The following is a 288,358-nucleotide window of genomic DNA, read 5'->3' on the forward strand; positions in this document are numbered from 1 at the left end:
CTCCGAGACTTCTAAGAAAGTAGCAGCATTGCCGTGCCTTCTTTATAATTGCACTTAAATGCTGATCCAGGACAAATGGCACCAAGATTTTAAAAGTTACTGACTCTCTCCACCTCTGATTAGGAACGGCTTATGGACTTCCATTTTCCTCCTCCTTCAGGCAATAATCAGATCTTTGGTTTGCAGATATTAAATGAGAGATTATTGTTTTGACACCATTCGACCAGATTTTCAATCTCCCTCCTATGTGCCAATTCTTCACTCCCTTTGATTTGGCCAGTGACAGTGGTCATCAGCAAACTTAAATGTGGCATTGGAGCTCTGCAGTCATAAGTGTAAAGTGAGTAGAGCTAGGGGTTAAGCACACAGCCTTGTGGTGCACCTGATTGTGGACACAGACAAAAGGCTGGAGGAATGATTGTGGAGATGCTTTTGCCAGTCCGAGCTGACTGGTGTCTGCAAATGAGGAAATTGAGCACCTACGTACCTCCAGGTAGAAAATTGTAACACCTCCAATTGACCCAACCATCTATCTTAAGATGTACCATCAATGATCTTCCGATCATTGTAAGGCCAGCAGTGGGAGCCTTTACTGATGGTTGTACCATTTGAAATCCCTCAGTAAAGCAGTCCCAGTGTAATTAATGGAAGAAGGAGCACACTATATTCAAGCCTTAAGAAAGGTCTCGGCCTGAAACATCCACTGTTTATTCATTTCCATAGATGCTATTCATTTCCATAGATGCTGTCTGATCTGCTGAGTTCCTCCAGCACTTTGTGTGCGTCACCTATCACAGTGCCCACATCAGAACCCAGAGGAGAAGCAAGTCACACACCCCTCCCAACCCTGAGGGGCTATTTAACCAGAACAAACTACGTCATCAGCTATGACAAAGCTCTTTATCTTTGGATAACTGACACCATCTTCCTTGCAGAAAAGTTAAAAAAGATAATTTTAAGTTGCTTTGTTGTTTCAAAAAGTTTGTGATGAAAGGTCTTTGACCTAAATCTTTCTTTCTACTGGCAATGACTGGTCACTGAGAATTTCCATCATTATTTCCACCGCAATCACCTGCATAATTTTACTCAATTAATTGAGCAGATTTATTGTTTCTCCATCTATTACACAGTAAGACTACTATTCCCAGCAAACATCTGGTGTCCGCAGACACTTCCAATCATGCGCGTTATTGACGTTGAAGTATTGTGGGGCTAAATTGCAGTGCGGGTGGGAGAGTTCGCGAAATCCCGTACCGATCTCTAAATTCCTGGAAATATTAGACAAGGAGCGCGAACATCCCCATTAAACTGGTTAAAAGCCCTGCCGCTTGGAAGATGGAGGTCCGGCGAATGGCATGCTAGGGGATGTAGTCAGAGTGGCGCCGTGTGGCCCATAAAGACTACAATTCCCGGCAGGTGTCGGCAAAGAGCCGTGTCGGCGGCTTCCGCTCTTGCGCGCTGGCGGGCGAGCGGACTGGAACCCGGAGTCAGGATTCGCGAGAGTCGAACCTGCGCGGAAAACCAGGCGGAAAGCGGGGGGCAAAACCCGGCGCGGCCTGCGCCCGGCCCCGGAGGGAGGTAGGTGGCTGTGCCGCCCGGTCTCACAGGAGGGCAAGGGAAGCGGCCGCGGCGGGAGGGAGGGGTCCGGCTCGGCGCTCGCAGCTGCCGATTGGTGCCTGCAGTATTTTGGAACGTCGCACCGGCGATCGATACAATGTTTCCATTCCGGCCGCCATTCCGCCTGTTCTTTGTTACAATGTTGCCAGGCGGAGCGCAGCGGATCGCTGTTAAAACCCGGCTGAGGGCCGCTGGCGGCCGCATGGATCGGCAACGGGAGGGACGCTCAGACAACCTGGAATGGCGGAGGCGGGGAGTGCAGGCGGAGCGTTCCCAGCCTACACCCTCCTCCAGCAGCCAGCCGGGGACAGTCGGAGCCTGTCGGGTTCAGGACATTGCTCTCCCGGTGCGACCTTATCTAATAGCAGCACCAAGAGCGCAGGCAACGGCAATGATGCACATTGCTTTTTAATGCACGGCGATACTGGACACACACTGTCTGATCCACCAGTAGCAGTAATAATAATAATGATGCGCAATCTCTCCTGACGGATGGCTCCACTATATTAATAAATGGGTCCTATCGGTCTTGGGCCGGCATTGCATAGCAAAAATACAAAGTGTTGATTAATCCTTGTATGTGTAGCTTGTTTCCTTCTCCATCCAGAAGAAAGCAGCAAGAGCACTGATTATTAACACTATTCACAGAATGTATTTTTTCCGTCCAGGAGAACTCAGAAAGAACAGCAACTCGCAGTCATCATTCATGTACAGTATTAACAGATGGTCTCCCTTTAAACAGGGAGAAAAAAAGCTGCGACGACGCATTCTTTATTAACCTAATTTTTTTTTTGGGACTGTCTCCACTGTCAAGAGAGTAGCAACAGCGAAAAAGCACGGTTTTGATTAACTAACAATATTTCTGAACCATTTCTGTATCTGCAGCTGGGTGAATGTAGCAGCAAAACTGATTATTTATTAAAAGGCACTCAATCAAGAACGTTAAATTTAAAATATGTTGAATGGTGTATTTTTTTGCATCAGAAATCTGCATGGTTACAAATATACTTTGAATTTTTTAAACCTTTGTATTTAAATATTAAAATAAATGTTACTGGCTGTTGAAACGACTGCAGATAAATGTACAATATTGAATGAACAAAGAAACACTGGGCTAATGTGACGTGTAGGTATGACCTATTGCTATGAGGAAAGCTTTGAAGCTCTGATCAATGCACAAGTATCAGAGGTGTCTAGCAATGTTTAAACATAAATTGTTTATTTTTTCCCACTGTGTGGGCCATTGAGAAATAATCACTGGGCCCAGGCCATTAGCAAATCCTGTCAAGACTCTTAGCTGGGCTTTAAATGTTTTGTTGTTGCTGCTGTTTCATTGCGTTTTCTTTTAAATTACCAGTAATCTATTTATGTGATTTGAAACATGGTATGAACGTAATTGTGCAGGGTCAGTGATGATGCAGATTGAGCTGGGGCTATTTGCATACATCAGCTGTCACATCATGGCTTTGTGTCTGTGAGCATTCTTATTCCACAAAACTTTCTGTAGCCTTGAGAAATCGGTCGATTTCAAGCATTGGTTGGTTGTGTGTTTATAAATGGAAGGTTCTTATTGCTTCTCCTTGAGTTTTCAGAGTTAACCAATTTAGACATTTAATTGTGGATGGGTTTGAATAGAATGGGACTCCTTTGGTCTTTCAAATGTACGTGGAAGTCAGGAAAAATAATTCAAAAATTCTGCCACTTATAACTTCAGTTTATAAATGACTGGGATGAAGAAGTGGAGTTAGTAAGCTTGCAGATGATTCGGAGGATGGCGGTGGTGTGGATAGTGTCAGCCACAGCAGGATATTGCCGGGGTGCAGTGCTGGGCTGAGAGGTTGGATGTGAAGTTCAGCTTGGAGGAGTGTGAAGTGATTCACTTCAGAAGGTCAAACTTGAAAGCAGAATACAGGGTTAATGGTGCAATTCTTAAAAAAGTAGAGGGCTAATTAGGTGGGAAGGGTTAGAATTGATCTTAAGTAAGGCCAGCACAATATGAGGCAAGGTAGTGTTCACGGGTTCAATGCCCATTCAGAAATCAGATGGCAAAGGGGAAGAAGCTGTTCCTGAATCATTGAGTGTGTGCCTTCAGGCTTCTGTACCTCCTTCCTAATGGTAGCAATGAGAACAAGGCATGATAGGGGTCTGTAATGAAGGACGCTGCATCTTCTAGGTATAGCCCCTTGATGCCTTGGGTACTAGGGAGGCCAGTACCCATGATGGAGCTGACTAATTTTACAACTTTCTGCAGCTTATTTCAATCCTGTGCAGTAGCCGCCCCCTCTGTACCAGACAGTGATGCAGCCAGTTTCAATACTTCCATCGTACGTCTATAAACACTTGCGAATGTTTTTGGGGACATACCAAATCTCTAACTCAGGTGCTGTTGTGCCTTCTTTATAGCTGCCTCGGACCAGGTTAGATCCTCAGATACTGACGCCCAGGAATTTGAAATTGCTCACTCTCTCCACTTCTGAATCCTCTATAAAGACGGGTGTGTGTTCCCTCGCCTTACTCTTTCTGAAGTCCACAGTCAGTCCTTTGCTGCTTCTGATGTTGAGTGCAAGGTTGTTGCGGTGAACCCACACAGCTGGTACATCTCGCTCCTGGACACCCTGTCGTCACCATCTGAGATTCTGCCATCATCGGCAAATTTATAGATGGTATTTGAGCTGTGCCTAGTCACACAGTCATGGGTATAGAGAGAGTAGAGCAGTGGGCTAAGCACACACCCCTGAGGTACACCAGTGTCGATTGTCAGCGAGGTGGAGATGTTATTTCCAATCCGCACAGGCCAGTCCTCCAGTTAGGAAGTCGAGGATCCAGTTGCAGAGGGAGGTAATAGGTCCAGGTTCTGGAAATTGTAATAAGACTGCATTTAAACACATGTATTTCTATTGTGGTTCCAGTGCTTTGCAGTCAAAGTACAGTACTATGCTAAAGTCTAGGATATAGATGTATCTAAGATGTATATCTTAGATATAGATATATTTTTTAGATGTATAAAAGCTATATAGAGCCAGGATACCTAAGACTTGCACAATACGGTATTTGTCGACATGGAGTTTGTAGATCTGGTGGGAACAAGGGATGTTGGGAGTGGTGAGGGTGGAGCACCGTGGAGGGGTGTGGGACAGGTGGCAGAGAAGGAGTGTCGGGTGGGAACTGGCAGCACGGGTGCAGACGACACACCCAGTTCTGAGTCACCAGGCAAGGTCCCTTGATTCCAAACAATTGGTTTATTGATTATTACAATGTCTCTCTAGTGCCTCTCACTACCTACCCTCTACCTTCCCTTTTTCCCAACCATGATTCCTGTTATCTGCCCCCTTCCCACACTCAGTCCACAATAGAGACCCATATCAGATTCAGGTTTATCGTCACTACGTAAAATTTGTTTTTGTGGCAGCTGTACAGTACAATACATAAGATTACATGAGCACTGTGCAAAAGTCTCATCAACAAGGCACTTTCACCCACAGAGCTGCAGCTCAGTGGATGTTTTTTGTTTTTTTTTTTGCACCATTCTCTGTAAAACTCTAGAGACAGTTGTGCTTGAAAATCCCAGGAGACCAGCAGTTTCTGAGATACTCAAACCACCCCAACTGGCATCAACAATCATTCCACAGTCAAAGTCACTTAGATCACATTTCCTTTCCATTCTGATGTTTGGTCTAACCGACAACTGAACCTCTTGACCATGTCAGCATGCTTTTATGCATTGAATTGCTGCCATATGATTGGCTGATTAGATATTTGCATTAATGAGCAGGTGCATTTAATAAAGTGGCCACTGGGTGTATCTAACTGTGCCAAAATGACCTTACTTGACTGTAAGGTCTGCTGTGGGGGTGTTCACTGGCAGCTGCACCACTTGCAATTCCTCAGTCAATGAAACAGTCCAAATGTGTCTGCAAGAAAACCTGGGTGATATTTTGCATGGGGTAACAAATAGCAAGTAAGCTTCACGCTATCAAAGTGCCAGACAATCCCCATTTGCAACAAGAAATATTTTGGGTGCTCAGTGCTGCTGCCGTTGCTGAATCTTGCACTGTTACCATCCTTGGAGTCAACATTGACCAGAAGGTCAACTAGATTGGCCACTTCACTGTTGTGACTACAAGTGGAAGACACGATGTGTCGGACGTTGAAGTTTCTGAATCACAGCTCCTGCCACCCAGCATCGATCCTGACTTCCAGTGCAGTTCATATAGATGTTGCAGCTGTGACCATCTGAGTTTCCACTAATTACTGAATGGTACAAAGTAGGTTTATTATCAACGTACATATAAATCTCCAAATATAACTCTTGAGATTCATTTTCTTGAAGGCATTCAAAAAAGTACAATAGAATCAGTGAAAAGCTACACACAAAGACTGACAAATTGTGTAAATACTAAAAGAACGAAGTTTTAATAATAAATAAATCCATCATACTGAGAACTTGAGTTGTAGGGTCCTTGAAAGTGAGTCCAAGGGTTGTGTTCAATGATCATTTTGGTGTGGTGGTGAGTGAAGATGTCTGTACTGGTTGAGGAGCCAGCTGGTTTAAGGTTAATAATTCTTCATGAACCTGGTGGTGTGGGACTTGAAGCTACCTGGTAGCAGCAGTAAGAAGAGAGGGTGGCCTGGATGGTGGGGGTCCTTGGTGATGGACGCTGCTTTCTTGTTGTGGCAGTGCTCTTTGTTGTTGTTGAGTGCCGTCGAGTCATAGTCGACTCATGGGGTTTTCATGGAAATAGATTGCCAGGCCTCTCTTCTGCGCAGATATTGCTGCTTCCAGGTTGGGACCTGGCCAGATTCGAACTCAGGACCCTCTGTCTCGAAGTCTGGTGCTGATGCCACTATGCCACCGGCTGCCCCAGCACACTTCGTAGATCTGCTGAATTGGCAACTGTCAGTTGCTTTTTGGAATTAAGTGAGGGAATGAGATGTATGAAATTGTTCTGAGGAGGCACAGATTGAATAGACTGAAAGGTCTCCCACATTACAGGCAAATATGAGAACACTACTTTCTTGACACTACACATCCAATAGCATAGAATAGTACAGTGCAGTGTATGCCTACCATGTGTGCAGACCTTTTAACCTACCCAAAGATCAATCTAATCCTTCCCTCCCACATAGCCCTCCATTTCTCTTTTATCTATGTGCCTATCTACGAATCTTTTAAATATCCCTAATGTGTGTGCCTTTCCACGCACCCGCCACTCTTAAAACATCTGATATCCCTCCCATACTTTCCTCGTCACCTTAAAAAATTTTACCCTCGTGTATTGGCCATTTCCCCCCGGGAAAATGTTACTGGCTGTCCACCCTATGCCCTAAACTCTTCGTTTGCCTGAGTGAGTGCAGCTCCAGCAAGATTCAGGAAGGCTTGACACTGTTCCAAATGAAGCATCCTGCTTGATTGGCATCCATTTGGCTTCTATCATTCTAAATAGTTATTCTCTCCCCCAGCCCATCCCATCAGCAGTATCCCTTCTACAGCATGCATGGCATTTACTTGCTTGGAGACTCCTGCAGAATCTCCAAAGCCCTTGATGTCTACCATCGAGAAGTACAAGCATATTTGGTGTAAGGGAAGACACCGCCTGCAGGTTCTCCCTGAGCTGTGTGTCCGTAAGACAGAGGAGCAGAATTGGGCCATTCAGCCCATTGAGTCTGCTCCACAATTCCATCAGGGCTGATTTATTAACCCTCTCAACTCTCCAGACACCCTTACTATCTTATCGATGATCATTTAAAATACACCCAGTGACTTGGCCTCCACAGCTGTCTGTGGCAGTGAATCTCACAGATTCACTATCCTGTGCCTAAAGAACTTCCTCCTCATCTCTGTTCTAAAGGTATATCCTTCTGACAAATAAACTCTTTCTGGGCTTCTATTTTAAGGCTGTGTCCTTTGGTGCTAGAATTCCCCACTATAGGAAACACCCTCTCTGTGTGCACTTTATCTAGGTCTTTCAATAATTAACAGGTTTCAATGAGATCCCTCCTCATTCCTCTAAGCTCCAGCGAGCACATGCCCAGGGTGATAAAATTCTCCCCATACATTAACTCTTTCATTCCCAGGATAATTCTCATGAATTTCCTCTGGACTTTCTCCAATGCCAGTGCATCTTTTCTCAGATAAAGGGACCAAAAGTACTCACAGTACTCTCGCGTGCAGTCTGGCCAATGCCTTATAAAGCCTCTGCAAACTCTAGTTCCCTCAAAGAATGCTAACATTGCACTTGCCTTCCTTACCACCGACTCAACGTGCAAGCTAACTTCCAGGGAATCCTGCAGGAGGACTCCCAAGTCCCTTTGCATCTCTGATTTCTGAATATTCTCCCCTAATTTAGAAAATAGTCTATGCAGTTTTCCTTCTGCCAAATTGCGCCATCCAACTTCAGGAATGCGTCACTGCTCCCTTACCATCGGTAGGTCAAAATCTTTGCACTGTAGGGTCATCAGAAGGATTACAATGCTTCACGGAGGTGCTCGCCAATATCTTCTTAAAGCCAGTTAGGGATGGGCAGTGAATGTCAGTGTTGTCCACATCCGAAAAAAGAATTTAAAAAAGAAACAAAATGAAGAACAACCAATTTTTACACAGCAACCTCTTATAGAGAAATTCTATAAAGATCTGGTAAGTTTAATAATTTAGATTGCCTTCTGCTCATTGCTACCGTCAGAGGAGGAGGTACAAGGTCATGAAGACCCACACCTAATCATTTAGGGACAGCTTCTTCCCGTCCTCTCCAGTACTCTGAATGGACCATGAATACTACCTCACTATTCCTCCTTTGCACGTTTCATTTATTTAGTTGTAACTTGTAGTGATTTTTATGTCTTGCACTGTACTGCTGCCACAAAACAATGTCAGTGATAGTAAACCTGACTGATTCAGAGGAATGAATACCACAAAGGGTAGCTGCCTTATATGAAATAGTGCCATGTGATTGTGTATACTTACAAAAAAAAAGAAACATATTTAAGCTTAATATCCGAAAGATATTGCAGTGTTTGATCAAAGTTGTTAGGTATGGTCAGTTGCCAAATTAGAACCAATTTTATTGATTTTATTTAAAAATGGTAATTTAGAGATTCAGCATGGTGACAGGCATTCCCCTTCCCACATAACGAGCCTATGCTGCCCAGTTACACCCTTGTGACCCATTAACCTAATCTAACCTGGGTGTTTTCTGATTGTGGAAGGAAACTGGAGCACCCAGAGGAAACCCATGTAGTCACGGGGAAGAATGTAAAGACGCCTTACAGGCAGCAGGAATTGAACCTGGGTGGCTAGCACTGTGACAGCTTTATATTAACTGACACTCTGCGGTCCCACTTCCCACTGCTGATGCTGGCACACGTTGGAAAATTCCAGAAAATTAGTTTCATTCCTGTTGGTACAAATCTTAATTTCTGAAAGTTCTGGTCGGTGTTGGTGGAGTCCCAGGAATTCATCCATTTTAATCTACCCAGTATACTCTGGGCGAGTCATCGAGTATTACAGCACAAACCCAAGCTCTTCAGCCCACCTAGGCTGTTCTGAACTATTATTCTGCCTGCTCCCATTGACCTGCACCTGGACCATAGCCCTCCATACCCCCCCCACCCATCCATGTACCTATCCAAACTTCTCTTAAATGTTGAAATTGAACCTGCATCCACCATTTCTGCTGGCAGCTCGTTCCACGCTCTCACTACCCTGAATGAAGAAGTTCCCCTTCTGTTCTCCTTAAACATTTCACCTTTCACCCTTAACCCATGACCCCTAGTTCTAGTCTCACCCGTCCTCAGTGGAAAAAACCTGCTTGCATTCACCCTGTGTATACCACTCAATTTTGTGTACCTCAGTCAAATCTCTCCTCATTCTCTGGTGATTGAAGCCCTAACCTATTGGTTCTTTCCCTATAACTCAAGTTCCAGCAACATCGTAAATCTTCTCTATACTTTTTCAGTTTTATTGATCCCTTTCCCATAGGTAGGTGACCAGAACTGCACACAATCCTCCAAATTAGGCCTCGCCAATGTATTACACAATTTCAACGCAACGTCCCAACTCCTGCCCTCAGTACTTTGATTTATGAAGTCCAGTATGCCAAAGGCTTTCTTCACTGCCCCATTTACCTGCGATGCCACATTCGAGGAATAATGGATCTGCATTTCCAGATCCCTCTGTTCTACCGCACTCTTCAGTGCCCTACCACTCACCATTGTAAGTCCTAGCTTGGCTTCTCTTCCCAAAGTGCAACACCTCACGTCACATTTACCTGCATTAAATTTCATCTGCCATTTTTCCAGCTGATGCTGTGCTTTCCTCCCATGTTCCAAAGACATACAGGTTTGTAGCTTAATCGGTTATCTGGGTGGAATTGGGCGGTGAATGCTCATTGGGCCAGAGGATCACTAAATAAAACATGAATGAAATATGTCTAAGCAGATGATGATGTCCATATCTACTTGAAGTTCCCTGGACCGAGGATAATTCCAAAGATTCAGGAACCATGTCGCTATATATGAGATACACAGCTGCGCTGTTTAATTTGCTCTAATTAATTCCAGTGTTCTTGATTTTTCTTTCCCCCATGGCAGATGGCTGGAGATGGTCTCGATGAAAGATTGTTTGTCTGTAAGTATGAAAACAGTTGTGTCTGAGTGTACAAAAATCAACTTTTCAGTGTGTTTGTAGTAGTTTGAAAATGTGCTTTTTAGTGCTGTTATGTAGCAAATCACCGGGCACTTTACCCTCTGTCAGATTCCATGTGTACCAAGGTGATAATGAGTAGGTAATCTTGTCAGCGTCAGGTTGAATGAGAACTGATTGTTATGCACTCACTGGCTATGTTCTTAGGTACATTCTGTACCAAATAAAGTGGCCACTGACTGTACATGGTCTTCTGCTGCATTACAGAAGCCATCCTCTTCAAGATCTGGCATGTTGTGCGTTCAAGGATGTTCTTCAGCACGCTGCTGTCTTAACGCGTGGTTATTCGAGTTATTATCACTTTCCTGTCAGCTTGAACCTGGCTGGCCATTCTCCCCTGACCTTGCTCGTTAACAACACGCTTTTGCCCACAGGCTGACGCTCACTGGATGTTTTGTTTTTCACACCATTCTCTGTAAACCCTAGAGGCTGTTATGCATGAAAATCCCAGGAGATCAGCACTTTCTGAGATACTCAAGCCTTCCCATCTGGCGCCAACAATCATTCCATGGTCAAAGTCACTTAGATCACATTCCTTCCCCATTCTGATGATTGGTCTGGACAACAACTGAACCTCTTGGCCATGTCTGCACGCTGAGTTGCTGTTACATGGTTGGCTGAGTAGACATGATTCAATGAGTAGACTCTGAGTGTACAAAGATACAGCAGCAACTGCACTGCTCTTCCTTGAAGCAATGTCATGTAACCGCTGGTACCTGAAGATGCTTTAAGGATGGCACTCTCAACAGCACCACACTTTGCTCAATGCTGAAATGGATTCCAAGCTGAGATTTTATATTTACTTGGTTCTCCTGAGTGTGATTTGAACCTGGAGGTAATGCTGCTTTTCAGCACGTTTGTGTAAAGTGCTGAAAAGAGTAGACGTGATTCAGTGAGGCCACCTCCCCACAAACTGCTTTCAAACAAACTCTTCAATGGGTTCCTCATGGTAATATATGACCTGGAGGGTAAGTTATGAAGGCTCTGGTCAGTCACTTTTCTCATTCCCATATTCAATAGGTCATGGATTCAAACCCTATAACAAGACCTGAATGAGTAATACACATCTATCACAGAATATTGAAGGAGCTCAGCATCTGTGGAGGGAAATAAACAGTCAAATGTTTTGGGCCGAGATCCTTTGTCAGTCCTGAAGGGTCCTGGCCCAAAATGTCGACTGTTTCTTTCCTTCTCGAGATGCTGCCTGACCTGCTGAGTTGCTCCACTGTTTTGCAAGATCAGCAGCATCTGCAGAATCTCTCGACAAGTAATATGCAAGGTTGCTTTATTGCAGTGTCATATCCTGTGCGGCACTCTTAACCAGTACGTTCTAAACAACTGGGTCATTCCTGTCTAAGGGGGATATTCTATTCGTGAAAGGAGTTTCATTGCACCACAATGTGTGAAGATGCCTGAAAAACAAAGTTACTTCAAACAAGATAGGAGTGAAAAGTCATAAAGGGAAACTATTTTGATTAGAAGCAGGTTCTTTGTGGAAGTCTGCCTTGGAATTTAACCAGAAATGACATTAAACAATCTTGAATCTATTGGGTATTTCTGACATAAAGGATAGATCTGAGACTCTAGTAAGAAGCAGTGGATGGTGTATCCCAAATAATACATCTCTCTGAAACAATTCGTCACATCTAAATATGCAAGTCTTGAGCAAAGCTGGTGTAAGACTTGGTGAAAAATTGTTATATTAAAAAAAATTCAATTACATTTTATGTAGAGAGGTGCAAATGAGTAAAAACCATTGTTCCATCTGCAATTGGCAGGATTTCCCAGTGGCCAACCATTTTAATTCCAAATCCCATTTGTATTCCAACATGTCAGTCCATGGCCTCCTCAAATGCCACAATGAGGCCATTCTCAGGTTGGAGGAGCAGCACCTTACTTTCCGTCTGGGTAGCCTCCAACCTGATGGCATGAACGTCGATTTCTCAAACTTCCAGTAATTTTCCTCCTCCCTCTTCTCTCTTCTTCAATCCCCCACTATGGCTCCCCCTTAAATCTTCATTTCTCCTCTCCTGCCTATACTGAGCCCTTGGTGCTCCTCCTTTCCTTCTTCTAGCCCTTCACCTTTTCTGCCTATCACCTCCCAGCTTCATTCCCCCCCTCCCCGACCCACCCACCCCGCTTGACCTATCACTTTCTAGCTTGTACTCCTTCCCCTCTCCCCACCACCTTATTCTGGCTTCAACCCCTTCCTTTCCAGTCCTGATGAATTGGTCTCAGCTCGAAACATTGACTGTTTATTCCTCTCCATAGATGCTGCCCGATCTATGGAGTTCCTGCGGCATGTTGCATGTCTTATTAAGAGCAAAAAACACATTATTTCTATTGCTGGCTTGTAACTATTTGTAGACCCATAGTGTGTGTTATAGAAGCTGTCCCTTTTAACCTAATAAGCATTCACTGACGTCAAGCAACAATGATAGCCCCTGCCTGCTGCCTTTGAAAGTTAATGTGGCATGTGACTGGTTGTATCTCCGGTAGTGACGTGAGAGATTCTGCTGATGCTGGAAATCTACACACAGGCACTGACACACAATTATGTTCAACTACAGACTGCTGCAACATTCATGGACTCAGGGACTTGGAATATTTTTTTGTGTGACTGTATTTCACTGTTATCTTGTATGTGCTATATGTGCCTTGTCCTGTGCGTGACGGTTGGTACTGTGTTTTGTACCTTGGCCCCAGAGTAATGCTGTTTCGTTTGCCTGTATTCATGTATGGTTGAATGATAATTAAACTTGAACCTGCTGACTTCCTCCAGCATTTTGTGTGTGTTGTATCTCTAGCTGAGACTTTGCATTCAGCTCTTCGGAATGGGTCCTGAGCCTGCAACTTCTGACTCGAGAGTGGGAATGTTACCCTCTGAGCCACTGCTGATTGATGCTGTGTATGAATTTGTAATGGCAGATTGACCATGGGAAACTTTGGGATTAAAACCTCATCTCTCCGCTTTCTCCCAGGGTGTGATGACTGTGGGGAGTACCACGACTCGGAATGCCCGGAGCTCGGTCCACTGGTGACCGTCAGCGACTCTTTTGTTTTGAGCAGAGCTCGGTAAGGACTGCACCAATTGGTGAAATGGAAAAGCAAAGCAGCAGTTCATTGTGTTTAGTTCTTGATTTTTATTTTTGAGATACAGCGCCGATACGTCTTTAGACTGTGGGAGGAAACCGGAGCACCTGGAGGAAATCCACACAGTCGTGGGGAGAATGTACAAACTTCTTACAGACAGCGGTGGGAATTGAACCTGGGTCGCCTGTACTGTAAAGCAGTGGTCCCCAACCACCGAGCTGCAAAGCATGTGCTACTGGGCCGCAAGGAAACGATATGAGTCAGCTGCACCTTTCCTCATTCCCTGTCACGCACTGTTGAACTTGAACATAGGGTTGCCAACTGTCCTGTACTTGCTGGGACATCCCGTATATTGGGCTAAATTGGTTTGTCCCATATGGGACTGCCCTTGTCCCATATTTCCCCCACTAAGTTAGAGCGTTCTTATGAAACCTTTCGTGCCAAAATGGCATAAAGCGAAGAAGAAATTACCATTAATTTATATGGGAAAAATTTTTGAGTGTTCCCAGGCCCAAAAAATAACCTACCAAATAACACAAAACCAAAAATAATGCTAACATATAGTAAAAGCAGGAATAATATGATAAATATACAGCCTATAGAAAGTAGAAATAATGCATGTACAGTGTAGTCAGGAAGATTAAGCCAAAACTGATTTGTGTGGGGGGAGGGGAGAATCACGTACGTGCATGCGCACACAGGTGCCGCGCAAGACTTCATGGTCATGGTCGTCTTTCTCGGGGTAGACATTAGTGTCCTGTATTTGATGGCTACTTTTGTCCCTTATTTGGGAGTGAGAAAGTTGGCAACGCTAACTGTAAAAGACATGTTGATGTGAGTTTAACCCTACTTGAACAACCCCCACCCCCGGTCAGCCGGTCCGCAAGAATATTGTCAGTGTTAAACTGGTCCGCAGTGCAAAAACGTTTGGAACCCCTGCTGTAAGGCGGTGTGCTAACCACTACGCTACCATGCCATTCTGGTTACCTATCTACAGGAAAGATATGAATAGCATTGAAAGGGTGCAGAGAAAATTTACAACGTGTTGCCAGGGCTTGAGAACCTGAGTCATAGGGAAAGGTTGAGTAGGGTGGTACGTTATTCTCAGAGGGTAGTAGAATGAGCAGAGATTTCACAGAGGTATGTGGAATTATGAGTAGATAGGGTAAATGCAAACAGGCTTTTTCCACTGAGCTTGAGTGAGACTAGAACTAGAGGTCAGGGGTTAAAAAATGAAGACTGAAATGTTTAAGGGGAACATGAGGGGAAACCTTTTTACTCAAGGTGGTGAAGTGTGGGATGAGCTGCCAGCAGAAGTGGTGGATGCGTGTTTGATTGCAACATTTAAGAGAAATTTGGATAGGGACATAGATGGGAGAGGTATGAAGGGTTATGGTCTCGGGATGGGTCGATGGGACTAGGCAGTATAATAATCGACATGGAATAAATGGCCTGTTTCTGTGTCGTAGTGCTCTATGACTTTCTGACATGGAAGTAAACTTTTCCCCATTTGTCCCAGTGTGTTGCTAAATGAAAATTGTGCCAGTTTCCCAATATGCCAAGATGGGTCCCGGGCGAGCCCCATGCCAAATCTCACTCCTGGCCCAAACTACTCTTCCATCTGTTTTGTTCCTATTTCTTTTCAACATGGGAGGCCACTCAGCCCATCAAGTCTGTGCTGGCTCAGAGCATCCTGCCTTCCATGTAATCTTCTTTATCACTATCGTACCTGAGGCTTTTCAGATATTTGATAGCACTTCCTGTGGCAGCTAATTTATGGAAGAATATTGCGATTCTTAGGATCCCTGATTGTCTGTTATGAAAAAATATTACATACTTGTTTAATCAATAAATTTCTAGTGACCTGTGCTGTTCCAATATTACTGTAAGCTTAATGAAATGGGTCCAACTCTAATTACTGTGACTTATTGTGATGGGGCAATTTCAAGTGGCATTTCTGATTCCTGAGGATAGTTTCTTGCCATACACTCATTTGGCAAGTAATGATCTGGTACATGGTTAGACTAACTGCACTTACTGACTGAAAGTTAGACCAGCTTGTCCCTGGCAACATCTTCACCATTCGAGGATTATGAGGGCCTGCCTTAAATTCGAAAGGCATAACCACTAATAGCTGTCTGTCCTGAATGCGTTCTTTTCCAATATCTCGGTTAAGATCAAATATTTTATGGCCTTTCTATAACAAGTTTGAAATGCTAAATGATCTAATGGGCTGTTTGTTGATTTCAAGGCACAGTATTGTAGTCATTGGCAAGAAACTTGTTTTTCTCACTATTCTGCTCTCTTTGTGCACTACTAATTTAATTATGTGTTATTTATAGAAACATTTTATGTATTGCTGCTGCAGAGCAACAAATTTCATGACGTACTGCATGTCAATGATAATCAGTCTGATTCTGACTCTGACAAATATTGTAATTTTGTAATGTCCAGGTCTTCACTGCCATCCAGTTTGGAGATCAGGCAGCTCGAAGATGGAAGTGAAGGAGTCTTTGCGTTGTCTCCTCTGGTGAAGCGCACACAGTTTGGACCATTTGAAGCCAAAAGAGTTCCCCGGCTAGAGAAAGAAAGTATGTTTTCTCTGAAGGTAGGTTGCACATTGACCAATCAGCTTTAATGAGAATAAGAAGTTATTGGAACAGGCAGGTTCTCCACTGCTAGGTTCCTTGCTTGTGATGAGTTACCTAGTCTTATCCCAGGGGCTATTGAGCCTCTTGGCCTCTTGTGAAGGAGCAACTTTCGTTTATGTGGTACTAGACCAGGTTGGAATGTCCAGTTGAGATTTTTTAAAAAAGATTAGCTTTATTAATCACGTGCATCGAAACATGCAGTGAAGTGTTCGCCTCAAGTCAAATCAACAAGGATTGTGGAAGTGTCACCACATTTCTGGCGCCCGACATCAGCTTCTTCTTGAGCCCTTAGTTCCCAGTGTCCATCGTTCTCTGTTCTGAGCCAGTTTGTTGAGGATGACCACGAGTGGCCCCGTAGTCAAATTTCGGCCTCTGTCTCTCCTCCATGTGTTCTTTCGACGTCCCTTTTTCCTCTTTCCTTGGAGATTCCATTTTAATGCCTGTCTGGTGATGTTGGTTGGCTTCCTGAAGATGTGGCTAATCCACCTCCACATCTATTTGCATATTTGTGTCTCTATGGATTCCAGGTTGGTGTTTTCCCACACTGTCTGGTTGGTTAGGTGCCCAACTTAGCATGCCCACAATATAATAACCTTAACCTGTGTGTCTTTATAATGTGTAGGAAACTGGAGCACCGGGAGGAAACCCATGTGGCTACAGGGAGATGGTACAATCTCCTCAAGTTAGCGGTGGGAATTGAATCCCAATCTTATATCCGGGGCTGTAAAGCGTTGAGCTAACCACTCCACTAATATGTTGTCCTCTATGCTACTCTGCCGCGAACGATTGTATCCAGTGATGTGTTCTTAAAGATTGTAGGGAATTTAAGACCCATTTTACAGATAACAAAATTCCAGAACAAGCAGTGACATGACCAGGTAATTTTTGTTGACTGGAGTTGAATGGCTGGTTGTGCACACGACATCTGGTGTGGATAAGTTTGAGCTCTGCCAGAACCTACGTGTAGTTTAGTAACTTGCGATGGTTTGCTGTCCTTAATTTGCCAGTAAAGAGCCAGTGGACGGGATGAAATTGGCCATTTAATCATGAGCAATGTGCACTGAGAGTTCAAATCTTCAGGAGAGAAAGGAAGTGTATAAAATGGAGAAAAATCATCAAAAAATCAAATTATTGAATTTTTTAATGAAAGCATTTTCTGATTACAAAATGCTTGTGATTGGTGGAACAGAACTGGAGAAAGATCATGTCTTTCCTTCCCAATTGTATGCTTTGGGATGAGGTAGAAATATAGACCTGGATATTCTCCTGTATGTCTGCTTTTTTGGTATTGCGTATTTAGTTTAGAGAGAGTGGTTCATGTTTGATTCATTCTGATTCATGTTTGGTACATTCCCCTTGCTGCTGTTTCCTGTTGACACGTGTGGGTTGAGATTAATGGAGAACACAGATACAATTTTGTGAGCTACAGTCCACCTACCTGCTGCATGTTCACTGCTGTCCAACCACCAACGGTTTTGCACTTTTATTTCTTTTCAAGATTTGCAATACCCATGACCTGCTGATCTGACTGATGCACAAATGGAAAAAAAAACATTCCTTTTCTGGTTTTCTGAACGCTGGGAGCCTTGTAGGCTTCTCATAAGAAGGTGGACAGCACAGAACTCATTTGTCCAGTCACATTCGAATTATCTCTGAGTGAGCAATCAAGTTCCACCTCATATTGGGTAGCGTAGTGTTTAACGCGATGCTCTTACCGTTCGGGGGCATTGGAGTTCAGTTCCAGCGCTGTCTGTAAGAAATTTGTACATTCTCCCAGTGGACTGCATGGGTTTCCTCAGGGTGCTCTGGTTTCTTCCCACAGCCCAAGGACGTACAGCTTAGTGAGTTAATTGGTCATCGTAAATTATCCTGTGATTAGGCTGGGGTTAAATAGGTGGGTTGCTGTGTGGCATGGCTCACCGGCTGGAAGCATCTGATTTGTGCTCTATCTCTAAAACATTCCATACTTTCCCCCCACATCCTTGTTACTTGCATTTCTTTGAATAGGTATCCAATTACTTTTTGAAAGTTATAACTGATTGAAGCATCCTTTTAGGAAACATTTTCCACACAGTGAGAATTCACTTTAATTCCTCTGTAATTTTAATCTGCCAACTATTTTACATCTATGACATAGTTACCAATCCACTCCAAAGGGGAGGTTTCTTTCTACCTGTTCATGAATACTTAAGATAATTCTGTATGGGTTTGTTGGGTCTCTTTTTAGCCCTTTTTTGTTCCCTCAGTTCATCTATCCTGGGCTTATTTTTCTCAACTGTCTGGTGATGAATTTGACATCTGAACCTACAGAAACCAATGTTAACAATTATTCCATAAATATAGACAGAATGCAGCAAAGGGTGAATATAAAACTCCATGAATGATTGTAGGCAGCAGTGGGAAACGGCACAGGGAACATTTATTCCAAGCACTCTTGTTCTTTCTTTTTAAATCTTTTTATTGAATACGTATACAAAAAGGTAAGCCATATAGGCACTAATACACTGTTAGAATATAATAAAATTACAGAAGATATTAATACAAAAAAAATGATACAAACAATGTAATTTAAACATAACATACTAAGGTAACATAATAGTATACTAATTTTTATATATATATATATCAATAGAGAAAAGGAAAAAAAAACCCAAAAAAAACCCACCGTGCAACTAACTAAAAGCAAAGCAAAGCAATGGGCTAACTTGAAACCAAACAGAGTTAAAAAACTTAAAATCACGTCCTCAATCCCAACCTCCATTAAAAACAGTAAAAAAAAAACAAGAAGGGTACATAAATATGGAGCAAAAAAAGAGGAGAAAAAAAATTACATTAAATGAAAATATTGAATAAAAGATCTCCAGGTCTGTTCAAATTTAAGTGAGGAATCATAAAGATTGCTTCTAATTTTCTCCAAATTTAAGCATAATATCGTCTGAGAAAACCAAAAAAAGGTAGTTGGAGCATTAAGCTCTTTCCAATGTTGTAAGATACATCTTTTCGCCATTAAAGTAAGAAATGCAATCATTCTACGGGCTGAAGGAGAAAGATTGCTGGAAATTTTAGGTAGTCCAAAGATAGCAGTAATAGGGTGAGGAGAGATATCTATATTCAATACCTTGGAGATAATATTAAAAATGTCTCTCCAAAAAGTTTCCAGAGTAGGACAAGACCAAAACATATGAGTTAAAGAGGCTATCTGCCCCAGACATCTATCACAAAAAGGATTAATATGAGAATAAAAACGAGCTAATTTATCTTTGGACATTATGTGCTCTATGAACAACTTTAAATTGAATTAGGGAATGTTTAGCACAGATAGAGGAAGTATTGACTAATTGTAAAATCTGCCCCCAGTCATCCACGGAAATGATAGACCCCAATTCCTGTTCCCAATCTACCCTAATCTTATCAAATGGAGCTTTCCTAAGTTTCGTAATAATATTATAAATCATAGCCAATGCACCTTTCTGACATGGATTAAGGTTAATTATAGTATCTAAAATGTATGTAAGAGGAAGCATTGGAAAAGAAGAAAGTATAGTACTTAGGAAATTTCTAACTTGTAGATATCTAAAAAAATGTATACTTGATAAATTATATTTATTAGATAATTGTTCAAAAGACATAAGGGAACCATCTAAAAATAAATCCAAAAACCGTGAAATACCCTTAATCTTCCAAATTTGAAAAGCACGATCCGTAAAAGAGGGAGGAAAAAATATGTTACCTAAAATAGGAATCGCTAGCCCAAATTGGTTAAGATCAAAAAATTTTCTGAATTAAAACCAAATACGTAAGGTATATTTAACTATCGGGTTAGATACCTGTTTGAGGCGTTTCAAATCAAAAGGAAGAGAGGAACCTAAAATAGAGCCAAGTGTATAGCCCTGAACAGATTGTAATTCCAATGCTACCCATTTAGGAATGGATAGTATATCCTGGTCAAGTAACCAAAATTTCATATGTCGAATATTAATTGCCCAATAATAGAATCTAAAGTTAGGTAATGCTAAACCTCCATCTCTCTTAGCTTTCTGTAAATGTATTTTACCCAGTCTCGGGTTTTTATTTTGCCAAGTAAATGAAAAAATTTTTGAGTCAACTTTATCAAAAAAAGATTTTGGAACAAAGATTGGTAATGCCTGAAATATATATAGAAATTTTGGCAAAAAAAACATCTTAACTGCATTAATACGACCAATCAAAGTTAAATATAAAGGAAACCATTTAGATGAAAGTTGAATAATATGGTCAATTAAGGGTAAAAAGTTCATCTTAAATAAATCTTTGTATTTACAAGTAATTTTAATCCCAAGATATGAAAAATAATTATTAATCTATTTAAATGGAAAATTATGATATAAGGGAAGTTGTTTATTAGTCGGGAAAAGTTCACTCTTACTAAGATTTAATTTATAACCTGAAAAAAGACTAAATTGTGCTAATAACTCTAAAACAGCAGGGATGGATTTTTGAGGATTAGAAATATATAAAAGTAAGTCATCAGCATAGAGTGATATTTTATGGGACTTTAAGCCCCGAGTTATCCCAGTAATATTTGGAGATCCTCGAATGGCAATTGCAAGAGGTTCTAATGCAATATCAAATAATAAAGGACTAAGAGGACAACCTTGTCGAGTACCTCGAAAAAGAGGGAAAAGGTGAATTTAGAGAGTTAGTACGGACCGAGGCCACAGGAGAATGATATAACAGTTTGATCCAGGATATAAATTTCGAGCTAAGATTAAACATTTCAAGCACCTTAAATAAATAAGGCCATTCTACTCTATCAAAAGCTTTCTCAGCATCTAAAGAGATAACACACTCAGGAACATTTTGTGAGGGGGTATAAACAATATTTAACAGTGTGCGAATGTTATAAAAAGAGTAACGACCTTTAATAAAACCCGTTTGGTCTTCCGAAATAATAAAAGGAAGTACTTTTTCTAATCTGTTTGCTAATAACTTAGAAAAAACTTCAGAATCAACATTTAATAAAGATATTGGTCTATAAGATGCACATTGAGCAGGATCTTTATCCTTCTTTAATATTAGAGAGATTGATGCTCTATTGAAAGATTCGGGAAGTTTACCAAGTTTTAATGAAGCCTCGAAAACCCTACAGAACCAAGGGATTAATGAAGGTGCAAAACATTTATAAAATTCTACGGTAAACCCATCAGGGCCAGGAGCTTTCCCCAAATTCATAGAGGAAAGAACATTCTTAATCTCATCAGTGGTAATGGGAGTATCTAACATAGAAGACATATCCTGTGAAATCTCAGGGAAGTCTAGGTTATCTAAAAAAATCATTCATATATTTAGAGTCTCGAGGAGACTGATTGATATAAGGAAGAATAAAAATCACATAAGGAAGAATAAAAATCACAGAAGGTTTGATTAATCCCGGCATGATCAAGTATCAGTCAGTCATTTTGATTATAGATCTGATTAATTTGAGATTTAGTATAATTAGACTTCAATTGGTTAGCCAGCAGTTTGCCAATTTTGTCACTGTGTACATAAAATTCACTTCTTGTTTTCTTTAATTGGTTTACAATGGAGGACGAAAGTAATAAACTGTGTTCCATTTGAAGTTCAGTTCTTTGTTTATATAACTCCTCAGAGGGAGCTATAACAAATTTCTTATCAATTTCCTTAATCTTGTCCACAATTACCAACTCCTCCTGCTTCAGCTTCTTCCTCAAAGCAGCAGAATACGAGATAATCTGACCACGAATATAAGCTTTAAAAGTATCCCAAATAATATTCACAGAAATATCCTCTGTATAGTTGATTGTAAAAAAAAGATCAATCTGTTCATTCATAAAGTTAACAAAGTCCGAGTCCTGAAGCAACAGCGAATTAAAACACCATTGTCTATTATTTTGTGTGTTGGCCTGAATTTGAATAGAAAGCTTAAGTGGAGCATGATCCAAAATGGTTATAGAGTCATAATCACATTTAATCACTGAAGAAATAAGACAAGAGTCAATAAAGAAATAATCAATTCTTGAATAGGAATGATGAACATGTGAAAAAAAAGAAAAATCTTTTTCCTGAGGATGCAAAAAACGCCAAATGTCCGTTGACCCAGAATCAGAGAGGACTGAATTAATCAAAGTTGCAGATTTATTAGGTAAGGTCCGTAGAGGAGCTGAACGGTCCAAAGCTGGAGATAAACAGGTATTAAGATCTCCGCCCCAGATCAATGAAAACTCATTCAAATTCGGGAACTGATTGAATAATGATGTATAAAATTCCGGACAGTCCATATTAGGAGCATAAACATTAACCAAAACTACCTTTTTATTAAATAGTAGACCACTAACCAGTAGAAATCTACCATTCGGATCAGAAATAATATCATGTTGTATAAAAGTAACTGAGGCGTCTATAAAAATAGAGACGCCTCGAATCTTAGCGTTGGAGTTCGAATGAAACTGTTGTTCCTTCCAGAATTTAAAAAAACGTAGTCTGTCCCCCCTCCGCACATGGGTCTCTTGTAAAAATAAAATTTGTGCTTTAAGTCTCCGGAACACTTTAAAAACTTTTTTCCTTTTAATAGGATGATTAAGACCATTAGTATTCCAGGAGACAAAATTAATAATAGACTCCATAACCCCTAAAGTCAACCCGCAACAAGGAGGATTGACGATAGGCTCGACCCATGAACCCGGAAAGGGAACAGAACAAATAAGAGATACCGGGAAGGAGAACACAACCAATACTTCAATAGTGTACATAGCCCAAGAAGAAAGAAACTAAAACGTGAAGCCCCTCCCACCACCCCCCACCCCATGACCCCAAGGCTAAATCTAACACAGACCAGCCAGAAAGAAGCAAGCACTAAAACTACCCCCATGACTTCCGGTATATGCTCCCTAAAAAAAGTGTAAATATAAAAATGATCAGCTAATTATAAAACAGTAAAAGAATAAAAAAAGGTAAATCAATTAAAACAAACACAATATAACAGAGAAAAAGCCAGAAAATATAAAAAAAACCACAACAAACCCCAGACCCTATGAGTAAACAAAAAAAAGAAATGAAATTATTAACATAAACTAGTTACAAAAACCTACAAAAAGAAGTAGATTTAAAAACTACAAAATTTAAGGCCTCAAAGGAAATACGTAGAATGACGGTGAGGGAATAACCACCCAGAATCCCCTGGGAAAAAGAAAGGAATGACGCAGATAGAAAAAAAGTTTAGCAACCATATTAATTAATCAAAAATAAACTTTTCTGCCCATATAAGGCAAAAAAAAATTGAGACTGACAAATTCACAACCTCCGATCAAACGGAGATAGTTAAAAATTATGATTAAGATGTTGAAGGTGAAAATTGATCCAGATAACTCTGGGCATCCGATGGAGATTCAAAAAAACGGAGGGCTCCATCCAACGTACGAATCCTTAGATGTGCAGGATAAAGCAGCGCTGGTTTTAAATCCATCTTGTAGAGTTCCGACATCACAGATCTGTAACGAACCCGTTGATCCCGAATTGGTTTACTGAAATCCTCCACGAATCGGAACTTAAGATCCAAAAAATCAATGTAACCTTTAGATCGAACGAAACGAAACAGTTTCTCCTTGTCTTGAAAGTAATGAAAGCGTAAGATGACATGTCGAGGTTTATCTGTCTTAGACGAGTATGATGGAACTCTGTGAACACGATCCAATAACGGTGGTTGGTCAGGAAATACAGTAGGAAATGCATCTTTTAAAAGTTGAGAAAAATACTTCATAGGGTTATCAGATTCAACAGCTTCACGCACCCCAATCATTCGAAGATTCTGCCATCGCATTCTGGATTCTAAGTCAGAGTTTTTAAAGGTCAGAAAGTCAAGTTTCTTCTTCATTACATTAATTGTTTCTTCGATTTTCTCCATCTGGAGTTCATTTTGTTGCATGGATTTTTGAAGATCAGATATAGCTGACTGATGTTCCATAATAGATGTTTGTATCTTATCGATTGAATCAGCAATTTTCTGGAAATTAATTGAAATTTCCGCACGAATCAGCTCCATGACAGAGGTTGAAATTTCCGCACGAATCAGCTCCGTAACAGAGGTTGAAATTTCCCTTTGAATTAGCTCCGATATAGCTTTCAAAGTCAGCGGTGGTTCAGTCGGAGGAAAATCGGTACCTTTCGGCCTAACCGGAGGTTTGCCGTCCTTCCCGTTTTTTCCATTCTTAGACATAGCAGACCTTAAACGCATCCAATTATCAAAGAGCCCAATTTATTTCAAAATATTGTAAAAGTCGATGCCTTAATGGTTAATTAAAATATAGCTGATCGTAAGAAGAAAAACTCAAGAGTTAATGGAGCGAGTCAAGAACACGACTTCACTCCATGAGCTCTACCGGAAGTCTCCCCAAGCACTCTTGAACATAAAGTCAGCCAAATTAAAAATTTATCAATCTGCCCAAGATGGTCAGCATTAAAAATAGATTGAAAGATTGTACTAAGAGTCATGTCAAAAGAGAACAAATGATTTGTGAATAGTGCGTGGTACGGCTAGTGGAGCTGCTGCCTCACACTTCCAGTTGTCTCAGGTTCAATGCTGGCTGCAGGTGTTGTCTGTGGGGAACGTGGGGACTGGGATTCCTTATGACCACATGTGTTTCTTCTTGGCGTTCTAGTTTCTTCCCATATTCCAAAGGTATTGACCCTAGGGTGTAGGTGAGTAGAAGAACCTGCGGGCAATTGAGGGGTTGATGGGAAGAATAAAATAGGATTAATGTAAATGAGTGCCTGGTGGATTTGAACTTGCCGGAACAAAGAGCCCCTTCCTATGCTGATTGGCTCCTTGACCTTGGCAGTCTCACTTTGGCGGCAATTTCACTTATTTGGACAAATTCCAAATGTCTTTCCAAATATTTTCCCTCTTCCTTTTTCAATCAAGTCATCTCAGTGATCCACCAGTGTGCTGATTGTGTTATTTTGAAATTTGTGTATGTGATGAGCTCACAGCTTATTTAATTTTGAATGCAAGATTTTCCAGAAGGACGGGCCTGATGTTTGCTTTGACACCGCAAATGAAGAGGACTGCAACTGGATGATATTCGTGAGACCAGCTACGGACTACAGTCACCAAAATCTCACAGCTTATCAACAGAGCCATGATATTTATTTCAACACGCTACAGGTACAGAGGTGCTCAATGACCCCAGATCCTATACAACTTCAGTAGGATTAGAGAATGGGAGCCCATGAGGTTGGATATATCAGGGGTCCCCAACTGTTTTTGCACCGCGGACCAGTTTAATATTGACAATATTCCTGCGGACCAGCCGACGGGGGTGGGGGTGGGGTTATTCAAGTAGGGTTGCCAACTTTCTCACTCCCAAATAAGGGACAAAAGTAGCAGTCAAATACGGGACACTTGTGTTTACCCCGAGAAAGACTACCATGACGATGAAGCCTTGCGCGGGCACCTGTGTGTGCATGCCCATTTTTTTCCCTCTACAAATCGGTTTTGGCTTAATCTTTCCGATTCTGTTAAGTGAAACTACACTGTACATACATTATTTCTACTTTATATAGGCTGTGTATTTATCATATCATTCCTGCTTTTACTATATGTTCGTGTTATTTTAGGTTTTATGTGCTATTTGATATGATTTGGTAGGTTATTTCAAGTTCCAACAGTGGGCATGACACGGAATGAGGAAAGGTGCAGCTGACTCATACCATTTCATATCGCCGAATCATATTGTTTCCTTGTGGCCCGGTAACACATGCTTTGCGGCCCGGTGGTTGGAGACCACTGGGATATATGTTATGCTCCAGTCGGTGTTAACAGCTGAAATATTGAATTTGTGGTTCATTGTCACTGAGGCCTCAACCTGCTCTGATCATCTTAACAAAGGGAATATTCCCACATTTTTACAATTGATTACTTGTAAAAATGGAATTTGGGTTACTAAACTGTTTATTTGGAAAGGGAATGTTTGCATTAATATATCAACTTTCACAATCTTGACATGTCCAAAAGCTTTTTACAGTTAACAAAGATTTTTTGTTTAATGCATGTTGTAGTGTAGGAAGTGTAGCAGACATATTGCATGCAGTAAGCTTCTGCAAATAAATGCAATATTAATTAGCTAATTTATTTTTCTAATATAGGCTAGGGAAAAAATTATTGACCAAGGTTCTTCAGATAGCTGCCTACTTGTCTTCAGAGTAAAATCCACTGGACCAAATGTTGGTTTGTTGTCTGCCCAGAAAGTGGCACTTTCTCAGTGTCTTGGTGAATCAGCCTGGTCTTTTGTGATGATGCCTTTGGTTGCACCCTGGAGGTAACAGAGTTGACGGAGGGGATGTGGAGGGTAGGACTGGTGAGGTTTTGGTGGGGATTGAAATCATTGAGCCATAATCTAGCGCAAGCTGAATAGACAATTTCTTCTTCTTCACCCCTACTGGGGCATAAGCTGCCAACAGCAGCTCACCAGAGTCCTCTGGCCAGGGCCAATCTTTCAAGTTGTCCCCCAAGTATAGCCCATCTTCCGAAGATCCTCCCTCTCCCAGGGATGAGATCTTTGGAGCTTCCAGTGTTTCTGTAGCTCTTTTTTTTTACGAGATGGGGTTGCTAGCCCATGCCCAACCCTGCTCCTTTCACAGCCATGCCTGGGACCATCCATGGTGGAGTTTGGACTAGACGAGTTCATCAAATAATTTCTGTAACTTTGCATGTTTCAATGAGAAGGTTCTGTTGGCTGTGGCTTAGTCTGTAGCAGTTCTGCAGCTGAGCTGGAGATTCATGATGCAAGTCTCAATTCATCACAGAAATCTGCTTTGACAGTGCACGATTATGCTAAGAATACCCAATGAAATTGCATGTGCTTCCTTTTGTTGAATTGATACCATGTTCCTCAATTGGATGTAAACAATTCAAATAGTGTCAGACAAGTCATTGTAGTCGTTTGGTCTGTATCAATCTACAGTATCATAGAAACAGATTGGTTGACCATTCTCATATTGTCGTCTGTGAGTGATATTTTTTCTCCCCCCCTGCATAGCAACTGTGACTGCATCTCAAAGCTACATTGATATCAAAGCTATGTTAATCCCAATTCTGGTAAAGAGTTTCAGTTTGTTGACTGTATATTTCCTTCCCTAGAAGCTGCCTGATCTGCAGAGTTCCCTGAGTTGTGTGTGTGTGTGTGTGTGTTGCCTAATGAAGACAATGCGTTGAGGATTCAAACTTCAAAGTAGATTTATTATCAAAGTTGTGTATACAGTATACAATCATGAGATTCATCTTCCTATAAGCAGCCACAAAACAAAGAAACACCAGGGAACCTGTTCAGAGAAAACACTAATCACCCAAAGTGCGAAAAAAAAAGAACAAATCACACAAATGGCAAAGAAGAACAAACAAATAATGCACAGAATATGGAACATCAAACCTCAGAGTGCTCGAAGCGTCTATGAATGTTCAGTGTAGTTCCGTTTAGCGCTGTCATTTTTTGACTGCAGGCTGCCGATCTAGTGAGCACCAAAGTGCCCTGATCAAAATCGTGCGAAGTAGCAATAAAAAGGTGTAACCAGAGCCAAGTACAAAATGAAATGTGGAGACCTCTAGAAATGAGTTCAATCTACAAACTGCCCAAAACCCAAGACTCCTACACCTTCATGATAATGGGTTCATTATGCATTGAGAGAAGTCATTCCTGTTCATCATCTCTTTAAATGGGCAATCCTTTGTTCATAAATTCAGGCCTCTAGTTCTATTTTCTCCCCATGAGGGGAAGAAGTCTCAGTATTTATTTTATTGAGACTGCTCAAGGTCTTGGACTTTAAGAGCTTGTTCTTCTAAACACTAATGAATATAGGCCCAATCTACTTAACCCTTCCTCATATCAACTGCTTCATTCAGTAGTGAGCTTGAGGAATGTTTTCTAAACTGACTCCAGTACAAAGGTACGGCTCTTTATCAGTAAAGAGACGACAGAATTAGAATCAGTTTTATTATCACTGACACCGGTCATGAAATTTGTTGTTTTGCGGCGTGAGTGCAGTGCAAGGCATGAAAATTACTATAAATTCTAATAATACTCTATAAATTGTGCAAAAGTCAAATACTGAGTTAGTGTGCATGGATTCATGTCTGTTCAGAAATCTAATGGCAGAGGGGAAGAAGTTGTTTTCAAACATGGAATGGTTTTTCAGGCTCCTGTACCTCCTCCCTGATTGTAGTAAGGAGAAGAGGAGATGTCCTGAATGTTGAGGGTCTTTAATGACCGTTGCCACCTTCTTGAGGCACTGTGGTTTAAAGATATCCTTGATGGCAGGGTGGATTGTTCCTTTGATGGAACTGGCTGATCGAGAACTTTGTGCAGCCTCTTGCGATTGTGTGCATTGGAGCCTCTGTGCCAGTCTGTAATAGAACAATCAGAAAGCTCTCCATTCTACATCTGTAGAAATCTTGCAAGAGTCTTTGGTGGCATACCAAATCTCCTCAAACTCCTAATGAAGTATAACCACTGACGTGCTTTCTTTGTGATTGCATTAATATGTTGGCCCCAGATTAGATCCTCCGAGATCTTGGCACCCAGGAACTTGAAGCTGCTCACCCTTTCCAGCACTGATCTCCCAATGAGGACTGGTGTGTGTGCTCCCGACTTCCCGTTCCTGAAGTCCACAGTCAATTCCTTGGTCTTGCTGATGTTCAGTGCAAGCTTGTTGTTGTGAAACCACTCAACCAGCTGTTCTACTTCAGTCCAGGATACTTCCTTGTCACCATCGGAGATTCTGCCAGCAATAATGGTGCCATCAGCAAATTTATAGATGGCATTTGAGCTGTGCCTAGCCACTCTAGCCACACAGTGATGAGTTTAGAGAGAGTAGAACTGTGGGCTTAGTACACATCCTTGTGTTGATTGTCAACAAGGAGGATCTGTTATTACTAATCCACACTGTAGTCTCCCGATTTTAGAAAGTCGAGGATCCCTCTCTTCCTTGCTACCATCAGGCGGGACGTGTAGGAGTCTTGGGTTCAGGACCGTCGTTGCTCTGTAGCCAATGGGCTTCACTCACCTTAGCGATAAATTGACTCCGCAGCCCGTGGACTCACATTCAGGGACTCTGAGTTCGTGTTCTCAGTATTACTTGTTCTCTTTTGCACTTTGGGTGTTTGCAGGTTTTTGGTTTTTTTGCTGTTTCCATTGTATTTTTTTTTTTGTTTTCCTGTGGGTGCAAGAAAAATAATCTCAAGGTTGTACGTGGTATACATGCTTGGATCATAAATTTGCTTTGAACTTTGAGGATCCAGTTTTAAAGAGTGGTGCAGAGGCTTTTGAAGCTTGTTGATTAATAGTGAGGGGGATGATGGTGTTGAACGCCAAGCTGCAACTGAGCCTTTTTCAAAGTGTATTCCAGTCCGTGGGCTTTATTGAGGATGTGTTAGGATAAAAGTAACTGAGCGTAGAGGCTGGAATGAAACCTGATATTGGAAGTGCTCAGCTGTTTCCGATAAAGAGAGAAAGAGTTAATGCTTGATTATTGACCTTCCATCTGAAGAGTGATTTCTGGGTTTGTTCCAAGGATTCAGTAGGATATCCTCTGGCAGCTTGATCATGGAGCAAAGTTTTAAGGAGGAAAGAGAATTAAACATTTGAGAGAAAGGACCCCAATTGGTTGGAGGTAGAGAAGGGTTTGGGGGTGACACCTGGGGAAGTATCCTGCTGCGAGGAGGAAGCGATGACTCCCTTGGTTCAGCCCGTCAGTGCTGGTAGCTGAAATATTGAATAACTTTTCAGGTTAGTGATCTTTCACTTGTATAGTAACACCTCCTGTGCTTTTTGTTAAATAGTTCTGCTGAATTTGTTACAGTTAGGATTTCGCTGTACTTGGTTACAGCAGAATTCTGCCCTTCCTTTCACAGAGAAACAATGCAATAAGCACAAAAGCTGGAAAAAAAAAACATTTTTACAGGAGCTAAGCTAAGTATACTCAGTGGCCAGTTTATTAGGTAAAGGAGTGGAACCCAGTGTGGTCTTGTGTTGCTGTAGCCCATCCTCTTCAAGGTTTATTGTGTTGTGCGCTATCTGAGTTGCTATTGTCTTTCTGTCAACTTTTACCATTCTCCCCTGACCTCTCTCATTGACAAGGCGTTTACCCTCACAGAACTGCCACTCAATGGATTCTTTGCACCATTCTCAGCAAAAGTAGAGACTGTTGTGCGTGAAAATCCCAGGAGATCAGCAGTTCCTGAGATGCACAAACCACCTTGTCTGGCACCAACAATCATTCCATGGTCAAAGTCACTTGGAGGACATTTCTTCCCCCAGTCTGATGTTTGGTCTGAACATTAACTGAACCTCTTGACCATTTCGGCGTGCTTTTATGCGTTGAGTTGCTACCACATGATTGGCTGATTAGATATTTGTATTAACGCACAGGTGTACCTAATAAAGTGACCACTGAGTGTCATCTGCAACAAAGAAAGTGATCATTTGGTCCATTGTACAGGCATTGGTGGTAAACTATAATCTAGTTTATAGCTCTGTATCTTTGTAGGGTTCAGCATCTCACATGTATATTCAAGATGAGAACTTTACTCTACAACGTTGTTTCGGGCAGTGAGTCTCCAATCCCTACCACCTTCTGGCTGAAAGTTTTCTCTTCCTTATTTTAAGTTGTGATTCCTGGTTTGTTGAATCCTCTGCTAAAGGGAAATAGCTGAAGGATTTAAACCTGATTTGTTAGTTCTCTTTCTCATGATGGTTTTCTGTCTTTTCAAGGAAATCCAGCCTGGTACTGAACTTCGCGTCTGGTATGCAGTGTTCTATGCAAAGAAAATGGATAAACCATTGCTCAAGCAAACAGCAAATGCAGTGAAGGGTGAGGAACCAGCATGCAAATTCTGGGCTTATTGGGTGGTTTACTGTTCTACTTTTCAGGTCACATTATTTTAATGGTGTAAAAATCCAGTTAGTTCTTCTAATTACTTGCTGTATCTACACTTTATTAGGCACACCTGTACACCTGCTCATTAATGCAAATATATAATCAACCAATCACATGGCAACAACCGAATGCATAAAAGCATGCTGACATGGTCAAGAGGTTCAGTTGTTGTTCAGACCAAGCATCAGAATGGGGAAGAAATGTGACCTAAGTGACTTTGATAACACGGTGCCAGACAGAGTGGTTTGAGTATCTCAGAGGCCGCTGATCTCCTGGGATTTTCATGCACTACAGTCTCTAGAGTCTACAGGCAATGGTTTCAAAGGTACATTTAATGTCAGAGAAATGTACACAATATACATCATGAAATGGTTTTTCTTCGCAACCATCCACGAAAAGAGGAGTGCCCCAAAGAATGAACCGCTCAGCTCCCTCCCTCCTGCGCATAAGCGGCAGCAAGCAACATACCACAGGCTCCCTCTCTCCCCCCCCATTGGAGGTAAAAACAGGAAAAAAAAAACATCCAGTGAACATCAGATCGGTGGGCAAAAATACCTTGTTAAATGAGAGAGGTCAGAATAGAATGGGCACACCAGTTGAAGTTGACAGGAAGGTGACAGTATACAAATAACCACACTTACAACAGTGCAGAAGAGCATCTCTGAACACATGTCAAACCTTGAAGTGGATGGGCCACGAACACACCTCCTGAAACTAATAAAGTGGCCACTGAGTGTAACACTAGTCTCTTATGAATTGGACACCAAAGTCTCTCTGATCTCAGTCTGTCATCCATTTTCCTTTTGCTTTCTTGCTGTATGTGTTTCAGTATTATTGATCAAATATAAACTTTCCCTTTTGAATTCTACGTTGACCGTTATTACAGTTTTGTGGTTTAGGTACTTTTGTTTTCTCTTGAGGTGGAGATTCCACTGTTTTTGCTTCCACAATTGTAAAACTGACAAGTATGCAAGGTTTGCTCAATGTAGTCAGTCTCCCTGACGTACTGTGGGTAGGTAACAACACCAAAAGACCGCTTGAGCGATATTGTGAAAATCAGCAAATTGGATTTCCACAAGTGGAAACTTGCCCAAGAAAGTGGATGATTGGGGGTTGGTGGAGAATAACTCATAAAGCCAGCACTTACAATAAGCTGCTGTAGAAAGTGCAAGTTGCTCCCCGAATTCATTTATCCATGTAACATAGAAGTCACTAGCAAAAACAGCATTTTTGTCCATTCTTGGTGACCCTTGAACTTGGTGGCTTACTGGACAATTTCTGGGCTTAGTTAAGGATTAGCCATGACTTTCATCATCAGGGACACCTATCATCCAGGCCATGATCTCATCTCGGTGCTACCAATGGGAAGGAAGGACAGGAGCCTTGGGTCCTTCACCATAAGGTTCAGGAACTGCTATTACCCTACAACTATCGGGCTACTGGTCCAGTGTAGACAAGTTCACTCATCACAACACTGAGCTGATTACTGACCACAACCAATGAGTACACTTTCAAGGTCTCTTCAACTCACGTTCTTAGTAAGATAATAATATTTGCACAGTTTGCTGTCTTTTGCACATTGTTTGTTAATCTTTGTGTGTAGTTTTTCTTTGTACTGTAAATGCGTACAAGAAAATAAATCTCCAGGTAGAATATGGTGAAATAAACATATTTGATAACAAATTTGCTTTGAACTTTGATCTGATAAAGATATCATAATTGTCTCCTTGAAGCATGTATTGGCAACAGTCCACCAGTTTCAGAGTCCCCGTTGTTTCCTGATGTAGCCTTTTAATTTGCCTGTTTACGGAACTGTTTGAAGTTCACTACAGGATTCTTGATCTTGGTCCCAGCTGAGCAACTGGATGTTTGTCCAGTAAATTTAACCACTCTGCCACTTACTGGGGAAAGCATTAAAATCTTAGCGAATCTGCAATTCAAATTTGAGTTGATTGTCAGATGCCAAGAAATTGTGTGCACAGGTGGAATAAAAAACTTGCTTGCAGCAGCGACAGAGACACATAGCATAATATAAGCAGTATCCACAAGATGCACATAAATTATACACAGTTTTTAGAAGAGCACAATTAGAACAAAAGAAGTCCATTTTAGTGCAAAGTGGTTACAGTATTGCTAACCTGTGAAGATCAGGATTTTGCTGACTGGTTCAACAGCTAAATGGTTGAAAGGAAGTACAGTACTGTGCAAGAGTCTTAGGCACATGTATATAGCTAGGGTACCTAAGACCTTTGCACAGTACTGTGGTAATTTTATGCAAATTTTATGCTGCAAAAAAAAACAGGTTTCGTGACGTATGTGAGTGATTCTGATTTGAGTCTGTTGAGGACTGAGAGTGGGAAGGAAGATGGAGAGGGGAATCATGGTTGGAAAATGGGGAAGGGAGAGGTGAGGGAACGGGAAGCACCAGAAAGACGTTTTGTAATGATTAATAAGCCAATCATTTGGAATCAAATGACCTTGCTTGGTGTCTCAAGGGTGGGTGTGTCTGTACCTGCCACCCTGCCCTGGCACGCCTTCTCTGCCACCTGTCCCACACCCCTCCCACGATGCTTCACCCTCACCATTCCCAACATTCTTTGCTCCAGATCTACAAACTCGCTCTCCCTCCACGTTGACAAATATGGGACTGTGTAAAAGTCTTAGGCACCCAGCTATATATATGTTCTAAGACTTTTGCACAGTGCTGTAACTATTCTTGAACGTGGTGGTGTGGGACCCCAAAGCTTCTTTACTCCCTGGCCAGTGGTAGAACCATAGAACACTACAGCACAGAAAACAGGCCATTCGGCCCTTCTAGTCTGTGCTGAAACATTATTCCGCTAGTCCCATTGACCTGCACCCAGTCTATAACCCTTCAGACCTCTCCCATCCATGTATCTATCCAATTTATTCTTAAAACTTAAGAGTGAGCCCGCATTTACCACGTCAGATGGCAGCTCGTTCCACACTTCCACCACTCTCTGAGTGAAGAAGTTCCCCCTAATGTTCCCCCAAACCTTTCCCCTTTCATTCTAAAGCCTCTCGTATTTATCTCTCCTAATCTAAGTGGAAAGAGCCTATTCACATTTACTCTTGTCATAACCCTCATAATTTTGCAAACCTCTATCAAATCTCCCCTCATTCTTCTACGCTTCAAGGAATAAAGTCCTAACCTGTTCAATCTTTCCCTGTAACTCAACTCCTGAAGAACCAGCAACATCCTAGTAAATCTTCTCTGCACTCTTTCAATCTTATTAATATCCTTCCTATAGTTAGGTGACCAGAACTGTACACAATACTCCAAATTTGGCCTCACCAATGTCTTATACAACCTCCCCATAACATCCCAACTCCTATACTCAATACTTTGATTTATGAATGCCAGGATGCCAAAAGCTTTCTTTACAACCCTGTCTACCTGTGACGCCACTTTCAGGGAATTATGTATCTGAACTCCCAGATCCCTTTGTTCCTCCGCTCTCCTGAGTACCTTACCATTTACTGTGTATGTCCTACCTTGATTTGTCCTTCCAAAATGCAACACCTCACACTTGTCTGCATTAAATTCCATCTGCTACTTTCTGGCTCATTTTTCCATTTGGTCCAGATCCCTCTGCAAGCATTGAAAGCCTTCCTGGCTGTCTACAACACCTCCAATCTTAATGCCATCAGCAAACTTGCTGATCCAATTTACCACATTATTATCTAGATCATTGATATAGACAACAAACAACAATGGTCCCAGCACAGATCTTTGAGGCACACCACTAGTCACAGGCCTCCAGTCCGATGAGCAATTATCCACTACCACTCTCTGTCTTCTCCCACGCAGCCAATTTCGAATCCAGTTTACAACCTCTCCATGGACACCTAGTGTCTGAACTTTCTGAACTAACCTCCCATGTGGGACCTTGTCAAAGGCCTTACTAAAGTCCATGTAGACAACAACACAGCCTTTCCTTTATCTGCTTTCTTGGTAACCTCCTCAAAAAAAACTCTACAAGTTGCAAGAAGATGGCATGGCCTGGACAGTGGGGATGTTTGATAATAAATGTTGCCATTTTGAGGCAGTACCAGTGGTGGAGAGAAATGTGCCCATGATATAGGCAGATTCCACTGCTATCTGCAGCTTGTGCAGTCAACTTGCAGTAGCAGACTATGATGCAACCAGTCAGGATCCTTCTAAGCTGTGCGTGTGTGCGCACGCACACACATTTTTCAACCAGCACACAAAGGAAATTAATGTGCGCACAAAAGGTTAGTTACCTGAAATAATGTAGTAATTAATAATTATACCTATTGAAAATAATCTTTTAGCTAAATGTTTCTGTTAACTAGTCAGTCGGTTTTTCAAATACCACAATGCAGGTCACTAATTTACGTCATCTCACCTTTCCTGTTCCGGTTTGTACAGCTGCATCACGGTGGCAGCCATCTTTGGCGGACAGTGTTCATATCGTAAAGTTTACAAACATCCGTCTCAAATCCTGTAGATAGCTTATTAAGATTTTATTGAAAGAGATCAGTCAAATGACCCTGTGGCTAAATAACTGTCGCAAGAAATTGATAAACATCACATACAAAGTAGCTTTACATGTTTTAAGTGATGTCTTTGATGAACTGGCTGCACTGTGCAAGATTCTGCAAAAGAGTGGCTTGACACCGATTGATTCACTTCATTATGCACGAGGCAAAATTAACAATATAAGAATGCAGTATCTGGGAGACAATGTTTCGTGGAGTGACAAAGTTAAAGTTTTGCTAAGCCAACAACGTGAAGAAAACCTCACAGTAGATACAAGTTCGCTGTTGACTTTTATAAATAGTCTTTGTGTTCATTTAGAAGAAAGGTTTCCTGAAGATGAGGTACAAGAATGATCAGCTTTTGATTTCTCCACAATTGCAGATTGTGACTTCACATTTGGTAATGAGCAAGCCGTATGTCTAAAATATCATGATTTTCTAGCTGAAAATACTGTGATAGTTAGACAGTTTAATGATTTCAAATTTTCCGTGCAAGAAAAAAATTAAATCCAAACTGATTTCAAACTTTGCTCAAATGGTGGCATTTGTACTTCAAAATGAACAGTTTTGCGACCTTGCACAGTTGATGGACGTTGGGGGAACCTTTCTTGCATCTAGTGCGGACTGTGAGCGAGGTTTTAGCCTAATGAATCAACTCAAAAACAAGCTGAGAAACCGTTTAGGTGAATGTCATTTGGATATGTTAATGAGAATCAAAAGCTATCAATTGGATGGAAGTTTGGTTAGTCTAGATAGTTTACAAAGAATGGGTAAATGCCAAAGACAGGAGAGAGAAAAAAATAACTGAGTGACTTAAATATGTATGTTATTATATTGTATCATTTCTTAATGCATGCATTACTAAATGACAATAAAAGAGGACTGCGTGTCTTCATAATCTAATATTTTGTTGTTGTTCTGTGCAGTTTTGTGTCAAATATTTTGTAAACCTATATAAACTGTGCCATGTGTGCATTCAGTGCGCACATACTTTTGTCACAGGAAAAAAATTTGCACAACGTAACATTTTTGCACACACTGACTACTAAAAATTAGAGGGAACATTGGTCAGGATACTTTCGAAAGTACATCTTTAGAAGTTTGCTAGAGTGCTCACTGACAAGCTGAACCTCTTTAACCTCCTCAGAAATTTAGGGTGCTAGAGTGCTTTTGTTATTATTTCAGCTAAATACTAGGCCCAGGACAGGTCATCCAATGTGTTAAGTATCCAGGAGTTAAAAGCTGCTGTCTCTATCCACTATCGATTCTGCAATGTATATATTTGACCTGCCTCTCCTTCCTGAAGTCAACAAGTCGGTCTTCAGCTTTGTTGACATTGAGCGAGAACTTGCGGCTCTAGCACCTCTGAGCCCGATGTCCTATCTCACTCCAATAAACTGACTCGTCAGCACCTGTAATTCCTCCAATAACAGTAATATCATTGGCAAATTTGAAGATGGCATTGAAGCTCTGCTTATCCATACAGTCATGAGTGTATATAGAGTGGAGCAGAAGGCACATAGCCTTGAGGTGCACCTGTGTTAATGATCAAGGAGGAGATGTGCCAGCAGTTTTGAAAGCAGTTCCCTGCCTGGTCTGGCCAAGTGTTTCATATAATTTCAGCCTCACTACAATTTGTTAGAGCTGTAATCCTGATGGTATAGCTTTGCATTCCTTTTGTGTTAGTTGTAATTGTGGGGCCTGTCCATTTGGAACAGAGATGAGGAAGAATTCTTTTAGCCTGAGGGTAGTGACTCTGTGGAAGTCATTGGGTATGTTTAAAGCGGAGGTTGATTAAGGGTGTCAAGGGTTATAGGGAGATGCCAGGAAATTGTGCATAAAGGGAAAATAAATTGGCTGTGATCAAATGATGGTGCAGACTCAGTGGGCCGAATGGCCTAGTTTGCTTCCATGTCTTGTATTGTAACACTGATTCTCACTAAGGTCTGCTGAAGAGGAGTTCACTGTTCAAATTTTTGTCACCCTTCAAACAACACACTGCTGGAAGTTTAATATTCTGGTGGACGACTTTGTTGCAAAGAAAGAATGAACTGTGGGGTTGAAGGGTTTACACTGAACAAGAGAAACTCAAAGTTAAAACTGAGGGCTAATCTGAAACGCATTCCCAAGAGTTTGAATGAATTCTGGCTTGTAAAATAGGGTAGGTTTTTCATTGGTGATCATTGAAGGATCATCAGGGAGATGATCCTTGAAAGAATTACACAATTCAAAAACAAAATCTTGAAAATTTTGCATCAATCTGATGCTTTAGCTTTTTTTTAAAGAACAATTATGGAATTGCTTAATAAAAAGAAATATTAATAACACTGAGAGCAAGTGAGCAGATTGGATTGAGCAGCCTTGCATTTGGGGAAGAAAAATGTTCTTTCTGTTTTGAAGTTGCGATGTAACTGAAATGGAGGCCAATTCTGAATACGTTACTGATAAACTTATTCTTTTCCCTAGATGAGCGGCGGCCTGACGAAGAGCTTAAAATGCTGCCCAAGATCCAGTCTGTAACATCTTTATGTGATAAGGGAAGTAACACCACAGTGTCTATGGTATTGACCCCAGGTGAGCCATGCTCTGCCACTCTGTCAGCAGTCTGTTAAGTGTGCTTGCCTTGTCTGGGGTTGTGATGGGGGCTGTAGAAAATGGTGTAGCTTTACTGTAATCTAAATGATCTCATGGGCTGGCCTAATCCCTTGAGGATGGGGACTTTTCATCTTGTTTCCTGGCTAGGTTTCACCAACAAACTCATTTATGCCAAAGTAAACTACACTTTGGCTCTTGATGGCAAGGATTTTTTTAACTACTTTTTACAAATCATTTAGACACAGTGCGGAACAGGCCCTTTTGGCGCAATGAGCCGTGTTGCTCAGCAACCTACCTGTTTAACCCTAGCCTGTTTAACAAGACAATTTATAATGACTAATTTTTCTACTAACTGGAATGTCTTTGGACGGTGGGATGAAACTGGAGCACCCAGAGGAAATCTATGCAGTCGCGGGAAGAGCATCCAAACTGCTTACGTACAGTGCCAGAATTGAACACTGAACTCCACCACCCCGAGCCCTAATAACATTGTGCTAACCGCCTACAGTAACATGTTGAAGTAATGGTAAAACCAAAGTGAAAATAAAATTTATTATCAAAGTGCACGTGTGCAGTACTACCTTAAGATTCATTTTCTTGCAACGGTTTACAGAAAAATATGGAAGTAAAACCAGAAAGCAAGTAAAAGTTTTGCAGACCTTTTATCAGCCTTGATCCAGATAGATCAGGGTGCAGGATGGGTTTCACCAACAAACTTATCTATGCCAAAGTAAACTAAAATTTGCACGCTGTCTGCAGTGCAGCGTTAGAGGAAATCGATGCAGCAAGTGCCATATTTTGGAGATTAAGCGTGAGACTCTGTTGTGTCTCTCAAGTGGAGGCAACATATCTTGTGATACCACTTAAAAAAGAGGATATCAGTTAGCTCAGTGTCCAGGGCAATATTTATGCCTCAGTCAATACTACTAAACAGATGACCTCGTCAGTAGCACATTGTTTATGGGAGCTGACTATAGGCACATTAGCTGCTTAAATGTCACTGATTATAAAGCACGGTCATGATCTGGATGTGAAAGGCTCCGTTTCCGTTCAGGGTTTGGTTGCCATTTCCAAAATGATTCCAGGTTTTTACCTTGTTAAAATTCCTGCTACTTCATGCTCGCAAGCTGGATGAAATTTCAAGGTTTCTTGCTGTTGATATGCTTTTCCTCCAGACAGAGTTAAAGAAGGCAGTGCAGTCCATACAGTGGGACTGAATCAATGGACGTGTAAAGTTTGTTCTGATGTCTTTCAGGAACCGCATCTTCTCACAGGTAAGACCCTTTGCCTGATGTACCAACAGAATGCTCCCTCCAGAAAAATCTCTGGCATGGCTTTCACCACATCTGGTAATGTCAGAGACCTTAGCAAGGCCTTTAACAAGGTCCTGCAGGCTATTCTGGAAGGGTAGTTCAAGGAGAGATTGGTAATTAAATTCATAATTGGCTCAATGGTAGGAAGCAGAAAGTGATGATTGAGGTTTGTTTCACGGACTGGGAGTCTGGGACTAGTGGTGTTCCACAGGGGTTGGTGCTGGGAGATTTGTTGTTTATCTGAACAATTTGGATGTAAATACACAAGGCCTGATTAGTAAGTTATCAGATAACACACCCCACCACATCCTACCAAAGCACCATCAAGAGTGTCCTGAGCAGCTGCATCACTCTCTGATATGAGAGTTACGATGCGTCAGATCACAAAGACCCTGCAACGGATAGTGTGGACTGCCGGAGATGTCATCAGGGTTTTTGCCCCTTCCCACCCTCCCCGGCGCCCCGTTCAGGCCATGTATCTGAAGCGCTACATATGCAGTGCCTCTTTGATCTCCTGCCATCGGGCAGAAGGTACTGCAGTACAAGAACCAGAACTGTCTGGCTGGGTAGTAGCTTCTACCCTCAAGCTGATAGATTTTTTAAACACCTTGCAGTCACCCAGCACACGTGTACAGAATGCCCTGCCGCCTCTTCCCCCCACCGCTCCCCAACTCCCAACCACGCTCCATCTGGCACTGGCCACTTTTATTGCTGCTGTTTCACACATTTTTATGATAGCTTGTTTTATTATAATAGTGATAGTAACATTATACTGTCTTAAATAATCATGCACCTCACACTTTGTCAACCTGTCGGTCTTCAGGCCATGCCACCCAGGGACTTAAGCTCGTATTATTTTGTGCCAGTATGTGGTGTGTGTTACTCTCTGTACTGTGTTCTGCTCCTTGTACCCAGAGGATCAATGTTCCGTTTAGCTGTTTCCATGTGTGTGGTTGTATGACAGTAAACTTGAACTTAAACTTGAAATAGGTGGTATCATAGGCAGAGAAGGTTGTCAAAAAATTACAAGGAGATATTGATTATCGAAGTAAATTGAGCTGAAGATTGCCAAATGTTTTTCAATTCGGGTAAGAATGAGGCGTTGCCTTTTGGGAAGTCAAACCAGGACTTGCACAGTGAGTGGTTGTGCTCTGGACAACACTGTGTGTAGGAGTACAAGTCAACAACCAAGTACAGTGACCAGACCAAAGTGAAGCTCTGTGTTCTGTCCACACTCCTGTATGGGTCAGAATCTTGTACAGATCGGATCACTCCAAGGTGAAGCTGTACCGGACCTTTGTTCTGTCCACACTCCTGTATGGGTCAGAATCTTGTACAGATCGGATCACTCCAAGGTGAAGCTGTACCGGACCTTTGTTCTGTCCACACTCCTGTATGGGTCAGAATCTTGTACGGATCGGATCACTCCAAGGTGAAGCTGTACCGGACCTTTGTTCTGTCCACACTCCTGTATGGGTCAGAATCTTGTACAAATCGGATCACTCCAAGGTGAAGCTGTACCGGACCTTTGTTCTGTCCACACTCCTGTATGGGTCAGAATCTTGTACGGATCGGATCACTCCAAGGTGAAGCTGTACCGGACCTTTGTTCTGTCCACACTCCTGTATGGGTCAGAATCTTGTACAGATCGGATCACTCCAAGGTGAAGCTATACCAGATGTTTGTTCTGTCCACTCTGCTGTATGGGTCAGAATGCTGGTACGTGACAGAGAGTGACCTGGCTAAGGAAGATTTCCAACCACGCCCTACCCCTTCAGTGTCACCAAGAGGACACTGAGCAGGAGACCAACGTGGCGCCGTACTGTGGAGGCAGAAATGAGATTCCTGAGTCACACTTGGGGCACAATAGGGAAGATGGCCAAGGACAGAGGTGGAGGACCTTCATTGCTGCCCTAAACACCAGCGGTGTAACAGGCAATCAGACAGGAGTATAAGTATACCCATGTTCACTGAAAGTGGCATCATGGGTAGACAAGGTGGTGAAAATGTCATTTGGCACTCTGGGCTTCATCAGTTAGGGCACTGAGTACAGGAAATGGGACATTATATTGCAGTCAACCCGGTGAGACCACACTTGGAGTCTTGTTAAAAGGTTTGGTCGCTGTGTTAGAGGGAATGCATCATCAAACTGCAAAAGAGTGGAGTTAGATTAGATTAGATTCAACTTTATTGTGATTGTGCCGAGTACAGATACAAAGCCAATGAAATGCAGTTAGCATCTAACCAGAAATGCAAAGAATAGTGTTATTTACAAAATAACTGCGAATAAAAAGTAAGTGCTACAGCACACAAATATAAAAGTACTGAGAGTACAATATGGGTGCAATACTGCTTAGCGCTGTGATGTAAGGTTCAGCAGGGTCACAGCCTCAGGGAAGAAGCTCTTCCTGTGCCTGCTGGTGCAGGAGCGGAGGCTCCTGTAGCACCTACCGGATGGGAGGAGAATAAAAAGTCCATGGTTAGGCTGAGATGCATCCTTGATAATGCTTTTCGCCCTGCCCAGGCAGCGTTTATGGCAGATGTTCTTATTGATGGGCAATTGGGTGCCGATAATCCGCTGGGCAGTTTTCATCACACACTGGAGTGCTTTGCGGTCCGATATGGGCCAATTGCCATACCACACTGAGATGCAGTTGGTGAGTACGCTCTCAATGGTACAGCGGTGAAAGTCTGCTAGGTCCTGGGACAGAGGTGAACTTTCTTGATGCTCTGCAGGAAATAAAGGTGCTGTTGTGCCTTTTTGATCAGGATGGAGGCGTTCAGGGACCAGGTGAGATCCTTGGAAGTGTAGACACCAAGGAATTTGAAGCTTGATACAAACTCCACTACAGCTCCGTTGATGTAGATGGGGACGTGAGTGTGGCTCCTAGTGTGCCTGAAGTCCACAATGAACTCCTTGGTCTTCTGGGTGTTAAGGGCCAGGTTGTTGTCTACACACCACGCGGCCAGGTGCTGGACCTCGTCCCTGTAGGCCGTCTCGTTATCCCCTCTGATCAGGCCAACCACTGTGGTGTTGTCTGCGAACTTGATTATGGAGTTAGAACCATGAACAGGAACACAGTCATAGGTGAAAAGGGAGTACAGAAGAGGGCTCAGCACACATCCTTGAGGCACACCAGTGTTCAGGGTGAGAGTGGAGGAGGAAAGGTTGTCTAATTTAACTGATTGGGGTCTATTAGTCAGAAAGTCCAAGGTCCAGTTGCAGAGGGATGAGCTGATACCAAGCTGGCGAAGTTTGGTGATCAGCTTGGAGGGGATCACAGTATTGAATGCCAAGCTAAAGTCAATGAACAGCATTCTGACGTAAGAGTTGGGGCTGTCCAGGTGGGTCAGGGCAGAGTGAAGTGCCGTGGAGATGGCGTCCTCTGTTGACCTGTTGGTGTGATAGGCAAATTGATGACGATCCAGGGTAGTGGGCAGACAGGATTTCAGATGTGATAGAACCAGTCTCTCAAAGCACTTTGCAATGATAGGAATGAGCGCAACTGGGCAGAAGTCATTCAGACCGTGGCAGTGGAATGCTGAGCGAGGAAAGGCTGTTTCCAATGGCAGAAAGACTTGGCAACCTTTTTTCTCTTTTGTAAGATGACTGGCAAGTGAACCAGAGATGACATTAAGGACAAAAAGTGGTCATGAAGTTGCTGTGGTCTGGATCTCACTCCCTGGAAGAATGGTGGAGCAGATTTAATAAATAATTTTCCATTGACTGGATTCTCAACAATGCAAGCAATTAGTCAAAGTCTTGTCAAAGTAGATTTATTATCAAAGTACCTATATCACCATGTACTCTCCTGAGAATCATTGTCTTCCAGGCATTTACAGGAAAGTAGAGAAATACAGTAGAATTTATAAAAAGAAATATATAAACGACGAAGACTGGTAAACAAGCAATGTGCAAAAGAAGACAAATCAAGCAAATAATGAAAAACATAAATAACACTGAGAACGTGAGTTGTACAGTTCTTGAAAGTGATTCCATAGGTTGTGGAGTCAATTTAGCAATTGAGGTGAGTGAAGTTATCTGCACTGGTTTAGGAACCTGATGTTAGGTGGAAAGAGGCGAGATCAATTGGGTAACCTTTTCAAAGAGCTGGCAAGAGCTTGATGGGCCAAATTGCCTCCAGTGTTTTATCATCCTATGACTTTATATGGAGTGATCAATCTCTGGATTGATTTTTGGCTGGTGGTTATATCCTCTCGAATCACTTGTGAGGCATTTAGACGATGTTGTGGTAGAGTCGGTGGTCGATCAAGGTGTGCTAGATGGGTTGTCTTACCTCAGTTTTCAGAGATGAGGTGCTGTCTCGTGACTTCCACCTTCAGGGTGTCTACAGTAGAATTCAATTTGGGACAGTTGCTGTTTATTTGTCCACCCCAGTTCCAGACACTAGCTCAGAACGGTGGCAACAAAATCTACACTGGGTTGAATTTTTATCTTTTGAAAACACATGAAGTTGGTCTCTGGTGGTGTCAATGGAAATGAAAACAAAATCAGGTGTAAAATTGACTCATACTCCAGGAAGTGCAGATTCAAAGTGTTAATGCTACAGGTGCTGGTGAATCTCTTGTATCTTCACATCATTTTCTGCATCGGTGGCTTGTCTTCTGCCTCACCTTTGGAACAGATACACCTTCAGCATATCCACTTAGTGGCCACTGTATTGGGTACCTCCTGGACTTGATAAAATGGCCACCAAATGTATATTCATGATCTTCTGCTGCCGAAGACCATCCATTTCAAGGTCTGACATGCTGTGCATTCAGAGAGGCTCGTCTGCTTGTAACGTGTGGTTATTTGAGTTACTGTTACCTTCCTGTCAGCTTGAATCAGTCTGGTTCTTCTGACCTTTCCCACTAACAAGGTGTTTTCGCTGACAGAACTGCTGCTCTCTGGATTTTGTTTTTTTTTTTGTTTTTTGCACCATTCTCTGTAAACTCTAAAGCCTGTTGTACATGAAAATCGCAGGAGATCAGCAGTTACTGAGATACTCAAACCACCCCATCTGGCACCAACAATTATTCTATGTTCAAAGTCAATAAGATCACATTTCTTTCCCCATTCTGATGTTGGTTTGAACCACAACTTGACCATGTCTGCATGCTTTTATCCATTGAGTTTTGCTGCCACATGATAGGCTGATTAGATATTTGCATTAACAAGCAATGTATCTGACCCCAGCACCGTTGCTTACTATTTATGAGCTGATGTTTTTATTTAATCTTGATTACCGCAGAGCATCTGATGAATCACTTGGAGCAAGTTCATGGAGTGCCTGCCACAGCGAAAGATTTGGTTCCTGATAGAGTCGGGGGCCTTCTCTCCGTTGACCACCCGGTTGTAGTGGAAGCTGCCACAAATCCAGAACAGAAGCCCAGAGCCCGGCGGCCTCGGAAGCCGAAGTTACGGCGGGATGAGCCTGAGCAGTTGCCCACTGACTACAATCAGAACACAGGTTGGGACTGTCTCTGCATTTTGAATGGCAATAAAATGGCGTTGCTGGGAGCATCTTACAACACGAGCTGGGGGACAGGGGCATCCTACAGGCATGGTTGGATATATCGTCCTATGCACAAGTACATGTGTGCACAGATGAATGAAAAGCTCACTTACAGCAGCATCCACAGGCACATAACATAGACAGCGTTCACCAGAAATAAATTTATAAAGCATAAATTATATAGTTCTTGTTTTTTGCAGAATTCTTACTTAATGTATTTTTTGTGTTTGTACTTCCTGAGGAAAGGTGTGAGACAAATATGCTTCCTGATGGTGCGGTAGGTACAAAAGCAATAGTAGCCTTCAAGAGAAGATAAAGAAATACAACCAAGAGCAAATTGCTAGAAGTAAAGGGCAGAGGGCAAGGGACAATGCCAAGGTTGGGTAAATTGAATTGCTCTTTGAAAGAATAACAATGAGTCTAATGGACTACATGGCTTCTTTTGGTTTTGTGCTGTGAAGAGTGGAATTTGGGTCTTTTCATTGAGGTGAAGATACAATTTAAGAAAAATCCATTGCACTGCCTTTTCTGTAATTCTCGCTACTGCGTTTTATTGCAGTGTCTGAGAGCGTTGTGAAAGCCTCTTCCACCTCTGCACCTCTGGAAACATCTGTCCGTGAAGGAAGAATGGGTGATATGTTAAGTTCAGGGAAAATGTTGCGAAATGCCCGTCATGTACGTCTAAATTTGAGGTAAATCCTAAGGTACTAAATGCACATTTTGGCTCTTGCAACACCTTTACCATTTCCCAGCAGCCTATGCACCACTAAAATGGCCCATTCATCTTGGATGTAATGAAGTTTTTTTCAGAGAGGTAAAGATGATTCTGGGGAAAAGGGGAACTAAAGTTTCTTTAGCAGAGTGGCACTGCATTTCTGATAGAGGACACACAGGAGGTGAGGTGGAATCTAGGACAATTGAACCTGAACAGAGAAGGGCCATTCATGTGGGGGGTTAAGACATAAAGGCTGAAAACTGTATGATTCTCTCTGCTGCAGCTAAATTGATTGCTTCAGTTAATGGATGTTCAGTGTCTAAAAAATTCTAAGCCAAGGAAGGCAAATTAAGCTGGAATATGAACAACTGGCAGCTGGAGGAATGCAGTGGGTCAGGCAGCATTCATGAAGGGAAATGATAGTCGATGCTTTGGTTTGAGATCCTCCATCTGGTTTGGAAGAATAGAGGGGAGATGAAATGAGGGGGAGTGGTGGGACAGCAGGCAAATAGGTCTAAGTGAGAAGAGCTCAATGAGCTGCAAAAGGAAGATGAATGAGAACTAAGGGTTGTGCAGCGGGCAGATGAGGGCAGTGGGCTATGTTCCCTCTAAGCTGTGCGTGTGTGCACACGCACACGTTTTTCTTTCTTTCTTTTTCAATCTCTTTATTAGTTTCATAAAATATAAACATAACATAGCAATAATACAAAATTGTTGGAAATACATTGTTATACTTAAGATGAGTAATTATAAAACCAAATAGTATAAATTGACAAAACTCCCAATCATGTAGGATAGCAATGAGTAATACAGAACAAAAAAAATAACTGGAGAAAAATCATGAAAAAGAAAAAAAAACCCCACCCCCCAAAAAAACTAATCTAAACAGAATTAGTCAACTAAACTAAAAAGACTTGGGCAATTTTAACAACGTAAAAATGGAAGAAAAGAAAACCTTAGTGTCGACGACTCCATTCCTCTCAACCAGCAGTACAGAGAAGTAAAATAAGTTTGGATATGGTCAAATTACATCATATGAAAAGTCTGAATAAATGGCCTCCAAGTTTTTTCAAATTTAATGGAAGAGTCATAAACCACACTTCGAATTTTTTCCAAATTTAAACTCAATATAGTTTGTGAAAACCAGTGAAATACAGTAGGAGGGTTAATCTCTTTCCAATTCAGCAAAATGGATCTTCTAGCCATTAAAGCAATCATCCAACGAGTTGAAGAGATTAAATGATTTGAGTCCATCATTGGTAATCCAAAAATAGCAGTAATTGGGTGAGGTTGTAAGTCTGTATTCAAAACCGTTGAAATAATATCAAAAATATCTTTCCAATATTTTTCCAACAAAGTACATGACCAAAACGTGAGTTAAAGAGGCTATCTCGGAATGACATCTATCACTTATAGGATTAATATAAGAATAATAACGAGACAGTTTATCTTTGGACATATGAGCCCTATGCACTACTTTAAACTGTATCAACACATGTTTAGCACATATAGAGGATGAATTAACCAATTGAAGAATTTTTTTCCCATTTTTCAATCGGTATAATAATCTTAAGTTCTCTTTCCCAATCAGTTTTAGTTTTATTGGAAACATCAGGACATGAATTCATAATTATGTTATAAATAATTGCTACAACACTTTTCTGAGAGAGATTCAGATCTAAAATTTTTTCCAAAGTATCCATTGGATATGAGTGTGGAAAATTAGGAGAAGCAGTAATCAAAAAGTTTCTAATCTGTAGGCATCTAAAAAAGTGAGATCTGGGTAAATTATATTTATTAGAAAGTTGATCAAAAGACATGAAACAATTATCCAAAAATAAATCACAAAAACGTACTATACCTTTGGTTTTCCAATCAAAGTAAGCTTGATCCATAGTGGAAGGTTGAAAAAGGAAATTAGATATAATAGGACTTGCTAAAATAAATTGATTGAACCCAAAAAATCTTTGGAATTGAAACCATATACGTAAAGTATGCTTAACTATTGGATTATTCATTTGTTTATACAATTTAGAAGAAATAAAAGGAAGCAAAGTTCCTAAAACTGAACCCAAAGAAGACCCTTGTAATGAATTACATTCAAGATTTACCCAATGTGGATTTAAAGATGCATTCAAAACTCGTAACCAAAATTTTAAGTATCGAATATTAATTGCCCAATAATAAAATCTAAAATTCGGGAGGGCGAGCTCCCCCTCTTTTTTGGATTTCTGTAAATACCTTTTACCTAGCCTAGGATTTTTGTTCTGTCACATATATGAGGAAATTTTAGAATCAACATTATCGAAAAAAGATTTTGGGATAAAAATTGGAACCGATTGAAATACATATAGAAATTTAGGCAAAATAATCATCTTAGTAGCATTAATCCGACCAGTCAAAGACAAAGTTATTGGTGACCATTTAGTAAACAAAAGTTGAATCTGATCAATTAAAGGTAAAAAAATTAGCTTTAAATAAATCTTTATACTTTTTCGTAATTATAATCCCTGAATATATAAATAAGTCGGTAACCAATTTAAATGGTAAACATGCATAAATAGGTGCCTGCTTGTTTAGGGGAAATAATTCACTCTTATTAAGATTTAATTTGTAGCCAGAAAAATTACTAAATTGAGCCAACAAAGCTAGAATAGCAGGAATTGACTTCTCCGGATTAGAGATATATAATAACAAATCATCTGCATATAGTGATAATTTATGTATTTCGTTTCCACGGGTAATACTAAAACTAGCACACAATGGAAATTAATGTGCGCACAAAAGGTTAGTTACCTAAAATAATGTAGTAATTAATAATGATACTTATTGAAAATAATCTTTCAGCTAAATGTTTCTGTTAACTAGTTAGTCGGTTTTTCAAATACCACAATGCACGTCACTAATTTACGTCACTTCACCTATCCTTTTCCGGGATCTGGGAGACGATGTTTCGTGGAGTGACAAAGTTAAAGTTTTGCTAAGCCAAGAATGTGAAGAAAACATCACAGTAGATACAAGTTTGCTGTTGACCTTTATAGTCTTTGTGTTCATTTTGAAGAAAGGTTTCCTGAAGATGAGGAACAAGAATGGTCAGCTTTTGATTTCTCCGCAATTGCAGATTGTGACTTCACATATGGCGATGAACAAGTTAATGCCTTATGTCTAAAATATCATGATTTTCTAGCTGAAAATACTGTAATAGAAAGTTTAATGATTTCAAATTTTCTGTGCAAGAAAAAATTAAATCCAAACTGATTTCAAACTTTGCTCAAATGGTGGCACTTGTACTTCAAAATGAACAGTTTTGCGACCTTGCACAGTTGATGGACATTGGGGGAACCTTTCTTGCGTCTAGTGCGGACTGTGAGTGAGGTTTTAGCCTAATGAATCAACTCAAAACAAGCTGAGAAACCGTTTAGGTGATTGTCATTTGGATATGTTAATGAGAATCAAAAGCTGTCATAGAACCGTAGAACATTACAGCAGAGAAACAGGCCTTTTGACCCTTCCTGGCTGTGCCGAACCATTTTTCTGCCTAGTCCCACTGACCTGCACCTGGACCATATCCCTCCATACACCTCCCATCCATGTACCCGTTCAAGTTTTTCTTTTTCTTTTTTTTTTTGCTATTTATTTTTTATTGAATTTCATCTTCAAACATTTCCATAAGATGTATTTCAGATACTGTACATATATAATCATATTTGTCACAAATCTCCACATAATATTTATCTGATAGAAAGGAGAGGAAAGAAAGAACAATCGAAAGAAGAAAACTATGTACAGAGTAGGGAGTGATCTTTTTTTTTACAACATATTCATTGACTTGTGAGAATAAAATCAGGTCTATGAGGTGTTATGTAGTTAAACCATTTTTTCCAGTATGAATAAAATTGTTCCAACTTATGATTAACAGATGCTGTTATCTTCATTTTGTAAATGTCCGTTGTAATTTCAATCCATACATTTAGAGTTGGGCTTTCCTGTGATAACCATTTCCTCGGTAAGGGTCTCTTTACCAGCCACCAGCAGTACATTCATTAAATATTTATCTCTTTTCAACCATTCTTGAGGTATATACCCAAAATATATAACACCCCCTGTTTGCTGGAGAAATTGTGGAAATCAAAATGCAAACCATTATCATATTTTCTGGGAATGCCCTGTTATCAAAGACTATTAGAATGGGATACATAATGCCCTACAAGACATCTTTAAATGTGAAATACCCTTTGAGAGTAAGACCATATCAATTGGATGGAGGTTCTGTTAGTCTAGATAGAGTTTACAAAGAATGGGTAAATGCCGAAGACAGGAGAGAGAAAAATTAACTGAGTGACTTAAAAATGTTATTTTTGTTGTTATTCTGTGCAGTTTTGTGTCAAATATTTTGTAAAGCTGCATAAACTGTGCCATGTGTGCATTCAGTGCACACGTACTTTTGTCAGAGGAAAAAAATTTGCACAACATAAGATTTTTGCGCACACTGACTACTAAAAATTAGAGGGAACATTGGCAGTGGGGGCTTGGCACCCAGTGGGAGGAGTGAGTGAGAGTCTGAAGGGGAAATGTCATTTGACAATGTTCTCAATGACTGATGGATCAGGCTTAACAGACTGAATTGGTCTAACCTTTTCAATTAAGTTCTTAAAAGCACCAACGTGGCCAATGCTGTAAGCTTCTGCGAGAGACTTGCATTAAGATAAACAGCACTTCTTAACCCACGTCGATCATGTGAATGTGTGTATGAGATGCGCTGCTGTTAATCGTGTATTCACGTCCACAGGCCTGACACACACAGAAAGATACTGAGACGTTCAGGTGACCTGCGAGTCTACCAGTGTTACCTCTGTGATAAATTCTTCAACAACAGCAGCAATCTGAAGAGGCACATCCGTTCTCATGGTAAAGCCAACATCCAGCCTTATTATCTATTCAAATACTCAAGTCCTTGAGACAGTAGCATGTGAGCAGTTTAACATCTGTTTTTTTGTAAATGATCTGGAAATGCTTTATCTACATATCTCATTTTCTGTTCCCCACAATATCCAAGTACGAAAACACTTATACCAACATCAGCCCTCTTGGTCATTCGTTCCCCTTGCTAGGTGCTAGGGGACTTGAGTTTTCTCTTGTACTTTGAGCTTTAAGCATTTAGTGCTGATAAACCATTTCATTAAAGGAGGAGGAACTGGTGAGTTCTGACGTGAGCTTTCAAAGGTAATCACTGGAGAGCAGCCAGCAATGACAATGCTAGTTGCCTTTAGGGCAGGCACGCTAGGATGTCATGGTAGCATGGTGGTCTGAGTAACTTTTAGCAGTGTCGGCAATTGGAGTTCCCTCCCCACTGTTGCCTGTAAGGAGTTTCTACGTTCTCTCTCTGACTGCGTGGGTTTCCTCCGGGTGCTCCGGTTTTCCAAAGAGTAAGTAAATTGTGGGCATGAAGCATGATGACACTTGTGGGCTGCCCCCAGCACATCCTTGGACTGCGTTGGTCGTTGACACAAACGACGCATTTCACTGTATGTTTCGATGTACGTGTGACAAATAGAGCTGATGTAATCAAGACCAAGGAGCTGATCACTGATCTTCAGATGAAGACTGGCCCCTTCTCCTGAAGCCAGACAGAGGTGGAAAGAGTCAGCAACTTTAAATTCCTCGGTTTTATTATTTCAGAGGACCTGTCCCGGGCCCATCACGTAAGTGCAGTTCCGAAGAAACCACAGTAGCGCCTCTACTTCGTTAGGAGTTTGCAGAGATATCCAAAACTTTGACGAACTTCCTAGAATGTGCAGTAGAAAGTATATTGACTGGCTGCATCACAGCCTGGTATGGAAAGGCTAATGCCCTTGAACGGAAAATCCTACAGAAAATTGTAGATATGGCCCAGTCCATCACGCGTAAAGCCCTCCCAACCATTGAGCACATCTACTGTCGCAGGAAAGCAACATCACATCATCAGGGAGCCCGCACGTAGGACATGTTCTATTTTCACAGCTGCCATCAGGAAGAAGGTACAGGAGCTTCAGGACTCTCACCACCAGGTTCAGGAACAATTACTACCTCTCAACCATCAGCTCTCTTGAACCAATGGGGATAACTTCACTCAACTTCACTTTCACCTCACATTCTCGATTATTGCTTATACTATTTATTACTTTATTAATATTATTAATAAGTAATATTACTTATTATTACTATTTCTTTCTCTTTGTATTTGCACAGTTTATTGTCTTCTGCAGTCTGGCTGAATGCCCGGGTTGGGTGGTCTTTTGTTGATTCTGTTACAGTTGTTATTCTGTATGCCCACAAGATAATGAATCTCAGGGTTGTACATGGTGACATGTACACTCAGTGGCTGCTATATTAGGTACACCTGTATACCTGCTCATTAATGTAAATACCTAATCGGTCAATCACGTGGCGCCATCTCAATGCATAAAAGCGTGTAGACATGGTCAAGAGGTTTAGTTGTTCAGACCAACCATCAGAATGGGGAAGAAATGTGATCTAAGTGACAATGACCATGCAATGATTGTTGGTGCCAGACGGTGCGATATGAGTATCTCAGAAACGGCTGATGTCCTGGGATTTTCACACACAACAATCTCTATGATTTAGAGAGATTGGTGCGGAAAAACAAAAACATCCAGTGACTGGCAGTTCTGTGGAGGGAAAAATGCCTTGTAGTGAGAAAGGTCAAGAAGAGAATGGCCAGACTGCTTCAAGGTGACAGGAGACGAGGGTATCTAAAATAACCATGAGTCACAACAGTGGTGTGCATAAGAGCATCTCCAAACACACAACATGTCGAACATTTAAGTGGGTGGATTACAGCAGTAGAAGTCCGCACTGGGTTCCACTCTTGAACCTAATAAAGTGGCCACTGAGTGCATGTACAGACCAAGATTTTCCCTGTAGAAGTGGGATGCAGGGGATTCGTTGCTACATCTACGACCAGTCTATTGAAGATGGGGATGAGGGGTCACTCCCTCCAACAAGCAATCAAATCCTTGTCAAACGCAGCAGAAGAAAGCAGCGATTGGATTTGGATTAAAAGGAAAGACAACTGGGCTGCAAGATGAAGACAGGAGGGTATGGAACTGGGGGGGGGGGGATGTATCTGGGACACCAGGTAGCACTGTTGAGCCCTCTGGAGACGCCGTGGGCTTATCAACGAAAGGAGGGTGCCCACCTGATGACCCCGATGACGTACCTACCCTCCCTCCTTGTCACCACACCAAACCCACTGCCAACATCAGGAGTGCCAACTTACCACGGTTTGAAACATCAAGTCCTAGTAGCTCTACTGCTCTGCTACTTCGATAAATTTACTTTGAACTCCCACCATTATGTCCCAAAAATTTACTCTTGTGCTGGCAAATGGAAATTTCACTCTGGGCATTATTCACTTTCAAGTCATCTGTAGTGTAGAAAATAGAATGAAACATCCTCTCAAATGGCGCAATAAATACATTCAGGATAGCAGATTCATTGGTTAGTTCCTCTGTACATCTTTCTATACGAAGCCCCAGATCTGATACAGCAGAAAGGCCTATCTCCAATGTGGATTAAATACAGAACCAGGCTCCATCTGCTATGAGTTGCCAGGTTAGGTATGACATGTACGGTACTGTGCAAAAGTCTTAAGCACATGTATATAGCTGAGGAGCCTAAGACTTTTACACAGTACAGTAGTCAATTTAATTGCACTGTACTGCTGCCACAAAAAAAAGCAGATTTCTTGACACATATGAGTGATGATAAACCTGATTCTGATATAAGTCTCTATTGTGTACTGAGAGTGGGGAGGGGGCAGGGAGAGGTGGAATCGTGGTTGAGGAAAGGGGGAGGAAATGGGAAGCACTAAAGATACATTCTGTAATGATAAATAAACAAATGATTTGGAATAAAATAGCTTTGCCTGGTGTCCCAGGGCTGGGTGTGTCTGCACCCCCAGTACTTCTCTGTCACCCGTCCCATGGCGCTTCACCCTCGCCATTTCAATGTCCTTCACTCCTGTCAGATTTAGCATCTTCCTCTCCACTCCACTTTGACAAATACAGTACCATGCAAAAGTCTTGGGTGCCCTATCTATATATGCCTAGGACCCTTGCACATTACTGTATTATATAAATTCCCATCACTACAGTTAATGTTAGATATAATTAGAGATGCAACAACTTATCATTGCTGCTATCATTTTGATACTACATTTAACTAAAGTGATAAGTGAATGGTTTAAAAACCTCCTTTATTATACGTCTTGTGTTCTTAAGCGATTCCAAGAGGAGTTCTATTATTGATTGACCCATCAATGGAAACTTAAAGAGAAGCAACAGTATTAGGGTGAACATGTACAACCCAAATAGGTTGCAATCCAACAAATTAAAAATGGTAAATCCACACATGCACTACTAAGGCTACACACGCACGAATGTGCCATCACTTGCTATCGAACTCCATGTGATCTCTGACAAAAATGAGTCATTCCTCTGTACTGTTGCTGCTTGCTGACCCAAGCTGAATTACGTGGTTAAAAGTAGATTTAAGATCATAGTTGACCTTTTAATTTAATTTTCTTTTACCTTCAGGTGATAAACTTTACAAATGTGATGAATGCGAGAAACAATTCAGCCGGAAGGAAAGTTTGAAGCAACACGTCTCTTATAAGCACAGCAGGAATGAGGTGAAAGCCACTGATATTAATTGCCTTTTTATTGGAATTTGTACAGTGAATGAAATCTTGCTGCTGTTCAGTGGGAAATAAGATCATAAGACATAGGAGCAGAACTAGGCCATTAGGCCTAATCAAGAATCTCTGCTTTAAATAATCCAATGAATTGGCTTCCACGGCCATCTGTAGCAATAAATGTCTCAGATTCACCACCTTCTAGGAAATTTTTCCTCATCTTTGTTCTAAAGGGGCGTCTTTCGATTCTGAGGCGATGCCCTCTAGTCCTAGACTCTCCCACTATAGGAAACACCTTCTCCATATCCACTCTATCTAGGCCTTTCAATATTTGGTAGCTTTCAATGAGAAAATGAATCTCATAGTTGTATATGTGACATATATGTACTTCATTAATAAATTAACTTTGAACTTTGGGACTCCTCCCCCCTCCCCAATTCAGGCCCGGTACCATCAAACTCTTCTGTATGTATAATGTTTTATGGCTCTATGTTGTACATCAAAGTAAGAGGATGTGTTGGATTTCTTTCAACTTGCCACAGGAAAGCTTACCGATGATTTTGAGTCTACCATTTATAAAGGGAAAATTAAATGTTGGGTACAGAGGCTGGGAAAATCGGGGTAGTTTGGGTGGGTTTTGGACAATGAATAATGAAGCACCGAGGGAGTGTGAGGAGTGTATTGTTTTGAGATCCTGTATAGGGAAAGGTGAATAGGTGTAGGCAACTTGGCATGGGCCAAAAAGGTAGGCTCAGTTGAGTCATCATGTTGGCATCTACTCATAAACGAGGGAGACTGAGGATTTGGTTTACTTAAGTATGTGTGGGAGGAGGTAGGGACAGGAGGGCCAAATAGAAACTTCTAGTCTGTTCATCAGTGATTAATGTTTCTTTCTAATCATTAAAAAGTTGACTCTTGGCTCAAGCTTGATCTATCTTCATAAAGGCTGATATTAGAAGCAAAAATAACCAGTTGGTTAATTTAAACAAAAATCCATCATCTCTTTATAAGGGTGCGAACTGAGTGGCCCCTTTCTGTGTTGCACAATTCTATGAAAGTGAAGCAGGGCTGTAACTGATGTGTCCTCCCAGGAAAGGACTTGTCCAACAGTGACAAGTGTACGTTCGTGCACTTTTGATAGTAGAAATAAAGGCATAGACTATTTTCTAAACGGGGAGTAAATTCAGAAGTCAGAGGTGCAAACGGACTTGGGAGTCCTCCTGAAGGATTCCCTGAAGGTTAACTTGCAGGTTGAGTTTGTGGTAAGGAAAGCAAGTTCGATGTTAGCATTTATATTGAGGACGTAATATCAAAGCAAGGATGTAACGCTGAGGCTTTGTAAGGTATAGGTCAGACCACACTTGGAGTATTATGAGCAGTTTTGGGCTCCCTATCTAATGAAGGTTGTGCTGACATTGGAGAGGGTCCAGAGGAGGTTCGCAAGAATGATCCCAGGATTTAAAGGTTTAATGTATGGTGAGTTTTTGGCTGTGTGCCTGTACTTGCTGGAGTTTAGAAGAATGAAGGGCATCTCTTTGAAGTCTATTGAATACTGAAAGACTTAGCAGTGCCTATAAAAAGTATTCGCCCTCTTTGGAAGTTTTCATGTTTTATTGTTCCACAACCTTGAAGCACAGTGGATTTAATTTGGCTTTTTTGACACTGATCGACAGAAAAAGACTTAAGTCTCAAAGTGGAAATTGATCTCAAAAAAAAGATCTAAATTAATTACAAATATAAAACTCAAAATAATTGATTGCATAGGTATTCCCTCCCCCCCCCCCCCCACACACACAGACTGGAGCAATGTGTGATTAAGTGCCTTGCTCAAGGGCACAAACATGCTGCCACAGCTGAGGCTCGAACTAGCAACCTTGAGATAACTAGACGAATGCCTTAACCACTTGGCCGCGTGCCCAACACATATTGCTCTAGTCTGTGCGAGGAGTGGCGCCCCACATAGGCTTCCAATCTGCGCCTTGTAAGGCATGAAAATGCGTGACGCAGGCCTCTCATGGTCTGAGTCGACATACCCCCCCCCCACTTAATATGACACACCAAATCATCACTGGTGCAGCCAGTTGGTTTTAGGAGTCACATAATTAGTTAAATGGAGATCAGTTTTTGGAGACTTTGTGGAGTCAAGGTGTTCCAACCGATTGTAGTGAAAATATACCTGTATCCGGAAGGTCCAGCTGCTGTTGAGTCAGTATCCTGGGTAAAACTGCACCATGAAGACAAAAGAACAACTCCATGCAGCTCCACAACAAGGTTATCGAAAAGCACAGATGGAAATTTTGTTGTATCCAAGTCACTGAATATCCCTTAAGTCAATTATCAAGAAATGGAAAGAATATGGCACAGCTGTAAATCTGGCTAGAGCAGGCTGGCCTCAAAAACTGAGTGACTGTGCAAGAAGGGGACTAGTGAGGGAGGACACAAAAAGACCTATGACAGCTCTGGAGGAGTTACAAGCTTTAGTGCCTGAGATGGGAGAAACTGTGCATACAACTGTTGCCTGGGTGCTTCACCAGTCACAGCTTTATGGGAGAGAGGCAAAGAGAAAGCCACTGTTGGGGGGAAAAAAAACTCACATGAAATGTATGCTAGAGTTTGCCAGAAGGCCTGTGGGAGGCAAGCAGGTTCTATGGTCTGATGGCACCAAAATTGAGCTTTCTGGCCATCAGACTAAATGCTATATTTGGCATAAGCCAAACACCGCACATCATCAAAAATACACCATCCCTATTGTGAAGCATGGTGGTGGCTGCATCATGCTGTGTTGATGCTTCACCCCAACAGGCCCTGGAAGGCTTGTGAAGGTAGGTGGTAAACTGAATGCAGCAAAGTACAGGGAAATCATGGAGGAAAACCTGATGCAGTCTGCAAGAGAATTGTGACTTTGGAGAAGATTTGTTTTCCACCAAGACGATGACCCCAAGCATAAAGCCAAAGCTACACAGGAATGACTTAAAAACAACAAAGTTAGTGTCCTGGAGTGGCTAAGTCAGAATCCAGACCTCAATCCAATTGAGAATTTGTGGCTGGGCTTGAAAAGGGCTGTTCGCTCATGATCACCATGCAATCTGACAGCTTGGGCAACTTTGTAAAGAAGAATGGGGAAAAATTGCAGTGTCCAGATGTGCAAAACCGACGGAGACTGATTCACACAGACTCATGGCTGTAATTGCTGCCAAAGGTGCATCTACTAAATACTGGCTTGAACGGGGTGAATACTTACACAATCAATTATTTTGTGTTTTATATTTATAATTAATTTAGATCACTTTGTAAGATCTGTTTTCACTTTGACACAAAAGAGTCTTTTTCTGTTGATCAGTGTCAAAAAAAGCCAAATTAAATCCACTGTGATTCAATATTGTAAAACAATAAAGCGTGAAAACTTCCAGGGGTGGGGGGTGGTAAATACTTTTGATAGGCACTGTAGATAGAGTGGATATGGTGAGGATGTTTCCTTAAGTGGGGAAGTTTAGGACTAGAGGACACAGCCTCAGAATAGGACAACCCTTCAGAAAAGATACAAGGAGGAACTTGTTTAGCCGAAGAGTGGTGAATCTGTGGAATTCATTGCCATTGACGGTTGTGGACGACAAGTATTGAGTACATTTGAAGTGGAGGTTGTTAGACTCTTGATTAATAAGTATGTCAAAGGTTACAGGGTGAAGGCAGAAGAATGGGGTCGAGAGGGATAATAAATCAGCCATGATAGAATAGCGGAGATGACTTGATGGGCCAAATGGCCTAATTGTGCTCCTATGCCTTGTGATCTCATAGACATTGATTGAGATTGCCATTGTTATAATTTGAATTTCAAATCGGGATGCGACATGTAGGAATAATCTGCCAGGGCGGCCCATTGCTGTCCAGTGACAGTGTCGGTGATGCATGTAGTTGCAGTGGTCTCACAGGTTTGCTGTGTGGAAACAAGCTGTGCTACCCAGACCAGTTTTGTCCTGGCGTTAAGGCCACGCACAGAGAGCTGTGAGTAGATAGGGAGATGTTGAATAGTGTACAGTGCTCGTTTGCCGTCACCTGCACAATTTCTACTGGATGTGTGAGAGCTGGTGAAGCACGTCTTAACTGGAGGAGCACTTGGATGATATTTCAAGTGCTGCACGGTTTATCGGCTGCGGCTGGACAGTCTGACATCATTCCAGGCAGCATCTCTTGGAAGAGGTACAGTCGACGTTTCGGGCCGAGACCCTTCGTCAGGATGTCCTGACAAAGGGCCTCGGCCCGAAACGTTCACTGTACCTCTTCCTAGAGATGCTGCCTGGCCTGCTGCATTCACCAGCAACTTTGATGTGTGTTGCTTGAATTTCCAGCATCTGCAGAATTCCTCGTGTTTGAGTCTGACATCATTACTTGTTTCCCTTTGGGTACCTCAACTCGCTATCTTAATTGATTGCTTTTCTGCCTGCAGCTTAAAGTAAAACATGAAACATTGCAGCACAATACAGGCCGTTTGGCCCATCATGTTGTGCCAACCTTTAACCCTACTCCAGGATCATTCCAACCCTTCCCTCCCACACAGCCCCCCATTTTTCTATCATCCATGTGCATATCTAAGAGTTTCTTAAATGTCCCTGATGTACCTGCCTCGACCAGTACCCCTTGCACCCCCCATTCTCTACATTAAAAACCTCCTTATGACGTTTCTCTCCACCCCCCCCGCCATGCTTTTTCCAATCACTTTAAAATTATGCCCATCATCCCAAGCCCATATCCTCAATCGAAGCTTGTTCCTCTATTTCAATCTGGTGGTCATTTTAAATTCTCCTTTTGAGATGTGGGCATCACAGGCCAAGCCAGAAGCTATTGTCCCTTTCTAATTGCCAGTGAGATGGTAATCATGATGATGGGCTGTTTCAGTCCTTCTGGTGAAATAATCTCACGAATGCTGAAGTTCTCAGGTTTATGCCCCTTCTGATGAAGGAAGAGCAATGTGTTTAAAACTCAGAATGTAGTCAGGAAGAGCCATGCTGGCGTTTTCGACCACTTGACATCCTCGTGTTCAGTAGATGTTGTGGGTAAGGAGGAGCTATCCGAGTGATAAGGAGAAGTAACTGTACTATGCTTTGTATGTGGTACATGCTGTAGCCATAATGTGTCAGTGGTGGAGGGCTTGAAGGTTTACAATGATAGAATAGGGTGGGCTCATGTGAACCTTTTATGACTGCTGCTGGACATGATTCAACAGGAAGGGCATTCCTTTGGGATATCAGAATGACACGATACTTAACTTTTTACTTCCTCGTATTGGTCACATGGTGTAGGTGGGTGATCCAGCTGAGTTTCTGGTCAGTGGTGATAATTCAGGGTATTGATGACAATGGTATTGCTACTGTGTGTCACTTCATGTACTGATTTTCAGCTAGTGTGTGTCAAACTTCTATATCAGTTTATATTAAACTACCGCTACCATTATCCTCCAGGTGGATGATTGCTACATGTTCCAGTGTCCGACATGTCTGAAAGCTTTCCGCATCAGGACTGCACTGGAGTTTCACAACTGTCGAACAGGTAAAAGAGGTAAATTTGCTGTCAGTGAAAGAGACGACCCTTGTTGAGCGCTGTACCAGTTTTTGGATTTTTGACTCCCATTCAGTTAGCATCACCCCTCCCAGACGTAAAAGTGCCAGGTCACCTACGGCACAATGTCCAGTCGCATTGATGTTGGGTGCCTCAGTGCAAACCAGGAAAAGAATCTGGTCTGGATTGCTCAGCATCACAGCATACAAATAAACTTTGTCGCTGAGCTGCAGAGTAGTTTAGAGCCTGGAAATAGCCTATGAAAGAAATGTGCCCAATTCTTATATCAGTGATACAGTCTTCCACAGCAGTCCCTTATTGAAATGCTCGTCAGAGGGCCCCATCATTTATCTGCATGGTAAGTGGTTCCTCAAAAATTACTGAAGAGCTGTCAAGAAAAATATAATCTAGCAAAATAGGTCAACAGAGTTGGTGAAGTCGAAGGGTGTTACACTGCTGTGTCTCTCTGTAACTAAAGAAAAAAGGTTGGTTACTTTAGAATTATTTAAGCATGTAGGTTAGAGAACTGGATAAATTCTTGAAGCTTACAGGGTTCTGGTGTGGGATTATACACCTCTTTCAGGGAGCTACAACAGGCAGTGGCTGAACGGATGGTTTCTGGGCCATGCTTGTTCCATGAATGTCGCAGAGCAGTACAGCATGGATACAGGCCCTTCGATCCAACCAGTCCACGCTAACCACACTGCTCACTCACCTTATCCCATTTTCCTTTGTTTGGCCCATATCCCTTTCTGGGTGTTTCATAAATGATGGTATTGCACCTACTTTAACCACTTCCTCTGGCAGCTCATTGCACATAGGCACCACCCTCTACACAGGAAAAGTTTCCCCTCGGGTTCTTTTTAAATCTTTCCCCTCCCATCCTAAATCTATGCCCCCTGATTTTGAACTCTCTTGCTATCCACCTTATTTAAGCATCTCATAATATTAAACACTTCGATCAGATCGCCCTCATTCTTCTGCATTCCAAGTAATAAAGACCTAGCCTGCCAACCTCTTCCCTATAGCTCAGGCTCTCGAGCCCTGGCACCATCTTTCTTCGCACTTTTTCCAGTTTAGCCACATCTTCCTTGTAACAGGGGTGACAAAAACTGTGTGCAGTAATCCAGTTCTGCCTCACGACAACTCGTGCAGCTGCAACAAAATGCTGCTGTATATGTTATGTCCATCGTGAAGGACCCCTATCACTCAGAACATGCTCTCTTCTCACTGCTGCCATCAGGAAGCAGGTACAGGAGCCTTGGACCCCACGCCACCAGGTTCATGGTCAGTTATTACCCTTCAACCATCAGTCTCCTGAACCTGTGTGGATAACTTAATTCACCTCAGCACTGAACTGATTCCACAACCTATGGACTCACTTTCAGCGGCTCTACAACTCATGTTATCAGTATAGTTTATCTGATATTGTAATTTTTTTGTATTTTGTACACTGGTTGTTTGTTTTTTAGTTTTTCATTGATTCTATTGTCTTTCTTTGTATCTACTGTGAATGCCTGCAAGAAAATGAATCTCGGGGTGGTGTTTGGTGACATGTATGTACTTGGACAATAAATTGACTTTGAACTTCGAACTTTTTGCTCTAATTGTGAAACAGTTGGTACTTCTGAAGTCTTTCCTTGTGGTTTGATCCTTATCTCCTGTCTGCATTTTTGCATGAAATTTGTTTATTTTCTAGATGACAAAACATTCCAGTGTGACATGTGCTTCAGGTTCTTCTCAACCAACAGTAACCTGTCAAAGCACAAGAAAAAACATGGAGACAAGAAGTTCTCCTGTGATACTTGTGGAAAAATGTTCTACAGGAAAGATGTGATGCTGGACCACCAGAGACGGCATACTGAAGGCAAGTTGTGACATTTAAAAAAAAACCTTTGTTAAGGAAGAGAATTGCTTTGCCCTGCTGGAAACTTGAGGTTGCTTGCTACTTTAGGATCCTGTTATCATCAGCATGAATAGTAGAGTCTTTGAATAATTTTAATTTCAAGTTTATTGTCATTCGCCCATACACACGTATACAGCAGAACGAAACACCATTCCACCAGGGACAAGGTGTAAAACACAGTACATATAGTCACACACAGCACAAATACTGTAGGTAGCACATGCGCTTATTTTATTTTGTGACTGTTAAGCCCCTGAGTGACCGGCCTGAAGATTGGCAGGTTGACATACAGTGCAAAATGCATGATTGTGTAAGACAGTATAATGTTACTGACACTATTACAATAAAACAACAGTTGTGTAAATATGTGAAACAGCAGCAATAAAAGATGAAAAGTGATCAGTTCAGGATGAGGGCGTGCCTGTGATTTGGGCAGTTGTGGGAGTTATGGGGCATGCACAGACAAGGGTGTACGTACCAGGGTGGTGGCAGGGTGTTTTAAAAAGTCTTAACAGCCTGCGGGAGGAAGCTGCTACCCAGGTCTGCAGTTCCGGATCTTGTGCTGCAGTGCCTTCTGCCTGATGGCAGGAGGTCAGAGTTGTGGGAAGATTGGGAGGGGTCGTTGATAATGCGGGAGACACTGTGTAGGCAGCACTTCTGAACATGTGTCCTGAATACGGGAGACATTCTTGTGCTTATTAATAAATAAGTAGCCTCCTTTTCCTGTTTATTCTGAGACTTGGAGCATAGGAACAGGATCTGGTTACACAATTAGTTAAATCATTGCTAATCTACAGTTTGGCTCTGTCTTTATCCAATAAGATAATATCCACTGCTGTCTAGAAATCGAGTTATTTTACAATATCAGAAGCTTTTAGGGAATTCAGGTTTTTTAATGCAATCTTTTACCTAGATTTTCTCTAGCTTATGATAATTTTCCCCTCCCCCCCCCCCACCTTCCCTCTTCTTCCATTCCCCAATCTGCCACCCACCCCCCCCCGGTGCCCACTTTCCCCTATTATCAAGTTCTTCCTTCTTCAGCCTTTTACCTTTTTCACCTATCACCCCCCCCCCCAGCTTCTCACTTAACTTCCCCCTCACCTGGCTTCACTGATCAGCTTCCATCTTGTATTCCTTCCCACCTTCTTCAGCCTTCTTCCCCCTTGCTTTCTAGTCCTGATGAAGAGTCTTGGCCCAGAACATTGACTGTATATTCACTTCCATAGATGCTACCTAATCGGCCGAGTTCTGCCAGCATTTTGTCTGTGTTACTCTGGATTTCCAGCATTTGCAGAATCTCATGTCCCAGTTTTCTTTATGAATTACTGCGGTTTTCTCCCTGTAGGTTTCATGTACAGTATGTGAGGTGGTAGTTTTCCCCTTATTGACCCAATCAGATACATTCATTTAAAGGCTGTGTCTATTGGGTGTGGTAATGAGTTATTTGTGCCTGTGTTTCAGATCTGCAACAGCCCCACATTATGTGAGCTTGCTGCACTGTTACTTCGACTAAATCTCCTAAAATTGCATATTTTTGAGCACACTGTGCAGCTGCCCATTTGCAATATGAGGCATTGTTAGATACGTGGGTTATGACCAAATGAAAAATGACTGGGGTCATTTAGCACTTTAGTGCAAGGGTGTTTATTAGGTGTGTCAAAAATTAACAAAAATAGTGAAAACTGCCAATATTTACAAAAAGATATCACAGAAAACACAATAATAGTTCCGTACTTGTCAAGTGCGGACTCTTGGCAATCCCTATGCCTCTCTCCTGCTGAGGGCAATGAACTTTATTTGGGTTCTAGGGCATACCACCTTTAATTACCAACAGAGTTAACTAAGTCTATACCTGAAGCAGAATATGATGCATCCCACAATGTAGTTACAATCATATTACAAAGTAAACAGGATTATGCACCTTAATTACAGTATACAAACAATATACACACATCTGCACATCCACATTACTAAAGACGTGGAATATTCTGTCGTGTATGGTGGGATCCTGAGCACATTAGGATCCATGATGAGAGTATATCAGGGAAGACGCTGAAGTGCAACACTCAGAGAGACCACAGCAGAATGACAAGGCAATGTGTGTGTGAGTGAGTGAATGGAGTGTGTTTACTGCGTACTCTCCATTGCAGGCACTTCAGTCCTGTCTTAATGCAGTTAGTAAGCACTGATCCTAAACTTAAGCACCCCGCCACTATTTTAAGATATGTATATAATGTATAATTGGATATCACTACTCCATACCTGCATTCTGCATTGGATTATTTATTTTGTATGTGAGCAATTTGGGTTTCAGTGCAATGTTTTTGTAAGTATGTAAAACACTTTATTTCTAATTATTTTTAATAGGTGGAAAACGTGTGAAAAAGGATGAAAGTGAACCTAATGGAGTGGTGAAATACAAAAAGGAACCATCAGGATGCCCTGTCTGTGGAAAGGTGTGAGCAATGATCCTACTTTACGCTGACAGCCACTCTATACTTTTATGTTTGAGCCATAGGACATAGGAGTATAATTAGGCCATTTGGCCCATTGAGTCTGCTCTGCAATTGCATCATGGCTGATTTACTCAACTCCATTCTCCTGTCTTCTCCATGTAGTCCTTGGCACACTTACTAGTCAAGAACCTGTCAACCGCCTCTTTAAATATGCCCAATGACTTGACCCCCACAGCCATCTGTGGCAATGAATTTTACTGATTCACCACCCTCTAGCTAAAGAAATTCCTCCTCGTCTGTTCTAAATGGACGTTTGGTGCTCTCTGGTCCTAGGCTTCCGACTATAGGAAACATCCTCTCTATGTCCACTCTATCTAGGCCTTTCAAAATTTGATAGGTTTCAAAGTTCAAAGTACATTTATTATCAAAGAATGTATACTATGTACAGCCTAGAAATTCGTCTTTTCAGAGGCAGCCACAAAACCAAAGAAACCCAATAGAACCCATTAAAACGAGACTGTCATCCAGTGTACAAAAAAGGAACAAATCATGAAAACAATAAAAATTAAATACTCAGGATTAAAGTTCACGAAAGTGAGTTCACAGCAACCAATCACTACACTGTTCCAGGAGCCCGCTAGTTGCAGGTCACACCCTCAGTTCAGTGCAGAGACGAGTAAACCTCTTGGAGCAGCAAGCTGAACGATGGCCTGTCCCTCACCTCCGGCCCTGACACCCTGACCTTTTTCAGTCTGGCGCGCCACTTAAATTGGCCGCACATCAACTCTAGCCCTGCTGCTTTGATTGAAATCCCCCCCGCATTCTTCTAAGTAAAGGTGTCAAAGGTTATGGGGAGAAGGCGGGAGAGTCGGGTTCAGAGGGATAGTAAGTCAGACATGACAGAATGGCGGAGCAGACTCAATGAGCCAAATGTCCTAATTTGCTCCGATGTCTTATGGTCTGTGGTCAAGGTGCAACTCCTTGCAATTATCAGAAATAAGTTCCATCTATCATTCTTCTGTGTATCTTACCAAATAATATAGTAACTCTATTCCATGCTGTTGACAACAGCACAACTACCAATGTCAATGTTATTTGCATGCTTATTAATCATTCCTCCCATGTTCACATCCAATCCATTGATTGGTATTAAAATAAAGAGTAAAGGTCACATCACTGATTCTTATACACCACTGGTCATGGGCTTCCAGTTCAAAAGCAACCCTCCTCCATTACCCACTGTTTCCTGTTGCTAAGCCAACTTTGGATCCATTTGATAACTTGCCTTGGATCTCCAGAGTTTACTGTCTGGACTCCCATGTGAGACCTTGTCAAAGACCTTACTGACATCCATGTGGACTACCTCAACCAGATCTGCATTTTGTTATCTGTTTGATAATTTCAGTCAATGGTAGAGAAGGATATTTGACATCTGCCTGCAACCTGATATCTGTTTTGTTGGTAGGTTTTTTCCTGTCGAAGCAACATGAATAAGCACTTGCTGACGCACGGGGACAAGAAGTACACTTGCGAGATCTGTGGGCGCAAATTCTATCGTGTCGATGTTCTGAGGGATCACACTCATGTCCATTTTAAGGTACCAGTTTTAGAAAATTATTTCTAAAATAAGTTACATTTATGATCAGGGCTGTGTGCGTTTTTATATGGGCAATATTACCTCTGGATTGGTTGGTGGCATATACACTTCTGAATCAGAGGTTTTTGAATTTAATCCCACCATAGACAGTGGAAATGAAAATCCAAAACAAAATTGAAGGTGCAGTGAATCTGAAATAAAATCAGAAGTTGCTGGTGTGAAAGTTGCAGTAAGGCAAGGGTTAATGACAACGTCCAGGCAAGGATAACCCAGGGCAGTTGTAGTCAACCCAGACCTTTGACGTGAGACAGCCAGCGCAAACCTTGCATACTGCAGACACGCAAACACGAGGAAATCTGCAGATACTGGAAATTCAAGCAACACATACAAAATGCTGGTGGAACACAGCAGGCCAGGCAGCATCTGTAGGAAGAAGTACAGTCGACGTTACGGGCCGAGACCCTTCGTCAGGCCTGATTCTGTAGACAGATGGGTGAGAATGACTGACAGTGTGTAATCAATCTAGAAGAACATAGCTTATCTACACAGTAGGGGGTGCTGGAGACAGGAATAATGGAAAGATGTGAACCACACCCAACAACTGAAAGACAAATTGCCTTACTAACTTCAAAGTGTCATTGGCTGTCAGTTAATAGTTTCTATTGACTTTTAACAGCTCTATTGTGAATGGCGATTGACCTTGCAAGTAAGGAACTCAAATGTACGCAATTTACCAAATTGGTCAATATCCATAAGTGATAAGCCAATACTGCATAAAGATTGCAGTTTTCTCTACTGGCTTCAGAACAGTGTGGTGACTGGAGTGATACTGCTCTCCTTGTGCACAAGTAAATCATGTACTTTTGAGTTGTGAGAGTGCATATATTCTGGACTGTTGGCAATGATAGTAGAAACGTTCCACGGATCAGGCAGTATCTTTGAAATACTTTGCAACGTTGATGTGTGGGTCAAGGACATGTTGTCAGAACTTGGAACTCAGAGAGTTATGAATAAGACCCTAATAGGGCTTGACAAGGTAGATGTTTGCATTTGAGGGAGAGTTTCAAACTAGGATCAGGGGCTTTTATTTAAAACTAATGTTCATAGGGGCTACTTCTCACAAGAAGCAGTGAATATTCAAAAGTTTATTTATTATCAAAGTATACAACTCTGAAATTCTTCTTATCTGGGTAACCATGAAACCAAGAAAGTAAAGAAAGGCAGCACAATCATCCCCCAAATACCCCTCCCAGCATTTAAAAAAAAAGTGAACCAAAGTGGAACAGGCACATCGACCCCCAAGTTCCCTCCTTCCTGCACAAAAAAAGAACAAAAATAGAACAAGCACATCAGCTCCCAAATCCCTACTCCCTGCACAAAAAAACCTAACAGGCACATCGAACCCCAAATCCATCCCTGCCCACGCAAAAACAAAACAAGAAGGATCAGGTGAAAAGCACAGAATACAAAAAAAACTATAAGACTGAAAAAGTCCAAGTCCACATCCAAAATGCAGGAAACCTGGGCAACATTCTCTGGGCCCAGCGGCAGACTCTTCCTTCTCTGGAAGCGTAACAGAGTGATCCCCAGCAATCAAAAGGCAGGCAGCTGGCACTCATCTTCAGCATTCGCCTTGATGTTCCAATCTCCCTCGTCGCTTTAATCGGCGAATAATTGCTGAAATGGAGTCAAACATCAGCACGCGCCCTGTCCCGCAGCCTGCCCACCCTGAGTTTGCGCATGCTGCCTCTGACTCCTGAAATTCTCTCAGAGACTGCAGAGTGCTGGAGCACCCAAATAACCTCCAAACAGCAAATCACAGGCTGCAGCAGTTCCAGAATCACATCCAAGATGAAAAACTAACCTAAAAGACATAAGAGAAGTGAAATATATCGTTTCATGATCTAGCTAGAAGATGTCGACCAAAGCAAAGTTGTACGCAGGCACCACCTTGACTGGAATTTTGGGTGTAATTTTTCATATTTGAATGTCTCGTATTATTTATCCCAGTGGGTATGCTAGTTCACAAAGTGACCTCAGGAGGACGTGGGTAAATTTTTGAGATCGAAGGTTATGTGGATCAAGCAGAGACTGCAGCTGCCTGAATCTGGAGCAAAGCATAAAAGACTCTAGGAACTCTGCGTCAGTGGAGGGAAATGGACAGTCAATGTTTTGTGTTGAGAACCTTCATTTGCACTGGAAGTCAGGGGAGATAGTTGGTATAAAAAGGTGGAGTGATGGGGTATTCTGGCACAGTTTCCACTCTCCCTGATTATTGACTTCAGGAAGAGGAAACCGGAGGTCCATGAGCCAGTCCTCAGGGGATCAGTGGTGGAGAGGATCAGTGACTTCAGTTCCTCAGTGATATCATTCCAGAGGACCTGTCCTTGGGCACAACACTTATGCAATTATGAAGAAAGCACGGCAATGCCTCCACTTCCTTAGAAGCTTGCAAAGATTCAGCTTGACATCTAAAACTTTGACAAACTTCTATTGATGTGTTGGGGGACAGTATACAGACTGGCTGCATCACAGCCTGAATTGGAAACACTAGTACCATTGAATGGAAAATCCTGCAAAAAGTAGTGGATATGGCCCAGGGTATGGGTAACGCCATTCCCACCTTTGAGCACACCTACACAAAGCGCTGTCGCCATAAAACAGCATCCATCATCAGGGACCCCCACCACCCAGCATATATCCCTTTTCGCTGCTGCGTTCAGGAAGGATGTACAGGAGCCTCAGGACTCTCATCACTAGGTTCAGGAATAGTTATTCCCCTCAACTATCCAGCTCTTGAACCGAGGGGATAACTTCACTCAACTTCACTTATCCCATCACTGAACTGTTCCCACAACCTATCGACTTGCTTTCAAGGACTCTTCATCTCATGTTCTGGATATTTATTGGTTAATTATTTATTATTATTTTTTTTTTACTTTCATTTTTTATTAGCACTGTTTGTTGTCTCTTGCTCACCAGTTGTCCGCCCTGTTGGTGCGGACCTTCATTGATTCTGTTATGATTATTGGATTTATACTAGTGATCTGAAGGTCACTGGTTCAAGCCTCAGCTGAGGCAGCGTGTTGTGTCCTTGAGCAAGGCACTTAACCACACATTGCTCGGCGACGACACTGGTGCCAAGCTGTATCGGCCCTAGTGCCCTTCCCTTGGACAACATCAGTGGCATGGAGAGGGGAGATTTATTGAGTGTGTCCACAAAAAAATGAATCTCAGTATTGTATATGGTGACATGTAAGCACATTGATAATAAAATTTACTTTGAACTCCCCTCCCCATCTACCTATTACCCTTTTCTGCTTGGATCCCCCATTTTTTGCCAGCTCATGCTGCACTCCTTCCCTCCCCTGCCTCTCAGTCCAGACTGAATGTCTCTTCTGCCCTTATTTTCTTGTGTACCCAATTTTTCCCCAAGTTCTTCCTGTTAACTTGTGTCAAGTGATCCAGATTGCCTCCTAGTCTAGTAGTGCCTTTGATTTAAAATTTTCATTCCCATCTCTAGATCATTCCATTGTCTTGTCCCTCCATATCTCTTGCTGCCATAGAACTCAGTAGCTTCAGCGTTCCAAAAATTATGGCTTAACTTCGGAGGCTATGTCAAGGTTCTGTGCACTGGAACTATCCCCATAAACCTTTCCATCTCTCTGCTTCTTCCTGCTCTAAGAAAACCACCATAATTGTAACTCATGATACAAATGTTCACTTGCTATTTCGAAGCTCTCTGTCAAATTTTGAATGGTAATGCTAACATGAATTGCCTTGAATTTTTATTTTGTGAAAGGGAAAAGGCATATATTTATGTAGCAGTTTTCACAACCCTTCAATGTTATATCCAAGGAAATGCATCTGAGATTCAGCCAAATTGGGCACCATATAAATTCAAGATGTGATTGTTAAGATCCGTTACAGATGATGACTCATTGGCTCTTTACATGGCCTTGGATTGCCGGGATAATACAAATAGCTTTGTCAGGCTTCTGTTTGACTACAGCTGAACGTTTAATATAATCATTCCTACAATTCTGATCAAAAAGCTCTAGAACCTTGGAAGGACAAACCAACGTAGAACATACAGGGTTAATGGTAAGGCACTGAGGAGTGCAGTGGAACAGAGGGATCTGGGAATACAGATACAAAATTCCCTAAAAGTGGCGTCACAGGTAGATAGGGTCGTAAAGAGAGCTTTTGGTACATTGGCCTTTATTAATCAAAGTATTGAGTATAAGCGCTGGAATGTTATGATGAGGTTGTATAAGGCATTGGTGAGGCCGAATCTGGAGTATTGTGTTCAGTTTTGGTCACCAAGTTACAGGAAGGATATAAATAAGGTTGAAAGAGTGCAGAGAAGGTTTACAAGGATGTTGCCGGGACTTGAGAAACTCAGTTACAGAGAAAGGTTGAATAGGTTAGGACTTTATTCCCTGGAGCGTAGAAGAATGAGGGGAGATTTGATAGAGGTATATAAAATTATGATGGGTATAGATAGAGTGAATGCAAGCAGGCTTTTTCCACTGAGGCAAGGGGAGAAAAAAACTAGAGGACATGGGTTAAGGGTGAGGGGGGAAAAGTTTAAAGGGAACATTAGTGGGGGCTTCTTCACACATAGAGTGGTGGGAGTATGGAATGAGCTGCCAGACGAGGTGGTAAATGCGGGTTCTTTTTTAACATTTAAGAATAAATTGGACAGATACATGGATGGGAGGTGTATGGAGGGATATGGTCCGTGTGCAGGTCAGTGGGACTGGCAGAAAATGGTTCGGCACAGCCAAGAAGGGCCAAAAGGCCTCTTTCTGTGCTGTCGTTTCTATGGTTTCTAACCTGGACCTCTGTACCTCAACTTCCTAAACGGAAGACCACAGTCTGTGCTGATCAGCAATAACATTTCCACCTCACTGACAATCGACACTGGCACACCTCAAGGACACGTGCTTAGCCCACTGCTCTACCCTCTTTACACCTATGACAGCGTGGCTAGGTGCAGCTCAAATGCCACCAATAAATTTGTTGACGATACAACTACTGTTGGCAGAATTTCAGATGGACGAGAGGGCGTACAGGAGCGAGATAAATCAGCTGGATGAGTGGTGTCGCAGCTACAACCTTGCACTCAAAGTCAGTAAGATGAAAGAACTGATTGTGAACTTCAGAAAAAGTAAGACGAGGGAACACACACCAGTCCCCAGGCAACACCAGAGGGAACTGCACAGGAGTTGTAAACTCAGTTGGCTCCATCATGGGCACTAGCCTCCATAGTATCCAGGGTATCTTCAAGGAGCGATGCCTCAGAAAGGAGGCTTCCATCATTAAAGACCCCCATCACCCAGATTATGTCTTCTCCTCATTGCTACCATCAGGAAGAACGTACAGAAGCCTGAAGGCACACACTCAATGATTCATGAACGGCTTCTTCCCCTCAGCCATTCAATTTCTGAATGGATATTTTAACCAGTGAACACTACCTCACTCTCACTATTTTCTTTCTATTTTTGCACTAATTAAATTTAACTATTTAATATATATACTTACTATAATTTACAATTTTTTCTATTATTCTGTATTGCTTTGTACTACTGCCACAAAGATAACAAAATTCATGGTGTAGGCTGGTGTTATTAAACCGAGTTCTGATTCTGATTCTAGTTCCTTTGGCAGTAACACATTCCCTACTGTTGCTTAGATTTCACTGTAACTAAATTGCATTTTTTCTCCTCACAGCAGTTTTCCCTGAAATGCATACAAACCAATATACAAGTAGAGGCTTGAAATGCTTTTTATTTAAGTATCGAAACGGAACTGTCCTCACAATTATCTTCATAGCAAGCACGTCCTATCAGATAAATTGTGTAAATCGTGCAATCCTCCCTGCTGAAAGTGTGCAATGTCCCTGCCAGTTTATTTATACCTGGGGTTCCCAACCCAGGGTCCACAGACCCTTCAGTTAGTGGTATGTCTCTATGGGAACCCCTGATCTATACAGTTTTCACATGGTAGCATAGTGGTTAAAGTAATGCTAATATAGCTGAATGTTTGTACCTTGTCTGTGTATCCATGTGGGCTTCTGGATGCTCCAGTTTCCACCCACATTCCAAAGATGTACAGGTTAGTAGGTTAATTGTTCACGTGGGTGTAACATTGGGCTGGAAGGATCTGTTACCATGCTGTATCTCTAAATAAAATAAAATTCTGAAAAATAAAGTCTAATGTCTCCACTTTTCTTGGCATTAAATACCAAAGAGTGCACCTGCATCAAATGTCCTGTATTTATGAAGATGTTGCAAGTGGTGTCAGTAGACCTGGCTTTTTCGCGCTAGCGACTGATGGTGATGATACAAATTCATGAGGCTTAATACTGGGATGTTGGTACTGTGTCCATAAGACGTGAGAGCAGAATTAGACCATTGAGTCTGCTCCACCATTCCATCATGGCTGATATATTAACCCCCCTCGACCCAATTCTCTTGTCTTCTCCCTGTAACCTTTGACGCCATTACTAATCAAGGATCTATTAAGCTCCGCTTTCAATATGCCCAATGACTTGGCATCTGTGGCCGTTGAGTCAATAAATTCCACAGATTCACCACCCTCTGGCTAAAGAATTTCCTCCTCATCCCTGTTCTAAAATGTCACTGCCAAGAGCCAAAAAAAACAGGGTTCTGAGCAAAAATTAAAGCAAAATAAATGATTTTATATAATGGCTGTACAGAATTCCTTCTGATTTCCCCAGTGTAGAATTTCTGCATATGATGCCTGTCTTTCTCTTGTGTCCAGGACATTGCACTGATGAATGAGCAGCAGCGAGAACAGTTCATCAGCAAACTTGGCATCGCAGCAGAGGAAACAGAAGATACTTCAGATGGGCTAGGCGAACCAATTCCACATAAATACAGCTGCAAGAAATGCCAAGTAAGTCTGATTTATTCACAGGTGTGGAGCTCAGTAACAAGCCCGTGCCGTCCAATTACACCCTTGTGTTCAATTAACCTGCTTACCCGTACGTCTTTGGAATGTGGGAGGAAACAGGAGCACCTGGGGAGAAACCCATGCAGTCACAGGGAGAATGTACAAACGCCTTACAGATAGCAGCTGGTTGCCGGCACTGTAATAGCCTTACACTAACTGCTACTCTATTGTTTCTTTATTGCTTCAATTGTGTTGAAAGGCTTTAAAAAAGCACTCGTTGAAATTTACTGCGTTTATACCTCACAGTAAAGCTGAATTAATTGTGCAGCCTGTTCGTACCAGGTCTTGAAAAAATTCATTTTGTATGTTAACCAGGAAAATGTTTCAGTAAGGCTGGAGGGGAGGGGTGAACCACAAACCCATGTACAACCAGCAGCGAGTCATTAATGACCCTTTAGTAGTGTGCTGGACTAGCTGGTGCCATCCTTCTACTAGACCCTCCATGATTATCTGAGTGTGATGCCATCTTAAAGATAAGCAATCAAAGATCCAACAGCACAGGGAGGATCTTCGCTGGATAAACTGTAATGGTTTGAGGTGGCAGCTCTCCCTCAGCTTCTCAATAGCAAGAAAGGGTTGGCAAATGTACACACAGTGGCCTCTTTATTAGGTACCTCCTGTACCTAATAAAGTTTCCACTGAGTAGGTGTTTGTGGTCTTCTGCTGCTGTAGCCCATCCACTTCAAGGTTTGACGAGGTGTGTTCAGAGATGCTCTTCTGCACACCACTGTTGTAACGTGTGGTTATCTGAGTTACTGTCGCCTTCCTGTCAGCTTGAACCAGTCTGGCCATTCTCCTCTGACCTCCCTCAGTAACACAGCATTTTCACCCACAGAACTGACGCTCACTGGATGGTTTTTGTTCTTCACACCATTTTCTGTAAACTCTAGAGACTGTTGTGCGTGAAAATTCCAGGAGATCAGTTATTTCTGAGATACTTATATCACCCTTTCTGGCACCAACAATCATTCCATGGTCAAAGTCACTTAGATCATATTTCTTCCCCATTCTGATGGTTGACTGACTAGATACTTGCATTAATGAACAGATGTGCCTAACACAGTGGCCACTGAGTGTATATTTCCCCACGATGAAGTACATTGTGCCAGTGACACTGGCATCCAAGAAACTTCTCTTTTTTTTAAACACAAGTGTTTAGGAAGCTAGAACCCTGATTAAATTTTTTTTACCCTCTTGTACCCTTCCCTGTCCCTAACCAAAAAAAGCTGTTGTCAAATTTCAAATTGGGGATTTCAGATTTTCATTGGCTCAGGGTATGATGGGTTACGGGACCAGGACAGGTTAAATGGAGTTGAAAGATCAACCTGTTTGAAATCTAGTGTAAAACGAGCATGAATTCCTTGCCACCACCGAGGTCTCATCACACAGCAAGTGGCAGTATTGCTATACTTTTTACTTTCTAACCTGTGTCATTCATGCACCTTATAATATGTTAATTTATTTGTGGTAATATCCCTTCATTTTTTTCTGCGTGTGAGTTACATGTACTGTTGTGCACCTTGGTCTGGAGGAACATTGTTTCGTTTGGTTGTAGTTGAATAACAATAACTAACCTTGAACTTAACTTGAAGTTCAGCAGCTGCCTAGTGTTCGTGACATCTCCTCATTTAGCAAAAGGCAAAGTCACGGTAAGCCACTGCACAATATGGGCCCTTCGGCCCATTGAGCCCATTCACATTAACCTTAATTTCAACCTACCTCTTATTCCCTCAATGTTCTCATCAGCCCTCTGATTCTCCCACTCACCCTGGGACGATTTGCAGCGGCCATTTAACCTTCCGAGGGGGACCTATATCCGTGCAGGCAGGGAGTAGTTTAAATGGATATGTCGGGGGGTGGGATCCAGCATAATAGAGCTGAGGATGAGCCAGCAGGTTTACAAGTAGATGATGGGTGTAACATGATTGTAAGAAAAGACAAGCCAATAATTGGGTCCAAATGCAGATAGTGCAAAGAGTTAAGTTGTCCCATAAGAGGTAAAATTCAATAGGGCGAAGAATGCAGGACTGAAGGTGCTGTATTTAAATGCACGCAGCAGATGAACTTAATAAGTACTTTGCATCAGTCTTCACTGTGGAAGACACGAGCTGTGTGCCAGAGGTTCGTGAGTGTTTGGGAGCAAGAGTGAGTGCTATTGCTATTACAAAGGACAAAGTGGCAAGCTCAAAAGTCTAAAGGTGGATAAATCACCCAGACCAGATGGACTACATCCTGGAGTTCCGAAAGAGGTTGCTGAAGGGGTAGCAGGTCGCCAGATTCTGCTATGGTTCTAGAGGACTGAAAAATTGCAAATGTCACACTACTCTTTAAGAAGGGAGGAAGGTAAAAGTAAGGAAATTATAGGGGAGTTCGACAAACTTCAGTGGTTGGGAAAATGTTTGGGGTCTATTATTAAGGATAAGCTTTCAGGGTACTTGGAGACCAATGATAAAAATAAGTTAAAGTCAGAATGGTTTCTGTAAAGGGAACTCCTGCCTGACAAATCTGTTAAGAATTCTTCAAGGATGTAACAAGAACAGTTGTCAAAGAAGAAGCTGTAGATGTCATTTACTTGGATTTTCAGAAGGGATTTGATAAGGAGCCACATGTGAGGCTGCTTAACAAGATAAAATCCCATGGATTACTGGAAAGATACGGCATGGATAGCGGAGTGGCTGACAGGCAGGAGGCAGTGAGTGGGAATAAAGGGGGCCTTTTCTGGTTGGCTGCCAGAGTCTAGTGGTGCACCTCAGGGGTCAATATTGGGACCGCTACTTTTCACATTGTTTGTCAATGATTTGGATAACGGGATTGATGGCTTTGTGGCAAAGTTTGCAGATGATACGAAGGTAGGTGGGGAGGTTGGTAGTGCTGAGGAAGCAATGCGACTGCAGAAGGACTTAGATAAGTTGGAAGAATGGGCAAAAAAGTGGCGGATGGAATACAGTGTTGGGAAATGTATGACAATGTATTTTGGTAAAAGGAACAAAAGTGCAGACTATTATCTAAATAGGGAGAAAGTTCAAACATCAGAGGTACAAAGGGACTAGGGAATCCTCGTGCAAGAATCCCTGAAGGTTATTTCGCACTTTGAGTCTGTGGTAAAGAAGGCAAATGTGATGTTGACATTTATTTCAAGGGGAAAAGAACATAAGAGCAAGGGGATATAAAAACAACTGTGGAGGCCAAGACCGTGGGTATATTGAAAGTGAAAATTGATAGTTTCTGATTGGTCAGGGCATCAAAGGTTATGGTGAGAAGGCAAGTGTATGGGGGTGAGTGGGATCCAGGTTCAGCCATGATAGAATGGTGGAGCTGACTTGATGGGCTAAATTGCCTAATTCTGCTATGTCTTATGGTCTACCAACCGACACAGTTTTGGGATGTGGGAGAGTATCGTAGATCTTCCTGCAGGAAAATCCCACAATCACACAGGAAAATGTGCAACCTTCACACAGTCAGCACCAAGGCCAAAAATGAACCCAGAGCTCCGGCACCCTTCCTTGTACCTTGATGCCAATTCCACAAAATGTGGTGTTAGCTGTGTGCTTTTCCATTTTTTTTTTTGAAAATATATCCATCAGTTACTGTCTTAACAAATCTTCAGCAGTTTTTCTTCCTGCCCTGTCAAATTTCTGTTGTTACTGCGGCCTTCTAGCTGACAAGCAGTTTTCTGCAGGTGTACGATGGAGAACATTCTGACTGGTTGCATTGGAGCCTGGTGTGGAGACTCCAGTGCACAGGATCAAGAGTAGCTGCAGAGGATGTTCTCTGTTCGTCCAGCACTGTCTGGTTTGGATCAGCTACCAAACAAGACAAGAATAGACTCCAAAGAGCTGTCAGGGCTGCGGAAAGGATTATTGGCGTGAAGCTGCCCTCGATCCAGGACTTATTTGCATCTAGAGTCAGGAAGCATCATTGTAGACCCATCACACCCTGGACACCACCTGTTCCAACTCCCTCCTTCTGGTAGGCGCTTTAGATCACTGTATGCCAGGACAAATAGGTACAAGAACAGTTTCTTTCCTTATGCCATCAGTCTTATGAACACTTGAATCTTAGTCTATTATAAACCAGGTCCACCTGTACATACACAGGTATACCTCATGGTATATAGTTCACGATTATTTGCACTATTGTTTTGTTTGCTTTTTGATTCTGTACAGCGAGAGCTCAGGGAAACCGGCATCAAGTTCCCTGTATGTGTCCACATACTTGGCGATAATAAAGGATTCTGATTCTCAGTCAGCTCCACAATGAGCTCAGGTCTCCCCATCTTCAAGGACATCTTCAAAAGGCGCTGCCTCAAAAAGGTGGTATCCATCATTATGTTTCCTCGCTATCTGGGACATGCCCTCTTCTCATTAGTACCATCTGGGAGGAGGAACAGGAACATGAAGACATGCACTCACCATTTTAGAAGCAGCTTGTTCCCATTCAACAGTCCATGAATACAATCTCACTAATTTGTTCTTTTTGCATTATTTATTTATTTTGAATTTTTATCTTGCGTAACCTATAGCAATTTTTCATGTGTTGCACTGCCATTACAGAACAACAAATTTGACAAGATATGTTAATAATAATAAACCTGTAAACAATAGGAATTCTGCAGATGCTGGAAATTCAAGCAACACACATCAAAGTTGCTGGTGAATGCAGCAGGCCAGGCAGCATCTCTAGGAAGAGGTGCAGTCGACGTTTCAGGCCGAGACCCTTCGTCAGGACTAACTGAAGGAAGAGTGAGTAAGGGATTTGAAAGTTGGAGGGGGAGGGGGAGATCCAAAATGATAGGAGAAGACAGGAGGGGGAGGGATAGAGCCAAGAGCTGGACAGGTGATGGGCAAAAGGGGATATGAGAGGATCATGGGACAGGAGGTCCGGGAAGAAAGACAAGGGGGGGGGACCCAGAGGATGGGCAAGAGGTATATTCAGAGGGACAGAGGGAGAAAAAGGAGAGTGAGAGAAAGAATGTGTGCATAAAAATAAGTAACAGATGGGGTACGAGGGGGAGGTGGGGCCTTAGCGGAAGTTAGAGAAGTCGATGTTCATGCCATCAGGTTGGAGGCTACCCAGACGGAATATAAGGTGTTGTTCCTCCAACCTGAGTGTGGCTTCATCTTTACAGTAGAGGAGGCCGTGGATAGACATGTCAGAATGGGAATGGGATGTGGAATTAAAATGTGTGGCCACTGGGAGATCCTGCTTTCTCTGGCGGACAGAGTGTAGATGTTCAGCAAAGCGGTCTCCCAGTCTGCGTCGGGTCTCGCCAATATATAAGTGTAAGGGTCTCCCTTACACTTCCTCCCTTACCACCATTCAGGGCCCTTACACTTCCTCCCTTACCACCATTCAGGGCCCTTACACTTCCTCCCTTACCACCATTCAGGGCCCTTACACTTCCTCCCTTACCACCATTCAGGGCCCTTACACTTCCTCCCTTACCACCATTCAGGGCCCTTACACTTCCTCCCTTACCACCATTCAGGGCCCTTACACTTCCTCCCTTACCACCATTCAGGACCCTTACACTTCCTCCCTTACCACCATTCAGGACCCTTACACTTCCTCCCTTACCACCATTCAGGGCCCTTACACTTCCTCCCTTACCACCATTCAGGGCCCCAAACAATCCTTCCAGGTGAGGCAACACTTCACCTGTGAGTCGACTGGGGTGATATACTGCGTCCGGTGCTCCCGATGTGGCCTTTTATATATTGGTGAGACCCGACGCAGACTGGGAGACCACTTTGCTGAACATCTACGCTCTGTCCGCCAGAGAAAGCAGGATCTCCCAGTGGCCACACATTTTAATTCCACATCCCATTCCCATTCTGACATGTCTATCCACGGCCTCCTCTACTGTAAAGATGAAGCCACACTCAGGTTGGAGGAACAACACCTTATATTCCGTCTGGGTAGCCTCCAACCTGATGGCATGAACATCGACTTCTCTAACTTCCGCTAAGGCCCCACCTCCCCCTCGTACCCCATCTGTTACTTATTTTTATGCACACATTCTTTCTCTCACTCTCCTTTTTCTCCCTCTGTCCCTCTGAATATACCTCTTGCCCATCCTCTGGGTCCCCCCCCCCCCCCACCCCGGCTTTCTTCCCGGACCTCCTGTCCCATGATCCTCTCGTATCCCCTTTTGCCCATCACCTGTCCAGCTCTTGGCTCTATTCCCTCCCCCTCCTGTCTTCTCCCATTATTTTGGATCTCCCCCTCCCCCTCCAACTTCCAAATCCCTTACTCACTCTTCCTTCAGTTAGTCCTGACGAAGGGTCTCAGCCTGAAACGTCGACTGCACCTCTTCCTACATATGCTACCTGGCCTGCTGCGTTCACCAGCAACTTTGATGTGTGTTGATAATAAACCTGTTTCTGATTTGTATACCCCAGGACCTCTTAACTCTCCTACCCCTAGAGTACACAACCAAAAGTGTAATCAGATGGGTAATGTAAGATTCCTGAAGCCGAGACCAGATCAACAATTAGTGAGATACTGAGGTATTCACATGGAAATGTTGTGCTCATTTTTCAGGCCACATTTGCTAAGGGGAGTCAGTATTTAAAGCATCTGATGGAGATTCACAAGGAAAAGGGCTATGGCTGCGCCATCTGCAATCGTCGCTTTGCGTTGAAGGCCACCTATCATGCTCACATGGTCATTCACAGGGAGGAACTGCCAGACTCTGACCCCAACGTGCAAAAGTAGGTGATGTCAAATTCCTTTGCCACCTTCCCCCTTGTGGGCCATCTGTTAGTATAAGTGACAATTCCACTGTTAAATAGGAGGACTGCCATCTGAAAAGCTCAGGAACCCTGTGCTCAGTGTTGTCCATGCCCTTCGACCTCACTTGAGGAACTTAACTATAGATGGACAAGTTCAGGAGTGAGGGAGTGAGTGTGTGTGTGTGTGTGTGTGTGTGTGTGTGTGTGCGCGCGCGCGCGCACATCTCTGGGCATTTTCACTCAGTGGCCACTTTATTAGGTATAAGAAATACCTAATCAAGTGGCCACTGAATATATTTCTGTATGTTCATGGTCTTCTGCTGTGGCCCATCCACTTCAAGGTTTGACGTGTTGAGTGTTCAGAAGTGCTCTTCTACACACCATTTGTAACATGAGGTTATTTGTGTTCCTGTCACCTTCCTGTCAGAACCGGTCTGGCCATTCTACTCTGACCTCTCTCACGCACAAGGTGCTTTTGCCCACAGAACTGCTGCTCGCTGGATTTTTTATTTTTGTTTATCGCACCATTCTCTGTAAACTCTAGACACCACTGTATGTGAAAATCCCAAGAGATCAGCAGTTTCTGAGATACACAAAGCACCCCATCTGGCACCAACGATCAGTCACTTAGATCCCATTTCTTATCCATTTCGATATTTGGTCTGAACAACAACTGATCCTCTTGACCATGCCTGCATACATTGACTTGCTGCACATGATTGGCTGATTAGATATTTGCATTAATGAGCAGGTATACAGGTGTACCTAATAGTGGCCATTAAGTGTATTTAAATGGAATGAAACTGGAAAACGTTTCACAGCCCAATTCTTCCTCTTCCTGATCTCTCATACAGTCAACTGCAGCATCAAGACTTTGACATTTTCTTTGTCCTCTCTGTCACAATTTCATAAACCAAAGTATGGTTGAAAGATTCTTTAACCAGGCTTTGATAATACTCAACTTGGTAAATGCAACCAGTTAAGCCTGTGAGTCAAAATGTAGTTAATAACCTGAAGCCAATTCTAGGCATACATGCCAACCTATAACCCGGTCTCCCAACCCAAGCAGTGAATGCTAACCCTGTCCATCAGCCCTTACTGATAGAAGTTAGCTGGAGATTCATCAACAGTATGCAATTGGTTGATGGTGGGCTAGTTTGTATCAATACTGAAAGAGTCACAAAGAGGAAGATTTGATCAGTGAAGTTCCTTCATGATGAAACATTTTCTTATCTCAGTCCATTAATATAATTTCCTTTTTCTTTTTTCCTGACAAAGTGGATAGCCTCACATTTTCCCACTTTGTACTCTTGCCCTCTCGGTTAACCTATCTATATCCCTTTCTGGCTTTCTGTGCCTCCTCACAACTTGGCAATCCACCTGTCTTTCTAGCGTCAGCAATTTTGGCTACACTCTCAGTTCTTTCATCCAATTAAGCCCGGATTTTTGATGTATCCTGCTACTTACTGTCTGCCAGTTCCAAAAGTACACATTCATCTGACTGCTTTCTGCTATTCTTGCACACTTTTCTCTTGCAGTGAACTTTCATGTGGCACCTCATTGAATGGCATCGGAAAATCCAGGTTCACTAAATCAACTAATTTTCCTTTATGCAGTCTATTACATTCTAAAAGAGCTCAAGCAAATTTATCTCTTTCATAAAGCTTTTGATCTTGCTATGGTTTCCTAAATATCCTGATAATTCTGCCTTAATAATGGGCTTCCAGCACTTTCCCAATATCAAATTTTAGCCTTACTGGATAAAATGTTTCTTGCTTTTCATCTCCCTCCTTTCATATAATTTTATAAACCTCTATAAGGTTACCCCTCGACGTCCTCCATTCCAGTGAGTTTAAACCTCTCTCCAGTTAACTGTACCCCTCCATTCAAGACAACATGCTGGTGAATCTCTTCTGCACACCTTGCTGCCACATCCTTCCTTCAACAAGGTGATTATAACTGTACATAATGCTCTAGCTGTTGTCTAACCAGTACTTTGTATAGCTGCAACCTGACTCAAGTTTTCATCCCAATTCACGAAATCAGGCCTTGGCCTATAAAGGCAAATACCCTGAATGACACCTTCACTACACCATCCATCTAGCGCCACTTGCTGGAAACTATAGACTTGCACTCCCAAGTTCTCTGTACATCAATGTTCTGAAAGTTCCCTGCAATATACTCTGTATATCCTACCAGAATGTGACTTCTGTTATGTCTGTTCATTTGGTCATGAACAGTGGTGTTCCAATTTTTTTCTCCCATTCTCTTAGACCTCTCCAGAATCAATGATGTTTTGGTGGATTATGACCACAACTTATTTCTATTCTGCAGCCACATAGAGGCATAGAAAGCAGGAACAGCAGGAGCCTATTCAGCCCTTCAAGCTTGCTCTATACCATTCTATATGACCACAGCTGGTCATCTATCTTAATACCACATTCCTGTTCCCTTAGCATCTAGAAAATTATCTATTTCCTCCACAAATAACTGGTTTTCCAACCCTTGAGTGAAGAAATGTTTTTCCTTTTGGCTTTAAATCTCTTCCCCAATAACCTGACCCTTGCTCTAGAAACTCCAGCCTAGAAAAATGTATCCAAATCTAAAACAGCAAATGCTACCAAAAATTTACATATTAATGAGGAGCTCCCTGCTTCCCCCCACCCCACCCCCATTCTTCTGAATTCTATTGAATGCGTTAATTTTTCCATTATACGGCTGTATGTCTAGCTACCCTGGGAGTAATTCTGGTGAACCTCCCTTTCAGGCCCTTGGGTACAGGGCATCAGGTCTGGGAACTTGTCAGCCCTTTAACCTCTTATCCCATGTCATCTGGCTCCGTCAACAAAAGTTATAATTGTTTCTCACTTCGTTCATTTATCTAACTTTGCCTTGATTTGCTTAATTAATTCCTGCAACTAAGTGTCTGCTGAAGGTTTTCCTAAATTTCCTGTTCCTTTTATATACTGTACAGTTGTGGCCTCCTTAGCTTCGAAATTGCTGACAAGTGGAAACGTGTTCTCCACGTTTACTCTATCTAATTCCTTCATAAACTTAAACACCTCAGTTGGGTCACCTTTTATCCTTCTCTTGATCATTGACTTGTTCAAATCTTTCCTGTTGGGTGTAGCGTCTGTTCTAGGACCTTTTTCCATCTTTGCCAGTATCTCTCTATTTTTATGAGGAGGAGTAGGTTTGTTGTAAAGATTTCCAAATCAACTAACTTAAAGTTGTATTTCTGCCCCAGATATATCCATCCCTGTGATATTTGTGGAAGGATCTTTAACAGCACGGGGAACTTGGAACGGCACAAAATAATTCACACAGGTAAACCATGATCCACTTGGAGGTCAATATAATCCTCCCAAGTTATTTTTTGGATTTAACTTTGGCTTTTAAATTAAGTTGTCTTAATTCTGATCTGTCCTGTTTCAACATTGTAGAGGAAGCCATAAGAAGAAGTATTAAATGGATGCTAGATACCAAAGCAAAATCATTAGAAAGTTGGGAATTAATTCAAATAGCTGAGAACCATAATTTGAACTGACCTGAAGGTAGATACCTGCAGTCTATTGGTAACTACAGTCATTGGCCATTTATTAAGTACCTCCTGTACCTGATAAAGTGACCACTGAGTCTATGTTCATGGTCTTCTGCTGCTGTAGCCCATCCACTTCAAGGTTCAATGTGTTGCGAGCTCAGAGGTGCTCTTCTGCACTCCACTGTGTTGTAACACGAGCCCCTGGTAATTATCTGAGTTATTGTCACCTTCTTGTCAGCTTGAACCAGTCCAGCCATTCTCCTCTGGCCTCTCACTAACAAGTATCTTGTATTTGTCTTTTTGTCCCATTCTCAGTAAACTCTAGAGACTGTTGTGTGTAAAACTCCCAGGAGATGAGCAGTTCTGAGATGCTCAAGTCACCCCATCTGGCGCCAGCAATCTTTCCACAGTGGAAGTCACTTGGATCATATTTCTTTCCTATTCTATTGTGTGGTCTGAATAACAATTGAACCTCTCGACCATGTGTGCATGCTTTTATGCATTGAGTTGCCTCCACATGATTGGCTGATTAGATATTTGCATTAATAAGCAGGTAATAAAGTGGCTGCAGAGTGTATATCAGGAGGATACACCATTGATGATACAAATCTGTCACTCTGTAGCCCCAAAGTATTGTGCTTTTCACAGTATGAACACAGTGTACTTTAAAAAGCCTCCATTTGTCATCCCTGCTGTAGCCCTCATCCTGGTTTTAACTTTGTTGGGCTTAGGAACATGTAAGTGTACATTTTTTTGCTGGGCCTGGGAGGAATTCTGTCCTGTTCTTCAGTCGTGATGTGGTAAATTTTGTTTTTCACATTACAGGGAAGTGTTATCTGCTAGTTTTATCAATAAGGTAACTTGGCTTTTATGTAATTTTCTGAATGGCTGGGACAAGATGTACTTTTTGAGTGGCATTTCAGTGTTGTTTGAATTAAAATCTAGCCCTGCCTTCAGAGGATTATGCAATATTGGTTTTATTCTGGTCCACAAAGTTAAATAATTATTACAAAACCTGACACTCTATTTGCACTGGAGCTCAAAGCTGTTCCCTTGGTGTTGTGAATAAAGTCAGTGAAACTGTCAAGTTCATTTGACTCCATTGTTAGCAGACATTGAAAAGAAGAATTGAAGTTACTGGATTTCTGTAAGGTAGTGGAGATGTCTTAATCTTATGTCTGGCTTCTTAGGAGTGAAGAGCCACACTTGTGAGCAGTGTGGGAAGTCCTTTGCCCGGAGGGACATGCTGAAGGAACACATGAGGGTTCATGACAATGTTCGGGACTACCTGTGTGCTGAATGCGGCAAAGGTGAGGAATGTTGAAGAGACCTGGGTGGACAAGCTGAGACCCGTGAGCAGTTTGATGTGAGGTATTGGTGGTAGTGGGGAAGGCGGGAAGCACTAATCACCCCACCTCACTCAGTCATTCTTTTTCTCCTTCATTTTCACCCCCTCCCTTAGTCACCTCATTTGCTCATCCCCCACCCACTCTCTGTCGAGCTTTCGACATAACAATCATCCCTCTCTATGCCTTGCCCCAGTCTTTAGGAAGAACAAGAACATCGGAGCGTGAGTAGAGCATATGGCTCTGCATGTCAGCCCTGCCATTTAGTAATTTACCTCAGGTCTCAGCTTCTCTTCTGTGCTAGGGCCACGTAGCTCACAGTCTTCCAAAAACTGGTATACCTGCTCTTAAGTACCTCCAGTGATCCACCCTCCACAGTTCTTAATCTCTTTGCATACAGGACTCATTGTTCTGCTCTTCCCTCCAGTTCTGATTGTCTTTTGATCCCTTGGCATCCCTCCCTCTGCGCCCACCCACCTTGACCCTAGCTTCACCCTCTTCTCCTCCCCCCCGCCCCCCCCCCCACTCTTGCTTCCACTCAACCTTCTTGTGCACCATTTTCCGTCTCTAATATCACATCCCGCTCTCTTGTATGGAAGTCCCTTGCCTGTTCTCGCTCACTCCCTTGTAACTCTGAAGCACTTTTTCTGATCTACTGTTTGTTTTGAAATTTACTTCCTTTTCGTTCTCCAGTTATCTGGTACAATCTTTTAGCTTTCCATTTCTGTTCTATAACCTGTTTGTGTTGTATTTAGCACAGTCCTCTATGTCTTGACTCTGTTCTCTTTTTAACCAGTTATACAACGCTGAAACAAGCTATTCAACCCACCTGGTCCATGAGAATCAAGGTTCCTACCTTAGCTAATCCCCTTTGCCTGCATTTGACCCATGTCCCACTAAGCCTTTCTATCTATGTGCCTGTCTGAGTGTTATTTTAAATGTTAACATTGTGATCTGTTGCGGTCTTGTTGAGTTACTGAAAAAGTAACGTGATCAGCCATCTATGTTGAAATTTATTTGAAAAGACAACTTAAGAAATTGAAGACCATTGTGGACATGAAATACATTTCTATTTTTGATCAATGCCTAACTCCTTTGATGCTCTGTCTTGACCACACCGCTCAAAACTGGTTTACTCTTTTCCTAAATCTTATGTCACTGGAATGAGTATCTTCAGAATCAAAGTCAGGTCTGGCATGTGTCATGAAATACGTTGTTATATGGCAGCAGTATAGAGCAATACATAAAAAACTATATTTCAATATGAAATATGTATTTTTTTAATTAATAGTTCAAATAGAGAGCAAAAAACATAGAGATAGAGTTCATGGGTTCATTGTCCATTCAAAGAGCTGATGGAAGAAACTGTTTCTAAACCATTGAATGTATGTCGTCAGACTCTTGTACCTCCTCCCTGATGGTTGCAATGAGCTGAGGGCATGTCCTGGGTTAAGGGGAGTCCTTAATGATGGATGCCAACTTTTTAAGGTATCGACTTTTGAAGATGTCCTCAATGCTGGGGAGGCTAGCGCCCATGATGGAGATGAGTGTTGACATACCTCCAAACGCTGTGATAAAGGAGTGGTGATACTGATCCTCTTTCTCCATTAGGTGGTTAACTATTCAGCTGTAGAGTGGGAATTCTAAACGGCAACCTTGCACCAGGCTTGTCCTGTTTATAGTAATGTTGTTCCCTTTGTTTTCCTGTGGCCAGGGATGAAAACCAAACATGCGCTGAGACATCACATGAAGTTGCACAAGGGGATCAAAGAGTACGAGTGCAAGGAATGCCATCGGAAATTTGCCCAGAAGGTCAACATGCTCAAGCATTATAAGAGGCATACGGGTAAATACAGATAGGTGTCTGTGTTCAACACCACAAATACTGACCATTCACTCCCTCAATACTGCCTTGTCAAGTCAAGTTTATTGTCATTTAGCTATATACAAGTATATCATGTATTTAACTATACAATGTATATAGAAAAGTGACAATGTTTCTCTGAACCAGGGTGTAAAATACAGTAATGCACTTAACACACTATAACTTATGAAGGTAAGGATAAAATCTACAGATGAATCGCACATAAATAACAAACTAAAGTGCATTAATATTAAATATTGGAACAGATTAACCAGTGACACTTCGAATACGATGCAGCAGAAAGTTGAGAAGCCTCATGGAGGGAAAAACTGTTTTCTTATCCTGACCGTTCTTGTTTTTATGCATCGTAGTCTCCTGCCTGATGGTAGAAAGTCAAAGAGGATGCTGGGTGGATGGGAGGAAGCCTTAATATTACTAAGGGCCCTGCATAGCAGTGATCCTGATAAATGTCCCCGATGGTTGGTAGGAAGATCCCTATGATCCTATCAGCTGTTCTTGTAGTCCTTTGTAGGGACTTCTGGTCCAATGTTCGACTGCTGTCATACACCAGATGGAGATGCAACTTTTCAGGATGCTGTCAATGGTGCTCCTGTAAAATGGGGAGCCTTGCTTGCCTGACTCTTCTTAGGAAGTGCCTTCTTGTTCAAGGAGATGATATTAAGGGACCAGGTGAAGTCATCCTTGATATGCACTCCCAGAAACTTTGTGCACTTAACTCTCTCTGTGGAGGAGCCTTGTATTCGCAGAGGGGGATGGTTTGTTGCACCTTCCTGAAGTCCACAATGATGTCCTTTGTTTCCTCCATGTTCAGGCTTGGGTTGTTCTTCTCTCACCAATCCACCAGCCACTCCAATTCCTCTCTAATCTCCGTCTCGTCATCGTTCTTGATAAGGCCGACCACTGTTGTGTCATCTGTAAATTTGATGACACAGTTCGAGCTGAATCCTTTGTCAGTGTGAACAGCAGCGGGTTAATATCCCTCTGCTGTATCGCTTTACATATGGCAGAAGGATCAGGAGACTATCAGAAGTGGCAGGAAGAACAGAACAGAACACGTGTCCTCAATGTTAGGAGATGGGAACCTCCGCCTGGAATGCCCTTCCGTAGGGGACTGTGGAGGTTAGATGACTGGAGGTATTTAAGGAGAAGATGTATCAGGTTTTGGGATTGTGGGCTGTGTGGTGCTGCAACAGAAGAGAAGCTATGGCATTATGCAGTAATGTATAATATTATTACGTTAGTTTAATGCATGTGTATGTCAAGGATTGTATCATGAGTGACCACATTGAGGGGCACAGAATGATAACTTCTGTTTGTATGATGCAGCTGACATCATTCTAAAACCCTTGACAGGAGAGTTTTTGAACAAGTAGTGACAGCTGGTGGTGTAGTGGCATCAGCACTGGACTTCAAGCCTGATGGTTCTGAGTTCAAACCCAGCCGGGTCCCAACCTGGGCGGCAGCAGTACCCGCACAGAAGGAAGGCCTGGCAACCTACTTCCGTATCTTGCCATGAAAACCCTATGGACCATATGGTCCATGAGGTCATGAAGAGTCAGACTCGACTAAACGACTGAACAACAACAAAGTGACAGCTTATCACCCTGCCAAAGGAGTGGTCAATGAGGTGGGTTATAATGAGCATCTTAAAAGCACAGGGCGATTAGGATACAGAGATCTGAAGAGACTGCCATCAGTAGTATAGCAGAGACCAAGGATGCTCAAGAGGCCAGAATTCAAACATTTGAGGGATGGAGGGCTGAAAGGATTTGCAATATTTGTGAGACCATGGAGGTCATGAAAAATAAGGCTGATGAGGAGAGTAAGTTATGTGTCAATGTAGTTGAATATCAATGGAAGAAGCACTGTATTCTGTCATTTGTGCCTGTTAGAGTAAAGCTTGCACATAGCATACTTCCTAATATAGATATTTAGTACTTTCTTATTCTCTACAGGTGTGAAGGATTTCATGTGTGAACTTTGTGGGAAGACGTTCAGTGAGAGGAACAGCATGGAGAATCATAAACTACTTCACACAGGTGTGTCTGGCAAACTAAATTAATCTCATTCAGCAGACACGAATGGAGTTAACTCCACCTTTCAGAAGGAGATTTTTCAGTGAAAGCTAATATGCTGAAAGTGAATCTGGTTGGGGATAAAAATTGCAGAGCTTTGGGGAAGAGCGGGGCCTTGGTTCCAATTGGTAGCATTTCCAAAACAGATGGTATGTGCATATTAGGCTGAATGGTCTCCTAACTATGATACTAGTTAACAGAAGGAAAATGGATAACTGGCTTATTTACAGGCTGGAATTTAACTTGTGGGTACAGATACTACGTATACAGTGGCATGCAAAAGTTTGGGCACCCCGGTCAAAATTTCTGTTACTGTGAATAGCTCATCGAGTAAAAGATGACCTGATTTCCAAATGGCATAAAGGTAAAGATGACACATTTCTTTAATATTTTAAGCAAGATTACTTTTTTACTTCCATCTTTTACAGTTTCAAAATAACAAAAAAGGAAAAGGGCCTGAAGCAAAAGTTTGGGTGCCCTGCATGGTCAATACTTAGTAACACCCCCTTTGGCAAGTATCACAGCTTGTAAACGCTTTCTGTAGCCAGCTAAAAGTCTTTCAATTCTTGTTTGGGGGATTTTTGCCCATTTTTCCTTGCAAAAGGCTTCTAGTTCTGTGAGATTCTTGGGCCGTCTTGCATGCACTGCTCTTTTGATGTCTATCCACAGATTTTCAATGACGTTTAGGTTGGGGGACTGTGAGGGCCACAGCAAAACCGTCAGCTTGCGCCTCTTGAGGTAGTCCATTGTGGACTTTGAGGTGTTTAGGATCAATATTCCGTTGTAGAAGCCATCCTATTTTCATCTTCAGCTTGTTTACAGATGGTGTGATGTTTGCTTCTAGAATTTGCTGGTATTTAATTGAATTCATTCTTCCCTCTACCAGTGAAATGTTCCCATTGTCACTGGCTGCAACATAAGCCCTGTGCTTAACAGTTGGAGAGGTGTTCTTTTCATGAAATTCTACACCCTTTTTTCTCCAAACATACCTTTGCTCATAGCGGCTAAAAAGTTCTATTTTATCTTCATCAGTCCACAGCACTTTTTTCCAAAATGCATCAGGCTTGTTCAAATGTTCCTTTGCAAACTTCTGATGCTGAATTTTGTGATAAGGACGCAGGAGAGGTTTTATTCTGATGAATCTTCCATGAAGGTCATATTTGTGCAGGTGTCGTTGCACAGTAGAACAATGCACCACCTCTCCAGAGTCTGCTAAATCTTCCTGAAGGCCCTTTGCAGTCAAATGGGGGTTTTGATTTGCCTTTCTAGCAATCCTGTGAACAGCTCTCTCGGAAAGCTTTCTTGGTCTTCCAGACCTCAACTTGACCTCCACTGTTCCTGTTAATTGCCATTTCTTAATTACGTTACGAACTGAGGAAACGGCTACCTGAAAACACATTGCTATCTTCTTACAGCCTTCTCCTGCTTTGTGGGCATCATTTATTTTAATTTTCAGAGTGCTAGGCAGCTGCTTAGAGGAGCCCATGGCTGCTGATTATTGGGACAAGTTTGAGGAGTCAGGGTATTTATAAAGCTTTGAAATTTGCTTCACCTGACCTTTCCTAATGATGACTTTGAACAAGCCATAGCCCTAACAAGCTAATTAAGGTCTGAGACCTTGGTAAAAGTTATCTGAGAGCTCAAATCTCTTGGGGTGCCCAAACTTTTCCATGGTGCTCCTTTCCCTTTTTTCACTCTAAAATTGTACAAAACAAAAATAATACACTAATCTTGCTTAAAATGTTGAAAAGAATGTTTCATCTTTAACTTTATGACTTTTGGAGATCAGTTCATCTTCTACTCAACTATTCGCAATGACAGAAATTTTGACCAGGGGTGTCCAAACTTTTGCATGTCACTGTGTGTATATGCTCAGTGGTCACTTTATTAGGTACACCTGTACACCTGATCATTAGTACAAATATATAATCAGCCAATCTTTTGGTGGAATCTCAATGCATAAAAGCATGCGGACATGGTCAAGAGGTTTAGTTGTTTGGATCAAACATCAGGATGGGGAAGAAATGTGATCTAAGTGACTGTCGGTGAAATGATTGTGGGTGTCAGTTGGGTTGGTTTGAGTATCTCAGAAACTGCAGATCTCTTGGGGTTTTCACGCGCAGCAGTCTCTAGAGTTAACAGAATAGTGCCAAAAACAAAAAAAAAATTCCAATGAAAATACTTTGTTAATGAGAGAGTTCAAACTGGTTGATGACTGGTTCAGGTTGACAGGAAGGCGCCAGTAACTGGAATAAACACACGTTACATCAGTGGTGTGCAGAAGAGCATCTCTGAATGCACAACGTGTCGAACTTTGAAGTGGACGGGCTACAGCAGCAGAAGACCACAAACATACACTCAGTGTCCACCTTATTGGTTGCAGAAAGTATAATAGCGCTATATGGGATTAAGCTGCGAACAGAAATTAATTTTGAATCTAATATGTTGTACATAGACAGTACTTTAGATTTTTTAAAAAACTTTGTCTATAAGAAATAATGGCAAAATAATAATTGAATCTGTGTTGAAGACTGTTCCTTTCTGATAGCATTGTTCTCCAACCACCAATCCAAGTTTTAAATCCTTTCTATTATTGTCTCCCCTTCTCCTTCACAACTTTCTTGCTCTCAGTTGGAAAGCAGTGGACCTGCAGTGTGTGTGAGAAGAAATTTGTTACCGAGTACATGCTCTTCAAGCACATACAGCTTACCCACAAAAAGGTGGAAGCTCAGAACTGCCATCTGTGCGGCACAAAGGTCTCAACGCGAGCGTCGATGAACAGGCACATGCGGCGCAAGCACCCTGAGGTGAGAGGGTTTTCAGGAAGGTGTGACTGCCAAGGTATTTGATGGCAAGGATGAATAGGAAAGGCAAAGGCTTTGTTTTGCAGTCTGACTAAAGAGAAATTTGCTCTTCAACCCAGCTGAAGATCTTCTCACATGAACTCTTGTAGCATCATTACAATCTCAGAATAACTGTGCAGAGTAGTGTAACTGATTTTATACCCAATGGCATGTATTAAATTAGATATTAAATGGCTGGTGAAAGTAGCTTCCAGGGGGCACTACAATTGACAGTTCTGCTGCAGTAGTGAAAGTAGAGAAGCAGGTTTCTTACCTTTTAAAACAATGCAAACCATACTGAAGACCATCACCTCTTCTGGTGCACAGGCCGCCGACGGCAGCTGGACAGTGTCCTCTGTCCTGCACCAGTCTTTCAGTTTATTCCCAGGTGTAGCCCATCTTCAAAGATCCTTCCTCTCCCAGGGATGAGGTCTTTGGAGCATCTGATTTCATTTCTGTAGCTCTGGGTTTTAATGGGATGGGGTTGCTGGCCACATGCTCAACCCTCCTCCTTTTCACTTTCACTTTCAATCTTTTTTTATTGATTTAAAAGAATAAGGGTAAATACAAACCAGGAGAGAGGTTATCTCAAATACATAATTCAATAATAATCCTTTTGAATGTCCATGGTGGAGTTAGTACAAACTGTAGTTTTAAAGAAAACATTTGAAATGTGAAAATTAGAGCTGCTGAACTGTTTTATTCGAGCAGATAGGGTTAAGAAGAGATCTGAGAGAACAGTTCACCGGGAATTTCCCTGTATATTATTCATTCCTATAATTACAATACGTCTCTACCAAACTAAGTGTAAGGTGCTCCTTCCCTCCACTAGCCTTCAGGTCACCCTTGGGCAAGGTGAAGGAACCTGCTTAGCCCCCTCCCTCCCCCCCCCCGCCCCGACCCCTTGAATCAGGGACATGTGAAGCCATGGGAGCAAGTAGTGAATGGTCACAAGAACAGTTGGTGCATATCACAAGTCCTGGTTATGTGACCACTGTCGCTGCGCAAACAACCTCTGAACAGTTTTGACAATGGTTGGGGTTGCCTGTCTTGTAAATACACTGCTCAGAAGAAGGCAATGGCAAACCACTTATGTGGAAAAATTTGCCAAGAACAATTGTGGTGATGGAAAGACCATAATCACTTATGTCATACCATTTGGCACATAACGAACAATAATTACAATGCCAATTTTGATGAGTCATATCAACTCCATTTATTTACTACGAATAGTTGAATACTGCCTGTTCCTTGTGCACATGTCAGTGTGTGTGAGACCGCCCCCCTTCCCGCCGCCCCGGCCAGGATGCTCTGTAACCCACATTGTTCTGATGATTGACCAAGCTGTACTGCTTTGTTACAGCAGGACATAAGCTTGCATGAGAGTGAGTTGGCTGAAATAGGCCAGGTGAAGAGATCAAAACGAGCAGAAAGGAAGAAGAGGAAAGTGGATGAGGAGGATGACATGGAGGATGACGACGAAGAGGAAGACGACGATGAGGAAGACGATGACGATTCAGCAACAGTTCCAGGAGAGGCTGCGATGTATTCCTACACAGACAAAGAGACTGGTTTTGCAGCAGCGGTGGAGGATGAGACAGATTCCGCAGTACAAAACATGAGTCAGGTCAGTGTGATAATCGAAGCATAATTAGATGACTACTTCCTATAAAATCAGGGTTGTCAATAAAAATATAAAACCTTCATTTATCGCTACTTTCACTTCAACATTCTTAAGCAATTTCTAGCTAATGTCCACACAGCAAAGGCTCCCACAAACTGCAATATGGTAATGACCAAATAACTTTTTAATCTTACATAGGAGGAGAGATAAATATTAAAGCACTGAGGATAAAATCACTGCTCATCCTTAAAGGGGGTGCATCTGATAGATTCACAGAGTCAGCATAGAGCAAATGATACAAAATGGCCGCCCTGGTGATGAAAGGGAATTGCTTAATGTTGCGATAATGAGCAGCCAACAGCTGTGAGTTTACAGGTAGTGAGATCCAGTAATTAGAGATAATGTAATCTAAATCACAGAAGACATAACAGAAGGTTACTATTCCATGTGCTACCTTAACCACATTATAGAAACATAGAACACAATACAGGTCCTTCAGCCCACAATGCTGTGCCGAACATGTACTTACCTTAGAAATTACCTCAGGTTACCCATAGCCATCTATTTTTCTAAACTCCATGTACCCATCCAGGAGTCTCTTAAAAGACCCTATTTTATCCGCCTCCACCACCGTCGCCGGCAGCCCATTCCATGCACTCACCGCTCTCTACATTTATTTAAAAAAGACAAATTTAACCCAGACATCTCCTCTGTACCTACTTCCAAGCACCTTAAAACTGTGTCCTCTCGTGTTAGTCATTTCAGCCCTGGGGGAAAATCCTCTGACTATCCTCACAATCAATGCCTCTCAACATCTTATACACCTCTATCAGGCCACCTCTCATTCACTGTCGCTCCAAGGAGAAAAGGCCGAGTTCACTCGACCTATTCTCATAAGGCATGCTCCCCAATCCAGGCTACATCCTTGTAAATCTCCTCTGCACCCTTTCTATGGTTTCCACATCCTTCCTGTAGTGAGGTAACCAGAACTGAGCACAGTACCCCAAGTGGGGTCTGACCAGGGTCCTACACAGCTATAACATTACCTCTCAGCTCTTAAACTCAATCCCACGATTGATGAAGGCCAATACACCGTATGTCTTCTTAATCACACAGTCAACCTGCGCAGCAGCTTTGAGTCTCCTATGCACTCGGACCCCAAGATCCCTCTGATCCTCCACACTGCTAAGAGTCTGACCATTAATACTATATTCTGCCATCACATTTGACCTACCAAAATGAAACACCTCACACTTATCTGGGTTGAACTCCATCTGCCACTTCTCAGCCCAGGTCTGCATCCTATCAATGTCCCACTGTAGCCTCTGACAGCCCTCCACACTATCCACAGCACCCCCAACCTTTGTGTCATCAGCAAATTAACTAACCCATCCCTCCACTTCCTCATGTAGGTCATTTATAAAAATCACAAAGAGTAGGGGTCCCAGAACAGGTCCCAGAGGCACACCACTGGTCACCAACCTCCATGCAGAACATGACACATCTCGAACCACTTGTGTGTGCAAGCCAGTTCTGGATCCACAAAGCAAGGTCCTCTTGGATCCCATGCCGCCTTACTTTCTCAATAAGCCTTGCATGGAGTACCTTATCAAATGCCTTGTTGAAATCCATATACATTACACCTGCCCTACCTTCATCAACGTGTTTAGTCACATCCTTAAAAAATTCAATCAGGCTTGTAAGGCACGACCTGCCTTTGACAAAGCCATGCTGACTATTCCTAATCATATTGTGCCTCTCCAAATGTTCATAAATCCTGCCTCTCAGGATCTTCTCCATCAACTTACTAACCACTGAAGTAAGACTCATTGGTCTATAATTTCCAGGGCTATCTCTACTCCCTTTCTTGAATAAGGGAACAACATCTGCAACCCTCCAATCCTCTGGAACTGCTCCAATCCCCATTGATGATTCAAAGATCATTGCCAGGGGCTCAGCAGACTCTTCCCTCGCTTCCCACAGTAGCTTGGGGTACATCTCTTCCAGTCCCGGTGACTTATCCAACTTGATGCCTTACAAAAGCTCCAGCACATCCTCCTCCTTAATATCGATATGCTTAAATTTTTCAGTCCGCTGAAAGTCACCCCTACAATCACCAAGGTGCTTTTCCATAATGAATACTTTGCTTCAGTATTCACTAAGTACCACCGCTATCTCCTCCGGTTCCATGCACAGTTTTCCACTGTCACACTTAATTGGTCCTATTCTGTCACATCTTATCCTCTTGCTCTTCACATACTTGTAGAATGCCTTGGGGTTTTTCTTAATCCTGCTCGCCAAGGCCTTCTCATGGCCCCTTCTGACTCTCCTAATTTCCTTCTTAAGCTCTTTCCTGCTAGCCTTATAATCTTATAGCTGTCTATCATTACCTAGTTTTTTTGAAACTTGTAGGCTTTTATTTCTTCTTGATTAGATTTTCAACTGCCTTTGTACACCATGGTTCCTGTACCCTACCATCCTTTCCCTGTGTCATTGGAATGTACCTGTGCAGAACTCCATGCAAGTATCCCCTGAACATTTGCCACATTTCTGCCATATATTTCCTTGAGAACATCTGTTCCCAATTTATGCTTCCAAGTCCCTGCCTGATGGCCTCATATTTCACCTTACTCCAATTAAACACTTCCCTAATTTGTCTGCTCCTATCCTTCTCCAATGCTATTGTAAAGGAGATAGAATTGTGATCATTACTTCCAAAATGCTCTCCCACTGAGAGTCCTGTCACCTGACCAGGTTCATTTCCCAATACCAGATCAATTACAACCTCTCCTCTTGTAGGCTTATCTACATACTGTATCAGGAAACCTTCCTGAACACACCTAACAAACTCCGTCCCATTGATTTGGATTAAACCTCCTGCCATTTCACCAACACCTCAATATCACCCTGTGGACAATCACTACCCTCCACACCATCGACAACAACAGTCTTCATATCATCTGTCAGTTTACTGATCATACCTCATACATCCAATTCATTCACATATGTTACAAAAGGCAAAGGCCCCAGTACCAGTACACCATGAGTCACGGGCATCCAGTCACCCTCTGTATTCTATTGCTAAGCCAATTTTAGATCTAATTTACCCAACTGTTCTAGTTGCCCCTGACTCTAACCTTTTGGATCAGTCTCCTGTGTCAAAAGCTTTACTGATGTTCATGAAACCCAGATCTTCCAATGCGTTGCTGTCATCAGTACACTTCATTACCTCTTCAAAAAATCCAGTCAGCTTGGTCAGACTAGATTTGACATTGGCAAAGCCATGCTGCCTTCTGACAATTAGTCCTCGCATATACATGGCTCATTAATCCTCCCCCTCAGAGTTTTTTCTCCCCCACCACTGATGTTAGGCGGTACATGTCTGTAGTTGACAGGAATATACATGCTGGCTTTCTTGAAAAGTGGGGGAGGTGGTCACATTTATCCAGTCATGTTGTATCTCACATGTACAGTGAAGACTTAAAAATCTTTTCACTTGCCTCCCATAGCAACTTGGGGTAAATCCCATTCGAACCTGGGGACTTGAAGTCCACCAAGTTCGGTTTGGAGAAACATCTCATTTCTATATAGATTACATGGTTATATATGTTATATATACATATATAGTTAAATGGAAATAAATTTGACTTGATAAAGGCAGTGAATACCATTTTTCAATCTTAGTATCATTTGTATTAGACATGTAGAACTGGAGGCCAGGACATCCTGTAAAGAAGAGTGCCGTGTCAATACAAGCACTTTCTATTGTACTGTTTGTGGTAACTATATTATTTTAGTTGAAATGTAAGTACTACTGTCTAGGAGGAGATGGAGGAGTCTGAGGCTGGTTTAGTCATAGTCATAGTCTTAGTCATACTTTATTGATCCCGGGGGAAATTGATTTTCATTACAGTTGCACCATAAATAATTAAATAGTAATAAAACCATAAATAGTTAAGTAGTAATATGTAAATTATGCCAGGAAATAAGTCCAGGACCAGCCTATTGGCTCAGGGTGTCTGACCCTCCAAGGGAGGAGTTGTAAAGTTTGATGGCCACAGGCAGGAATGACTTCCTATGATGCTCTGTGCTGCATCTCGGTGGAATGAGTCTCTGGCTGAATGTACTCCTGTGCCCAACCAGTACATTATGTAGTGGATGGGAGATATTGTCCAAGATGGCATGCAACTTGGACAGCATCCTCTTTTCAGACACCACTGTGAGAGAGTCCAGTTCCATCCCCACAACATCACTGGCCTTACGAATGAGTTTGTTGATTCTGTTAGTGTCTGCTACCCTCAGCCTGCTGCCCCAGCACACGACAGCAAACATGATAGCACTGGCCACCACAGACTCGTAGAACATCCTCAGCATCATCTGGCAGATGTTAAAGGACCTCAGTCTCCTCAGGAAATAGAGACGGCTCTGACCCTTCTTGTAGACAGCCTCAGTGTTCTTTGACCAGTCCAGTTTATTGTCAATTCGTATCCCCAGGTATTTGTAATCCTCCACCATGTCCACACTGACCCCCTGGATGGAAACAGGGGTCACCGGTACCTTAGCTCTCCTCTTCCCCCCTCTGCCATCAGATTGATATCTGAATGAACCATGAACACTACCTCACTGTTCTTACCATGTTTTGGAACTATTTATTTATTTTTAATGTGCTACTTGTAGCGATTTTTATGCATTGTAATGTACCGCTGCTGCAAGACGAGATTTCGCAGCATGTCAGTGATGACAAATCTGATTCTGATTGTAGGTCGTTGTGACGCTTGGAGATTCAAACAGTTCTACAGCAACAAGTTCGGCTGGACTGACAAACATTGCGGTTTCATCCAACATCAGCACCGTGGCAGGGACCCAGTTCACCAACCTCCAGCCCATCACAGTGACTAACCTGACGCTGCAGGACCGACAGATGCAGCTCGACTCCATCCTGACCGTCAGCTTCGACTCCATCAGTGGCTCCACCGTCGTGCACAGCCGGCCGATGGAGATCCAGATTGAGGCCCAGCCTGCCTCCACGCCACAGGCCCACTCCTTGCCTCAGTCCATGAACTTGACCACCTTTGTCAACTCTATCGCCCCCGTCGAGAGCCCCCTGGCCGAGCAGCCGCACACCATGACCTGGAGGGCTGTGCCGCAAGCCGCAGATGGCACCCACCACATCCTGCAGCCTCAGCAGGCTGCAGCACCTCCTCCGGCACCACCACCTCAACAGCAGCCGGTTCAAGTCCAGGCCCAGCCATCCCAACCATCCCAACAGCAGATGTACAGCTACTAAAGAATCCGGCGCCATAAAAATACAGACCATCCTCGCCCTCACCCTGGACATCAGGAAGAGACAATGCAGTATTAACTGTGAAAGACCCTTTTACACAGTGGAATAAAACAGTCCACTCTAAACTAGTGTTGATCAACTTCAGGACTGCAGTACCAGCGACTTTCTGTATTCAATCCACTCTGCCCCATGGATTTCCCAGCTTGGATTTGTAGCTTTGAGTCGAACACAGCGTCTTCAGTGTATTAATAGCAGTTTAAAATGAACTTTTTTTTAAATTAAAAAGTGAAAACAAAATTAGGCTTGAAATGGAGCACAGTTTTAAAAAAACCAACAAAAAGTGTATTTAAAAAACACATTCTGCGGCATTTCCTACCAAAAGTTAAAATGTGTTGGAATTGTGAATTAGTGCAAGTGCTAACTACCCAGCTCTGTTTTATCGTGTCGGTGAATGTGTATGGGATAGAGGGTGTTTGGATCTACATGTATCTGGATGTAGGGGTGAGTGTCTGCTTGTGTTATTTTACCCGTTTAGTGCATTCTCTCATTCTGTAACTTAAACTATTTTTATCAGAATGGGGTGCACTCAGCCCTTTTAAAAGGAAGATTAACAAAGGTGATGAGATAACAGTCATTTGTTTCTTCTCCACAACACTCCACAAAACCATGTGAAATTTTATGTATGTCACATTCTTCTCTGAGTATAACTCGCATGAGAGTTAATATTTGAAGACTGTTTTAGCTGCTAAAAGAATATTGGTGCGCATACTAAGGTATGAATAACAGATAGCAGTCACACTCACTAATAAAGTATGTTAGAAGCAAAGAGATTTCGTAGCTGCGCTGAAGAAGATTCGACTGGTAGACATGCATCTTACATCAGGCCTGTGTGGAAGAAATGGTGATAGAAGTAAACATTATTTATTTGACTGATCTTCTCTGTGTCAGTAACCACTTGATTCAAATGGATGTTTTTTTTTCATGCGGGTCCGGGCAATGATATATCTGTTCCAACCACAGTCTTCTCCTCATTCAATGCACATAACCAGGTAACCCGTAGAAATTGGGAAATAGTCACTGTCTGCTTGTTTTTACTAGCCAATGGTCACAAAGAGCAATTACTTTGACAGATCTCACACTACGTGGTACTTGGCAAAGAAATGAAGACAGCCTGTTTTTCAGATTGGCAGTTGCCTAGTGCCTCACTAGCATGTCACAGGGCAGGCTCCTTTACCGAGTGAATCTGTAATGGCATTTTGTCTGACATTCTTGACTATTGCTTATAAAATGTGAACAGACCGCCACATTTGGAAGGAACATTTGGCGTAGATTCTTCATGGCTGGACCTTTTCAGTGAATTGCCTTTTTTTTTTAAAAAAAAAGTTTCTGGAGTGGGTGAGATGATTGGACAGGTAATACTAGTTTTCTGAAACAAAGAAGACCTTGCAGTGAATAAATGGTATATGAAAGCACAAATCCAAATGCTGCATCATGCCCACAAGCAAGTTAAATAGATTTTAATTGGTGGACAAAGACAGCATTTTAGGTTTGCAGACTCAAGAGATTTGGCAGATGTTGGTATGTATCTTTTGGGACTACTGTGTTGCTACCTAGAAATGATTCATTGTAAATATTGTTTCTGATTTGTCTCATTTGCCAGGGTATTTTACTCAGTGAAAATGTGAGATGTACTAATTGAAGGGCGGTGAGAAGTTTATCCCCTGGAAGCCTGTTCTCACTTTGAATATACTTAAATTTTCTTTTTTTTATTTCAGCTAGCCTGTCAGTAGGCCCAGAATATTTATAGTTCTTTTTGTGAAAGAATTTGTTTTCTACTATCTACTATGAAATGAGAATGGGCTGGATCATGCCACTTGCCTGTACCTTGTGTGACTCTATTTGGCCCCAGTTTCTGTACTTGGGTATTGCAACACGAGTCGGAAACAAGTTTAAGGCAGTAAGCTAGCAAATCTGACTTCTGCTGTGGTGGATTGATCAGGGAGTCCCAGAGAAGAAGTATGGACATTCTCAGCTGGGTCCTGGAAACATTTCACTCCTGTGTTTTACATCAATGTTCATTTAAATTGGGTTGTTGAATTGGAATACTGTAATGCATTTTAGTTTTAATTTTACTTCAGGTATGACTGGTAGAAGTGAATCAAAAATTTATTTTTCAAGTAATATTTTAATTTGATCATTTTCAAATGATTTTAATCTATTTCAACTGTTTTAAGTACCATTAAATGTTAGAAACATTTATAAACATCTTAACAGGCTTTTGGCAGCAGTGAGTTTCAAGGGAACAAGGGCTTGGAATGTACCTTGTGCACTGCCTACTTTATGGAATAGCTGTGACAAGACCTAGTCCCTTCTATAATAAGTGGTTGTCCTCTTTCCCGAACTTATTTTCCTTTTGTAATTCAGCTTGTTGAATCCATTCAGATGTTTTCTCTCAATCCTGGTCTTTCTAGGCTATGGAAATTCATCATTCCTCGCGTATCTCCCTTTCCTTTAAAATCATTGGGTGTGCCTCTCCATAGGTTTTCCAATGCTGAATCTGAGATTTTTATGATAAGGAATGCAAGTCCTGAATGAAAGCTGGAACTGCACAGCACTTCCGTTATATATTTTCTAAAGTTTGCCAAAGTCTTTTGCAGCATTATTAAAACAATTACATGAAATGAGTGAATGCATAATTGAAACGGAAGCGTCTATAAAAACAGCAAGTTAAAGATCCAGGGAGTTGTTAAAAATGTCTGAGAAAGAGATGGAAGTTTCAAGTGATGGTTTACCTCAGTTTGTATCTTCGGAAAGTATATTGGAGGAGTTTTGACACAACCCTGGGATGCCACGGTCTGTATTTAATCCTGGAAAAAAAAATTGAAATGCAGTTGCAGTTGAATGCAGCAGGTTCTCCTGTCCTACACTGCTGTCAGCTTGTGATGAAACGCTCGAAAGATGTGTTTTCCCTTTTGTCCTTTTGAGATGCTCACTATTTCCTGTGTCCGGCTGAAGCACAGTACTCTGCTGGCTAAATTATGCTGAGCCTGAAAAAGTCCGTTTTTACAGCACTAAATCTTGCAAGGAAACAGCAATGGCATTTGAATAACACATACATCCTGCCGGAGGATCTCAGCAGGTCAGGTGGCAACCATGGAAAAGCAGGAATAAACAGTTGACCGTTTGGGCCGAGACCCTTCAGAATGTTCTCAACCTGAAATGTCGACTGTTTTTCCTCTTCCATAGATACAGTTTGACCTGCTTTTACCTTTTGTATGGGTTACTCTGGACCTACAGCATCTGTAGAATCTCTTATTTTCATGATGTTCGAATGTTCGAAAAAAAAATTCCCTTCTGTTAGGCAATTCCTACAAAGAAACATTTTGTTTAAATATCTGGTGTACCATGATCAATAATACAGCACATGTTTCTCAATTACATTGAGGTCTCTGTCAGCCAGGGTTGACCATGGATGTTGTGTTCTAGCTGTCTAGATAGTATAATATGGAGAGCAAGCTGTTGCCCATGTAGCAAGCTCTCCTCCACACATCTGATAAACCAAAGGAATGGCAGAAACCGATACAGTTTGGTACCAGTGGTGTGGCAGGAGTTGCCAGTCAGTGTTGAACTCAACATAAGGCCGCCTTACGGACTCCAGCTCCAGAATCACAAAATGAAGAAACCCAAAACATCCCTCTAAAAAAAGACTCAAAACAACCAATCGTGCAAACAAAAGCAAGCAAACACATTCAGAACCGAAGTGCCACAAAAGGCATGAAAGCCAGGCCTCAGACTCAGTCCATCGGAGAGCTGAGTAAACATCATGAGACCACAGACATCAAAGCCAGGCAACTTGCTTTCTCCCTGTAACCTTGCACGCCTTGACTAATCAAGAACCTATCAATCTCCGCTTTAAGTATACCCAAATACAGCTGCTCATGGCAGTGAATTCCACAGATACATCACCCTCAAGCTAAAGGAAATTCATCCACCATTCTAAATGGATGTTCCTGTAATCTGAGGTTGTGCCTTCTGGTACTAGACTCTCCCACCATAGGAAACATCCTCTCCACATCCACTCTATCAAGACTTTTCAATATTTGATAGTGTTCAATGAAATCACCACTCACTCTTCTAAATTCCAGTGAGTACAAGCCCAGAGTCATCAAAAGCTCCTCATATGACAACCCTTTCAGTACTGGAATCATTTTTGTGAAACTCCTTTGCACCCTCAACAATGTTAGCTCATCCTTTTTTAGATAAGGGGCCCAAAAGGAGGGGAGGAGAAGATGGTGGCAAGACGCAGCGCGGGCGGCTGCTCCGAAATGATACCGTATTTGTTACATAGGGGCCATGCACAATCCTGACTTGATGGAGACAGCCATGAAAAGCATGGAGGAACACCTGGAGAAACTTCTGAAATGCCTGCTTCGCTGCCGCTGCTACTGTGCGATCGAGAATCTCTGGAGGGGAAGGCCCCAAATCCTTGACTTTGCCTATTGCCTGTTGCCGGGGCCGGGGTCGAAGTGCTTGGCAAAGATGGTGCTGGGTGTCGGAGGGCTGGTCGGAGGCTCGAAGTTTTCAGACGGACTCAAGAGTCGGCTGTGATCGGGTGCTTCCAGGCTGCTGCATCGGCAAGTTTGCGGTGCTGGAAGCTCATGGTAGGGAAAGTTTTTTTTCTTCTTTCTACCATCTGTGTGAGATGATGGGACTTTCGAGAGACTTTGAGACTTTTTTTTTACCATGCCCATGGTCTGTTCTCTATCAAATTACAGTATTGCTTTGCACTGTTGTAACTATATGTTATAATTATGTGTTTTTTGTCAGTTTTTCAGTCTTGGTTTGGCTTGTGTTTCTGTGATAGCATTCTGGAGGAACATTGTATCATTTCTTAATGCATGCATTACTAAATGACAATAAAAGAGGACTGCATATCCTCATAATCTAATCTAAAAAAAACTGCTCATAATATTCCAAGTGGGGCTTCTCCAGTGCCTTATAAAGCCCCAGCATTACATTCTTGTTTTTATATTTTAGTCCTCTTGAAATGAATGCTATCATCACATTTGCATTCATCACCACTGACTCAACCTGCAAGTTAACCTTTAGGGAATCCTGCACGAGGGTTCCCAATTCCCTTTGCACCTTGGATTTTTGAATTTTCTCCCCATTTAGAAAATAGTCTATGCTTTTATTTCTTCTACCAAAGAGCATGACCATACACTTCCTGACACTGTATTCCATCTTCTGCTTCTTTGCTCATTCTACTAATCTGTCTTAATGCTTCCGCAGCCTCCCTGCTTCCTCAAAACTGTCTGCCCCTCCACCTATCTTTGTATCATCTGCAAACTTGTCCACAAAGCCATCAATTTTGACATCGAAATCATTGACATGTAACATAAAAAGACTCCTCCGGAACACCACTAGTCCCTGACAGCTAATCAGAAAAGGCTCCCTTTATTCCCACCGTTTGCCTCCTGCCAATCAGCCAAGGATTAGGTTTTGGGGTACTTGGAGGCACATGATAAAATAGGGCAAAGCATAGTTTCCTTAAGGGGAAATCCTGCCTGACGAACCTGTTTGAATTCTTCGAGGAAGTAACAGGCAAGATAGGCAAAGGAGAGTTAGTGGGTGTTGATTGCTTATACTTTAAGAAGACCTTTGTCAAGGTGCCATACGTGAGGCTGCTCAACAAGAGCCTGCGGTATTACAAGAAATGTACTCGCATGGACAGAAGATTGGCTGACAGGAAGAAGGCAAAGAGTGGGAATAAAGGGGACATTTTCTGTTCTGCAGGGTTCAGTGTTGGGACTGCTTATTTTTACATTATATGTCAATGGTTTGGATGATGGACGTGATGGCTTTGTGGTCATATTTGTGAATTATATGAAAATAGATGGATCAGCAGGTGCTGTTGAGGAACCAGATAACCTACAAAAGGACTTGCACAGATTAGAAGAAAGGGCAAAGAAGCAGGAGTTGGAATATAGGGTAAGGGAAGGTATGGTCATGCACTTTGGTAGATGGAATAAACGAGTAGCCTATCCTCGAAATGTGAAAAAAATTTAGAAATCAGAGGTGCAAACGGCTCGGAAGCCCTCATGGAGGATTCCTTAAAGGTTAACTTGCAGTTTGGGTTGGTGGTGAGGAAGTCAGGTGCGATGTCATCATTCATTGCCAGAGGATTAAAATATTGAAGCAAGGATTTAATGCTGAGGCTTTATAAGGCATTGGTCAGACTGCATTTGCAGGTTTGTGAGCTGTTTTGGGACCCTAATCTAAGAAAGGATGTGCTGGCTGGGAGCAGGTCCAGAGTAGATCCCAGAAATGAAAGGATTAACATACAAGATGCATTTGATGGCTCTGGGCCTGTACTCATGGGAGCTTAGAAGAATGAGGGAGGATCTCATCAAAATCTATCAAATATTGAAAGACCTAGATAGAGTGGATGTGGAGAGCAACACACACAAATGCTGGAGGAACTCTGCAGGCCAGTCAGCATCTATGGAAAAGAGGACAGTCAACGTTTCAGGCCGAAACCCTTTGGCAGGATTCTGAAGATGTGGAGGGGATATTTCTAGTAGTAGGGGAAGTCTAGAAGCAGGGGGCATGGTTTCAGGATAGAAGGATGAATCTTTGGCACAGAGATGAGGGGGGATTTCTTTAGCCACAGGCAGCTGTGGAGGCCAAGTCATTGGGTATATTTTAAGCAGGTGTTGATAGATTCCTGATTAACAAGAGTGTCATAATTATGGAGAGAAGGCAGGAGAATGAAGTTGAGAGGGATAATAAATCAGCCATGATGGAATCGCGAACCAAATCTGTTCTGGACTAAGATAATTAGTAGGGATTGGACCAAAGGGTAAAGGTAGAATGATAATAGGTGAATCTCTACTGGAAACAATGGGGACATGGGGCAAATTACCTCCTCAACTTAAATTAGTAAACTAATTTATTATTGTCAGATACACTGTAGTACAGTGAAAGAGATTGTTTTACATGCTATCCATACAGTTCATTTCATCATATCAGTGTACTGACGGACAGCAACAAATACAGAATAAAGTGAATGATCAATCTATGTTCCGTGCCTATTCTGGTATCTGTCCCCCACTTTTCCTTCGCTACACCGATGACTGCATTGGCGCTGCTTCCTGCACGCATGCAGAACTCGTTGACTTTATTAACTTTGCCTCCAACTTTCACCCTGCCCTCAAGTTTACCTGGTCCATTTCCGACACCTCCCTCCCCTTTCTAGATCTTTCTGTCTCTGTCTCTGGAGACAGCTTATCCACTGATGTCTACTATAAGCCTACTGACTCTCACAGCTATCTGGACTATTCCTCTTCTCACCCTGTCTCTTGCAAAAACGCCATCCCCTTCTCGCAATTCCTCCATCTCCGCCGCATCTGCTCTCAGGATGAGGCTTTTCATTCTAGGACGAGGGAGATGTCTTCCTTTTTTAAAGAAAGGGGCTTCCCTTCCTCCACTATCAACTCTGCTCTTAAACGCATCTCCCCCATTTCACGTACATCTGCTCTCACTCCATCCTCCCGCCACCCCACTAGGAATAGGGTTCCCCTGGTCCTCACCTACCACCCCACCAGCCTCCGGGTCCAACGTATTATTCTCCGTAACTTCCACCACCTCCAACGGGATCCCACCACTAAGCACATCTTTCCCTCCCCGCCCCCTGCATTCCGCAGGGATCGCTCCCTGCACAACTCCCTTGTCCATTCGTTCCCCCCATCCCTCCCCACTGATCTCCCTCCTGGCACTTATCCATGTAAGCGGAACAAGTGCTACACATGCCCTTACACTTCCTCCCTTACCACCATTCAGGGCCCCAAACAGTCCTTCCAGGTGAGGCGGCACTTCACCTGTGAGTCGACTGGGGTGATATACTGCGTCCGGTGCTCCCGATGTGGCCTTTTATATATTGGCGAGACCCGACGCAGACTGGGAGACCGCTTTGCTGAACACCTACGCTCTGTCCGCCAGAGAAAGCAGGATCTCCCAGTGGCCACACATTTTAATTCCACATCCCATTCCCATTCTGACACGTCCATCCACGGCCTCCTCTACTGTAAAGATGAAGCCACACTCAGGTTGGAGGAACAACACCTTATATTCCGTCTGGGTAGCCTCCAACCTGATGGCATGAACATCGACTTCTCTAACTTCCGCTAAGGCCCCACCTCCCCCTCGTACCCCATCTGTTATTTATTTTTATTCACACATTCTTTCTCTCACTCTCCTTTTTCTCCCTCTGTCCCTCTGAATATACCCCTTGCCCATCCTCTGAGTCCCCCCCCCCCTTGTCTTTCTTCCCGGACCTCCTGTCCCATGATCCTCTCGTATCCCCTTTTGCCTATCACCTGTCCAGCTCTTGGCTCCATCCCTCCCCCTCCTGTCTTCTCCTATCATTTTGGATCTCCCCCCTCCCCCTCCAACTTTCAAATCCTGCTGCCTGGCCTGCTGCGTTCACCAGCAACTTTGATGTGTGTTGCATAAAGTGAATGAGTTTAGGTTGTACTTTTGCCCCTAACAAAGATGGAGTCCTAGTGGTCGCAGAGACCCGTTGTTGCCGATTCAGTAAATAAAACGATTCAGTACAGCCATTGGCTGCCCCTTGACTATAACTCGATTTCCCATTGGTCGAAGGTTGCGCTTCTTGTCGAACAGTGGCGTATAAGAACTAGGCAGAGCTGGCCAACGGGTTGGCGGGGAATATGTGACGTCTTTAAGGCGGCAAATGCGAGGGTCGATGCAACAGTGGAGGAGCCGAAGACGGGCGCGAGCCGCGAGAGAGAAAAAGAGGAGGAGCCTGGGTGGACTGAGCGCGCCGTGTCAGGCTCGTGAGGGGCCGGTGGTGGGGGCCGGTCAGCGAGCTCACCGGTTGTCATAGTAACGGAGTTAAGTGGTTGCGCGGGCCGTCGGTCCAGCCTGGACCGTTACGGTGAGTCTCCTTCTCTACCGGGGGTGCGGGGTGAATGGAGGCCTTCATCTCACCATCGGTGGTTGGTGAAAACCGTCTGGGGCTAACGATTTTGCGCTGAGACTGACTTTTCGGTGTGGGGCCTTGCTTGGGTTTGAGTCACAATTGGACTGCAAGGGCCGTCATTTAGTTTCGGGTTAAACTGGAGGCTGGGATGAGCATCACCAACGGTGATCGTTAACTCAAGCTGCACACACCAGTTGTCTGAAATGAAAGCTGAAAATGCTGGGAACACTCAGCGGGTTAGTCAGCATCTGCGGCGAGAGGAACAGATCCATTGTCACTAACGTTCCCAGATGTAATAGTGGCCACAGGACCTAGGGTGACGGAGGAACTGAAGGAAATTCGCATTAGGCAGAAAATGGTGTTGGGTAAAATCCCCAGGGCTTGATGGTCTGCATCCCAGGGTACTTAAGGAGGTGGACACATTGGTAACCATTTTCCAATGTTCTATAGATTCAGGATCAGTTCCTGCGGATTGGAGGGTAGCTAGTGTTATCCCACTTTTTAAGAAAGGAGGGAGAGAGAAAACAAGACCAGTTAGTCTGAAATCAGTGGTGGGGAAGATGCTGGAGTCAATTATAAAAGATGAAATAGCGGCATATTTGGATAGCAGTAGCAGAGTCAGCATGGATTTACGAAGGGGAAATCATGCTTGACTAATCTTCTGGAATTTTTTGAGGATTTAACTATGAAAATGGACATGGGAAAGCCAGTGGATGAAGTGTACCTGGACTTTCAGAAAGCCTTTGATAAGGTCCCACATAGGAGGTTAGTGTGCAAAATTAGGGCACATGGTATTGGGAGCAGAATACTGACATGGATTGAAAATTGGTTGGCAGACAGGAAACAAAGAGTAGGGATTAACGGGTCCCCTTCAGAATGGCAGGCAGTGACCAGTGAAGCACCACAAGGCTCGGTGCTGCGACCGCAACTATTTACAATATACATTAATGATTTAGATGAAGGGATTAAAAGTAACATTAGCAAATTTGCAGATGACACAAAGCTGGGTGACAGTGAGAAATGTGAGGAGGATGTTATGAGAATACAGGGTGACTTGGACAGGTTGGGTGAGTGGGCAGATGCAGTTTAATGTGAATAAGTGTGAGGTTATCCACTTTGGTGGCAAGAACAGGAAGACAGATTACTATCTGAATGGTGTCAAGTTAGGAAAAGGGGAAGTACAATGAGATCTGGGTGTTCTTGTTCATCAGTCACTGAAAGTAAGCATACATGTAACAGCAGGCAGTGAAGAAAGCTAATGGCATGTTGGCCTTCATAACAAGGGGAATTGAGTACAGGAGCAAAGAGGTCCTTCTGCAGTTGTAAAAGGCCCTGGTGAGACATCACATGGAGTATTGTGTGCAGTTTTGGACTCCAAATTTGAGGAAGGACATTCTTGCTATTGAGGGAGTGCAGCATAGGTTCGCTGGGTTAATTCCAGGGATGGCGGGAATGTCATATGTTGAAAGATTGGAGCAACTGGGTTTGTATACAATGGAATTTAGAAGGATGAGAGGGGATCTTATTGAAACGCTGGAGGCAGGAAACAGGGGCCACAGTTTAAGAATAAGGGGTAGACCATTTAGAACGGAGTTGAGGAAGAACTTCACAGAGGGTTGTGGATCTGTGGAATGCTCTGCCTAAGAAGGCAGTGGAGGCCAATTCTCTGGATTCTTTTAAGAAAGTTAGATAGAGCTCTTAAAGATAGTGGAGTCAAGGGATATGGGGAGAAGGCAGGAACAGGGTACTGATTGTGGACAATCAGTGAATGGTGGTGCTGGCTCGAAGGGCCAAATGGCCTACTCCTGCACCTATTGTCTATTGTTTCTGCACAGCTGCTGCCAGGTCTGCTGAGTGCTTCTTGTATTTGCTTAAACCTATTTCATTCATTGCGTTGAAAGCGAGCCCCTTACTAATGATTACTAATGGTCATTCTTAGTTGTAAAATTTTGCCGTGCTCTATTAGAATTATAAATCCACAGTCTGAAGAAAACAGTTTGACAATCTGTAACAAAGATAATTAATAGATGTTGGAGATATTCAACAGGTCAGGTAGCACTTGTGAAGCAAAACCGCTAATGTGTCAAATCCATTGTCAGTTCTGTCTCTGCACTGATGCTGCTGGGTCTGCTGAGTTTTCAGTGTTTACTTATTCACTCATTATACTTATTGAGAAAAAGCTCTTTTCTAGGCATAAGGTCATTTTAATTGTACGTATACTGCCTTAAAACATTAAAGAGTACAGTACAGGAACAGGCCCTTGTCCGCACTGAAGAAGTTACCAAATTCAACAAAATCTCCTGCCTTTGCATGAGGCATTTCCCTTCATTCCCTGCATATCCATGTGTCTATCTAAAAGGCTCTTACTCGCCACTATTTTATCTGATTACACTACTATTTCTGGCAGCCCCGAGGTACCTACCACTTTCTCGGTTAAAGAAAATTACAAGGTGGCCTACAGGGAAGAAGTCATCTCTCTGACACAGTGGTGTCAAGAAAACAACTTCTCCTTTAATGTCGTAAAAACGAAGGAACTGGTTGTGGATTACAAGAGGAATGGAGACAGGCTAACCCCTATAGACATCAATGGATGTGGGGTTGAGAGGGTAAATAGCTTTAAGTTCCTCGTCATCCATATCACCGAGGGCCTCATGTGGTCTGTACCCAGCAGCTGTGTGGTGAAAAAGATACAACAGCGCCTCTTTCATCTCAAATGGTTGAGGAAGTTCAGTATGGGCCCTCAAATCCTAAGAACTTTCCACAGGGGCACAGTTGAGAGCATCCTGACTGGCTACATCACTGCCTGGTACGGGAACTGTACCTCCCTTAATTGCAGGACTCTGCAGAGAGTGGTGTGGACAACCCAGCGCATCTGTAGTTGCTAACTTCCCATGATTCAGGACACTTATGAGGACAGGTGTGTAAAAAGGGCCTGTAGGATCATTGGAGATGCAAGTCATCCCAATCACAATCTATTCCAGCTGCTACCATCTGGGAAACAGTGCCGCAGCATAAAAGCCAGGACCAACAGGCTCCGGGACAGCTTCTTCCACCAGGCCATCAGACTGATTAACTCACACTGACTTGAGTGTACTCGATATTACATTGACTGTTCTATTTATTATACATTACTATGATTGCACATTCAGACAGATGTATCTTAAAGATTTTTACTCCTCGTGTATGTGAAGGATATAAGAAATAAAGTCAATTCAATTCCATTGCCCCAAGCGTCTCCCTTAAACTTGGCCACATCTCCCATTTAGCTACGTCCTTTGGTAATTATTCTATTGGACTCATGAATCCCTAGTTTGTAAGAACCATGTTGCCAGTGTATATGTAATAAAATACTGAAAATATTCAGCAGGTTGGGCAGCATTGGTGGAAAAAGAAATTAAGTTTTGTCAAAGGTGTTTTATCAAAACTAAAAATTAACTCTTTCTCTTTCCAAAGATGCTGCCTGACTTGCTGAGTATTACCAGTATTTTTTTTGTTTCATATTTCCAGCACCTGTAGTTTTATTTTGGAGACTTTAAGCGATTAAATTATTCCTCTCTTTGGTATTTGAATGGTTTTCTGCTCTTATGTGGTGCAAATACTTTATAGCAAAGAAGATTGTAGTACTGAAGAAACTGCTTTATTGATCTAAAAGCAAATTACAGCAGATGGTGGAAATCTGAAATGGAAGCAAAAGAATCAGAATGCCCAAAAAAAAGTTGGATCCGTGTTACTCTAACCCAGAGCATTATGCATGTTATATAACTGGAGGTATTTAAAGAGGAAGTAGGTAACATTTTGTCTTTGAGATTTTTTTCCAGCATTCAGGCCTTTGATCATCGGCATCTTCATTTTTCCATTCAAAGTTCTATTTCTGTTCATAACTTTTTGCAAATTGTAAACTGATTTTTCAGCTATGTACCCATTCTGTTAATCATTTAATTTGTCAAGGAAGGATGAACCTGGCACAGTAATTGCATTTCCACAGAAAATCATTGGCCTGTTGAGTATTTGCTGGAACATTCTATTTTAAAAAAAAATCAACTTTCCAACTACTTTTTTTTTAATTTGGCATCTTCGCTGTTTATTTGCCATCTCCCAACTTTTGGGAGTAATGACCTTTCACAGAGCAAAGGTAATAGACTCTGAACTGGCTGCTTGGTGTACCAACCCTCTTCTGATTTTGACTAGATGACACCAAATACTTTGGAAGAGATAACTAAATTATGGCTCATTTAAATTGGTGGTTCCTCTTCTAAAGGACCCTAAGGTGTTATTCCGCTGGACAATATTGTACTGCTATTCCGCACCCTTCAGAATTTGTTGCTGAGCCAACACCGCTAGAATAAAACACGTTGATCGGCTCTGTATTACCTGGTAGCTTGTGCAACATTGTTGCTCTGCTGCTGTAAAAAGTCCTTGGCAGGCCATGACTTCAGACATTTATCACTTGGAACATTTCACTGCTTGCATTTTAATTTAGTTCTAACTTAAGATCTTTTGCTTTATTTATGATTCCAGTAAATTTCTTTTAATGTAGCAGGGCCCCTCAGATATTCCCTTTCTTGTAAGGTTTTGAAACAATTTCCCTGATGCCATTAGATTATCCCTAATTTTCCTAAGAATTTGCATCAAAATAAGTAAGCTTACATATTGAATTAACCTACATTTCAGCCGTAGGTGCAAGTGCACAATTGTGTTTTGATGTTTAAAATCGAGAATGATTCTTAGAAATCTGTAAACGCTCATTCAATTTTCCATCTTCTACAACAGAAAGCAGGTGTTGGTGACAAATAGTGGTATGATTCCAGTGAGTTACAATCAGAAAATGGCCCCAGGAAAGAGTATCAAGTACTTGGATCTGGTGCTGTCATGTGAATGGTCAGATTGCACCTTTATTGGGAAGACAATGGAAGAGTTCTGTGATCATATTGCTGCACATCTGAAAGAGCATCTTAATGAGTATGACAGTTTTGGCGAATTAGGTATGTAACATTTAATATCATTCGTATATTTCTCCTTTGATCTGCTTTCCCAAGCTTACAACAATGTGTCTACTTTAAGTTTCTGGGATGTACCCTGGCAAATTAGAGTACTTGCAATGTAAGTGAGACAAGGTTGGTGGAATCACGTTAATATTCTGATGTTCAACAAAATATTAGTGAATAATTCTGTGTTTGGAAGATTCAGAAGACTTAGCTCAGTTGCTTCCTTGAAGGAAAAGGAATCAGAGTCACTTTTCAATTGAATTGCTAAGAGCAGGTCAGCTGTGTAGCCTTGTGCTTTGGGGGGATATTAGGCATTGTGACAGTCAAAGCTATCATTTATAGTCCCCTTCACAGATTCTACTTTTTACCCAAAAATTTCATCTCCTCTGAAGATTTCTTTGACTTAATAAAGCTGTTTGCAGCTTCAGTGTTATAATCAAACCCTAGATTAAATCTGAGCCACATATCTGTAACATCACAGCGACTGTTTATTTCCACAGATGTCAGATTTCCAGCTTCTTCCTTTCCTGTTAAAGCCCTCTTCCCTGACTTTGGAAAAGATAAATCTAAATGTAACAATGTGTTTCTGCATCTGCCTCCCTCGTTTCACTTTCTGAAAATTGTAAGATCTTAAATTGTTCCCATGTATTAATCTTGGACATTCCATCTACCCTTTACATTGTTGCGTACTTAATCTTTACATGGAGAGACTGGTTTTTTTCACTCCAGGCATTGTCTGAAGTGTTTTGAGAGACTTTAATTCAACCTATGGAATCTGGAAAATGTTATCTAAGTGGGTGGCAGAAGCATGGTACTCAACATTTAAGTGGTACTAGATGAGCACTTGAATTGCCAAGGTACAACAGGACCAAGTGTTGGTAAATGGAATTGGTGTTGTTGGATAATTGATGATTGGCATGGCCATGATGGGCTGTGTGTCTGCTTCTGTAGTGAGTAACTCCGCCTGTATGTTGTTCATTAGTTTTTTCTTAGACACCACTCTACCAGCAAATTATGAAGAATCCACCAGGTGAGCATCTAAGAGTGGAACAAAAACAAAAAACATGTTATCCAGGTTCATCAGCTATTAATATATTACATTCTGTTAGATAGTTTTCTTAAATCCATCTTTCAGATGAGTTTCAGTGCCTTTGGCGAGGCTGCGGTTTTCTGGCAGTGGAAGGGCCCAATGAGCTGGTGGTACATGTCAACTTTCACAGCTATCACGCCAAGCTGAAACACTTTGGTTCGGAGCTGCAACGACTACGTCCTGATTTGCCAGTGTGCTCCCTGGACAGTCAGAACCAAAATCTGATCCCAGAGATTACAGAGACTTTCTTCTGCCAATGGGAGCATTGTGATGTGAGTACAGCTCCTTGACTCAATGTTGCTACCACTTCTGTACAGTTAGAAAGAAAAAGTAAAGAATGGCTCATAAATTGCATGGAAAATTTGTGATATTTAAATGTACATCTGATGATTTATGTGATGGTAAGAAAACTGAACTAAAATTTGTGACAACTATAATTTTTTCCTTAGATGCTGCCTGGCCTGCCTTGTTCCCTTAATCCTGCTCCTATCTTTGTCAAAAATTCCCTTAAAAATATTCAAAGACTCATCTTCTACCCCCAGAAAGGGAATTCAAAGAAGCAATTTTAAATGGCCAACCTCATTGTTTTGAACTGTAACTTCTCAATATGGAATCTGTTTTGAATTTAAAGCACTGGAGAGGTCAATTGGAATGCCTTTAGTACCACTGGTATGTTGGACTGGTTATGATTAGTATTGGACATTTTAAAACTGGGTAAAATTTAACTTGCTGCTTAAAAGTTTAACATGAATCTTTTAGATTTTTGTAACAGTCCATTTGGTTTAGTAATGTCTTTCAGGCTCAGAAACTGGGTCCTCACCGGTATTGTTGACTTGTAATTCATAGTTATGGCATGTCTTCCAGGTCATGAAACTGATCTGGTAAGGGCAGGTTTAGACAATAAATGCTGTCCTTGTCACAGCTGACTGAAAGATTAAAGATAAAATTGCCAAGTGTCTTGATTTAACCAGAAACATCTAAAAGGAATAGCACTGAGCACAGCTATGAATCCTCTGATATGACATGGATAAAGTTCAAGACACAGCACAAGATGTTTTGATATTTTGCTGGCAACTAACAAGAATATGTTGTTGTCATCAAGTCGTAGTTGACTCATGGCAAACCTAGTTGTCTATAGGGTTTTTTCGGCAAGATACAGAAGTAGATTGCCAGGCCTTTCTTCTGTGCGGATGCAACTGCTGTCCAGATTGGGACCTAGCCGGATTCGAACTTGGGACCATCCGCTTCGAAGTCCAGTGCTGATTCCACTACACCACCAGCCAGCCCAATGAGAATATACAACCTTTTAAAACTAAAGCTACTGCATTAAATAACATGCTTTTGAACTACTTAGACCATAAGATATTGGAGCAGAATTAGGCCATTTGGCCCATTGTGTCTGCTCCACCATTTCATTATTTTCCTCTCAGCCCCAATCTCCTGCCATTTTAAATACATTTGTGATCCTGCAGATGTTAGACCAACAGACTTAGCAGAACAGATCATAAAGCAGAGCATCTGGAAATATTATGCCAGAAAATGTGGTTACTACAGAGATATGTAAAGCTTTGGAGTTTAAGAATCCCCACCAACCTTCACTTGCATCATTCTGGCCAATGTGCAGTTACTGGAGAACACATTCAAAGACTGAAAGCAAGATTGTTTCACCAGAGGCACATGAGGGGCTACTGTGTGTACTTTTTCACAGAGAAATGGCTCGTCCCCTACTCTCCTGCTACAGCGCACCTGCCCAAAGATTTTTTGATGCACTGCATGGATTGCACAATAGAGTGAGGCAAGGGAAAAGGAGGCAACACCAACTTCATGATAAACTTCTTGTATAGCATAAAAGAGGCACTTTTGTCCCATTTTTGCTCTCCTGATTTGAAACATCTGGCAATGAAGTGCTGTCTATCTACCAAGAATGTTCTCTGCTATCATTCTGACTGCAGTATACATCTCACCTCAAAGTTCAAAGTATATTTATTATCAAAATACACATATGTCACCATACACTACCTGAAATTCATCCGCTTGTGGACATTCATAGTAGATACAAATAAATGCAATAGAATCAATGAAAACCTACATGTGAGCAAAGATGGGCAAACCAATGTGTACAAAAAATAAAATAAATGAATGAATAATATCGAGAACATGAGTTGGCAGAGTCCTCGAAAGTGAGTTCATAAGCTCTGGAACTAGTTCACTGATATGATGAGTGAAGTTGTCCATGCTGGTTCAGGATCCTGATGGTTGAAGGGTAATAACTGTTCCTGAACCTGGTGGTGTGGGACCCAAGGCTCACCTCAGGCACACATAGGCAGGGCAACACTGAGGATCATGTTTTGATTTTTCAAGTGCCTTCAATATCATACAGCCCTCTTTGCTGGGGAGAAAACTGTTCAATGCAGGTTGGCACTTCCATTTGTATCCTGGATAATGGACTATCTCACTGGCAGACCTCAATTTGTGCAGCTTCAGAGCTTTGTGTCAGATATGGCTATAAGCAGCACTTGGGTCCCACAGGGGACTGTATTGGCTCCCTTCCTGTATACCTTGGACTTTCAACATAACACTGAGACATGTCATTTGCGGAAATTCTCTGATGATTCGGCAATAGTTGGGTGTATAATGGGGGGGGTGAATACAGGGCCTTGGTGGAGGACTTCGTCGAACAGTGAAAGCTGAATCATCTGCAACTCATCGTCAGTAAGACAAAGGAGAAAGACCAAGCCTGCACTTCTCCCTGTTACTATTTATGGTGAAGACGTGGATGTGGTGAGGGCCTACAAGTATCTGGGGATGCACCTGGACGATAGACTTGAGTGGAGCCCCAACACAGGTGCTGTGTATAAGAACGGCCAAAGATGCCTCTACTTCCTGAGGAGATAGTTCCTTTGGAGTATGCAGGGTTTCTCCTTCACATGTTCTGCCAGTCTGTTGTTGCCAGTACAATCTGCTATGCAGTGGTATGCTGAAGCAATGGCATCAACACGGATGATGCCAATAGGCTAAATAACTGATTAGAAAGGCTGGCTGTGTCTTCGGAGTCAAACTGGACATACTGGAGGCTGTGGAAGAACAAGGGAGCCTCTGGAAAATCCTGGCAAATCTGGACAATGTCTCTCACCCTCTGCATGCTATCTTGGCTGAACAGAGGAGCATTTTCAGTAATAGACTAAGATATCTGTGCTGCTCCAAAGAGCGCTATATGAGGTCATTCTTGCCCTTTGCCATTAGACTCTATAAGGAGTCAACCTATAGCCGGGGAAGTGATGAACCCCTCCTGTTAGACTGCTAGTAACCTCTGTTTAAGATTTGTTTACCACACCCTGCTATCACAGACACCCTGTGCAATACTGCCAACACTTCTTATCTGGACAGTGTGAATGTGCACCCATTACTGTATAATATTACAGTAATTCTTAGACTACCATCTTATCAGTGTGAACTTGGAAATTTTGTATATCTTATTTTTAAGGTAACTTTTTTTAATTCTCTTTAGACCTCAGGGTTGTGTGCTTAGCCCACTGCTCTACTCTCTGTATACACTGGACTGTGTGGCTAGGCATAGCTCAAATACCATCTACAATTTCTTGATGATACAACCATTGTTGGTAGAATCTCAGGTGGTGACAAGAGGGCGTATAGGAGTGAGATATGCCAACTAGTGGAATGGTGCCGCAGCAACAACCTGGCACAACATCAGTAAGACGAAAGAGCTGATTGTGGACTTCAGGAAGGGTAAGACGAAGGAACACATACCAATTCTCATAGAGGGATCAGAAGTGGAGAGAGTGAGCAGCTTCAAATTCCTGGGTGTCGAGATCTCTGAGGATCTAACCTGGTCCCAACATATTGATGTAATCATAAAGAAGGCAAGATAGCGGCTATACTTTATTAGGAGTTTGAAGAGATTTGGCATGTCAACAAGTACACTGAAAAACTTCTATAGTTGTACAGTGGAGAGCATTCTGACAGGCTGCATCACTGTCTGGTATGGAGGGGCTACTGCACAGGACCGAAAGAAGTTGCAGAAGGTTGTAAATCTAGTTAGCTCCATCTTGGGCACTAGCCTACAAAGTATCCAGGACATCTGTAGGGAGCGGTGTCTCAGAAAGGCAGCGTCCATTATTAAAGATCTCCAGCACCCTGGGCATCCCCTTTTCTCACTGTTACCATCCGGCAGGAGATACAGAAGCCTGAAGGCACACACTCAGCGATTCAGGAACAGCTTCTTCCCCTCTGCCATCCAATTCCTAAATGGACATTGAAACTACCTCACTTTTTTTAATACACAGTGTTTCTATTTTTGCACATTTTTAAATAATCTATTTAAAAATAATAGATTACAATAATACAGGTTTCCCCCGCCACCCGAAGGTAGAGCGTTCCTATGAAACGGTTCGTAAGCCGGAATGTTGTAAAGTGAAGAAGCAATTACCATTAATTTATACGGGAAAAATATGTGAGCATTCACAGACCCAAAAATAACCTTCCAAATCATGCCAAATAACACGTAGAACCTAAAATAACAGTAACATATAGTAAAAGAAGGAATGATATGATGAATACACAGCCTATACAAAGCAGAAATACTTTTCCACAATCATTGCCTGCACTGTTCTCCGTAGCGAAAATCTCACGCAGGCGCTCTCGGTAGAAACAGGGCACAAGCACCGTTGGCAAAAACACGGCGCAAGCGCTCTCCAGTAATCTTTAAGTGGTGAAGCTGCCAAATTGCACCAAATAACACATAAAAATACACAGCCTATATAAAGTAGAAATAATGTACGTACGGTGTAGTATCACTTATGGAAATCGGGAAGACATCGAGCACACTGATGATGGTGTGTTGGGCTGAGTCGTCAGAGGTTGGGGTGGTGCAGTGGCCCCCACCCTCTGGGCAGCGAACTGATACCAATCCGTGAAGAATGCAGGGGTCCAGCGGTAGCCAGGACCCACCCAGCACATCTTTAAGAAAAAAGCCTAAATGAACAAGCTAATTAATTAGGTGCTGCCCGGCACGTAAATGTCAGCCCAGATCAGAGGCGACGCAGTCGGCATTCGCCTCTGAGCTGGGCCGACATTTAGGTGCTGGGCGGCACCTAATTAATTAACTTGTTTATTTGGGCTTCTTTTTTTTCTTAAAGATGTGCCGGGTGCGTCCCGGCTACCGCTGCATTCTCCACAGCCCGGGGGTTGGGGTGGTGGGACACTGGGGTGTCATCTCATCGTCAATCAGGGCAGGCAGGTCATCTTCTATGTCTGTCTGCCTGGATGCCGAAGGTCGAGGTTCGTCGTCTGCTGTGGCTGATGTGGAAGGCTTGCTTGACTGCTTAGCCTCATGCATTTTTAGATCATACAGTTCTTTGTAAGGACTGAAACCATCCTGCAAATATGCCCTAAACCGACGTATCCTTTCAAAATTAAAGTCATACTTTATCATTGCAGCAAAAATCTCACGCAGTTGCTTCACGTTCAGTTCCCGGACAACTTCACTTTCGGTCCGTTCACTACTGCATTCAGTTTCGATTGTTATCCTTTCCTCTTCCAATTCCATCAGCTCTTCCTCTATCAGTTCTTGGTCATGGGATGCCAAACGTCTTCAACATCATCTTCCTCAACTTCCACAAGCCAAACTCACTTTGTCCTTACTTCGTTCACCACAATCGAAACACTTAATTATGTCTAGTTTTACACTAAGTGTAGCACCCTTACGAGCTCTTTTAGGCTTTTCCGATAACTTAGAACTCATCTTGCTAACGGCTGCTCACAGGCAGGTGTTTAAGCAATGTCGGCTGGAATGCAGATCCGAATCCGGGGGAGAGCGGCTGCTTGGGGCGCACACTGCTTTTTTTCGCGCACTGCCTTTTTTCATAACAGTGAAAACAAGGAACTAATGTAGGTCTTTCGTAACAGTGAGGTTTCGTAAAGCGAACGTTCGAAAAGCGGGGGACACCTGTATATGTAATTGATTTACTTAATTATTAGTATGTTTTACTTTTTTTTTCTCTGTTAGATTATGTATTGCCTTGAACTGCTGCTGCTAAGTTAACAAATTTCATGTCACATGCCGGTGATTATAATCCTGATTCTGATTTGTATATCTGTGCACTTGTAATGCTACGGTGACACAGTAATTTCTTTTGGGATCAGTAAAGTATCTATTTGTATCTACAGCAAGGTAGCATTTGAGGAAGTGTGTGCCATAAACCAGTGGTCCCCAACCACTGGGCTGCAGAGCATGCGCTACCGGGCCGCGAGGAAGGGATATGATTTGGCGATATGAGTCAGCTGCACCTTTCCTCATTCCCTGTCATGGCCACTTATCAGCTATTACGCATGCGAGGTCATGACCCTTGTGTCATCCGTGTCAGGGTGGGAAGGAGATCAACTCCTCGAGCTTGCAAATGACGACGGGCTGAAAAGTATGTTTGACATAACATCTCTGTCGGCATTTTGGATCAAAGTCAAGGCTGAATATCCTGAGATAGCCACGAAAGCACTGAAAACGTTGCTTTCATTTCCAACATTTTTCTGCGAAATGGAATTTTCTGCAATGAATGCAACGAAAGCTAAACTGCGGAATAGACCGGACATAAGGAACCCCCTTCGAGTATCGCTGTCTCCCATCACCCCTCGATAGGGCCGTCACGTTGTTGCAGGGAAACAAGCCCAGGGCTCCCACTGGTTCAGCGATATTGGTTTGTTGCAATGATTTTATATATTTATACCGGGAAAATATGTGCTGTGTGTTTAATATCCAAATGTTACTAAAAATGTTATGATGCTATTGACTTATAAGTGACCTATAACAATTACAGCACGGAAACAGGCCGTCTCGGCCCTTCTAGTCCGTGCGAAACGCTATTCTCACCTAGTCCCGCCGACCTGCACTCAGCCCATAACCCTCCATTCCTTTCCTGTCCATATACCTATCCACTTTTTCTTTAAATGATAATATCGAACCTGCCTCTACCACTTCTACCGGAAGTTTGTTCAATACTTACTTCAAGCTCCCCTGATAATTGACTTATCACTATATTCATGCGAGGAAAATATGCGCTGTGTGTTTAATATTAAATTCGTTAGATAAACCCTTTTAGAAACAAAATTGAGTGTATTACCCACTTATCGCCTATATTCCAGTAGTGATTAACACCCACCCCCACGAACAGAATCGCCAAAAAGGATTTGCTGGTGGGGGAATCAGCAGGTCACGACGCGCAAGGCTTCATGGTCATTGTAGTCTTTCTGGGTAAACAACGCATTTGACTGCTACTCTTGTCTGTTGGCAACCCTACCCCCCACCGCCCCCAGTCGGCCCGCAAGAATATTGTCAATATTAAACCGGTCCACAATGCGAAAAAGGTTGGGGACTCCTGCCATAAACAATAGGAATGTACCTAGATAGTGGTCACATTGTGGAGAGAGTTTTTAATCCAGCTAGTTTGGAGAAGTCTCTGCTTAACTGCTGTGCACCACTAAAGGTCCCAGGACACTCAACTGGTGCGATGCCACCTACTGATCCATCCCTTGCCTTCACTTTTGTAAATCTGACCACCACCTATGCTGCTTCTGCCTCCATACACACAGGGATTGAAGAGGACTATGAGGAGTTGGTGGGGTGGAGGAGCAAATTTGAGATTGTTTCAAGTTGGTGAACTGGACTGTGTTCAAAGATTTATCAGTGGACCACAGTCATCAATGACTTCATAAGGGCATGTAGGCAAATGTGCACTACAAAAACGTTTCAAGTCTTCCTGAACCAGAAGATTCATGATTTGCTAAGGGCTGGATCTGTGGTTTTAGGGCTGGCAATCCAGAATCATGTAAGAAATTCAGGAATAAATTCTGTCAGGCCATTATGAGTGTAAAGAGGTAATTTGAAACTAAACTGGAATCATGGATGGACAATTGACAGCTGTAGCAGGGAGTGAATAATGTTGATTCCTGCAAGATGAGATTGGTCAACATAAATGGCAGTGACCCATCACTCCCAGATGAACTCGGGACCCTTTATGCATTCTTTGATTGAGAGAACTCTACCTTGCCCTACAAATCTCTGGATGACTCCGAGACCAACATCTTAGCATCTTTCTTTAGACCATAAGACATCGGAGCAGAATTAGGCTATCTGGCCCATTGAGTCTGCTCCGCCATTCAATCATGGCTGATCCTTTTTTCTCCTCCTCAACCCCAGTTCCCAGCCTTCTCCCTATAACCTTTGATGCCATGTCCATTCAAGAACCTATCAATGCACCCAATGACCTGGCCTCTACAGCTGCATGTGGCAACAAATTCCACAAATTCACCACCCTTCGGCTAAAGAAATTTCTCTGCATCTCTGTTTTGAAAGGCTGCCCTTCTATCCTGAGTCTGTGCCCTCTTGTCTTAGACTCTCCCACCATGGGAAACATCCTTTCCACATCTGCTCTGTCTCGGCCTTTCAACATTCAAAAGGTTTCAATGAGATCCCCCCTCATCCTTCTGAATTCCAGCAAGTACAGACCCAGAGCCATCAAACGTTCCTTGTATAATAACCCTTGCATTCCTGGAAGCATCCTTGTGAACCTCCTCTGGACCCTCTCCAATCCCGGCACATCTTTTCTAAGATGAGGGGCCCAAAACTGTTCACAATATTCAAGGTTAGGCCTCACCAGTGCCTTATAAAGCCTCAGCATCACATCGTTGCTCTTGTATTCTAGACCTCTTGAAATGAATGCTAACATTGCATTTGCCGTCCTCCCCACCGACTCAACCTGCAAGTTAACCTTTAGGGTGTTCTGCAGAAGGACTCCCAAATCCCTTTGCATCTCAGATATTTGGATTTTCTCCCCATTTAGAAAATAGTCTGCACATTTATTAATACTACCAAAGTACAAGAGCATGCATTTTCCACCATTGTATTTCATTTGCCACTTTCTCGCCCATTCTCCTAATAACCATATAACAATTACAGCACGGAAACAGGCCACCTCGGCCCTTCTAGTCCGTGCTGAACGCTTACTCTCACCTAGTCCCACCGACCTGCACTCAGCCCATAACCCTCCATTCCTTTCCTGTCCATATAGCTATCCAATTTTACTTTAAATGACAATATCGAACCTGCCTCTACCACTTCTGCTGGAAGCTCGTTCCACACAGCTACCACTCTCTGAGTAAAGAAGTTCCCTCTCATGTTACCCCTAAACTTTTGCCCCCTAACTCTCAACTCATGTCCTCTTGTTTGAATCTCCCCTACTCTCAATGGAAAAAGCCTATCCATGTCAACTCTATCTATCCCCCTCATAATTTTAAATACCTTATGAAGTCCCCCCTCAACCTTCTACGCTCCAAAGAATAAAGACCCAACTTGTTCAACCTTTCTCTGTAACTTAGGTGCTGAAACCCAAGTAACATTCTAGTAAATCTTCTCTGTACTCTCTCTATTTTGTTGACATCTTTCCTATAATTCAGTGACCAGAACTGCACACAATACTCCAAAATTGGCCTTACCAATGCCTTGTACAATTTTAATGTTACATCCCAACTCCTATACTCAATGTTCTGATTTATAAAGGCCAGCATACCAAAAGCTTTCTTCACCACTCTATCCACATGAGATTCCACCTTCAGGGAACTATGCACCATTATTCCTAGATCCCTCTGTTCTACGGCTTTGTTCAGTGTCCTGCCATTTACCATGTATGTCCTATTTTGATTAGTCTTACTAAAATGTAGCACCTCACATTTATCAGCATAAATTCCATCCGCCATCTTTCAGCCCACTCTTCTAACTGGCCTAAATCTCTCTGCAAGCTTTGAAAACCTACTTCATTATCCACAACGCCACGTGTCTTAGTATCATCTGCATACTTACTAATCCAATTTACCACCCCATCATCCAGATCATTAATATATATGAACAAACAACATTGGACTCAGTACTGATCCCTGAGGCACACCACTGGTCACCGGCTTCCAATCTGACAAACAGTTATCCACCACTACTCTCTGGCGTCTCCCATCTAACAATTGAACCTTCCTAACTAACCTTCCGTGTGGAACCTTGTCAAAGGCCTTACTGAAGTCCATATAGACAACATCCACCGCTTTACCCTCGTCAACTTTCCTAGTAACCTCTTCAAAAAATTCAATAAGATTTGTCAAACATGACCTTCCACGCACAAATCCATGTTGACTGTTCCTAATCAGACCCTGTCTATCCAGATAATTATATATACCACCTCTAAGAATACTTCCCATCAATTTACCCACCACTGACGTCAAACTCACAGGCCGATAATTGCTAGGTTTACTCTTAGAACCCTTTTTAAACAATGGAACAACATGAGCAATATGCCAATCCTCTGGCACCATCCCTGTTTCTAATGACATTTGAAATATTTCCGTCAGAGCCCCTGCTATTTCTACACTAACTTCCCTCATGGTCCTAGGGAATATCCTGTCAGGACCTGGAGACTTATCCACTTTAATATTCCTTAAAAGTGCCAGTACTTCCTCTTCTTTAATCATCTCAGTTTTCATAACTTCCCTACCTGTTTCCCTTACACAATTCAATATCCTTCTCCTTAGTGAATACCGAAGAAAATAAATTGTTCAAAATCTCCCCCATCTCTTTTGTTTCCACACATAGCTGTCCACTCTGATTCTCTAAGGGACCAATTTTATCCCTCACTATCCTTTTGCTATTAATATAACTGTAGAAACCCTTTGGATTTATTTTCACCTTACTTGCCAAAGCAACCTCGTATCTTCTATTAGCTTTTCTAATTTCTTTCTTAAGATTCTTTTTACATTCTTTATATTCCTCGAGCACCTCATTTACTCATGCTGCCTATATTTATTGTAGATCTCTCTTTTTCCAAACCAGGTTTCCAATATCCCTTGAAAACCATGGCTCTCTCAAACTTCTAACCTTTCCTTTCAACCTAACAGGAACATAAAGATTCTGTACCCTCAAAATTTCACTTTTAAGTGACCTCCATTTCTCTATTACATCCTTCCCATAAAACAAATTGTCCCAATCCACTCCTTCTAAATCCTTTTGCATCTCCTCAAAGTTAGCCTTTCTCCAATCAAAAATCTCAACCCTGGGTCCAGACCTATCCTTCTCCATAATTATATTGAAACTAATGGCATTGTGATCACTGGACCCGACGTGCTCCCCAACATATACCTCTGTCATCTGACCTATCTCATTCCCTAACAGAAGATCCAACACTGCCCCTTCTCTAGTTGGTACCTCTATGTATTGCTGCAAAAAACTATCTTGCACACATTTTACAAATTCCAAACCATCCAGCCCTTTTACAGTATGGGCTTCTCAGTCTATGTGGAAAATTAAAATCTCCCACAATCACAACCTTGTGCTTACTAAAAATATCTGCCACCTCCTTACAAATTTGCTCCTCCACTTCTTGCTCCCCATTAGGTGATCTATAATACACCCCTAAAAGTGTTACTACACCTTTCTCATTCCTCAATTCCACTCAAATAGCCTCCCTGGACAAGCCCTCTAATCCATACCGCCAGAGCCCCGCTGTAATATTTTCTCTGACAAGCAATGCAACACCTCCCCCTCTTGTCCCTCCGATTCTATCACACCTGAAGCAACAAAATCCAGAAATATTTAGTTGCCAATCACACCCCTCCTGCAACCATGTTTCACTAATAGCTACCACGTCATACTTCCAGGTATCAATCCATGCTTTAAGCTCATCCACCTTTCTTATAATGCTCCTAGCATTAAAATAAATGCATTTAAGAAATTTTCCACCTCTTATCCTGTTTATCACTAACGGTGCAAACAACTTTACTATTTTCTTTTTCTTCCTTCTCCCCTACATCTATTCCTACGCTCTGGTTCCCCTCCCCCCTTGTATCTAGTTTAAATGCACTGCAGCCTCCCTAGCAAACCTACCTGCAAGAATATTTGTCCCCCTCCAGTTCAGATGTAAACCGTTCCGCCAGAACAGGTCCCACCTTCCCTGGAAAACTGCCCAATTATCTATAAATCTTAAGCCTTCCCTCCTGCATCATGTCTTCAGCCACATGTTGATCTGAGCTATCTTACTATTTCTAAATCCGCCTGCACGTGGCACTGGTAGCAATCCTGAGATTGCTATCCTGGAGGTTCTGTCCTTTAAATTGGCACCTAACTCCCTAAACTCACCTTTCAGGACCGCCTCACTCTTCCTACCCACATCATTGGTCCCTACATGGACCACAACATCCGGGATTCTTGATCTCTTCCACAGAATCTCTTATCTGTCCCCCTAACTATCAAATCCCCTATCACTACTGCTCTCCTCCTTTCCCTCCTTCCCTTCTGAGCTGAGGGTCCCGTCTCGGTGCCAGAGACACATCCACTGCAACTTGTCCCCGGTAGGTTGTCCCCATCAACAGTATCCAAAATGATATACTTATTATTGGTGGGAACGGCCACAGGGGTGCTCTGCTCATTCTATCTATTCCCCTTCCCTCTCCTGACAGTCACCCAGCTACCTGCCTCCTGACTCTTAGGGGTGACTATCTCCCTGTAACTCCTGTTTATTTCTGTCTCTGCCTCACGAATGATCCGAAGTTCATCCAGTTCCAGCTCCAGTTTCCTAACTCGGTTTGTCAGGGGCTGCAGCTGGATGCACATTTTACAGGTGTAGTCATCAGGGACAATTGTCCTCGCCCTGACTTCCCACATACTGCAAACGGAGCACTCAACTGCCCTAACTGTTGCCTCCATTACCTACTCCTAAGGTAATTAGATTAATTAAAGGAACTTACCTGGCCTTACCTCATTTGGAGTGAAGCTCTTCCTCAGCCTGTGCTCGCTGAAGCCTCTCGAGCCAAAGCCTTCCTACTCTGCCTCCCACTACTCCGTCGCCCGCTCTGTTAATCTTCACGCTTTTAAACTCTCCCGCTGCCTCACAGTCCGACTTTCACGCGCTTGCGCAGTCATGCCCCGTTCAACTGCCGTAGAAATGGCAGTTGTCTAAGCAATTCTGCATCCTACCTGTTTCCTCAACACTACCTGCCCTTCCACCAATTTTCGTATCATCTGCAAACTTGGCAACAAAGCCATCTATTCCATCATCTAAATCATTCATACGCAACATTTTTTAAAAAATGGTCCCAACTCCGACTCCTGCGGAACACCACTAGTAAGGATCCCTTTATTCCCACTCGCTGCCTCCTACCAATCAGCCAGTGCTCTAACCATGTTAGTAACTTTCCTGTAATACCATGGGCTCTTAACTTGGTAAGCAGACTCATGTGTGGCACCCTGTCAAAGGCCTTCTGAAAGTCCAAATAAACAATATCCACTGCATCCCCTTTATCTATCCTACTTGAAATCTTCTCAAAGAACGCCAACAGGTTCATCAGGCAGGATTTTCCCTGAAGGAAACCATACTAACTTTGTACTAGCTTGTCCTGTGTCGCGGAGTACTCCATCATCTCATCCTTAATAATTGACTCTTAATATCTTCCCATCCACTGAGGTCAGGCTAACTGGTCTGTAGTTTCCTTTCTGCTGCCTTCCTCCTTTTTTAAAGAGTGGAGTTTAAGAGTGCATTTTAAGAGCTTGAAAGACAAAAGGTGTGTGGACAATATGGCATAACTGGCCAAGTACTAAAGATCTGTGCCGCCAACTGGCTGGAATACTTGCAGACATATGTTTCACTTCTGCAGTTTGTGGTTCCCATCTGTTGTACGAGAAGAGCATAATGACCTGCCTCAATGATCACCATGTGCTAAAATCAACTTTACTGAGGTGCTTCGAGAACTTGGTTTTGGCACAAATCAACTCCTGTCTCAAATAACCTGGATCCGGTTCAGTTTGCCTACCACAAGTGGTAAACACAAGTGTACATCAAGGCTGCGAGTTTAGCCTTCTGCTGTACCCCCTATAAACACACCTGAGTGGCTAACACAGCTGCAATTCCATATACAAATTTGACAAAGTTGCCGCTGTTGTTGGACAAATTGTAGGTGGTATTTAGGATAAGGGAGTGAGATAGGACACCTGGTTGAATGATGATGCAACAACAACCTCACACTCAACATCAGTGAAACTAAAGAGCTGACTTGACTATCAAATAACTATCTGCAAATGCTGGAAATCTAAAATAAAAGCCAGCAGCACTTATTTCACTTAGTCTAATCACAGGGCAAATTACAATGACCAATTAACCTACTAACCAGTACTACTTTGGGTTGTGGAATGAAACCCTTGCGGTCATGGGGAGAATGTACAAACTCCTTATAGGGAGCACTGGAATTGAACTTTGAACTCTGCCCCCAAGCTGTAATAGTGTTGCGGTAACTGCTACACTACTGTGGCGCCCCAATGGTACACCTTCATCTATGGAAAGAAAAACAGAGATAGTATTTTGGGTCAAAGATGATTCATCAACAAGAATACTTACTTTTCAATTAATGGATGTCGTAACAGCCTTTAAGATTTTCTGCATTTCAAGAGTAATTCATTGTGTAAAAAAGATGTAGTAATATTATGTTTTCAACAATCACTTGATAGTGGCCATATAGAAAAAGTGGTGGCTGGTTGTGCCAAGCAACCATTAAATCATTTCTAAGGTTTTGGTCAACTGCTTAAAATGTCCTTATTTGTTTCACATCAAATTTTGTTCAATAATTCTTATGAGAAATGACATGGGGAATTTTTGCCATGATATGTAAATGGCATTTGTGGTTGATGACCAAATAATTCCACACCATGGTAAACTCCCATCTCTTTGGAAAGAGTCTCATGTGACCTTTTTTTTAATCTGAGTGAAAGCTCAAGTATAGCAGTCTCAGTATTACTGGATTCGCATGCTATATTTTGTGTTTGAATCTCTGGATTGGAGCTCAAGCCCATAACTTCCTGATTCAGAAGTGTTATTTATTACATGACATCTTAATCTTGCATAATATAATATTAAGATTTTTTTTAAGAAATTGTACTATACCAGGAAAAGCTTTCATTCTAGTTGTATTAAACTTTTTAAAATTTTGAATAATATGAAAAGTTAGTGGAGCTTGAAATTTCAAAGAATTATAATTATGCCGACTTGCAATCTGTAAGATTGTTGCTTCAAAGTTGCCAATCTGACATCTTGTGTCTTTGTGTTGATTTCCAATTTTACCCCCAGAGTACATTTGACAATCCAGAATGGTTTTACCGGCATGTAGATATGCATGGACAGTGCACAGATAAAGAAATTCTTCCAAACAAAGGTGAAGCTATTTCATGCTGCTGGAAAGGTAATCTAAAGATGCAAATGGATAAAGCAGTAGTGAGACTGGCATTTTAATTCTACTGTTCATGTGAACCCTATTATTGTTCATTTTATGGCCACTCTCCAGCCTTTTTCAATCTGAAACACTGAGCTTGCTTTTACATCTTGATAGGCTGCCCTGTTCCTGTTGCCAAGTGTAAAGTTGACCTAATTGCCAGTATTTCTCCGTTGAGAACCAAACAAACTGCAACAGTGATCATGGACTGGTACTTTCAGCTGCATTTGCTCTGATGTCAAGGTCAAACCTACTGCACTCAGCTCATTCAGCCTGCAACTTGCCTTTTTCTGTGTAGCCATGAGCACGAGTATTAAAGGTTAAACAAATGGAGTTGTAATTTAAATGATTTTGTTAACATTAATATTATTGTAGGGAAGGTACTTCCCAGTATATAGACTTGATTAACACCTATGAAAGAAAAACAGCTGATAGTTCCAATTTATTGGATTAGTGTTATGGTTCCTACATTATAATTGTGACTACATTTTGTATAAAGAATTGATTTGAAAGCTGTAGTTATGTGAAGACCCTTTATTAATTCAGGTATTTTTGCTGTATTCCATTTTTTTTAAATATAGTCCTCTTCCACAACATGAATACAGCAATTTTGTTTTCACTGCATTGAAGTTACCTTTTAACTGTACTGCAGCTAATGTCCATGGAAAAGAGTTTCATTTATTTGTTTATAGATGGAGATGCTGCTGGACAGGTTAATATTTATTACCTAAATTCCTTTAATATGAATGGGCCACTTAACATTTCAGATGACAGCAAACATATCGTTGTTAGTCTGGAGTCCTTAAAGTACAATTAACCTGGTGCGATTTTCTGAAAATTAGCTTTTAAAGAGGCATGTGTTTGGATTTTTTTATCAGCTGAGGCACGAAGCGTAAGAGCTGGGATTATGCTCGAATTGTATACAGCACTAGTTATGTCACAACTTGAATGCTATGTGCAATTCTGGTCAACAATTTATAGGAAAGGTGTAATTGAACTAGAAGGGGCATAGAGGAGATCTGTGAGGATGTTGCCAGGGCTGGAAAAAATAGCTATGGGAAAAGATTGGATAAGCTGGGACTGTTTTCCTTGAAACACTGGAATAGAGAAGGATTAGTAGGGAGATGAGGACAAATCCCTGCCTAAAACTGTGATAGAGACAGAAACTCTCAATATATTTTTAAAAGTACTGAATGTGCAATTGCAGTACTATGCTAAGTGGCACTTTTAGTCACAAGTGTACACCTTGTTAATGCAAATATCTAATCAATCATTTGTCAGCAACTCAGTGCATAAAAGCATGTAGACAAGGTCAAAAGATTCAGTTGTTATCAGGCCAAACATCAGAATGGGGGAAGGCAACAGGAATTCTGCAGATGCTGGAAATTCAAGCAACACGCATAAAAGTTGCTGGTGAACGCAGCAGGCCAGGCAGCATCTCTAGGAAGAGGTGCAGTCGACGTTTCAGGCCGCGACCCTTCGAGAAGAAGTGTGTTTTAAGTGACTTTGACCATGAAATGGTTGATATACCAGATGGGGTGGTTTGAGTAGATCATAAGACATAGAGCAGAGTTATACTAATTAGCCCATTGATTCTTCTCCACCATTCCATCAGGGCTGATTTATTATCCTTCTCAACCCCATTCTCCTGCCGCCTTCCCATAATCTTCGACGCACAGACTAATCAAGAACCTGTCAACCTCCACTTTAAATATACCCAATGACTTGGCCTCCAAGGCTGCCTGCAGCAATGAATTCCTCACATTCAACACCCAATGGCTAAAGATCTTCCTCCTCATCTCTGTTCTAAATGGATGTCTCTCTATTCTGAGGCTATACCCTCTGGTCCTGGACTACCTTGTTATAGGAAATTTTGTCTCCACATCCACACTAAGCCTTTCAGTACTTTTTAAGTTTCAGAGATTCCCCCCCCACCCCCATTCTTCTAACCTCCAGCAAGGGTAGGCACGAAGCTATTAAATGTTCCTCCTGCGTTAACCCCTTCATTCCCAGAATCATTCTCGTGAACCTCCTCTCGAGTCTCTCCAATGCCAGCACACCCTTTCTTAGATAAAGGACCCAAAACTGCTCACAATACTCCAAATACCTCAGCATTACATCTTTGCTTTTTTATTCTAATACTCTCGGAATGAATGCTAACAGTGCTTTTGCCTTCCTTACCACCGACTCTACGTGAAAGTTAAACTTAAGGGATTCTGTGTGAGGGTGCCTAAGTCCCTTTACACCTCTGATTTCTAAATTTTCTCCCTGTTTAGAAAATAGTCTATTTCTTTATTCCTTCTACCAAAATGCATGACCATACACTCCCCTACACTATATTCCATTTGGCACTTCTTTGCTCATTCTCCCAATCTGTCTACATCCTTCTGAGGAGTCTCTGCTTACTCAACATTACCCCCTCCACCTATCTTCATATCATCTGCAAACCTGGCCATAAAGCCGTAATCCAAATGATAGATGTATAACGTCAAAAGAAGTGGTCACAACACTAACCCCGGTGGAACACCATTAGTCATCAGCAGCCAACTAGCAAAGACCCCCTTTATTCCCACTCTTGCCTTGTAATACCATGGGTTCTTATCTTGTAAGCAGTCGAACGCGCAGCACCTTGTCAAAGGCTTTAAAATCCAGATAGACAACATCCACTGACTTTCCTTTGTCTACCTTGGCTGTTATTTTCTCAAAGAGTTCTAACAGATTGGTCAGGCAAGATTTCCCCTCAAGGAAGCCATGCTGACTTTGACCTGTTTTATCGTGTGCCTCCAAGTACCCCAAAACCTCATCCTAATAATAAACTCTAATACCTTCCCAAACACTAAAGTCAAGCTAACTAGCCTATGATTTCCTTCCTTCTGCTTCACTCCCTTAAAGAATGGAGTGTCATTTGCAATTTTCCAGTCTTCTGGAACCAGTTTAGAATACTGACTCTCGAAAGATCATTGCTTATGTCTCTACAATCTCTTCAACTACCTCTTTCAGAACCCTGGCATGTGGTCCATCTGGTCCAAGTGACTTAACTGCCTTTCAAATTCAGAATCGGAATCAGATTTAATATCCCAATATATGTCATGAAATTTCACCTTTTGAAGCTAGGTAGATGCTGGGGAGGCTAGTGCCCATGATGGAGCTGGCTGAGTTTACAACTTTCTACAGCTTTTTCTGATCCTGTGTAGTGGCCCCTCCATACCAGACGGTGATGTAACCAGTTAGAATGCTCTCCGTGGTACATCTGTAGAAATTTGCGAGTGTCTTTGACGTACCAATTTTCTTCAAACTCCAAATGAACTACAGCTACTGTCATGCCTCAATATGTTGGGCCCTGGATAGATCCTCAAAGATGTTGACACCCAGGAACTTGAAATTGCTCACCCTTTCCACTGCTGATCCCTTGATGAGGACAGGTGTTTGCTCCACCGACTTCCCCTTCCTGAAGTCCACAATCAGTTCCTTGGTCTTACTGATGTTGAGTGCAAGGTTGTTGCTGTGAAACCACTCAAGCAGCTGATCTATCTCGCTCCCGTATGCCACCTCATCACCATCTGAAATTCTGCCAACAATTGCTGTGTCACCAGCAAATTTATAGATGGCGTTTGAGCTATGCCTAGCCACACAGTCATGAGTCTACACGAGCGAGTAGAGCAGTGGGCTAAGCATGCATCCTCCACATGCGCCAGCGGTGATTGTGAGTGAGGAGGAGATATTTCTGATCTGCACGGACTGATGTGCTGATGAGAAAGTTAAGGACTGATTTGCAGAGGAAGGTATAGATGCCCAGATTTTGAGCTTTTTAATTAGAACTGGGCATATGTCTGAGTTTAACACTGAGCTGTAGTCAATAAACAGCAGCCTGACATAGATGTTACTCTTTTCCAGGTGATCTAAGGCTGAGTAGAGAACCAGTGAGGTTGTATATGCTGCAGTCCTATTGTGGTTATAGGCAAATTGCAGCATATTCAGATCATAGTTTAGGCAAGAATTGATTCTAGCCATTTCAACCTCTCAAAGTGCTTGAGGCAGTTCACTCTGCTGTTCTTGGGCTATCTCTTGGGTATGGTTATTGCCCTTTTGAAGCAAATGGGAACCTGTCTATGTCGCAGTGAGAGATTGAAGATGTTCATGAACACTCTCACCAGTTGGTTGGCACAGGGTTTCAGATCCCTACCAGGTACACCATCAGGGTCTGACATCGTCCTCTGAGACAGAGATCATAGGGTCACCGGATGCTGCAGGGATTCACATAGATATAGTTTTATTCTCCCTTTCAAGGTGTGCATAAAAGGCGTTGGGCTCATCTGGGAGCGAAGCATCACTGCCATTCATGATGTTTTGCTTTGTAGAAAGCAATGTTTGCACACCCTGCCAGAGCTGACATGCATCCAATTCTGTCTCTAGCCTCAATCGGACTTTCCAAACACCTTCTTCCTAGTAATAGCAACTACGTTCACTTCTGCCCCTGACACTTGAATTTCTGACATACTGTTCATGTTTTCCATGGTGAAGACTGATGCAAAATTCTTGTCAAGTTCTTCTGCCTCATTTGTTCCCCTTTATTACCTCTCCAGTGCCATTTTCCAGTTATCTCATATCTACACTCACCTCTCTTTTACTCTTTATATAATCTGAAAAAATGCTTTTGGTATTCTCTTTATATTATCGGTTAGCTTGCCTTCATATTTCATCTTTTCTCTCCTTATGACTTTTAGTTGCCTTGTGTTGGTTTTTAAAAGCTTCCCAATCCTCTAACTTTCTATTAATTTTGGCTATATTATCTGCTCCCTCTTTTGCTTTGATGCTGTCTTTGACTTTCCTTGTCACTCACAGTTGCATCATCCTCCCTTTAGAGTACTACTTCATCTTTGGGGTGTATGTATCCTGCACCTTCCAAGTTGCTCCCAGAAACTCCAGCCATTGCTGTTCTGCTGTCATCCCTGCTAGTGCTCCCTTCCAATCAACTTTGGTCAGCTCCTCTCTCATGCCTCTGTAATTCCCTTTACTCCACTGTTATACTGACAATTCTGACATTAGCTTCTCCATCTCAAACTGCAGGGTAATTTCCATCATATTATGATCACTGTCTATTAAGGGTTCCCTTACCTTAATAGTCAGCTGAAGGTCATGCAGCTGCAGCTCCAGTTTCTTAACATGATCTGTAAGTGATCTCAATAGACTTCATGCAGATATAGTCATCAAGGAGACTAGATCTCCTAGAGTTCCCACATCTCACACTAAGAACCATTCTCAAATTAGCTAGGTACTAATAGACAAAGAAAGGGGGGGGGGGGTAATCTTCCTAGAAACTTACTTAGAGCCTCCTCCTATTCTCACCAAAGACTGTTGATCCAAAGCCTGACCATGCCTACAATGGCTGCACTGCTTATACTTCGCTTCTTTTTATTGGCCTTTGCTGAGTTCATAGCTCCTAATAACATTAGGATTGAAGCCCACCAAGAGGTCCCAAGCTCTTTTCAGACCTTGCGCCACCTCACCAAACAAGTGACTGCTCATGAGTATCTCAAACAGCTGATCCACTGGGATTTTCATGCAGAACAGTCTCTAGAGTTTACAAAGAATGGTGCAAACAACAAGTGCATCCAGTGACTGACAGTTCTGTGGGTGGAAATGCTTTGTTAATGAGAGAGGACAGTGGAGTATGGCCGTATTGGTTCAAGCTGACAGGAATGCAAGAGTAATTCAAATAACCATGCACTGCAACAGTGGTGTGCAGAAGAGCATCTCTGAATGTAGAACATGTCGAACCTTGAAGTAGATGGCTACAGCAGCAGAAAAGACTACAAACATACACTTTGTGCCCGCTTTATTTGATATAGGGGATACCTAATAAAGTGCTCAACTCTTGTTGCTGAAAGATGGGATTCAGCAGGTAGAGCTTTTAGAATTAGCAATGACGAGGTAAGTAAGCTGGCCTTTTGTGTCATAAGCCAGCGATCCCCAACCACCGGGACGCAAACCCTGTGCTACTGGGCTGCGAGGGAACGATATGAGTCAGCTGCACTTTTCCTCATTCCCCATCACACACCGTTGAACTTGAACATAGTGAGAAAGTTGGCAACGCTAACTGTAAAAGACATGTTGAGGTGAGTTTAACCCTATTTCAACACCCCCACAACCCCCCGGTCGACGGGTCCGCAGTGCAATAAAGGTTGGGGACCCCTGTCAGAAGAAACACACACAAAATGCTGGAGGAACTCAGTAAGCCAGGCAGCATCTATGGAAAAGGGTACTCTTTTCTATAAATGCTGCCTGGCCTGCTGAGTTCCCATAGCATTTTGTGTGTGTTGCTTGGATTTCCAGCATCTGCAGATTTTCTCTGTTTTGTGTCAAAAATTTTCTTTGAGTATGTGAACACTTAAAAGAATGTATTTGTTCAATTATGAACGAACTATGCAGTATATTCTATTTTATGAATGTTCCAGGTTGTGGTGCTACATTCAAAATCAAGTTTAAACTTCGGGAGCATTTGCGGAGTCACACACAAGAGAAGGTTGCCTCGTGCCCCAACTGTGGAGGGATGTTTTCCAACAATACCAAGTTTTATGATCATGTTCGCAGGCAGACCTCGAATGAGCGTATGTAAAATTTTAGTAACATTTCTGATTGCTGTGCAATGACAAACATGCCTTCCAGAGAAAAATATGTGAACACAAAGTTGAGATTAGAAACACAATGGCTTTTTCAATATAATAAAAACATACTCTAACTCCATTAATTTTACACAATAAGATTACACAGGGTGTCAAATTTACTCACCTTTAATCAAGCTTACTCTTTCCTTGCTAAATGAGTTGGGTATAGATTGGTTTTCACAGACCTTGTCTTGATTATACATCTTGTGTCAGGCATTCTCTTCAGGAAAATTGAATGAGTGAGTACGTTGTTCCAGGTATTTTAATGTTTCCTAATGGTGAAGAAACTGAATACCATAAATTGACATAACTATCCATATATGTAAATCCTAATGTTTGTTGAATGTCTTAATAGGATTAGTTTTGTATTATTAAGTATAGATGGTGTTCTAAAAACTTTGTATACTAATTGGGATTACATAGGAACGTAGAAGCAAGAGTAGGTCATCTTTGAAGTCTGCTGCATGATCTGATGTAATAGTGGATGATCTGCTTCAAGCCTCATCTCTGATGGTGAGCATAGGATGCTGTTATAAAAGTGATCTTGTCTTTTGTTATAACAACCAAATATTCAGCATAGCAGTTAGTGCGACACTATTCCTGGGGCATCGGAGTTTGGAATTCAATTCTGGCATCATCTAGGAAAGTTTGTATGTTCTTCCAGTATGCACGTGCGTTTCCTCCAGATGTTCTGGTTTCTTCCCACAGTCTAAAGACCTACTGGTTAGTAGGTTATTGGTCAATATAAATTTGGATAGGGTTAAACTGGTGGGTTGCCGGGCAATGTGGCTCAGTGGTCCGAAAAACCTGTTCTGTGCTGTATTTCTAAATAAAATAAACAAAATTTGAAACAGGTGGTAGTTATATCACATAAATATAGCATCCTCTGCCTGTTACCACAAATCTAGTTTCCTTTACCTTTCTTAAAGGCACACAGCACACTATTTCCTTTGCATTTTGCAGTTCTATATGGAATTCATAACACTGAAGTGGGATAATAGGCCCACTACTCTATGCCAATGTTTGTGTTCCATATATTCCTTCTTGTCCCATTTGACTTCATTTTTTCTATCAGTGTAACTTTCTATTTCCTTATGTGCTTAAATATCAGTCTCTGCCATTTACATCTTCAGTTTCACATGGTAACAAGTTCCAAATTCTATTCATTACTAGACAACAGGGTGGCCTATTGGGGCACTCTTTAAGGAAAGGGTAGTGCAGTCTGATGTGACCAGAATGAACATTAAATTTTCCTGAATGCTGTTGGTATTGCTTTGCTTTGGAAACTGAAGTAGAAAACCTCAGTTTATTGAAGAAGAACGAAGCATAGCAAAGCAAATATAGCTGCTCCTCATTTAACGAAGTACGCTGTTGATGGCATCATTTCTGGCTTATCTGCCACGCTTGTGCCTCTCATTGTCATTCTGGAGATGTGCAGCCCTTTCATCCCCTGTCTCTTCTTGCATCTTTCTTTGCCCTGACTCTTTGATTCTGGAGTCGTGCGGCCCTGGTCTCATCCGATTCTTGTTCTCTCCCTTCCCTTTGCACATGGCATAATTAAGCTGACCATTTTTTTTTTTACCCTAATGCTGGATAGAAGATACGAAGCACTAACATCAAAGGATGCTGATTATTCTTGATGACATGGTTGGCGCTCTCCTAAATGGGCGTGATATAGTCACCGCTATCCTTTGACTGCAGCAAAGGGTTTTATGGGTGTCTTGAAGTACACCATTACAATAAGATTTAATTATCTCTTATTGATGGGTGGCAGTTAGACCTGTCCCAATCCTGCTCATGCTGATGGTGATTAGCAGAATGTGACCCCTTGAAATAGAGCTGCCCTGCCCTTTTGTTCCAGTAGGTGTCGCTGCTGAGGCTGGCCGTGCGCATGCGTTGGGCTGTTGCGTCCCGATTTCCATGATGGCCAATTGGGTCTCCGGTGAAAGCGGCTGATTTTAAAAAGCCAGTCGTGAGCAGTGAGGAAAACAGACCTTCCAGATCGGAGGAGGTGTGGCAGGTGGAGGAGTAAATGCGGGGATTGGCTGAGAAGTAGCGGCTGATTTAAAAAGCCGGTCGTGAGCATTGAGGAAAACAGACCTTCCAGGTTGGAGGAGGCGCGGCAGGTGAAGCTAATTCCTCAATTTATCAGTCAGTATAAACAAGGTTTGCTCTTGGGGAGCGGCCTTGTTGAGGGAAGTGCCTTGTGAGAAAAGTGCGAGTCTTTGGCTCGAGAGTCTTCGGCGAGGAGGCTGAGAGAGGAGACTACGCCACAGTTGGAGAGGGTGAGAAGTGGTGAAAAGGTGACCGCTAGGCTGATTCAGTGTGCTGCATGCATGATGTGGGAGGTCAGTGACACCGTTAGTGCCTCTGGCTCCTACACCTGCGGAAAATGTGTCCAGATTCAGCTTCTGAAGGACCGTGTTGCAGCACTGGAGAGGCAACTGGATGACCTTAGGTTCATCCGGGAAAACGAGAGTTTTCTGGACAGGACCTACAGTGAGGTCGTTACACCGAGGATACCAAAAGAGAGAAGGGGGGCGACGATGAGCAAGGAAAGGATGCTTGAAGTACAGGAGACCCCAGGGGATGTGCCTCTCGTAAACAGGTTCACCCTCTTGGAAGCTGTCGGGACAGAAGATGATGCCAGCCTGAGAGGCGGTCAGGTCTGCAAGTCAACAATTGGCGCTAAAGTAAAGCCGAGGAGACAGACGTCAGGCAGAGCCGTGGTAGTAGGGGAATCCATAGTGAGAGGTACAGAAAGGGGTTTCTGTGGCAACAGGTGAGATTTAAGGATAGTGTGTTGCCTCCCTGGTGCCGGGATCCAGGACGTCACGGACAGATTGCAGGGAATCCTCAAGAGTGAAGGTGAACATCCAGAAGTGGTGGTGCATGTCGGCACAAATGATGTGGGGAAGAAGAGGAAAGACATTCTACAGCGTGACTTCTGAGAACTCGGAAGAAGGCTGAAAAGCAGGACTTCCAGGGTGGTTATCTCCGGATTGCTTCCAGTTCCTCGTGCTGGAGTGGGCAAGAACAGGGAGATGATGGTTCTGAATGTGTGGCTGAGGAACTGGTGCAGGAAGCAAGGATTTACATTCTTGGACCACTGGGGTATGTTTCGGGGTAAGGATGAATTGTATAAAAGAGACGGGTTGCACCTTAATAAGCGGGGCACCAGCATTCTGGCAGGCAGGTTTGCCTCTGCAACAGGGGGTGTTTAAACTAAGTAGTGGGGGGGAGGGGACGAACTGGAAATATAAGGATGGAGATAAAGGGAAAATCAACAGAGCAGAAAGCTCAAGAAGGGATAGTACAGTATGGCCAAGTGAAATAGGAATTGATATGGGAGGTGAGGGAAGTAATGAATTGCAAGTATTATATATGAATGCACGGAGTATAAAAAATAAAGTAGATGAGCTTGAGACACAGTTGGAAATTGGTAAGTATGATGTTGTGGGAATAACAGAGACGTGGCTTCAAGTGGACAGGGCCTGGGAAATGAATATTCAAGGTATATGTCCTATCGAAAGGACAGACTGATGGGCAGAGGGGGTGGGGTGGCTCTGTTGGTGAGGAATGATATTCTGTCCCTTGCGAGGGGGGCCATAGAATCAGGAGACGTAGAGTCAGTATGGGTAGAACTGAGAAATTCTAAGGGTAGAAAGACCCTAATGGGAGTTATCTACAGGCCCCCAAACAGTAGTCTGGGTGTAGGGTGTAACTTGAATCAAGAGTTAAAATTGGCATGTCACAAAGGTAATGCTACAGTTGTTATGGGGGATTTCAACATGCAGGTAGACTGGAGGAATCAGGTTGGTACTGGACCCCAAGAAAGGGAGTTTGTGGAGTCCCTCCGAGATGGATTCTTAGAACAGCTTGTACTGCAGCCTACCAGAGAGAACGCAATTCTAGATTTAGTTTTGTGCAATGAACCGGATTTGATCAGGGACCTCGAGGTAAAGGAGCCATTAGGAGGTAGTGACCATATAATATGATAAGTTTTAATCTACAATTTAAGAGGGAGAAGGGAAACTCGGAAGTGTCCGTATTACAGTTGAACAAAGGGAACTATGGTGCTATGAGGGAGGAGCTGGCCAAAGTTCAATGGAACAATACCCTAGCAGGGATGACAGTGGAACAGCAATGGCAAGAGTTTCTGGGAATAATGCGGAAGGTGCAGGATCAGTTCGTTCCAAAGAGGAAGAAAGATCCTAAGGGGAGTAAGGGGAGGCCGTGGCCGACAAGGGAAGTAATGGACAGTATAAAAATAAAAGAGAAGAAGTATAACATAGCAAAGACGAGTGGGAAGCCGGGGGATTGGGAAACTTTTAAAGAGCAAAAGAAGGTAACTAAAAAGGCAATACCCGGAGAAAAAATGAGGTACAAAGGTAAACTAGCCAAGAATATAAAGGAGGATAGCAAAAGCTTCTTTAGGTATGTGAAAAGGAAAAAAATAGTTAAGACCAAAATTGGGCCCTTGAAGACAGAAATGGGTGAATTTATTATGGGGAATAAGGAAATGGCGGACGAGTTGAGCAGGTACTTTGGATCTGTCTTCATTAGGGAAGACACAAACAATTTCACAGATATAATAGTGGCCAAAGGACCTAGGGTAATGGATGAACTGAAGGAAATTTATATTAGGCAGGAAATGATGTTGGATAGACTGTTGGGTCTGAAGGCTGATAAATCCCTAAGACCTGATGGTCTGCATCCCAGGGTACTTAAGGAGGTGGCTTTAGAAATCGTGGACGCATTTTCCAATGTTCTATAAATTCAGGATCAGTTCCTGTGGATTGGAGGGTGGCTAATGTTGTCCCTCTCTTCAAGAAGGGAGGAAGAGAGAAAACGGAATTATAGACCAGTTAGCCTGACATCGGTGGTGGGAAAGATGTTGGAGTCAATTATAAAAGATGAAATTACGACACATCTAGATAGCAGTAACAGGATTGGTCCGAGTCAGCATGGATTTACGAAGGAGAAATCGTGCTTGACTAATCTTCTGGAATTTTTTGAGGATGTAACTATGAAAATGGACAAGGGAGAGCCAGTGGATGTAGTGTACCTGGACTTTCAGAAAGCCTTTGATAAAGTCCCACGTAGGAGATTAGTGGGCACAATTAGGGCACATGGTATTGGGGGCAGAGTACTGACATGGATTGAAAATTGGCTAGCTGACAGAAAACAAAGAGTAGGGATTAACGGGTCCCTTTCGGAATGGCAGGCGGTGACCAGTGGGGTACCGCAGGGTTCAGTGCTGGGACCGCAGCTGTTTACAATATATATTAATGATTTAGATGAGGGAATTAAAAGTAACATTAGCAAATTTGCCGATGACACAAAGCTGGGTGGCAGTAAGAAATGTGAGGAGGATGTTATGAGAATGCAGGGTGACTTGGACAGGCTGAGTGAGCAGGCAGATGCTGTTTAATGTGGATAAATGTGAGGTTATCCACTTTGGTGGTAAGAGCGGGAAGGCAGATTATTACCTAAATGGAGTCAAGTTAGGAGAAGGGGAAGTACGACGAGATCTAGCTGTTCTTGTACATCAGTCACTGAAAGCAAGCATGCAAGTACAGCAGGCAGTGAAGAAAGCTAATGGCATGCTGGTCTTCATAGCAAGGGGAATTGAGTATAAGAGCAAAGAGGTCCTTCTGCAGCTGTACAGGGCACTGGTGAGACCTGCAGTTTTGGTCTCCAAATTTGAGGAAAGACATTCTTGCTATTGAGGGAGTGCAGCGTAGGTTCACAAGGTTAATTCCCGGGATGGCGGGGCTGTCATATGTCGAAAGATTGGAGCGACTGGGCTTGTATACTCTGGAATTTAGAAGGCTGAGAGGGGATCTTATTGAAACATATAAGATTATTAAGGGATCAGACACGCTGGAGGCAGGAAGCATGTTCCTGCTGATGGGTGAGTCCAGAACCAGAGGCCACAGTTTAAGAATAAGGGGTAGGCCATTTAGAATGGAGTTGAGGAAAAACTTTTTCACCCAGAGAGTGGTGGATATATGGAATGCTCTGCCCCTGAAGGCTGTGGAGGCCAAGTCTCTGGATGCTTTCAAGAAAGAGATGGCTAGAGCTCTTAAAGATAGCGGAATCAAAGGTTATGGGGATAAGGCAGGAACTGGATACTGATTGTGGATGATCAGCCATGATCACAGTGAATGGTGGTGCTGGCTCGAGGGGCCAAATGGCCTACTCCTGCACCTATTGTCTATTGTCTGTTGATTTTTGGCGAAGGAGCAATTTTATATGAATATATAACCCTGAACTTTGCCTGCATTCTGTAAGTTAGCGCATTTTAATTCGATTGAGCCGAAAAAAAAGTGCCCCTGTACAGTTTGCGCTAATTGGATGTCACAAACAGACAAAGCATGAGAGTTTTAGTAGTCTATAGATAAGGGCATAAAAATATGAATTTATTTAAGTTTTTTGGTATTCCACCTAGTTCTGTTCCACAGATGGAGATATTTCCTGATATTAAAAACTGTAGGCCTCCTGTGATGGAGTGGCTAATTTTATCACAGGTGGAGCAGATAGCAAAGTCACAATGTTGAAAGGATTAGCTTTGAACTCCATTCAGATTTTCAGAATGTACTTAATTATTTCTGCTTGATTTTAGAGAAGACATTTTCCTGTCAACACTGTGACAAGCAGTTTGCAAATGAAAGACTGCTACGGGACCATGTGCGGAATCATGGTAAGTTGTATTACTGAGAAGGCAATGTGGGTTAATTCTATCGTGTACTCCCACGGGACAGTTGATGTTCATTTCATATGATGTGAATGAGTTGGTGTAATTTAAAGGTGATTTGGCGCACTGCATAGTTCTATAGAATTATCCACATTGACTCCTTTAGTAAGCCTTTATTAAGGAGCAAGGAACAAATTTGCTGGAGGAACTTAGCCAGCTGGGCATCATCTGTGGAGGGAGAAAGGAATTGTCAAAGCTTGGGGTCAACACCCTGTATCAGGACTGAGAGTGGAGAGGAAAAATAGCCAGTAAAGAGGAGGTGATGAGATGTGTTGGTGGGCAATAGGTGGATCAAGGAGGGATGAGAGATGATGGGCATAAGGAACCAATTGATGCAGTTGATAATGCATCAGGGGTGATTGATAAGTTTGTGGCCTAAGGTAGAAGAGATGAGTTATTAACTTCAAACTTTCTGCATAATCACTCAAAGAGTTGAACTGCATGTGATGAGAGCTATATAACTCATCTGCTTCTACCTTAGGCCACAAACTTATCAATCACCCCTGCTGTGGACACTTTCTGGAGGTCCAAGATCCGTATGCTCCACGACCGCTGGACTGTATGTAAATGTTGGAGGGGACTGTGTTGAAAAATAAATGAGCTAGGTTTTCTAAAATTGACTCCTCCTACCTTAAGCCACGAACTTATCAATCACCCCTCATAGTTATTGCCAAAGCATTCAAGGCTGCCAATATGAAAAAGATTTTCAGTTCTATTTCTCTTTTTTTTTTACCCTTTTGCAGCAATGTACAAAAGCAATGTGACATTGACAGGATCATCTGTTTAGTGAAGTTGTTTGAGGAAATAACATTACTCTTCAGATTCAGATTTATTTATCACATGTACAGTGAAATGGACCGTTTCCATTAATAACAAGCAAACCCAAGGTTGTGCTGGGGGCAGCGTGCAAGTGTTGCCACACATTCCAGCGCAAACATAGCAAACCCACAATGCTCAGCAGAACACAACAGGCAACAAAACAGCAACAGGAAAACAAGCCCCTCGCATGCACACACTCTTGCACTCTCTTCAAACAGAAAAGTGGTGCCTTGCGCACCTGATAAGACATTCAAGACTTTGGATTATCTTGTTCTAAATAAAGTGCAGGACTCCCCTGTTACTGCATTAAATGCTTTTTAAGGTTTAATGAATTCTTGTTACAAGATCTGATCTCATTACTTTTGATTGCATTGTGCAGTGAAGAAACTGGCCAAAATTTGCTATGTCTCCATTGTTCTGAATGCTTCAGAAGTAGATAATCTGCAAACTTTACACTATTATTTGCAACTAGCACTGAGAGAATAGAGGAGATGTGTGAAATTTGTATCACATGGTACTTTGTAAATTAAGTTTTACCAGACAAGTTCTTTCTATTATGAATGGGATACTGGCAGCCTCTTGGTTTATGGCGAATTAAATGTGCTCATTTATGGAAAGGTTAGAGGTGGAAGTGGGAAACACAAGGTTCTGCAGTGACACCATGCAATATTGCTGCAGAATGTTGATGGTTTTATTCTGCCATCTTTAACTGCTGCTATTCCTCTGTCTACCCCTATTGAATCTCAGATCCATTTTGGTAGTGATTAGCAGATTACTGCTAGACACTTTCACACAAAGAGTCAAAAAAGCTCAAAGTGAATTAAAGCAAATGCAAAATAAGAATTTTTTTATTTACTAGTTTAATCTATGTTTCTTTTTACCAGTGAACCAGTTCAAATGCCCACTATGTGATATGACCTGCACTACTTTCTCCTCGTTAAGGACCCATATCAAGTTCCGCCATTGTGATGAGAGGCCATATGGATGTGACTTCTGTGAAAACAGGTAACTGTTGTGGTAGTTGCTCAAATTTCTGCTGTAATACATAAGCTTTGATTGGTACTTAGCATACTGATTAGGTAGAGAACAGGGCTGACATTTGTGACAATCCCTGTAGAGAAAGTAAAAGGTTATAGCTATAAGATAAGAGTCAGTCCTTTCAACTGAGGTGTGTAGAAATTTCTTCTCTTGGAGCATAGTGAATAGTTGGAATTCTCTGCCCCTGAAGCTGGTGGAGGCCAGTTCTAAAATAGAGTGATAAATATTTGAAAGGTGCAGGAATTGAGGGTAATGGGAAACTGACCCAGATGGGGAGCTGAGACCCCATGGATCAGTCATGATCATATTTAATGGTGAGGGACTCATGAGAAGCCTGGTGGCCTACTTCTACTTCCATTTTCTTGTGTAAGATGCAGACTTTGTTTTATTCTATCTGTTGCATCCTTAGCCAATAACAAATTTCTCATAAATCTCATGAATTCTTTCCTCTCAGATAATCCCTCAGGATCAAGGATGGTTTCTATTCTATTCCTGCAGTTTTGAGATGGCTAATCAAGCCTTTGTGGGCTGGCAGACTCTGCCAGGAGGTGCTTGACAAGATGGTCAGATGTAAATATGGGGAGGTGGTGAGCTCATTTCACCACTTGCCTTGGTCACCTGCATACTCCTGGCAAAGGAGCTTCAGGTTCTTGGGATTAATCCCAAATGTTCCTTCATTGATTTCAGTAGTCATGGGCCAGTTGTTCCTAACAGCCAGTAGAGATGTTCAACTTTGGAAACATCGTTAGAGTAATACTAGCATTGATGAATTCCATTATCAATGTCTGCTTTCATTGAGAGCTGATTCTGAGATACAAGGTGGTCCTCATTTTTTTAGAATCTCATAATGGACCTTTATTATTGGACAGAAATGAGGAATGGGATCAAGTTTGTAGAGTACACTTGTTTTGTGGATTTTAAATGTAATATCACCTTTCAGTCATAGAGGAATATGAAGCCATACAGTATGGAACTAGGCTTTTGTACCCTCAGTGTCTATACCTCCCTAAAATAACCTTTTTTTTCTCCCTATTCTCAATCTTCTCCCACTTTGCTGATTTGGCTGTCAACCACAACACTAACAGCAATTTACAATAGCAAACTAACCCACCAATCAGCATGTCTACAGGATATGGGAGGAAAGCAGTGATTACGGAGCAAACTCAAGCAATCACAGAGAGTACTCAGAGTCAGGAGTGATCAGAGACAACTATGCTAACTGCCAACTCCTAGGCATTGCATCGGCACAGAAATGACTTGGAGCTGAACTTTGATTGCACATACTCATATGTGCAAGCTCATCCAAATATTGGAGCTCAGTGATTAAGGTTGGAGTGAACCTCGGAGATCTGAATGTCTCGCATTTCTCCAGTTCAGTCTTGTATGGACCCAATGTACTACAGACATGTACATCCCTACCCTGGAAGTTATAAATGAGGTTAAGGAGGGCTGTTGTCAACATATCTTCAGATAAATACTGTGGATACGTTGTTCCTGAAGTTTCAGAAACATGCCACACAGGTGACTGTTGAAAAGAAGACAAAGTGATTTAGGATTGAAGGAAGAGATAAAATAATTTGGATTATATAGTAGAAGGTGTTACGAACTGTAACGTTTTAGAAACAAACCATCAGCAAGAGATTTTACACTGAGTCAGGTTTTAATGTTAAAACCACTATCTTTATTAGTATCTACTTATAATATAGTAACTCAACCAAGATCAACAAAAGTTAACAGCGTTATGTGTATATATGTGTGTAAATATAACTCCCAAACTATTGAGCTTGGGGGAACAAGGCTTAGAGTCTTGAGATGGTAAGGTAGGAAAGTTCAGTAATCCACGAGATAAATGATGGGAGAGAGATATTTGTAATCCACATTGTAATGGAGAGAGAAGGTAAGTACGAAGTATTCCACAGGTTCCACGCTGGTAAAACGAGATAACAGTGGCTGTAGATGTTGTCTGTCGTGTCGTTCCAAATCCACATATGAATTATGACCGAAAGTGAAGTTTCACAGGAATATCGTCTTCCAGTGGTTACCACACAACATACCCAGGCAAGGGCGACACAAGTGTTAACAAGATAGCCCCAAAAATCCACTCCTATGGATCATACGAAGTGACAGTCACACATTCATTGTGCGCCATGTGCCGATGTTTAACCCACTCTTGTGGGCATAGGAGAGTTCCAAGCCTCAGCTGCAACAAGCTCAAGCTACCGGCTTCCCCAGTGTCTGTCTGTCTGTCTGTCTGTCTGTCTGTCTGTCTGTCTGTCTGTCTGTCTGTCTGTCTGTCTTTCTTTCTCTCTTTCTCTCTTTCTCTCTCTCTCTCTCTCTTTCTCTCTCTCTCTCTCTCTTTCTCTTTCTCTCTCTTTCTCTCTCTTTCTCTCTCTCTCTCTCTCTCTCTCTCTCTCTCTCTCTCTCTCTCTCTCTCTCTCCCCCCCCCACTCCCCCCTCCCCTCCCCCACTCTCTCATCTGAAGCAAATTCCTGCACCCTGTGACTGATGTCATAGTCCCACCTCACTCAGGCACTTAAAGTGACAGTCCACAGTAAACGAAACTCTCGGTTGGTAACAAAGGTGCTTAGAAAGGAAGAGACAGGAATTTCTGACTTCTCAGTAGCTTAAAGTGGATGGTGATGGTAATACACTCCCAATGACAGAGTTTGAAGGATTCAGATTTACAGCTAGAAGGCTTAGTGTCAAAATTTTTACAAAAGTAGAAGATTTTAAAAATAGAAGGGCGCAGCACATCACACAAACCAATCTTCCGTCCATGAACTCACTTTACACTGCACGTCGTCGAAACAGTGCTGCCAGGATAATCAAGGACACGACCCACCCAGCCAACACACTTTTTGTCCCCCTTCCCTCCGGGAGAAGGCTCAGGAGCTTGAAGACTCATACGGCCAGATTTGGGAACAACTTCTTTCCAAATGTGATAAGACTGCTGAACGGATCCTGACCCGGATCTGGGCCGTACCCTCCAAATATCTGGACCTGCCTCGGTTTTTTTGCACTACCTGACTTCCAATTTTTCTATTTTCTATTTATGATTTATAATTTAAATTTTTAATATTTACTAATTTTAACTTTTTAATATTTGTAATCCACGGAGTGGGAAGCGCAGAATCAAATATCGCTGTGATGATTGTATGTTCTAGTATCAATTGTTTGGCGACAATAAAGTATAAATGTCCTTTAGTAGTTTATTCTGATCAAAGCAACTTGAAAGGAATTTTTAGTAGCGTAATGAAATAAGTAATAAACTGCCATAATATTTGATCTTAGTAAAAAGAAAAATCAGGGTGTCTTTTCTTTAATGTAAGTAATTTTTAAATATAAGGATTAAGATTGGATGATTTAGTTAGACTCCGCTTTTATGGATTCCGACATGATTAATGTTGGACCACTGTTGAAACCACAGATGGGGCAGATTGTGGCTTACTGGGTGGACAACTGTATAGTATGTGAGGTGGTCCACTTCTTACTCAGGGTATCTGTGTGCTGGCCTGAATACTCTCAACGTCATTCGCATGTTACACCTTCACTTTGAGTAGGTCTGCGCCAGAATTTCCCAGAAGCCAGTGAGGATGTTGTATGGCTGTACATACTTGCCGACCTTGCACACAATGTAAGAGCTGATGGTATTACAGGAAAAAAATACTAGCATGGATAGAAGATTGGCTGACCGCAGGAGGCAAACAGTGGAAAAAATTAGAGCCTTGTAGGCTACTAGTGACTAGTGTTGTTCTGCAAGGGGTAATGTTGGGACTGCTTTTCATGTTACATGTCAGTGATCTGGATGATGGAATTGATGGCTTTATGGCCAAGTTTCCAGACGATACAAAGTTAGGGGGAGGGTTAAGTAGTGTTGAGGAAGCAGTGATCTTGCAGAAGAATTCAGACAGATTGGGAGAATGGGTAAAGAAGTGGCAGATGGAATATAGTGTAGAGAAGCGTATGGTTATGTACTTTAGTAGAAAGAATAAAGGCATAGGCTATTTACTAAATGTGGAGAAAATTCAAAAATCAGAGGTGCAAAGAGACTTGGGTGTACTCATGCAGGATTTCTTAAAGATTAACTTCCAGGTTGAGTCTGTGGTAAGGAAGGCAAATGCAATGTTTGCAATTCATTTTGAGTGGACTAGAATGTAAAATCAAGGATATGCTGAGACTTTTAAGGCATTGGCCAAGTTGCACTTGGAGTAGTGTAAGTAATTTTGGGGCCTTTATCTAAGAAAAGTGCGCTGGCATTGAAGAAGGTCCAGAGGACATTCACTAGAATGAACCCAGAATGAATGGGTTAACATATGAGAAACGTTTGATAGCTCTGAGCCTGTACTCACTAGAGTTTGGAAGAATGAATGGGGAATCTAATTGAAACCTATTAAATATTTAAAGGCCTGGAAGGAGTGGATGTGGAGAGAGTGTTTCTTATCATTGTGATAGGGCCAGAGGGCATAGACTCAGAAAAGAAATGAGGAAGAATTTCTTTAGCCAGAGGATGGTGAGCCTGTAGAATTACTTTCCACAGGCGACTGTGGAGGCTGAGCCATTGGGTATACTTAAGGTGGAGGTTGACAGATTCGTGATTAGCAAGGACCTCAGAGGAGAAAAGGTCTGAGAATGGGGTTAAGAGGGATAATAAATCAGCCATGATGGAATGGCAGAGCAAAATCAATGAGCTAAATGGTCTAACTCTGCTCTTATGTGTTACGGTAGTCAATGAAATCCTGAGCATGTTCTTTTCTCTGTTCATCTGGTAACCTCTTCCACAAGACCATGAGATATTGGAGCAGAATTAGACCATTTGGCCTGTCGAGTCTGTTCTGCCATTTCGTGATGGCTGATCCAATTTTTCTCTCAGACCCAGTCTTCTATCTTTTCCCTGTATTCCTTCATGCCCTGTCCAGCCAAGAATCTATCAATTTTTGTCTTCAATATACATAAAGATGTAGCCTCCACAGCATATTTACCACTCTCTGGCTAAAGAAATTCCTCCACATCTCCATTCTAAAAGGACGCCCCTCTATTCTGAGACTGTCTCTGGTCTTAGACTCTCCCTCCATAGGAAATATCCTTTCCACATCCAGATATCAAGGCCTTTCACCATTTGATAGGTTTCAATGAGGTCACCCCTCGTTCTTCTGAATTCTAGTGAATACAGCCCCAGAGCCTTCAAACGCTCTTCATATGACAAGCCATTCAATCGTTGAATCATTTTTGTGAACCTCCTTTGAACCCTCTCCAGTTTCAGCACATTCTTTCCAAGAGAAGGGACCCAAAACTGCTTACAATACTCCAAGTGAGGCCTCACCAGTGCTTTATAAAGTCTCAACATAACATCCTTGCTTTTATATTCTAGTCCTCTTGAAATGAATGCTAACATTGTATTTGCACCACAAACTCAACCTGCAAATTAACCTTGGGGGAATCCTGCACAATGACTCCCAAGTCCCTTTGCACCTCAGGTTTTCGTATTTTCTCTCCATTTAGAAAAGAGGGCAGAAGAAATGTTACAAAGACACACTAAAAGCCTCCCTGAGGTCGCTTGACATAAACACAACCACCTGGTAAACGCTGGCACAAAATCAACACACACAACATGCTGGAGGAACTCAGCAGGTTGGGCAGCATCTGTGGAAAGCAACAGTCAACGTTTCAGTTTGAGACCCTTTGTCAGGACTGAAGAGGAAGGGGGCAGGGACCCTATAAAGAAGGTGGGGGGGAGGGTGGGAAGGAGAAGGCTGGTAGGTGCCAGGTGAAAAACCAGTAAGGGTAAAGATCAAGGGTTGGGGGAGGGGATAGGCAGGAAAGGTGAAGAAGGAATAGGGGAAAGCAGAATGGGTAGTAGAAGGAGGCGGAACCATGAGGGAGGTGATAGGTAGCTGGAGGAGAGAGCGGAGTGAAACTGAGATGGGGGGAGGGAATTACCGGAAGTTGGAGAATTCAATGTTCATGCCAAGGGGCTGGAGACTACCCAGATGGTATATGAGGTGTTGCTCCTCCAACCTGAGTTTGGCCTCATCATGGCAGTAGAGGACAGACCTACCAGCCTTCTCCTTCCCACCCTCCCCCCACCTTCTTTATAGGGTCCCTGCCCCCTCTCTTCAGTCCTGACAGAGTGTCTTGGCCCGAAACGTTGACTGTTCGTTTCCACGGATGCTGCCCGACCTGCTGAGTTCCTCCAGCGTGTTGTGTGTGTTGCTTTGACCCCAACATCTGTAGAGTATTTTGTGTTTACGGCTGGCACAAAATTGCCCTACCTGGCACGCCTTATCCACAAGGGCTGTCAAGCTTACGAAGCAAGACGCATTGCTGAAGCACAACATAAGCGCGAGCTGCACAAGTCCAGAGCCACCAGTACAACAAGTGCAGTGCCTACACGTGTCTGTCCAACATGTGCCAGGACATTTCGTGCTCAAATTGGCCTGACCAGTCATCTTCGGACACACCACATCCAGTCTCAAAGTGACTGATGGTGTTGAGGCCTTCATCGACGACGATGATGGACGAACAGTCAGTCAGAAAATAGTCAACCCTTTCATTTCTTCAACCAAAGTGCATGACCATACGCTTCCTGAAACTGTGTTCCATCTGCCATTTCTTTGCCCATTCTCCTAATCTGTCTAAATCTTTCTGTAGCCTCTCTATTTCTTCAAAACTACCTGCCCCTTCGCCTTTCTACATATCGTCGCAAACTTTGCAACAAAGCCATCAATTTCATCATCCAAATCATTACAATATAACATAAAAAGCATCGGTCCCAACACAGACCCATGTGGAACACCATCAGATCATCGGCAGCCAACCAGAAAAGGCTCCCTTTATTCCCACTCTTTACCTCCTGCCAATGAACCACTGCTTTATGCATGCTGGAATCTTCCCTGTAATACCATGGTCTCATAACTTGTTAAGCAGCCTCAAGTGTGGCACCTTCTCAAAGACCTTCTGAAAATCCAAGTACACAACCTCTTCAAAGAATTCCAACAGATTTGTCAGGCAAGATTTTTCCTTGAGGAAATCATATTGAGTATGTCCTATTTTATCATGTGCCTCCAAATAACCTGAGATCTCATCCTTAATAATCGACTTCAACATCTTCTGAACCGCTGAGGTCAGACTAACTGGCCTATAGTTTCCATTTTTCTGCCTCTCTCCCTTTTTGAAGAGTGGGGAGACATCTGTAATTTTCCAGTCCTCTAGAACCATTCCAGAATGTAGTAATTCTTAAAAGATCATTACTAATGCCTCGACAATCTCTTCAGGCATCTCTTTCTGAACCCTGGGGTTCAGTGATAAAGATTGGAATAGAGTATCTGTTTCAGGAGTATTTTTTCGTGACCTACCCGGCATAGCCATGTGAGTAGCTAGAATCTCAATACTTGAAATGTTAACCTGTGAGAATGTTAATACAAGTTCGCTGCTCCTTTTATGAATCTAGAGGATTTTGTGATGACAGCATTGATGATACTTAATAATTTTGCCAAAAGATAGCTGTTGTGAAAATGTCAGATGTCAATGTCCTAAATTACAACTTAAGTCATGCCTTTAATCAGAACTAATGTCACATTCTATTGCTTATTGTCAACTTTTCATTTGATAATAGTCTTGTGAAGTAACTTGAGTGATCTTGGAATGTTAAAAAGCAGTATACAAATGAAAACGCTTCTTAATATTAGAGCTGAAGAGGAATTTTTCTCCAGTTTCCATACGTGACTTCCTCATGGATTTATTTGGTAGACATTTTCCCTTCATCAGTAGTTTGAATGTTGAACTTTCCTCCCAGGTCTCCTCTAGCTAACACTAAGTGCTTTTTTCTTCTCATAAACACAATTGTTGCACCCTTTGTATAACAACAGGCCCATGTGCTGTTGCTTTTAAAATTTACATTTAGTTTCCCAGATCTTGAGAAACTAATATGCCTACAGATTGTAGCTTCAACCTTGGATCCTCCTGACTTCTGTTTGCACCCTGGGTAGTAAATTTTTGATTGTTTGCTGTGAGTGACTCTTTAGTTCTCACTACAGGAAGGACGTGGAAACCACAGAAAGGGTGCAGAGGAGATGTACAAGGATGTTGCCTGGATTGGCGGGCATGCCTTATGAGAATAGTTTGAGTGAACTCAGCCTTTTCTCCTTGGAGCGACGGAGAATGAGAGGTGACCTGATAGAAGTGTTTAAGATGAGAGGATAGTCAAAGGCTTTTTCCCAGAGCTGAAATAGCTAGCATGAGAGGGCACAGTTTTAAGGTGCTTGGAAGTAGGTACAGAGGAGATGTCAGGGGTAAGTTTTTTATGCAGAGAGTGGTGAGTGCGTAGAATGGGCTGCTGGCGACGGTGGTGGAGGCAGATATGATAGGGTCTTTTAAGAGACCCCTGGATAGGTACATGAAGCTTAGAAAAATAGAGGGCTATGAGTAACCCTAGGTAATTTCTAAGGTAAGGACGTGTTCAGCACAGCTTTGTGGGCCGAAGGGCCTGTATTGTGCTGTAGGTTTTCTATGTTCTGGCATATATGCACAAAGCAAAGCTGCATCCACATCTGACTTGGATTCTTTGGAACCAGTTCAGCATAGCATTGCTGTCGTAATTGAGGAGAAGAATTGATTTTTAAGCTTCCTCAGTCAGCCCCATTACCAAAGTGTGGCAGAACAAGCTGTGGCTTGCTTAAAAGATTAAAAAGACAGAAAGAGTTCATCTGTCGCAGCTGACGGGGATATTTAGTATAATGGCCCAAAAAAAAGCCCAGAGCCCTTCACATTTTCACATTTATGTGATAGATTGTCTTGTTAAGAATTTCCTGAAGAGTAGACTTATGAATAAGCAATACCAAGGTAGTTTACCTTCAATTTGGGCATTAAGGTGAGGGAATTGTTTCTCTTTGTTCCTCTTAATTTGAAAGTTAGGCTGTGTGGCAATATCTTACACTTTGTTTAAGTGACATCTTTACATTATTTCTGTGTTTGGATTAAATTTATAGCTATGTTACAAACCTGAAAATGTTGATCCATTTAAATATCATTAAATGTATTAAAATAAGGTTTTGCACAGTAGATAGTATAACCACCTTCTGGAGATTTATGGCTTCAATATATGTGGTGAGAAAAGTGAAGAGTCTATGGTTAATGTATCATAGAGGTTCTGAATCCACTGAAATTTCTCTAAGCTCCCTTCTATTAAAAGCAATGTATAATCTGTATACTTCCTTCATTTCCAGTTTTAAGAATTTGTATGACCTAAGGAAGCACATTGAAACACACAATGATGAGCCCACTTACCACTGCAGCTCTGAAGGGTGTAATTTTAGTGCTCGCAGTGTGCAAACGCTTAAACAGCACTATAGGAGAATACATGAGGTGAGTAGATTACAGTGGAATTTTGCATATTTTAGAGACCTGAATTTGAAGTGACTTCAGAGTTGCGCTATCCAGTTATTAAGTTCTCTTTTGTATTTTGTTTTTGCTGGCGTGAGCATCACAGAGTTATACAGCATGCATATGTTGTGCCTTTTTATTGATCTGCACTAATCCTAAATGCCCTGCATATTTGAGTGCAGTTCTAAATGCCTCTTAAATATAGTAATTGTAACTGATTCCAGTATCACCTCGCGCATTGCATTCCTGATATCAAGAGCTCTGTTTTGGGAGAGCAAGGGAAACTTGCCTGTCAAATTCCTAGTAAAACTCCTCCTTTTCAATTAAAACATAGAAATATTGAGAGAAAAACTACAGCACAATACAGGCCCTTCAGCCCACAATGCCATGTCGAACATGTACATATTTTAGTAATTACCTAGGGTTACCTATAGCCCTCAATTTTTCTAAGGTCCATGTACCTATCCAGGAGTCTCTTAAAAGATCTTATCATATCCGCCTCCACCACCATCGCTGGCAGCCCATTCCATGCACTCACCACTCTCTGCACAAAAAAACTTACGCCTGACATCTCCTCTGTACCTACTTCCAAGCACATTAAATCTGTGCCCTCTCGTGATAGCCACAACCTATACTCTTTTGATAGCCTGCTAGGGGAAAAAGGATTTTGCCAATCTATCCTGTCTGTGTTTCCCATCATCCTGTCACCCCTCGGCCTCCTCCTCTCCAGGAAAAACAATCTCAGCCTGTCCAGTCTCAATTACTTGCACTGCTGGGGTTTGAGGCGGCACTGAAGACCCTGCATCTCTGGCGGTGTTCAGGGCTTCCTTCGCTGGGTCAGTAGCTTCCATTTTCCTTTGCCTACACTACTGTCAGTCAAGTGGAAACTTAAGAATACTGTTGTAATCAGATGTAAAAGGATTCTTCATAACAATTTTGTTTTACCAGTCAAGGTTGTTATCCCTGAGCTGAACCCCCAAACCTGAAGAACTGGTGAACCATTCTTAGTCTGGCCTCTACCCATTAGCACTTGGTCTGTTGGTAGGGTCACCCATGCCAAACAGGTGAAGCATAATGTCCTGACTCCATCCAATGTACAGTACTGTGCAAAAGTCTTAAGACCTTTGCAGAGTACTGTAGTAATTATTTGCATTGCACTGTGCTGCTGCAAAAAAAACAAATTTCATGACATATGTGACTGATGATGAACCTGCTTCTGATATAGTTTTTATTGTGGACTGAGAGTGGGAAGAGGGCAGGGAGAGGAGAATCATGGTTGGGAAAAGGGGAGGGAGTGGGAAGGACTGGAGAGACATTCTGTAATGATCAAATAACCAATTGTTTGGAATCGACTGACCTTGCTTGGTGTCTCAGGACTGGGTTTGTCTGCGCCCATGCAACCACCCCCCACCCAAACTCCTGGTGCTCCTTCCCACATCCCTCCCACAGCGCTCCACCCTCACCATTCCCAACACCTTTGCTCCCACCAGATTTACAAACTCGCTCTCTGCTTCACATTGACAAATACAGTACTGTGCAAGTCTTAGACACCCTAACTATGTATATAGTGCTTCAATGATGGTGAATTTCTTCTGCATTTTTGTATCATTCCTATGGTGTGGCAATGAAAAACTACTTGTGTTGCTTCAAGGGTGGCTGAAACAGTGTTTTATAAAGTTGCAACATGAAATATAGGCCTCGTGTACAGGGCCTTGTAAAAGTACTCAGCCCTCAACCCAGATGGAGATCTGTTAGGTGCCAGTGACTTTAGAGCACGTGCAACATAGCCATTAAAAATTATTCCTCATTTAATTTTGGTGTTACATTGGATCTTTGTAGCTTGCCTGCCACCTTGTGGAAAACATCACTCAAGAATACAATGACCTTTTAAAGATTTTAGCCAATTGTGTTTGAACAGGAAAAGGAACTAGGAAATATTTCAGGTCAGTGATACAATGTGTTACTATGCCTCTTTCCAGGGGGAAACAAAGCCTCGATATAAATGCCACATCTGTGCCAAATGTTTCTCCTGGGCCTACACCCTAACAATGCATCTCCGCAAGATGCACCAGCTGAAGTGGCCTTCTGGGCATGCACGATTCAGGTGGGTTATGTTGCCTGTCTGATTATTGCTGATGCTGTTTATTTGTATGAGCTTTGCTACCCTTTCGTGAGAAAGTTCCAAACCCCTACCATCAACTGGTTGAAAGCCATGTTTTTTCCCTCTAATACCTCTACCCATTACCTTAATTCTGTGCCTCTTGGCTTTTGATCCCTTTGCTAAGGGAAGAGAAATGTTTTTCCAAGTTATTCTATTGAGGATAAGTAAAGTTCCTCCTTGCGCCTTGTTTGGCACATCAGGTGGTGGCAACCTTGCTGCTTCTTTAGCATTTGTCTGTTTTATGAGGCCGAGTGGCTAACTTGAAGCTCAACCCAACATGATGGAAAGTGTGTAAGGAGCCAGCTGGATTTGAACCCGGGGCCTCTTGTTCTGAATCTGGGTGCAGATCCCACTACACCACCGGCACAGACTGAATTTTATTTGTTATTGTTCATGGTGACCCTGTGGATAGTGTAGTTGTCCATAGGGTTTTTGTTGCAAGATATGGAAGTAGATCTTTCTTCTGCACAGATACTGCTGCTGCCCAGGATGGGACCTGGCCAGATTTGAACTTGGGACCATCCGCCTTGATGTCCAATACTGATGCCACTATCAAATTCTATTTAGGCTCCTCGTAATTTTAAACACTTTTTGTTTTTCCTCTTGTTTCATCATTTCCAAAGTAAGACTATCATATGTGTAAACTTTCATTATGTGTAATTTCCCCTTCCTTCTGTATTGCCACCACATCTTCTTTGGCATAATAATTTTCCGCTGTGATGACCAGAACTGTACACAGTACTCAAACTGTACTGTAAGATAATGTCATATCCAGTTCCAGCATAAACTCCCTGCTTTTATTTACTTTGCCTGGGTTACTAAATCCTGAGTGTCTTTTTCGTTTAACTACCTTATGAATGAATTTGGAGACGTACTCTAAAGTTTCTCGGTTCTTCCACATCATTCAATATTCTGTTGTTTACTGCATATCTCCTTGTTGCTTCTGTCCAATACATTGTCTAGCACTTCCCCAGATTGATTTCTTTTTGTCACTTTTGACCAGGCTATCTTTATTTAATACTCCCTTCTCACTATAAGCAACACAGCCAATTTTTGTATTATGCCCCCAAGCACATCCAATTCTAAATCATTAATAATACTAAAGAAAAGAGAGTGACGCGCACATAACTAAGAGGTGTAAACAAGTTTAAAAATTTCATTCCAAGTATCCTCATCGATTGAACTCTGTAGGTCATGTTCCCAGAGGTTTTTAATTTTATCTAACAGAACAGAATATTTCTCAATGCCAACAACATATTATAAATATTAGAAGTAGATCCATTATGAAAAGTAAAAGTATTATCAATTAAATTCTTATGTGGATATTTAGGAAATGTATAAAGTTGAGAACGCAAGAAGTCTCTAATTTGAGCCTATATGACTAAAGATGAGCTCTCTTGTTTTTACTCAGATTTTTCTCCATACTGTAATAGGTGTAATGTCAAAGAGGCCTTTCTAATTCATATATTTTGGTCCTGCCTGCGACTTGATAAATTTTGGAAAGAAGTACTTCAAACTTTCTCAGAGCTTTTAAAGTAAACTTTAAACCCAACCCTCTGACTGCCTTGTTTGGCATTGTTGGAGGAAATGATTTTACTCTTAAGCCGAATTATTTGCTTATTTTGGCTTTTATTTCTCTTTTAGCCAGAAGAGTTTTGTTGCTTAAATGGAAAGATGCCGCTCTGCCTACTCATGCCCGTTGGTTGATTAATGTTATGTCATGTTTAAATGTAGAGAAGATTAGGTGTTCTATTTCTATACCTAGGCAAGATTTTTTCACATTATGGGAACCTTTTTGGAATTACTTTCACAATTTCGATTTGTTCAGCAATGATGATGGCTATTATATGTTCGAATTTACGACTGTATGTCAGAGATTTTCTTTTCTTTTATCCAAACAGCTGTTTTTTTCCTCTTTTTTTTCTGTTTTGTTATGGGGTTTTGATTTTGCTTTAGATTAGAATAAAATAAACCTTTTCAATATTATGGTTAATTTACTATACATAGTTATGAGGCAATTCAATCTTGTTTCTATTTCCATAATATCGTAATGTATTTGTATTTGTCTACGCAAGTAATTAATAAAAATATTGAAAAAGAATAATACTGAAGAAAATGACCAGTGAGCCCTTGGGGCCCTTGTCAAAAGATTTTCTAAAACTCATGTAGACTACATGAACCTGCCCTCAAAGATCCACCTTGTTAAGTTGTCAAAAAATTTAATCAAGTTAATTAGACACACCCTTCTTTTAACAAGTACAAGGTGAATGACCCTGACTAATCTGTATCTTTCCATGTGGCAGTTCATTTCTCAGAATTGATTCCAATAATTTGCTCACCATCTTAAGATGACTGCTTTAATTTGGTATAATTCCTCTTTCCCTACTTAAACAAAAGTACAAAGTTAGAAATCCAGCAGTCCTTCACTCCTCTCCCAGGAAAGACTGAAAAATGGTCAGAATTACCTCTTCCATGGAGACTTCGAAACTTTTTAAAGTACAAACCCCTGAATGTTTCCTCTCTCATAAAGTGTATATCATCTGAATTTCACACTCACATTTCTTAATTTACAGTATTGATATTACCCCTCCCTTTTGGTGAAGTTGGCCACACAATTTTAAAACTAGTTATAGTTTAGTTGTGGATTTAGCTAAAGGCAATATCTCTAACCCCACCAAAAATGTGAATTTGTGATCTAGGGTTTTTGAAAGCTACAGTCTTCTGATTTGGAGTTGGGTGTTGTCAAATAACCTAACCTACCACATTCACTCAATCTATAAAATAGATACAGTATGCCCAGGTTTATAACTCCAGTGTTGTAACAATGTACAGTAGTTTGTAACAGGTACACCTGTTGTACCTTGATTCATCATTGAAGCCTCTTCCAGGAACACCTATATCCATCAGTGATCATTGTAGCTTTGTTTTTTTTCCTGAGGATGGGACGAGAGAGAGATTTTCTCTTGAATATAAAACAGGAGAGTTAACAAAATCATTTTGCATTATGATGTCAACATGGAATTGGCTTTCCCATCAATCTTGGTTGGATTTAAGACCAGTCCTAGAAGTGAAAAGTTATTTTGTATTAAGTTATTCTTACATTTTAGTAGTGACTATGATTTAAAGCAGTTTATTGGCCGTGAAGCACTTTGGTTTATCCTAAATAATACATTTTATAAAAGCAGGGGTTTTTAATATAACACCATTCAGCTTCTCAAGTTCCACACTTGTCAAATGTAAAATAATCAGTTTTATTGAAGAAAAATGCAAAATCTTTTTGCCTTCACCATTTAGATACAAGGAGCATGCAGATGGATACCTGCAGCTGCATATGGTCCGTTACGAAACCGTTGAGCTGTCACAGCAAATCATCAAGGACCTAGAGAAGAGACATGGGCGCCGAAGGAAAGCAATTGATACATGTTTTCCAGCACTGGACTCCTGCCATAAGATACTTTCCAGGAAACCTACAGCTGGAAAAGCAGCAAGAGAGGATGACTATCTTGCTTCAGCTGCCCAACTGAGATGTGCCAGGCAGCAGGAAACCAACCCGCCAGCTAAGCCCACATCCAAAACATTGCCGTCAAAGCACAGTGACTCTTCACAAACCTCCAAGGTGGGTGAGATGGATATAGGTGTTCCTGGAAGAGACTCCTCTGTCCACTGTGTTCTCAGAAATGTAGCACAGATGGCACCAAAGCCAGCTACTGTCCTTGAGAGAAATGATGACAGTTCCTCCCTAGACCCTGTGGAAACACTGGAGAAAGTAGCACGGGGCCTTGGGATTCAGATTATTGGGTAGTCATGGTTGCTGGTGGTGAAGCTGGAAAGCCTTGGTCACCAAGTTCTTTCAGAAATAGTTGCCTGAAGAGAGAGTGTGAACTGGTGGAGTTATATTTAATAGGATCCTGCTGACACTTTGTCATCAGAAATGCATGGCTGTTGTTTGCTGTGCCAGGTGCTTTAGAGAAATATCAACTTTTTATCCTTTATGTTTCACAGTGCTGAAGTTTATTTGTCCAATGTGCTTGAGAGAATGAGCTCTAGATCCTGTTTCTTAATTTAGGCATGTGAGGTTTAGACAGACCAATGTAACAAGAATGAGGGAAGGCCAAATGAAACTAGTAAGATTAGGTGGAATGTGAAAAAACAGTTAGAAAAGATAATGACTGTGATGAGGATATTGCCTTTTTTGTCTCTGTTTCCTTTCTTGAATTGCACAAAGTTTTGGAATAGGTGTTAAACTGGGTTTCTGGGGAGACTTTAACTAGCAGAGCCATCTCCTCTCAATACCTGCTGCATGCACTATCATACGTAGGTTCATTTATTTCCTCTAAGTACATGATGTTTATAAACCAGCAAAAAAAGTTTCTTTGCCTTTTAGTAATGGGCATGTTACTGTCTGACTGTAGATCATTCTTTCCTCATTCTTGTTGGGAAGAGACTTGGTTTTCAATTAGATTGACACTGAAGGGATGACAGAATTGGTTCATCTGATGACGGCCCTTGCCTTTAGATAACCATCTGGGGGCACCTGCTCTGAGGAAAAGTTGCTGACCTGAAATGTTGGCTGCTTTCTCTTTCCACAGATGCTGCTTGATTAACTTCTTTCAGCTTTTCTGTTTTTGCATCTGCAATTTTATTTGTTTTCTACAACCCACGTTTAGTTGCGAAGAAGTACTCTTGGATATTAACGTTTAATGAAGAGTGGCCCAAAGAAAGACAGATCAAGTCAGTCTTCTCATTACTATATCCAGCCATTTCATTTTTAAAAGATCTTTTGCCTTGGTCATAGCAATAGCCACTCTCCTGAGCAATTGGTTACAGCTGTTGAAAATCAAAAAAAATATTTCAGATGCTAGAAATCTAAACTGAAAACAGTAACTGTTATAAATACTCAACAGGTCCGGCCTGTCTGTGGGAAAGAATACAGTTAATGATTCGGGTTTAAGACCCTAATGTCATTTGTGATGAAGAGTCTTCAAATCTTCAAACTGAAATGTTAACTCCTGTTCTCTTCTCACAGATGTGGCCTGGTCCTGATTATTTCCAGCATTTACAATTGCACTTCAACTCAAACCTTTTATATCTTGTTTTTGGATTATCCCACTTAACTGTTTGGTGTTTTAAAAAACAGGATGCTGGAAACACTGAATAGGTCAGGAAACACCTGTGGAATGAGACAGTTAATGTTTCATGTCCAGAATCCTTAATCTGAATATGTTTTGTATCTCCAGAAAATATCTCTCTGAGCCAGTGAACAGTGAAATAATTGCTATGCTTCAGTGACATCGCCTTTCCCCCATTCTCTATCACAAATATTTTAGTCCAGAAAGCACACCAGAAACATAAATGATGTTATTGACATAAATGCCTTCTGAGACCAGTAAAGACTGAGTGTGTACACTGCTAAATGGATTGTTCTGTCCCCTAGTAGAAACCAGTCTTAGAGATCTGGCTCAGTGGTGAATGGGCAGTGTTGCCTTATGTGTATTTTAATGGAGTTTTAATGAATATTTCATGATGGGCTCCACCTATTCTAGTGAGGAACATAGCTCAAACTGTTTTTAGTTGTACAATCAATAAATGAAACCAAAGGGAATTCTTGGGTTTATAAAGCCCTTTGTTTTTGAGCACATTTAAGATCTGCTATAGGTCTGAAAGCTGGGACCGGTGAGCAATCCGAACTGTCGAGCAGCAATTAACAGCATTGTACGCTCGGATTGCTGCATTTCAAAATACCATTGATTAAGACAATTTGCCAGCAGTGCAGTTTTAATGACGGAAAACTGCCTTACTCTCCTTGGCATGTATCATCTTCCATCCCGCACTATTGTAGTTAAATGCTTCCTCAAGTTCTCATTTTACTTGGAATAAGAACTGCCAGTCTTGCTGGTTAATGGCTGTACACTTTGGAAAAGAATGAGGCACAGAACAGTTGCATCACATTGTGATAACTGCAATGATTGAAACCTTTGAAACTCTATTCAATCTTGAAGAACAGACACTGACCTACTAAAGGCACTGCAGTTTTACCTGTTTTTAAATCTCTCCCACCAACTTTACCAAGATAAAGGGATAAGGCAAGAGATTAGTTACTTCAAGGTTGGGACAAATCTTAGTATCAGAATTGCCTTGGAGAACCCTGCATCCAATAACTTTGCACCATCAGCAAGTTGAAACAATTGTATTTCTCCAATATATCTGGCCTTGGTAAAGAAGCAGAATCTTTTTAAACCATACATCATTTTCTTGCATGCTGCTGATGGTTTGGTTTTAAGCATAAGGACAGTTCTTGTTTCCAAGGGAGGTTGCTGTCAAGTTCCTGAAATCCAGTAGGTGACTGGGACCAGAAATGGGAAATGGAATCCCAGCATTTTTTTAAATCTTTGCTTACCAACACTGCCACCTCATAGAATGCTAATGGAACAGTGAGTTGCAGTTATTTGGGAAAGAACTGAGTTCTATTTTAACATTGGGGTTTTGATGTTTCGTTTTAGATTTTAAAGATTTGTGGATAATTCGCTGAGGAGCTAAAGCTATCTGTTTATAAATAGGAGAAAATGCAGAGCCACTTCCAAATTTATCACTAAAAAGCATAGATCGAGTTTATAGACTCTATTCTCTACTACTGCCTTGCATTAAATTCCATATGTAAATACTCCAAAGTAATGAATAACTGAAATTTTCCATCAAATGGAAAATTTCTTGCACAGCAAAATAAATTTGGAGTGTTTGTTTTAACTTGATGTTTGGTCAAATGAATAATTTGTAAACTGTTGTATATGATTTACAGAGGGAGTTTATTATTTTTATTTTTAGGTTTCCACCTTATGCAGTTTTGTTTTATCACTAGTTTAAAATCTCTGCCCTCTAATTCTGGAAAACATCCAGTATTTTAAATGAAATTGTTGTAAACATGTGTAATGGCAACATGGTGTTGCTGACGTTGTAAAGACTCACACTATGGTGGGAATGAATTAAGAATGTTTAAAGTACAGTGCCCTGTAAAAGTATTTATCCCCCAACCCTTTGTTCACATAAATAAGTATTACAACCAGAGATTTTGATTAATTTAGCTGAGAATTTTTATTTATGAAGCGGATGTTCTTTTTCACAGTAGAGCCCAAATAAACAGGAAAAATTATAAAACATGGAAAAAGTTCAAAAACTGAAATGTCCAAAGTATTCATCCCTCTTTGCTCAGTACTTAGTTGAACCACCTCTCGCAGCTATTACAGCCAGTAGTTTTTTTGTTAAGTCTTTATTAGCTTTGCACAACCTGTTGGACCAAGATTTGCCCATTCCTCGCAAAATTGCTCAGGCTATGCCAGGTTATTTGGGGGGCAGTGGTGGGCATCATTCTTAAGTGCTTGCCAGAGATGTTTGATTGGGTTAAAGTGACTGGGCCACTAAAGGACATCAATTTTCCTACTTCAATATGTTATAAATTTAGAAAATGAGACAGTAAAATGTGAAAATAGTTCTGGGGGCTAAATACTTTTTCAAGGCACTATAGTTAAAGACCATTTAAAATGTTCTGGTTTTTGTAGGATTTTGTTGTTATATTTTGCACTGGGCACAGCCAGGCTAACATTGTTGTTGTTGTTTAACATGATTCATCTCAAGCTGACTGAAGTGGGAGTGTATTTTATTTGCCCACGTAGCTGGGAGCCTCACCTAGAAGGAGCATCATTCTACCTGGCCCAACAAGTGCAGACTTGTTAATGTTTATATATGCAATAGCTGTTCAATTAAAAATATTTGCAGTTTTTAATTGTAGTTCCAATTAGTGGTTATGTTGCAAATAAAAAATATCTCTAACTGGTTTTTTCACTGTCTGAGAGCTTGTTAAATCAAGATTACTTTGTTTTTTTTAAATTTGACAATACTTTGCTGTTGCTTGCAGTTTGTCTGATATTCCTTGTGCTTGCATCCATGGCTCAGCCAGTGCTGGTGAAGCATTAACCAGCCATGACTACATTGTACACACTGTCTTTGTCTCCAAGGCAATAGGGATGGGCAATAAAGCTTGGATCCACCCTAGTTGAACAATCTGTGTGCCAGGAACAAATATAAAAAAAACATTCTCTGCTCACTGCCTATTTAAATAATCAGGACCATTAGCCCAGTCAGCAAGGCCCCCAATATAAGGATGCCCATGGCAGCGAAACAGACGATGATGGGCCTGTGCTTTTACCATGCTCTCCTTGGTACGAGCATAGGAAGTGCCAACTGCCTTATAGGCTTGACAGTGTCAGTGCATCGGGACTTCAAAGGAGTGTGAAAACCATGGGTTCCAGCTGCCAGGGTCGACTACTGTTCATTACGGTCACCCTTTCAGGGCAACACTTCCTGTATGACACTCAACACATAAAAATTGCTGGTGAACGCAGCAGGCCAGGCAGCATCTATAGGGAGAGGTACAGTCAACGTTTCAGGCTGAGACCCTTTATCAGGACTAACTGAAAGAAGAGATAGTAAGAGATTTGACTGCCAGAGAAAGCAGGATCTCCCAGTGGCCACACGTTTTAATTCCACGTCCCATTCCCATTCTGATATGTCTATCCACGGCCGCCTGTACTGTAAAGATGAAGCCACACTCAGGTTGGAGGAACAACACCTTATATTCCAGCTGGGTAGCCTCCAACCTGATGGCATGAACATTGACTTCTCTAACTTCCATTAATGCCCCACTTCCCCTTCGTACCCCATCCGTTATTTATTTATTACTATTATTTTTTTCTCTCTCCTTTTTCTCCCTCTGTCCCTCTCACTGTACTCCTTGCCCATACTCTGGGCTTCCTCCCTCCCCCTTTCTTTCCCCCTAGGCCTCCCATCCCATGATCCTCATATCCCTTTTGCCTCCTGTCTTCTATCATTTCGGATCTCCCCTCCCGCTCCCACTTTCAAATCTCTTACTATCTCTTCTTTCAGTTAGTCCTGATGAAGCGTCTCGGCCCAAAACGTCAACTGTACCTCTTCCTATAGATGCTGCCAAGCCTGCTGCGTTCACCTGCAATTTTTATGTATGTTTCTTGAAATTCCAGCATCTGCAGATTTCCTCGTGTTCCTGTTTGACACTGCTGCTCAAGTGAATGTGCTGCCAGCATCACCTGTTGAGAAGGTGCTGAGTGACAAAACCCCACTGGAGGCTGTCAACTGCAAACAAGATCCAGACTTATGGGATAGAACAGGTGACACTCTGGTGGAAAACGTTACACATGGGATTTCTTCCTGGCTGAAGTGGCTAGATCTCTGCTTTGCACAGATTTTCTGTGTGCCCAACGACTGTTAATCGATCTTGAGAACTGCTGACTTGTGAATGTCAAGGTCTTTGGGTCGTTACCCTGCTCCTCCCAGTAAGTTCCCCACAATGACTCTGTCAAAATGCATACACCACCGCATGTGAGTTTACTGGACTGCTGGGTGATCTCCCAAACTTCACCAAACCCTCATTCTCCACTGCAGTCACAAAATATGGTCAAGCACCACATTCCCACAACTGGCCTACGCAGGGAGACTGGACCCAGAAAAGCTGGTAACTGCGAAGACTGAGTTTGCCAATATGGAAAGACTCAGCATTGTATACTGGTCAAATAGCCCTTGGGTTTCACTCCTCCATGTGATCCTTTAGTCTGATGGTGGTTGCTGCCCATGTGGTGATTACTGACGCCTTAACAAGGCCACCACCTCCCAAGCATTACTCTGTCCCACACATTCAAGACTTTTCAGCACATCTAGCTGGAAAGTTAATATTTTTTCCGAAGCCAGTCCAGTTAGGGCTACCATAGGGTGTCTGTGCTCAGAGGATGTTCCCAAAACAGGTGTGATAACCCCATTTGCCCTTTTTGAGTTTCTGCTTATGCTGTTTGGGCTAAAAAATGCAGCACAGACTTTCCAATGGCTGATGGACTCTGTATTAAAAGACTTGGACTTTCTTTTTGTTTACATAGATGACATACTTGTCACCAGTGTGTCCAAATCTGAATACGTATTTCATCTTCGCACACTTTTCGAGCACTTAAACCAACAGAGGTTGATTATTAACCCTGTTAAATGCCAGTTTGGGTTGTCAACCAATGACTTTCTCACCCATCGCATCTCTGCAGAAGGTGTGAAAACTCTCCCATCAAAAGTAGCCACTATTATGGATTTCTCATCACCCCGCACTACAAAAAAAACTACAGTTGTTTTTAGGTATGGTAAACTTCTATCACTGCTTTGTTCCACGAGGTGCTGAACTTGTGCTCCCTTTGTATAGTGCGCATAAAGGCAATACCTCTTATCAAATGCTTCACTCGTCAGCGAAGATGGCCAAGGCGTTTAATGATACCCAATGAGCTCTTTCTAATGCGACCCTACTGGCACACCTGCTCCCCAATGCACCCATAGCCATTTCTACTGATGCCTCAGACGATGTTGTGGGTGCTGCTCGTCTTCTTCAGCCAGTAGCCTCATACCCCCGAAAAGAAGAACAGCGTGTTTGACCGCGAACTCAAACACGAGGAAATCTACAGATACTGGAAATTCAAGCAACACACACAAAATGCTGGTGGAACGCAGCAGGCCAGGCAGCATCTATAGGAAGAGGTACAGTCAAGGTTTTGGGTCAAGACCCTTCGTCAGGACTAACTGAAAGAAGAGATGGTAAGAGATTTGAAATTGGGAGGGGGAGGGGGAGATCCAAAATGATAGGAGAAGACAGGGGCGGGGGGGGTGGAGGATGAAGCTAAGAACTGGAAAGTTGATTGGTAAAAGGAATACAAGGCTGGAGAAGGGAGAGGATCATGGGACGGGAGGCCTAGGGAGAAAGAAAGGGGGAGGAGAGCACCAGAGGAAGGAGTTATTGTGAGAGGGACAGAGAGAAAAAAAGGGGGGGGGGAATAATAAATAAATAAATAGATAGATAGATAAAGGATCGGGTAAGAAGGGGAGGAGGGGCATTAATGGAAGTTAGAGAAGTCAATGTTCATGCCATCAGGTTGGAGGCTACCCAGACGGAATATAAGGTGTTGTTCCTCCAACCTGAGTGTGGCTTCATCTTGACAATAGAGGGGGTAGGCCATGGATAGACATATCAGAATGGGAATGGGACGGCCATGGATTCTCCCTTCTCCAGCCTTGTATCCCTTTTGCCAATCAACTTTCCAGCTCTTAGCTTCATCCCTCCCCCTCCTGTCTTCTCCTATCATTTTGGATCTCCCCCTCCCCCTCCCCCTCCCCCTCCTCCTCCCCCTCCCACTTTCAAATCTCTTACTAACTCTTCTTTCAGTTAGTCTTGACTAAGGGTCTTGGCCCAACACGTTGCCTGTTCTTCTTCCTATAGATGCTGCCTAGCCTGCTGCATTCCACCAGCATTTTTTGTGTGTTGACCGTGAACTTTTTGATCGCTATTTGGCTGTCTGTTATTTTCATAGGTCGCCATTTCACAGCATTCATTGACCACAAACCCCTTGTGCATGTGATGGCCAAAATATCAGACCCTGGTCTGTGTGGCAGCAACACCACCTGGCCTACCTATCAGAGTTCACAACTGATATACAACATGAAGGGGAAAAATAATGCCATGGCTAATTGTGTCTCATGGCCAGCTGTTGAGGCCGTACACACAGGGGTTGACTACACTGGCATGGCAGCCGACCCAGTTATTGATACAGAGGTCCAGGCTTACCGGACAGAGTTAATGGGCCTGTGGTTGGCTGACATTAGGTTTGGGGAAGCTGGGGTTTCTCTCCTGTGTGATGTCTCAACCAATTGTCCTCACCCCATCGTACCTGCAAACTGGAGACGGGTTGTCTTATACATGTCTCCTCACATCCGGACTGGAAGGCCTCACAGAAACTGGTTGCACTAAAGTTTGTTTGCACGGCCTCAGAAAGGATGTGCATGATTGGACTGGACTGCAGTTTGTGTGGAGTGCCAGCGGGCAAAAATTAACTGTCACGTTCAGGCGCCATTAGCACTTTTCGAGGTCTCTGAGTGATGGTTTGACCATGTCAATGTGGACATTGTGCGTCCTCTTGCCCCTCCTGCAGTTTCACGCACCTTCACTATACAGGGGCACCAGGTGGCCAGATGTCCCTCTAGCTTCAACAATGGCTGCAGATGTGGCTTGGGCATTGATCAGCATCTGGCGGCTTGGTGTGGCACCCCATCTGATATTTCCTCTGACCACGTTTCCGCAATTAATTTCAGACCTCTGGGTTATGATGGCCCAGATCCTCAGCATTAAGCTACATCATACCGTGGTGTATCACCCACAGTCCAGTGATCTATGTGAGCAGATTCACCCCTCCTTAAAGACTGCTCTGAGGGCTTCTCTGACCGATGAGTGTTGGCATGATCATCTCCCTGGGTCCTGCCGGGGCTCAGAAGTGCTCCAAAAGAGATCCTGCAGTCGTCCATGGCAGAGTTGGTATATTGGCAGCCATTATGAGTGCCAGGTGATTTCATTCCTGATGCCACGACCACCTGGTCGGCCTCTCAATAGCGTTCCACCAGCCTCAGTAAATTCAATTCCTTTGCACCTATTCCTAACCTCCATCATGGTGTACAGAATTATTGGGGTCCTGTAGACCTACGTACCACCATGTTTGTTTTCAATCGACGTGACGCACACCAACATCCCCTTAGGCTCCCTTACGATGGCCTGGTCCGCAGTTTGAAACTTTTATCATAGATTAGAGGGGTAAACCTAAATGTATTTCGGTAGATTGCCTTAAACAGGCCCACCAGAACTTGGAGTATTCCCCTACTATGCCCCTGGGTCACAACATGACCATGAGCATATCAATGCACCTCTGGATGAGCCAGAGGCACATACAGTTCCTCCACCCATGGAACACAGGACATGAGCCAGATGGCTTGTCCAAGATCCAGACAGGCTTACAATGCCAGTTTTAGTGAATTCTGGGGGTGCTGTGTAGGATAATATAATTGGGAGAAATGTACATAATTCACAAACACTGACATTGAGTTTAGGGTTTCCCTTTAAGAGAATGGTCTGATGTGATGACATTGTTACATAAAGATTTTGAGCACGCTTTTGTGTTTAGGTTTTGGAGTTCAATAAAATATGTTGCAGGCTCCATTAAACATAAAACAATTCGCTTCAATTTATTTGCGAGAACCTGCAGTCCCAGAGCACACCTCCACAGTCTAGACAGCTCGTCAATGCCTCAGTTTTCAGAGGAGGCTGAAGAGAGCTGCACATCAATACTCACGGCCTTCTACATTCTAACATGCTGCATCACTGTGTGGTACAGAAGCTGCCCTGTGGCGGACAAGAGGACCCTACAACGGGTAGTTAAAAAGGCCTATACCATCACCCACAGCGGCCCTACAAGAGACTAAACAACATCCATATCAGGACTACTAGACTCAAAAATGGTTACTTCCCCCAAACCATCAAGCTGATCAACAACTCCACCCGTTAACCCACAGCACTACATATATATATCTAACATAATTGTGCGGTCTATTTTCTAAACGGGGAGAAAATCCAAAAATCTGAGATTCAAAGAGACTTGGGAGTCCTTGTGCAGAACACCCTAAAGGTTAACTTCAGGTCAAGACAGTGCTGAGTTAGCATTCATTTCAAGAGGTCCAGAACACAAGAGCAAGGATGTGATGTGGAAGCTTTATAAGGCACTGGTGAGGCCTCACCTTGAGTACTGTGAACAGTTTTGGGTTCCTCATCTTAGAAGAGATGTGCTGGCATTGGAGAGAGTCCAGAGGAGGTTCACAAGGTTGATTCCAGGAATGAAAGGGTTATTATACAAGGAACGTTTGATGGCTCTGGGTCTGTACTTGCTGGAATTTAGAAGGATGATGGGGGGGATCTCATTGAAACCTTTCGAATGTTGAAAGACCCAGACAGTGTAGATGTGGAAAGGATATTTCCCATGGTGGGAGAGTCTAGGACAAGAGGGCACAGCCTCAGGATAGAGGGATGCCCTTTCAAAACAGGGATGTGGAGAAATGTATTTAGCCAACGGGTGATGAATTTGTGGAATTTATTGCCACATGCAGCTGTGGAGGCCAGGTCATTGGGTATATTTAAGGCAGACATTGATAGGTTCTTGATTGGACATGGAATCAAAGGTTATGGGGAGAAGGCCAGGAAGTGGGGTTGAGGAGGAGAAATAAAAAGGATCAGCCATGATTGAATGGCGGAGCAGACTCAATGGGCCAAATGTGCCTAATTCTGTTCCTTGGTCTTATGGTATATTATATCTGTATATCCTAGTGCATTGGATAACCAGATAAATGGCGGATATTGGATACCCTCTGTTAAATACGTCTTTTGTGCACAGTTTCTAGATTGTTAAGATTGGTTTGTTACAGTGGGTGTTGTTATTGTGCACTTGCTTCTGAGGTATTTTTTGTGTCTGCACAATACTAGGCTAACTTCCAAAATCCCTGCAGTGAATCACATGTTTTCTGGTTCTCCTGGCCCCAGTGCAATTGATGAAAACCTATTGACATGAAACACAGTCTGAGAATTTAGTTCTTTTTAACTGTAAGCCCATTGTATTTACTTCCTCTTAAGATAATGCTGTCTTCCCAAGAACTGATCTGGTGCATTATTGGGTTTATAATTGCAAAGCAATCATGCATGGAGAAAGTTGTATGCCTTCATGATGTCCTTTGAAGTTGAGGCCTCAGTTATTACAATTCATATTAATGTAGTTAAAAGGTTGAGTGTAGCTTAGAGAAATATGCTGACCATATAAAGATGTGGGGCAGAGCAAATCTTCAGGAGTTCAGAAAATGTCTACAAATGCATGTTGATAAATGATGGCCAGTGAAGAATAATCGGAAAAAAGCACAAAATCAGGCACTTTGGCTCACTATGTTGTTTCGAACCAATTAAATTAGTAATAAAATGGCAAACTATGCTACTCTCTTCTGGCCTATATAATGTTCATATCCTTCCATTTTCCTCACAATTGTGTCTATCTAAATGTCTCTTAAAAAAACTGTCTAATGTTTCTGCTTCTACCACCACTCCAGGCAGCATATTCTCGGCATCCACCCCTCCCTATGTGTAATAAATAAATGACTTACCCTTCAACATCTCCTTTGAAATTACCTCTCCTCACCTTAAATGCATGCCCTCTGGTATTAAGCATTTCAACCTTTGAAAATAGATATTGTCTGTCTACTATATATCTCTCATTAACATAAGCCTCTATCAGATCTCCCCTCAGCCTCCACTGCTCCCAAGGAAACAACCCAAGTTTGCTCAACTTCTCGTTATAGTCCATGCTCTCTAGTCCAGCCAACAGCCTGGTGAACCTCTTCTGCACCCTCTCCAATGCCTTGACATCCTTCCCTATACTGGGGTGACCAGAACTGTGTGCAATACTCCAGTTGCAACCTAACTGGAGTTTTATAAAGCTGAAATGTAACTTTCTGACTATTGAACTAAATCCCTCAAGTATTAGGAGCAAGCACCACCTTTTCAACTTGCATACCCACTTTCATGGAGATATAAACTTGGACCCCAAGATCCCTCTGCTCATCAACTGTTAAGGATCTTGCCCTTAACAGTGTACTGTCTCTTTGTATTTGACCTAAGGTGTAACACGTCACATTTGTTTGGGTTAATTACATCTACCATTTCTCCACCCATATTGCAACCTATCGATATCCCGTGTTATTCTTTGCCAGTCTTCTATGTCATCCACAACACCACCAATCTTCATATCATCTGCAAACTAACCCACACATCTATATTTTCATCCAGGTCACTGATATACATCAGAAACACCAGAGGTCGCAGTACAAAAACCTGCAGAATACTGCTAAGCACAAACCTCCAGCTAGAATAAATCCCTTCAACCACTACCCTCTGTCTTTTATGGGCAAGCCATTCTGAATCCAAATGATCAATTCACCATGGATCCCATGCATCGAATGTTCTGGATGAGCCTCCCATGAGGAACCTTGTCAAATGCTGATTGAATCCATGTAGTCAACATCCACACCTCAATCACCCTGTCAAAAAGGTTTCATTAGTAAGACATGATGTGCCATGGTGGCTCTCCCTAGGCCATAGTTTTCCAAATGCTCATAAATCCCATCCCTAGTAATTCTCTTCAGTAACTTCCCTACCACTGATCTGAGACTCACTGATCTATAGTTTCCAGGATTATTCCTTGGTCCCTTCTTAAATAATGGAACAACGTTAGCTATTTGCCATGGTGTTTCTCTTCTCTGTTTGCAATCTCTTGTAGGTTTATAGACCTCTTTGCTGTCTGTCCTTTCAGAACAGTGATCAACAGGTTTTTGGAATCAAGGGATATTGGGTCCAGTTCTGGGAAATTGAGGAAGGTGATTAGCCATGATCTTAAAAAATAGCAGAGCAAACTGAAAGGATTAAACAGTCTATTCCTACTCCCATTCCTTACATTCTTCGAGGTTCATTGCTAATTATGGCCTCTTGATCATTATTGAAATTGGCTGTCACATTGCTTGATGTAAAACAATGGTCTTTGTTCCATAAGTACTTGCATTGTGGTCAGATGAGATCATGAAAATAATGAACCAGAAGGGCATTTGCAACAATTAAGTAGTTTTCTGCTTCTCATTACTGAGGCTAGCATTTTTTGAACTCCAGATTATGTATTTATTATTTTTTGATTGTTTAAAGGAATTTTTTTTAAAACGCAACTCGGAAGAGGCCCTCCCATCCCTTTGAGTCACACCGCCCAGCAATCCCCCGCTTTAATACTAGCCTAATCACGGGACAACTTGCAATGACTAGCTAACCTACCAACCGGAACATCTTTGGACTGTGGGAGGAAATCTACATGGTCATGGGGAGAATGCACAAACTCCTTACAGGCAGCGACGGGTATTGAACCCGGGTTGCTGGTATTGTAAGGCATTGTGCCAACCACCACGCTACTGTGCCCCCCCCAGCTGCCTTTGTGGGATTTGAACTCCTGCACCTCACCACTGTCAGTCCAGTAACTCAAACACAATGTTACTGTCCAGAGGGCTTCCTCACAGATGGCTCCTTACTCTCCACAGATGCAGAGTATCTTCTGTTAAATTTCACTGCCAACTACATCAATCCTTTGCTATTATCTTCCAGACCAAAGAATGAAAATTCCCTTCTCTACTAAACTGTGAAACGAAAGTTCAAACTAAATGTATTATCAAGATATTAAGAGGAATAGATAGAGTGGACAGCCAGCGCCTCTGCCCCAGGGCACCACTGCTCAATACAAGAGGACATGGCTTTAAGGTAAGGGGTGGGAAGTTCAAGGGGGATATTAGAGGAAGGTTTTTGACTCAGAGAGTGGTTGGTGCGTGGAATGCACTGCCTGAGTCAGTGGTGGAGGCAGGTACACTAGTGAGGTTTAAGAGACTACTAGACAGGTATATGGAGGAACTTAAGGTGGGGGGTTATATGGGAGGTAAGGTTTGAGGGTCGGCACAACATTGTGAGCCGAAGGGCCTGTAATGTGCTGTACTATTCTACGTTCTATGTTCTAAAGTACATACCTGTTACCATATGCTACCTAGAGGTTCATTTTCTTGCAGGTATTCACAGTAGGTACAAAGAAACACAATAAAATCAATGACAAACTATACACAAACAAATAAGGACAAATAACCAATGTGACAAACTGCAAATACAGAAAATTGCTACTAATAATAATTAAATAAGGAATAAACAACATTGAGGATATTAGTTGCAGAATACTTGAAAGCAAGTCCATAGGTTGCGGAATCAGTTGAGTGTTGGAGTGAGTGAAGTTATCCTCTCTGCAGGTACAGGAGCCTGATGGTTGTAGGGTAATAACTGTACCTGAACCTGGTGATGTGGGACCAAAGGCTCTTGTATCTCCCTTCCAATAGTAGCAGCGAGAAGAGAGCATGGCCTGGATGGTGGGAGTTCTTGATGATGGATGCTTATTTCTTACGGCAGCACTGCTTGTAGATGAGCTTAACAGTGGTGAGGGTTTTGCTTGTGAAGCACTGGTCTGGACCCATTACCTTGCAAGTGGGGATCTGCTAGTGAGGAAGTGCAAGTTTTTTCAACAGGAGTCTTTGATTGGAGTTCTGCGCAAACACAGTAGAAGTGTTCCGCTGCAAGTCTGGCGAAGAGCTTTAAAAACCCAGTCTCCATAAAAGAGTGGTACCATCTAGCTGAGCAGTCATCATGGGAGTGGTCTGAGTCAGAACGGTAAGGTTTTGGTGAGAACAGGCGGAGGCAAGGTAAGTAGATAAGTTCAATCCTTATTCCTTATTTATTTTTTCATATTTTCTTGAGAGAATTGGGTGTATGTCTACAGGGTCATTGTTCTGTTCTGGGTGTCAAATGTAGGATTTCCAGGAGATGCCGGGCCTCCCCGATGGCCACATCTGCACCAGGTGCATTGAAATGCAGCTCCTTAGGGACCGTGTTAAGGAACTGGAGCTGCAGCTCGATGAGCTTCAGCTTGTTAGAGAAAGTAAAGAGGTGATAGATGGGAGCTACAGGGTGGTAGTCACCCCAAGGCTACAGGAGACAGATAAATGTGTGACTGTCAGGAGAGGGATAGTACAGAGCACCCTTGTAGCCGTCCCTTTCAACAATAAGTAATCCATTTTGTTGGGGGGGGGGGTGCGACCTACCAGGGAGAAGCAACAGCAGCCGTGCCTCTGGCATAGAGTCTGGCCCTGTGGCTCAGAAGGTAGGGAACTGAAGAGGAGGGCAGCAGTAACAGGGAACTGTAGAGTCAGGGGGACAGATGGCAATTCTGTGGATATAAAAACTAAACACAGATGGTAGTTCGCATTCCAGGTTCCAGGGTCCATGATGTTTCTGAGCATGTCCACAATATCCTGAATAGGGAGGGTGAGCAGCCAGAAGTCACAGCACATATTGTTACCAGCGACATAGGTAGAAAAAGGGAGGAGGTCCTGAAAACAGAAGTCAGGGAGTTAGGAAGGAAGCTGAGGAGCAGGACCTCAAGGTAGTAATCTCAGGATTGCTGCCTGTACCACGCAACAGTGAGGATAGGAATAGAATGAGGTGACAGATAAATGTGTGGCTGAAGAATTGGAGCAGGGGACAAGGATTCAGATTTCTGGATAATTGGGATCTCTTCTGGGGCAGGTGTGACTGTATAGAAGGGATGGGTTTCACTTGAATCCGAGGAGGACCAATATTTTTGTGGGGCAGTTTACTAGAGCTGTTGGGAGTGGTTTAAACTTATATGGCAGGGGGATGGGAACCAGTATGATAAAGCTGAGGATGAGCCAGCAGGTTTACAAGTAGATGATAGGTGTAACATAAATGTAAGGAAGGACAAGTCAATGATTGGGTACGAATGCAAACAGAGCAAAGAGTTAAATTGTACCATGGAGGCAAAATTCGAAAGGGCGAAGAATGCAGAACTGAAGGTGCTGTATTTAAATGCGCGTAGCATTTAGGATAAGGTGGATGAACTCATGGCACCTTATTCACATTGGTCGGTATGACGTTGTGGGCTGAGTTGTGGCTGGAAGAAGGTATAGTGGGGAGCTTAACATTGTATTGAAAAGCATAGCGGTGGTGTGGCTCTGTTGGTAAGAGATGGAATTACATCTTTAGAAAGTGGTGACATAGGGTCAGAGAATGTTGAATCTTTGTGGATGAAATTAAAAAACTGCAAGGGTGAGAAAACCATCATGGGAATTATACATAAGCCTTAAAATAGTAGCCAGGATGTGGTGTTGAGGTTGCAAAGGGAGCTGGAAAGGGCACGTAATAAGGATAATGACACAAATGTAATGGGGGGCTTCAATATGCAAGGGTTTGGGAAAATCAGGTTGGAATGGGAATCAGAATTAAAATATTTGGCCACCAGGATGTTCTGCTTGTGGCAGATGGAGCAGAGGTGCTCCACAAGGCAGTACCATCTGCAAAGGGATCCTACCACTAAATATATTTTTACCCCCGCACACTTTCCGCAGGGATCGCTCATTCTACAATTCCCTTGTCCATTCTCCCCGCTGATCTCCCTCCCGGCACTTATCCCTGCAAACAGCCTAAGTGCTGCTCCTGCCCCTACACCTCCTCCCTCACCTCCATTCAGGTCTCCAAACAGTCTTTCCAGGTGAGGCAAAATTTCACCAGCAAATCTGCTGGGGCTGTCGATCATGTCCGGTGCTCCTGATGCAGCCTCCTCTACATTGAAAAGACCCATCATAAATTGAGGGACCACTTCGTCAAGCTCCTCTGCTCCATCTGCCACTTTTCGGTGGCCAAGCATTTTAATACTGATTGCCATTCCCATTTTGACGTGTCAGTCCATGGCCTCTTGTGCAAAGATGAGGCTACCCTCAGGCTTGAGGAGGTACACCTTATATTCCATCTGGGTAGCCTCCAACCTGCCGGCATGAATATCGATTTCTCCGTCCAGTAAACAAATCCCCCACCACCACTTTCCTCTATTCCCCTCTCTGACTTTTTATCTCTTCTCGCCTGGCTATTACTCCCCTGGATTCCCTCCTCCTTCCCTTTCTCTCATGGTCCACACTCCTCTCCTATCAGATTCCTTTTTTCTCTAGCCAATCACCTCTCAGCTTCTTACTTTATTCCTCTTCCCACCCTTACCTGGCTTCACCTATCACCTTGTACTCCATCCCCTCCCCCTATTTCCTTATTCTGGCTTCTAACCCCTTCCTTTCCAGTCCTGATGAAGGGTCTCGACCAAGAACGTCGACTGTTCATTAATTTCCATTGATCCTGCCTGACCTGTTGAGTTACTTTCCCATTTTGTGAATGTTGCTCTTTCAATATTTGGTAGGTTACCAGCAGCACTGGTCTCTATTTAAGGAGGTACACTGCATATGTGCTTTGAAGGTTGAATGGGTTGAAACCTGGAATAATTGAGTGGGCGGGATGGAGATACGTCTCTACCAAAGGAGGTGTAAGGTGCTGCTTTCCTCCACGAGCCTGCAGGTCATCCTTCAGCAAGGTGTAGCACCTGATTAGCCCTGATCAGTGTCACGTGAAGCCATGGGAACAAGTGGTCAATGGTCGTATGAGAAGCTGGTGCATATCTAAAGTCCTGGTTATGCGCCCACTGATGCCTGGCAGACAATCTCTGAAGTGTGTTGATAATGGCTGGGATCACATGTCATGTAAAGATACTGCTCAGAAGAAGGCAATGAAATCGCTTCTGAAGAAAAATTTGCCAAGAACAATCATGATCATGGAAAGACCATGATTGCCCATGTCATACAACAAGGAACCTAATGAACAAAACCTGGAATAAAGGGTTGTTAAGAAATATTGATCAGGTTGGGTCTATGTTCACTGAAGGGCAGAAGAATGAACAGATCTTATTAAAATGTATAAGAGAGGGATGGGTGAGTTAGATCACTTTCCCTCATGAGGAAATCCACAATAAGAAGCAAAACTTCAAAACAAACGTCCACCCATTTCAGATCGAGATTCAGGTTTATTGACCACATGTAGCTCAAAACATACAGTGAAATGTGTCATTTGCATTAACAACCAACACACCCGAGGGTGGTCTGTGGGGAGCCCATAAGTGTCTCCACAGTGGCTGGCACCAACATAACATTACAAACAAGAGACAATCAGCAGGTGCTGGAAATCCCAGCAACACACACAAAATGCTGGAGGAACTCAGCAGGCCAGGCAGCATCCATGGAAAAAAAGTACAATTGACATTTCAGGCCGAGACACTCCAACAGGACTGGAGAAAAAAAGCTGAGGAGCAGGTTTAAAAGGTGGGGGGAGGGGAGAGAGAACCACAAGGTGATAGGTGAAACCTGGAGGGGAGGGATGAAGTAAAGAGCTGGGAAGTCGATCGGTGAATGAGACGCAAGGCCATGAAAGAAAGAAAATGGGGGAAGGAGCATCACAGGGAGGTGATGGAAGGGAAAGGAGATAAGGTGGGAGAGGGGAAAAGGGGGCAGGAAATGGTGAAAGAGGGGGTGGGGGGCATTTCCAGAAGTTTGAGAAATCGATGTTCATGCCATCAGGCTGGAGGCTACCCAAATGGAATATAAGGTGTTGTTCCTCCAACCTGAGCGTGGCCTCATCACGACAGTGGAGGAGGCCATGAGTATATCTATTGTAATGGGAATGGGAAGTGGAATTAAAATGGGTGGCCACTGAGAGATCCTGCTTCTTCTTGCGGATGGAGCGTAGGTGCTCGGTCTCCCAATCTACACTGGGTCTCACTGATATACAGGAGGCCACACCAGGGGCACCGGACACAGTATATTTCCCCAACAGACTCACAGGTGAAGTGTCACATCACCTGGAAGGACGGCTTAGGGCCCTGAATGGTAGTGAGGGAGGAGGTGTAGGGGCAGGTGTAGCACTTGTTCTGCTTGCGAGGATAAGTTCCAGGAGAGAGATCAGTGGGGAGGGACGAATGGATGAGGGAGTCACCTAGCACCCCACCAACCTCCACATCCAGCACATAATTCTCCAAAACTTCCGCCACCTCCAATGGGATCACACCACCAAGCACAGTCTCCCAGTGGCCACCCATTTTAGTTCCACTTCCGATTCCCATTCCGATATGTCCATCCATGGCCTCCTCCACTGTCATGATGAGGCCACACTCAGGTTGGAGGAACGATACCTTATATTCCATTTGGGTAGCCTCTAACCTGATAGCATGAACATCGATTTCTCAAACTTCCAGTAATGCCCCCCATTCACCATTTCCCATCCCCTTTTCCCTCTCTCAGTTTAGCTCCTTGCCTGCCCATTGCCTCCAGCAGGTGCTCTTCCCCCCTTTTCTTTGCCTTCTGTCTCTTTCACAAATCAACTTTCCAGCTCTTTACTTCATCCCTCCCCCTCCCGTTTTCACCCATCATCTTGCATTTCTTTCTCCCCTCCCCCCACCTTTCAAACCTACTTCTCAGCATTTTTTCTCCAGTCCTGCCGAAGGCTTTTGGCCCGAAACGTCGACTGTACTCTTTCCTTAGATGCTGCCTGGCCTGCTGAGTTCCTCCAGCACTTTGTGTGTGTTACCACTATCGCATGCTGCAATTCTCTGCAGAACAACACAGAACACAACAGAACTGAACAAAATTGGCAATGAAACAACAACAGCAAAGCAAGCTTCGTTTCTCCCTCCCATGCACACATGCACAGTCCTCGAACTCCGAGAAAAGCCTCCAGTAGATTTGGATTTGGGCTCATACATGCACACGTTGGGCCTTCGACTACTCCAGCAGACTTGCAGAGGTTCGCAGGCCTGGGCTCTGGCTAGTGTTCCGGTCCTCCGATTCGATCCTCGAGCCTCGATTCTTGGCATTGACTCCAAGATCTGCCAATCTTCAAACACCAGGCCTTGACCTCCAGACTCACTGATTTGGGATCCCAGAGTTTTATTGGACCTTATTCCTCCTGCCTGGATGCAACTATGACTCTAGAACTGGTTGACAAATTGCTGACCCTGGGGTTGGTGGGGGGTTAGAGGGCATCAGCCTTCGACCATGCTAGTCTGTGAATCGGACAACTGGCCGAACATCCTAGTCTGGCCTGTAGACATCCCAAGTCTGCGTTGCTGGCCTTCGGATGCAGAGCAGGGAATTAAGACTCCAGGCAGTCCTCTTATTTCCCACAACCCTATCCTAAATCCTTACCTGATCCCTGACCCCCCCTCTCAGTCCCCAAATCCATCCAGCACAAGCCCAAGGAAACACTAAAAACAAATCAAACTGAGACATGACCTCAACAGAGCCATCTGGAAGTTGAAGTTGGATTTCTTCTCTTGGGGATGTGGAGTCAGAAGAGTACTCCGGCCCTGGAAACAGTGAAGGTGGAGTCATCAAAACAAAATCAAGGCAGAAACAGGCAGGCTTTTAAACAACAGGCAGTCAAAAATGATGGAAACACAGTGGAATGTGGCGTTGAGGACAAAAGCAGGTCATTATTAATATTAGTCTATAATGACACAGGCTGGTAAGTTCATGTTGTCTACTCCTGTTCCTGTGTCTCATTTTATGTTGCTTTTTTCAACTGTGTTGAAATTGTACTCTCCTTTCAGCGAACTTCTGACTGTAGGACATTAACTCAGCCTCGGCCAACATTTGACCCTGGGGCATCCAAGTCTTTCTGTATCAACATCTTTCAAGTACCAGGTTCTCCTCAGGAAGCTGTGAAAACTTTATGCAAAAACACTCACATTATCATTGATATTTGATACATAACCCACCCCTGCAGTTTGCACTCATTCCTAAACAAATGCACAAGAAAATCACATTGAATGTATTTGAGCAAAGGCCATTTCTCACAAGTTCCCTGCCTTTCTATGTACATCTGAGAACTTAAAGACAAAGATTAGCAGTGAAATGTGTCCTGTGCATGAAATCAAACCAGTGAGGATTATGCTGCACACATGGAAGTTGCTGGTGAACGCAGCAGGCCAGGCAGCATCTCGAGGAAGAGGTACAGTCGACATTTCGGGCCGAGACCCTTCGTCAGGATTATGCTGACCTGCTGAGTTCCTCCAGCATCTGGTGTGTGTTAGTTTAGTCTTACTACGTCTACACCTCTATCAAAACAAAACCCTATAGTCTCAAGCACAATATATTCTGTGAAGGCTCTTCAGAGGTGGAGTTTTAATACTTCTTATACATGGAAGTCTGTGTTTTATGCCTGGAAGCATGGGCATTTTCTTCCCATGAGGCAGTTAACTCCAAACTGGTGAATCAGCCATTGCATAATTGGCAGTCAACTCCATAGAATTATCATGAGTTGAGTGAAGCTCCTGTTTCTGAGCCAGAAGCGAGGGGATTCTGTATCTCTGGGTATTAGCCTCCGTAGTATCCAACACATCTTCATGGAGTGGTGCCTCAGAAAAAGCAACTTCCATCATCAAGGACGTGCATCACCCTCTCACTGTTACCATCAGGAAGGAGGTACAGAAGCCTGAAGGCACACACTCAGTGATTCAGGAACAGCTTCTTCCCCTCTGCCATCCGATTTCTAAATGGATATTGAACCCATGAACACTACCTCATGACTTGTTTTTTTTAAATTTCAGTTTTTGCCTTACTTAATTTAACTATTTAATATACATACATATACTTGCTGTAATTCAGTTTTCTCCTTTCTACATTAATCTATACAAATTGCAGCCAACAAGAGGAGTTACAATGTAAAATGTGGACAAAGTCAAAAAGGGTGAATACAGGGCTGAAGGTGTTATATTTGAAAGCGTGCAGTATACGGAACAAGGTAGAATAACTTGTCGCACAGTTACAGATTGGCAGGTTTGATGTTGTAGGCATCACTGAATCATGACTGGAAGAAGATTATAGCTGGGAGCTTAATGTCCAAGGATACATGTTGTACCGAAAGGACAGGCAGGAATGCAGAGGGGGAAGCATTGCTTTGTTGGTAAAAATGAAATAAAATCATTAGAAAGAGGTGACATAGGGTCAGAAGGTCTTGAATCATTGTGAATGGAGCTCAGGAGCTGTAAAGGTTAAAAGACCTTGATGGGAGTTATATACAGACCCCCAAACAGTAGTAAGGATGTGGTCTAAAAATTACAACAGAAGAAAGAAAACGCATGCCAAAAGGCCAATGCTACAATAGTCATGGGGGACTTCAGTATGCAGGTAGATTGGAAAATCAGGTTAGTGTTGGATCCCAAGAGGGGATATTCCTAGAATACCTATGAGATGGTTTTTTAGAGCAGCTCATGGTTGAGCCCACTAGGGGAGCAGCTATTTTGGATTGGATGTTGTGCAATGAACCAGAATTGATTAGGGAGCTGAAGGTAAAGTGGAGTAAAGAGAATTACAGAGGCATGAGAGAAGAGCTGGCCAAAATTGAATAGAAAAGAAGATGCGGGATCTCCCAGTGGCCACCCATTTTAATTCCACTTCTCATTCCCATTCCATTATGTCCATCCATGGCCTCCTCCACTGTCGTGATGAGGCCACATTTAGGTTGGAGGAACAACACCTTATATTCATTTTGGGTAGCCTCCAACTTGATGGCATGAACACCAATTTCTCAAATTTCCAATAATGTCCCCCCAGCCCACCCCCTCCATTTTTCCTCTCTCACCTTATCTCCTTGCCCACCCATCGCCTCCCTCGGGTTCTCCTTCCCCCTTTTTCTTTCTTTCATGGCCTTCTGTCTCTTTCACCAAACAACTTCCCAGCCCTTTACTTCATCCCTCCCCCTCCAGGTTTCACCTATCACCTAGTGGTTCTCTCTCCCCTCCCTCCCCCTACCTTTTAAATCTGCTCCAGAGGCTTTTTTTTCTCCAGTCCTGCCAAAGGGTTTTGGCATGAAACGTTGACTGTTTTCCCATGGATGCTGCCTGGCCTGCTGAGTTCCTCCAGCATTTTGTGTGTGTTGTTTCAAGATTTTTCTAGTTGGCTGCTGGTGACCTAGTGGTGTTCCACAGGGGTCTGTGTTGGGACCGATTCTTTTTACGTTATAGGTCAATGATTTAGACACAAAGTTTGCAGAAGATATGAAAATAGGTGGAGGGGCAGGTAGTTTTGAGGAAGTAAAGAGGCTACAGAAGGACTGAGACAGATTAGGAGAATAGGCAAAGAAACGGCGGATGGAATACAGTGTCGGGAAGTGTCTGGTCATGCATTTTGATAGTAGAATTGAAAGGTTTGACTATTTTCTAAACGAAGAGAAAATACAAAGGGACTTGGAAGTCTTTGTGCAGGATTCCCCAATGGTTAATTTGCAGGCTGAGTCTGTGGTGAGGAAGGCAAATGCAATGTGTGCATTCATTTCAGGAGGACTAGAACATAAAAGCAAGGATGTAATGTTGAAACTTTATAAAGCTCTGGTGAGACATCACTTGGAGTGTTGTGAGCAGTTTTGGGCCCCCTAGAAAGGATGTGCTGAAACTGGAGAGGGTTCAAAGGAGGTTCATGATAATGATTCCAGGTTTGAACAGCTTGTCACATGAAGAACGTTTGATAGCTCTGGGGCTTTATTCACTGGAATTCAGAAGAATGAGGGGTGACCTCATTGAAATCTATCAAATGGTGAAAGGGCTCGATAGAGGGGATGTGCAGAGGATGTTTCCTCTGTTGGGAGAGTCTAAGACCAGAGGATGCTGCCTCAGAATAGAAGGGTGTCTGTTCAGAATGGAGATGAGCAGGAATTTCTTTAGCCAGAGAGTGTTGAATCTATGGAATTCACTGTCACAGTCAGCTGTGGAGGCTAAGTCTTTGTGTATATTTAATGCAGAGATTGATATGTCAGGGCATGAAAGGGTATGGGGTAAGACCTCATATTGATTGAGCCTGAGGGGAAAAATGGTTTAGCCATGATGAAATGGCGGAGCAGACTCAATGGGTCAAGTGGCTGAATTCTGCTTCCAAAATCTTATAGTCTTATGGTCTTGTCATGTATCACATTGAACTGTACCGACAGTCATGAGACGACAGAATTCGGAGGAAGGGAGAGAGCCAGCGAGAGGAAAGAGTGAACTGAATCAGTACAGAGAAGGCGGTCACGGATGCTAGAAAAGTAACAGTGCATAGTACACAGGGAGGAATGCACAACTAACAAAACTAAAGTCAAAATAACATAATGATGGCCTTAGGCGGGAAAGTTGACGAACAGGATGGTGTTAATGAGGACTGATAATTGCACATCAAATGGTTTGAACTGTATTGTAATGCTAACAATGTGGTGATGTAAAGAAGGCCTCCACACTTCTTAGCTTAATGGGTGTTAGAACGTACAGTCTCTCACGCAGTTTAGTAACTCCTGAAAAGCCAGCAAGCAAGATGTTTGACAAAACCTTTGCAAAACCACTAGTAATATCTGAGAGATTTTGATTTCACAAAATAAACCAATCGAAGGATGGAAGCATTTCTGAATACATTGTAGAACCACGCAAACTTTCCCAATACTGTGACTTTAGATGGACTTTCTGATGCATTGAGGAACAGGCTTGTACGTGGCATGCATAGACAAAGCACTCAAAAGAGGTTACTGTCAGAAAGAGACCTAGCTTAGATCGGGTATTGACCATTGCAATATCATTAGAGACTGCAGCAAAGGACACATAAAGTGACTGAAAGTGAAACTGAATCAGACAACATAGAGCCTGACAAAGGTGAGCTGTCATGCCTAGGATTATATAGCATTACTGAAGCATATCACAAAATGCCCGTAGTATTAGAAACAAGGTTAGTGAACTTGTGGCACAGATCAATACCAAGACATATGATTTAGTGGCCATTACAGAAACTTGATTGCAAGGTGGAGATGACTGGGAATTAAATATCCAAGGGTATCAGATAATATGGAAAGATAGGCAGGAAGGCAAAGGAGGTGGGGTGGCACTCTTAATTAAGGATGAGATCAGGACGATTGTGAGAGACAATATAAGCTCTACGGAGCAGAAATGTTGAGTCCATCTGGGTAGAGATTAAGAATAGTAAAGGGAAAAAATCACTGGTGGGAGTTGTCTATAGGCCACCTAATAAAAATATTGCAGTGGCAGAGGCGATTAACCAAGAAATAACTGAGGCTTGTAAGAACGGAACAGCAGTTGTCATGGGGGATTTTAACTTCCACATAGATTGGGTGAATCAGGTTGGTCAAGGAAGTCTTGAGGAGGACTTCATAGAATGCATCCGTAATGGCTTTCTTGAGCAGCATGTTAGTGAACCTACAAGGTAAAATGCTATCTTAGATCTAGTCCTGTGCAATGAGACAGGTAAGATTAATGATTTTGTAATCAGGGATCCTCTTCGAAAGGGCGATCATAGTATGATTGAATTTCGCATACAGATAGAGGATGAAATAGTTAGATCTAAAACGAGTGTATTATGCTTGAACAAGGGATACTACAACAGGATGAGGGAAGAGTTGGCTAATGTGGATTGGGGGCACAGGCTATTTGGTAGGACAGTTTAGGAACAGTGGAATACTTTCTAAGAGATTTTTCACAGTGCTCAACAAAAGTACATTCCAGTCAAAAGTAAGGACAGTAAGTGTGGGGAGAGCCAGCCTTGGATAACTAAGGAAATAAAAGATAGTATCAAATTAAAAGCTCATGTGTACAAAGTCACAAGGAGTAGTGGGAGACTGGAGGATTGGAAAAACTTTAAAAAGCAACAGAGAACAACTAAACAAGAAATAAGGAAAGGGAAGATAGAGTAAGAAAGTAAATTAGCATAAAATAAAAAAAAAATAGCAAAAGTTTTCATAAATATATAAAGCAGAAGAAGGTGGCTAAAGTCAATGTAGGTCCCTTGGAAGACGAGAAGGGGAAATTGATATTGGGTGATAAGGAAATGGCTGAGGCATTTTGTGTTGGTCATCACGGTAGAGGACACGTCTAAGAATGATGATATAGACGAAATGGGAGGTGAGGACCTCAATAAAATCACTGTCACTAAAGAGATAGTGATGAGCAAAGTAGAGGGCCTGAAGGTAGATAAGTCCCCTGGTCCTGATGGGATGCATCCCAGGGTGCTGAGGGAATTGGCAGAGGTTATAGTAGACAGGTTGGTAATCATTTACCAAAGTTCTCTAGACTCTGGGCAGGTCCCAGCAGATTGGAAGACAGCAAATGTCACACCACTTTTTTAAAAAAGGACGTAGGCAAAAGATGGGCAACTATAGGCCAGTTAGCTTAACATCTGTAGTCGGGAAAATGCTTGAAGCTGTCATTAAGGAAGAAAAAGCAAAACATTTAGAAAGGAGTGGTTCCATTAGACAGATGCAGCATGGATTCAGAAAGGGCAGGTCCTGTTTGACAAACTTACTGGAGTCCTTTGAGGACATAATGAATGCAGTGGATAGAGGGGAACAGGTGGATGTTGTATACTTGGATTTCCAAAAGGCGTTCGATAAGGTGCCGCACAAGAGACTCATAAATAAGATACGGATGCATGGAGTCAGAGGAAGTGTATTGGCATGGATAGTGGATTGGTTAACCAATAGAAGGCAGAGAGTTGGCATAAATGGGTGTTTCTCTGGTTGGCAGTCGGCGGTGAGTGGGGTGCCGCAGGGGTCGGTGCTGGCCTGCAGCTGTTTACCATTTACATCGATGATTTGGAAGAGGAGACTGAGTGTAGCGTAGCAAAATTTACTGATGACACTAAACTGAGTGGAAAAGCAAATTGTACAGAAGATGTGGAGAGTCTGCAGAAGAATATAGGTAGGTTAAGTCATTGGGCCAAGGTCTGGCGGAGGGAATACAACGCTGGTAAATGTGAGATCATCCACTTTGGAAGAAATAATAGAAGAGCAGATTATTATTTAAAAGGTGAAAGATTGCAGCATGCTGTTGTGCAGAGGGACTTGGGAGTGCTGGTGCATGAATTGCAAAAAGTTGACTTGCAGGTACAACAGGATATTAAGAAGGCAAATGGAATGTTGGCCTTCATTGCTAGACAGATTGAATTCAAGAGCAGGGAGGTCATGCTGCAACTATACAGGGTACTGGTGAGGCTGCACCTGGAGTACTGTGTGCAGTTCTGGTCTCCATACTCGAGGAAGGATATACTGGCCTTGGAGGCAGTGAAGAGAAGGTTCACCAGGTTGATTCCAGAGATGAAGGAGTTAACCTATGAGGAGAGATTGAGTCGCCTGGGACTATACTCCCTGGAATTCAGAAGAATTGAGAGGGGATCTTATAGAAACATACCAAATTTTGAAAAGGGTAGATAAGATAGAAGTAAGAAAGTTGTTTCTATTGGTAGGTGAGACTAGAACTAGGGGACATTGCCTCGAGATTCAGGGGAGAAGATTTAGGATGGAGATGAGGAGCAACTGTTTTTCCCAGAGAGCGGTGAATCTGTGGAATTCTCTGCCCAGGGAAGCAGTTGAGGCTTCTTCATGAAGATACAGTTAGATAGATTTTTACATAGTAGGGGAATTAAGGGTTATGGGGAAAAGGCAGGTAGATGGAGCTGAGTCTACGGACAGATCAGCCACAATCTTATTGAATGGCGGGGCAGGCTCGATGGGCCAGGTGGCCTACTCCTGCTCTTATTCTTATGTTCTTATATGTTCTTAAAATCATGTGGATCACAACAGATGTGTCTGGAGTAAAACTGAAAATGGAGCTGAATACAAGGCCATCTTTGTCTGACTACAACAGACTGTTTAAGCTACCATTAGAAAAGACTTTGGTGATGTCAAAGACTTGCACAGGTGAAAAAGTGTCTCCCAAAGGCAAACTGAAAGTGAAGGTGATGTATGGATGCCAAACACAGCCGTTAGGAGTTTTATGCATTGAAAAGTGGAGGGCCAACTCTTCTTGGATGTGCATGGTTAAAAAAAATTCAACTAGACTGGCACACAATCAAAGCTCTCAATGTGCCATCAACAGGCAATTGCAATCCAAACAGTAGCACTAACCAGAGACTGGCATAGCTGTTTAGTGCTAAAGAGAAGGTGTTTGAGAAGAAGATTGGTAAACTCGAAGGCATGAAGGCCAGAACCGAACTGGATAAAGTGCGGCCAGTGCCTTAGGCACTACATCCTAAAGTGGATGCTGAACTTCAGAGCTTGAAGGCATCTGGTATTCTCTCCAGGGTTCAGTGGAGCGATCGGGTCACACCCACTGTCCCGGTGATCGAGAGAGGGAAGGCCAGAGCTGTTCACATATGTGAGGATTTCAAGGTGAGCATCAACCTGGGGTTGCGAACTGTGCAGTATCCCTTACTATGAATAAAAGGCATTTATGCATCTTTGGCAGGAGGGCAGAGGTTTTCAAAGATTGACTTGTCACAAGCCTATTGAAAATGGAGATTGAGCAGTCAAGCAATAAGTTCCTCACAAACAACACTCACAAGGGACTGTTCCAGTATAATCATCTCGTCTTTGGTGTCTCATCAGCTCCAGCAATTTGGCCAAGAGCAACAGAACAAGTGCTCCAAGATATCCCAGGAGCACGTTACCTTATGGCTGGCAAGAATGATTAAGAGGACCTTCAGAACCTTGATAAGTGCTTACCAGGCTGAGTAAGTGTGGTCTGCACACAAAGAGAGGGAAATGTAAGTTTCCCAAGAATTAAATCTCATATTGTGGACATGTCATTGATAAGCATGGCTTTCATAAGTCACAAGAGAAGACAGAAGTAGTGCTGCAGGCACCCAACCTGGAAAATTGTCACAACGCAGATCATACTTGGGCCTTGTAAGCTACTGCCACTGATTTTTCCCAAATCTTGCTACAGTACTGCACCCACTGAATGTACCGTTACTGACAGGAGCAAAGTGGGAATGGTCAGAAAGATGTGAAAGAGCATTCAAGGAAACAAGGAGACTAATAACATTTGATGAGCTGCTCACCCATTGTGACCCGTCTCTGCCCATCAGACTGGTGTGTGATGGCATTGGTGCTGTTTTGTCACACACTCTGAATGTCTGATTGTATTTGCTTCAAGATCACTGACGAGTGCTGAATGCAATTATGCACAGGTCGACCTAGAAGCCCTTAGTTTAGTATGGGGAGTAAAGAAATTTCACCACTACCTCTACGGACAGAAGTTTACTCTTGTGACAGATTATCAGTTCCTTCTGTCTGTTTTCGAACACAGGAAAGGAATCCTAGTGACATCTGCTACTTGGTTGCAATTCTGGGTACTTTTCCAAGGAGCCCACTCTTATGACATAGTGTTCAAGGATACCAAACAACATAGCAACACTGATGGCTTGTCACGTCTTCCACTGTTGGCGACTGAAGAAGAAAAGTCTTCATACCGCAACCCAGCAGAAATGTTCCACACCGCACTGGCAGACCAGTTGCTGGTAACAAATTCTGAAATACAAAGAGAAACAGGGAATGACCCGACATTGTCAAAAGTCTATGACATCACCACGGAATGATGGCCAGCTCGTGGTAATCCTATGTTTCCAGAGCTCTCAGGGAGACGAGATCAAGTGTCTGTGTGTCAAAGAACCCTGAAGTGTGGATCTCGTGTTGCGGTTCTCTCTAAACTGCTCACCAGAGTGTTATAGAATCTGTATGAAGGACACCTGGGTACAGTCAAGATGAAGAGTCACACCCGGAGCTACATGTAGTGGCTGGGAATAGACAGATACATTGAAGACTTGACCAAAAGCTGTTTGGGATGCCACAAAGTTCAAAATGCGCCTCTACAGGCACCTTTACACCCGTGGGAGTGTCTGTCTTCACCATGGTAAAGAATACATATTGACTTTGCTGGGCCATTCATGAACTCCTTGTTTCTGATTGCTGTGGATGCTCATTCGAAGTGGCCTGAAGGCACTCCAATGAAGTCAAACACATCAGAAAAGACTGTTTCTGCTGTGAGGACTATCTTCTCCAGGCTGGCTTACCAGAACAAATTGTGAGTGACAACAGACCACAATGCATGTCAGAAGAGTTCAGACTATTCATGAAGAAAAACAGCATCAGACATTTCAAGTCACCTCCTCACCACCCAGCAATGAATGGGTTAGCTGAAAAGTTTATCCAAACATTCAAGAAGTCTATTAAAACAATGGACAAGAAGGATGTTTCTCTACAGCACAAGGTGGACAATTTCCATCTTGTGTATTGGAACTCTGTTCATGTGACGACAAATCAAACACCTGCCATGCTGATCACGAGCAGGAATCTGGGATCTCACATAGACTTCCTAAAAGCAGATCTATGGAGGGAGGTGCAGAATAAACAGCTCAGCCAGTTGCTGAGTGAACCAGCGAGGAGCTTCGAGGATGGACAGGAAGTCCTAGCGCGTGATTGCCGAGAAGACAAGTGGACACCCGGCAGGATAGCAACAAGAACTGAACCACTGATGTACACAATGGATGTTGGAGATCAGACGTGGAGATGTCATGTGGACTGGATACTGGATGCTCAGCAGAAGAACACAGCTGATTGCATCCAACAAGACGGGCATATTACAGCCACTGGACTTAACTCTCAGTGATGATCATGTCACTGACAGCAACATGACACCTGCAACAGAGCAAGTTGTCTTTGACAAGACACCTGACAAACCTGATGCTACTCCACAGGTCCAAAGGCACTACCCTAGAGAAACAGAGCGCCACCCAAAAGACTGAATCTTTCATATAATGAAGTTAGTTATGGTCTGTTAAAGGGAAATTGAATGTTTTGTTACATATACAGCTTTGCGTTACATTAATCTAAAGGGGAGGAAGTGTAATGTATGGAACTATTTCTTTTAGCGTAATGACTCCTCTTAGCACTAATTATTAACTGATAACCAGGTGCGGCATTGAGGTGGTGCTTGCTGGTGCTATAGCACCAGCAGAAATTACAATAGCACCACCAAGAAATTAACTGAAATTTGGCGTACAAATTGCAGCTGCTTTGTTTTCTCTGTATAGTTTTCAATACAGCTGGTTTCTCCAGTTGATCTAGTGAAACAGCGCCCCTAATTACCATAGCACCCACGCAGCAATAAAGTTATAAACTCTGTGCTGGTCTAAGGTCAGATCCACTTCTGCTTATTCGTTCATTGTCAATGTCTCGCCGTTACTGTCCTCAGATCAGTTAAGCTGATCTGAGATCACTTAAGGTGGTGATGTCACTCACTCTCACACGCGAGAGATTGATAGTATACATCCTGGTGCAGATCCATGGTCTCGCGAGACTAATGGATGCCCCACACATACACACACATTGTGCTTTTACAAGCTAGCGTGGGCCTGGCATGTGCATTATTTCGGCCGGTGTGAAAAATGGATCGATTTTTAGTGAGAAAACGACCACATCCAGAGGAATCACTGTTGTCTCAGCCTGAGCCTGTCTTAATTGAAAGTGACATGCAGAAAGAAGTAAGTGGGGATGAGGACGACAGCAGTTCATCGAAGGAGTGTGAGGGCGAAATAGAGGAACAAGAAATGGAGCGGGATTCGGAAGAGAATGTGGATGAAGCTGCTCTTAGTGCTAGTGGGACTACTGTTAGCGATGTTAGCCAGCAGCCTGAGGAAGGACCCCGTCGGCCAGCATTGAAAAAGTACCCTTTGTAACAGTTTGGCAAGCAGCAAAGGAGTTTTATTTGTGGCTGTTTTGACCTGTACTCCTGGATGGAATATTCAATCACAAAGGATACTATGTTCTGCTTCGCATGCAGGCATTTCCTGTGTGGAGGACATGGGTTCCATTCTGCGTCTACCTTCACTGTCACCGGTTACCGCAACTGGCGGAAAGCTACAACAGCTTTCAAAACCCACCATGTAAGTGCAGCTCATAAGTTTGCTATGGAGGCTCGGGCCAAATTCAGACTGAGAAAACAAGACTGTTCAAGATTGGGAAATATGCTTGATAAAGGACATGCAAAGATTATCCAAGAAAATCGTGAGTATATGAGAGCAGTAGTTGAGTCTCTACGCTATACTGTGTGCCAAGGCATTGCCCAGCGAGGACACCGGGAGAATGATGGATCTGGCAACAGGGGAAACATTGTTGAGCTGCTCAGTGTAATTGGGAAGTTTGATAAGACTGTAGTTAAAAAAAAATAGAGGACAATCTGGAAATGCAAAAAACATCCATCACGATATCCAAAATGAAATTATGGGTATTATGGCAGCTATGGTCAGACGTCAAATAAGTGCAGAAATCAAAGAGGCTGGACATTTTGCCATCATGTTGGATGAAAGTAAAGACGTGAGTAAAGAGGAGCAAATACTGTATCAGTGGTGGTGTGGTATTTGAGTAACGAAACGGTGCTTGAAGAATTCTTGCACTTCACTCCAGCAGAAGGGTTGGACACAGAGTCGCTTCTTAAAAGCATTGAACAGCCACTCACCCAGTGTGTTACTGATAAGAACGCGTGTATAGGTCAGTGTTATGACGGGGAGGCAGTGATGTCCGGGTGCAATAACGGGGTACAAGAGAGGTTCAGGAAAGAGGTCCCGCAGGCATTATATACGCACTGCCATGCTCACAGACTTAACCTTGTTTTAGTGGATGTTGTGAGCAATGTACCACAAGCGGGTGAGTTTTTTGAAACTGTGCAGCTGCTTTACAACTTCTTTTCAAACTCTGTTGCCCACAATCTTTTCATGAAGAAACAGAGAGAACTGGAATTAACTGCACAGCCCGTGGAGTTGAAGAAATTGCCAGATACACGCTGGGCATGGCAGTATACAGCTTTGTGGGCTATAAGGACATCACTCCCTGCCATTCTAGCTACACTACAGGATATTATGGGTCAACCAAATGCACGGAGGAAAACGGAGGTCAGAGCTGTAAATGGACTGATTGACGAGCAGTTTGCTTTACTTCTCACTCTGTTTGAGGGTTTATTCTGAATCACCAAGTTCATGTCAGACCAGCTACAATCTCCCAGTTTGGAGCTTTCAACCACTGTGGACTTGGCTCAGTCTGTTATCGGTGCACTCTCAGCAAAACAGGGAGAGGAATCATGGAGTGAAATTCAGACAAGAGCTGGGGACCTGTGCGTCAAGGCCGGTATACAGAGCAGAACACATGGAAGGAGACAGGCCCAGCCACCCCGCCGCCTACATGATTTTGTTGTTGAGGCCCAAACTGAATGCACAGCTGTCACATCCTCTGGTGACCTTCACAAGCACTGTTTCTGTCCAGTTATAGACAGACTTTTGACTGAAATGAAAAGACGGTTCTCAATTGAGACTGGGGGTGATCTGACTGGAGTGTCAGCATTTAGTCCCAAACACAAGCTCTTCCTAGACAAGAATCGTCTTTGGCCAATGGCCCAATACTATGGAGTGACTGAAGTGAACCTGACCGCAGAGCTATATCAGATTGGGCGTCTGCTGGAAATAAAACAAAAGCAAGGACAGACAGTGAATGAAATAGTGGAATTTCTAGCTCAAATGAGACCCTACTGCGATGCATTTATAGATTTATACAAACTAATCTGCATATCACTGACTCAGCCTGTGACATCTGCCTCATGTGAACGGAGTTTCTCTTGCCTCAGACGCCTCAAAAATTACCTAAGGAGTAGCAGCGTCGATGCTCAGAACAGCAACTTGGCCCTGTTGGCCATAAACAGCCGGAGGACCAAGGCTCTTGACGTCCAGAAAATCATTGATGCTTTCATCACCAATCGCAACGACAGACAGATGGTGCTTCTCTGAAAACATCAATGGTGAGTGCAGTTGATTTTTTAAAAATTTGGGCTAAGTCTAATGCTGATTATTATTATTATTTTGTGGTGGATACCCCATAGTCCTTATGTTTCCTGCAAATCCTAAACTATTACATTTACTGCTATTAAGCCTATTGGTTTTGCTTAGACTTCCAAGCGGTGATTCTGTTGATTTTTGTTCTAAATTCAGTAGCCGAATTAATTGAGGTATTGCATGGTCAGAGTACGATTGTCCAACTCCTGGTAAAGCCTTGCATCTGTTGTTTGCCTTACAGTATTTGACTTTAATAATGGTGTATCTTTTGGCATTGTCTGTCTATGTAATGCGAATAGCGGTGGTCATTGTGGGTTAGTGTGTTTCTCAGTTGAAAAGCACGCATTTGACGCTGATTGCGGGATTGGTGTGTGATTCACGTTGTGCGCTATGGGTCGGGTGCCCTGTTGGTTTGTTTGTTTATGCTCTGTGTAGCCCGAGTTGTCTCTGATGCTGTTGACACTGTCACAGTTCACTTCTATATTAGATCTATCAATTACTGTTGCTTGTGAATCAACAGAGGCATTTATAGCAGGCACATAATGCTTGAAACTGACTTTTGAACGTCACGCGTCTGGCCTTGCGAATACATATTACCATAGGGTACATCCCTCAGCACCATCACTGAATAATTCAGCCCCACTGTAGAACCAGCAAGAAAAATTCTCTGGCACCGCCGCTGCTGATAACTTATGCATGTGCATTGATTTGTTGCTTTCTCTGAAAAGTGAACATACACATTAATTTCTCCTCTGAGTGTGTGCCTTTATTTATTTGATATGTAGTTGTACAGACACAACAACCAGTAATTCTTCTGAATTGTATTGAATACAGGCCCAGAGCCATAAAATGCTCTTCATATGACAAGCCATTCAATCCTGTAATAATTTTCATGAATCTCCTTTGACCCTCTCCAATTTCAGCACATCCTTTCCAAGATAAGGGTCCCAAATCTGTTTACAATACTCCAAGTGAGGCTCACTAGTGCTTTATAAAGTCTCAACATTACATCCTTGCTTTTATGTTCTAGTCCTCTTGAGATGAATGCTAACATTGCATTTGCCTTCCTCACCACAGACTTAACCTACAAATTAACCTTTAGAGAATCCTGCACAAGGACTCCCAAATTCCTTCGTACCTTTTTTTTTGTATTTCTCTTCATTTAGAAAATAGTCAACTCTTTCATTTCTTCTACCAAAGTGCATGACCATACACTCCCTGACACTGTATTCCATCTTCTGGGATTTTCACGCATAAAAGCCTCTAAAGTTTATAGAGAATGATGCGAAAAGCCAAAAAATAATCCATTGAATGGCATTTCTGTGGGTAAAAATACCTTGTTGATGAGAGGTCAGAGGAGAATGGTCAGACTGGTTCAAGCTGATCGGAAGGCAACAGTAACTCAAATAACCGCGCGTTACAACAGCAGTGTACAGAAGTGGGTGGGCTACCAGAGCAGAAAATCATGAACATACACTCAGTGGCCTATCTATTCAGTACAAGAGGTACCTAGTAAAATGGCCATTTTCTGTAGATGGTACGATCTGCCTATGATGCTGCTGTAAGTAAGTTTTTCTTTGCAGCTATGCATACATTTACTTGTGTATATGACCATAAAGTCAGCTTTGGACTTTTGTGAACTTTTCTGCTCAGGTCAATACTTACTTGCCTTTGAAATAGAAACACCTCTATCTTCCTGACAGCGTTCAATGAAACAGAAGCTAATAGCAGGCCTACCATTAGCAGAACAGTAATGCAGTGGTTAGCACAATCGCTTTACTGCGGTAGTGATCACCAATTGAATTTCCACTCTTGCCACTGTCTATAAGGAACTTGAATGCTCTTCCAGTAGGTTTCCTGCGGGTACTTCAGTTTCTTCCCATATTCCAAAGACGTACAATTAGTGTTAGTGCTATGTTACCATAATACCATAAGATATAGGAGCAGAATTAGGCCACTCAGCCCATCGACTCCTCTCCGCCACTCCATCATGGCTGATCTCGGATCCCACTCAACCTTGCCTTCTTGTCATATCCTTTAATGCCTTGACCAATCAGGAAATGATCAACTTCCACCTTAAATATATCCTCCACTGGACTTGGCCTCCACTGCAGTCTGTGGCAGAGCATTCCACAGATTCACTACTCTTTGGCTAAAAAAAAAATTCTTCTTTACCTCTATTCTAAAAGGTTGCCCCTCAATTTTGAGGTTGTTCCCTCTAGTTCTGAATACCCCCACCCGGGGAAACATCTTCTCCCCATCCACCTTATCTAGTCCTTTCAACATCCGATAGGTTTCAATGCAATCCGCCCACATTCTTCTAAATTCTAATGACTACAAGCACAAAGCTGCCAAATGGTCCTCATACGTTAACCCCTTCATTTCCAGAATCATCCTCGTGAACCTCCTCTGGATTTTGTCCAATGACAACACATCCTTTCTGAAATGTGGGGCCCAAAACCGTTGATGATACTCCAAGTGCAGTCTGACTAGTTTATAAAGGCTCAGCATTATCTCTTTGCTTTTATATTCTATTCCCCTTGAAATAAATGCAAGCATTGCTTTTGCCTTCTTTACCACAGACTCAACCTGTAAATTAACCTTCTGGGAGTCTTGCACAAGGACTCCTGAGTCCCTCTGCACCTGTGATGGTTGCACCTTCTCCCCATTTAGATAATAGTCCCCACTATTTGAAGGACAAACCAAGGTAGAACATACAGGGTTAATGGTAAGGCACTGAGGAGTGCAGTGGAACAGAGGGATCTGGGAATACAGATACAAAATTTCCTAAAAGTGGCGTCACAGGTAGATAGGGTCGTAAAGAGAGCTTTTGGTACATTGGCCTTTATTAATCAAAGTATTGAGTATAAGAGCTGGAATGTTATGATGAGGTTGTGTAAGGCATTGGTGAGGCCGAATCTGGAGTATTGTGTTCAGTTTTGGTCACCAATTTACAGGAAGGATATAAATAAGGTTGAAAGAGTGCAGAGAAGGTTTACAAGGATGTTGCCAGGACTTGAGAAACTCAGTTACAGAGAAAGGTTGAATAGGTTAGGACTTTATTCCCTGGAGCGTAGAAGAATGAGGGGAGATTTGATAGAGGTATATAAAATTATGATGGGTATAGATAGAGTGAATGCAAGCAGGCTTTTTCCACTGAGGCAAGGGGAGAAAAAAACCAGAGGACATGGGTTAAGGGTGAGGGGGTAAAAGTTTAAAGGGAACATTAGGGGGGTGCTTCTTCACGTAGAGAGTGGTGGGAGTATGGAATGAGCTGCCAGACGAGGTGGTAAATGCGGGTTCTTTTTTAACATTTAAGAATAAATTGGACAGATACATGGATTGGAGGTGTATGGAGGGATATGGTCCGTGTGCAGGTCAGTGGGACTAGGCAGAAAATGGTTCAGCACAGCCAAGAAGGGCCAAAAGGCCTGTTTCTGTGCTGTAGTTTCTATGGTTCTATGGTTCTATTGCTCCTTTTACCAAAATGCATTATCATACATTTCCCAATAATGTACTCCATCTGCCACTTTTTTGCCCATTCTTCCAATTTGTCTAAGTCCTGCTGCAATCACATTGCTTCCTCAGCACTACCTACCTCTCCACCTATCTTTGTATCATCTGCATACTTTGCCACAAAGCCATCAATTCCATTATCCAAATCATTGACAAACAATGTGAAAAGTAGTGGTCCCAATACTGGCCCCTGAGGAACACCACTAGTCACCAGCAGCCAACAAGAAAAGGCTCCCTTTATTCCTGTTTGCTGCCTCCTTCCTGTCCACCATTCCTCTACCCTCTGCCAGTATCTTTTTGTGTAACACCATAGGATTTTATCTTGTTCAGCAGCCTCATGTGTGGCACTTTATCAAATACCTTCTGAAAATCCAAGTAAATGACATCCACTACCTCTCCTTTGTCTACCCTGCTTGTTACTTCCTTGAAGAACTATAACAGATTTGTCAGGCAAGATTTCCCTTCACAGAAACCATGCTGACTTTGACTTATTTTATCATTAATCTACGAGTACCCCAAAACCTCATCCTTAATAAGAGACTCCAACTCTTCCCCAACTACTGAGGTTGGGCTAACTGGCCTATAATTTCCTTTCTTTTGCCTTCCTCCCTTCTTAAAAAGTGAAGTGACATTTGCAATCTTCCATTCCTCTGGGACCATGTCAGAATCAAGTGATTCTTGAAAGATCATGACCAATGTATCTGTTATTTCTTGAGCAACCTCTCCTAGGACTCTGGGATGTAGCCCATCTGGCCCAGGTGATTTATCCACTGTAAGATGTTTCAGTTTGCCTGGCACATTTTTCCTTTGTAATAGCAATGGCACTCACTCCTGCTCCCTGACACTCACGGACCTCTGGCACACTGCTGGTGTCTTCCACAGTGAAGACATGCAAAGTACCCAATAAATTCATTTGCCACTTCTTTGTCCCTCATTACTGCCTCACCAGCATCATTTTCCAATGGTTCAGTATCAACTCTCACTTCCCTTTACTGTTTATATAACTGAAAAAGATTTTGGTATCTTGCTTTATATTATTGGTTAGTTTGCCCTTATATTTCATCTTTTCCCTTATTATTATAGCTTTTTTAATTACGTAGAAACATAGAAAACCTACAGCACGATACAGGCCCTTTGGCCCACAAAGCTGTGCCAAACATGTCCTTACCGTAGAACTACCTAGGCTGACTCATAGCCCTCTATTTTTCTAAGCTCCATGTACCTATCCAGGAGTCTCTTAAAAGGCCCTGTTGTTTCTGCCTGTACATGGACAAAAGGAGTGGAGGTTATGCAGGCAGAAGTTCAGTGCGGCAGGAGCAGGCAGAAACATTCAGTTAGGTTTAGATGTAGCCTGACTTTTATTTTGAGATACAGCGTAAGGCGTAGGAGTTGGTGCACTCCACAGGGGGTGGTGCGCTGGCCAAACTGAAGTTGGTGCTGGCCCCAGCGTTTGCTCAGCAGAAGACGGGCCCTATTGTCTTTGATTGCAGACTGCTGCAACATTCATGGACTCAGGGTCCTGGACCTTTTTTTTGTGTGACTGTATTTCACTGATATTTTATATGTGCTTTATGTGCCTTGTTCTGTGTGTGACTGTTGGTACTGTGTTTTGTACCTTGGTCCCAGAGCTATGCTGTTCCGTTTGGCAGTATTTATGGATATTCATGTGTGATTGAATGACAATTAAGCTTGAACTTGGACTAACCGGCCTCTCTAGCCCAACAGGCTCATGCCCCCAATTCCACCCATCTGAACAATTAACCTACTAACTCGTATATCTCCTGGAATGTGGGAGGAAATACATACGGTCACAGTGAGAATGTGGACAGCGGGGGGAACTGAAACTGGATTGCAGGCACCGTAATAGTATTAGCGCTAACTGCTACATTACCATAGTTGTTGAGTTCCTCTAAACAAGGGGACAAAGCTGCAAGATTCGGGGGAGTAGATTTAGGATGGAGATGAGGAGGAACTGCTTTTCCCAGGGAGTGGTAAACGTGTGGAATTCTCTACCCAGTGAAGCAGTGGAGGCTACCTCAGTAAATATATTTAAGACAAGGTTGGATAGATTTTGCATAGTAGGAGAATTAAAGGGAAAAGGCAGGTAGGTGGAGATGAGTCCATGGCCAGATCAGCCGTGATCTTATTGAATGGCGGAGCAGGCTGAATGGGCCAGATGGCCGACTCCTGCTCCAGTTTCTTATGTTCTTATGTTCCAGCATGTTGTCAATATTTTCAGCATCCGCACAATCTCTGGGATTTGTGATTTGCAGCTTCTGCCCTCTTATAAAACTATTAAATGATTCATTAGTATCTCGTTATGATCTTGCTCTGCACTTTCTCTGTTGCTGTTATGCTTTATTCTGCGTTCTGTTACGGTGTTAATTTGTCCGACCTCAATGCACTGTGTAATGATTTGATCTGTGTGAACAGTATGCTGACTAGAATATAAAAGCAAGGATGTAATGCTGAGGCTTTACAAGGCATTGCTCAGACTTCAGTATTATGAGCAGTCTTGAGCACCTTAACTAACAAAAGATGTCCTGCCGGGAAGGGTCTGGGCCTGAAGCATCGACTGTACTCTTTTCCATAGATGCCAAGCACAAAATACTCTGCAGATGCTGGGGTCAAAGTAACACTCACTTGGGGGACGGCTTCGTCGAGCACCTCCGCTCTATCCGCCACAACAGACAGGACCTCCCAGTTGCCACCCACTTCAACTCTGCTTCACATTCCCATTCGGATATGTCCATACATAGCCTCCTCTACTGCCATGATGAGGCTAAACCCAGGTTGGAGGAGCAACACCTCACATACTGTCTAGGTAGTCTCCAGCCCCTTGGTATGAACATTGAATTCTCCAACTTCCGGTAATTCCCTCCCCCTCCCTTCCCTTATCCCAGTTTCACTCTGCCCCCTCCTCCAGCTGCCTCTCACCTCCCTCATGGTTCAGCCTCCTTCTACTACCCACTGTGTTTTCCCCTATTCCTTCTTCACCTTTCCTGCCTACCACCTCCCTGCTTCCCTTCCCCACCCCTTTATCTTTCCCGATGTTGGGGAAGTCCAGAACAAGGGGTCACAGTTTGAGGATAAAGGGGAAGCCTTTTAGGACCGAGATTAGGAAAAACTTCTTCACACAGAGAGTGGTGAATCTGTGAAATTCTCTGCCACAGGAAACAGTTGAGGCCAGTTCATTGGCTATATTTAAGAGGGAGTTAGATATGGCCCTTGTGGCTACGGGGATCAGGGGGTATGGAGGGAAGGCTGGGGTGGGGTTCTGAGTTGGATGATCAGCCATGATCATAATAAATGGCGGTGCAGGCTTGAAGGTCCGAATGGCCTACTCCTGCACCTATTTTTCTATGTTTCTATGTTTCTCACTGGTTTTTCACCTGGAATCTACCAGCCTTCTCCTTCACACCCTCCCCCCACCTTCTTTATAGGGCCTCTGTCCCTTCCTTCTTCAGTCCTGACGAAGGGTTCCGGCCCGAAACGTTGACTGATCGTTTCCACTGATGCTGCCCGACCTGTTGAGTTCCTGCAGTGTGTTGAGTCTTTCCATAGATGCTGCCTGGCCTGCTGAGTGCCTCCAGCATTTTGTGTGTGTTGCTTGGACTTCCAGCATCTGCAGGTTTTCTCTTGTTAAAGATGTGCTGGCAAGGCTCCAGAGGAGGTTCACGAGAATAATCCCTGGAATGAAAGGGTTAATGTCTGATGAGGGTTTGATGGACCTGGGCCTGTACTTGCTGGAGTTAAAGAATGAGAGATGATCTCATTGAAACTAATATTGCAAGGCTTAGATAGAGTGGACATTGAGATAATGCTTCCTCTGATGGAGGAGTCTAGAACCAAGGGGCGCCATGTCAGGATATAAGGATGTCCCTTTAGAAGGAGGTGAGGAGGAATTTCTTTAGCTAGAGGGTGGTGAATCTGTGGATTCATTGCCACAGAGGGCTGTGGAGGCCAAGTCATTGGGGATATTTAAGGAAGAGGTCAATAGGTTTTTGACTAGTAAGGGAGTCAAAGGTTATGAGGAAAGGGCAGGAGAATGGAGTTGAGAGGGAGAATAAACCAGCCATGATGGAATGGTGGAGCAGACTCGATGGGCCAAATGGTCTAATTCTGCTCCCATATTTTACAGTTTTTTGGTTTTTAATTTGCATTCCATGTGGTGTTACTTTGTCCTACTCCAATGCACTGGTTTGGCCTGCGTGAACAGTATGCAAGGCAAACTTTTCACCGTATCTCAGTACGTGACAATAACAAACATTTCTATTTTCAATAAGAGACAGTTTGACAGTCTGGGAGAGGCAGGAATTTGATCAAAAGAATTCTAAAAATAATTCACAGAGAAAGAATTCGAGAGATGCACGTTTGTGGGGGTTGGCTTTGTTTTATCAACATGAAGACATTATCTGGTCATTATCACAAACTTTCTGCAGATTGGCATAACAGCAGCAGCTCAACTTCTAAAGCTATCTCTTTAGCTGTTCAGTACTTTGGCATGTCCTCCCAGAATGAAAGGTGTCAGATAAGTGCAAATCAAATCTTTCTTTTCCTCCCATTTCCTCCATGTGCACTCTTTAACTAGTTTCTCTTAAAAGCTTCCACAATAAAGATAAAATCTATTTCTGATATTTATACATTTCCTTGTGCATCTCAGCTCTTAATACATGTGTAGTCACCTGTGAAAATGAATCCAGATGTCTTTACTATTGTCTCACACACTTGATGCAAATCAACAAAGCTAAAATTCTCCCTCATTATGAAAACTAATGTGGAAACTCTCAGAACGGTAGCATTGCCACGAACGCAAGAAATCCCGAGCAACACACAGAGGTCCTGATGAAGAGTCTTGGCCCGAAATGTCAACTATTTTCTCTTTCCCATAGATGCTTTCTGGCTTGCTGAGTTCTCCAGCATTTTGTGTGTGCGCTGGCTGTAAGATTAGGGTCCGATTCCCACTGCTGTTTTAAAGAGTTTATACTTTCTCCCCGTGGGTCTCCTCTGGGTGCTTCTGGTTTCCTCCCACATTCCAAAGATGTGTAGTTTGGGGTTGTGAGTTGTGAGTTGTCACTGGAAGCATGGCGACACTTGCGGGCTGCCCAGCACAATCCTCACTGATTTGATTTGATGCAAATGATGCATTTCTCTGCATGTTTTGGTGTTTTGATGTACATGAGACAAATGAAGCTAATTATTTTGCCAGGCAGCCGATGCGAACAGTTGTGTATTCTGATGAAGAGTCTCGGCCCGAAATGTCGACTGTACCTCTTCCTACAGATGCTGCCTGGCCTGCTGTGTTCACCAGCATTTTTTGTGTATGTTGCTTGAATTTCCAGCGTCTGCAGATTTCCTCATAATTGTGTATTCTGCTCACTTAGCAAGCACGGGTGGTCTCACGTCAACACACAACAGGATGAGGACACAGGGAGTCAGACATGACTAGACAAGGGTTCTATACCTGCACATTGGAGGTAAGTTTTAAGTCCAAATTCTGGCAGTGGTGGATGAACAGCTTCAATGATGGGGCGATGGTGTCGTACCTGACTACTGCAGCTGGACGAACCTCCGGTGGTGATGAGACGGTTCACCCACAGCAACAAACTCTTACTCAACATCAGCAAAACTGGTGAACTGATTGCTGACTTCAGGAAGGGGAAAGAAGGCATCATGCACCAGTTTGCATTGGGAAATCGGCATTGGAGAGAGTCAGCAGCTTTCAGCTCCTGAGCATTCACATATCATGGAGTCATAGAGTCATACCACATGGAACCAGGCGCCTTGGCCCAACTGGTTCATGCCAACCACAGCATTCTCCCAGTTACCTGCCCCCCAAGCCCCTCCCCTCCATGTACCCATCCAAATGCCTCTCGAATGTTGCAATTGTACCTGCCTTGACCACTTCCCCAGGTAGCTCATTCAGATACTCACTACCTCAGTGTAAAGAAGATACCTCTCAGGTCTCTTTTAAATTTCTCCCTTCTAGGGAAGTTGCATAGATTTACTTGCGTCCAGCAGAGGAAATCTGAGATGGGAATGAACGAGTGGATCAGACCTCTGCAGGAGGTGGTATGAGATGCAGGAAGATGCAGCTGGTATGAGAGTGCAGGAGGTGGTATGAGATGCAGAAAGATGCAGCTGGTATGAGAGTGCAGGAGGTGGTATGAGATGCAGAAAGATGCAGCTGGTATGAGAGTGCAGAAGGTGGTATGAGATGCAGGAAGGTGCAGCTGGTATGAGAGTGCAGGAGGTGGTATGAGATGCAGAAAGATGCAGCTGGTATGAGAGTGCAGGAGGTGGTATGAGATGCAGGAAGATGCAGCTGGTATGAGAGTGCAGGAGGTGGTATGAGATGCAGGAAGATGCAGCTGGTATGAGAGTGCAGAAGGTGGTATGTATGAGATGCAGGAAGTTAACAGCTGTGTGAAATAGGGTCACGTTGCTCATCCCTAGACACTGCAAGGGTTGGATTGGATTCAATCAGTTTATTATTCTACTGTTGTTGTTCCTCTCCGCGCCCCCTTGGCTTATCGGGTGGCAACCTTTTCGTTTCTTTAGGATTTGATTGTTTTTTAAGAGGCCGAGTTTCTAGCTTGACACTCAACCCGGCATGGATGGAAAGCATGCAAGAAGTCCGTTGCGGACCCCACTCCACCTCCGGCCGGTGATCATTGTACTGAGAAACAGATAAAAGCTTCTGTTTTGTGTGTCATTACTGTTGTGTGAAGATAGCGCTGGCGATACTGTTGTGCTAAATATACTTTCTCAGGACTGTAATCAGTGCAATCTGTAGCTGTAATTTCCTGCTGAGAGGAGTACTTTTGAACTGTCTGTATGACCTGGTGTTTTGGCAACACTCACAACACGCTGGAGGAACTCAATAGGTCGGGCAGCATCCGTGGAAAAGATCAGTCAATGTTTCGGGCCGGATGAAGGGTTCCGGCCCGAAACGTCGACTGATCTTTTCCACGGATGCTGCCCGACCTGCTGAGTTCCTCCAGCATGTTGTGAGTGTTGCTTTGACACCAGCATCTGCAGATTATTTTGTATTTATGCCCTGGTGTTTTTGTGGTATCCTGAAATATTCGGCAACCTGGACTCTTGAAATGCAGGTACAACAGCAGGCTGGAGGCCGGACTGAATCTTCAGACCTGGCTGAAGTGGCGGAGCCTGGGCCTGAGAGTGGATAGTGAACCAATGTTCGGCTGATTTAAGTGCTGAGTGAGATTAAAAGTATTAATCCTTGAGGCTGAGGGTGGAGGAGTGACCAGAGTTTACCTCACTACTCTGGGAGGCTTTACTTGCCTCAGCGCTGAACTGGCTCCTTGGCTGTGGCCTCACTTTCAGAGTCTCTGCAGTTTATGTTCTGTGGATTGTTTGTTTGCTGTTTTTATTATTTGCCCAATTTGTTCTTTCATTTCCACACATTTTGTGTGTGTATGTGTGTGTCTGATGGTGTGTGTGCGTTTTTTTGAGAATTCTATTGTGTTTCATTGTTTTGTGGCTGCCTGCAAGAAGATGAATACCGAGGTTGTTTCTGATTTACATACAGGGTGTTGTAGAAGTATTCAGCCCCCAACCCTTTGTTCACATCAATGAGTATTACAACCAGATTTTGACCAAGCAGGCTCTTTCCACTGAGTTTGGGTGAGACTAGAAATAGAAGTCATAGATTAAAATGAAAAGTAAAATGTTTAAGGGGAACATGAGGGGGGAAATCCTTCACTCAGAGTTTTGTGAGAGTGTGGAATCAGCTGCCAGCAGAAGTGGTGGACACGTGGTCAATTTCAACATTTAAGAGAAATTTGGATAGGTACATGGTTGGGAGGGGTATGGCTGGCTTTGTTCTGGCTGAAGGTCAGTTGGATGGCAGATTAATAGTTCAGCATAAATTAGATGGGCCAGAAGGCGTTTTTTTTGCTATATTGTTCTATGACTCTGTGAGCACAGGCTCTGGTACAAACATGGCCAACGCAGCTTGCGTGGCCACTCCGGTGAATGATAATCTGTTATCTGTCAAGTAGGGTGCCGCGCACAATCCTGATTTGATGGAGGCAGACGTGAGAGCACGGAGGAACATCTGGTGAAACTTCTGAAATGACTGCTTCGCTGCCGCTGCGAATGTGTGATCATAAATCTCCGGAGGGGAAGGTCCTGAGTCCTGGGCTTTGCTTGTTGCTCGGCGGCCGGGACGGGGTCGAAATGCTCGCAGAGATGGTGCTCGGTGTCAAAGGGCTGGTAGGAGGCTCGAAGTTTTCGGATGGACTCAGAGTCATCTGCGGTCGGGTGCTTCCAATGCATCGGCAAATTTGCGGTGTTTGGAGTTCATGACAGGGAGAGTTTCTCCTTTTATCGTCTGCGTGAGATAATGAGGTTATTGGGACTTGAGACTCTTTTTACTGTGCCCATGGTCTGCTCTTTATCAAATTACGGTATTGCTTTGCACTGTTGTAACTATATGTTATAATTATGTGGTTTTGTCAGTTTTAGTCTTGGTTTGTCCTGTGCTTCTGTGATATCGTACTGGAGGAACATTGTATCATTTTTTAATGTATGCATTTCTAAATGACAATAAACGAGGACTGAGTGTCCTCATAATCTGATCTAATCTAATCTAAACTGTTCCTTCCAAAGAGGGGATTTCCTCCTGATGGATATTAGTCACCTGGAGTGGCCGGAAGTGACGCCACTCAGTTTATTCACCTCTACCGAGCCAGCCAGAGAGAACCTGAGGTCAGTTTTTACAAGTAATGTCCCCCATGAGCTATTGTTTCTGGCAATGGTTCACACTCGGTTTCAGCGTCCAAAGGGGAGCGGCTGATTGATTGGTCCACGCGGTAAATCAAACTATGGGGTGATGGTTGCTGGAGAAGGTGAGTCTGGTTTTAGCAGAATATGAGGGCACTCAGCCCACAGGTGACCTGCGATTGCCATCTGACCACAGGAAGGTGCCCACCAGAATGGAGGAATTGTGGGGCAGATTGAACCTTTGCGCTGAGAAGATCTCGACGACGAAATACAGCGGAGAACTTGAATCTCAACTTGGCTGGCTTTACAAGAACACACGAAGTACAGGAGGAACTCAAGAGATCAGGCAGGAACAACGAGTCAATGTAGCCATTCGAGACCCATCCCCAGGAATGGAAAGGAAGGAGGAGGAAGCCTAGAATAAGAAGGTGGAGGAGGGGAAGGAGTACAATCTAGAAGGTGATAGGTGAAGGTAGGTAGATGGGGGAGGGGGGTAAATTGAGAAGCTGGGAAAGGATATGTGGCAAAGGTAACGGGCTGAAGAAGGAATCTGAAAGGAAAGGAGGACAAACCATGGGAGAAAAGGAAGGTAGAGGGGCACCAGAGGGAGGTGATAGGCAAGTAAGAAGTGAAGAGATAAGAGTGGAGTCAGAATGAATCAGAACTAGGTTTAATATTACTGGCATATGTTGCGAAATTTGTTGTTTTGTGGCAGCAGTACTTTGCAATACATTGTAATAAAGATCTAATAAATGTAGGAAGATATGTAAAATATATAAAACAAGCAGCACAAAAGTAGAGCAATACAAAAAGGAAAAATAGTGAGGTGGTTTATTGTCCATTCAGAAATCTGATGGCAGAGGGGCAGAGACTGTTTCTAGAACATTGAGCAATAGTGTTTGGTGGCTTACTTGCTTGCATTATACACCGGGATGCTCCCCGATGAGGTAACTGTAGCCTTTCGCCAGGAGCAGGTGTGTCAGGTGGTGCTCAACCTTCACAGGGTGTTTCCACCCTGAACTACTACACTCTCCAGTTGCTGGCGGCCAAGTCACTGCCCGTCTGCTCCTGACTTCCAGCTCAACTCCCCTTGTCTGCCCCGTATCCAGCAAGAGGGTCTTTCTGCTTCCTCCCCCTTCTTGCAACTTGCTTGGTTATTGCCCTTTCCAGCTCAGACAGCAACCTTCATGCCAACCTCGACGGGAACCTTCTACAGCCGATCTCCATGGGGCATAGCCACGTCTGCCATCTTTGACTAAGGACTGGTAATTCAGGGCCTTCCTCCCATGAGCCTCCTTGCACCCTTCCTCCCATGGTACTGTGAGCTCCACCAGGATGACTTTATTGTCTTCGGTGGACCACAGTACGATGTCTGGTCTGCACCACCTCTGGGAACTGCAGCTTCCTCCCCACATTGAACCTCAGTTCCCATGATTTGGCAGCTTGCAGCAGATTGGATTAAGGCCTCTTTGATATGACTGGCATGGCCCTCTCCTTGATGAAAATGACTGCCCTGTTTGCCTTTCTGCCAGCTGGTCTCTTTTTACACCTCTCCTGCTCCAGTGTGTCAGCAAGGGACAGCAGGACCTTGTCGTGGCGCCACGTATACTGTCCTTGTGTTAAAGCTATTTTGTATCCTGACAGTATGTGTGCCAGTGAACCCCACTGACCACAAAGCTTGCTGTTAGTGTCCTCTCTCAGACCCCATGTGTGCAGCTGTGAAGGTGTAAGGAGAGTGTCGTACGCAGAACACAGGAGGAAAGAAATGCGGAAGGGCTCCAGTCTCCAAAGCTCTGCCCAAGTGTTCTTGCACTTGGGAAGATCCCATTTCATCCAGGCGCCCTGTGACCCCCAACTCCACTGCCTTGGATACCCACCTTTTGTCCTCGCAGTTCCGTACCTCTCCCTGGACCATGTCACACCTACCCCTTGCACTTGCACTCCCCCATTGTTGGAAGTGTGCAGAGCCGAGGCCTTGCTGTCCCAGGCACGTGTTGCCAATGATGTCTCTCAATTGCAGGGAGCTCACGGCCTGGTCTGTGGCTGAGTTGGCAGCCCACTTTCAGCACGGTCTTGTTGTGACTCATCCTTGATTTATTAGCTTGACATTGGAGCCCCTCAGCATTAACAAAACTCTACACTTTGCCACCTTGAACTCCTCCACTACCGATGACAATGGGAGCTGTAGCTGGCCTGATCTTATGTAGAGCCCCACTGAAGAAAAACTTGTGGGGGCGGGGTGGAGGAAATCCCCAGCCACCTCCTCAGGTGCATGCTGACTTTCCTCTCGATGCCTTTGACAGGGGTCATGGGGAACTTATACATTGTGAGAAGCCAGAACAGCCTTGGTAAAGACAGCCTTGTTTTTAATTTACCAGGGAGTCTGGTTTTGTTGACCTCCTTCAGCCACTCTTCAGTCTGCTTTACATTGTTGTTGGTGTTGGCACTATCCGGCATTGCTGCATTAAACCACTTTCCAAGATACCTCACTGGGTTGTCCTCTAATTTATCCCTGTACTTGAAGACTGAACTTGCTGGTAACCTTGCCCTTTTTGATGACCATGTATCTGGACTTCCTGGCCCTGAAGATCATCCTGCCCCAGGAAACTATGTTGTCCAGGGTTTCCAATACCCATCTTGCTTGGTCATGGGTCACAGTGGTGACTGTGATGTCACCCATGAGCCCCTGTATTTCAGGTTGTCCGATGCCGGGATCCAACACTGGGCCTCGGGTTAATCTCCTGTTGCTGATATGAGGAGGTTCATACCCATGACAAACAAGATGAGAGAGATGGTACAAAGTCTCCTAAGGAAATAAAACAGCTATTGTGCCTTCTTTGTGATTGCACAAATATGTTGGGCCCAGGCTAGATCCTCAGGGATGTTGACACCCAGGAAGTTGAAACTGCTCATTCTTTCCACTGCTGATCCCTCGACGAGGATGTTGTGTGTCGGTTCCCTTGTTCCTTGGGCTTACTGATGTTGTGTGTGATGTTGCTGTTGCATCATCGCTCAACCAGCCGATCTGCATCACCCCTGTACACCTTCTCGTCACCGTCTGAAATTCTGCCAACAATAGATGTGTCATCAGTAAACTTATAGATGGTGTTTGACCTGCGCCTAGTCACACAATCGTGAGTGTAGAAAAAGTAGAGCAGTGTTCTAAGCACATATCCTGAGGTGCAATAATGTTATTTGTCAGCGAGGAGGAGGAATGGGGAATGCAAGAAGAGTGGGAGGGATTACCAGAAGCTAGAGAAACTAATGTCCTTGCCATCAGGTTGGAGGCTACCCAGACGGAATATGAGGTATTGCTTCTTCATCTGAGAGTAGCCTCATCGTGGCAGCAGAGGAGGTCGTGGGTCAACATGTCGGAAAGGGAATGGGATTGCCCACCGGTCAGTCTTGGTTGAGTGCGTGTTGTGATTTTATAACTTGTCAATAGTATGTAAATATTGAACTTACTTTACAATGTTATTTATGTCAATAAGTGACGCTGCAAACATTGTTGGTTGCCAATGCATAATCATGGCAAACCTCCCTGTCAGCAACTCAGTATCTGGTCCAAAGGTTGCACTAACTATGCCAGATCGAAAAAATTCCATTTAGCACTGTCTTATCTTTATGGCACTTGCTAATAGTGAGCAGGCAGACAGTCTACCCTCCAGCATTAATGTCATTGCTCTTTTGTAGTTTACTGCTTTCCCTCCATCAGCCAGTTTACCACTGAAGGGCAGACAGGAGGGAGACTGAAAATCTGGTTGCATGGTGCCACAACAAGAAACCTCTCACTCAACGGCTGAACAACCAAAGAGGTGATTATTGACTACAGGAGGATGAAACTGGAGGTCCATGAGCCACTCCGCATTAGGGGATTGGAGGTGGAGGAGGTCAGTAACTTTAAATTCCTTGGTGTTATCATTTCAGAAGATCTGTCCTGGGACAAGCATGTAAGTGATATTGCAAAGGAGGCATGTAGCACCTCTACTTTCTTAGAGATTTGACAAGTTTCTATAGATGCACATTGGAGAGTATCTTGTCCGGTTTTATCACGGCTTGGTATGGATACACCAAATTCAATTTTATTGTATGCGTGTACACCGCCAAACAAGACAATGTGCCTCCAGACCAAGGTGTAAATCACAGTACATATAGCTCACATGTATAACACATAAAGCAACATTAGCTCAAATAAATTTAAAGCTGCATATACCATAGAAGTTAAAAAGTAAACAATATAACGCTATTGGCGTTTCATATATGATGAGTCATGGGTGGTGGTAGGGAGTTCAGTATTCTGGGGGAAGAAGTTGTTTCCCATCCTAACAGTCCTTGTCTTAATGCTGCAGTACCTCCTGCCTGATATTACAGGGTCAAAGAGATTGTTGGATGGATGGGAGGGATCACTGACAATGCTAAGTCTCCTGATAGATTATCTCAAACAGGTGGACTGGAGACCCCAACGATTCTTTCAGCAGTCCTCGCAATCCTGTGTAGGGACTTGCGGTCAGGTGCCTTCCAATGTCCGTACCAAAGTTCAAGGTACATTTTTGTTATCAAAGTATGTATAAATTATACAACCTTGTGATTCATCTGCTTACAGACAGCCACAAAACAAGGAACCGGAAAGAACCCAATTTAAAAAAGACCAACACCGAATGCGCAGAGAGAGAAAAAAACCAAATCATGCAAACAATAAAGCAAGCAGTGGCGTTCAGAACGAAATCGAGTCCATAAACCTGAAGCCGGGAGCATCCAGAGTGGGCCTATAGTCACAGTTCACATCACGCAGAGGCAAATCGTTGTGAAGCTCGCAGACACTAAGCCCACAGCAGCCAGGGCACGACACAGCCTCAGCGCCGAGGAGGGCATGGAGTAAAATGTCAGCTCGACCCTTGCCTCCAGTCCCAATACCCTGCCATTTCGCTCCATCTAGCCCGGTGTTTCAATTGTTCAAGCACCGGGTCATCCCCCAAAACCCGGCCGCTGCATCAATACGCTCTGGGACTCTTCCGGCCCATACTCAACCTTTCCAAATCGGCGCAGCGATGAGTTGTATCCAACTTTGCTCCTGGTTGAGGCGGACGGGCTCCAAAACAGCTCCGCTTCAGCTTTTCTCCACTCCACTCGCTCCAACTACATCTCCGATTCTGACGCGGACTCCACCTTCTCCTGGGACACGCTTTGGCCCCGCTTGACTCTGTCTTGCACCAGCACACCGCGACCGTTGATCAGCCTTGCCTTGGTTCGCCTCTTCATTGTTTGCCGTGATCGTTTACCAAAATATTCCATATAAAAAGCATTATTAATAATTTAGTCAATTTTCTTGGTGATGCAGCTGGACAGGACACTCTCAATGGTGCTTCTGTTAAAATTGGTTAAAATCTGGAGGGGGGAAGCCTCATTTGCCTCAATCTCCTCATGAAGTGGAGGCACTGGTGTGTTTTCTTAATGAAATGGGTGCCCAACCAATGCCCAAGTATGGAAAAGCCTGCAAAAGGTAGTGAAGAGAGCCCAGGCCATCACTGGAAAAACCCTCCCAACCATTGAGCACGCCTACAAGGAGTGCAGCCACAAGAAGCAGCATCCATCAGCAAGGACCCTGACCATCCAGGCTATGCTCTCTTCTTGCTGCTGTCATTGGGAAGGAGGTACAGGATCCTTACACCAGGTTCAGGAAAAGATATTACCCTTCAACCATCAGGTTCCTGCATTAGATAACTTCACTCAACTCAACAATGAATTGATTCTACAACCAAATGGACTCACTTTCAAGGAGTCTGGAGTCTACAACTCAGGTTCTCAGTATAAGAACATTAGAAATAAGAGCAGGATTAGGCCATCCGGCCCATCGAGCCTGCCCCGCCATTCAATAAGATCATGGCTGATCTGACTGTAAACTCAGCTCCATCTTCCTGTCTTTTCCCCATAACCCTTAATTCCCCTACTATGTAAATATCTATCCAACTGTATCTTAAGTATATTTAGTGAAGAAGCCTCAACTGCTTCCCTGGGCAGAGAACTCCACAGATTCACCACTCTCTGGGAAAAACAGTTTCTCCTCATCTCCATCCTAAATCTTCTCCCCTGAATCTTGAGGCAATGTCCCCTAGTTCTAGTCTCACCAATGGAAACAACTTTCCTACTTCTATCTTATCTACCCTTTTCAAAATTTGGCATGTTTCTATAAGATCCCCTCTCATTCTTCTGAATTCCAGAGAGTTATAGTCCCAGGCGACTCGATCTCTCCTCATCTCTGGAATCAACCTGGTGAACCTCCTCTGCACTGCCTCCAAAGCCAGTATATCCTTCCTCAGGTATGGAGACCAGAACTGCACACAGTTCTCCAGGTGCGGCCTCACCAGTACCCTGTATAGTTTCAGCATGACCTCCCTGCTTATTGATTTACTTATTTATTATTATTATAATTATTTGTTTTTCATATTCACACAATTTGTCTTCTTTCACACATTGGTTGTTTGTCGGTCTTTGTGTGTAGTTTTTCATTGATTCTATTGTATTTCTTTGTCCTCCAAGAAAATGAATCCCGGGGTAGTATATGGTGACTTTTACTTTACTTTATTGTCGCCAAACAATTGATACTAGAACGTACAATCATCACAGCAATATTTGACTCTGCGCTTCCCGCTCCCTGGAGTACAAATCGATAGTAAATATTAAAAATTTAAATTATAAATCATAAATAGAAAATAGAAAATGAGAAGTAAGGTAGTACAAAAAACCGAGAGGTAGGTCCGGATATTTGGAGGGTACGGTCCAGATCCGGGTCAGGATCCGTTCAGCAGTCTTATCACAGTTGGAAAGAAGCTGTTTATGTACTTTGATAATAAATTTACTTTGAACTTTGAACTTGAACGTCATTTGAACCTGGGGCTTCAGGGCAAAAGGCTGTATTGTATCTGACATTGAAGACTGGGCCTGGGCTTATGGTGTAAATAACATATATCTCAAATAACGATGTGTCGAAGTACAAGAAGGAGATAGAGAGCTTAGTGACATACGATATGACAACAAGGTTTCCTTCAGTGTCATCAAAACAACAGAGCTGGTCATGGACTTCAGGAAGAGGGGCAGTGCACATGCTTCAGCCTACACCAAGTGCTGAGGTTGAGAGAGTTGAGTTTCTAGTCATAGTCATAGTCATACGTTATTGATTCCAGGAGAAATTCATCACCAATAGACTGTCTTGATCCTGGTCCATCCAAGTTGATGTCACAGCCAAGAAAGCTCTCCAATGCTTGTACTTTATCAGGAGGCTAAATAAGTTCAGCATGTCCCCATTGACTCTTACCAATTTTTATTGATGCATCATTGGAAGCATTCTGTCTGCATGCATAATGGATTGTATGGAAACTGTACTGCATTCATAACGGTTTTGTGTGGAAACTATACTGCACACATAATGGATTGTATGGCAACTGTACTGCATGCATTATGGTTTTGTATGGAAACCGTACTGCATGCATAATGGATTGTATGGAAGCTGTACTGCTTGAATAATATTGTGTGGAAACTGTACTGCATACATAATAGTCTTCAGTGGAAACTGTACTGTACATAATGGATTTGTATGGAAACTGCACTGTACATAATAGTTTTGTATGGGAACTGTACTGTATATAAAGGTTTTGTATGGAAACTATACTGCTTGCATAAAGGTTTTGTGTGGCAACTGCAAGAAATTCTAGAGTTGTGGACACAGCTCTGCACATGAGATGAACCAGCCTCCTCTCTCTGGTTTATCTTTCTTGCTGCCTCGGTAAACCAGCCAACACCCTCCCAACCTGGACATTCTTTCTTCTCCTCACCCTCATCAGAGAGAAGATAAAAAGCCTGGAAGCACATATCACCAGGTTCAAGGACAACTTCTATCCTGCTGTTAGACTCTTGAATGGACGATAAGGTGGACTCTTGGCCTCACAATCTACTTCATTGTGATCTTGCACTTTATCTTTTACCATCATTGCAGGGTTTTGGTAGCTTTTTCACTTTACTCTGTGCTGGTGTTGTTTTATCTGATTCTCGCTCAAAGTTCTGGTGGACGAAGGAATTGCTTCAAAGATAACATCAAAATTGGCCTGAAGAAATTCAACATTGCATCTAAAAACTGGGAAGACATTGTACTGAATAGAAAGACCTGGAGAAAATCTGTTCAATAGGGAGCAGCGCTGCAGAGAACAAGCAGCAGCTGTGAAAGGAGAGACTGAACACCCTAAAGGCCCGACCACTAACCACAGCCACTATCACTCTTGCCCACACTGCATCAGAATATGTGGATCCTGGATCAGCCTTTATAACCACTTCTGGACCCACTAATAGACAACCCCTTAGCAGAACATCATACGTGACCTGAGTGATCACTCTTCTCCAAGCTCAATGCACTGTGTAACAATTTGATCTGTGTAAACAGTATGCAAGACAAATTTTTTCACTGTACATGTGACAATAATAGACCAATATAAAACTTTCTGGTTCACTGCTTGGTGATTCAGATACTGCCATTATTCTGCTTGCAACTGAGTTTGCAGCCAGCAACTGTCTGTCATTAATAAATTTATTGCTTACTTACGTACTGCCTGTTATGCCGCCGGTGCTTGGGGCAGCAATTAACATAGAGCGTAGAACAGTAGAGCACAGGCCCACATTATTGTGCCAAACCAGCTAAAAAACAAAACAAAAACACCAAACACTAATCCCTCCTACCTACACCATGTCAATATCTCTCCATCTTCCTTACATCCATGTGCCTATCCAAACGTCTCTTGAAAAGCCTCTAATGTATTTGCCTCTATCACCATACCAGGTATCCATAACTCTTTGAGCACAAACTTACCCCTCACATCCCCTTTGAACCTACTCCCTCTCACCTCCAATGCATGCCCTCTGGTATTAGACACTTCTACCCTGGGAAACAGATACTCTCTGTCCACTCTATCGATGCTTCTCACAATCTTGTAAACCCTCAGCCTCCTGTGCTCCAGTGAAAACAACCCAAGTTTATCCAGCCACTTGTCCTCTAAACCAGGCAGCATCCTGGTAGACCTCTTCTGCACCCTGTCCAGAGCCTTAACGTCCTACCTACAGTGGGGTCCTTCATCTCTGTCTGTCCTTGGCCATCTTCACCATTGTGCCACTGGTATGGTTCAGGGTCCTCATTTCTGCCTCTACTGTGCCAAGTTGTCCTTGGTCTCCAACATTTCCTCCACCCTTCAGAGGTCCAGTGAAGTGCTGTCTTCCTGATGGAGTTGGCCTCTCTTCTAATCACGTACCCAATCCATCTCCAACATTTCCTCATGGTGATTGTGGCCATGTCCTCTTGAAGCACTGAAGGAGTAGGGCATGGTTGGAGATCCTTCTTGTCCAGAAAATATGGAGGATCTTCCAGGGGCTCATGGTGTGGAATGATGGCAGCCTGGCAAGGTTATTCTGACAATAAATTTATTGAACTCAAACAAAAGGGTTCTTGAATCTGTAGGAGATTTCAATTCACTTTAACCCTTTTTAAACTTTTTAATACTTTTTTTAAAAGGCAGTTGGCTTTGTTTGTTACATGTGCATTGAAACACACAGTGAAGTATATCATTGGCATCACTCCCTATGCTGCGTAAAAAGTCACCAGCATTCCAGTGCCAACCTAGCATACCCACAATTTACTAATCCTTTCTCACCCACTTGTATTCGAAATGTGTGAGGGAACTGGAGCACCCGGGTGAAATCCACATGATGACGGTGAGAATGTACAGACTCCCTGCATATAGCAGCAGGAACTGAATCCCAGTCTCTGGCACCGTAAGGCACTGCACTGCACTAACTGCTATCACAAACAGGAGAAAAACTGCAGATGCTGGAAATCCAAGCAACACGCATAAAATATGCTGGAGGAGCTCAGCAGCCCAGACAGCACCTATGGAAAAAGGTACAGTCGACGTTTCAGGACAAGACCCTTTGGCAGGACTGGAGAGAGAGAAAAAATGAGGAGTAGATTGAAAAGGTGGGGGACGGGAGAGAGAAGCACAAGGTCATAGGTGAAACTGGGGAGGGGGAGGGATGAAGCAAAGAGCTGGGAAGTTGATTGGTGAAAGCGATACATCCCTCCCCATCCCAGCTTCACCCACCAACTTGTGATTCTCTCTCCCCTCCCCCACCTTTTCAATCTACTTTTTTTCCTCCAGTCCTTCTGAAGGGTCTTGGCCCAAAACATTGACTGTACTTCCCCCCCCCCCCCCGTTGATGCTGCCTGACCTGCTGAGTTCCTCCAGCAAATTTTGTGCATGACACAAACTGCTATGCTACCTTGCCGTCTAAATAGCGGCATGCAAAGGAAAACTGAAGAAAGGATTGAAGAATTGAAGAAGATGAGATGGAAGGATAGGATCCACTGTAATGTGGAGAAATTCAGCCAGTAAGACACACACTCAACTTTTTAGGAACAGCCTCTTCCCCTCTGCCTTCAGATTTCTGAATGGACAGTGAGCCACTACCTCACTATTTTTGATGCCTCTTTTTGCAGGACTTCTTTAATTTTAATATACATTTCTTATTCCAATTTGTAGTTTTTATCTGCTGCACTGCACTGCTGTGGCAAAACCACACATTTCACGACATGTCAGTGATGGTGAACTGGACTCTGTGTATACCTAGTGGTGAATGTGCCGGTCCCGCACCGGGAATGCGTCATCCGTTACTGAGTTGTGCGTTCAGACCGGCGACGAGCAGGCAAAGTAAGAGAACCGTGAAAAAAATCTGCGAATTCCGAAAGGGTGGTTAACCTTCATGTTGCAATAGGAAATGATGTCAGCGTTGAGTTAATGAACACACCTTGAGCACCTGACCGGAGAGATCGTGGAGCAGTTATTAGTGAAAACAGGAGACTGTACACACACAACGAAGGGGAAGGGGAGACATTTTTCTGAGGAAAGTCAAAAGAAACTTTTCAAAACTATGGAGAAGCAGGCGCAGCCCACGTGGGGAATGGGCCTGCTCAAGACCTTTGACTCTGACGAGTTTGCGAGCTGGGAAAAAGTTGGATCCGGTGGATTTGGACAGGTTTACAAGGTCCGTCACGTTCATTGGAAAACATGGCTGGCTATCAAATGTCCCCCGAGCCTTCATGTGGATGAGAAGTAAGTCATAAGCTTTACGTGCCGCGTAAAGAGTTTGAAGGACGAGAATTCCTGACCTTGGGTGCGCAGTTTTGTAAAGTAAAAACCTAGTCTTTAAATCGATGTAGTTAAGTGAGAAGGCTGTACGGAAAGGTAGTGCGAAAGCTAGCTTTCACTTTAACACACGATCACCTATTTATATATACTTTCTATACTCGATTTAAGGATTAATATATACACACACACACATTATTTATATGTATATATGTGTATGTATAGTCTCCGTGTCTTTGTGGTGTAGCTCCCTCTGACAGTGAAATTCACAGAAAGGATGGTTTCCCGTGGGATTTGATTTGAAGTCGATCCCATTAATGATAGCTGGATCGGTTCCCACATCTGCAAACACACTCCCTCCACACTTTCTCACACCACCCTGCCTAAAAGGGCTGGCTCCTTCTCAGATAAGTTTACATTTGCTTCATTGGGCGCCGTTGACAGCATTATTGTACACAAGCTCAGGCAATGAACATTAATCAGATATTCAGCCGCAGAGGGGCTCACAGGCAAGCCGAATCCTGTCCCACCCTGGGCTAAACACGTACTCTACTTGGAGCCATGCTCAGTGGAATTTGCGCTGAGTTTTCCCACGGTCTGTAAAGATACATATATCCCAGACTGGGATTGAAATTTTTTCTTGGATGTTAACAGAAATGGGGAGGGAGGTGGGTACTGATATTGGCATGGGATCCGCTAACATTTATTGAATGATGGAGCAGGCATTGGGAAAAGTAGGAGACAAGTTCTGCTTCCAGATCTTGCGTTCTTGTATTGGATCTCTCTGCATGCAAGGTCTAACCTTTCTGCTCAATGTAGCCTTTACAGCCTCATGCAGTCTGATTTTTCCAGTTCCTACTACCTCTGGCCTTTTGCTGGATTTACTCTGTGGAATTCATTGGTATAGACGGCTGTGGAGGCCAAGTGTACTTAAAGTGGAGGTTGATAAGTTCTTGATTGGCAAAGTTGTGGGGAGAAGGCGGGAGAATGGGGTTGAGGGAGATAACAAATCAGCCATGATTGAGTGGCAGAATAGACTGGACGGGCTGAATGGCCCAATTCAGCTCTTGTGTTTTATGGTCTAAATCGAGAATAGAGTGAAATGAAGAAATAAAGCATCTGTTGTAGGTGATCCATCCCTGGTGTAAAGCTCAGAGGCCTGATGGTACCTGAGCCAGTTCCATATCTAAGGACCTACAGCGGGAAATAATCGGTCTTTAAGCCGAGTAGTATGTGTGTACTTTCAGGTATTTGCAACTTTGGCCCGGTGAAAGTGGGGAGAAGAGAGTTGTGGCTTTGGTTATGCTGGCTGCTGTACTGAGGAGAGTGAAGTAGGACAAAGTCCATGGAGGGGAGACTGGTCTCCATGATATGCTGAGCTGTGTCCTCAACTTTCTGCTGTTTCTTGCGGTCTTGGGCAAAGCAGATGCCATACAAAGTCTTGAATCCAAATGAGATCCATGGCCCATCTGTCAAAGTTCAAAGTAAAATTTATTATCAGAATACATACATGTCAGCACAGAGAACCCTGAGATTCGTTCTCCTTCAGGCATACTCAGCAAATCTATAGAATAGTAACTGTAAACAGGACCAATGAAAGAGCATAGAGGCAACAGACTGTTGAAATGCAACTATAAATAAATCACAAAAGCATGAAATAACAAGATAGTCGTAAGGTGAGATCACTGGTTGTGGGAGCATGTCAACAGATGAGTGTAGTTGTCCTCTTTTGTTCAAGAGCCTGACGGTTGAGGGGCAGTAACTACTCTTGAATCTGGTGGTGCGAGCCCTGAGGCTCCTGTACCTTCTGTCTGATGGCAGCAGTGAGAAAACAGCATGGCCTGGGTGGTGAGGACCTTTGAGGACCTGTGACAGCGTTTCATGTTGATGTGCTCATTGGTTGGAAAACCTGTGATGTACTGGGCTGAATTCTCTAACTCAACATGGTGAGAGCCAAAGGGTGAATTCCAAATTTCTTTAGCCTCCTGAGGAACTAGAGGCACTGGCGTACTAATTCCACTCCTATGTGTCTTATGGTCTTACACATATCTGGTGGCCATATTTTTAACTGTTTAGGTCAGAATTTCTGGAGTTGCCTTTGTGAGCCTTACTATCGTTCCTTATTGAGAGGTGGGATGAAGCGCCTCTGGGAACCTAACCTTTTCACCAAGCTTTTGATCATTTACAATAATTTCACTCGTGCGGCTTGGTGGCAATGTTTGATTGTGCTTCTGTTTTTTCAGTTTCCTGGTGCTATATAAGTGCAGGTTGTTGTTTTATTGCGCCTGCCCTTTAATTCACCTGGCTTTTTAAACTGCTCCCTTCTTGCTTGTTATTTTTGGTTCTATTGCTACTTTTGTCCCTGCCCTAGGTGTAAGTGTTATTGATCTGGGTGGGCAGTTCCTTGTTGTATGCTGAATGAACATCTCACAAATGCGTATTTGCCTCAGTCAGATTAGTTTCCCAGGGATTTATGGACAACAGCCATTTTAATCTATTAATTTCAGACAGTGTGAGACAGAAGTGATTTACTGTATTGTGATGGAGATCCTGGTCAACAGGCATGATTGAAATGTGGCAGCCTCCCTGCCCTCAAGCTCCTTTCAGAACCTTACTGGGTTACTTTGCTTTTTGCCTCTGTTTATATCAAAGTTAGTTCAGAGACTTCAGTTCAATGGATCCTATAGTTTAACAGGAATAAATCCAGATTTGGTGCAAGTGAAAACGTTGTAGCAGTTCCCAAGAGCAATGAAAATTGTTCATTCTGGTTTCACCTGGCCCTTAGTCATTTTATGGAGTCACAGTACAGCATAGTACAGGCTGTTTGGCCCATCTAGTTTATGCTGAAATAGTATTCTATCTAGTCCCATCAGTTAGTGTTGGGCATGTGGCCAAATCGTTAAGGCGTTCGTCTAGTGTTCTGAAGGTCGCTAGTTCGAGCCTCAGCTGTGGCAGCGTGGTTGTGTCCTTGAGCAAGGCACTTAATCACACATTGCTGTAGTGTCTGTGCAAGGACTGGCACCCAACATAGACTTCCAATCTGCGCCTTGTAAGGCATGAAAATGCCCGACGCAGGCCTCTCATGGTCTGAGTCGACGTCTCCACCCCCATGAATTTGCACTTTGGGTCCAGGCAGCATAATAGTTCAGCACAAACTAGATGGGTTCCACACCTCTCCCATCTGTGTATTTATCCAAACTTCCCTTAAGTGCTGAAATCAAAGTCACATCTTCCACTGGCTTAGGGTTAGAGTTAGGGTTCACAAGAATGATTAGGGTTAAGCTTCTACCGGCAGCTCATTCCACACTCTACCTTCTGAGTGAGGAGGTTCACAAAAATGCTGGTAATGAAAGGGTTAATATATGAAGAGCATTTGATGATTCCGGGTCTGGTACTTACCGGAGTTTAGAAGAATACTGCGGGGGGGGGGGAGGGGGTGGTGGTGGTTGGGGGAAATCTCATTGGAAGCTATTGAATATTGAAAGGCCCAGAGTAGATGTGGAGAGGATGTTTCCTGCGGTGGAGGAGCCTAGGACCAGAGAACACCGGCTCAGAATAGAAGAACATTCCTTAAGAACAGAGATGAGGAAGAATTTCTTTAGCCAGAGGGTGGTGGATCTGTAGGGCTTGTTGTCTCAGGGGGCTGTGGAGGACAAGTCATTGGATATATTTAAAGCAGAGGTTGACAGGTTCTTGATTAGTAAGGACACAAAAGGTTATGGGAAGAAGGCAGGAGAATAGAGTTGTGAGGGACACACTGGCCATGATGGAATAGTGAAGTGGGCTCGATGGGCTAAATGACCTAATTCCGCTCCGATGTCTGATGTTCTAAGTCCCTTGGACAATTACTATCACACTGAGGTGCTGAATAAATAATTGTTGCAGGATAAAAATTCTTGCACAGCATCAAAGAATATACATCCATTGCAATTCTGTAATGTGGAATTTGTGATTATGGAAATATACATTGACCTAATTTTTAAAACATCACCAGAAATTAATTTTATAGAGATTAATCCTTTTAAAGATTCTTAAATATTGTGCAGAAGATTTTTAAAAAAATTAATATGCTTTCTCACTGTAAGACATTGTCTCTCACTGGGGTGGAAACTCATGTATTCTACCATTTCCTCGTCCCCAGCTGGTATGACTAGAAAGTACACAGTAGGTGCCCATTCTTGTTCAATTTTGATGATTTGATATGACCCATCTCCAAGTAATTTATATTCTATCATAGTCTGGTGATTCACTGATTTTTAAACTCTTAACCTTTATTTAAACTCAAGTCACCCTCTCCTCTTCCTTTGAATTAAAAGAAACTTAAGTACAAACAAGAGTAGAATTATCTCAAATATAATATCAATAACAATACAAACCAAGATTAAGATAGACATTATCAAAATCATACATATTGTTAAGCTAGTGTAAAATATATAATTAAAAAAAAGAAACCAGTGATTCTCCTCTTATCAGTTCATGAAAAGGGAGGAAAAAACATTGAATTTTAAATGAAGAAAAAACACACTATATTATATTAAAAAAACACAAAAAAAGGACTGGGCAGTCCACTTTGAGGGTACGACCAGAAAAAAGGAAGACTTTCTGATCAAATCTAAAATTTCGAAAAAAAAAGTTGGAAGAAGTCACCTCTTTTTAACTGCCCTACAACCCTCTGAAATGTCTGCATTCCCCCAGTTTTAGCTTTATATGTCCCTCTCAATTTCATCTGAAGTCTGGAATTTTGCTTGACTGCTGAGTTCCTCCAGCAGATTTTTTTTTGTTGCTTCAGATCGGGGTTCCCAACCTGGGGTCCATGGCATAAATGTGTTTGGGAACTCCTGCTCTAGATTCAAGCATCTGCTATTTCTTGGGTCTTGTCTTATCTCGGGCCCATTTCTAAGAAGATGTGCTGGCATTGGAGATGGTCCAGAGGAATTTCATGAGAGTGATTCCAGGTGTGAAAAGGTTCACATGGGAATATTTGGTGGCTCTGGTGGCTTTAGAGGAATGAGGTGGGTGGGGGAAGTATCTCATTGAAGCCTATTGAATATTGAAAGGCTTAGCGTGGTCGTGGAGAGGATGTTTCATATAATGGGTGAATATAGGACCAGAGGATACAGCCTCAGAATAAAAGGACATCACTTTAGGACAGAGATGAGGAGCAATTTCTTTAGCCAGAAAGGTGAATCTGGAATTCATTTCCACAGACAGCTGTGGAGGCCACAAGTTATTAGCCATATTTAGAGTAGAGGTTGATAGTTTCTTGATTATTACGGGCATCAAAGGTCACAGGGAGAACACAGGAGAATGGGGCTGAAATGGATAATAAGTCAGCAGAGGACTTGATGGGCCAAATGGGCTAATTCTGCTGCTATATCTTATGGTTTAACCTTTCCAGTGAGCGTTACCACTTCAGGCTCTTGGTTTTTCATGACAATACATCCTAAATAAAGGAAATCCCAGGTGAAGGGGCAAAGTCCTTATTTAAGGATATCATTAAACTCAGAAGGATTAGGAATGTTGTGCAGGTAACAAAGGAGGCCTTTGAAAGTCAAGAGAAGCCAAAGGGAAATGTTTGTCAATAGGCCACAGCACAGTGGTAACACTTGTTCTGCTAGCATGTCGAGATGTCCGTGGGGGAACGTTGCCGACTGGCACATTCCAGCTGCAGGAGTACGTGCTGAGGAACACACTGCAAGGGCTTGGTGGGGGAGGGCGCTGTATAGGGTTGTCCCGCTACTGGAGAGTGAGGGGCCAGATTGGGCGAGAAAGCCCCTCGATTGTGGAGGTGTACCACTCCAGGGGGCTGCATGAATGGAGACATTAAGGAATGTAACCGAACAGTACACAGTATAATGCACCAAGTCTCAGCGTAAGAATGAAAGGCACGGCTCCGTTCATTCTTGTAATTTTCAAAATTATAAATAAAGTATATTTTGATATATAAAAATGCATTCACTTTGGAAGGCAAGGATGGATTTATGTTGTATTCCAGAGTCTACAATAAAAAAATCTGAGCAAAGTCTGCATTACCACAGTTCTGTCTTTCACATGGGCTGTTAAACTGGCATTTCAATGACAATCTCTGTATTTTCATCAGGATGAAGATGGCAGAGATTGTCATTGAAACGTTGGTTAAAAGTGATACCTGTACCCGGCTGGAAGCCCAAGAAGAGCTTATTCATCATATACTCTAGGAAAACACTAGATCCTTTTTGAAACCGTAACTAGAAGTTAGAACAGCAAATTAGACATCACCAACATCCTGGCCAATATTTATCCCTAAATTAATATCAATGAATTATCTCGTCATTATCCCATTGTGTTGTGGGATCTTGCTGTTTCTTAAGAAACAGTAAAATACTGCAATATCTATCAATGTATCAATGACGGACATTGGTATAGAACACGGGGACCGACCGTTCACATTACAAACAAATTCCCAGCTATTCTGCCGAAAAAATGGCCACATCCTTGCATTTCCTCTGCATTTCCCATGCCTACCTAAGAGCGCCTTAAATGCCTCTTTCGTATTTGCCTCCACATCTACCTCCACCACCCCAGCAAGCATATACCAGGCACCCATCATTCCGTGTTTTAAAAATAACTTGCCCTGCATATCTCCCACCACCACCACTCTCCATCTTGCCTTACTGTATGTCCTCTGGTATTAGACATTTCAACCCTGGGAAAAAGATACTGGCTGTCTATCTATGTCTGGTCAAGAACTTTGCGATGTCAAGGTTAATTGCATCATGTTGGCAAATCTTAATGCAAATATATTTTCTCATCCTCTTCTCTCAGACAACAGCCCAGTTTGTTTTGATAAGTGTTCCTAAAGTCTGAGCAATTTCTTGTAGGTTTAAATCAATATTTAGTTATATTAATTTTTCATGTTCATGACTTTCAGAAAGATAAACAGCTCATTAAAAATGAAAAGGGTATGTCAAAACATTCATACTGCTAATAACAATGACATCAACACTATTTCTTTAAGAATAAATGTATTCAGTCATCACTTTATTAGGTACACATTCTCACTAGTACAAATATTTAATCAGCCAATCGTGGAGGCAACTCCATGCATAAAAGTACGCGGCCATGGTCAAGAGGTTCAGTTGTTCAGACCAAGTATAAGGATTGGGGAAAAATGCGATCTAAGTGACTTTGACCGTGAAATGATTGTTGGTGCCAGACGGGGTGGTTTGAGTATCTCAGAAACTGATCTCCTGAGATTTTCACATACAACAGTCTCTAGAGCTTAAAGGGAATGCTGTGGAAAAATGAAAAGACACTGAATGAGCAGCAGTTCTGTGGGTGAGAACACCTCGTTAATAAGAGAGGTCAGAGGAAAATGGCCGGACTAGTTCAAACTGACAGGAAGGTGACAGTAACTCAAATAATGGCGAGTTACAACAGTGGCTTGCAGAAGAACATCTCTGAACGCACAACACGTTGAATCTAAAGTGGATGGGCCACAGCAGCAGAAGACCATGAACGTACACTTGCGGTCACTTTATTAGGTATAGGAGGCACCTAATAAAGTTGCCACTGAATATATTTTTGTGGACAGGTAGGGAGTAGAAATTATTGCAGATAATTCCAGTTAACTCTTAGTGGTTTTTTGTGGAGATTGGAGGGGTGATTTTCAGAAGATAAGTGCAGTCATGAGTGTGTATACTTGATGACCTACCCCTGCTTCTACTTTCCTTCTTTCCCTTAAGGCTAATGGAGAGATAATTTCTTTACTTAATTCTTCTCAATCCACAACATTGAAGAATTGGGGAAGTTTTTGTTTAATGGGGTTCATACTGGGAGAGAACATTGCTTTATTCTTTGCACTGTGTATGAAAGAAAGACTTGACAATTTTCATTTTAGACCACAAGGCACAGAAGCAGAATTAGGCCATTGGGCCCATCAAGTCTGCTGTGCATGAAAATCCCAGGAGATCACCAGTGCACCAGTATCAGGGTGCAGATACTCAAACCACCCTGTCTGGCACCAACAATCATTCCATGGTCAAAGTCACTTGGATCACATTTCTTCCCTGTATGGATGTGTGGACAGAACGACAATTGAACCTCTTGGCTATGTCAGCTTGCATTGAGTTGCAGCCACCTGGTTGGCTGATTAGATTTGCATTAATGAGCAAGTGTACAGTGTACCTAATAAAGTGGCCACTGATTGTACACCAGGGTGCAGTGAAATTCCTTGTTGGCATGGAGCTCATGTTGTAAAAAGTATACAACAATAAATATAGTCACCAGCATCATAATTTCAAATCTGCTCTGCAAGGGAAATTCAGTTTGGTCTTGTCATTCCTTCCTTTATAATTGCTGGCATTTCCTGCAGAAACCTTTGCACTTCTCCACTCTAGGTCTTTTGCACAGCATTATTGTACACAAGCTCAGGCAATGAGCATTAATCAGATATTCAGCCACAGAGGGGCTCATGGGCAAGCTGAATCCTGTCCCACCCTGGGCTAAACATGTGCTCTAGCTGGAGCCATGTACTGTGGAATTTGAGCTGAGTTTTCCCACAGTCCCTTCAGATCCATATATTCCAGACCAGGTTGATAATTTTTCTTGGATACTAACAGAAATGGGGAGGGAGATGGGTACTGATATTGGCACGGGATCCAATATTGAATGATGGAGCACGTGTTGGGCAAAGTAGGAAACAAATCTTCCATTCTTCTTTTGGATCTCTCTGCATGCAAGGTCTAACCTTTCTGGTCAATGTAACCTTCATGGCCTCATGCAGCCTCTGATTTTTCCGGTTCCTACTAATTCTAGCCTCTTGCTGGATTTACTCTGTGGAGTTCATTGGTATAGACGGCTGTGGAAGCCAAGTGTATTTAAAGTGGAGATTGATAAGTTCTTCATTAGTAAGGGTGTCAAAGGTTATGAGGAGAAGGCAGGAGAATGGGTTTGTGAGGGATAAGAAATCAGCCATGAGAGATTAGATTAGATTATGAGGACATGCAGTCCTCTTTTATTGTCATTTAGTAATGCATGCATTAAGAAATGATCCAATATTCCTCCGGTGTGATATCACAGAAACACAGGACAGACCAAGACTGAAAAACTAACAAAAACCACATAATTATAACATATAGTTACAACAGTGCAACAATACCATAACTTGATGAAGAACAGACCATGGCACAGTAAAAAAAAGTTCAAAAGTCTCTCAAAAATCCCACATCTCACGCAGACGGGAGAAGGAAGAAAACACTCCCTGCCATGCCTGACCACAGTCGGACTCTGAGTTATCTGAAAACTTTGAGCCTCCAACACCGAGTACCGAGCACCATCTCTATCCGAATGCTTCGACCTCAGCCTTGGTCGCCAGCAGCAGGCAAAGCCGGGGATTTTGGGGCCTTCCCTCTGGAGATTCTCGATCGCACAGTAGCAGCAGCAGCGAACTGGGCATTTCAGAAGTTTCTCCAGATGTTCCTCTGTGCTTCTCATGTCTGTCTCCATCAAATCAGAATTGTGCGCAGCATCCTACTTACAAATATGATATCACTTCACTGGAGAGCTGCGCGTGCTGCATGGCGCCGCCATCTTCTCCTCCCGCCTCCCGCAGAGCAGACTTAATGGGCCAAAATGGCCTAATTCTGCTCCTACATCTTATGGTCTAAAGCCTCTTGTGCCTCTGTGTGAGGTTCCTTAAAATTAGGGGGTGTGATGGGTGAGCAGACAGTTTAATATCTGGTGTGGAGAAGATCTGGGTGGAGTGTCGGGTTGGTTTTGGGGGGTAGATTTGCGAGCGGGAGCAGTGGGTCAGCAGTGTGGTGTGTGCAATGGGCACAGAGAGAGAGGTGGAGAGCAGTGAGTGTGGGTGAGGAGGAGGATGGGACAAGAGGATCAGGACTGGGTGTGAGGAGTGGGAACAGTTAGTGTTGTGAAGTAGACCTATTAGAAGAGAATGGCTTCTATGTGAAGAGAGAGCCCAGTAACGGGATTAATTACTACCAGTTTTTACAATAAAACAGAACACAGGAAGGCAAATATGTGAGAATTGCATCAAGTTACCATCTCATTTTCAGAAGATTATCTCCACATGAACATTGAATTCAGTGACCAGAATTAGCTATAGGCAGGTAGGCTGCCAGGATAATCAAGGACACGACCCACCCAGCCAACACACTTTTCGTCCCTCTATCCTTCGGGAGAAGGCTTAGGAGCTTGAAGACTCCTACGGCCAGATTTGGGAACAGCTTCTTTCCAACTGTGATAAGACCACTGAACGGATCCTGACCCGGATCTGGGCCGTACCCTCCAAATATCCGGACCTGCCTCTCGGTTTTTTTGTACTACCTTACTTTCCATTTTTCTATTTTCTATTTATCATTTATCATTTATAATTTAAATTTTTAATATTTACTAATTACTATTATTCTCGATCGCACAGTAGCGGCAGCGAACCGGGCATTTCAGAAGTTATTAACTTCTGATTATTTACTAATGTTTAATATTTTTAATATTTAATATTTGTAATCCAGGGAGCGGAAAGTGCAGAATCAAATATCGCTGTGATGATTGTACATTCTAGTATCAATTGTTTGGCGACAATAAAGTATAAAGTAAACGGGTGGATTTCTGATAGACCTGGTCACCTTCCCATACTGCTGCTGAGCGAATGCCAGCTCTGGGATCTGTAGGCTGAACTTTCAGGGGGTGGTGGGGCTGGGATGAGAGAGGGAATTGGGGAAATTGGGAGGGGTATGTCACCTTAGGCCGATACTAGGCTAAGAATATTTCCTTATTGAAAGCTGTCACTCACGGCTTTGGTTAGGGCTGTGGAAAGTTTTGATGGAGTTGGGGGGAGTGAGGTGTGTGGAGAGGGAAAGACGGAGAGGCAAATCATAAATATGAGATTCTACAGAAGTGGGCACAGGATAGCTCAGTGGGTAGCAAGACGCTATTACAACCTGTGGGGTTCAGGATTTTGGAATTCAGTTCCAGCACCGTCTGTCTGTAAGGAGTCTGTGTACATCGTCCCTATGGAATGTGTGGGTTTTCCCAGGGTGCTCTGGTTTCCTCCCACAGTCTGAAGGTGCACTGGGTAGGTTAACTGGTCATTGTAAATTGTCCCGTGAATAGGTTAGGGTTAAGTTTGGGTTGTTGGGCTGCTAGGGCGGCCTGGCTGGAAGGGATGGAAGGGCCTACCTAATCCGTACTATATCACTTAAATAAAGATGATGAAATCCTGAGTAATTGCTGGAGGAACTCAGTAATCTGGCAGCTTCTATGGAAGGGAATAACTAGTCAGTTGTTTCAGGTTGAGACTCTTCATCAGAATGAGAAAGGGGGGGAGGCAGAATAAGGTGGGGAGAGGGGAAGGACTATAAGCTAGCAGGTTGAGACCAGGTGTGGGGTAAGGCGGGTAGGTAGGGGAGGAGGGGAATGAAGCAAGAAGTTGGGATGGGATTGGTAGAAAAGGTAAAAGGATGAAGAAGGAATCCAATAGGAGAGGGCAGTGGATCATGGCAGAAACGGAAGGAGGAGAGAAACCAGAGGGACGCGATAGGCAGGTGAGGAGAATAGAAGGGGTGAGAGAGGAGTGAAAAATCACAAAGAAGGGAGGGGGAAGAAAGAGGGAGAGGACCGATCAGTGCTTGGACAGGGGTAAAATGGCAGGGTGTAAGAGAAACGGAAGGGTGTTTCAGCTGGACAGACTGAGGGATGGTCTGTCACAGAGGGAGAAGAGTCTACCCATATCAGTGCTGACAGACTCGACCCACATGTCTACCTGTGTAGCTATACTCTTTTTTTTTTTGTCAGCACATTGGGATGGTTTATGGGTTCTGAGATGGCTGATGAACTCTTCACAGATGAGACAGGAGGTACCTGATGAGGACTGGAAAATTCTTGCTCCCTCCAGCATCGACACTGGACTCCTGCGTGTTCCTAGTGCTTTCCAAAATGTTCCTTCTCTTGGAGCAAGCATGGGCCAGGGATTCCCAGTTGTCAAGGCTCTCCTTCTTTGTGTGTGGTTTGACGGGTAAACATAGGGGTACATAAGATCTTAATGCATAGGAGCAGAATTTGGCCATTTGGCCCATCAAATCTGACCCATCATTTGATCATGGCTAATTTATCATCCCTTTCAACTCGATTCTCTTGCCTTCTCCCCATAACCTTTGATGATCTTACTATCAACTGCCCAATGCATTGGCCTCCACAACCACCTGTGGCAAGGAATTTCACAGTTTCATCACCCTCTGCCTAAAAAAAATTCTTCCTCATCTCTGTTCTAAAGGGACGTTCTTCCATTTTGAAGCTGTCCCTCTCGTCCTCGACTCTCCCACAATTGGAGGCATCCTCTCCCTGTCCACTCCATCAGGCCATTCAATATTCAGTAGGTTTTAATGAGATCCTCTCTCATTCTTCCAAACTCCAGTGCACACAGGCCAGGCCCAGAGACATCAAATGCTTCACATACGTTAATCTGTTCATTTCTGGAATCATTCTTGTAAACCTCATCTGGACTCTCTCTAACATCAGCACCTCATTTCTCAGTACTTATACTGCTCACAATACTCCACATGTGGTCTGACCAATCAATGCCTTGCAAAGCTTCAGCTTCACATCCTTGCTTTTATATTGTAGTCTCTGGATATGATATCATGAGGGCCAGTGACAGGGTGGAGGTACATAGTCTTTTTCCCAGGGAGGGGTGCTAAAAACGAGAGGGCATAGTTTAAGATCAGGAGTGAGAGAGTTAAGAGGGAGATCAGGGGCAGTTATTTCATGCAAAGGCTGCTGGTATTTGGAATGAGGTGCCAGAATTAGTGGTTAAGGCAGGCACATTAGAGACAATTAACAGCTATCTAGATGGGTATGTGGATGGGTAGGAGAGGTTAAGAGGGCTATGGGCCAAGTGCAGGCAGATATGGTTAGCTTGCCGGGCAAGGCAGTCAGCATGTTGCAGTTATTCAAAGAGACTTCAAGGGCATCCTTGAAAATTTTCCTCTGTTTACCTGGTAATCTCTTTTCTTGTAATCTGGCTTTGGGAATGTGAACCATGTGGCCTGCCCATTGGAGCTCATTAAATGTAATTAGGGTTCAGTGCCAGGGAGGTTTGTGTGAATCTTGGGGTAGTAACATGGTGATATACACTCTATGTACTTAGATAATAAATTTACTTTGAACTTTGAAGTGGACACTAAGATTAGCTTTCTAATCCTTCTAGTAGATTGGGAGGTTCTTATGGATGGAATTCATTTTGGAAGCAGTGTTGTGTTATTTTTCCAGTGCTTTGAAGTGCCTACCACAATTAGTCTAAATCTCCAATATATGCACACGTTATACCAAAGTTGTTGTAGATACAATCGAGCTCTTGTAATATTATTAAATTCACAAGTCCAATGTACGTCCACACATTTATTCCCACAAATGATGGACCTATTTTCCTCTTTGTCTCCACTGTTAGAAAAATATTCGTTCTTTGTCGCCGTTACAATACTGTGAACATGTGTTTTACGATATCAAGTATTTTTTTGTATATTTTCTGATTTATGAACAAAATCAACTTAAGGCATTTATAAAATGTGGAACTGTTCATTACCTGGGGAGAGATTGTGTACAGAAAGGGTTACTGCTGTCTGTAGTCCGTGTGTTCAAGTTCAAGTTTACTGTCATTCAACCATTTACATGTCTACAGCCAAATGGAACAATGTTTCTTTGGGACCACGGTGCAAAACCACTATGTTGTGCTGATCTTTTAACCTACACCAAGATCAGTCTAGCCCTTCTCTCCCACGTAGTCTTGTAGTGTTGTTTTATTGACGTACCCATCAAAAGTCTTTGAAATATCCCTAATGTATCTGCCTCTACCACCACCCCAGCAGTGTGTTCCATGCACCCAACTCTCTCTGTGTAACAAAAAATGTACCTCTGACATTCCCCCCATACTTTCCTCCAATCACTTTTAAATTATGCTCTCTTGTATGAGCTGGCCATTCTATTAATGCCTCTTGTCATTTTATACAGCATGAGATCAAGTCACATCTCATCCTCCTTTGCTCCAAAGAGAAAAACACTAGCTCACTCTACCTCCCTCCAAAGATAAGCTCCCTAATCCTGGTAAATCTCCTCTATCCCCTCTCTAAAACTTCCATACCCTTCCTAAAATGTGAAAAGAACAATATTCCAAGTAATGGTGGGGGAGCTTTTAAATTTACTGGTAGCAGACTTCAGAAGGTGACAGGGAAAGACAGACCATTGTTTCATCTTATCACATGTGTACAGCAGGCGTCACAGTAGTGGAGGGGTTAGCGTAACACCACTACAGCTTGAGGCATCGGAGTTCAGAGTTCAATTCCGGTACCGCCTGTAAGCAGTTTGTATGCTCTCCCTATCAATCATGTGCATTTCCTCCAGTGCTCCGGTAAGATGCACGGGTTAATTATTGTCAATTGTCCTGTGATTAGGCTAGTGGGTTGCTGGGTGGTGCGGCTTGCTGGGCTAGAAGGGCCTGTTCCATGTTGTACCACTAAATTAAACTAAAATATATACAGAAGAAAAAGGTCCATCTCCTTGTACAGTCCAGGCATCACAGTGTTGATTCTGCACAGGGTGCTGCAGCCAAACACAAGCTGAGGGGATTGGGGGAAAGGATAGGTCTAGAACATTATTTCCTCTCCCTCAATGTGATTGTCACTAGTCCCAGAGACGACCCTAGCCCTGCATGATATGAAGTTCACACTCCGAACTCTTGCTCTGAGGAAGTCAGAGAATTGAGCAGGACTCATTGAGAAAAGCATAGTATGCAATATTTAAGCAACACACATAAAAGTTGCTGGTGAACGCAGCAGGCCAGGCAGCATCTGTAGGAAGAGGTGCAGTCGACGTTTCAGGCCTGACGAAGGGTCTCGGCCTGAAACGTCGACTGCACCTCTTCCTACAGATGCTGCCTGGCCTGCTGCGTTCACCAGCAACTTTTATGTGTGTTGCTTGAATTTCCAGCATCTGCAGAATTCCTGTTGTATGCAATATTTAACCTTGTTTTGCTCTATTCCAATTCATTCTCAATCTCTTAAGGCAAAATAAATTGCCTGGACAAGTTGTAGTTCGTACAGTGCCAGATTACACACTTTTTCCTTGGCAATTAAACTGCTAGGAACCTGACGAATCCTGACGAAGGGTCTCGGCCTGAAACGTCGACTGTATCTCTTCCTAGAGATGCTGCCTGGCCTGCTACGTTCACCAGCAACTTTGATGTGTGTTGCTAGGAACCTTTGTTTCTTTCCCACTCCCACCTCAGGTCTCTCTCTGTTTCCTTTTCCATCCATTCCTCCCTTTTTACCCCCCCCCCCCAGCTACTTCCATATGCCCACCACCCGCATACACAACCCAGGGGTTTCTTTTCTCTTGCTTCACATTTCCTGCCATTTCCCTGTCTCTCCTGGCTGCACCTCCCTAATCTGGCTCACCTTTCACCTACTGTCTCACGCCTCCGTCTCACTTCGATATATCGATTACTTTCCCTCTATGTCCTCAGCCCTGATGCAGGGTCTTGACCTGACACATCGAGCATCCCTCTGTCACTACAGATGCTGCTTAACCCCTGAGAGTTAACAGGAGTTTATTGTATTTTTCTGCCGATTCTAGCATCTGCAGTCCTTTGTTTTTTTGCATTCATGGCTGCACTGTTGCTCTCTGCCAGCATACTGCACTTACACACCAAAGCTTCCATGTGGCACGGCTTCTCAAACCTGCAAGCCCTCCCCTCAGAAAAGACAGGCAAAAGTGTACAAACATTAACCACTAACCAAACCCTCGAACAATCAGATGCCTATGGTTTTCCTGCAAGTTTTACATTGGACCCGTACCTCAGTGTGCACATGACATTAAACTTACCTATTGAGACGCAGCACGGAATAGGCCCTCCAGCCCTTGATCTGCACCGCTCATCAACCCCTGATTTAATGCCAGCCTAATCACAGGATAATTTATAATAACCATTTAACCTACAGACAGTACTTTTGACTGTGGGAGGAGACGGTGGTGGAAATTGAACCGGGTTGCTGGTACAGTATTGTAAAGCGTTATGCTAACCACTACACCACCTCTGTGCCTCCCTGACTTGACCCTGCTTTGGAAATATACCACGTGCGTACGGGGATTGGTTCAGACTCCTAGAGCTCACAATAACAGTACTCAGCAAATAGCTTCACCTTCCAGACTGCAGCAGGACAAGGTGATAGCTTATCAATTTTTGAAGGACAAATAGAGCTATTAAACACTGGCCTGGCCAATGATCCTGAAAATTGATTAAAAATAAAGCTGTGGCTTTGTGGCAGTAGGTTGTAGGTTCAAATCTACAGGTAGATTTAGTTGTGAATACTCACAGCTTGAGAGAAGACACCCCCCCCACCAAGAAGGAGATAGTTCCTGCTGACAAAGTAGTTTAAACACAGATTGTTTTATTTTTAATTCAGACAAATAATTCTTTACACACATTTAACACTCACAGAGGATTTTTAATTTATAAAATATTTCAGAATTACAAACTACAAAAGATTTCCAAACACAGGTACAATTCTTATGAAGTAGAATAACATACATACCAACAAGTTGCCTGTCGCAGATGGCAAAGGTTGAGGAATGAATTCTAGTTTTCCTTTCTGTCATTCTCCTTATCATTCTTAACAATCCCCCTATCTTTCTGGTACTTAAAACTATTTTCTACTAGATGACATAATCTGCATGTTTTACTTTTCAGATACCTTTACTAGGACAAAGTAACTCACGTAGATGGTCTTAAGGGCTTCTTGTGACAGAGATCCCAAGTATACACACTTAATGCTGTGAGGGCTGACCCCCTGCGTACACAAACATCCCAACTTGTTACTATGTTTGATGTGCTAAGTCAGGGGTCCCCAACCTTTTTTGCACTGCGGACCGGTTTAATATTGACAATACTCTTGTGGACCGGCCGACCGGGGGTAGGGGAGGGGTGTTCAAATAGGGTTAATCTCACCTCAACGTGTCTTTTACAGTTAGAGTTGCCAACTTTCTCACTCCCAAATAAGGGACAAAAGTAGCAGTCAAATCCTGACGAACGGCCCCAGCCTGAAATGTCGACTGTACCTCTTCTTACAGATGCTGCCTGGCCTGCTGCGTTCACCAGCATTTTTTGTGTGTGTTGACGGGATACTTGTGTTTACGCGGGCACCTGTGTGCACATGTGTGACGTGCATATATGCATACGTGCCGATTTTTCTTTTCCACAAATCGGTTTTGGCTTAATCTTCCTGACTACACTGTACATACATTATTTCTACTTTGTATAGGCTGTATATTTATCATATTCCTGTTTTTACTATATGCTAGTGTTATTTTAGGTTTTATGTGTTATTTGGTAGGTTATTTTTTGGGTCTGGGAACTCTCAAAAATTTTTCCCATATAAATTAATGGTAATTGCTTCTTTACGCCATTTCGGCATGAAAGGTTTCATAGGAACGCTCTACCTTAGCGGGGGAAATAAGGGACAAGGGTGGTCCCGTAAGGGACAAACCAATTTAGCCCAATATACGTGATGTCCCGGCAAATACGGGACAGTTGGCAACCCTATGTTCAAGTTCAACAGTGCGTGACTGGGAATGAGGAAAGGTGCAGCTGACTCATATCGTTTCCTCACAGCCTGGTAGCACATGCTTTGCGGCCCGCTGGTTGGGGACTGCTGTGCTAAGTGACATAATTCCTATTGTCTTAAATTTGGCTAATAGAGACAAGTCTCCTGATCACTTGACTTTACAAAGCTGTGCCTCTTACTTTAAACTGATTGTTGCTTGCAATTTACATTATGAACTTGGGATTGATTCTTGTGTACAACAAAAAGCTGAGCAAAGAGCATTTGTTAAAAACTTAACTTTATCACCAGCAACTCTGACCCTTGGGAAGGTTATGCAGTTGTACTAGAAAGCTGAGTTTACCAATAAGCCTCTCGGCCCCTGGAAAGTGAATAATCATCACAGTAATTGTCATGTACCGAAATACAGTCAAACGCTTGCCTTGAATATTATTCATACAGATCGAGTAATTACAAAGTGTGTCGAGATAGAACAAGGTAAAACAGTACAGAGTAAAATAACAGCTGAGAGAGTGCAGCGCCTGTAAACAATAAGATGAATGATTATAAAAAGGAAGATTGAGATCAGGATTCCATTTTAACGTACTAGGTAACTATTTAGTAGTCTTCCAACAGTATGATAGAAGCTGTCCTTGAGCATGGTGGTAAAGACTTCTGGTCTTTTGTAACTTCTGCCTGTATTCTGGCCTATATTTATCCCTTGCTAATTTAATTTGGACAGAGGAATGGCACAGTGACCGTCTTGTTCATGGTGATTTTGAGTCTTCAGGTGTGTGACAAAATCTGCAGAGGATTAACTCTGCCAGCTCCAAGCTGTGTCCTTGTACCCATTCAACTGTTTGGACAATGAGATGCTTTGCAAAATGGCATTCGCCATTTGGATGAGGTAAAGACAACTGGGCCCGTCTTCTTCTCCCTCCAAAAGATTCTGAATACACCTTGAACTGACAATCCTTTGGGATTGTTTTGAAAGGTTTCCTCCCTAGGAGTGGCCTCACTTGGAAAGTGTGAGGAGATTTAGTCCAGACCCAAAGGCTGGAAATCTTGAGGAACACACACAAAATACTGGAGGAACTCAGCATGTCAGGTAGCATTTATGGAGGGAAACAGTCAATGTTTCAGTGTGATGGAGTATCTGTTTATTTACCTCCGTAGATGCTGCCTGTCCTGCTGAGTTCCTCCAGCATTTTGTGTGTTGCTGTAAATATAGTCCGGCTTGTCAGGATATTGTGAGTATGTTCAACCAGCCCAGTTAGGCTCAGGTTTTCTTTGTAATGGATGATGGATAGAATCTCAGCCTAACAATGTTTTCCTGCTGCATGGTGGTGTTGTGTGCACTCCTGAGATAGACCCATACAAAGATGGCCCTGAAGATTGTTGCAATGTTGGGAAAACTGCCCCCCCACCACCCCACTTCGATTTTTTTTTTCTCTCTTTCCAGATGCATCTGACCTGTATCTGCAGACTATGTGGCAGGTGTCTCCCATGACTGTGACAAAGATGTTATTGGAAATGGACCAGAATTCAATAGCACAGTGTAATAACACAAGTACCTTGCACCTCATCACCAAGTCCCTGCTGGTTATGGTGAAGTCGTGCCCCACCCACACTGAGTCAAGGAAACCACAACCAACACTTAACAGGAATGATTGAGAGAGTGGGCAAGTTGGAGCAGGAAATCTGTGGGTGTGTGCGTGACTATTGTTGACTGCTCTAGTTGCGTATTTCTGAAAAGCCATCAGAGGCAATTGCATCAGATTCTGCAATACTCCTGACCTGCCTGTGGCAACAGTTGCTTGTGGGTGGAATGCGTGTGTGGCTGATCCTCGTTTGTAATGGGAAGATGTTTGTGTAACACAGATGGAGCTGTAAGGTGACAGGAGGGTTTACTGCAGTCTCCTGTGTTCAGGCTGGGTTGGTACCTTGCACTCAGTCGTCACTTTATTAGGTACACCTGTACACCTTGTTAATGCAAATAGCTAATTAGCCAATCACAGGAGCAACTCAGTGCATAAAAGCACGCACGCAGAAGCATGACTCATGACTAGAGTCATCACTGAGTCCAGGGCTAGAGAAATAATGTCCTTGGATATAGAACTGGATCACGTACCATCTAGCCTCTGAGCATCATACCTGGGATTGATCACCTACAATCAATGCTCTTTCTTATTTCTTCGTGTCATTCTGTTCTTCATTTAGATGTTAAGACATAGCAGATTTAGGCCACTTGGTCCAACTAAGAGCAAGGAACTGTTGTCTGGCTGAATGTTAAACCTGACCCCCGTTTTCTGCCTTAGAATGCAAGTAAAGAAAACAGTGTCACTATATTGAGTGATATCAAACCTTCATCCCTCAGCCAGCATCACAGAAATCAATACCTGGTAACTTTGTGTTTTTAAAGAGCTTGATGTGTGCATACCAATTGCTGAGTTTCCTACAATAGACACTGCAATTCATAAAGTGTTTCAGTGACTATGCTATCAAGTGATCTGGGATGACCTGTCACTGAGGTGCATTTTCTTTGAGTCTCGTTAAACTGTAAGACCACAAGATGCAGGAGCAGAGTTAGGCCATTCGGCCCATTCTGCTCTGCCATTCATTCATGGCTGTCTATTATCTCTCTCAACCCTGTGCTCCAGATAAAAGTTCTCCATCTGAAGTATTGTCTGCCCATTTCCTTCCTGACCCACTGACTTCCTCCTTGCCTTAGGCTTCAGCGGCTCCACTTCCAGGCCCAGCAAACGGAACTTTGAACTTCTCACTCTTTTCAAATTAAATATAGAGTCATAAGTTCCCAGAATGTTACAGCAGCAAAATTCGCACACCGATCTATCAAGTCCATGCCATAATATGAGAAATGAATTGTGATGGTTATTCAGTTCTTATGCCCCTTGCTCATGGTTGCTAAGCTTGCTTTTTAAACGTAGCAGTTGACACTAATATGATCAAAAGCAGTTGTAAGTAAACTTCCAACCAATATGGTGTTTAACTTCCTGGTCATAAATGGGATTCAGTCTTCAGTCTTTAAAAAGTAAATGGCAAGCAGTAATCAGCTTGAAGTTGAAAACATAGCTTTGCAAACAAGCTCTGTCTGTGTGAAGTAGGATGTTGCTCAGTACCACTTGAATTATTGCTGCTCTAGAGTGTGGTATAAGACAATGGGGTTGTTTAATTTGGCTTGTTTCAAAACAGACAAAGCTGACTATGTTGCTTGTTTCAAAGAAGCTTGCAGACCAGGTGGATAATATCATTTAGTATCAAATAATTGATCAATTAATGCTGGAGGTTTATGTACGGTACTGTGCAAAAGTCTTAAGAACATATAAATAGCTAGGTTGCCTAAGGTTTTTGCACAGCAACATGGTAATTTTATGCATTGCATTGCACTTTTGCCACAAAAAAAAACAAGTATGATAGGTGAATGATGATAAACCTGATTCTGATATGGGTCTCTATTTGGATTGAGAGTGGGAAAGGGGAATCATGGTCAGGGAAAGGGGAAGGAAGAGGGGAGGGTGTGGGAAGCACCTGAGAGACATTTTGTAATGATCTGTAATTGTTTGGAATCAAATGACCTTGTCTGGAGACTCGCGGTTCGGTGTGTCTGTACCCCTGTCACAAATATCATAGAGCTAGAGTTCCTAAGACTTTGCACTATATATATTCTCTATGATGCTTTTTTAGATGTTTTGTGTAAAAAGGGCATCTGAGGAAATGAGGTGTGAAGTCACCCAAGTTGGATAGAGGGCAGTTCAGGCTTAGTGGTGCAAGGAGCATCAAGAAGCTATGAAACAAACACAGGGTGAGCTAGAATCCATTCCTCTGGCTTCACTTTCTGTGTTGGGCGAATCATTTGTCTGAATCATTATCATGTCTTTCTAGTTTACAGGAATTGAACCTGTGTTTTGGAAATCTTATGTGTTTTAGAAATGGTATATAATTTGGAAATTAAGATGAAGATCCTCTGATTTTTAAATGTGCTTTAAGAATGTTTTTTTTATTTGAGTATTTATTACTGAGAAATGAACTGTGTTTTAAACTACTTTGTTAGCTGAAAGTACAGTATATTTTCCATTTTTAAATCTTTTTATTACTAAAAACCAACAAAAAATACATTAAAGTAGTCAAATCAACATATCAATATGTACAATAAGAGTTAAACTATCCAATAACTGATTAACCAAGCTAAACAGTATACCAATAAAAATAAGAAAAAACAAAATGTTAAAACTTTTTTTTGGAAAAAAGGGAAAAAGAACCTCTACTAACTAAAACAAAAAAAAACGAGAAAAAAAACCATTGGGAGCACAACCCCGGAGCAATACGCCATACAAGCTTCCATAAAAAAAAAACATCAATCTGCCAACCAAATCCACTTAAACAAAAATCAGAAGGGGACCATCTTAATTAACTCAAATCAAATGATAGTAGCGGGCAAAAGAACCCCACCTTTTCTCAAAGTCAAATCGAGGATCAAAAGTTCAACTTCTAATTTTCTCCAAACTAAGACATAACATCACCTGAGAGAACCATTGTATCAAAGTGGGAGCAGAGGCATCTTTATTTCAATAAAATAGCCCTTCTGGCCAATAATGTAACAAATGCAATTACATGTTGGTCTGATGTAGAAATACCATGAATATATTGAGGAATTATACTGAACAAAACTATCAATTTATTAGGTTGTAAATTAATTTTAAAGCTTTAGAAATTATAGAGAAAATAGATTTCCAAAACTGTTTCAATACAGAACACGACCATGACCAAAACATATGTGTCAATGTAGCCGTCTCAGTTTTACATCTATCACACTGACTATCAACGTTAGGAAATAGTTTAGACTGTCTCTCCTTTGTCAAATAGTAATGATGTACAATTTTAAATTGAATTAGAGAGTGACTGGCGCAAATCAAAGAAGAGTTAACCAACTTCAAAATTTGCACCCAATCCTCCGTTATCAAGGTCATGTTAAGCTCTCTTTCCCAATCTTGCTTAATCTTAAGTAAAGGATAATTATACTGTTGTAATAGTAAATTATAAATTTTCCCAATGAAATCTTTCACAAGTATTCATTTTTTTATATTTTCCTTGGTAAGGAGAGGGGTCCTACCACTCAAATGTTGGGAGTTGGCAGTTAAGCTCACCATGGAGAATGAACAGGGAATTAATACTGTAACTACCCAACCTTCAAAGACTAGTTTATCTCCCTTTAGTGAGAATACACATGGCGATTTATATCTGATAGGGCTTAAGGTCTGAGTTTAGAACTTCGTGGTCAGCAAACCTAGTACCGTCATAAAGATTAATTTGATTCATTAAATTCATTTGAAGACTACGTTTCTGATTTGAAGAGTGGCTTCAATTATTTAATTTAAATTTTTAGTTGGTTCTTGTATGTATTACAAACAAAGCAAAATCTTTCTTGGTCATACATTATATCTAACAGAACCCGCTATTGCAAGGATCCATGTGTGGCACAGTCTAGTCTGCTTCATAATTTCAGCCTGAGTTGAGTCTGCCCTTTGTAGAAAACATCAGAGGAGGGTAGTAGATTTAAACTGTCCAGTCAAAAAGTGTATACACAGTGGCCCCTTTATTATGTACACCTGGTTGTTAATGCAAATATCTAATCAGTCAATCACGTGGCAGTAACTCAATGCATAAAAGCATGCAGACATGGTCAACAAGTTCTGTTCAGATCAAACATCAGAATTGGGAAGACGTGATTTAAGTGACTTTAACTGTAGGATGGCAGTTTTGTGCGTGAAATTTCCTTGTTAATAAGAGAGGGCAGAGGAGAATGGTCAGACTGGTTCAAGATGACAGGAAGGTGACAGTGAGTCAAATAATGATGCATTACAACAGTGGTGTGCAGAAGAGCATCTCTCAATGCACAATGCGTTGAACCTTGAAATGGATGGGTTACATCAGCAGAAGACCATTTTCCCTCAGAATCTTGAGGAGATTAGTGTTACACATTGGCAAGGCCCTGGAAATATTTGAAATCAAGGATGAGAATTTAAACACTCTTACGTAATGTTGAACTAAGCCGGATGTATGATAGCAGAACAACCAGGCATTCAGGGAAGTTCAAGGGTGTTTAAACAGACTGCTCCTGTTCATGAAAGATTGGTTTAATATGCTGGAGTTTTCATCAGTTCCATTAAAGGGAAAATTATAATTTGACCTTTGAGATTCAAATTCTGGAAACGTTGGCATAGTGGGTGTGGGGGTGATAATGGAATCGCCATTTCTATCTTTGTGGAATTTCAGTATTCAAAGTAAATTTATTATCAAAGATCATATATGTCACTATATACTACCCTGATGTTCATTTTCTTGTGGACATACACTGTAGATACAAAGAAATACAATGGAATCAATGAAAAATATACAAAAACAAAGATGGACAAGCAACTACTGTACAAATACAAACAATAATGATAAATAAGTAATAAATAATATTAAGAACACAAGTTATAGAGTCCTCGAAAGTAAGTCCATAATTTTGGACTGCTTAGTATTTGTAGGAAATAAATATCATTGATTGTATATAATTTCCACTTAAAACAAGGACTCTGGATCCAACTGGTATTTAGTTAGGGTGTTCAATCCAAAGGAAGTAATCGCAGAAGTATTCCCTGTAGTCTGATCAAACAAAATTTGATGCTGACTTACAATTAATACTGATGACTAAAATCTTGATCATCAAAGTAAGTTTTAAGGGCAGAGATGCTTCGGAAAGAAGTTGAGTTTAGAGCTTTGGCTGAAACGTGGCTGCCAATGGAGGAACAATCCATTGTTGCTCCACTGGTGTGGTATTTCATTGATTCCATTATGGATTTATTGAGTATGCCTGCAAGAAAAGGAATCTCAGGATTGTATATGGTGACATATATGCACTTAGACATTAAGTTTACTTTGAACTTTGAATCCATCAATGTAGTGATCAGGAGGACAGAATAGAGCAGATATTTGACTAGGCTGGAGCACAATGTGGAATTGGGAGGAGTAAGACCATAGACAATTTGGAAACGAGTTGCAAAGTTTAAAATCAAGGCATTGTTTAACAGTGGCAATGTGCTTCTACAAGCAGATGGGACGAAGGTAAGCCGGACTAGGTGTCAGTAGAGCTGGTCAGCAGAGTTAGCATAATGGTTAATAGAATTGCTTTCCAACTCCAGCCATCACTGATTGGAGTTCGATTCCTGCCGCTCTCTGTAAGGAATTTGCATATTCTCACTGCGCCTGTATGGCTTTCTTCCGGATGCTCCAGTTTCCTCCAACATCCCAAGGACAGGATTAGTGAGTTCCGGCCATGCTATTTTGGCACTGGAATTGTGGCGACACTTGCAGTCCTTGACTGTGTTTCTTGTTGACGCAAAGCAATGCACTTCACAATGCTTAGATGTTTCGATATACATGTAACAAATAATGTTAATCTTTAAATACAGGTTTCCCCCGCCATCCGAAGGTAGAGTGTTCCTATGAAACGGTTCGTAAGCTGGAAGGTCGTAAAGTGAAGAAGCAATTACCATTTATTTATATGGGGAAAAATTTGTGAGCATTCGCAGACCCAAAAAATAACCTACCAAATCATGCCAAATAACACATAAAACCTAAAATAACAGTAACATATAGTAAAAACAGGAATGATATGATAAATACACAGCCTATATAAAGCAGAAATACTTTTCTACAATCATTGCCGCACTGTTCTCCATAGCGAAAATCTCACACAAGCGCTCTCAGCAGAAACACTCTCTCCAGTAACCTCTAAGCTATAAAGCTGCCAAATCATACCAAATAACACATAAAAATACACAGCCTATATAAAGTAGAAATAATGTATGTACAGTGTAGTATCACTTATGGGAATCGGGAAGACAGCGTCGCGCATACTGATGATGGTATGTTAGGCTGAGTTGTCGGAGATTGGGGTGGTGCAGTGGACCGATACTGATCCGCGAAGCATGCAGCGGTACAGCGGTAGCCGGGACGCACCCAACACATCTTTAAGAATAAAGCCAAAATAAACAAGCTAATTAATTAGGTGCTGCCGGGCACATAATTAATTAGCTTGTTTATATCAGCTTTTTTCTTAAAGATGTGTTGGGCGCATCCCTGCTACCGCTGCATTCTCTGTGGCAATGTATCGGTCCGCAGCCTGGGGTGGTGGGACACTGGGGTATCATCTCATCATTGTCTGTTTCCATCAGGGCAGGCAGGTCATCTTCTATGTCTGCCTGCCTCAGTGTCGAAGGTCGAGGTTCATCCTCTGCTGTGGCTGATGTGGAAGGCTTGAAAAACGACAGTATGCTTGACTGCTTAGCCTCACGCATTCTTCTATCATACAGTTCTTTGTAAGCACTCAAACCATCGTGCAAATATGCCCTAAACCTACGTATCCTTTCAAAATTAAAGTCGTACTTTTCTGCAATCATTGCAGCGAAAATCTCATACAGTTGCTTCACGTTCAGATCCTGGACGACTTCACTTTCGGTCAGTTCGCTACTGCATTCGGTTTCAATTGTTATCCTTTCCTCTTCCAATTGCATCAGCTCTTCATCTATCAGTTGTTGGTCATGGGATGCCAAAACCTCTTCAACATCATCTCGTCAACTTCCACAAGCCAAACTCACTTTGTTCACCACGATCAAAATGCTTAATTATGTCTAGTTTTACGCTAAGTGTAACACCCTTATGAGCTCTTTTAGGCTTTTCCGATACCTTAGAACTACTCATCTTGTTAACGGCTGCTCACAGGCATGTGTTTAAGCAATGCCAGCTAGAATGCAGTTCCGGGGGAGGAGCTTGGCTGCTCTGGGCGCATGCTGCCTTTTCTCGTAACAGCGAAAATATCTTCTGTTAGCGAAAACAGGTAACTAATGTAGGTCTGTCATAACAGCGAGGTTTCGTAAAGCGAGCGTTCGAAAAGCGGGGGACACCTGTAATTGGAATCTTTACCTTCTCTTTAGTTAAAGTAGAACCAGGGAAGTGATTAGTTGCCAAGTCCTCAGGCAACAAAAGGAAGGGTGAGGCAGGCCGAGGGAGAATTGGGGACATTGTTATTGATAATAAATAGCACTTTCGTTTCTATAAATTGCATGCATAACAGGAAACCAAGCAGTTAATGCAGCAAGGGAATGTGGTCATAGCCATTCCCATATTTTTATTGGAATGAATAACTTTCTCAATCTTACAGAACAGGTTTGAACACAAGATGCTGATAATGTATGGGTTTCTGCATTGACATACCCAGTAATGATAAAAGGAGTGTATCAGACTCTGACTCTGGTGCTCAGCTGCAGTTGCTGTGAATGTTATAGATTAATATACTAATCAATATCTTGGAGGTTTGATGCTGTTCTCTCTGCCTACAGACCATTTCTCTGCACTATTTTTACTCCATTCCCTTTATCTGCTCTTTTCAAGGGTTCATTGAGGAGAATGTGTATTAGGAAGATAAAACAGGGACGTAAATGAAAATTTAGAAAGAATTGCAGATGCTAGAAACTCTCAGCAGGTCCAACAGCATCTGTGGAAAGAAAACCAACTTATGGAATAGTTTTCTGCCTAAAGCATGAATTGAGGAATCTGAGAAGACAGGTCCATATTTCCTTGAAAGTGGCATCACAGGTAGATGGAGTCATAATAAGAGCCTTTGACATATTAGCCTTCATAAATCAAAGAGTTGGGATGTTATGTTGAAGTTGTATAAGATGTTGGTGAGGCCGAATATGGAGTGTTGTGTGCAGTTTTGATCACCAACCTATAGGAAGGATATCAATAACATTCAAAAAGTGAAGAGGAAATTTACAAGGATGTTGTCAGAGCTTGAGGTCCTGAGTCATAGGGAAGGGTTGAATAGTTTAGGACTTTATTCCATAAAGCATAGGAGAATGAGTGGAGATTTGATAGAGATGTATAAAATTATGAAGGGTATAGAATAGGGTAAATGCAAGCGGGCTTTTTTCCACTGAGGTTGGATGAGACGGGAACTAAAGGTCATGGGTTAAGGATGAAAGGTGAAATGTTTAAGGGGGACATGAAGGACATCTCCTTCACTCAAGAGGGTGGCGAGAGTGTGTAACTTGCTACCAGCAGAGATAGTGGATGTGGGTTCGATTTCAACATTTCAGAGAAATTTAGATGGGTTCATGGATGGGAGGGATATGGTAGACTACAGTCCAGGTACAGGTCAATGGGACAGCACAGAATAATGTCTCAGCACAGCCTAGGTGGGCCAAAGGGCTCGTGTCTGTGATTTAGGGTTCTATGACTTTGAACTCTGTTTCATCCACAGATTTTGCCTAACCTGCTATGTTTCCAGCAATTTTTGTTTTTGTTTTATTAAATAGTGACCAATTTTTCTTTACTTAGTTGTAATAAATGGATCTGAATGTGGAGAGGCATTCTGAATTTCCACAGATTTCTCTTACTCCATGGGACTGTCTCCTTGCGTAAACATAGCAGGCTATTTTGTGTTGTATTATACCCAAGTGATCTATCTTGGTCATCTCCATCAACAGTGCTGATGTGAAGAGGGTTGAGAACTTCAAGTTCTTATGGACGAACATCACTAATAGCTTGTCCTATATGTCATAGTCAAAAATGCTCACCGGCACTGCTACTTCCTTGGGAAGCTAGAGAAAAGCGGCCTGTCTCCGTGAGCCCACCAATTTTCGTCAGTGCACCGTAGATTGCATCATACTAGATGTATCCCGGCTTGGTGTGGCAACTGCTTTGCCCATGACAGCAAGAAACTGCAGAGAGTTGTGGACACAGCCCAGAACATCACAGAAACCAGCTGCCCCTCAGTGATTCTGTCTATATTTCTCGCTCCCTCAATAAAGCAGTCAACATAATCAAAGATCTCATCCAGCCTGGACGTTCACTTTTTTCCACTCTCCCATCAGGTGGAAGCTACAAAGCCTGAAAGTGCGTGCCATCAAGCTCAAGGATGAGTTCTGCCACGCTCTTATGAGACTATCAAACAGTTTCCTGGTATGATGAGATATACACATGACCTCACAATCTACCTCATTATGACCTTGCACCCTATTCTGTACCTGCACTGCCCTTTCTCTGTAGCTGTTACACTTTACTCTGTATCTGTTATTGTTTTACCACAATGCAGTGTATGAACAGTATACAAGACTGTACTTTGGTACATAAGACAATAATAAACCAATTCCAATCGAAGGTAGTGTAAGCAATATTTTGGCAGAGTCTAACATTAACCTCCCCTAGAATGCACCTAAATGGGGAGGACCTGATAGTCATTTCGATCTTAGTGGCTCGTTCTTTCTTTCTTTCTTTCTTTCTATTTATTTACTTAGAGATGTAGCGCTGAATAAGCTTTTCCGGCCCTTTGAGCTGTACCACCCAGCCATCCCCGTCAACCCGATCTAATCACGGGACAATTTACAATGACCAGTCCACCGACCCAGTATGTCTTTGGACAATGGGAGGAACTTGGAGCACCCGAGGAAAACCCAAGCATTCCACGGGGAGCACTTACAGAGGACACCGGGATTGAATTCTGAACTACAATTCTCTGAGCTGTAATAGCGTTGGACAGACTGATAGACTAGCGTGGCACCCATGTCGACAGAGGCGATGCTGCCTGACAGTGAACATTCCCTCACAGGCCGGTGCAGAAGAGAGAATACACTGCTTTGCACAGCTTAATGTACTTGCCCAATGAGCCACAGGTCACGTATGCTGTAGTAGAAGCACGTTTACACAGTACAAAATCCAAATTAATACTGTCTTTGGTAATCCATTCAGATTAATGAATTCCAGCATGCGTTACGTTTTCAGTGATCCTCTGAACAGTGAACAATGCAGTAGAGGAAGAGGTCCTCCAAGTCTGTCAGAGGAGTGTCATTGAAAATATCTAATTTTGTGTCTACTAGTGCTGTTGAATTAAGTCATTGCATCCATTTCCTTAATCTCTCTTAATATCGGAACCTTGGTAAGGAGTATAATTAACCACTGTAAATTAACTTTGACTCCTTGGCCACTTGCCTGGAATGAAAAGGGTATGTATGGAATGCATTTGCAAAAAAAGCACACCGGCAGCTGTGCTTCATTAGGAGTCTGAGGAGATTTAGTATGTTACCAAAGACTCTAACAAGTTTCTACATGTGTACAGTGGAGGAGGTTCTGACTAATGGTATCCCCTCCTCATATGAAGGTCCAATACACAGGACTGAAAAAAGCTGCAGAGGATTATAGGCTCGGCAAGCTCCATCGTGTGTCCTGGCCTCCCCACCATTCAGGATATCTTCAAAAAGCGATGCTTCAACGAGACAGCATCCATCTTGAAGAACATGCCACCGTCTTTTCATTGCTCCATCAAGAAAGTACAGGAGCCTGAAGGTGTATGCTCAACATTTTTGAAATAGTTTCTTCTCCTCTGCTGATTTCTAAATGGTCCATGAGCCCATGAATGCTATCTCACTATTTTGCTGTCTTTTTGAACTATTTATTTCTTATTGTAACGTGGTATTTTTATTATGTATTGCATTGTGCTACCTCTGCAGAGCAACACACTTCACCGTGTATGTCAGTTTTAGTAAACGTGATTCTGTGAGAATAAATTGCAGAAATACAGGGAAATTGGAACAGGTGGAATGGGACTGAACTGTTGGGAGTTGATATGAACCTGATTGGCCAAATGGCTGCTTTCTATGGTGTAATGATTTAATGGGGAAGAAGTATTTCTTCACAGGAGCCATGTGCAATCTGATCTTATCCTGAAAGGTCTTTTGTTACCATTTGCTTTACCAATTGAGTGAGTTTTTTTCTTCATTTGTCCAATCTGGTCATTGAAACATCTTTAATATCGCAAGTGGATCAATTCTTAACCATTAATCTAGGGAGTATCCCCATGTTATTGTGACCTGTCTTTCTCTATTAGGACTTCAGTATCCTAGTCAATCTGAGTCACGTCATCCTTTGGGCAATACATCCTGTGGGTTAGTCTGTTGAACGTCACAGTCTAGGTTGTACTTGTCCAAACTAACCAAGAAAAGTTAAACCAAAGGAAACTCGTTCACTTCAGTTTGATTTGGGACTTTGGAGCTTGGCACTTTGTCCAAAATTGGTGAGTTGCTGCTCTGCCGACATGATTCCACTGGAGCTCTTGCTGATCAATTTTTCTTCTCTCTTCGTGTTGATAGGGAGAATGCAGAACTGCTGGAGGAAGCCAAGAAAATGGAGATGGCAAAGTTCCGCTACGTGCTCCCAGTTTACGGTATCTGCAAGGATCCGGTGGGACTAGTCATGGAGTACATGGAAACTGGTTCATTAGAAAAGTTGCTAGCCTCGGAAATACTACCCTGGGAACTACGCTTCCGTATAATTCATGAGACAGCAGTGGGCATGAACTTCCTTCACTGTATGTCTCCACCTCTGTTGCATTTGGATCTAAAGCCTGCAAACATACTGCTGGATGCACACCATCACGTCAAGGTAAGTGATCAGATTTGATTCATTCGAGTCGAATCGTTTTCTAATCACTGTTTTTTTGGGTGACCCAGTTCCATTCATGTATGACGAAGGATTGCCATGAATTTCATTCACTTTTTATGAAGTCTATGGGGAGTTTGTTTTCTGATACATTAATCTCTTTCCTCTGAATAGATCTCAGATTTTGGGTTAGCAAGATGGAATGGATTGTCTAACTCACAGGACATCAGCATAGATGGTTTCTGTGGTACAATCGCATACTTACCTCCAGAACGTCTCCGACAGAAGAGGATTTCTGATATTAAACATGATGTCTATAGGTGAGACATTTTTACACAAACTTGCATAAAACCTGTGGGTCACAAAAATTGGATGTCATTGCTCATAAGCCCTAGAGATTCTGTAAAAGCTAGAAATCTTAAGCAACACACAAAATGCTGGAGGAACTTGCCAGGTCAGGCAAAATGTATGAAGGGAAATAGCTGACATTTCGGGCTAGGATGTTTCATCAGGAAGGGTCTTGTCCCAAAACTTTGACTGTTTATTTCCCTCCATACATTTTGCCTGATTTGCTGAGCTCTCCTGCATTTTGGATGTCAGTGCTGGCACTTTGTGTCAGCTTCATTGTTCTAGTTGCAGGTGAGCTGAGTTCAACAGGGGCCTCCTATGCAGGGCCACTGCAAATAAAAGGATATTTAAATTAGTCCTGACTTTCCAAAGGGTCTGTTCGTAGGCCTTAGTAAACTTCATCATAAATTCCACTAAATATTTCTCAACAAGTTATGGAGTTGTTATTAGTTAACTGAGAGATGCCAGCTTAGTTTGAGATTATAAGACATAATACATAGGGGCAGAATTAGGCCATTCAGCCCATTGAATCTGTCTGCCATTAATTATATGACATCCCTATAATTGAGTTAGAGGTAGATGGATTCTATTGCAAACAAAGTATTTACAGAGTAAATTAAATCTATATAAAGAGTAGTGAAAAAAGCTATAAGACCATGACATGTAGAAGCAAAATTAGACTTTTCGGCGCATCAAGTCTGTTCTGGCATTCCAGAATGACTGATTTATTATCCCTGTCAACACCATTTTCTTGCCTTCTCCCTGTAACCTTTGACACCCTTATTATTCAAGAATCTCTACTTTAAATATACCCAGTGACTTGGCCTCCACAGTCACCCATGGCAATTAATTCCACAAATTCAACTTCCTCCAGCTAAAGAAATTCCTCCTGATTTCTGATCGAAAGAGGCATCTGTCTATTCTGAGGCTGTGCCTTCTGGTCCTAGATTCCCCCACTATAGGAAACATCCTCGCCATATCCACTCTATCAACGCCTTTCAATATTCAATGGGTTTTAATGAGATTTCTCTCTCCTCCCCCCCCCCCCCATCCCCCGCACCGTCCCATTTTTCTAAACTCCATTGGGTACAGGACCAAAGCCATCAAATACTCCTCATATGTTAATGTTGTCATTTCTTGGATCACTCTCCATTGCCAACACTTCCTTTCTTGGATAAGGGGCCCCAAACTGCTCACAACAGTCCAAGTATGGTACCGTAGTACAGTAACTCTTCCCTGTAGCAACAGACTAATTTCTCCTGAAAACTGCACCAGATGAAGAATTATTGTGAAGACAGGTCTTTTCCACATTACAAACCTGTGAATTATGTTTGGGAGACCAGTGGGTTGGATTTGCAGGGTGCAGTGAGGCTGAGGGCATTTTCTGCTGTGTTGGAACAGGGCATTACCTCCCTCTCCCCTCTTCACTTCTAATCCCTTCCCAAGCCACAACACTTGTGTGCTGGATCGAGCCGAGTGGAGTCAGGAGCACCGAGCAGGTTTGTTCACCGGGTCAGTGATACGGGCTGGCAGCCACTCTTTGGCTTTCTCACCACAGCTGTTTCTCTGATCCTCTCCTACACACTAAGTCTCTGGCCAGTGCCGACTTAGGCAGTTCAGCTTACGAGTGACTGTCAGGAATGGAGCCTATTTGTAACGTTAAATTTGTGTGTCACAGTGGCATGGTTGACACGCTTTGCAGATGGTGAAATTACTCAATCACCTCTGCTTTAGCTGGTGAAATATAACATCTGTCTAGTTTGTATGTAACAATATTTTGTGCTGTACAATAACAACACACCAGTCTAGTCAAAAAATGGAGCCTCCTCGATGATTGTAAATTAACACCAAATTCTTAAGAGTTCTGTGTGCTTCTTGGAGTTCTCCAATCATTTTCTCTTTCTCTGTTGCAGTTTTTCCATCGTCACCTGGGGAATTTTAGCACAGAAGAAGCCCTTTGCAGGTATGTATTGTGGATGGGTCCCAATCCCCATAGGCATCTCTGAGTATAAAAGACCCTTTCATTCACCCATGGCAATCTGCTTTATAAAAATAAGCATAATTAAGTAAACCATGTTATCAGCCATCCTAGTACCAACATTGAGCTTTATGTTAATGTGCCTTTTCTCATTGTTTTGGTGTCCTGAGTGATACAAGGATATAGACAAAACTTGAGGATCTGGGTTATAGGGAAGGGTTGAATGGATTAAGACTTTACTCCCTAGAGCGTAGGAGAATGAGGGGAGATTTGATGGAGGTTTCAATGCAAGCAGGGTTTCTTCACTGAGGTTGGGTGAGACTAGAACTAGAGGTCATGAGTTAAGGGTGAAAGGTGAAATGATGAAAGATGATGTTTCACTCGGAGGGTGGTGTGATGTGGAACGAGCTGTTAGTGGAAGTGATGCATGCGAGATTGACTTCAACATTTAAGAGAGGTTTGGATAAGTACACGGATGGGTGAGGTATGTGGGGCTAGGGCTCAGCTGTAGGTCAATGGGACAAGGAGAATAAAGTTTTAGCAAAGGCTGAAGAGCCTAATTCAGTGCTGTAGTGTTATATGGCTCTGATAGTCCTTTTATTATTTTTCATTAATTTAAGATTAGTTATTACCTTTATGCAGACTCCTTTGGGTTCCTACTTCATGACAATAATTTGCCTGCATTCAGTTCTTTGCTTGTATTCCGTATTTCCTTACAATATAGGAGGCTCTTCGGTGCACCAGGTCTGTGTGTCATCTGCCACACACTTTCCCCATTCAGAGTAAATTTATCATAATACACCATACACAACCCTGAGATTAATTTTCTTGCAGGCATACACAGCAAATGCAAGAAACAACAGACGAGCAACCAGTGTGGCGGGGGGTGGAGGGGACAACAAACTGTGCAAAAGAGAGAGGGGAAAAAAAGCAATAAATATCGAGAAAATAAGATGAAGAATCCTTGAAAGTGAGCCTGTAGTTTGTGGCGAGTGAAGTTATCCCCCTTTGTTCAAGAGCCTGATGGTTAAGGGGTTATAACTGCTTCTGAACCTGGTTGTGTGGGTCCTGGGGCTCCTTTACCTTCTTTCTGATGGCACCTGTGGGAGGAGAGCATGTTCTGGGTGACGGGAGTCCTGGATGATGTAGACCTCTGGTTTTCTGTACCTGAAGTCAATAATCAGCTTCTTGGGCTTGCTAACATTGAGGGAGAGGTTTTATTGTGGCACCACCCAGCCAGCTTTCCCATTCCCTGCATTTCCATTTCAACTCCACTTCAGTGTACATACAGCCTTCAGTCCTTCTTGCATTACTTTCTTGATGTCATTTTCTTCAGGCCAGGATGGCCTCGCTTCTGATTCTAATTTTATCATAGTGTTGGCGTGTGGTAAGTGGTTAAGGTGTTGGTCTAGTGATCTGAAGGTCGCTAGTTCGAGCTTCAGCTGAGGCAGCGTGTTGTGTCCTTGAGCAAGGCACTTAACCACACAGTGCTCTGCGACGACACCGGTGCCAAGCCGTATCGGCCCTAGTGCCCTTCCCTTGGACAACATCGGTGGCGTAGAGAGGGGAGACTTGCATCATGGGCAACTGCCGGTCTTCCATACAACCTTGCCCGGGCCTGCGCCCTGGAAACCTTCCAAGGTGCAAATCCATGGTCTCACGAGACCAATGGATGCCGATAATAGAGCAGAAAACACACAAAAGTCCTCTAGGTGTGAATGTGGCACAGAAGCAAGAGGCAGTTTTCTTGTCAGTTAAGTCTTAATGACAGTTCAGTAAACTTCATGCTCTTTACTCTTCTGTGCCATCTCATGGATCACATTTGTCATCTTTCCCATAAAATGGAAAAGTGAGAGGAATAGATTTCATAGTGTTAATGGGGGAGTGGGCATGTAAGAGAAGAGCTGAATAGCCTCCTATATGGCAAGAAAATATGGAACATCACTGCCTGACTTACTGAATATTTCCAGCATTTACTGTTTATATAAGACCATTAGGAGTTGGAGTTGGAACTGAATGAACTCCAGATCATTCAGGAGGCTGAGGAGGAGGTAGATAGGACATGTAGACAGGTAGTTACGCTCAAGGTGCAGGACACAGGAAACTGGATGACAAGAAGGGGAAAGGGGTTAAGGAGCCAGTACAGAGTACCATTGTGGCCGTTGCCCTCAACAACAGACATATCACTTTGGATGCTGCTTTGAGGGGCAGAGGGTTGACTTAACAGAGGAAAGTCAGTATGGTCAGGTCTCTGGCACCGTGTCTGCCCCTGTGACTCTGAAGGCGGGGGGGGGGGGAAGAGGTATGCTGTGGTGATAATGGATTCATTAGTTAGGGGCATGGACAGGAAGTTCTGTGGATGAGAACGAGATTCCTGGATGGTATGTTGCCTCCTGGGTGTCAGGATCCAGGATATCTCAGATCAAGTCGTCAGCATTCTTAAGTGGGAGAGTAGACAGCCAGAAGTGGTGGTCCACGTAGGTACCAATGACTTGGGTAGGATGAATGATGAGGTTCTGCATTGGGAGTTCGGGGAATTAGATGCTAAGTTAAAAGGGCCTGACATCCAGGATTGTGATCTCAGGGTTGCTAGCCGTGCCATGTGCTCGTCAGGCCAGAAATAGGAAGATAATACAGTTTAATACATGGCTAAGGTGTTGGCGTAGGAGGGAGGGCATCAGATTTTTGGATTATTGAGCTCTCTTCCAGGGAAGGTGGGACCTGACAGTTTGCACCTGAACTGGAGAGGGGCTAATATCCTAGCAGGAAGACTTATTAATGCTGCATGGTGGGGATTAAACTAGAGTTGCAGGGGGTTGGGAACCAGAGTGCAGGAACAGTTAACGGAGAGATTGTGGAGGCAGATGTTGGTAAGACATCAGACGAATTGAGGAATCAAAAAGTTGAGCATGGTGCAACTAATGTCTTGAGCTGTCTATATTTCAATGCAAGAAGTATCATAGAAAAGGCGGGCAATTGTGCTGAAGATGAGGTAGCTGGTTTGCAAACAGAGGCAATTGGTAGTGAGGAGAGGCTGTTGGTAGGGCAAAATTGCAGTCAACAGGATGAGTTGCAACATAAAAGGCTGACAAGATGGACAAGGGGGAATACAGGACTGAAGGTGTTACATTTAAATGCCTGCAGTATACAGAATAAGGTAGATGAACTCGCAGTACAGTTGCAAATTGGCAGATATAATGTAGGCATTACTGAATCGTGGCTGAAAGATGATTACAACTGGGAGCTTAATGCCCAAGGATACACATTGTATTGAAAGGACAGGCAGAGGGAGTGGCGTTGCTCTGTTGGTTTTAAAAAAAAAGAAATAAAATCATCAGAAAGGGGTGACATAGGGTCAGAAGGTGTTGAATATTTGTAGATAGAGCTAAGGAACTTCAAGGGTAAAAGGACTCTGATGGGAGTTGTATACAGACTGTCTAACTGGAGTAAAGATTTGATCTACGAATTACAATGGGAGATAGAAAATGCCTGCAAAGAGGGCAATATTACAATAGTTATGGGTGATTTCAATACGCAGGTAGATTGGGAAAATCAGGTTGGTGCTGGATTCCAGGAGGGAGAATTTCTAGAGTGCCTACAAGATGACTTTTGAGAGCAGCTGGTGTTTGAGTCCACTTGGGGATCAGCTATTCTGGAATGGGTGTTGTGGAATGAACAAGAATTGATTAGAGAGCTTAAGGTAAAAGAGCCCTTAGGGGAAAGTGATTATAATATGATTGAAATCACCCTGAAATTTGAGAAGAAGTCAGATGTATCAGTGGTACAGTGGAGTAAAGGGAATTATAGAGGCATGAGCGAGGAATTGGCCAGAATTGATTGGAAAAGAACACTGGCAGGGATGACCACTTAGCAGCAATGGCTGGAATTTCTGGAAGCAATTTGGAAAGCACAGGATATATACATCCAAATGAGGTAGAAATATTCTAAAGGAAAGATGACACAACAGTGCTAACAAGAAAAGTCAAAGTCAACATAAAGCCAAAGAGGGCATATAATAGAGCAAAAATTAGTGGGAAGTTAGAGGACTGGGAAGCTTTCAAACACCAACCGAAGCTAAGCAAAAAGTGATTGAGATGATAAAGATGGGATACGGAAGTAAGCTAGTCAATAATATTAAAGCTATCAAAAGTTTCAGATACATGGTGTAAAAGAGAGGTGAGAGTCAATATCTGACTGCTGGAAAATTATGCTGGAGAGGTAGCAATGAGGGACAAAGAAACAGTGGATGAACTGAATAAATATTTTGCATCAGTCTTCACTGTGGAAGGTATTAGTAGTATTGTGGATGTTCCAGGTGTCGGGGGCATGAAGTGTGTAAAGTTACCAATATTAGAAAGGGTTCTTGCAAAACTGAAAAGTCTGAAGGTTGCTAAGTCACCTGGACCAGATGGTGGATACCCCAGGGTTCTGAAAGAGGCGGCTGAAGAGATTCTAGAGCCAATAGTAATGTCTTTCAAGAATCAATAGATTCTGGAATGGTTCTGGAGGACTGGAAAATTGCAAGTGTCCCTCCACATGTCAAGAACGGGGAGAGGCAGAAGAAAGGAAACTATAGGCCAGTTAGTTTGACCTCAGTGGTTGGGAAGATGTTGGAGTTGATTATCAAGGATGAAGTCTCAGGTACTCGGAGACACATGATAAAATAGGCCGTATTTAGCATCGTTTCCTCGAGGGAAAATCTTACCCAACAGATCTGTTGTAATTCTTTGAAGAAACAACAAACAGGGTAGACAAGGTTGTCAATGTTGTGTTCTTGGATTTTTTTTCATAAGGCCTTTGACAAGGTGCCACGCAAGGTTATTTAACAAGTTAACAGCCCATGATATTACAGGAAAGATACTAGCATGGATAAAGCAGTAGTTGATTGGCAGGGGGCAAAGAGTGGGAATAAAGGCAGCCTTTTCTGGTTGGCTGCTGGTGACTAGTGGTGTCCCTCAGGGGTCTGTGTTGGGACCGATTCTTTTTATACTATGTGTCAATGATTTGGATGATGGAATTGATATATGAAGATGGGTGGAAGGGCAGGTAGTTTTGAGGAAGTAGAGAGGATCCAGAAGGACTTAGACAGATTAGGAGAATGGGCAAAGAAATGTCAGATGGAATACAGTGTCGGGAAGTGTACGGTCATGTCCTTTTATAGAAGAAGTGAAAGGGTTGACTATTTTCCAAATGAAGAGAAAATACAAAAATCTGAGGTGTGAAGGGACTTGGGAGTCCTTGTGCAGGATTCCCTAAAGGTTAACTTGCAGGTGGTGAGGAAGGCAAGTGCAATGTTAGCATTCATTCCAAAAGGACTAGAATCTAAAAGCAAAGGTGTTATGTTGAGACTTTATAAAGCAATGGTGAGGCCTCACTTGGAGTATTGTGAGCTCTTTATCTTATGTGCTGAAACTGGAGAGGGTTCAAAGGAGGTTCATGAAAGTGATTCCAGGATTGAATGGTTTGTCATATGAAGAGCGTTTGATGACTCTAGGCCTGTTTTCCCAAGAATCCAGAAGAACGAGGGGTGACCTCATTGAAACCAATCGAATGGTGAAAGGCCTTGATAGACTGGAAGTGGAGAGGATGTTTCCTATGGTGGGAGACTTTAAGTCGAGGGGACCCAGTCTCAGAATACAGAGGCGTCCTTTTTGAATGGAGATAAGGAGGAATTTCTTTAGCTAGAGAGTGGTGAATCTGTGGAATTCTTTGTGACAAGCAGTTGTAGAGGCCAATTCTTTACGTATATCTAAGGCAGAGGTTGATAGATTCTTGATTGGTCAGGACGTGAAGGGATACGGGGAGAAGGCAGGAGAGTGAGTCTGAGAGGAAAATTGGATCAGCCATCATGAAATGGCAGAGCAGACTGGATGGGTCAAGTGGCCTAATTTTCCTCTTATATCTGATGGTCTTGTATGCTACAGGAGTAGTGTTAGACCATTTGGCCCATTGAGTCTGCTCCGCCATTTCATCATGGCTGATTTATTTTCCCTCTCAACCCTGTTCTCCCGCCTTCTTCCCGTAACCTTTGACAACCTTATTAATCAATGACCTATCTCCACTTTAAATATACCCAATGACTTGGCCTCCACAGCCTTCTGTAGCAATGAATTCCATAGCTTCATCACCCTCTGGCTAAAGAGTTGGGGATTACTAGTGGGCGCGGCTCATACAGCTGGAAGGGTGTATTCTGAGCTGTATGTCAATAAATAAATTAAATACCAAGGTACAGTGAAAAGCCGTGAGTAGGCTAAGGTTAAACAGATGGTTTGCTAAGTGGCACAACTTGTGAGGTTGGAAGGGCCTGTTCCACGTGGTATCTCAAGGTAAAATGCAGAACAGCGTGTGACAGCTACAGAGAAAGTGCAGTGCAGGTAAACAATAAATTATAGATCATAATGGGGTGATTGTGAGGTCAAGCGTCTATCTTAATATACCAGAGAGCCAATGGTCTTATAACAGGAGAGTAGAAGCTGTACTTCAGCCTGGTGTTACGTGCTTTCAGGTTTTTTTTATCTTCTGCCCGATGGGACAGTGGAGAAAAGAGAATGTGGGTGGGATTTTGTTGTTATGAGCACCAAATGCTGGCTGGGTGACCATTATAAAAAGCAAACCACTGTCCCAAGCTTATGGATACCTCAGGATGGAGGAGCAACGCCTCATTTTGTTTGGGTAGCCTCCAACCTGACAGCATGATGATCGATTTCTCTAACTTCCAGTAATTTCTTCCCTCTCCCCCTTTACTCTTCTTCCATTGTCCTTACTCCTCTTTTACCCCTTCTCTTCACCTGCCCATCACCTCCCTCAGGTGTCCCTCTTCCTTGTACTTACTCTCATGGTCCACTCTCCTGTCCTATCAGATTCCTTCTTCTTCAGTCCTTTACCTTTTCCACCTATCACTTCCCATCTTCTCACTTCATCCCGCCACCCCCTCCACACACCTGGCACCATCTATCACCTACTAGCTTGATTTCCTTTTCACCCCCCCACCATGTTCTTATTCTGAGTGTTTGCCCCTTCCTTTCCAGACCATATGAAGAGTGTCAGCCCAAAATATTGACTGTTTGTACTTTTCCATAGATGCTGCCTGACCTGCTGAGTTCTTCCAGCATTTTGTTTGTGTTACTTAGGGATGCCAGAGACGTTACCTCTGTTGCATCTTCATCTCTGTGACCCTAGTCAGATCAACATCAGTTCGAGTATCAGAATCAGATTTATTATGACTGGCTTGTATGAGATGGTTTCTTATCTGCACTTCCACCAATCAGAACATCGTTTGACTAGGTGCATTCTGAATTGGTGTAGATTCCAATTGTTTTATTTGGATTCAATAATTCAAAAAGAAACAAGGATTCTGTTACATTTTTATGCACCTCATGTACTTATTTCCTGGCATAATTTATATATATTACTATTACTATTTAATTATTTATAGTTTTATATTGCTATATTTATACTCTATTCTTGGTTGGTACAACTGTAACGAAAACCATTTTCCCTCGGGATCAATAAAGTATGACTATGACTATAGGACCAGATTTTATTTCTTTACTTTTCTCTTTATCTTGCTATCATTATCTTGTTTGTCATTTGGTCTCTCCTTCCTTGCAAAGAATGTTCTGTTTGTTCTTCAATGTTCAAAGTAAATTCATTACCAAAGTACATATATTAAAGAAAGATTAGCTTTGTTTGTCACATGTACATCGAGACAGAGTGAGATGTATCTGTGTCAGTGACCAAGACAGACTGAGACCGAGGATTCTGCTGGGGTTCAGCCCACAAATGTGGCCAGACTTCTGAAATTCATTTCCTTGCAGGCATTTATAGGAGAAAAGAAATATAACGGAATTTACAAAAATCTATACACCTCTTAAAATTTACTTTATCTCTAACCTTTCCCAGTTCTGATGCAAGATTATTTGCTTGTTTACCTTGTGACCGGCTGAACGTTCCTTGCATATTTGCTTTTATTTGGGATTATTTGCCTACTACTGTTGCCGTTATATTTTCAGCTGAAACGAACATTCTGCACATCATGGTCAAAGTCGTCAGTGGACTTCGTCCCGAGTTATCAGCAATTCCAAAACCCAGGCCACCAGCATGTAAGAGTTTACTAAAGCTGATGCAGCAATGCTGGAATGAGGCCCCGAGTGAACGCCCAACATTTCAAGGTAAAACTTGCTTTCAAATGTGCATTTGGGTCCTTCACAGCAATGCACTGCATGCAGAATAAACTCAGGGCAGGGAATACAAAGCAAAAATTCCAGAAATCTGAAACAAGGACCAAAAATGGCCCTTTTCTTTTGTTCTAATTGTGTTCTTTAGTGTAGCAGGTGGGAGATGTGCCTTATACCTCCATTGGTAGAGCAACTCCTTCTGTCTGCTAGTCTGCAGGTCACCCTTAGGCAAAGTGTTGTACCAGCTTAGTAAACCCCCCCCCCCCCCACCGATCATGGTCACATGATGCCCTGGGAGTAGGTCACAAGTCCTGGTTATGCAATCACTGACAACAGACAGACAATGTCTAAACAGTATTGATATGGCTGGGGTCACCTATCTTGTAAAGACACTGCCCAAAAGGCAATGGCAAACCACTTCTGTTTTTTCAAAAACAAAATTGCTAAGAACAATCAAGACCATGATCGCCTACAACATGGCACATGATAATGTGTTCTTTTTTGTTAGAAACTGTTTTAGGTTTAATTTTGTTGTGTTTTGTGAATGCTGTTTCTGTGATGCTGCTGCAAGTAAGTTCATTATTGCACCTGTGCATTATATACTTGTGCACCTGACAATGAACTCAACTTTGACTTTTGAAAGTGCAGCATGTCAGCCAGTCATAATCATAAGGGTCTCTGACCTAAAACATTAACTCTTCTCAAAGATGCTCCCTCACCTGCTCAGTGTTTCAAGTCTTACTGTTGTTCATATAGTAGCGGGAGTCCCTTCCCCTTGCACAGTGATTTATAGCAGGGGTCCCCAACCTTTTTTGCACCACGGACCAGTTTGGTATTGACAATATTCTTGCCGACCGGCTGACCGGGGGTGGGGGGGGGGGGGGTGTTCAAGTAGGGTTAAACTCACCTCAACATGTCTTTTACAGTTAGGGTTGCCAACTTTCTCACTCCCAAATAAGGGACAAAAGTAGCAGTCAAATCCCGGGACACTTTACCCCAGGAAAGACTACCATGACCATGATGCCTTGCGCGGGCACCTGTGTGCGCATGTGTGTACGTGCTGATTTTCTTTCCCCACAAATCCGTTTTGCCTTCATCTTCCCGACCATCCTGTACATACGTTATTTCTACTTTATAGAGGCTGTGTATTTATCATATCATTCCTGCCTTTACTATGTGTTAGTGTTATTTATTTTCGGTTTTAGTGTCATTTGGTATGATTTGTTAGGTTATTTTTTGGGTCTGGGAATGCTCAAAAATTTTTCCCATATAAATTAATGGTAATTGCTTCTGCACTTTACGCCATTTCAGCACGAAAGGTTTCATAGGAACGCTCTACCTTAGCGGGGGAAGTACGGGACAAGGACGGTCCTGTATGGGACAAACCAATTTAGCCCAATATACGGGATGTCTCGGCAAATATGGGACAGTTGGCAACCCTATGTTCAAGTTCAACAGTGCGTGACAGGGAATGAGAAAAGGTGCAGCTGACTTGTATCGTTTCCTCATGGCCCGGTACCACATGCTTTGCGGCCCGGTGGTTGGGGACCGCTGATTTATAACATAAAAGGACAACTTTTGGTCCAAAGTTTCTATGCTAGCTGAGAAAGCTATCCCACTTTTCAATGCTGCAGTGATGATGGCAGACTGGGACTGAATTAAAACAAGGGTCTACTCCTTGCTGTAGAGGTGTTTTCATTGCAATTTCTGCTACCAAAATCTCAGCTACTCACTGTGATCCAGATTCACCAGTGCCAGTAAGGGACATTGTTGTAACCCTGTTGAATGCTGTTCTGCTGAGCACTGAGGCTATAATGGTCCTGGTCCTGGGTCTAAGTTCTCGTAGATACATCCACCTGTGATGCTCATTGGCTTGCTGGGATTGATGTGCATATGTGAAAGGGAAGAGTTAGATTGATCTTGGAGTAAGTTAAAAGATTGGCACAACTATTCTGTGTTCTGTGTGTTCCCATCCCGGGTACTTGCTTGTTAATGGATCAGTATGGGGAGGCTGTCTGTGAAAACTAGTGGGTATGAGGGTGAGTGTGTGGGGATTGGGTTAGGACATACAACATTAGAACACAGTGCAGTCTCTTTGACCTATAATGTTGTGCTGAGTTTTTAACCTATTCTAAAGTACCCTGGCATTCACAAAGTTGTCCCATTCTACCTCCTTGAATAATCCCTCTGTCATTTCTGCCTTTTAACCATGCTATTGTAATTAGTAAATGTTTTACACTAAGTGCCTAAATTTTCAATGTTGTAATGATGACTAATGATGCAAATCATTTTCTTTTGAAAGAAATCACATCAGTAACTGAAGAACTTAGCACCAAACCACAAGAAATAGCGCAAGAGAAACCAGAACAGTCTTTAGTTTCTGGCCAAACACATGAACCAACCAGAAAGGTAAAGCTTACTGAAACTTTTGCTTTAAATGGTGGTTTGAATCCAGTTATAATGGCTCATAAAAGCAACATCTGAAATTGTATTGTTGCACAGTAGCCACTTTTATTAGATAAACGTTTGTAACTCGTTAATGCAAATTTCTAATCAGCCAATTTTGTGGCGGCATCTCAATATATAAAAGCATGTAGGTGAGGTCAAGAGGTTCAGATGATGTTCAGAACAAACTTCAAAATGGAAGAAATATGATCTAAGTGACTTTGACAGTGGGATGATTGTTGGTGCCAGATGGGGTGGTTTGAAGATCTCAGAAACTGCTGATTTCCTGCGATTTTCACATGGTTTAGAGTTTACAGAGAATGGTACGATAAACAATCCAGTGAGTGACAGTTCTGTGGACAAAAGTGCCTTGTCAATGAGAGAGATCAGAGGAGGATGGCTAGACAATAACACACATAACCACACATAACAACAGTGGTGTGCAGAAGAGCATTTTGGAATGCACAACATGTTGAACTTTGAAGTGGATGGGCTATAGCTGCAGATGGCCACAAACATACACTTAGTGGCCATTTTATTGATGGTGTAATTTGAAAGCAATCCCAGAATTTACCAACTTAGACTGCAAAATGCTGTTTCATGTTTGGGGAGGAAACCAGAGATGGCCTCCATGCAATGAGTAGCTCATTAATACCTGAAATCATCATTCACCAATTGACTTGATGAAGCTTTTTGAATTTCAGAACAAATTATGGGTTTCCTCTCATTCCTAGTTTTATCTGCTTGAATATAATTTGCCGTGTCTGGTTAGAACAGTGCAGGCTGTGTAGTCCATGATGTTGTGCTGAACTTTTAAAGTACTCTTAAGATCAATCCCTTCCACATAGCCGTCTATTTTTCTATAATCTATTTGCCTATTTTAAGATTCTCTTAAATCTCCCTAATGTATCTGCCTCTACTACCATCACCCCTGGCAGGGCATTCCACACACCCATCACTCTCTGTCTAAAACTAAAAGAACCTCTGCCAACCCCCCCCCCCCTCCCCATGCTTTCATCCAAACACCTTAAAATTATGCACCCTCATATTAGTCATTCCTGACATTGGGTGAATGCCTCTGGCTGTCTGTTCAATTATGCCTTTTATTATCTTGTACACCCTCTATCAAGTCACTTCGCGTTCTCCTTTGTTCCAAAGAGAAAGGCCAAGCTCACTCAACATTAGATTCATATTTATGTCAATACCTGGGATTGGGAACATTTTTTCCTGCACCCAGAGTAAGCAAGCTTACTAACATGGATATTTAATGTTATTTGAAAATGCTTAGTTCTTTGTGTTTACCTGTTCCTGTCAAAACAGTCAGATGTAATGAAGATGCTTTGAGTTTAAGCTAAATACCTCGGGAATGAAGTTCCTTGCTTGGTAATAGCACTTACTGGTGTGAGAATGAGCTGCTGTTTATACTCTTGGTTCCATCGATCTTACCAAAATGTCTGGAATTCAGCCCAGCCAATAACACATGGCCTGGACTATTATCCAAGGACTAATTGTTGCTCATCTATGAAGCTTCTCATTGCCTTGTTGGAGGAGTATAGCTCAGTCACTTCATCCACCATGGAAGCTGGGAGTTAATATGGATCCCAAATTTTGACCTGGCTTGCATGAGGTAAAAAAATAACACGAGGGCTGAAGGAGAACATAGAGCAGGAACTTTGGCCCATAATCTCAGTGCCAAACACGATGCCATTCAAGTTCATCCCTTCTGCTTGCACACATCTACATCCCACAGATCCATGAGTGAATGCAAAAGCCTCCTGAATACCACCATTGTATCCTTACCACAATTCACCTATCACCTGCTAACTCTTGCTCTAACCCCTTACATAGAACATAGAAAACCTACAGCGCAATACAGGCCCTTCAGCCCACAAAGCTGTGCCAAACATGTCCTTACCTTAGAAATGACCAAGCCTTACCCATAGCCCACTATTTTTCTAAGCTCCATGTACCCATCCAGGAGTCTCTTAAAAGACCCTATCGTTTCCGCCTCCACCACTGCCGCCGGCAGTCCATTCCATGCACTCACCACTCTCTGCGTTTTTTAAAAAAAAAACTTACCCCTGACATCTCCTCTGTACCTACTTCTAAGCACCTTAGAACTGTGCCCACTCGTGATAGCTATTTCAGCCGTGGGAAAAAGCCTCTGACTATCCACACGATCAATGCCTCTCATCATCTTATACACCTCTATCGGGTCACCTCTCATCCTCTGTTGCTTCAAGGAGAAAAGGTCGAGTTCACTCAACCTATTCTCACGGCATGCTGCCCAATCCAGGCAACATCCTTGTAAACCCTTCCCTCCAAATTTTTATACAGGCTATCCCCTTCCATTTTCAATCCCGATGAAGGGTCTTAACACAAAGTATCAACTATTCATTTCCCTTCTGACCTGTTGAGTTCCTCCAGCTTTTTGTGTGTTGTCCCTAACTAGCCCATGTTCTTCTAAGTGTAAGTCCTATTCCTAAGAATCTTCTGCAAGTGGAGGTAACAGAGTAAATTGTTACTTCTGTTTGGGTTGCAAGGTTAATCAGAATCAGGTTTAATAGCACCAGCATATGTCGTGAAATTTGTTGACTTTGTGGCTGCGGTACAATGCAATACATATTGATAGAGATGAGAAAAACATGAATTACAATTAAAAAGTATATTATTAGTAATTAACTTAAACGAATAGTGCAAAAATAGAAAATTTAAAAAAGTAGCGTGGTAGTGTTCATGGGTTCAATGTCCATTCAGAAATCGGATGGCAGAGGGGAAGAAGCTGATCCTGAAATGTTCAGTGTGTCTTCAGACTCCTGTACCTCCTCCCTGATGGTAGCAATAAGAACAAGGCATGACCTGGGTGATGGGGGTCCTTAATGATGGGTGCCACCTTTTTGAGGCATCATGCCTTGAAGATGCAAACAAGTACAAATCCTCAGATGCTGGAAATCAAAGTAATACACTCTAAATGCTGGCAGAACTCAGCATATTGACCATTCAACAATTTGAATGAAAATGGCTGCTCTAAGAAGAGCTGCATAGAAACATAGAAAACCTACAGCACAATACAGGCCTTTCGGCCCACAAAGCTGTGCCGAACATGTCCTTACCTGAGGAATTACCTAGGGTTACTCATAGCCCTTTATTTTTTTTGGAGCTCCATACACCTGTCCAGAAGTCTCATAAAAGATCATATCATATTCACCTCCACCACCGTCGCCCATTCCACACACTCACCACTCTCTGCGTGAAAAAAAAAACTTAACTCCTGACATCTCCTCTGTACCTACTTCCAAGCACCTTAAAACTATGCCCTCTTGTGCTAGCCATTTCAGCCGTGGGAAAAAGCCTCTGACTATCCACACAAACAAAGCTACCCTTGACTATAATGAAAACATCATTGGAATTAAGATTTGACAAAGTAGTGAAAAGGCAATTATGATTCTTGTTGTACTAGGAAGAGTTCATTGATTATTTGTGTTGTTAGACCTGTTTCTTCCCTGAAATTCCCCTTCTTGTAGCCAGAATAAAAACCTGTTACTGTGCAGTAAGGCAACACGGGACTGTGCTAATAAAATTCTGTTGGATAATATGTTTAACTGGTTTAGCCAGGCAGAAAGGGAATTTCCTGGCACTCTTTTGAAGAAAAGCAGGGCCTTTTTCCAGTATCCTGAGACTTTTTTTAAAACTGAAACTACACTTCTGACTATTTAACTGATTATCTCGTGTCGGATTTTGGTGTGGAGATGGGAGGCACAGTAGCGTATCAGTTAGGGTAATGCTGTTTCAGTGCCAGCACCCCAGGTTCAATTCCACTGCTGTCGGTAAGGAATTTGCACTTTCTCCCTATCACTGTACGGATTTCCTCACCATGTTCTTGTTTCCGGCCACTTTCCAAAGCAATACGGATTTGTGTGTTATTTGGTCCCACAGCGGTAATTGGGTAGTGCGATCTCCTTGGACCTGAAGGGCCTCTTAATGTGCTGTATCTCTAAATAAAGTAACTTGCACTTCCCTACAGGATTGCAGTGAATTGCGCTCATTGGTACAGGAGTGGAACCCAGTGTAATCTTCTGTAGTAGCCCATCCACTTCAAGGTCGTGCGTTCTTATGCACACCGCTGTTGTAACGTGTGGTTATTTGAGATACTGTCGTCTTCCTGTCAGCTTGAGCCAGCCTGACCATTCTCCTCTGACCTCTCTCATTAAATGACGCTCACTGGATTTTTTTTTTACACCATTCTCTGTAAACTGCAGATACGGTTGTGACAATCCAGGAGATCAGCAGCTTCTGAGATAACCAAACTACACCATCTGGCACCAACAATCATTCCACAGTCAAAGTCATTTAGATCAGATTTCTTCCCCTTTCAGATGTATGGTCTGAACAACAAGTGAAACTCTTGACCATGCCTGCATGCTTTTATGCTTTGAGTTGCTGTCACATGATTGGCTGATTTAGATATTTGCATTAATGAGCAGGTGTACTTAGTAAAGTAGCCATTGAGTGTATATCAGAGCAGCAAGACATGAAGTGATTTGGTGAGTGTAAGGGTGCCAAGAGTTTCATAACAATGCAAGTTTGCCAGAGGTAATGTGGTCTATTCAAGTGCTGCCAAGTGTTTCACGTTGTCCTAGACATATCCTCGTTTGATTCCCAGTCCTTTGGGATTGTCCTGTAATTTTCAGAAATTTAGGAATTAAATCTCCTACAATACAGGTGTGAAATCATTATGGCTATGTCTTCTGAGAACAGTTCTTTTGAATGATAAAGCAACTGGAACGTAGGAGAACGAGGGGAGATTGGTTAGAAGTACACAAGGCATGTTGACGATCCCTAATCAGCCCATGTCCATCCACATACTTGTACAGCAGGTATCTTGGAATACCTCCCAATAACTTTCTCACTAATGATGTCAGGCTCACCTATCTACAATTTCCCGGCTTATCCTTGGACCCTTTATTAAAGAATGGAACAACATTAGCTATTCTCCAACCCTCCTCAGACATGCACAGTGTTGCTTAAACAATACTGTGTTACATAAGGCAGAAGATGATGTAGTTTTAAAGGTTTCATTTGGGTCTGAGGAACAAAACATTTTAATTAAGAAATAGGTCGACCAACACAAGTACATATTGAACACTGTCGTCCAGCAGAAGAATTGCAATCCCTGTTCCATCATTTAGTCAAGCAATAATTCTAGTATTGTTTTTAAGATATTTAAAGATTTAAAAGATTAGCTTTATTTATCACATATACATCAGAACATATAGTGAAATTCGTCATTTGGGTCAATGGCCAATGGTTCAAGGATGTGCTGGGGGCAGTCCAAAAATGTTACCATGGCAATGCTATCAGTAATGTCTATTTTATCTTTTAAAAAAATAGTGGCCCTGTTATGTATAATTATTTCTAGACAGACTATTCCCCTGTAAGTATCCTCTTACTCTGACTCCTCATCTTTTTTTCTGGCTGATGAAGGGTCTCAGCCCGAAATGTCAACTGAGCTGTTTTCCATAAATGCTGCCTGGCCTGCTGAGTTCCTCCGGCATTTTTTTGTGTGTTGAATGTAACTATTATTTGCAGCCTCTCTGACTTTCTTTATGCACAAAATGACTTGGTCCTTATCTCAATTTCAGGGGTCCGTGGTAGAGGTTGAGCAGCCCGTTCAGAAGCAGCTGTCGAAGCAGGTGTCCAACAGTGAGGAATGCAGCCTCTCCCAGCTGCTCTCCCAGTTAGACTCTGGCATTTCCCAGGACTTCGAGTCTGCTGGCAACGAATGCCCATCGGGCGGGGAGATGGGCGACAGCAAGAAGCGCCTGTCGGGCATCTCATCCATCGATTCTGCGTTCTCATCCCAGGGGTCCATATCATTGTCCTTCGGGAAGGACGCTGCAGGAAGTGGTGAGTTTGTTTGATTCTACAACACTTATGCAGAGCCAGACTTCCTATGAGCGGTGAATCTGTAGAATTCATTACCACAGACGGCCGTGGGGGGCAAGTCACTCAGTATATTTAAAGCAGAGGTTGATAGCTTCTTGATTAGTAAAAATGTCAACTGATACGGGGAGAAGGAAGGAGAATGGGGTTGAGATGGATAATAAATTAGCCATACTGTGTACTAGGCTCGATAGGCTAAATTCTGCTCCTATGGGTCTTCTTTCATGGTATTCAGTGTTGGTTCATTTTATCCTCTGAAGCTCAAGTCTGAGTGCAGCTGAGAAATGGAATTAGTGTAGGATTGATATAATTGGACTCAGAGGCCAAATGGCCTGTTTTCATGCGGTGTGCCTAAGATTCTGCAGCCATAATCTTAGCTGCTCAAAATTTAATTCCCAAACGTGTGCAGAATATACCATTTAACTGCATGTCCAAGGCCATGCATCTAATGCATGTCAAGGGATCCAAATACATATAGTTAAGTCAGGTTTATTGTCTTTTAACTGTACATTTACTGTACATGAATACATTTCTCTGGACCAGGGTGTAAAGCACAGTAGTACACATAGCACACAATAACTTAGGAAAGTAAGAATAAAATCTGAAAATGAATTACGCATAAATAAAGTGCATAAACTAAATATTGTAGGGTACAGAACAAATTAACCAGTAACACTTCGAATGCGATGCAGTAGGGGGTTCAGAAGCCTAATGGCCCGAGGGAAGAAACTGTTTCCTGTCCTGACCGTTCTTGTCTTTATGCATTGGAGTCTCCTGCCTGATGGTAGAAAGTCGGAGGATGCTAGATGAATGGGCGAGATCCTTGGTAATGCTAACGGCCCTGCCCGTGCAGTGCTCCTGATAAATGTCCCCGATGGACGGTAGGGAGACCCCTATGATCCTCTTGGCCGTTCTCACGGTCCTTTGTAGGGGCTTCTGGTCCGATGTTCGGCTCCCATATCAGACGGAGGCGCAATTTGTCAGGACGCTCTCAATGGTGCTCCTGTAAAATTCAGTTAAGGTGGTGGAGGGCGGAGGAGTGGGAGAGCCTCGTTTGCTCAATCTCCTTAGGAATCACCATAGGACAGAACTATGGCTGAAGCCCTTGTTAGCAGAAGCTTAGATCAGTGCTCTAAGACACAATGGTGAATTCATCGGGAGATGAAAATGAATTGGACAGAACCAGTAGCATTGCCTGACAACCGAAGGCTTGGAAGCCATTATCAACAAAGATGAATGCTGCTTCCTGAAACTAAACTTCTCTTGAGCCAGGAGTATTGGCGTTTGCTCTGGAAAGTGACAACTGGAAAGGAAATGGCCAATTCACTTTGCCCATAAGCATGTTACTGTATTTTGGCAGGTCACTCATAATAATTGAATGCTGGAGTTGCATGTTTTATTTTTCTCTTTCTATGGTCTATTTGTAGCATCTCAGTGCAAAATGAAAGGACTGGAAGCTAATGCTTTGGGATGTTGAACTCAGTCAAGCTCCTTGAGTGGAGCCTAAACTGCAATGTGATTAAATATAAAGAGTAGAAAAGATCAACCCCACCAGGGCAAGCTTGGTATTTGCGAGAAATCTGATTTGGCAAACACTGTTACCAGTATCAACAGCTGTAACATGGCTCTGGCAAACTTCTTTGCACAATTCACAGCTTGGGCATTGGGCCAAGAGCAACACTCAATATGACTTTGCAAAGTAAAAGTTCAAGTTTAATTGTCATTAAATTTGCTACAACTGAGGCTATGCGGCTCTCCCCGCCGTTGGTCTCACCAGTGAATTGGACTCACAGTATTCTACATTACAGATGTCCAACAGAGTCTTGTGACCACAACAAAAACGTCCAAGACAATCCCCGAACTGTCCGTTGAATCACGCGCCGCCTCTAGACACTGCCACTGACGCCTTGTTCCCCGTGTGGCCGAAGCAGGCTGCAACGCGGCACACAAGTCCAGCTCCACTGCTACCAAACAACCCACTAGTGGGGTAGACATGTAGTACTTGGAAACATCCAGCAGTGTCACAGGATTATGAAAAAGACATAAAGAATGAACAATTACACCTTTGTTTGGACCCAGAGAGACCTCTGCGTCAGTGTGTGCTGTCATCTTATCACACTCATCAGTCTGCCACTTTGCACCGTACAGTTTAAGTTGCTATTGTTATTTTGTCAAAGTAACAATCTCTATCATTAAACTTTTGCCCTATTAGCAGATGGACTCCAACCATTTGAAGTGGCTATGGAATGTCAAGACACTGTGGTTTTCTAAATTCATTATCAGTTACAGCCTTGGTCATATAATTCAAATCTTTACTCTGGAAGTATAATTATAGTAAATTGCTGCATCCACATTCAGTAGCCACTTTATTAAATGTACTTCCTGTACCTAATAAAGTGGCCACTGCGTGTATGTTCATGATCTTCTGCTGTAACCCATCCACTTCAACATGCATTCAGAGATGCCCCTCGCACGCCACTGTTGTAATGCGTGGTTATTTGAGTTACTGTTCTTTTCAACTTGAACCAGTCTGGCCATTTTTCTCTGACCTCTCTCACTTGTGTGGCATTTTCACCCACAGGACGGCTGGTCACTGGATGTTTTTTGTTTATCGCGCCTTTCTCTGTATCCTCTAGAGATGGCTGTGCATGAAAATCCTAGGAAATCAGCAGTTGCTGAGATGCTCAGAGCGCCCGTCCAGCGGCGGCCACAATATAAGTCACTTAGATGATATTTCTTCCATATTCTGAACTTTGGTCTGAACAAGGACTTAACCTTTTGAACGCCTCTGCAATGAGGTGGTGTCACATGATTGGCAGATTAGCTATTTGGATTAATGAGCAAGTGTACCTAATAAAGTGGCCACTGAGTGTATACCTTCAGGAGAATTGCATGTATTTTCCACTCATTCATTGCCAATGAATAGGATATTTGGTGTCATTGCTCCCTTCTCTACGTTCCACTTTTAAAATGGTATGTTTGTTCTGTACTTGAATGAAAATTCAAGCAGGAGGTCTAATCTTTGTCTTGTAATCTCACCTTCCTTCCAGAACAATCAGTCTCCAACATACCGAAGAAAAAACTCTATGAAGCCATTGTGTCTGGAGATGTCGGGAAGCTGATGAAACTCCTTCAGCCTCAAGATGTGGACCTGGTCTTGGACGATGGTATGAGCCTCCTTCACTACGCTGTCCAGCTGGACAATGAGGAAGCGGTCCGGTTGCTGCTGTTGTACAATGCCAACCCGAATGTTGCCAACAAGCGAGGCTCAACACCCCTTCACCTGGCCTCCGAGAAGAACCTGAAGGTCATAGTGGAGCTGCTTCTGGGGAAGAAAGCGAACGTGAATGCCAAGGATGAAGATCAGTGGACTCCACTTCACTTTGCAGCTCAGAGTGGCGAAGAAACTCTCTTGAGGCTTCTCCTAGACAGGAATGCCTCAACAAATGAGGTGGACTTTGAGGGTCGGACACCACTCCACGTTGCTTGCCAGCACAGCCATGAGAATGTGGTGCGTGTTCTTCTGAGCCGAGGGGCTAATGTCCAAGCCAAGGGGAAGGACAACTGGACACCCTTGCATTTTGCTGCCTGGCAAGGTCATCACATGATCACAAAGCTTCTCATCAAGCAGGCCAGGGCAAACAAGGAAGGGGTGACGGCTGACGGAAGGACCCCACTTCATCTGGCAGCCCAGAGGGGCCAGTACAGGGCAGCTCGTATCCTGCTGGAATCCAAGGCCAATGTGCACAAGAGGACCTTGAGCTGCCAGACGCCACTGCACCTTGCTGCCGAAAACGGGCACACCAGCACCTCTAGGCTTCTGATCAAGCATGGCGTGGATGTTGACGCCACAACGGTGGAGGGGTGTACCGCTCTTCACCTGGCCTCTGACCGAGGTCACCTGCCCACCATAAAAATGTTGATAGAAGAGAAGGCAAATGTTGAGGTCAGGGCTTCCCTTCAGAGAACAGCTCTCCACCTGGCTGCAGATAAAGGACACAGTGAAGTGGTGAGGGAGTTGCTTATCAGCATGGTCAATATAAATGTGACGGATGATGAAGGGTTTACACCCTTGCACTTGGCATTGAGATCAGGACATTCAGTTACTGTAGATGTCCTCCTGGCTCATGGGGCAGATATTAATTTGCATATGCTACAGACGTCGTTAAGTCTGTCGCAGGAAATTGGGAGCAACTTCCTCGATGATGCCCTTCAGAGCCTGACAGATTTTGATGTAGAAGTATTGTGAGGGGTTGCCAAAGCTCAAGAACGTTGGTGACACAACTAAAGCTCCGATCCTGCTGAGATTATCTCCACAGGGTTGTCTGAGGTGAGGAAATGCTTCAACAGTGGAGAGACTCTTTTGAAGGGAACTGCCCATTGAATGGGCTTTAACAGGAAGCTACCTGAGGAACTTCTGTCAGTTTGCTGGGAATGTGGAGGTCAAATCACGAGGAATGCTGTGGATTGATGCTTTATTAAACCTTTCCACACCCCTCCAGGTACATTCCATCGGGAACCTTTGCTGATGGAGAAGCCATTGTACCCACTACCTGTCGAATTGCTGGATTGACAATGCACCTATCAAAATATGCTGTTATTTCTGAAGTGTATCTTTTACACCACTCTCATCATTTGTATGCACCTTGCTCATGATAATGAATATTGCTGAGTGGGATCTCTAAAGCTTTAATCTGTAGGACCAGTGAGCTTCATAATTTGTGCCACAGGTAATGTTGCCTTAATGCTACATCAACACAGTTGAACTCACTTTGGCTATGAGCCTAATGGATAATTAACATTTCTCAACTACGATTAAGTAAGGAAAGTATCTGCTAAACTATTGAAGCAAAAATGAAAAGCAGCACTTGATCAGATAACTTCACATAGGATGCACAGTTAATGGGATAGTGTATATTGTCTATTTTTACACTTGTGTACATACATTAATGGTTATTTTGTCCTAACACTTATCTGATGTGTTTTGCTGAATCTTAAATACAATTTGATTTTTTTTTTGCCTTTGATCCATAAACAAACTGCTTTTGAGAATACGTAGTTAACCAGTCTATAATATCCAAAGCCTTTCAACTATATAATCTGTCAGTGGGAAAATAATTAAATGCCATGTTATTTGTAATGGATTATATTGACCTTTGTGATCATAGATAACTTTACTTCAATACATTATGTCCCTATTGCGACAGCATTTTTTTGCTTCATGTAATACAATTGTCAAGAATTTTATGTTATAAAGAAAAATTAATACCAAAGTGGGAACCCTATATAGATCTTGGTAATCCTATCAGAATAGACTAGTTAACATTTTTTTCTTTGTTACATAGTTGATACAAGAGGCATTTCAAATGAAAACATACAAAATTTCTCATGTTTTGCAATAATAGTCATTTAATATTCTTATCTGTAAGGGCAATGAGATTGTAATGATTCTTCACATAACCAAAGGAAAAGGGAGAAATATGCCATCATCTCCCTTGGGCCTGATGTCATTAATATTCAAACTGTGCTGCCATTTACTTTAAAGACTTGTCCTTAATGCCAAGTAACAAACTTTTTTTTAATGATTACATTATTAAATTAATGCTACTATAAAGTTCCCCAGTGGCCAGAGTGACACGGGTTTTAAGTGCAACCATAATTTAGATTAGTATACTTCTAGAAAATTCGCAGCTTATTCCTTTTTGTCTCGAATGATAAATTTAAGAGCAGTTTATAAATATGCTGCATTGTCAAATTAACTTTTAGAATGTATTTTTGGAATGTTTCTACCGATAAGTTTAATATCTGAAAGGAGTGTGCCTTCAATATATTATAACCCCAATTTATCAGAATAATGAGACAATATGCAGGGTGTAAAACCTATTAGTTGGGGAGAAAAATGTTTGTGGAGGAGAATGTTAACAAGAAGTTCCAAAAACTCTTTGAGGAAATATCTGTGTCTCTTTAAAAGTGAACTTTAGCCTGAATATTTCCAAGTTAGTGATAATTCAATATGACCTTGTGTTAACCTGGGTATCTGAGAAGAATGTCCTTCTGTAGTGGCCTGTATCTGATTGGCTGACTTCATTTGGAATATTCTACTGACTGTAGCTATTAGACATACAGTGATCAAAGTTCTGACTTGCCTGTTTCATTCTTAGCCATGTTAATGGACATGTTCTGGGTATAAGGTGGAATACTCTATGTGGGTGTTAATAGAAAATACATCAATATTTGGGCCATTGTGCATCGTATTTTAAAGTATCTCAGGTGGTGTTGATTTTTCCTTTAATTTTCCAGTTATCTTAATTGCTATGCGATTAACGGAAGTGTGTACGCTTTAGTACATTTTAGAGGTAATGTTTGCTTTGTACTGTTGTAGACTGCTAGTTATTCTCATTGTAACTAACATTGTTATTTCATTAAGACTAATAAAACAAAATTATTTTATCCTCTTGTTTGGACTTTGTAATTATTTTCCTTCCTCTTTGTCATCACTTAGAGTCAGTGCACCCCTTGATTACATGAGGAATGAAACCAAGGTGGTCACAGATTCACTGGAAGTGAGGGGAGGGGTAAATTGTATATTTCTACTTGCTAAACTGTTGACATTGGTTGAGACCAGGAGTAGAATCGGGCTTAATATCACTGGCATCTGTCCTGAAATTTGTTGTATATCTCTAGTGGAAACACCCTCCCTCTGTTCACGCTATCCAATCCTTCCATTATTGGTGATATGCGGGGACTCTGTCTGGAAGGACCAGCAACACACGCCTCATCCACCTTGCACTTCATCCCATCCACCAGGCACCTCTTGACAGTGATCAGAGTCCTGCTAAAGGGGAGAATGTATAGACCTGAGATAACTGAGTTTTACAGCCAGCCTGCCTAGTTAAGTCTATAACTTGAGGAAACAGCTGTTAAGCTCACTGGCTGCAGCAGACTGTTACACCAGTGTTCACCTAGTTCCTGGTATAGAGCTATTGAGTCATGTAGTATGGAAACAAGCCCTTTGGCCCAACTGGTCCATGCTGACCCAGATTCCCATCTAGTCCCATTTGGTACATATCCCTCTGAACCTTGCCTTTCCACAGTCCCTATCCAAGTGTCTTTTAAATGTTGCAAATATATCTGTCTCAGGCACCTCTTCTGGCAGCTCATTCCATATACCTCTAGAGTCAATCGTTTCTCCTCAGTTCCTATTAAATCTCTCCCGTCTCACCTTTAACTATGGGGACAATGGAAAAAGTGCCAACCTTTCCCCACAGCTCAGTCCTTCGGTTCCTGGCAACATCCTTGTAAATCTTGTCTGCACTCTTTTACAGTTTAATACCATCTTTCCTATAGCAGGGTGACCAACATGGAACAGAATATTGCAAATGTAACCAGGACAGGGGATCAAGATCAAGATGCCCCTCGTGGGGAAGCAGCCCAGCTCCCAACATGGTTTCTTGGACAGCACATTCACCAGTGTCCATGGTCACCCATCACAGATGTTTCCATTTGTTGACCCTGGGCAGCTATCTACTGTACGGCTGGCTCATTTAGGGTAGGGACTTTTGTGGGTCTTCGAGGATGTCAGATTTCTGAACACTTCCTCACTGTTCCCCCATTTGCACTTAAAAAAAATTGTAACGGTGATATTTTATAGAACAATACAGTGTGGTGTTGGCCCTTCAGTCCACAGTGCTGAAGTATTGTGCTGAACCAAAAATATTAGTAATCAAATGGCCAAACAAACTAGTCACTTCTGCCTACACAATGTCCATATCCCTCCATTTTCCTCACATTCATGTGCCGATCTAAATGTCCCTAATGTATCTGTCTCTACCACCACCACCCCGAGCAGTGCACTCCAGCTATCCACCATTCTGCTTTAAAAAAAACTTGCCTGTCGCATCTCTTTTAAAATTACCTGTTCACATCTTCAATACATACCCTTTGATATTATATAGAAACACAGAAAACCTACAGCACAGTACAGGCCCTTCAGCCCACAAAGCTGTGCCAAACATGTCCTTACCTTAGAAATTACCTAGGGTTACCCATAGCCCTCTATTTTTCTGAGCTCCATGTACCTGTCTTGGAGTCTTTTAAAAGACCCTATCGTATCCGCCTCCACCACCGTCACTGGCAGCCCATTCCATGCACTCACTACTCTCTGCGTTTTAAAAAAAAACTTACCTCTGCCACCTTGTCTGTACCTATTTCTGAGCACCTTAAAACTGTGCCCTCTCGTGCTAGCCATTTCAGGCCTGGGAAAAAGCCTCTGGCTGTCCACAAGATCAATGCCTCTCATCACCTTATACACCTCTCTCAGGTCACCCCTCATCCTCCGTCACTCCAAGGAAAAAGGCCGAGTTCACTCAACCTATTCTCATAAGGCATGCTCCCCGATCCAGGCAACATCCTGATTAAAACTGCACCCCTTCTATGGTTTCCACATCCTTCCTTTAGTGAGGTGACCAGAACTGAGCACAGTATTCCAAGTGGAACCTGACCAGGATCCTATATAGCTGCAACATTACCTCTCGGCTCCTAAACTCAATCCCACGATTGATGAAGGCCAATGCACCGTATGCTTTCTTAACCACAGAGTCAACCTGCTTAGCAGCTTTGAGTGTCCTATGGACTCAGACCCCAAGATCCCTTTGATTCTCCACACTGCCAAGAGTCTTACCATTATATTTCAACCCTGGGAAAATATACTATCTGTCAATCTTATAAACCTTTATCAGATCTTCCCTCAGCCTCTGCAGCTTGAGAGAAAACAACCCAAGTTTGTCCAGCCTCTCATATAGCACACGCTCTCTAATCCAGGCAGCATCCTGATAAAGCTCATTTGTACCCTCTCCAAAGCCTCAACATCCATCCTACAGTGAGGTGACCAGAACTCTGCGCAGTACTCCACATATGGCCTAACCAGAATTGTATAACCTAACTTCCTGACTATTGAACTCAATACCTCACTAATAAAGGCAATTATGCCCATATGCCTTCTTGACCATCCGATCACCCAGAGATCCCTCTACTTATCAACACTGTTAAGGATCTCGCCCTTAACAGTGTACCGTCTCTTTGCATTTGCCCTGCCGAGGTGCAACACCTCAGATTTGTCTGAGTTAAACTTCATCTGCGATTTCTCCACCTATAAGCTGCAAATGATCTTTATCATGCTGCATTCTTTGCCGATCGTCTACGCTACCCACAACACCACCAATCTTTGTATCTTCTGCAAATTTGCTAACTCACCTGTGTAAATTTTCATCCAGGTTGTTTATATACATCACAAACAGCAGAGATTCCAGTCCAGATCCCTGTGGAACACCCCTAATCACAGACCTCCAGCTAAAACGCACCATTGACCACCGCCTACTATTTTCTATGGGCAAGCTAGTTCTGAATCCAAAAGGCCAATGCACCATGGATCCTATGCATTTTAATCCCATGAGCCTCCCATGAGGGACCTTGTCAAACCTTACTTAAATCCATGTAGACAACATCCACTTCTCCACTTTCATCAATCACCCTCGTCATCTGGTCAAAAAGCTCATTTAAATTAGTAAGACATGACTTGCCCCTCACAAAGCCATGCTGGCTCTCCCTAATTAGGCCATGGTTTTCCAAATGCTCATAAATCCTATCCCTAAGAACTCCGCCTAGTAATTTACCTACCACTGATGTAAGACTTACCAGTTTATAGTTTCAAGGGTTATCCCTGGTTCCCTTCTTGAACAATGAAACAACAGTAGCTACTCACCTGTACCCAGGCAGGACACAACAATATTTGTCAAGGCCCCAGCAATCTGATCACTTGCTTCTCTCAATAACCTGGGGTATATCCACCTTAAAGATCTTCAAGAAACCCAACACTACCCCCCCTTCAAAATGTCCTAGAGCACATCAATACCCTCGGCACTGATCTCCCTATCCTCCATGTCCTCCTTGGTAAATACTAATGTAAAGTACTCATTAAGGACCTCACCTACATCCTCTGCATTGAAGCAAATGTTCCTGCTTTTTTCCTCGAGCACTCCTACCCTCACCCTGGTTATCCTCTTGTTCCTGAAACATCTATAGGGTGCCTTGGAATTCTCTTTAATCCTACTTGCCAAGGACTGACTTTTCATGGCCCCTCCTGACTTTCCTAATTCCCTCCTTGAGTTCTTTTCTGGCTTCTTTATAATCTTCAAGGGCTCTGTTTGATTCTAGTTTCCTCAGCTTTGCATACATTTCCTTTTTTTTCTTGACTAAATTTATCACTTCTTGACATCCAAGGTTCTCTTACCTTGCCATCCCTGTCCTTCCTTCTTACTGGGACGTACCTGCCCTGTAATCTGTGCAGTTGGTTTTTAAACACCCTCCTCATGTCAGGTGTGGACTTGACCAAAAATAGCCGTCCCCAAATAACTCTCCCTAATTCTTGCCTAATGCTCTTGTAATTTGCCCCACTCCAGTTTAACACTCTCTCACAATGTCGATACTTATCTTTATCTTTAACTATCTTAAAAATTTAGTAGCTGTAGTCACTAATCCCAGACTGCTCACCCACTAAAAGTTGGGTCACATGGCCAGTGTCATTACCCAACATCAGATCCAGTACAGCCACTCCTCTTGTTGAACTATCTACATAACAATATAATAAACCCTCCTAGATGTACCTAACAAAGTCTGCCCCATCTAAACCACTTGCATTAGGACGGTCCCAGTTTATATTAGGGAATGACAACAACCCTATTGTTTTTACAACTTTCCTTAATCCGCCTGCATATCCGTTCCTCAGTGTTCCAGTGGCTACTGGGGGTCTGTAGGGCAACAAACAAGAGAAAATCTGCAGATGCTGGAAATCCAAAGCAACACACAAAATGCTGGAGGAACTCAGCAGACCAGGCAGCATCTATGGAAAAGAGTGAACAGTCGATGTTTCAGGCCAAAACCCTTCATAAGGCAACCTGGCCTGCTGAGTTCGTCCAGCATTTTGTGTGTGTTGTCTGTAGTATAAACCCATCAGAGTGATTGCACCCTTCCTATTTTGAGTTCTACCCATACAGACTCAGGGGACAAGCCCTTCATTAATGTTGAGTGCAGTTGTGACATTGTCACTGATTCATCGTGCAACCCCCACTCCCTATCTTTTCTAAAACATTGAAACCCTGGGACATTAAGCCCCTATTCCTAGCTGGCCACATCATAGTTCCATGTGCCGATCCATTCTCTAAGTTTATCATCTTTACCCATAATATTGTAGCATTAAAATACACACACTTCAAACCAGCCATCCTAGTGTATCCATTACTTAGCTCCTGCCTATTTTTGGTGGCCCTGACATCCATTTGCCTCTATCCTTCCACTTTCTGACCTGGTGATCTGGTTCCCATCCCTCCGCCAAACTAGTTTAAATCCTTCCGAGCAGCACCAGCAAACCTGGCTCCTCTCCAGTTTAGGTGCAACCCCTCTCTCTCGTACAGGTTCCCCCTGCCCCACATGAGGTTACAATGATTCAGGAACCTGTGGCTCTGACCCTGCACCAGTTCCTCAGCCACTCATTCATCTGTACTATCATCTTATTCTTGTCCTGACTAGCACGCGGCACTGGGAGTAATCCAGAGATTACTACCCTGGAGTTCCTGCTCCTCAGCCTCTTTCCCAACTTCCTATACTCTGAGTGGGACCTCTTCCCCTTTTCTACCTATGTGATTGGTGCCAATGTGTATCACAATCTCTGGCTACTCGCCCTCATCCTTCAGAATATTCTGCAGCCACTCTGAGACATCCTGGACCCAAGCACCAGGGTGGCAACACATTATCCTGGGTCTCCTTCTTGGCCACAAAATCAACTGTCCATCCCCCTAATTATCGAGTCTCTTTATCACTAGCGCTTTGACTGACTTTACCCTTCCTTGTTGAGCCTACGAGCTTGTCACAGTGCCACTGGCATGGCTGCTGCTGCTGTGGCCTGATAAGTTATTCCCCCAGCACCCCATCGTTGCAGTACAGGAGCTGCAAGCTGTCCACATACATAAACGGTACTTGTTGAGGGGGAAAGGCCACAGGGAAGCCTGCACTGACTGCTTACTTCTCTTGATGGTCACCTATCTACTATCTGAAGCCTTCATACCCCAGTTAAAGTTCCATCTATGAGGTTTTCAGCCTCCCAGATGCTCCTGAGTGCATCCAGCTCCAGCTCGTTGATCTTATTGGTCAGGAACTGAAGTTGGGTGCACTTGCTGCAGATGTAGTCATCAGGGACAGAGGTACCCTGAAATTCCACATCTCACAAGAGGAGCATTCCACCGCCTTAACCCTCCTGCCTAAACTGAGCTAAAGACTAAAGATTTCCAGATAATAAAAAAGCTTACATGTTCTTACCTGTAAAATCCCTCTGAAATCTTTGAGCTGTTCTCGCTGAAGACTGTTGAACCAAAGCCTGACCACTCTAACACTGGTCCACTCCAACAATGACCGCTCTACTTACAGCTGCCTTCTCTTTATTGCCTCAAATAAAACAGTCTCCCGACGAGACTTGTTCATTTCAAGTAGCTCCTGTCCTGCAAAGATGCCGATCTCCCACTTGCTAATTCAAAGAATATCTTGCACTTTACTGCTACCAAAACAAAAAAAAAACAAATGTCATGACATGTTAGTGATAATAAACCTGATTCTGGTTTTGAAACAAGGCCTTGAACTCGGCATTAACGATTGTGAACTGCTGCTCAGCCTGAGCTCCTCTAGTAGTTTATTTTTCACTCCAGATTCCAGCATCTACCTTATTTTGTACCTCCGTAAGAACTTTTTTCTTTCCCAACATGCAAAATGCTAGAGGAACTCAGCAGGTTAGACAGTGTCTATGGAAAGGAATAATGAGCCAACTGTATGGGCTAAGGCCCTTTATCAGGACTGGAAGGAAGGGGCAAGAAACCAGAATAAGAAGGTGAGGGGAGCGGAAGGAGTTCAAGCTGGAAGGTGATAGGTGAGTCCAAGTGAGGGGGAAGGTGGAGGACGGATGTGATAGGTGGAAAAGGTAAAGAAAGGGCTGAGGAAGAAAAAAATCTTGTAAGAAAGGAGAGTGGGCTGAGATAAAAGAAAAGTAGAAGGGCACCAGAGGAAGGTGATAGACAGGTGAGGAGAAGAGAAGGTAAAAGGGGAGCTTGAGTGAGGATGGAAGAGGGAAGAAGGATCAGTAAAAAATACAGGTCAGAGAAATCGATGTTTATGCCATCAGGTTGGATGCTACCCAGACGGAATATGAAATGTTGCTCCTTCAAAATGAGAGTGGCCTCATCGTGGCAGTAGACCGACATGTTGAAATGAAAATGGGGATTAGAATTAAAATGGTTGGCCACTGGGAAATCCTGTTTGTTGCAAATGAAGCGAAGGTGCTTGACAAAGTGGTCCCCTAATCTCACTGATGTAAAGGAGGCCTCCATCCTCGATATTATTGTTGCTGATTATTCAGTCTATTCAATCTTTCATGGAAGTTGACAGTCCAGCTTTTTTTTCATCTAGGTCCTCAGTCTACAGATTCAAAAACCCTAAAGTGGACCATTCATTATTAATCCTACAAGTTAAATACAAGGCATTTGTTACACATCTTGCTGTCTCAGTAAAGCATTCAGTATAATCAAAGACCCCACCCATCCTGGATATTCTCTTTTTATCCTCCTCCCATCAGGTAGAAGATTCAAAGTTAAAAGCAGGTACCACCAACTTCAAGGACAACTTCTATCGCTCTGAACCATTGACCTGTCTCCAAGGAGATGGACGGTTGACCTCACAATCTACCTCATTATGAACTTTATCTGTTAGCACTGCACTTTTTATGTATCTGTAACAATTCATTCTATTATTTTTTTCCCTTTTTACCACCTCAATTTCGTATTGTAGTGAAATTATCTGTGTGGCATCCATTTGTCTCAAAGGACAATGGGTGATGATGACCATCACAAACCTGGACAAGTATGGAGATGCTGAGATGCCCAGTTGTCAAGATCCCTCTCTCAGCCTCACCGGTGTTGTCCAAAGGAAAGCTTATGAAGCAATATGTCTGGCACCAGGTTAGCTGCAGGAGCTGCTGGAAGGATGTTCAATGACGTCCAGCTGCCTTAGGGGCTCCACTCCGGATTTGCAGTCTGGGTTTACTTCCGTATACCTTGTCTCTCCCAAGGCTGCTCACAAGGTCGTGGAGCTATTTACTATAGCTAGGGATCTGGTTCACATGCCCAGGGTGTGTATACATGCCAGTGGGCCTGTGTGCTCCTTGTGCAGGGGCCAAAAGGAGTTTATGAATCGCCAGCAATGAGGCACTTCCTGAGGCTTGTTGGAGAGGTTATGGCAGGGAGAGACTTACACATTCATCTCTCCTTTATGCGAGACTGCTAGCCAGGAAGCTGAAAGTGAGAGCGACAAGCACTACCCACTACACTACCACATTAGATGCTCCGCAACAGGTGGCATTGTTTTTCACTGTAGTTGGTGGCCACGGTAGCGTGTCGCTATTACAGTTCAGGGCATTCCGGAGGTTGGAGTTCGGTTCCGGTGCTGTTCTGTAAGCAGTCTCTGTATGTCCTCCCTGTGCAATATGTAGTGAGCTCTCCCTGGATGTTCTGATTTCCTCCCACAGTCCAAAGACGTACTGGATTGGGAAATCAGTTAGGGTTAATTAGGTTTGTGGGTTGCTGGAGCGGTGCGGCCTGTAGGGCTGGAAGGCCCTACTCCTCACTGTTTCACTAAATAAACAAGCCTCGGTGAAAACCAATAAAACCAAAGTCAGCAGCAACATTACTCAGAGAGCAAGCATTCTTTTGCCAATAGGATTGGTGTAAGTTAGTATGGTGGATATTTGGATATTAAGATTGTCTCTCTGTGTGAGAGTGACTGTTGTTAAGGGATGTATTGCCGAGGGGGATAGAGAAGCCTGGGACAAGGATTAGTACTGCTCCCTGCCGTTAGTTCATTCAAGCCAGCAGCACATATCCTGTATCAGTAATCAGACCGAAAAAAACCCTTTGCAGATCTTTCTTGGTAAACCAACAGCCCTCAATAAGCTGATTCTCATCCCTATAGCCCGTTTCCATCCCTCCAGCCAACTAAAAAGTCCTCTCAAATTTTTCACTGTTGTTCCCATCCATTTTTCACACAGATTCGCCACCAACTTCTTTCCCCTCTTGTGAAAACAATGACCACATCTTCATCACAATGCTTATCCACATCTTCCACCTCCACACAGAAGTTCCTTTCTTTGATCCCAATATTAGCACACTTTTCTTAGTTATTCTTTATTCTTCCTGAAAGTTATTTTTCAGGATCTAAGCATCATTGGCAAGGCCAGAATGCATTGCCCAGCCTGAACTGCGCTTGAACTGAATGGTTTCTTTGGTCTATCTCACTGGTGGGTTTGGAGTCACACCTAGGGCAGATCTAGAAAGGATGACAGGTTTTCTCCCCTGAAGGGAAATAGTAAACTAAGATTATTTTTTTTTTCACAGTCTGTGTTAATACTAATTAGCCTTTTCTAACCTTCAGACATGAATTTAAATTTCACAGCTACCATGGTTGTATTTGAACCCACATCCCTGGACTGTAAATTCAGGACTTTGGATTACTAAGTCTGAAAATTAGCTCCAGTACATCACTAGCATGTTCATATAAAGTTCAAAGTAAATTTTATCAAAATACGTACTGTATATGCCACCACGTACTACCCTGAGATTAATTTTCTTGCGGGCATTCATAGCAGATACAAAGAAATAAAATAGAATCGATGTGAAACTACACACAAAGACTGACAAGCAACCAATGCACAAGAGAAGACAAACTGTGCAAATACAAATGATATATAAGCAAACAAATAACACTGAGACATGGGTTGTAGAGTCCGTGAAAGTTCAAGTTGAAGTTTAATTGCCATTCAACCGTAGATCCTATTCCCACTGACCTGCACTCAGCCCATAACCCTCCATACCTTTCCTGTCCATATATCTATCCAATTTAACTTTAAACAACAACATAGAACCTGCCTCAACCACTTCTGCTGGAAGCTCGTTTCACACAGCTACCACTCTCTGAGTAAAGAAGTTCCCGCTCATGTTACCCCTAAACTTTTGTCCTCTAATTCTCAACCCATGCCCTCTTGTTTGAATCTTCCCCACTCTCAATGGAAAAAGTCTAACCATGTCAACTCTGTCAATCCCCCTCATAATTTTAAACACCTCTGTCAAGTCTCCCCTCAACCTTCTACGCTCCAAAGAATAAAGACCTAACTTGTTCAACCTTTCTCTGTAACTGCAGAGATGAAACCCAGGCAACATTTTAGTAAACCTCCTCTGTACTCTCTCAATTTTATTGACATCTTTCCTATAATTCGGTGACCAGAACTGTACACAATACTCCAGATTTGGCCTTACCAATGCCTTATACAAATTCAACATTACATCCCAACTCCTATACTCAATGTTCTGATTAATAAAGGCCAGCAAAACAAAAGCTTTCTTCACCACCCTATCCACATGAGATTTCATCTTCAGGGAACTATGCGCCATTATTCCTAGATCCCTCTGTTCTAAAGCATTCTTTAATGCCCTACCATTTACCATGTATGTCCTATTTTGATTAGTTCTACCAAAATGTAGCACCTCACATTTTTCAGCATTAAACTCCATCTGCCATCTTTCAGCCCACTTTTCTAACTGTCCTAAATCTCTCTGCAAGCTTTGAAAACCTACCTCATCATCCACAACACCACCTATCTTAGTGTCATCTGCATACGTACTAATCCAATTTACAACCCTATCATCCAGATCATTAATATATATGACAAACAACATTGGACCCAGTACAGATCCTTGAGGCAAACCGCTACACACCGTCCTCCAATCTGACACACAGTTATCCACCACTACTCTCTGGCATCTCCCATCCGGCCACTGCTGAATCCATTTTACTGCTTCCATATTAATGCCTAACGATTGAACCTTCCTAACTAACCTTCCGTGTGGAACCTTGTCAAAGGCCTTACTGAAGTCCATATAGACAACATCCACCGTTTTACCCTCATTAACTTTCTTAATAACCTCATCAAAAAATTCAATAAGATTTGTCAAACATGATCTTCCACGCACAAATCCATGTTGACTGTTCCTAATCAGACCCTGTCTATCCAAAAAATGACCTGAGAGCTCGCAAAGGATTATAAAACAAAAGTGATTCTGTGATGTACTCCAATCTGGATCTGGAATAGGGATGCGTCCTGGAGCCAGGTTTCTGCAAGAACAAGCACACAGCAAGAACAAACATCTCACTCTGATCAGCTGCAGATGAAGGCAATCAGCTTTTTTTTCCAGGGAGAAAACACTGGAGAGCAGCACTAACAGGAGAAAGCAAGTCCATAGGTTGTGTGTTCAGTAACAAGTTCAGTGTTGAACTGAGTCTGAAATGGCCATTTTGAACTTGAACTTCCATTTGTGTGTCATCTTAAGCAATATACACAAAATGCTAGAGGAACTCAGTAGGTCAGGTAGCATCCATGGAAATAAATAAACATTTGATGTTTTTGGGCTGAGACCCTTCTTCAGGACTGTTGTAGGTTTCAACAGGGCACATGTAGGATGTCTTTCATCTTACCTGTCATTTCCACTCCTACACCAAACTGTCTCTCCTTGTACCTTCTCCATTGCTATGAGAGGCCAGACACCAACTGGGAAAATAATGTCTCATATTCTACTTGTGTAGATTTCTCTTCTGTATGAATATTGGAATTTTCCATTTCCAGATAACACCCAACCCTGGCATTCTCCTCCCATCCACACTCACCTGTTCACCTAGTGTTAGTCTCATTGTGTTCACCTTTCCTGTCCCCATCCACCCAATTTGGTTCCAACTGCCCATCATTTCCTCCACATCTGCTTCCACCTATCACCTACCAGTCAGTCTCCTGGCCTTCCTCACCTTGCACAGCTGTGGCCCAACATTCCTCTCTCTTTCCCCTCAGTCCTGATGCAGGGTCTTGACTCTGAAACCTTGACTTAAACTTTTTATTTCCACAAGGTCTACCTGACCTGCTGAGGTCGTCCAGTGTTCTATTTCTTTTTTGTTGTTTTGAACCAGATTCAGATTTATTTATCATATGTACATTGAAAAATCAGTGAAATGAATTGTTTGTTTTAACAATCAATGCACCTAAGGACGTGCTGGAGGCAGCCCGCAAGAGCCGCCACACATTCTGGCGCCAACATAGTATGCCCGCAATGCTTGTCAGAACATCACTCAACACAACAAGAAACCAAATAGCAAAAACAAAACAGCCCCATTTCCTCCTTCCTACCCTCCCTACCACCTGCCTACGCATAGTCCTCCTGCTCTAGGATTTGCCTCTGGGCCTCCAGTCTCTAAACTTCAGTCCGCAGGCTCCAGGCCTTGGCCATTGCTCTTCGACTTCTGGATTCCTGATTAATCATTCAATATCGGATGCTATAGGGACACAGGGACATTCTGAAGCTGTCATCATCATCATTATGTGCCATGTCATGACGTAGGTGATCACGTTCTCATGACCACAGCTAGTCTTGGCAAATTTTTGACAATGGCAGGAGGAGAGAGAGCAGCGCGCCGCGCATGCGCAGCCCTTCGGTGAAAAATGGTATTGTATCCATTAAATAGGGGCCGTGGACAATTCTGATTTGATGGAGATGGACGCGAAAGCACAGAGGAACATCTGGAGAAATTTCTGAAACGCCAGTTCGCTGCTGTTGTTACTGCGCGGTTGGGAATCTTCCTGAGGGAAGGCCTCAAAATCCCCGGCTTTGCCTGCTGTTGGCGACTGAGATTGAGGTCGAATCATTTGGACAAAGATGGAGCTCAGTACTTGGTGTCGGAGAGTTGATCGGAGGCTCGAAGTTTTCGGATGACTCAGAGTCGGACTGTGGTCGGGCATGGCAGGGAGAGTTTTCTTCCTTCTCCCGTCTGCGTGAGATGTGGGACTTTCAAGAAACTTTGAACTTTTTACTGTGCCATGGACTGTTCTTCATCAAGTTATGGTACTGTTGCACTCTTGTAACTATATGTTATAATTATGTGGTTTTGTTAGTCTTTTCAGTCTTGGTCTATCCTGTGTTTTGTGATATCACACCGGAGGAAATATTGTATCATTTCTTAATGCACGCATTACTAAATGACAATAAAAGAGGACTGCGTGTCTTCATAATCTAATGTTTCTACACATGTGGTTTGCCATTGTCTTCTTCTGGGCAGTCTTGACAAGACAGGTGACCCAACCATTATCAATGCTCTTCAGAGACTGTCTGCCTAGTGTCAGTGGTCACATAACCAGGACTTGATATATATACTAGCTGCTTAAACGACCATCCGCCACCTGCTCCATGGCTTCACGTGACCCTGATCAGGAGGCTAAGAAAGTGCTAATCCTTGCCCAAGGGTGACCTGTAGGCTAGCAGAGTGAAGGAACACCTTACACCTCCTTTGGTAGAAACACATCTCCACCCTGCCATCCCAGGAGCTGCAAGCATTTTTTAATAACCTTCTATCTAGAATAATTTTGAGATTACTTATGAATGTTTAAGAATAACGTCTCCTTTGTCTGAAATAATCTCTCTGTTCCTTCCTTTATGACCCAATGCAAACTTGTTAACCATGTCACTGGATTTTGAACTGCAGACAAGTGTTGTTTTTGGTGATTGCTTCAGTTGCAGAGCGTCACTGAACCTGAGCTGGCTGACAAAAGGGTGCGTTCGTTAAACGCATGTGCGACTGTGTGTTCAAGTAACAGATCCACCCACTCACAAGAGCCTTTTGTCCTCCGCCTATCTGCCCATCAAGAATGCGGAGGCAGTGCTGTAGCAACTGTCACAACATGCTCAACTAAAAGGAATAACTTGTTCTTGCTTGTCAAACCGTAGTGCAATAAATTCAAACCCATCTTGATTATTTTGAGTGCACATCTTTGCCAATGTAATAATAAATGGAGTAAATGATTGTGAAACACCTCTTATAGATCTGATTTTTTTTATGTATTTAGAGATATGGTAACAGGATCTTCAGGACCAACACACACATGCCATCCAATTACACTCATGTGACCAATTAAGCTACTAACCTGTACACGTTTGGAATGTGGGAGGAAACTGGAGCACCCGGAGGAAACATATGCAATCACAGGGAGAACGTACAAACCCTGTAGCGGGAATTGAACCCGGTTTGCCAGTGTTGTAAAGTGTTATGCTAACCATTATGCTATTGTGCATCCATGGTAAATGAACAAGGTTATAATGTAACTCACTCCAGTAGCAAACTACAATACCCACTATCAACCTCTAGGTACCTTAAGTCAGGGGTCCCCAACATTTTTTGCACCGCGGACTGGTTTAATATTGACAATATTCTTGCGGATCAGCCGACCGGGTGGGGGTGGGAGGAGGATGTTCAAGTGGGGTTAAACTCACCTCAACTTGTCTTTTACAGTTAGGGTTGCCAACTTTCTCACTCCCAAATAAGGGACAAAAGTAGCAGTCAAATCCTGACGAAGGGCCCCGGCCCAAAATGTCGACTGTACCTCTTCCTACAGATGCTGCCTGGCCTGCTGCGTTCACCAGCACTTTTTGTGTGTGTTGTTGGGACACTTGTGTTTACCCCGAGAAAGACTACCATGACCATGCCGATTTTTTCCCCCACAAATCGGTTTTGGCTTAATCTTCCCGACTACACTGTACATACGTTATTTCTACTTTATATAGGCTGTGTATTTATCATATCATTAATGCTTTTACTATATGTTAGAGTTATTTTATGTTTTATGTGTTATTTGGTATGATTTGGTAGGTTATTTTTTGGGTCTGGGAAAGCTCAAAAATTTTTCCCATATAAATTAATGGTAATTGCTTCTTCACTTTACGCCAGTTTGGCATGAAAGGTTTCATAGGAACGTTCTACCTTAGCGGGGGAAATACAGGACAAGGGCGGTCCTGTATGGGACAAACCAATTTAGCCCAATATACGGGATGTCCTGGCTAATATGGGACAGTTGGCAACCCTATGTTCAAGTTCAACAGTGTGTGACAGGGAATAAGGAAAGGTGCAGCTGACTCATATCGTTTCCTCGCAGCCCAGTAGCACATGCTTTGCGGCCCGGTGGTTGGGGACCGCTGCCTTAAATGGTGTACATATGTGCTTGGTTGCTGATAGAATTCTTGGAAACACTGGACAACACATAGAATAGTACAGCACAGTACAGGCCCTTAGGCCCACAATGTTGTGACGACCCTCAAACCCTGCCTCCCATATAAGCCCCCACCTTAAATTCCTCCATATACCTGTCTAGAAGTCTCTTAAACCTCACTAGTGTATCTGCCTCCACCACTGACTCAGGCAGTGCATTCCACGCACCAACCACTCTCTGAGTAAAAAACTTTCCTCTAATATCCCCCTTGAACTTCCCACCCCTTACCTTAAAGCCATGTCCTCTTGTATTGAGCAGTGGTGCCCTGGGGAAGAGGCGCTGGCTGTCCACTCTATCTATTCCTCTTAATATCTTGTATACCTCTATCATGTCTCCTCTCATCCTCCTTCTCTCCAAAGAGTAAAGCCCTAGCTCCCTTAATCTCTGACCATAATGCATACTTTCTAAACCAGGCAGCATCCTGGTAAATCTCCTCTGTACCCTTTCCAATGCTTCCACATCCTTCCTATAGTGAGGTGACCAGAACTGGACACAGTACTCCAAGTGTGGCCTAACCAGAGTTTTATAGAGCTGCATCATTACATCGTGACTCTTAAACTCTATCCCTCGACTTATGAAAGCTAACACCCCATAAGCTTTCTTAACTACCCTATCCACCTGTGACGCAACTTTCAGGGATCTGTGGACATGTACCCCAGATCCCTCTGCTCCTCCACACTACCAAGTATCCTGCCATTTACTTTATACTCTGCCTTGGAGTTTGTCCTTCCAAAGTGTACCACCTCACACTTCTCTGGGTTGAACTCCATCTGCCACTTCTCAACCCACTTCTGCATCCTATCAATGTCTCTCTGCAATCTTTGACAATCCCCTACACTATCTACAACAACACCAACCTTTGTGTCGTCTGCAAACTTGCCAACCCACCCTTCTACCCCCACATCCAGGTCGTTAATAAAAATCACGAGAAGTAGAGGTCCCAGAACAGATCTCAAAGCAGCAGAATATAGTGAACATACACTCAGTGGGCACTTTATTAGGTATAGGAGGTACCATATAAAGTTGCCATGAGTGCATATCATGGTTTTTGTAAAAAAAAGTTGCCACTCAAGTTCTTATTAAATCTTCCCACTGTCACCATAAACCTCTTCTCTCTAGTTCTTGAGTTCCCACCCATGGGAATGTATCTGACTGCACTCATACTATCTCTACTCATGATTTTATACATATCTGTAAGATCACTTCTCAGTGTCCTACGTGCTAAGAAA

At 42.8% G+C, this 288,358-nt stretch overlaps 3 protein-coding genes across 5 annotated transcripts; all 3 read left to right on the forward strand.

Annotated features, from left to right (window-relative positions):
• The first annotated feature begins 1,464 nt into the window (after positions 1-1,464).
• Positions 1,465-99,105, forward strand: prdm15 (PR domain containing 15). 3 transcript variants are annotated; one of them, XM_072260027.1, is made up of 25 exons: positions 1,465-1,578; positions 10,204-10,240; positions 13,297-13,390; positions 15,863-16,016; positions 25,067-25,219; positions 30,819-30,918; positions 37,975-38,082; positions 39,279-39,377; positions 44,672-44,890; positions 45,495-45,627; positions 50,440-50,558; positions 54,248-54,342; positions 59,802-59,898; positions 61,598-61,765; positions 64,172-64,260; positions 65,726-65,857; positions 72,647-72,781; positions 79,382-79,551; positions 82,820-82,899; positions 84,304-84,423; positions 86,174-86,305; positions 88,300-88,383; positions 91,051-91,226; positions 92,626-92,889; positions 97,649-99,105. In XM_072260027.1, exons 2-25 carry the CDS (start codon positions 10,204-10,206, stop codon positions 98,171-98,173), a joined length of 3,483 nt encoding a protein of 1,160 aa, XP_072116128.1. In that variant the 5' UTR covers positions 1,465-1,578; the 3' UTR covers positions 98,174-99,105. The 3 variants fall into 3 exon arrangements, with proteins under 3 accessions (XP_072116128.1, XP_072116129.1, XP_072116130.1); XM_072260028.1 differs by having other exon boundaries at positions 92,629-92,889; XM_072260029.1 differs by having other exon boundaries at positions 59,802-59,889.
• Positions 99,106-106,893: 7,788 nt separating this feature from the next.
• LOC140198863 (histone H4 transcription factor) lies at positions 106,894-163,192 on the forward strand. Its single transcript, XM_072260030.1, has 10 exons — positions 106,894-107,129; positions 111,945-112,156; positions 113,295-113,521; positions 128,411-128,522; positions 135,008-135,160; positions 141,846-141,923; positions 143,681-143,801; positions 153,056-153,194; positions 155,192-155,316; positions 158,668-163,192. Exons 2-10 carry the CDS (start codon positions 111,973-111,975, stop codon positions 159,173-159,175), a joined length of 1,647 nt encoding a protein of 548 aa, XP_072116131.1. The 5' UTR covers positions 106,894-107,129; positions 111,945-111,972; the 3' UTR covers positions 159,176-163,192.
• A 52,365-nt stretch (positions 163,193-215,557) lies between these two features.
• ripk4 (receptor-interacting serine-threonine kinase 4) lies at positions 215,558-272,353 on the forward strand. Its single transcript, XM_072260031.1, has 8 exons — positions 215,558-215,891; positions 246,724-247,015; positions 247,187-247,332; positions 249,274-249,323; positions 257,351-257,509; positions 259,818-259,924; positions 265,603-265,867; positions 268,954-272,353. Exons 1-8 carry the CDS (start codon positions 215,710-215,712, stop codon positions 270,150-270,152), a joined length of 2,400 nt encoding a protein of 799 aa, XP_072116132.1. The 5' UTR covers positions 215,558-215,709; the 3' UTR covers positions 270,153-272,353.
• Positions 272,354-288,358: the final 16,005 nt, after the last annotated feature.

The sequence above is a fragment of the Mobula birostris genome, chromosome 6, assembly GCF_030028105.1.
Source record: "Mobula birostris isolate sMobBir1 chromosome 6, sMobBir1.hap1, whole genome shotgun sequence".
Classification (NCBI taxonomy): Eukaryota; Metazoa; Chordata; class Chondrichthyes; order Myliobatiformes; family Myliobatidae; genus Mobula; species Mobula birostris.

What these genes read in the sequence shown, in the direction of transcription:
- ripk4 (XM_072260031.1), top strand. Translation starts at nt 215,710, where the DNA reads ATGGAGAAGCAGGCGCAGCCCACGTGGGGAATGGGCCTGCTCAAGACC. An exon ending in ACAGAAGAAGCCCTTTGCAG is followed by an intron (nt 249,324 to 257,350) that starts GTATGTATTGTG and finishes TTATATTTTCAG; the next exon opens with CTGAAACGAACATTCTGCAC. An exon ending in CACATGAACCAACCAGAAAG is followed by an intron (nt 259,925 to 265,602) that starts GTAAAGCTTACT and finishes TCTCAATTTCAG; the next exon opens with GGGTCCGTGGTAGAGGTTGA.
- LOC140198863 (XM_072260030.1), top strand. Translation starts at nt 111,973, where the DNA reads ATGATTCCAGTGAGTTACAATCAGAAAATGGCCCCAGGAAAGAGTATC. An exon ending in TATTTCATGCTGCTGGAAAG is followed by an intron (nt 128,523 to 135,007) that starts GTAATCTAAAGA and finishes TGAATGTTCCAG; the next exon opens with GTTGTGGTGCTACATTCAAA. An exon ending in TGTGACTTCTGTGAAAACAG is followed by an intron (nt 143,802 to 153,055) that starts GTAACTGTTGTG and finishes CTTCATTTCCAG; the next exon opens with TTTTAAGAATTTGTATGACC.
- prdm15 (XM_072260027.1), top strand. Translation starts at nt 10,204, where the DNA reads ATGGCTGGAGATGGTCTCGATGAAAGATTGTTTGTCT. An exon ending in AAAGTATGTTTTCTCTGAAG is followed by an intron (nt 16,017 to 25,066) that starts GTAGGTTGCACA and finishes TTTGAATGCAAG; the next exon opens with ATTTTCCAGAAGGACGGGCC. An exon ending in CCAGAGACGGCATACTGAAG is followed by an intron (nt 61,766 to 64,171) that starts GCAAGTTGTGAC and finishes TATTTTTAATAG; the next exon opens with GTGGAAAACGTGTGAAAAAG.